This window comes from Salmo trutta, chromosome 3 (assembly GCF_901001165.1).
Source record: "Salmo trutta chromosome 3, fSalTru1.1, whole genome shotgun sequence".
Lineage (NCBI taxonomy): Eukaryota > Metazoa > Chordata > Actinopteri > Salmoniformes > Salmonidae > Salmo > Salmo trutta.
The window spans coordinates 45956544-46198032 of NC_042959.1; the positions used below are offsets into that span (position 1 = coordinate 45956544).

At 42.6% G+C, this 241489-nt stretch overlaps 4 protein-coding genes across 11 annotated transcripts; 2 read left to right on the plus strand and 2 right to left on the minus strand.

The window, feature by feature from the left end:
- Positions 1 to 30928: 30928 nt before the first annotated feature.
- LOC115176143 (galanin receptor type 1-like) lies at positions 30929 to 41040 on the minus strand. The gene is made up of 3 exons (XM_029735977.1): positions 39940 to 41040; positions 39622 to 39687; positions 30929 to 33917 (listed from the first exon to the last, which is right to left on the minus strand). Exons 1-3 carry the CDS (start codon positions 40612 to 40614, stop codon positions 33600 to 33602), a joined length of 1059 nt encoding a protein of 352 aa, XP_029591837.1. The 5' UTR covers positions 40615 to 41040; the 3' UTR covers positions 30929 to 33599.
- A 10773-nt stretch (positions 41041 to 51813) lies between these two features.
- On the plus strand, positions 51814 to 101981 carry LOC115176169 (myelin basic protein). Its single transcript, XM_029736017.1, has 4 exons — positions 51814 to 51991; positions 63068 to 63126; positions 80259 to 80352; positions 101468 to 101981. The coding sequence occupies exons 2-4, from the start codon at positions 63082 to 63084 to the stop codon at positions 101764 to 101766; spliced, it is 438 nt and encodes a 145-aa protein (XP_029591877.1). The 5' UTR covers positions 51814 to 51991; positions 63068 to 63081; the 3' UTR covers positions 101767 to 101981.
- Positions 101677 to 119058, plus strand: LOC115176174 (myelin basic protein). 6 transcript variants are annotated; one of them, XM_029736049.1, is made up of 7 exons: positions 101677 to 101992; positions 112685 to 112780; positions 113104 to 113130; positions 113446 to 113475; positions 114711 to 114794; positions 114998 to 115016; positions 117396 to 119058. In XM_029736049.1, exons 1-6 carry the CDS (start codon positions 101879 to 101881, stop codon positions 114998 to 115000), a joined length of 354 nt encoding a protein of 117 aa, XP_029591909.1. In that variant the 5' UTR covers positions 101677 to 101878; the 3' UTR covers positions 115001 to 115016; positions 117396 to 119058. The 6 variants fall into 6 exon arrangements, with proteins under 6 accessions (XP_029591909.1, XP_029591927.1, XP_029591890.1 ...); XM_029736067.1 differs by having other exon boundaries at positions 114720 to 114794; XM_029736030.1 differs by lacking the exon at positions 114998 to 115016.
- A 514-nt stretch (positions 119059 to 119572) lies between these two features.
- Positions 119573 to 212253, minus strand: LOC115176155 (zinc finger protein 236). 3 transcript variants are annotated; one of them, XM_029735995.1, is made up of 32 exons: positions 212131 to 212253; positions 208424 to 208557; positions 207267 to 207431; positions 206571 to 206749; positions 206202 to 206332; positions 195635 to 195807; positions 191801 to 191923; positions 191179 to 191349; positions 188674 to 188851; positions 186509 to 186781; positions 175265 to 175468; positions 174995 to 175127; positions 170539 to 170799; positions 169970 to 170226; positions 166750 to 166851; positions 163411 to 163550; positions 162341 to 162450; positions 155723 to 155874; positions 153818 to 153994; positions 152070 to 152358; positions 145002 to 145105; positions 143510 to 143911; positions 141124 to 141269; positions 140666 to 140888; positions 136172 to 136375; positions 134588 to 134731; positions 132748 to 132914; positions 132314 to 132442; positions 132000 to 132194; positions 129228 to 129357; positions 127705 to 127878; positions 119573 to 121850 (listed from the first exon to the last, which is right to left on the minus strand). In XM_029735995.1, exons 1-32 carry the CDS (start codon positions 212180 to 212182, stop codon positions 121708 to 121710), a joined length of 5565 nt encoding a protein of 1854 aa, XP_029591855.1. In that variant the 5' UTR covers positions 212183 to 212253; the 3' UTR covers positions 119573 to 121707. The 3 variants fall into 3 exon arrangements, with proteins under 3 accessions (XP_029591855.1, XP_029591847.1, XP_029591865.1); XM_029735987.1 differs by having other exon boundaries at positions 191179 to 191352; XM_029736005.1 differs by lacking the exon at positions 212131 to 212253 and adding an exon at positions 211836 to 211904 and having other exon boundaries at positions 191179 to 191352.
- Between the last annotated feature and the right edge of the window lie 29236 nt (positions 212254 to 241489).

Consider the following 241489-nt stretch of genomic DNA (forward strand, 5'->3'; position numbering starts at 1 on the left):
CAATAGAAACTCTTGTTTGCAACTGTTGGACTAATGATTACACCGTAGATCAGCTAGATGTAGGCAAGAGCAGGCACTGTCACCTTGATTACTCAAAATTATCTCGACCTGTGCACCGACGTTGTAAACTTTCATTCATAAACTAGGTTTTAGCAACCTCCATGATGGGTAGAGGGAAAATTTGAGTATAATGTAGTAGTGTAAACCTATCAATGTTACATTCAGCTGGGTGAATGGAATATGAATGATAGATCAAATCAATATGAATAACAGTCATCCAATATGCTGTAATAGAAATAAGGCCATGTTCATAAAAAATTAAATCATCCTCCCTCATCTTAAAACGTCACCGACCGCCACTGCAGTGTCGTATGTGTGAGTGCGTGGGTCGAGACTAGTGAGTGTGCATAGAGCCAGTGCAAGGGAGTCAGTGCAAAACCATTAACAAAAATAATAAAGGGGGTCAATGTAAATTGTCCAGGTAGCCATTTGATGAACTGTACAGCAGTCTTATGTTTTGGTTGTAGAAGCTGTTCAGGTGTCTTTTGGTCACAGACTTGGCGCTCCAGTACCGCTTGCAGTGCGGTAGCAGAGAGAACAGCCTATGACTTGGGTGGCTGGAGGCTTTGAAAATGTTTAGGGCCTGGTATAGACGTCCTAGATGGCAGGAAGTTTGGCCCTGTTGATGTACTGAGCCGAACACACTACCCTCTGTAGCACCTTGAAGTCAGATGCCGAGCAGTTGCCTTATCAAGCGGTGATGCAGCCAGTCAAAATACTCTCAATGGTGCAGCTGTAAAACTGGGGAGAATTGATTGTGTTGTCATAGAGGATTGATTGGGCTCCTTGCTTGGAGTTGAAACAGTAATGCTGCTTTCATGGAATGGCATGCTTTGAGAACTACCTAAAAGGGCGATTTGCATGTGAAAAATTAATGCCATATGCTGCAGGCCTATTGTTTACGTTTTCGTGGGGGACACTTTGATATCTCGATAATTTGCAGCTGTTTAAGTCTATCAAAAGTGTACACGTTTTAATCCGTTACTCCCCAAACAGATTACATGTAATCCATTTTATTTTTTTACTGTAATCTATTACATCACCAGCAACAATATTGTAATCAAATTACATATACTTTTGAAAAACTAGATGATTACTTCTAGGATTGCTTTTGCAAAACCAGCATTAAAAATAGGTGCAAGTTTAAGTTTGGTCCGCCTGAGCGAGTCTGGCCACAACTTAGAGACTTCTATGACACACCAAATGAGTTTGATGGATCACAGGCAAAGAGGTGGAATAGGCTTTTGTAGGCTACAGTCAAGGCTATGTCTTCCAGTTGTGTTGTGACAAGGTAGTGGTGGTATACAGAAGATAGCCCTATTTGGTAAAAGACCAAGTCCATATCATGGCAAGGACAGCTCAAATAAGCAAAGAGATCATTACTTTAAGACATGAAGGTCAGTCAATCCAGAAAAAGTCAAGAATTCTTAAAGTTTCTTCAAGTGCAGTTGCAAAAACCATCAAGCGCTATGATATTTTCATTTGTTGAACACTTTTTTTGGTTACTACTGTACATGATTCCATATGTGTTATTTTATGCTACAATGTAGAAAATAGTAAAAATAAAGAAAAACCCTTGAATGTGTAGGTGTGTCAACTTTTGACTGGTACTGTATGTGTATTTTAACCCAATAATGGTTGAATTTAAGAAGTTTAAGCTGCTTATCAATTATTGTTTTTGCGACCAGTTGACAGCCAGTGATAAATGTGCTCTTGCAACAGCTGCGTAGAGCCGATCCCAGCTTATGGAGCAAAAGTATGAGGGAGTTCCTCCCTTCTAAACTCCTCTGTGATATTGTGCTCCATACTGTCAAAAACAAGTTTATTTTAAGAAAACCACTAGTGGGGCTTTCATTGCTCAATGCAATTTGTGCTGGTACAAAAAAAAGGCCTGACGGACAAATGCTCAAACTCGCACACTTTGATAGACTTAACCTTTTACTGCATTGGGCTAAATCAGGGTCACGCAGTGTGTTTCTTGGTAGTCATAAACAAATCTACTTTAAAACAAAAGTATACACCTCACACACATGTTTATGGGCTTACAAAAAATAAGAAACCTGTACCATGTCAGATATAGAGTACAAAAGTATTCAATTTTGAGTTTGCATCCCAATATTACACTTTATATACATCACAGAAAACTGATACATAACAATGTTTGACATAGAAACACTGGAATTTTTTACCTCCCCAAAAAATAAATGTTTATCAATTATGAAATTATGGAAAATACTTAGAACATTCCACCAAGGAAGCCCCTAGGTCATTTGACAGCAAGAAAGGGCTATACAGCTGCAAATGATCGAGATATCAAAGTGTCACCCACAAAAAAATAACAGTAGGCATATAGCAAATGCAGCATATGGCATACATTTTCCAAATGCAAATAGCACTTTCTTTACTCGAAGCAATGAGCCCAATCAGTCCTCCATGACACAAAACCATAAACAACAGAGTAGGCTAATAAGTTCTTAGTTTTTGGCTTATGCTCAGGTAAAACAATTTGGTTAATGTACATATTTCCATGTCCTATTCTTGAAGATCAAAGGGGTATTGAATTATTTGGAATGACTGGAATCTGACAGACTTGTGTTTTTAATGTAAAGATATAGCCTAATCGTGTTATTATATATAGTAGAAAGCAATGGGTTAGAGGAAGCCTCTCCACCCACCCCCATCTTGTCATGAATGTGATGGAATTACTGCAGCCTTGTATAGTGCTGTACTGATCGAGACAAACATGCACACACTTTAATTGAGGTTGAGAGCAAGTACACAGCAGTGGAGTCTTTTACTTTCCCTGTGTGTCTGTCTCTGTCTGTGTGTGTGTGTGTGTGTGTGTGTGTGTGTGTGTGTGTGTGTGTGGGGTGGGGTGGGGGGTGTACCTAATACCTTGTCAGGATACCTAATCAGACAGTGGAGAGGAAGGCCTGCTGTGATCTCTATTGACGTGCGCGATTACTTAGATACTGGAGTGAGAAACATTCAAAGTAACCAGAATCAATGTCTGCCTCCAGGAGAGAAATGAATCGCAAAGGCAAGGAGAGAGACAGGAGAGAGACAAATCACAAAAGCATTAGTACGAGTTGAAAGTCCACAGACTGCCTTTTGTATATTCTGCAGCCCCCGGCCCTATTAGGGATGGATCGAAATGTACAAAATGGTTACCTGGAGGAAAGTGGGAGAGGGTCATGCTTTTTACATTTCAAGGAGGGTTTAGTGTTTTTAAATCTAGTTCTGGGGAGGGTCATGTAATTGATGACATTTCTATATTTCTCAGTGTTTTAGAATTAGTTGCTTATTAGGCTATATATCGATGTGTGCCCGATGTCGCCCCTTATCTCTGATTCTCCACTGGGCACGCAATAGCAAGTGGGCCTATAGGCTATTTAGTGTGGACTCAAACAAATGATCCATAGCCTATAGGCTACACGCTATGAAGTGCATGCTCGGAGAAGCACAGAGCAAAGTTGTATTTCTAAGATAGCTGCTGGGGTGGTGTAAATACAACTAGGCTGCAATACACACTGCAATGGATAATCCAACCCTGAGCCCCGGCCTGCTCTGCTCTTGTTGATCAAACACTTTTTTGTGTGCTGCTTACTAATGGTTGGGGTGTGTAGGCCTACGTTGGCAGTTCAGGAGGAGAATCAAATGTTTTTTTATTATGCACGTAGACTAGCCTATAGCCTATGTTCTGTTCAGTCAACTTTGATAGCTTGCTACTACTATAATTCATTTTAATAAAAACGATACGTTTCTTGCAATATGTTTCTTGTATTTATCAGTTATTCGATTAACTTACATTGTGGTGCTGAAACTTGAAGCAGCCACAGCACAATCAATCGGAAATGGACAGCTCATGGTGCTGAAAGTAGGCAAATTCGAAAAGGCATAATTCATTTCAACCATATTGATTTTAAATTCACTTTACTAACAACAAGAGGGCTTTGTGTTGGAGCCTATTTTTTCCTATTTAAGAGGTAGGCTTAACTGTTTGACATACGAAATTAGCCTATAGGCTGCTATATCCATAGATTTGTTGGTCAATTCCTCCACACACTATGCACTCTTTATATAGCCTACCTTTGTGTCATTGAAGCGCTGTTAAGTTAAAACCAAGACTCAAATTGAGGGAGTGTGAAAGGGTATGCCATAGGCCTACCTTTTTATTAAAGAAAATGGCAAAAGGCACAAGCCTACCCCTTATAAGCTTAAGATTTTGAAGAAAATAAAACAGATCCAATTATATTTAAGCAATAAGGCACGAGGGGGTGTGGCATATGGCCGATATACCACGGCTAAGGACTGTATCCACGTTGCGTCGTGTCTAAGAACAGCCCTTAGCCGGGATATATTGGTCACGTGTCACAAACCCCGAGGTGCTAGTTACCAACTTGTTACCAACGTAATTAGAACAGTAAAATGTATTTGTTGGTCATACCCTTGGCATACAGTCTGATATACCACGGCTTTAAACCAGTCAGCATTCAGGGTTCGAACCACAGCGCTTTGGTCCACAATGCTTTATGATAGAAACAAGCTGTAAAATACCCGGGAAAGATGTGACTCATGCATATAGGGATATCATTGTTTAGTCTCTTTGACATTCAGAGGCTGAGCTACAACCTTCTATAGCCGAGGAGACAAAAAGCCTTTCCTTGGGAAGTAATCTAATTCTGTCACTATCAATTGATTAATCTATTCACTTTCTGTTTAAACCCAGACAGCTTTTGGGGAAACACTTGTGACCTTCTCTCGCTAGGTTAAGCCACGGATTTAGAATAGCCTGCAGCTAAAGCTTACATTTTTCTGCGTCAGTAGGCCTACTCTGTCTGAGGTGGAAAGGTAGCCCTAACTTTTGAAAGTATCATGCTCAGATTCCTAATGACGTGTCAGATTTAATTATTTGCAAACAGGGACAGTTTCATAGCAAACGAGACACAGTGATTTGGCATTTGTACACCGTAGGTCTACACGAGATAGTTTTGGTCGGTATACACAACCAGAGGTGTAGAAACCGTTACATAAACCTCGAAGTGCTGAAGAGCCATTACCAAAGCAAGTGTCTCCTTCTCGATAGTCGAGTAGTATTTTTGATATGAGGCCAATTTCTTTTAAAAGTATCCCACAGGGTGCTCAACACTTACCGTCTTTCTGTAGGAGCACAGCACCTGCGCCTCTGGCGCTGACATTGGTGTACAGAGCAAACAGACAATGGGAATCAGGAGCAGCTAGCACAGATGCAGAGAGAAAAAGGGTCTTTGTCTTCTCAAAAGCCTGCTGACAGTCGGGGCTCCAACAGAAAAGGACTTTCGGACTGCATTAGTGAGTTTGGGCACCCAAATATGTTCAATGGAGTTGAGGTCAGAACTCTGTGAAGGTCAGTCAAGTACTATATCTATTGTGTTATAGTCTCCTACATTATTTTAACATTTCTACAAACTTCAAAGTGCTTTCTTTCCAATGGTACCAATTGTATGCATATCCTGGCTTCAGGGCCTGAACAAGAAGCAGTTTACTTTGGGCACGTCAGTCAGGCGGAAATTGAGAAAAAAGGAGCCTAGCCCTAAGAAGTTTTATTTAAAAAAAGAAATCCGTTACACATTTTAAATTTGTATGGCCTTAGTGGAGAAATTGTATGGTGAATGAAGGGCCACAGTTATATGAGTAATATCGCATTTGGTGGTAGACTACATGGCCAAAAGTATGTGGACGAATGCTCGTTGAACATCTCATTCCAAAATCATGGGCATTAATATGGAGTTGGTCCCCCCCTTTGCTGATTTCTGAGGGGACTTGCTTCCATTCAGCCACGAGCATTAGTGAGGTCGGGCACTGATGTTGGGCGATTAGGCCTGGCTCGAAGTCAGTGTTCCGACTCATCCCAAAGGTGTTCGATGAGGTTGAGGTCAGGGATCTGTGCAGGCCAGTCAAGTTCTTCCACACAGATCTCGACAAACCATTTCTGTATGTACCTCACTTTGTGCATGGGAACATTGTCATGCTGAAACAGGAAAGAGCTTTCCCAAAACTTTGCCACAAAGTTGGAAGCACAGAATCGGCTAGAATGTCATTGTATTCTGTAGCATTAAGATTTCCCTTCACTGGAGCTAAGGGGCCTAGAGAAACAGCACGAACCATGAGAAACAGCTCCAGAACATTCTGTGAGTTTGTATGGCCTATCACTTCGTGGCTGAGCTTTTGTTGCTCCTAGACGTTTCCACTCTGATGTCTAGGAAGCAGCTGATTTTGGAACAAAGTGTCAACTGTAGGGACCTTCTCTTCCTTCAGCGGTGCTAAACTCGCTCACATTTGGAGTTTTCAAAGGAGAGGTCAACTCAGGAGGTTTACCAAAATCAGGATCAACCATAAACAGATCAACCATGGTGGGATCGCTGACGTTATTCTCAAAACTAGACTTGCTCCCAGTGACTTTCTTAGACATAGCAAGTGTAATGGAAAACGATGGGAACACTTTAGGGTATTTTTCTGATAACCCATCGGGTTCCTCTACTCTGTGTTCCTTACAAACAACAGGATTTGGCACAACCTTCCCTCTAGCCAAATTGTTTCTCAAAATGAATGAGACCCCCTTCACCGGTAGGCTAGACCTCACTCCAATTACAACGGAACCAGGAATAACATCAGACTCGAGTTCCACATTATACAAAGGATCTTCCATGCAACACATCTACAAGCCTTGTACTAACATACTGTAACAAGTTGCTGTAGTGTCAGACAAAGGCAAAATGAAGTACTGGTCTGCCCCAGTGTCTCGCAGTATCTTCACCGGCTGCTTATTAACAGCATCGCCACTCTGCAGAGAGTCTGAAACAAAGGGTTCATACACATCTGATCCAAAATCTTGTTTAGGAGATACACCAGTCCCAACCAGAGACCTAATGGGCTGGAGTACTCCCACAAGAAGAAACTGCTTTTTCTCTCAAATTGTTCTGTTTCAACTTAGGACACTGAGAGACAATGTGTCCTTTCTCACAACAGTAATGACAGCTGCTGTATATGAAAAAACAGTTTTCTGACGATCTTTATCATTGGGCACTGTAGGAAAAGACTGAAATCTTGCAGTAGGAGGTGATTTCTCTGGATTGCTATTTGTCTAGGGATTACTACTGGGTGCCTTTTTTGTGAAAGTAGTTTTATATGTCAACACAAACTCATCTGCAAGAACTGCAGCTTTCTCGAGTGAGATCCTTGTGCTCATAAATGTACAGTTGAAGTCGGAAGTTTACATACACTTAGGTTGGAGTCATTAAAACTCGTTTTTCAACCACTCCACAAATTTCTTGTCAACAAACTATAGTTTTGGCAAGTCGGTTAAGACATCTACTTTGTGCATGACACAAGTAATTTTTCCAACAATTGTTTAGATTATTTCACTTATAATTCACTGTATCACAATTCCAGTGGATCAGAAGTTTACATACACTAAGTTGACTGTGCCTTTAAACAGCTTGGAAAATTCCAGAAAATGATGTCATGGCTTTAGAAGCTTCTGATAGGCTAATTGACATCATTTGAGTCAATTGGAGGTGTACCTGTGGATGTATTTCAAGGCCTCCCTTCAAACTCAGTGGGAAAATCAAAAGAAATCAAACATCATGGGAAAATCAAAAGAAATCAGCCAAGACCTCAGAAAAACAATTGTAGACCTCCACAAGTCTGGTTCATCCTTGGGAGAAATGTCCAAATGCCTGAAGGTACCATGTTCATCTGTACAAACAATAGTACGCAAGTATAAACACCATGGGACCACACAACTGTCATACCGCTCAGGAAGGAGATGCGTTCTGTCTTCTAGAGATTAACATACTTTGGTGCGAAAAGTGTAAATCAATCCCAGAACAACATCAAAGGACCTTGTGAAGATGCTGGAGGAAGCAGGTACAAAAGTATCTGTATCCACAGTAAAATGAGTCCTAAATCGACATAACCGAAAGGCCGCTCAGCAAGGAAGAAGCCACTGCTCCAAAACCGCCATAAAAAAGGATTTGTGAAAAACTGAGTTTAAATATATTTGGCTAAGTGTATGTAAACTTCCGACTTCAACTGTAGGTAGCAACCCTTTTGTGAAGGCAATTTTTTAACTACTCGAGAAGTATAAGTGTCTTTAAGTCCTCAAGGTCCTTGACCTTTTGAGAACCACACCAACGATCAAAAAGACATGCTTGTTAACTCAACATTACTTTGGGATTCTGTCTTTCGTAATTTATAGAACTGTTGTCTGTATGCCTCTGGAACAAACTCATAAGCTCAAAGGATGGCAGCTTTAACAGTGTCATAATCTGAACTATGGTCAAGAGTTAGTGGCGTACATTTTCTGAGCTTCTCCCACGGGAACACTTTGGATAGGCAGTAACCAAATATCTTGCAGCCATTTTAGGGGTGTGGCAATCCGCGGTCCAAGCTCTTGAGGAACATTACAGTGCCTCACGCAGTGTGGTCATGCATAGTTTTCTCTTCAGACAACGAGCTGGGTGAGTCCGTAGCACAGTTTGTCTCCTCCATGAGAGAGCTAGTGGGACCATGCAGATTCGTACCAATTAAAAACTAATATGTACGTGATCAGTTCATTGAAAAAACATAATGTGCTCCACTGAGGGAGAAATTAATGTTTGAGACCATTGATCTGACACTTGAGAAAGCACTGAATATTGAAAACAAATGAAAGTTGCACTTGCTGACCTACATAAACTACAGAGCACATCTCAGGGGGGCGGGGATTAACACACTGGCTGAGGCGCCAGTGCAAAATGTGCAGGAAACCACTGGGGGGCGACGTTGTTCAAATTGTTGCTCCAATGGGCATGCTACAAGGACATCTACATGTCCAGCAAAGGGGCAACACTGCAAGAACTGCAACAAATACAATTATTTTGCCCGTTGTTTTCGTTCAGCAGCGGCAGGACAGCATCGAGCAAATGCAGGTCGAAGTTCACCAGTCTCCATTAACTCTGCACATGATGACTCCGTTGTGTTCAAGCAATGTGACTGCTACATTGAGGGTGTTATAACCTCACTGGTGATTGACACTGGAGCAAAAGTGACACTTTTGAACAAAGCCACTTATGACTCCTTCTTGTCACATGTGCTACTGCAGAGACCTGCAGTATCCCTCTACAGCTACAACCACACACCGATCTCAATCATTGGGACTGTCTCACTGCCAGTCTGTTACAACAACAAACTGGCCACCCAGTTCTATGTTGCAACAGATGGCTCTAACATCCTGGGACTGGACTTATTTCATGCCCTAGGGTTCAAGCTGTCAGATTCAACTGGTGCACATGTGCAACACTTGCCTACACCAGTGCCTATGGAGTACTCACAACTGTTTGAGGGGATAGGTCACCTCAGAGGTTTCGTCCATTGGCCTACAGTCAACAAAGCGGTCAAGCCAGTAATCCAGCCATTGCAGAGGGTTCCGCTGACCCTTCGGGAGCCCATTGACAAGGGACTTGACAACCTCCTGGAGGATAACATCATCGAGCCCATAGACGCCTCACCATGGGTCTCAAACCTGGTCGTTGAGCCCAAGTAAAATGGCGATCTTTGGATCTGCATGGACCACAGGGCTGTGAACAATGCGATTATTCCTGACAAGTACCCGCTACCAACTGCTGAGGAGCTCACAACCCATTTTTATGGGTCCACAGTATTCAGCAAACTAGACCTGAGGCAGGGATACCTCCACGTTCCCCTGGCACATGAGAGTCGATCTCACTGTGTTCATAACACACAGGGGGTTGTTAGGTTAGATTACTTGTTAGATATTACTGCATGGTCAGAACTAGAAGCACAAGCATTTCGCTACACTTGCATTAACATCTGCTAACCATGTGTATGTGACAAATAAAATTTGATTTAAGCTGTTCTGCCAGCACCATTACGACAGACAATTTCCCCCAGTTTGTCTCAAATGATCGTGCTGCTGCTCCAGTTTCAACTGTTCTGCCTGTGTCTATGGAACCCTGACCTGTTCACTTCACGTGCTACATTGTCCCAAACCTGCTGTTTTCAACTCTCTCTCTACCACACCTGCTGTCTCGAACTCTGAATACTCGGCTATGAAAAGCCAACTGACATTTACTCCTGAGGTGCTGACCTGTTGCACCCTCTACAACCACTGTGATTATTATTATTTGACCCTGCTGGTCATCTATGAATGTTTGAACATCTTGGCAATGTACTGTTATAATCTCCACCAGCACAGCCAGAAGAGGACTGGCCACCCCTGAGAACCTGGTTCCTCTCTAGGTTTCTTCCTAGGTTTCTTCCTAGGTTCCTACCTTTCGAGGGAGTTTTTCTTAGCCACCGTGCTTCCACATCTGCATTCCTTGCTGTTTGGGGTTTCTGTATAGCACTTTGTGACATCGGCTGATGTAAAAAGGGCTTTATAAATACATTTGATTGATTGAACAGGACCCTGAAGGAAGGAATACGGGTCTACTTGGCTGTGGGACAACCTTTTGATGTGGCTCTGTGCCTTACACTACTCCACATCAGGACTACCAAGCACTCCACTGGGGTGTCTCCTGGCTCTCTCATGATTGGCAGGAACTGAAACTCCCTTTGGACTGCCTCTCCCCCAAAAAAAGAAAAAGCCTGCTGCAGCAACGCAAGCCTATGTTGGAGCACCACAGCAACAAATGAAACAACGTTATGATATGTCTCACAGAGTGAAACAACCAAGCCTGAAGGCCCAGGACTAGGTGCGAATCAGGACTGACAACCATCGGAACAAGCTCTCCTCATTTTGGTCCAAGCCCCTGAGAGTGGAACAACAGCTAGGGCCTGCAACATTCCAACTTCAGGATGAATCCCGTTGGCATGCAAATCGCCTCAGAAAGGTCCAACACACCATGGGCAGGAACAAGGTCAAGGGGCTGACACACCTCCACCCCTACACCAGGCTCAGTTCAGGGCCCTGCCACCAGCCACACCTCTGAACACTGGGAGACCCCAACGGGTCATAGCTCCTCCCTCGTGGCTTAAAGACTATGTAAACTAAAGCGGGGAGGTTTGGAGGGGTGGAATGTTGTGTTAAGTAATATGGTGTCGTAGCTCAGTTGAGTATAGAATTCTGTTGCTTTAAGAATGTTTAAGGCACATTGTGTGTTGACGGACGTGTGAGGATTTGATGAGTGAGTTTTGTACGAGTTGTTAACATGTTGATCTGAAGGAAAGACGTTCAGTTTAATTGCACAACAAGCCTCCGTGAATCTGTAACACTCAAGTTCTCTTTCCTTGTGCTCAAGTTCAAATTTCTGCTGTGTCAATCTCTCCTCATGTTCTCTTTCCCTTTCCTTGTGCTTGAGTTCTAATTTCTGTTGCTCCAACTTTGCCTTTAGTTCTAACTCTCACAGTTGCACGTCTACGGGACTCACCCTACTACCCATGGGACCCTTTTCATCAACCTCCCTCTACGGAAGGATTTCCTTCTCCACCAAGGCAGTATAGATCAACTCTTTGACTACAGCTTTGGATCGCCAGCTGCCACCTTGATGTCAATATGCTGTGCAATGACAAGCAGATTCACCTTTGTACATTTATCAAACATCTCCCATGTAGGGTTTACCACAAATGCTTCCAACTCAAAGTCCATGGCTTTAATTTGATAAGCCTGTGTGTTTCGGCAACTTTCAAAATGATTCCACCAATCTTATAACCCCTCAGGTTGGATGTTAGTGACAAACTCTAGTAAAGAACAAGAAGGCCTGTACACTCTTTATGCTCCACCACTTTATTGACTACGTTTCGATCCGAAATGGATCTCCATCAGGTCAAACAAACAGAGTGCTCACTTCCCAAAGTATACATACTTCACCTCACATGACCATAACGCACAAGACGCATGCTGGGTGTGGAAACAATTCAATTCACTTTTGTGCATAATCAATCATAATTAATTACAGAGGGACATATGGTCATAAAGGAGTACATGCTGAGCACATGTTGGCTGCTTTTCCTTCACTCTGCAGTCAAACTCATCCCAAACCATCTCAATTGGGTTGAGTTCGGGTGATTGTGGAAGCCAGGTCATCTGATGCAGCACTCCATCACTCTCCTTCTTGGTCAAATAGCCCTTACACAGCTTGGAGGTGTGTTTTTGGTCATTGTCCTGTTGAAAACAAATGATAGTCCCGCTAAGCGCAAGCCAGATGGGATGGCATATCGCTGCAGAATGCTGTGGCAGCCATCCTTGTTAAGTGTGTCTTGAATTCTAAATACATCACTGACAGGGTCACCAGCAAAGAACCCCCACCCCATCACAGCTCCTCCTCCATGCTTCACGGTGGAAACCACACATGCGGAGATCATCCGTTCACCTACTCTGCGTCTCACAAAGACACAGAGCCAAAAATCGCACATTTTGGACTCGTCAGACCAAAGGACAGATTTCCACCGGTCTAATGTCCATTGCTTGTGTTTCTTGGCCCAAGCAAGTCTCTACTTCTTATTGGTGTCCTTTAGTAATGGTTTATTTGCAGCAGTCTCCTCTGAACAGTTGATATTGATGTGTATGTTACTTGAACTTTGAAGCATTGATTTTGACTGCAATTTCTGAGGCTGGTAACTCTAATGAACTTATCCTCTGCAGCAGAGGTAACTCTGGATCTTCCTTTCCTGTGGCGGTCCTCATGAGAGCCAGATTCATCATAGCACTTGATGGTTTTTGCGACTGCACTTGAAGAAACTTTCAAAGTTCTTGAAACTTTCCAGATTGACTGACCTTCATGTCTTAAAGTAATGATGGACTGTCATTTCTATTTGCTTTTTGGGCTGTTCTTGCCATAATATGGACTTGGTCTTTTACCAAATAGGGCTATCTTCTGTATTGCAACCCTACCTTGTTACAACACAACTGATTGGCTCAAACGCATTACGAAGGAAAGAAATTCCACAAATTAACTTTTAACAAGGCACACCTGTTAATTGAAATACATTCTACCTCATGAAGCTGGTTGAGAGAATGCCAAGAGTGTGCAAAGCTGTCATCAAGGCAAAGGGTGGCTATTTTGAAGAATCTCAAATATAAAATATATTTTGATTTGTTTAACACTTCTTTGGTTACTACATGATTGCATATGTGTTATTTCATAGTTTTGATGTCTTCACTATTATTCTACAATTTAGAACATTTAAAAAATAAAGAAAAACCCTTGAATAAGTAGGTGTGTCCAAACTTTTGACTGGTACTGTATATGTACAAAATAACCAAGTAGGAGACCTGAAAGGCAGGACAAATCAACATGACGTATTCTTGTAAGGAATGGTCTGATATCAAACTCTTGGTTCAAACCTTTAGGAGTCATGATGGACAAACAATAAATCAAATACAATTCCCTCCTCAATAATAGATTATCAGTATCTCCCCCCTCCTAGAATTCTTAACATGTTCGATACAAATGTATGTCAGAGAGCTGTTGTGACGAGTTTCCAAGCTAGCACAAGCAGTGAAATTGACTAGAATGGTGAATTCTGAAATGTTCTGAGACTGAAGCAAAGGTTTACACTGCAAAGGTATCACAGTTGTAATAACTATGCATTAATGTGAATCTACGCTATGTAACTTCCAAGTACTGTAAATACTACCCAAAACAGTGGGACAGTGGGACTTGACTCAACCCTGTCAAGTTCATAATTAACAGAGTATTTCAAGTGAGTAATTAGTTCAAGAATGAGATCTCTTCCATATGTCATGTTATGTTATTTACAGAGTTATATGTGACTCACCACCTGGATTCAGTCTTATGTAGGAAAATGTGTAATGGTGTTTTTTTTACATTGGATAAAAGTACAGATGTTTTAGTATCTAGTGAAGAGCTCTTCTTTGGCTACACACATTCACATCGTTCCCACTTAAACTTTAGTCCCACCCATCTCGGAGTGCACACTTGATGCTCTGACCAATGATTTATTTACCTCTTGATAACATGAAAACAGCCTAACCAGCTCTGCTGGCAACAATTTCATTACGCTTTTTTTGCCGACATTTACTGAACCTGAGCCTGCCTGACGTCCTCTACCTTTGTCCCTACTCTGGATTATCTACCTCTGCCCAACTTGATCTGTCGTTTGCCTGCCCCTGTTGCTGTAATAAACACTGTTATTTCAACACGGTCTGCATTTGCGTCTTACCTGAAACGTGATACTACGAACTGTCCCTGTCTGACCCAACAGACTTGGACCAGATCCGCAACGCCATCTCCTCCCAAAGAGCCCTCATTGGTAAACACAAGGAGTTGCTTCGTGGTCTTTGTTTTATTTTTTATTTTTTTATTTCACATTTATTTAACCAGGTAGGCTAATTGAGAACAAGTTGTCATTTGCAACTGCAACCTGGCCAAGATAAAGCATAGCAATTTGACACATACAACAACACAGAGTTACACATGGAAAAAACAAAACATACAGTCAATAATATAGTAGAACATTTACATTTTCATTTTACATTTTAGTCATTTAGCAGGCGCTCTTATCCAGAGCGACTTACAGTAGTGAATGCATACATTTCATTTCATGCATTTTTTTTAAAAATTATTATTATTATTTATTTTTTCTTCTCGTACTGGCCCCCCGTGGGAATCGAACCCACAACCCTGGCGTTGCAAACACCATGCTCTACCAACTGAGCCACAGGGAACAAAAGAAAACAAAAAGTCTATATACAGTGAGTGCAAATGAGATAAGATAAGGGAGTTAAGGCAATAAATAGGCCATGGTGGCGAAGTAATTACAATTTAGCAATTAAACACTGGAATGGTAGATGTGCAGAAGCAAGATAAATAAATAAATACAGTATGGGAATGAGGTAGGTAGATAGCCCACCTGTAAACAGCCCATCTATGTACAGGTGCAGTGATCTCTGAGCTGCTCTGACAGATGGTGCTTAAAGCTAGTGAGGGAGATATGAGTCTCTAGCTTCAGAGATTTTTGCAGTTCGCTCCAGTCATTGGCAGCAGAGAACTGGAAGGAAAGACGACCAAAGGAGGAATTGGCTTTGGGGGTGACCAGTGAGATATACCTGCTGGAGCGCGTGCTACGAGTGGGTGCTGCTATGGTGACCAGTGAGCTGAGATAAGGCGGGGCTTTACCTAGCAGAGACTTGTAGATAACCTGTAGCCAGTGGGTTTGGCGACGAGTATGAAGCGAGGGCCAACCAACGAGAGCGTACAGGTCGCAGTGGTGGGTAGTGATGCTGGACGGGCGGGCAGGGGCGGGCAGTGGTTGATTGAATAGGATGCATTTAGTTTTACTTGCATTTAAGAGCAGTTGGAGGCCACGGAAGGAGAGTTGTATGGCATTGAAGCTCGTCTGGAGGTTATTTAACAGTGTCCAAAGAGGGGCCAGAAGTACACAGAATGGTGTCGTCTGCGTAGAGGTGGATCAGAGAATCACCAACAGCAAGAGCGACATCATTGATGTAAACAGAGAAGAGAGTCGGCCCAAGAATTGAATCCTGTGGCACCCCCATAGAGACTGCCAGAGGTCCTTACAACAGGCCATCCGATTTGACACACTGAACTCTATCAGAGAAGTAGTTGGTAAACCAGGCGAGGCAATCATTTGAGAAACCAAAGCTGTCGAGTCTGCCAATAAGAATGTGGTGATTGACAGAGTCGAAAGCCTTGGCCAGGTCGATGAATACGGCTGCACAGTACTGTCTCTTATCGATGGCTGTTATGATGACGTTTAGGACCTTGAGCGTGGCTGAGGTGCACCCAGCTCTGAAACCAGATTGCATAGCGGAGAAGGTACGGTGGGATTCGAAATGGTCAGTAATCTGTTTGTTCACTTGGCTTTCGAAGACCTTAGAAAGACAGGGTAGGATAGATATAGGTCTGTAGCAGTTTGGGTCTAGAGTGTCTCCCCCTTTGAAGAGATGGATGACCGTGGCAGCTTTCCAATCTTTGGTGATCTCAGACGATACAAAAGAGAGGTTGAACATGCTTGTAATAGGGGTTGCAACAATTTCGGCAGATCATTTTAGAAAGAGAGGGTCCAGATTGTCTAGCCTGGCTGATTTGTAGGGGTCCAGATTTTGCAGCTCTTTCAGAAAATCAGCTATCTGGATTTGGGTGAAGGAGAAATGGTGGGGGCTTTGGCGGGTTGCTGTGGAGGGTGCCGGGCAGTTGACCGGGGTAGGGTGGCCAGGTGGAAAGCATGGCCAGCCGTAGAGAAATGCTTATTGAAATTCTCAATTATAGTGGATTTATCGGTGGTAACAGTGTTTCCTAGCCTCAGAGCCGTGGGCAGCTGGGAGGTGGTGCTCTTATTCTCCATGGACTTTACAGTGTCCCAAAACTTTTTTTAATTAGTACTACAGGATGCAAATTTCTGTTTGAAAAAGCTAGCCTTAGCTTTCCTAACTGCCTGTGTATATTTGTTCCTAACTTCCCTGAAAAGTTGAATATCACGGGGGCTATTCGATGCTAATGCAGAACGCCACAGGATGTTTTTGTGCTGGTCAAGGGCAGACAGGTCTGGAGTGAACCAAGGACTATATCTATTCCTAGTTCTAAATTTTTTGAATGGGGAATGCTTATTTAAGATGGTGAGGAAGGCACTTTTAAAGAATAGCCAGGCATCATCTACTGGCGGGATGAGGTCAGTGTCATTCCAGGATACCCTGGCCAGGTCGATTAGAAAGGCCTGCTCGCAGAAGTGTTTTAGGGAGCGTTTGACAGTGTTGAGGGGTGGTCGTTTGGTCGCAGACCCATTACGGATGCAGGCAATGAGGCAATGATCGCTGAGATCTTGATTGAAAACAGCAGAGGTGTATTTGGAGGGCGAGTTAGTTATGATGATATCTATGAGGGTGCCCGTGTTTACAGATTTGGGGTTGTACCTGGTAGGTTCATTGATAATTTGTGTGAGATTGAGGGCATCAAGCTTAGATTGTAGGATGGCCGGGGTGTTAAACATGTCCCAGTTTAGGTCACCTAGTAGCACGAGCTCAGAAGATAGATGGGGGGGAAATCAATTCACATATGGTATCGAGGGCACAGCTGGGGGCAGAGGGAGGTCTATAGCAAGTGGCAACAGTGAGAGACTTGTTTCTGGAAAGGTGAAGCTCGAATTGTTTGGGTACAGACTTGGATAATAAGACAGAACTCTGCAGGCTATCTTTGCAGTAGATTGCAACTCCGCCCCCTTTGGCAGTTCTATCTTGGCGGAAAATGTTATAGTTAGCAATGGAGATTTCAGGGTTTTTGGTGGTTTTCCTAAGCCAGGATTCAGACACGGCTAAGACATCCGGGTTGGCAGAGTGTGCTAAAGCAGTGAGTAAAACAAACTTAGGGAGTAGGCTTCTAATGTTAACATGCATGAATCCAAGGCTTTTACGGTTACAGAGGTCAACAAATGAGAGCACCTGGGGAGTGGGAGTGGAGCAAGGCACTGCAGGACCTGGATTAACCTCTACATCACCAGAGGAGAAGTAGGATAAGGGTACGGCTAAAGGCTATACGAACTGGCCGTCTACCATGTTCGGCACAGAGAGTAAAAAGAGCAGGTTTCTGGGCACGATAGTATATATTCAAGGCATAGTGTACAGACAAAGGTAAGGTAGGATGTGAGTACATTGGAGGTAAACCTGGTTGCAGGAGAGTATTTATAAGTTGAGGTTTAGGAAAATATTGTAAAAAGATATGCGAAGAAAAACATGTAAAAAGATATATACAAGGGAAACGACAGGACAAATACGTCTGACTGCTACGCCATCTTGGAAGCTTTAATGATGTCTGATGGAAGGGTTCCAGGACATGGCCGAACGTCACGACCTAGCATTGGACGCTTTGCGGGAGCAATATCGGGAGCAATATAGGCAGCCTACCACGACGGTAACCTCCCAGTCCCTCAGTAACCTGGCTGGTAGCAGGTTACTGAGGTTTCCCGGAGCGCTACGATGGAGATTCCAGAACCTGCCGCACCTTTCTCTCCTAGTGCTCCATCATTTTCAAGCTGCAGCCTTCTTCGTTCCCCTCGCACCGCTCGACTATTACGCTGATATCCGGCAGGGCACTCGCCTGGGCCACGGCGGTGTGGGAGAAACAATCCGCCGTCTGCCTGTCTGGAGGTATTCGTGGCGGAGGTGAGAAAAGTTTGAGGCTCCGGTGTCCGGGAGAGAGGCTGCCCAGAAGTTACTCAAGCTTCGGCAGGACTCTCTCTGTGTGGCAGACTATGCGGTGGATTTCTGCACGCTAGCAGCGGAGGGTACCTGGAACCTGGAAACGCTGTTCGACACTTTCCTGCATGGATTATCGGAGGAAGGATGAGCTTGCAGTCCGGGAACTATCGACAGATCTCAACTCACTCATCTCTTTAACCATCCGGATTGATGGTCGGCTACGGGAACGTAGGAGGGACAAGAGGTCTGATTGCGGTCCCAATCGCTCACTCAAGGATCCCACCTTGCATCTGATGAACTTCGAAAGTCCCCAGCGTCTTCTTCCCTGAGAGGATCAGAGCTTACCTAAGTTCCTCCAAGAGCCTTCGAAGACTGCCAATTTTCCCCTTCCCAAGCCGATGCAAGGCTAGGCTGTCTCCAGCCAAACGCGTACGCAGACTTAACACCCAGAGTTGTCTGTATTGTGGTGCTGCCGGTCATTATGTGTCTACCTGTCCCATCAAGAGACCTAGCTCATTAGTAGGAATGAGTACTCTGGTGGGTCTTAAGGTTAATGTTGCTTCTCCCCCTGCTCATCCCCTTCTCCATGCCACCCTGCTGTGGGGTGACCAGTCCAAGTCTCTCCAGATACTCATCGACTCGGGGGCCGATATGAGTCTTATGGACGTTACCCTGGTGTCTGAGCTGGCAAGCGTCCCACCCCTGGTACACCCTATCAACAACAGGTGAAATATCAAGAGCGCCAAATTTGAAAACAATTAAATGTCATAATTCAAATTTCTCAAACATACAACTATCTTACACCCTTTGAAAGATAAACATCTCCTTAATCTAACCACGTTGTCCGATTTCAAAAAGGCTTTACGGCGAAAGCATAAAGTTAGATTATGTTAGGAGAGTACATTGAAAATAGCTGTGTGTAATGTTTTGTCAATGCAAAGACACGCGTCACCAAAAGCAGAAAACCAGCTAAAATTATGCACTAACCTTTGACAATCTCCATCAGATGACACTCCTAGGACATTATGTTAGACAATACATGCATTTTTAGTTCTATCAAGTTCATATTTATATCCAAAAACAGCGTTTTACTATGGCGTTGATGTTGAGGAAATCTTTTCCCTCCAATACCGCCAGTCAAATCAGCACAACAAATTAAATAATTACTATTCGAAAACATTGGTAAAATATTATATTGTCATTCAAAGAATTATAGATTTACATCTCTTGAACGCAACCGGATTGCCAGATTTATAAATAACCTTACTGGGAAATCACACTTTGCAATAATCTGAGCACTGCGCCCAGAAAAATACGCTTTGCGATACAGACTAACCGCCATGTTGGAGAGATCTAAAATCGAAAATACTATGTAAATAATCCACTACCTTTGATTCTCTTCATCAGATGTCACTTCCAGGAATCCCAGGTCCATAACGAATGTAGTTTTGTTCGAAAAAGCTCATAAATTATGTCCAAAAAGCTCCGTGTTGTTAGCACATGATCTAAGCCCGCCGGACTTCTCTTCATGAAAGAGGGAGAAAAAATATTTACGTTCGTTCAAACATGTCAAACGTTGTATAGCATAAATCATTAGTGCCTTTTTCAACCAGAACATGAATAATATTCAAGGCGGACGATTGCATTCTCTTTTAAAACGTATTGGAACGAGAGTACCCAACATGAACTCGCGCGCCAGAGTCTTGTCGGCCACCACCGTTCCAAGGCTCTTGTTCGTTCAGTTCTCACAGTATAAGACTCAAACAACTTTGTAAAGACTGGTGACATCTAGTGGAAGCCATAGGAAGTGCTCAACGATTAATAAGCCCCTGTGTGTTTCAATGGCATAGGCTTAAAGGTAATTCAACACATCAGGTATCCACTTCCTGTCAGAATTTGTCTCAGGGTTTTGACTGCCATAGGAGTTCTGTTATACTTACAGACACCATTCAAACAGTTTTAGAAAATTCATAGTGTTTTCTATCCAAACCTGAACAATAATATGCATATTCTAGCTTCTGAGTTGGTGTAGGAGGCAGTTAAAAATGGGCACATATTTTTTTCAAAATTCTCAATACTGCCCCTTATCCCCAACAGGTTTTAACCTACGAGTGTCGGAACCACAGCAAGACGATCCAATTCCTGCTAATTGAGTCTCCGCAGGTTCCTGTGGTATTGGGATTCTCTTGGCTCCAGTGACACAATCCCTTGATTGACTGGTCTACTGGTGACATAGTGGGCTGGAGCCCGTTCTGCCACGCCCATTGCCTGAAATCCGCTCTGCCTGCCCTGGGACGTCTTCCTGGGGGCTTGGAAATTGCCCCGCAGAGTACCAGGACCTCCAGGAGGGGATCAGTAAAGCCCAGAGCACTTCGCTTCTGCAGCACTAACCGGTTTCCAAGAAGGTCAAGCCTGAGGCGGTAGCGACTACACCCCTGGAAGCCGAGACCTTTCCCCCCCACTCCAGGATCATTAGCCACTCTGCTGTTCATCCTGTGTTGCCCCGTACCCTCTGTATTTTTCCTAATTTTAACTCTAGACATAGAAAAGTTATGTCTGACTACCGCTTGTCTCCTGTTTCCAGAACCACCCCTCTTCCCCATCTCATCGACGGCCGACCGGCGTACATGGTGAGTCATCTCCTGAAGGTTCGACCTCGGAGCAGGGGATTCCAGTACCTGGTTGACTGGAAGGGTTATGGCCCGGAGGAGAGGTGCTGGGTCTCCGCTAGGGACATCCTGGACCCAGGCCTCATCTCTGAATTCCAATGCCGGCACCCCGCTCAACCAGGTATACGCCCAGATTCTTCCTGTTCTGACCTTTTCTGCCCGCCCAGACCCTGAGCCTGCCAGACGTCCTGTACCGTTGCCCCACTACTTTGGATTGTCAACCCCTGCCTGCCTTGATCTGTCATTTGCCTGCCCCTGTTGCTGTAATAAACAGTGTTACTTCAATACAGTCTGCATTTGGGTCTTACCTGATATGTGATAATAACGTCCGCTAGGGAGCCAGCCAGCTAAAATTAGCTAGCTAGGTAACAGTACACTTTAGCTTAAGACATACAGCTAGCTAGCTAGATAAACAATGAACTTAGCAAGGTAAACAATGTTTAAGATCACACACGTCATGTAGCGTTAGCTAATGAGCCAGCCAGCTAACATTAGCTAGTTAAACAACAATGAACAAAGTGCCAACAATGCCACGGTGCTGGGAGCTAACCAACCAGGTCCAATGTTAGCTAGCTAACATTAGGCTCTAACTAGAAAAGCAAACATCTCTAGGAAAACAAATAATAATGTCAGCTAGGAAACCAGCCAGCTAACGTTAGCTAGCTAGCTAACAGTACACTTGAAATGAAATTATTTTCTGTCAAAATTAGAAACGTGTAATATCTGAAAATGTAGCTAGCTAACGCTACACTGTTACCTGTATACATCATCATGCATGATGGACGTGTTTCCCTGTCAGGAATGCCATACCACGGTTGTACTTGGTTTGAAGATGTAATCCGGAAACAGGTGTTTTCTCTATCTCTTTAGCTATCGTACTCTAATTCCACTGATTTCAAAACTTGATCTTCCAGAAAGTGGAGAGTAACACTTATGCAGCTCCAAAACACGATACATTTTTTAAAAAAAGCCACATTTCGACAGGATTACCAACACAGACTGACGAGCTCAAATAGACGGCAGCCTTCAATAATGGCAGACCAATCCGAACTCCTCTCTCTGCATGTCCAGCCCACTCATTATCTCAGTCAATCATGGCTAGTGGGAAGGTTGCTAACTTTTTCTGTGGAACTTTTTCTGTAGAAAAAGGAGTGGGAGGCCCCGGTGCACAACTGAGCAAGAGTAACAAGTACATTAGAGTGTCTAGTTTGAGAAACAGACGCCTCACAAGTCCTTAACTGGCAGCTTCATTGAATAGTATCCGCAAAACACGTCTCAACGTCAACAGTGAAGAGGCGACTCCAGTATGCTGGCCTTCTAGGCGGAGTTCCTCTGTCCAGTGTCTGTGTTCTTTTGCCCCTCTTAATCTTTTCTTCTTATTGGCCAGTCTGAGATATGGCTTTTTCTTTGCATCTCTGCCTAAAAGGCCAGCATTCCGGAGTCACCTCTTCACTGTTGATGTTGAGACTGGTGTTTTGCAGGTACTATTTAATGAAGCTGCCAGTTGAGGACTTGTGAGGCGTCTGTTTCTCAAACTAGACACTCTAATGTACTTGTCCTCTTGTCCACCGGGGCCTCCCACTCCTCTTTCTATTCTGGTTAGAGCCAGTTTGCTCTGTTCTGTGAAGGGAGAAGTACACAGCGTTGTACGAGATCTTCTGTTTCTTGGCAATTTATTGCATGGAATAGCCTTAATTTCTCAGAACACGAATAGACTGACGAGTTTCAGGAGAAAGTCTTTGTTTCTGGCCATTTGGAGCCTGTAATCAAATCCACAAATGCTGATGCTCCAGATACTCAATTAGTCTAAAGAAGGCCAGTTTTATTGCTTCTTTAATCAGGACAATAGTTTTCAGTTGTGCTAACATAATTGCAAAGGGGTTTTCTAATGAACAATTAGCCTTTTAAAATGATAAACTTGGATTAGCTAACACAACGTGCCATTAGAACAAAGGAGTGATGGTTGCTGATAATGGGCCTCTGTACGCCTATGTAGATATTCCATTAAAAATCAGCCGTTTCCAGCTAGAATAGTCACATACAACATTAACAATGTCTACACTGTATTTCTGATCAATTTGATGTTATTTTAATGGCCAAATTTTTTTGCTTATCTTTCAAAACAAGGACATTTCTAAGTGATCCAAAACTTTTGAACGTTGGTGTATTTTACTCTTACAGAATTTCCACGTGGGCGAGGATATTGGAAATGTAACCAAAGCGTACTGGACTTTTAACTAGGACAGAATAATTTATAACTGACTTTTTCCCACATAACATAGGTACAGCAGATCCCCTTATTGTATAGGACACTTTTAAATGTGCCTGTAGAGGCCATGCAATTCAGTACTCATCTATAAAACAAAAGCAATTTAGGCCAAATGAGTTCATATTAACAAAGGAAATAGAAAGACTAACAGTACAGATAGATAGCAATAAAAACTGTACCACAGAGGCTCAGAATAAGTCAGAGGAAAAACAAAAAGAAATGGAGGAACTTATTCAGGAAAGATCCAGTGTAATATATTATAAAATAAAGCAAACTGGATGGAATATGGGGGAAAATGCACCAAATTATTTTTCAATCTTCAACATAGAAATGCTAACAAACATTGTTTTACTGAAACTTGTTACAAATGATGGAGTCAATCATGATTCACCGAATTATATTTTGAAAGAGGAAATAAAGTACTTTAAGCATATGTTTTTGTTTCCGTCTCCTCCATCTCCACTAACCGAAGCTAATTGTATGGATTGTTTTCCTATTAATAAAGTAAAATTAACATCTTTAAAAAAAGACTCATGTGAAGTCCAAATTACAGAGGAGGAACTTCTTGCAATTAAATTAAAGCCTTTAAGTCTGGGAAAACTCCAGGGCTGGATGGTATACAAGTGGAAGTCTTCCAAACTTTTTTTGATATACTCAGAGGACCATTATTAGCAAGTTTTAACCACTCCTATATAATTGGTAGATTATCGAACACTCAAGGTCTGATTTCATTATTACTGAAACAGGATCCAAGTGGTATGTATAAAAACAATTGGAGGCCTCTTACACTTCAGTGTTGTGATGCAAAAATTATAGCTAAATGCTTAGCGCATAGAATTAAAAAGGTTTTGTCAGATATTATTCATCCTAATTAGACAGGTTTTTTACATGGCGATAAATAATGGTTAAATAAAATAAAAATTGGAGATAATATAAGACAAGTACTGGAAACAATAGAACGCTATGAAATATCAGGGAAACCAGGCCTGGTTTCCATAGCTGACTTTGAAAAGGCGTTTGATAAAGTACAACTGGAGTTTATATATAAATGCCTGGAATACTTCAATTTTGGAGAATCTCTTTATGAAATGGGTTAAAGTTATGTATGGTAACCCTAGGTGTAAAATAGTAAATCATGGCTACATCTCAGGTGTAGGCAGAGCATTTTGCGTTCACAGGCTGTTTGTGAGCGATGAAAGCGCCTTGGGACACAAGTCATTTTTTATATCTCTCTCGTGATTAGAAGGAGAGAGAATCAGAGCAGTAATCCCTGGAAGGAACAAACCCAAAGTACTCAGGATGCACACTATGGTGTTAATTAAAAACCGAATGCATGTAGTTCAATTGAACCACACAATAAGCACAACACATCTTTGCAATGTTAGCAATGTTATGCCTTGATTTAATTTAATTTCTGTTTTAGGTCTCTGATAGGGGAAAAGGAAAGTCTGAAAAAGCAAAATGTTATGAGCAACGGGTAGGTTCGACTGAGTGCACCTTCAGGTTGGGGACACACGTTGTTTCCCAAATGTCTTTCTGGGAAATGTGGCATTGTTGGAGTAATAGTTTTTTTGCCCAGGGGTGTTTTGGCAGAGCAAATATCTTGTACGATCACTGTGACCTCAGACATCAGACGTGAGGCCTGAAACTCTACGGTCTTATCTATTTGAAAGAATATACATTTATCTGTTGTTTCTATATCTGTGCACATACAACTGTGTACATGTTTTTTTCTTCACTGAAGGAGAGGGACAACAATTTTCCTGTGTACTCTGGGCAGCCCAAGGAGCTCAGCATGTGATCTCAAAATCCACCTGCAGAATCCTTCCTGGATCACACATTTCAGATTCTAAGGTTCTGTTCCATGTTTTGCGATAAACAAGTTCCAAAGACATCAAGACAGGTTTCTGTCCACCTGCGGCCAATGAAGTTGTAGAAACATCTCAAGGATGTTCAATGGAAACAGGATTCACCTGAGCTCAATTCCGAGTCTCATACCAATGGGTCTGAATACTTATGTAAGTAAGGTATTTCTGTTTTTTGCCAAAAAAAAATCTTAAAACCTGTTTTCGCTTTGTCATTATGGGGTGTTAGGTGTAGATTGATGAGGAAAAAAATTACTTTAATCAATTTTAGAATAAGACTGTAACGTAACAAAACGTGTAAAAAGTCAAGTCGTCTGAATACTTTCTGAATGCAGTGTGTATATATATTTATGGTGTTATTGTGCCATGTTTTTCGAAAGACATGCAAGACAGGTTTTAGTTCATTTTACTAATTACCGTTGCCCACAACCTGATCTAAACTAAGTTTGTACAAATGTTGCATAATGAATATAATGACTGAAACAAATTATTAAAGTGACTGAAATAAAAATATATATATATTATTACATGGATATCCAAATTCAACTCCATATCACCGAACGTACCACAGTCCTCAACGTCATAGTTACTGGGTTCATTTTTCATCCAATGTAGTTTTAGCTGATGTGCCATCAACCCACTCTCAGTCTCCCTCTATTTTGATGTGATGCAGGCCAATCCAGACTTTCAGAAATGCTTTGAATCCATATATAAATTCCTGTTCCGCTTCGCTGTTATGATCACCAGGTCTAACCCTCTCTTCTGATAGTCCTGTCTTCTCTCTTGCCAGGATTTCTTCTCAGTGGAGAGGTAGAAGATGGATTCTCCAAACGTCCTCTTTCCATTGAGCTCCGTGTCCAGTTTGTTCACCTTTTCCTGTAACTGGTCTCTCTCTTTCGTGAGGGTGTTGAGTCTGGCCTGTTGGTTTTTCCCTGCATAGTAGTACTGACCAAGGAGTCCATTTTAGTGAACAGTCAGTCCTATGATCCCAACCATTAGGAGAACACACAGCAGCCCCAGACACATAGCTGGAGGGCCTCTTCCACCTCTGAAGATGTACAGAGAGTTGAATTCCTCGTTTTCAAATCCATCTTTCTTTGCAACATGGTCCTCTGACATCATTACAAACTTGTATGATGAAATACAGTAACTTGTTCTGTTATCTCAGCTCTAATGTGGGGCTTGTACCTGTGTCTCTGCCCATTATAAAGCTCTGATTTGTGTGTGTGGCTTACTGCGATTCACTGTTTTTTTGTAACAGGAAGCTGACACAAAACAGCCCTGGCCTCGTTTGACTCCAAATACTCTTAATTGGAATGCAATGTCTGATAATACTTCCACCCTACTGCTAATTACGTTTTATACACCAAAAACATACCATTTTACTAATTACTATTGCCCAAAACCGGGTCTAAACTTAGTTTGTACAAAAATACACCCTGCATCTCACCCTTTTTTGCCAGTAATGTAAATATTGACCAAACATATTTCAGACTTTCCAGAGATAATCCTTATTATCCTTAGGAGAAAGCTGTCATCGGAAAGTATATTGCCTGTTCAGAGTATCCCTTAGCTAATATATTTTATTCCACAGGAGACAGATGCATGATTAATAATCTTATTCATATTAATTAGCTTTGGAGGGCAGCTTCTCTAAAATGTTTACAGTCTCATAACATGGTGTGTACAAACACTACCCTACCCGGTGTTTAGTCAAATATGAGTCATAATTGTGCTGGCGAAACAGTGGCAGCAGTCTTTAACCAAACAGTGCCGTGTTCAAATCAAATTGTATTGGTCACATACACATGGTTAGCAGATGTTAATGCGAGGCTAGCGAAATGCTTGTGCTTCTAGCTAAGACAGTTTAGTAATATCTAACAAGTAATCTAAGAAATTCACAAAGACTACCTTATACACAGAAATGTAAAGGGATGAATAAGAATATGTATATATAAATATATGGATGAGCAATGGCCGTGTGGCATAGGCAAGATGCAGTAGATGGTATAGAATACAGTATTTACATATGAGATGAGTAATGTAGGATATGTAGACATTATTAAAGTGGCATTATTTAAAGTGACTAGTGATACCTTTATTAAATACATTTATTACATTTCTTAAAGTGGCCAGAGATTTGAGTCTGTGTAGGCAGCAGCCTCTCTGTTAGAGATGGCTGTTTAACAGTCTGATGGCCTTGAGATATAAGCTGTTTTTCAGTCTCTCGGTCCCAGCTTTGATGCACCTGTACTGACCTCGCCTTCTGGATGATAGAGCGGTGAACAGGCAGTGGCTCGGGTGGTGTAACGGTCGTCGTAGTGAATGGACCAAGGCGCAGCGGGTTGAGTGCTCATCTTAACTTTTATTGTGAACACGACTAATAAACAAAACAATAAACGAACGAACAGTCTTGTATGCTCACACAGCAGTACAAAGAACAACCTCCCACAATTCCCAAAACAAACATCCTCCTAATTATAGGACCTTCAATCAGAGGCAACGATAAACAGCTGCCTCCAATTGAAGGCCCCAATCCCAAATACCTAAACATAAAATTAAACACCCTAGAACAGACATAGAAATATACAAACATAGAACATAGTCCAAAACCCCGGAATACATAAATCAAACACCCCTCTACATACACACACACCCCGAACCATATACACTGCTCAAAAAAATAAAGGGAACACTTAAACAACACAATGTAACTCCAAGTCAATCACACTTCTGTGAAATCAAACTGTCCACTTAGGAAGCAACACTGATTGACAATAAATTTCACATGCTGTTGTGCAAATGGAATAGACAACAGGTGGAAATTATAGGCAATTAGCAAGACACCCCCAATAAAGGAGTGGTTCTGCAGGTGGTGACCACAGACCACTTCTCAGTTCCTATAATTCCTGGCGGATGTTTTGGTCACTATTGAATGCTGGCGGTGCTTTCACTCTAGTGGTAGCATGAGACGGAGTCTACAACCCACACAAGTGGCTCAGGTAGTGCAGCTCATCCAGGATGGCACATCATTGCGAGCTATGGCAAGAAGGTTTGCTGTGTCTGTCAGCGTAGTGTCCAGAGCATGGAGGCGCTACCAGGAGACAGGCCAGTACATCAGGAGACGTGGAGGAGGCCGTAGGAGGGCAACAACCCAGCAGCAGAACCGCTACCTCCGCCTTTGTGCAAGGAGGAGCACTGCCAGAGCCCTGCAAAATGACCTCCAGCAGGCCACAAATGTGCATGTGTCTGCTCAAACGGTCAGAAACAGACTCCATGAGGGTGGTATGCGGGCCCGACGTCCACAGGTGGGGGTTGTGCTTACAGCCCAACACCGTGCAGGACGTTTGGCATTTGCCAGAGAACACCAAGATTGGCAAATTCGCCACTGGCGCCCTGTGCTCTTCACAGATGAAAGCAGGTTCACACTGAGCACATGTGACAGACGTGACAGAGTCTGGAGACGCCGTGGAGAACGTCCTGCTGCCTGTAACATCCTCCAGCATGACCGGTTTGGCGGTGGGTCAGTCATGGTGTGGGGTGGCATTTCTTTGGGGGGCCGCACAGCCCTCCATGTGCTCGCCAGAGGTAGCCTGACTGCCATTAGGTACCGAGATGAGATCCTCAGACCCCTTGTGAGACCATATGCTGGTGCGGTTGGCCCTGGGCTCCTCCTAATGCAAGACAATGCTAGACCTCATGTGGCTGGAGTGTGTCAGCAGTTCCTGCAAGAGGAAGGCATTGATGCTATGGACTGGCCCGCCCGTTCCCCAGACCTGAATCCAATTGAGCACATCTGGGACATCATGTCTCGCTCCATCCACCAACGCCACGTTGCACCACAGACTGTCCAGGAGTTGGCGGATGCTTTAGTCCAGGTCTGGGAGGAGATCCCTCAGGAGACCATCTGCCACCTCATCAGGAGCATGTCCAGGCGTTGTAGGGAGGTCATACAGGCACGTGGAGGCCACACACACTACTGAGCCTCATTTTGACTTGTTTTAAGGACATTACATCAAAGTTGGATCCGCCTGTAGTGTGGTTTTCCACGTTAATTTTGAGTGTGACTCCAAATCCAGACCTCCATGGGTTGATAAATTGGATTTCCATTGATTATTTTTGTGTGATTTTGTTGTCAGCACATTCAACTATGTAAAGAAAAAAGTATTTAATAAGATTATTTCATTCATTCAGATCTAGGATGTGTTATTTTAGTGTTCCCTTTATTTTTTTGAGCATTGTAAAACAAATACGCCCTGCCACGTCCTGACCAAACTATAATAACAAATAACCCCCTTACTGGCCAGGACGTGACAGGTGGTTGTTGTTCTTGATTATCTTTTTGGAATTCCTGTGACATCGGGGGCTGTAGGTGTCCTGGAGGGCAGGTAGTTTGCCCTCCAGGACAGTACAGATGCTGTTTAATCATAAGTAAATAGTCAAAGCTGTGTGGAAACATAAGTGGGTGGGTGAGATAAAAACCCTCACATACAGCTAGCATATGTTACATGCAAGGGAGGGAGCAGATAGATTGTTTAGTCTGCTGTTATCTACCTGCTGAGTCGATAAACTAGAATTCAAAGAGCAGATATCTTATCAACTCACAAAATACCAGCCCATCCACGAAAGCACAAATTGTGCGAAATATACTTTAACTACACATTAATATTTGTACCTCAACGTGGGTAGAGAGAACATGACCTTGTACCAAAAAACATATCCCAAAAGCATACCCAGGATGAAACCAGGTTTAAATAAATATATCTCAGTCCTCCAAAATCAATTGTACAAGATGTGGTTGGAGTGTGTTTGTGCTTTTGAGAAAAAGAGTGACCTTGATACAGTACTGTACGCTAGAACCATGGATATTCTCTGCATGATCAAAGAGTTTTATTTATTGCCTAATAACTTTGGTACAGATGTAGGATCTTAATTTGTTGCTGAGAATTTTCCTGAGCCACAGGAAATGCAGATGAGTTTTGTGATTAGCATAAATTCACTGAGAACCTGCACTAGCACACGGTTATTTTAACAGTATTGCACTTTTCATGTAGCCTAATTTTAGCCGGCTAAAAGCCTAACCACTATTCAAGCAACATTATGGACTAAAAGTTCAAATCCATTTGCTGCAGGATTATGCTGCAACAATACTGGTCAAATTAAGATCCTACATCTGTAGGGGACAGCATTATTTATTATTCTTATTGCTGAGCATGGTGACCCATGCATGATGACCCATGGTGACCCTTAAAAGTAAGAGGTAGTAAAATAGCTAGCCAATAAGATTATGAGTAAGGATAAAGTGTATATTAGGATGGGAGCTAGTGGTGTTTATTGTCCTGAAGGGAGCATGCTACCAACAAAATAATTCACAACAAAAAGTTCACAAGAAAAAATGGTTCTGGAATCAACTTCATCTCCACATTCTTGGAGGGCTATGCTTCCGGGATGAGATCGTTTTCATGTTTAATGTTTTATGTATGTTTTGTGCTCCAAGTGAGTTTACTAAGTACTAGAGATGGTATTTTTCACGCTTTCTGATGTGAGACATTTATTCTTGCAGAACTGGGTGGCACTGGATGATGTGGCTGATGATTGGTTGCGTTCTAGTGCAAAAAGATAAGCACATTCTGTATTCATGCCTTGCAAACCAATCTATTCTGAGCGATGCCAGTGGTCCATTGCCTGGGCTAAACAGTCCAATTCAGCACATTAGCCAAATGCCACATTCAGGAAATTGATTCTTCTCTCATGGGCCAGCTGGTTGTTTCCTATTACCTCAATGGAAATGAAGACTTGATTGAGGGAATAAAAGTGAAATACAGATGGTCAAATCCATCTACCTTCATCACAATACTGTATATTGTATGTTCATAGTAGACAAAAATACAACAAATTAAATCAGTGAGTCTTTTCATGAGGAAACATACTGCTTGTCACAACATGATCAACAGTTTAATGTGATATGAACATGTATAAGCACTGCATTGGCAAATTATAAAAGTGTAGATTTTTTTCAGCATAATATGGCACAAAAAAAAGCATTTTACATTTGCCCAAACATTTTAGAAATTCAAAAACGGATAGATATTTTCCAGAGTGACACGTGTAGAAAGTTTCTTCCATTCCAGAAAGTAAATATTTGATTCACTGTGTTCTTGAGCAGAAACTAATTGTGGGGGATTGAAAGAATCATCAGGACTCTTAATTCATCAAGAGAGTCTTCATTAATATTAAACACACTGATAATGAGTAATGAGGGATTAAAAGGAATAATTTAACATGATTATCACTTGGTAGTCTCTGGGTTGCATTAATCCGTAAATACAGAATTAAATAATTAGTAGTTCCAACGATTCTATGGGCAGCTGAGTTTGAGTGTAATTGTAAATTTGCTGACGCCCTTATGTGGTGGTGAGTGAAAACATGACAAGAGTCACGTTGATTTGCAAGGTGGTTGGTTGGTTGGTTGGTTGTGGGGAATGTAAATTGCAGGATTTGCAATCTGTGAGTAGCAGAAGTTTCCACTCCATGCATGTTCTTGTTTTCTAACCTTACCCTAACCCGAACACTTACCTTAACCACTTGCTACAGTAGCATACCTAAAACTTAACCTTACCCTGCCTACCACTTACCCTAACCACTTAATAGCATGGCTAAACCTAACCCATTCTAGATGTTCATTACTGATATTTGTTTATGCTAGCCACACACCGTACAATGTACACAAAGTGAGTTTCCCATGGCAGTACTCAAATATATACAAATCCGTATGAGATAGTTTTGTCCTGTACCATGGATAGAAATAACCAAAGTGCTGTCTCTTCCATGTTTTTTACTGTATTCATTCTTGTTCTCTATCTACAACCACTGTGATTATTATTATTTGACCCTGCTGGTCATCTATGAATGTTTGAACATCTTGGCCATGTACTGTTATAACCTCCACCTGGCACATTCAGAAGGGGACTGGCCAACCCTCAGAGCCTGGTTCCTCTCTAGGTTTCTTCCTAGGTTCCTGCCTTTCTAGGGAGTAGTTCCTAGCCACCGTGCGTCTACATCTGCATTGCTTGCTGTTTGGGGTTTTAGGCTGGGTTTCTGTATAGTACTTTGTGGCATCGGCTGATGTAAAAAGGGCTTTATAAATAAATGTGATTGATTGATAGAGCAGACAATCCCTGATTGGATTATGTTAGCCAAACAAAATATTTAAAGAGTATTAGCTAGCTTTCAACACATAAAATGAGAAGTGACTTTTTCAAATCTCTCTCACATATACTAAATTATCAAACATGGATGTGGTATTAGCTGTGAAATGGGGCAGGATATACTTTTGTGAGAATAATTATGTTTTTTCTGTTTACTTCTGATTGTAAGTCGTTACCACAGACAAACAAAATCTTGGCAGTCTCTGATCTTTGAAGATTTTTCTTTAGTTTACTCTGTAATGATGAGGGGAAATGGAAGTCAAAGGGTATCGAGATCCCACACAATGCCTTTGAAGCAAGGTTGCTCAGTGATCCAGCACTAAGATAAAACCACATACGGTACCTGTACAAGTTCTAATGTACAAGCCAAAGTCATCACAAAACAATACGCCAGAAAACATGGACTTAAGCTTTCCATATCATACACCAATTCAATAAATAAGATAAAGTAGGCTTATATTGAGTACACATTATAGTATTTTTAAATAGTTTATACAATAGCGTTATTAAAAATCCCAACATGTGTTTTTTTCCATTGCAAACTCTCTATTACAGATGGCAAGACAGGTTTAAGTTATACGGACAACATTTCCCTTGTATACACATTGGCAACTCGCAACAAGAGAATTGGCCATTACATTCAAACAACAAAAAGCTTTCTCTTCAAAAAGATATTAAACTTTAAAGAGAAAATCAGACTGTGTGCATTTTTTATATTCTGGGCAATATCTAATAGAGCAATAGCTAATATTTTTTAACAATTCAAAACTACTCCATAATAGGATACCATGTACAATATACAGCAGTAACCTCAGGCTTTAATGTGTAGAGTGAAGCTATATTATAGACGCTCATTTCAATAGCTACTTAAGACAGCAGAAATACAGCATTAAGAAGGACCAACAATATGCACATGCACAAAATATCTGCACATATAAGAAGGCAAATTACCAAACATTCACAGTTTTGATGTATAATAAGATGGTCAGTGAGATATCAAAGTCCACATTCTTTCCATTCCTGAGAGTCAGACTCAGCAATCTTCCTGTGATAATGACAGAGAGAACGAGAGAGAAAGCAAGATAGAAGAGGAGAGGGAGCAAGAGAGAAAGAGAAAGAAAGAGAGCTGCTCACTACACGTATGATCGTATGTCCAGTATGGCACATCGTCTGGCGTGGCGTTATTCTGATGATGGAACAGCACTGATGTGGAACTATGAAGCTTGAGTCCATATCCAGTTTTCTTCATATTGTCTTCATACAATCTCTGAATCGAAACATGGAATCTCATAGCATTATACGTCTCAGAAGGCCCCTTGAAAACAACCAATCATCATAGCCGTAGTTGAGCTGGCACTCAGTGATCTCCAATCAGACGTTGGTGCAGTTGGTGGAGGGTGGTGTGTTGTCCACCTTGCTGCGGAACTCCTTGAGTTCGTTGAGAGGGGAGTTGGTAATCTGACACCTGAACACCTGCTTGTAGGCCTTTCTGAAGTTCTCCGAGAGGAAGGCATAGATGACAGGGTTGACGGAGGAGTTGCTATAGGCCAGGCAGTGGGCCGCCACCCGGAACAAGAAGGACCACTGGGTCAAGGGGAAGTTGCCGAACTCTACCCAAAGGTGGACCACATGGTGGGGGAGCCATGACAGGCAGAACACCACCACCACTACAAGAACCGTCTGGGCAGTCTAGTGGGGAGAGAGAGGGGAGTGGGGGGGGGCGGGGGCACAGGGTAAGAGGTCTCCAAGTATGAAGGGTGGCATTTGTCCACAACAGTTTTATCGTTCATAAAAATAAAAACAATTCTGAATGCATCTTTTAATGTCAATATATTGTCTATTTGTTATAACGGTGTGCGTCTAATAAGCGTGTGACATGTATAACCATGTCTCTTTATGAGATTATCTTTCAGTAGAATCTGGGATGTTCTCATGTCTTTTTCCAAAACTAGCAGAGTTAAAGGTGGCACCTTTCAGCTGAAATGCCAATTTCATGCTTGCTGGCCTGCTCTGCCTTTCCCCTGCATTCGTGGCTTGCAGATTGATTTACCGTTGTGTTAAATAATTAGCACACAACATGGGAGATATATTAAAGAGCGTGGACATACTAAAAAGGCATTGGGGCTGGGCTGGAGATGTTTACAAATGTGTCTGCTTGCTTTCCGCTGCTTATTTGGGTAAAAGGGAGGCTCGAGTGTCTGCCTGCCACAGCAGTCCCCGAGCCCCACTAACAGGGTAGCCCATGTAGCGTTTACAGGAAACTGGGAAATGATGCTGAGAAAAAAGGAGGGAGGGATGGCAGGGAGAAAGATATATGGTCAAAGACAGGAACAGGAAGGCAGACAAAAAAAACAGACCTGTAGTATAAAAGACAGAACGACAGAGAGATCAGACATACAGACACAGAGGGGTAGATGTAACTAAGTAATGAATTGATGAACTGAGGTTTTCAGTAAGCTTGGTGGTATCATGAAAATGTACATAAGCCCAGCTCAAATGCCTACCATTTAGCACTACAACCAGCCCAAAATCAACATCAACCACATTGTTGCAAAAGGCACAGCCACATAAAAAAATAATCTCCCTTTCACCTGTTCCCAGGTCTCCTTTGAAGACTAGCAGAACTGACTGTACACTGAACTCCCAATCATTCAGAGCTGTCAAATTGGTATGTGTAGTGTTCAATTACTCATTCAACAGTCAAATCCCAAATTTAAAATGGAAATAACCTTGCACTGTTATTCATTTTATCATCATGAGTTAAGTCTAGGTGTTTGAGTCTATGTGGTGTTTCTCTGGAAGACCGAGCACAGCTAATTTGACGGTGACAACTTGTGAATCTGTAAATAGTTCTTGGGCTCATATATGGAAATCTAAATATATAAATCACTCTCTTAAGCTACTGTATATGGTATAGAAGAGGAATCTGAATCTGTATGTATAGTACAGCACACACACATGCCCACACACACACGCCCACACACACACACACAGTCAGGGGCTAAAAATCCCCCAAAAGATAAAATCAATGAAGTGAAACAGTGGAGGTAGAACATTGTGACTTTCCCTCTGCCATCCTCACATTGAAGGGCTTTAGCTCCTCATTTAGAGGTTTTTGGAAGAACCAGTCCAGTATTGGCATCCATAACAATTCCTGTGTGCTGTTTAAATGCCTAAATGAATGAAATAACTGAGAGTAAAACTGTTAAATCTGCTAATTAACTGTGCCTCACACCTCCTACGCAGGGAATTCATTAAATCATAGTGGCATGCCAATCAAAAACAAACCCATTACCTACTCCAGGGAACACCTTTTCTTTTGCAAAAAAGCCTAAAGATGTTTTTTTTTTAAGACTGCAATCGCTAACAACCGTCTGTTGACATTTCATTTCTTTGAGTATGTTTATTATGAAGTGTCAGAAAGTACTGGAATTGATATGACACATCACATTTATAACCAAGTGCATGATACAAAAATCCAGGTTTATCTGGCCTCGTGTCACGAATCCCTTTATAATAATCCAAACACATTGTCAAGATTACTTTTCAGGAGTGGATTGAAAGTACAACATTTACTCAATACGCTTGTCCCAGGGGATTACAGGAGCTTTAGAGATATCCCTATGAGCACAAGATGTTGAAAATACGTATTTTTGTTGTGCTCACTTGGATGCCACACACGACAGTCTATAAACACCCTGTCCTCCTTCTGTGTGTACCTAGGGCTGATAAGTGGAGATGTTTTATAACAGTGGAAGAGAGTAGCATTGTTTTCCCAGCTGCTCCTCCCAGCTGCTCCGTTTCACAGCATTGGAGGAGTTACTGAACTGATGGCTGGAGATTGAGGCCAGCCTCCTCCTACTCCTCACACATGCACACATGCATACATGCATACATACATACACTGAGTGTACAAAACATTATGAACACCTGCTCTTTCCATGACATAGACTGACCAGGTGAATCCAGTTGAAAGCTATGATCCCTTGTTAAATCCACTTCAATCGGTGTCGATGAAGGGGAGGAGACAGGTTGAAGAAGGATGTTTAAGCCTTGAGACAATTGAGACATGGATTGTGTACGTGTGCCATTCAGACCGTGAATAGGCAAGACAAATGATTTAAGTGCCTTTGAACAGGGTATGGTAGTAGGTGCCAGGCGCACCGGTTGGTGTCAAGAACTGCATCGCTGCTGGGTTTTTCACACTCAACCGTTTCCAGTGTGTATCAAGAATGGTCCACCACCCAAAGGACATCCAGCCAACTTGACACAACTGTGGGAAGCATTGGAGTCTACATGGGCCAGCATCCCTGTGGAACGCTTTTGACACCTTGTAGAGTCCATGCCCCAATGAATTGAGGCTGTTCTGAGGGCAAAAGGGGGTGCAACTGTATATTAGGAAGGTGTTCCTAATGTTTTGTACACACAGACACACAAACACACAATTGATTATACCTTTAATTGAACACCTTGTCTCTTGATCTGCCTATGGACACAGCCTCAGTTTACTTTACTCATTTGACACATTAAATTGTATCCACAGTGAAAGCTTTAACTGTAAATAAATTAGGCTGGTTGGGTGAGATGATTGACGACTCAAACATGCGCATCGATTTGAACCAGGCAGCAGTATCTCATCAGCTAGGTTTCCATCCAATTGGAGACATATTTTCATGAGTATATTCTAAAATCTGCATTAAAAACTTGTGGCTGTGCGTGATGACGTAGTGCACATAAAAATCACTTTTGTGGTTAAATTCCCATGTATCAGATAAAAAAAAAGATATAAGTTAAATGGGTTTCCATCACATTTTCAACTCTACTGATGGTTTTGCCACAAAATAAATTGCATTATATAGTGAATGTGCCCCCTCTGGTATTGGCACGTGCAACGTAGCCAACAGCTCGCAGATACAATGCGGGTATAGCCTACATGATGAGATTATTATGGACAAAATAGCGAGATTGTTTTTATTTGTCAAATGGCAGCCAAGCATCGATCATCATGTCACCAGAATAAGACCCTCGATATTTATTGGAAAGGAGCATCAAGTTCATCACCTTTCACTTTCACCAACCTGTGAAGTTCATCATAATTTATTTCATTTGTAACCTAATAAACGGAATTATTTCCTGAGTCGTAGTGGGAGGACCACACAACATGTAACGGAGTCACGCGATTACGTGATATGATGGTTATTATTAAAAGCGTATCTCGCATAATTCATTTTACTCACACAAAAAGATCCCACCTTGTCTAAAGTATTTCGTTTTGTTGACATTTGGAAAGTTTACCGACAAATTAGCTGTTTCCATCAGGCCTGTTGTGTCATTTATCCGACATGTACTTTACTCGCATGAAAAGGTTGGATGGAAACCGGATTATAGTGAAGCTATTCCTATAGACAAATATTGCAGTAATCAGACTTTATACTTATTGAATGACATTGAAACTGTCTAGATGTGAAAAAAATGAGAATACATTTTTGTAAACACTTAGTTCAGACCAACATTAATATTTTATTGTTTAGTTATGTGTAAGCCATATGGACCAGTGTCTGGCCATATTATAACTGCCAACACTAATGATCCAATGTATTAAAAAATCTGAGGACACTACTGAACCGTTTATTTGGAGCATACTGGCTAGAACAAATATAGATCTCTTGAGGCCCATATTTTGGTGTGTGATGCAGTTCTGACAGACGGTCAGCGCCAGGCGAGCAGCAGCAGCGGGTTGGCTTAGACAGGCAAATGGCCATTAAGAAGAGTAATGGCTGAAAGTCCAGTTTGATTGCACTTTCCCACCATGCTGCTTCACTCAAGTGTGGTAATTGACAGGCGCTTCAGGGACATTGTAGATGGAATGTACTGCCAATACCAAGTGCCTTATATTCAACATATAATACTGACTAAGTTTATCAGTTATTTTTCTTCACTAGGCTATTATTTTTGCAATGGGATGTTGGTTCTTCCATGGTATACGTTGCAGCTCTACGCAGGTGCATCATGCACCCCAAAAATCGGAGCTGGCACAAAGTACGTGAGGATGGCTGGGGGTGGTCCGGAGGGGGGCTAGGCCGCTAGTCCAGAAGGTTGGCGATGTTTGCCTTTTTCAAACACCTGAAATAGCTTTATCCTACAATCTAGAGCCATAATCATTCTGATTAATTATATGTCAATAATATGTATATTTGTCTGCATATCTCTTGAGGTGTCTGTGGTTCTTCTTTTAAAGAAACTAAATATGCTTCTCTGCATCTCTGCTAAAAATCTGGGTAAAAGATTGAAAGGAATGTGAGTTTTGTTCAGTACATGTAGTTATTGCTCGCTTTTCTAAAGTCGACCAATCTTGCCAGAAGACATGTCAGCTAAGATAGACAAGATAGCTACTCTAACTTGATTGATAGTATGAAATGGCTTCTTGGTAGCTAGTTATGAGTTTGGGAGATAGGGAACTTATCTGTGCCCGCTAAAGCCAACTTCATAACATTTCTAGGTGGCTAGTGGTATTACAGAGAAACAACAGCCAAAAATATATTATTCATTTATATTTAATTGTTTTAAACAGGACAAATCGGATATTGGGCATGACACCTCTGGCTCTCTGCTTCTATACACAATGTCTCTGAAAATGGCACATTACTAAACATGGGCTTTGTCAAATTACATTGAGATTGTGTAACGACTTGAACCAAATTGATAATCAACATCATGATAAAGATCATCATAAAGTGCATTGAGAAGTAAGAGGGATTGGACATTGCACATTGAACATTGCATGATATGTTTGATATGATTATATCTTTGAAAACATCTTAGCCAAACAGTGTTTTTAGACTCCTAGAGCTCTAGACTTGATGTCTAGAAAAAGTATTAAAGTAAAAAAAAAAAATTTTTAAACCAACAAAACAGGGTCTCCGTCACTTGTTTGCCATGTAGCTGAGTTGTGATGAGGCATAACTCCTCTCAAAATCATAGAATGCTCTTTAAATGCAAGGACTGACAGGCCAAGATGGTTAAACTCCTAGATATAGTTTAAAACATATTTTGAAGCTATACAATGTTTCTTTACATTCTTTGTGTTTGTAAACAAGTAATAAAACCTTCTATTTTGGGGTTATGATAAAAACCATAGTGGGTCATAGTGCTAAGCTCGTGAGACATGTATAAGTTATATTCTTCAAGAATCATTAAGTAAATATTAAGAATTGAAAATACCAATGCACAGCTTCCTAAATCCCAGACTGCAGCTTTAAATCCTACTGCTGCTGGACAACTGTTGTGGGAGGCTGTAATACTCCAACATACTACATTTGTGGGGCTGTCCGCCATACAACTAATGATCACCATCAATAGTCAATATGTAAATGTGATGAATGGTTTTACATACCTTCTTTTTGGACGCCTCTGACTTTTTGGACATGTTTCTGAGTTTTTTGTGCAGGTGATTTAAAACCTGAAAATGCATAAAGAATTGTGTGATGACATACCAAAACGATTCATTAAAGCCTATGCTACAAAAAAATATGTAATAACATTATACTGAAATCATTTATTTTCAAAGGCTATCTAATTTATGTCTTAGTTGTCCCCATTTTAGATTACCCAAACTCAGAAATTGACATATGTAAAGGAATTCATAACTCATTGCGAATACAATTATCTATCAATACAATAATAAATAAATCAGCTCTGATTGCTTGCTTACCTTTGCGTAACAGAACGAAATCAGCAACAGGGGCAGTACATAACCAAAAACAAACGTGCACACAACATAGACTTTCTTTTGGTTTTGATCCGGCCACACTTCCCAGCAATAGGTGTGATTCTCGTCTCTCTGGTATATGTTGTGTATGACCGCGACTGGCGCTGCCATGGCCAAAGAGAGTATCCAAATGACCACCACTCCGATCAAAGCGTGCTTTGACACGCGGATGGAGGACGATTTTCTGGAGTGAACAATGGCAATGTAGCGGTCCACCGACATTGCGGACAAGGTGAAAATACTGACCAGCATGGAAACGGTGAAGAAATAATGAATAAACTTGCAGATGAAGGCACCTAGAACCCATGTCGGCATCATGTAAATAGTTGACTGAAAAGGGATGCAGAAAAGCAGGTAGGACAGGTCGGCGATGCTAAGGTTGAGGATGAATATGTTGGTGGTGCTCCGTGGTTTTCCGGGTTTACTATGGGCCAGCACCGTGATAACCATGGAGTTTCCCAACACTCCAAGTGTAAAGATGAGTCCGAAAACCAAAAGCGTAATGAAGTTGTCCATGCCAATCCCGAACAAAAGTTTCTGATTTTCCTCCTCGACATCCGTTCTGTTGACATACCATGGTGCAAATTCGGTTAGGTTGTCCAAACCTGACGAGTTCATCACTTTTTCTAGTGCTGAACTATTTTGAAATGTAAGTGAATGGGGCACAAATGCCTTCTTATGTCTTCCTGGGTCGTTTGACAGTAGCTGGCAGGCGTTTTTGCCTATTCAGATAATTAAAGCATAATTTGTTTCAAAGTCTCTTGAGTCTCTTGAATGCAGCCATCACACAATATTGTATCTCAATTCGTTGCAATGTTCCTCATTGTTTTTCGATACAATGTAAGTGAAGATACTTTTTATGAGACATTTTGTCAATATGTCTGAAGTTAGCTGCCCAGAGTGTACTGTTCTATATATTCTTGGTGCGTAATGCAGTTGCTGTCTCCACCTGATGCGTCCTCAGTCGCTGGATGGCTTCGCTCAAATCCCTCCTCGCCCTATTTCCCCCTACATATTATAGAAGAGGCTGGGCTGCGCGTCTCACGTCAGCTTTCAGTACTTCCGCCCAAGATGTACTAAAAAGCACTCCAAAATTAAATTTGGCCTGTCCACGTTCTCGTGGCCATAATTATGCACAATGCGATGTATAAGACATCGAATAACATCATTCTCTTGTAGGCTAACATGTGGGGTGATTGCAATTGTTAACAGCAGTCTAATATATACTGAGTGTTCAAAATATTCGGAACACCGTCCTAATATTGAGTTGCACCCCCTTTTGGCCTCAGAACATCCTAAATTTGTCGGGGCATGGACTCTTCAAGGTGTCGAAAGCATTTAACAGGGATGCTGGCCGATGTTGACTCCAAAGATTCCCACAGTTGGCTGCATGTCCCTTGGGTGGTGAACCATACTTGATACACTCTGGAAAATGTTGAGCGTGAAAAACCCAGCAACGTTGCAGTTCTTGACACACTCAAACCGGTGCGCCTGGCACCTACTACTATACCCCGTTCAAAGGCACTTAAATATTTTGTCTTGCCCATTCACCCTCTGAATAGCACACATACACAATCCATGTCTCAATCCATGGTTCAATGCAAATAGTCCCAGTGGCCATTTGATTAATTGTTCAGCATTAAATTGTTCTCTTGGTAATGTTGTGTACACTCAGTGTAGTTGGCATTCAGCATTTCTGTGAAATGGGCTGTTGGCTTATGAAACAAGGTGCTGGATTTGTGCTTAGCCAATGAAGGTTTAGTGGGCCAGGCCTGACAAACATTATCTCATCCCAAAGTATTATTTAAAAAAACGACAAGCATTAGCTCCTCTCCGATAATGGTAAATGGTTGTGCCTGGCTTTTGTTCTGGCAGAAGGCCTAGAGCTTGTATTTAGGGACAGCCTACTTTATGAGATGGAGGCATTTACAGTAAAGGGCACAGAATCCACAATAGCCCATTAGTATATCCCCCAATGTTCTCCCCACTGGATGGCCAAACGTTGGTGCCATTCCACCTCTGCTGAACAACATCAGGACAAAGAAAAGTGTGCTCTCTAGAACAAATCATTGCAGTTATCTCTGATATCCTTCAATTTGCTTCCATTCGCCCATATCATTTACTAATTGATGTTACAGCCCTCTGGTTAATGTAATTTTTCAGTTGGGCACTTCCTTCATTCTCACATATGTGCAGGACTAAACAGCACAGATGAGATTTATGACTGGTGGATCATGCTTAAAACACACACACACACACACACACACACACACACACACGCACGCACACACAAGCAAACAAACACACTATATGTGGGACTTGTCCAGTTCCTTGATAGCATATGGGACTCTATAGTACACTGTGAGTTATGACCTATTGTCCAAGATTGTGGCTGTTAGTTAAGATTAGACAGTGCGACACAAAAACCCTGCTGTAGCCAATTGTTGGGGTGTCATATAGCTCTGGGGTATGATTTACCAGTATTCCTGTAGATATCAAAGAACAACAATAGCCATGCTATAACTGGAATTGAGATGGAACTGACCACCATCTCTTCTCAGGACATCTAGGCATTCTGAAGGTTTCTTTTTCTATACCTACCTGTATGCCTTCCCTGTAGCTCAGTAGCCTTCCCTGTAGCTCAGTTGGTAGAGCATGGTGTTTGCAACGCCAGGGTTGTGGGTTTGATTCCCACGGGGGGCCAGCACAGAAAAAAATGTATGAAATGTATGCATTCACTACTGTAAGTCGCTCTGGATAAGAGCGTCTGCTAAATGACTAAAATGTAAAATGTAAATGTTAATGCTACGGCCCAGCCTAAGCTGGGCGATGAAGTAGAATGGACCCAGAAGTTCAGCGAGCGCTGCCCTAGAAGCTATGGCGACAGAGCCACGATGCAAGGTAGAGTGTATTTCCCTCATTGTCCTGGGTCAGGGTCGAGTGGCTTTTCTCAGTCCGGCTAGCGCCGAGCTATCAGTGCCTACTCAAACACACATTTCCACACAGCACCCATATCATCCCAAATCATGGCAGCTGTGTTTACCCACATCAGCAAAGAGTCGTCAACAACAACGGCAGGAAGATGTAAACCTGCCATTTGAGTCAGAATCACTCCATTGGCTTCAAGACCTTTTGCTTCACAGACAACAAAGGCATTGTCTCTGACATGGTTACACAAATACAGGCACCTAGACCACTTTATTGCTTTGTCTGGTACTTCTGGACAAGGGAGAGAAGATTTCTAAACTATAGCTTATTCTTCATTTAGCTGAATGTCATTGTTTACTGCACTCTTTCATTCAATGAGCACAAGGAAAATGTACTTTAGACAGCCCTAGTATTTTCATAAGAAATTATCAATAACATGCAGGTTTTATTCACAGGGCTTAATGTGATTGTGATTAAAATGGAACGATGTAAACAGATTGACACCAAACGAATGACAGCAATCGTAAAGATTATTTCCCAAGTAAATCTGTTATTTCTAAATGAGAGTAAACAGTAAGGTTTTATATAGTTATTGGATTTTAGATCTGGTTTATGTGTGAGCCTTATGACTCCAGATGATGTTCATGGTTCAGAAAGAGACAGCAACATTGAGACAGGATGATGTACAGCATCAATAACACACGCACCAAAATGCCTATAAACACAATACATTTAAGAATGTTCTTCAATATACTTAAAACAGATTGATGAATACAACAACATCCATTTACAGTATCAACTTCTCGGCATCAACCATTTCAGAATTTTTCGTATTGCCAAACAAATAACTAAGATTATAGGCTGTAGATAAATAAGACTACGTGGTTAGTATGGAATTTTACTTCCACTAGATGGGGATATTCTATATTGAAGAGATAGGGTTGTCTAAAGCAGCTGTGACTGTAATTTATTAGCTGATTAACTGAACTACTTAATTCAACGCTTAATACAGGCCACCTAAATAGGTGTGAAATAAATGATGCGTTTTCATCAAGGCTAGTGCACCAAAATGTCAAATTTGTGCCGTCTGTTTAAGATGTGAGCTTTCTCTGTACTTACAGGAGCAAACATGCAATGAGAATAAAAGCAAACATTTATAATCAAATAAGTACGTGGAATGTATATGCAAATATTTGGTTTGAACAACCTACAGATACTGTTTCCTAGGCTGTGAGCACTAAAAGCTGCATTGTGAACACCCCATGTTGCTGGCAACGCAATACAAATAAGACTGTTTCCTTTGTGATTGGTCCGTCATTTTGTCAGATATCAGAGCTTTGTGTTGTGCCTCTATTTTATGCTATTTCATCCTTGGCTCACCTAGCTACAGATAGAATGCCCATTACAGGCTTTCTGAGCACTAGGTGGAAAACCCCCAGAATGGCCTGTCAATTTTCTTCCGGTGTTGTTGCAGTGGACATTGCCTGAGTGTTCTGAGGGAGACTCATTATCCAGAGCACCTTAAAATCACTGCTTCTGATGTGAAGGTGCCTCAGACTCCAATGATATGGCAATTACCTGCTTGTTGTTGTCCAGGAAAGGAAGCTAGCTGGCTAGCAGCATGCAGGAAACGTTTTGGGTATTATAGGCTACCAGTATACAGTTCTGGTATCAGCACATACTCCTAACATATTCTTAAGTGGCAGACATAGAGGAAACAGAACAGCAGCTCACTTGTAAAGCCCACTTATTGGGGCTTTAGCCATATGCAAATGTGCAATAGTGAGGACAATGTCAATAGCCAACTGAACACATTTCCATCTCAATCAGATTGTAGCATCAATAACAAAATGACAATTAACAAATCAACGTGAAGCCCTAAAATGGAAATTTCACTGTCTTAATGGTGTCAGCCCCCCCCCCCCAAACACACACGCACTCTAGATGATTGCCTGCCAAAGGAGAAGCCAGGCCTTCTTGATAATGATCAGGGTTTTACGAGGACGCCATCTACTGATTTTCAACGTAGAGACCTTTCATGTGGAAAGGGTGGAAAACAACAATAAAACTGAGTAACATGAGATGGAAAATCTCTATTTGCAATCTCTATATTTCCTGCTCCTAGGTTATCTGAATGGAAAACACATCATCTGTGTCCAAAAGTCTCCAATCAGCATAATTGCGTTGGTCATTATTGATGAGAGACAAACACGGATTCCTGTAATAACCATAAAGAGGTTGTTCACCGGGCACCAAACGAAAGAAAACAGACTGACATCGAGAGGGACTACTGTACCTCAACTTGTTCAGTTTGAATCGCTCGCTATTGTTTGTTTTGCAATGGTGTGCACTAATGAATATGACCCAAGATTGTATGGATTGCTGTATGGTCTATTGCAAATTAATCCTACAGTATGTGACATTTCCATACAATAGTTGGTAATTTCTTACATGCAAAATAAAACCAGAGATCTGGACTGAGATCTGGAGCTGGAACTCAGAAAGAATATGAGTTATTGCAACCCATTTCTACCATACCCTGCTTTTTTTTACTTAATATTTACTGTGTAATTTGATTCCATCTGACAATTATAGAGGGTCAGAAAAGCACATACTTTCAAGGAAATTGAAAGTGAATGGCGAAATTGTTTTGTATTTGTCTCTGAACACCTGATCCTGTGGGTCTACTGCGTTATATGCTTTGATGCAGCTCCCAAACAGATAGAACATGTGGCAGAGTGGGAAAAGCAATTTGATCAAATATTTGCATGAGCAATTTCAATTCTGGGATTGATTAGAATTCAAGTATAGTCTTTTGAGAAATTGGAAAAATAAATACTTGTGAATTTTTTTGTATAAGACCTTGATGTGATTTGGTCATTTTACAATAAGGGTGCCTGGGCTGTCATAGGACGACATAACTTACAAATAATAAATGCACAGTGTAATATTCATTTGCGATCTTTCCCCCCAAAATATATATTTTTAAATATAGCAACAATTATTGTTAAAAGTGAAAGTGATATTTTCTAGTTTAGCCCTCCATAGTTCAAGAGCTCTCCAGAGCTGACAATGTTATTGGCCTTACTTTGTGCACCTCATTTTAAACAATGTAGAACATAAAACAGGTGTGTGCACTTATTGCCAACACCTACCTAATATGGCGTGACTTTCTTGCTCTTTTTGTTCGTATGAAGTTGAGCAAGTTTGACCATGGATACTACCAGTGACTGTGTCAAAACAGACAAAAAGGGCATGATTGCTTACCCTGGGATCCAATGATACTGCTTACCCTGGGATCCAATAATACTACTTACCCTGGGATCCAATGATACTGCTTACCCTGGGATCCAATGATACTGCTTACCCTGGGATCAAATGATACTGCTTACCCTAGGATCCAATGATACTGCTTACCCTGGGATCCAATGATACTGTTGTTTTACTAGTGAAACAATGAGCACAGCGTTCAGTCTGGTTTAATAAGGTTGATGTCTGTGCCTGCGCAGAAAATCAATTAGCACAATGAAAATCCACATAAAAATCTGTCATTTTAAACTAGAGATATCTGTTCACACAATACCCTATAACGACGAAGCAAAAACGGGTTTTTAGAAATTTTTGCTAATTTATAAAAAATAATAATAATGAAATATAACATTTACATAAGTATTCAGACCCTTTACTCAGTACTTTGTTGAAGCACCTTTGGCAGTGATTACAGCCTCATTCTTCTTGGGTATGACACTACAAGCTTGGCACACCTGTATTTAGGGAGTTTCTCCCATTCTTTTCTGCAGATCCTCTCAAGCTCTGTCAGGTTGGATGGGGAGTGTTGCTGCACAGCTATTTTCAGGTCTCTCCAGAGATGTTTGATCGGGTTAAAGTCCGGGCTCTGGGTGGGCCACTCAAGGACATTCAGAGACTTGTCCCAAAGCCACTCCTGCATTGTCTTGGCTGTGTGCTTAAGGTTGTTGTCCTGTTGGAAGGTGAACCTTCGCCCCAGTCTGTTCCTGAGCGCTCTGGAGCAGGTTTTCATCAAGGATCTCTCTGTACTTTGCTCCATTCATCTTTGCCTCGATCCTGACTAGTCTCCCAGTCCCTGCCGCTGAAAAACATCCCCACAGCATGATGCTGCCACCCATGCTTCAACGTAGGGATGGTGCCAAGTTTCCTCCAGACGTGACGCTTGGCACTCAGGCCAAAGAGTTCAATCTTGGTTTCATCAGACCAGAGAATCTTGTTTCTCATAGTCTGAGAGTCTTTAGGTCCCTTTTGGCAAACTCCAAGCGGGCTGTCATGTGCCTTTTACTGAGGAGTGGCTTCCGTCTGGCCACTACCATAAAGGCCTGATTGGTGGAGTGCTGCAGAGATGGTTGTCCTTCTGGAATGTTCTCCCATCTCCACAGAGGAACTCTAGAGCTCTGTCAGAGGGACCATTGGGTTCTTGGTCACCTCCCTGACCAAGGTCTCCCCCGATTGCTCAGATTGGCCGGGGGGCAGCTCTAGGAAGAGTCTTGGTGGTTCCAGATTTCTTCCATTTAAGAATGTTGGAGGCCACTGTGTTCTTGGGAACCTTCAATGCTGCAGACATGTTTTGGTACCCTTCCCCAGATCTGTGCCTCGATTCAATTCTGTCTCGGAGCTCTTCGGACAATTCCTTCGGCCTCATGGCTTGGTTTTTGCCCTGACATGCACTGTCAACTGTGGGACCTTATATAGACAGGTGTTTGCCTTTCCAAATCATGCCCAATCAATTGAATTTAACACAGGTGGACTCCAATCAAGTTGTAGAAACATCGCAAGGATAATCAATGGAAACAGGATGCACCTGAGTTAAATTTCGAGTCTCATAGCAATCGGTCTGAATACTTATGTAAATAAGGTATTTCTGTTTTTTATTTGTAATACATATGCAAAAAAAATTGCCTTGTCATTATAGGGTATTGTATGTATATTGCTGAGGATTTTTTTTATATGTAATCAATTTTAGAATAAGGCTGTAACGTAACACAATGTGGAAAAAGTTAAGGGGTCTGAATACTTTCCGAAGGCACTGTATATGTCTGTTGTTTTGCTCTATGACGCCCACAGGCCTCACAAGACTCCTGGTACCAGTCTAAAAAATGAATGGAAGTCTACAGTATGTGGAGACTGTTTAATGCCCAAAATGTGTGGTTAAATACATGTAAAAAAAAAAAAATAAAGAAACGAACAAATGTATCCTGATCTTTCTTATATCTCTCAGATATAGGAGAGACACTTCAGAACAAACTTCCTTTTAATATGTTTTTGGGACTATTGTTTTTTTGTTTACCTTTATTTAACTAGGCAAGTCAGTTAAGAACAAATACTTATTTACAATGACAGCCTACCCCAGCCAAACACTAACAAAGCTGGGCCGGCCAATTGTGCGCCACCCTATGGGACTCCCAACCACGGCCGGTTGTGATACAGCCTGGAATCGAACCAGGGTCTGTAGTGACGCCTCTAGCACTGAGATGCAATGCCTTAGACGGCTGTGCCACTTGGGAGCCACTCGTTGTATGGGCAGTGAGACCAAAAATAATTTTTCATCAAATTGTTTTATATATATTTTTTATACTGCAAGGGGTCATAAAATTCTAAATCCAATAGCTAAATGATCCTTGGTATGACCTTCTTAAAACAATTCCATATAGCTTAGTAGAAACCCCCACCCCACTTTTTAAACGTCATGGAATAAGTTACCGGTAATTTACCAACGTTACCAGAATCTTCAGTAGCTTTGGTATTTAACAGAAAATCTATTACATTTATTGTAACGTTGTTAATTTATACTTGAATAACAAAAAAATATATTCAAATATAGTATTAATTTGTTCTGTGTCCATATTGTCATTTTTTTACATTTTACATTTTAGTCATTTAGCAGACGCTCTTATCCAGAGCGACTTACAGTAGTGAATGCATACATTTCATACAATTATTATTTTTTCTGTGCTGGCCCCCCGTGGGAATCGAACCCACAACCCTGGCGTTGCAAACACCATGCTCTACCAACTGAGCTACAGGGAAGGGAAGGCCCATTGTCCATGGGTTTCTAGTAGATAGGCCATATGGTTAAAGAGAAAACAGCCTAATTAATGAAGAAAGACACATTTTCAATTAACTCTTACAACTCTCTACTGCCACCAGTTTGACGCCAAGACATTGACAACAAATACATGGAAATTGCCTATGTCAACAATATGTAAAAGGACCCATGAGCACCAACATGTGAAGTTCATAGGAGCATGTGAAACTGGGTGTCAAATGAAAGCGAAGAGTCTATATTTTTGAGAAATTAAGTCATATACAGTACCAGTCAAAAGTTTGGACACGCCTACTCATTCAAGGGTTTTTCTTTATTTTACATTGTAGAATAGTAGTAAAGACATCAAAACTATGAAATAACACATATGGAATTGTGTAGTAACCAAACAAAAGTGTAAAGCAAATCAAAATATAATTTATATTTGAGATTCTTCAAAGTAGCCACCCTTTGCCTTGATGACAGTTTTGCACACTCTTGGCATTCTCTCAACCAGCTTCACCTGGAATGCTTTTCCAACAGTCTTGAAGGAGTTCCCACAAATGCTGAGCACTTGTTGGCTGCTTTTCCTTCACTCTGCGGTCCAATTCATCCCAAACCATCTCAATTTGGTTGAGATCGGGTGATTGTGGAGGCCAGGCCATCTGATGCAGTACTCCATCACTCTCCTTCTTAAATAGCCCTTACACAGCCTGGAGGTGTCATTGTCCTGTTGAAAAACAAATGATAGTCCCTCTAAGCGCACACCAGATGGGATGGCGTCTCGCTGCAGAATGCTGTGGTAGCCATGCTGGTTAAGTGTGCCTTAAATTCTAAATAAATCACCAACAGTGTCACCAGCAAAGCACCCCCACGCTTCATGGTGGGAATCACACATGCAAAGATCATCCGTTCATCTACTCTGCGTCTCACAAAGACACGGCGGTTGGAACCCAAAATCTCACATTTGGACTCATCAGACCAAAGGACAGATTCCCACCGGTCTAATGTCCATTGCTCATGTTTCTTGGCCCAAGCAAGTCTCTTCTTCTTATCGGTCCTTTAGTAGTGGTTTATTTGCAGCAATTTGACCATGAAGGCCTAATTCACAGTCTCCTCTGAAAAGTTAATGTTGAGATGTGTCTGTTAGTTGAACTCTGAAGCATTTATTTGGGCTGCAATTTCTGAGGCTGGTAACTCTAAAGAACTTATCCTCTGCAGCACAGGTAACTCCGGGTCTTCCTTTCCTGTGGTGGTTCTCATGAGAGCCAGTTTCATCATAGCGCTTGATGATTTTTGCGACTGCACTTGAAGAAACTTTCAATGTTCTTGACATTTTCCGTATTGACTGACCTTCATGTCTTATTAAAGTAATGATGGACTGTCGTTTCTCTTTACGTATTTGAAGCTATTCTTATCATAATATGGACTTGGTCTTTTTCCAAATAGGGCCATCTTCTGTATACCACCCTTACCTTATCACAACACAACTGATTGGCTCAAACGCAATAAGAAGGAAAAAAGTTCAATTGTGTTGGTTGTCTGTAGCTTATGCCTGCCCATACCATAACCCCACTGCCACCATGGGACAGTCTGTTCACAACGTTGACATCAGCAAACCGCTCGCCCACACAATGTCATACACGTGATCTGTGGTTGTGAGGCAGGATGGACGTACTGCCAAATTCTCTAAAACGACGTTGGAGGTGGCTTATGGCAGAGTAATGTACATCCAATTCTCTGGCAACAGCTCTGGCGGACATTCCTGCACTCAGCATGCCAATTGAATGCCCCCTCAGAACTTGAGACATCTGTGGCATTGTGCTGTGTGATAAAACTGCACATTTTAGAGTGGTCCTTTACTGTCCCCAGCACAAGGTGCACCTGTGTAAGGATCATGCTGTTTAATCAGCTTCTTGATATGCCACACCTGTCAGGTGGATTGTCTTGGCAAAGGAAACATTTTCACTAACATGGATGTAAACAAATGTGTGCACAAAATTTGAGAGAAAAAAGCTTTTAGTGCCTATTGAACATTTCTGGGGTCTTTTATTTCAGCTCATGAAACATGGGAGGAACACTTTACATGTTGCATTCTTATTTTTGTTCAGTGTACATAATATTGTAGCAAACTTTAGGGCAGGGAAGTGAACCTGAGTTGCTATCATTACAGGCAAACACCCTACTCATCCTTCAATATAGTTGTAATGGTTTCTAACAAATTATTACTTGCCTCAGATTGCAGGATTGCTAAACCCCTCCAAACAGGAAGGCGCGGTCCCCTCACACGTAAAGGCCTCACGACCGTCATCTTGCTTCTGACACCAGTGTAGCGAACGGCGGGGCAGGGAAGCGAACACAGGTGGTTGGTGTAAAAGGCAAACAGCCTACACATCGTACCAATAGGATTAATTCACTTGTAGAGAATTGTAACGTGGCTCAAATAGCGTGGATCAGCACAATATTTTAATTCCTGTGCAATTAATACTGTGTAATTAGTGGCCCTAACTGATTTGAATAAGAAACAGAATTCACCATGTCCAATTCCATTTAATTCAAAGCCTGTGTATGAATCTTATCCTATCTGCAGTAATAACATGCTTACCCTTCTAAAGAAATAGAGTACATTGCCGCAGCTTATGTGTTGCCCAATGTACCTTGTCTTACAACAAAATATATTTTCTTCACAAACTCACAAGGGCAGCAACCACTCTGTCACATACTTCGAACGAACGTGTCTCAGATGTTACAATAACGAGTGCGTGCGTGTACGGGCATGCTCGGGTCTTTTGCCCACATTTCTTTGCGTTGTATCAACATTCCGCCCCACCCCGAAGAAACAACCATCACTGTACGTAAAACAGGAAGCAACGAGCCATACATGTTCACGAAGACAGTGAAAACAACGCCAAACCGTGGAAGAAAAAAACGTTCTTGTCCACGAGAAGAGAAACTTCACATCAACATCACAGCCTCTTATTGTGGATGCATTTGATTCAATCTAAACGGAGAAGGGTATGTAAAAGACAGTCGAAAACGAACCGCAAATGATAGTAAATTGTGGTTGTAGCAGCGCCCGTCCATGTGACCGATACCTTGCAATTCTGTTGACAGCTGTTTTGTTGCGCTGCATCAACCGATTTAGTAAACATGTACGTTGTCTTTGGCCTATAAGAGCTTGTTAAGTTTCGACCTGCGTAAGAATGTCGAGGAATGTCGTGTTGTTCACTAATTCAGTTGAATGTTTGACAAAGCGACACATCGTGCCTATTGTCAATACGAATATTTCTATAGCCTCACTTAGGCCTACAGAACAAAATGGGCTAGACTGTCACTCGAATGTCACGTTTTCCTCCAAGCAGTGCTCACACCAACTCTCAGTGAATGTTATGCTAGGACTAGGCACCTTGGCCAGAACTATCACATATCGGAGTGGATGGAGAGAGCAGCCCACTCTGCGGAAAACAATAACATTAAAAACCGAGTTATAAACGGGTCGCTGAGGAAGATGTAAACAATACTAACACTATATAACCAACCTGTAGTCCACAATGAGATGCACTGTCTGGACCTGCTGTTTTATAATCTAAAGCCTATTTTATTCTAGTTGGTGAGAGCTGGCGTTATCTACAGTGTTAATGGATGGACTTTGTTTTCAGAATGCATTTCACACTACAAGACATCCGTTACATAATTAGTGAGCTTGCACACAGAGAGGGAACCAAACAAACATCAAGGCATAGACATACTCCCTTTTACTGATTTGAAATGATTTGTTTACATGGAGGTTAGTCACCTAACCAGGCTAATGTGGATCAGAAGAAAACATTTGACCCCAAAGCCATCCTTTCTTGATGTGCTGCGTTCTATAAATAAAAACACTTGCACACAATTGGGCTCAAACTGGACACAGATGGGCGCACAGTGCACTTTTGGGACTATTTTCAAAATATTTCAAATACTATTTGGTCTAAACTGACAGACTTATGTCATCGACATGTATCCTCTTCTATGTGCTGTTTTCAAAGAAGGCATCTGGTAGTAGCAAATTAACAAAACACAAACCCCCAACTTAATCGAAAAAAAGGAATCTGTAAGATCAATGTATTATGCTCAATGTACATCTCTTGTGGTGGAGAAGTGAGACCATTCTGCTTAAGTGGAACTTTGCACTCTCTGTTGTAGTTTTGAACAGAATCGACAGGAATGTGATAGTTCTAGATTTTCTACTGAATTACAAGGTTATTGGAAGAGATTCCATAATGTATTACAGAGGTTTTAGCTCAGTCAGACACAAATTCTCAGCTGTTTGTTTAACAGTCGCATGTCTTGGTGCTTTAACGTTCCTTAATTTGCCTTTCACAAAGCACTCCTTCTTGCACCTGACACAGTGTGTGAACATGGTTTTGAGTGTGTCTATTGGCAATCAATCAAATGTATTTATAAAGCCCTTATATTGGCTATAACCCTCAGCTTGTGCTGATATAAGTTGGGATGTTTTGTGACTATTCATAGTATTTTGGTCATTGCTGCTGTAGAGACCCAGGGGAATATCTGTGATACACAGGAAACCAGCTCAACAGTAAAGTCTTCTAGTTCTTTCCACAAGCTGTTCCATATTAGACATGCATATATTTGCGTATGAAGTAGCTTACAGATGCAATATAAGACTTGAAATGTGTGTTAATGCATGTGTGTGTATGTTGTCCTGTGTGGGAAAGAACACTGAAGTGTATTTGTGTGTGTGTGTGTTAGAGAGACTCCTGTTTGCATGTCTAATGTGTATGCGTGTACGTGTCTGCATGTGCATGCCTGTGCAAGTAGATCAATCACCAAGGTAACTTCCATCCTCCCACTCTCACCAACTTCCTCCCTTCTGTCTATCTCACTTCCTCTCCTGTCTGCGCCAGTTGGTGTTGCTTTCGGGCAGGTTGAGTCATGTCACCTTGAGCTTCGTCATGTGACGCAAGAGAGTTTTCTAAAGGCGTGGTGCAACCAGACTGCATGGTGCAACCCGACTGTTTGTGCCCACAGAAAGCCACGAGGATGACGGCGTGGTTGTCTGACGTGTTGAGTTCACCCGGCGTGGTAGGCCTGTGCGTAGCGTTGACAACATGCACTAGAAGCGGGGATGGCAGGGATCGTTTTCATTCCACCCATGCCAAGATTAGAATTCACAGCTTTTAGTGGTGAACCCAAGGTAGTTGTGGGTTGTGTAAGCTGTGGCAGACAGTTTCAACATACGCTGCTCTCAGCGAACACAATAGATGCATATCACGGGATTTAGGCATGTCTATAAATAAGAAAATAAACACAAACGTCGACACCGGCTTTTAGGGCTGAGATTTATATTGCTGCACTCTTATTTATTCTGATGAGAAGACTACTGATACACCACTTGATACAATCTCTCTCTTCAAAAGCATCAGGGTGGTTTTTGATCTCCGATTAGTTCTGGAGGATTCTACGGAACATAACCCAAGGATACTGCTAACCCCAAACACATTTCTCTGCTGTGAAGGTCCTCCAGAAATCACATTTTATAGTCTTCAGTGTTTGGTTCTTCTGCCCAGGGTCTGGGAGAGACTGTGTGGCAGTATGAGAGCTAAGTGATGGACATGCTGCTGCCTGGAACTGGAAATATCACAGGTCATATGGAGTATCAAGACAAGATGTTATGGAGCTGAGAACAACTGCCCAAACTTCCTGCTGTAAAAGACACAGCTGACCGCATCAATGATTCAGTGCTGACTGAATGGGCCTAAAGCAAAGCTTGGTTCTGCCACTAATGATGGGCTTGCTGTGTAGAACAAGACAGTGATGTTGCAATGGGGTCTATACTGGCATTTCTGCTAATTTTGGACTGTGGTGTGACCATGGTATTTAAGGTCATCCTTTCTGTGAACTTCTAAAATGACAAAAACGTCTTGAAGCCCAGTGAACAGGGGAGTAGGACAGTGCCTTGCCCACAAATATTACATTCGAACACACACAGGCATTCAAACACTCACAAATCTCTCTTCCCAGAGCTTGAGGGAGCAATGAGTAGAGGGCAAAGGAAGGATGGAGAGATATTTAAACAATAGCCTTTCTTTTCTCAGAGATTGAGATGAGTATACAGTCGTGGCCAAAAGTTTTGAGAATCACACAAATATTAATTTTCACAAAGTCTGCTGCCTCAGTTTGTATGATGGCAAGTTGCATATACTCCAGAATGTTATGAAGAGTGATCAGATGAATTGCAAAGTCCCTCTTTGCCATGCAAATGAAGTGAATCCCCCCAAAAACATTTCCACTGAATTTCAGCTCTGCCACAAAATGACCAGCTGACATCATGTCAGTGATTCTCTCGTTAACACAGGTGTGAGTGTTGATGAGGACAAGGCTGGAGATCACTCTGTCATGCTGATTGAGTTCGAATAACAGACTGGTAGCTTCAAAAGGAGGGTGGTGCTTGGAATCATTGTTCTTCCTCTGTCATCTGTGGTTACCTGCAAGGAAACACATGCCGTCATCATTGTTTTGCACAAAAGGGCTTCACAGGCAAGGATATTGCTGCCAGTAAGATTGCACCTAAATCAACCATTTATCAGATCATCAAGAACTTCAAGGAGAGCGGTTCAATTGTTGTGAAGAAGGCTTCAAGGCGCCCAAGAAAGCCCAGCAAGCGCCAGGACTGTCTCCTAAAGTTGATTCAGCTACGGGATCGGGGCACCACCAGTACAGAGCTTGCTCAGGAATGGCAGCAGGCAGGTGTGAGTGCATCTGCATGCACAGTGAGGCGAAGACTTTTGGAGGATGGCCTGGTGTCGAGAAGGGCAGCAAAGAAGCCACTTCTCTCCAGGAAAAACATCAGGGACAGACTGATATTCTGCAAAAGGTACAGGGATTGAACTGCTGGGATAAAGTCATTTTCTCTGATGAATCCCCTTTCCGATTGTTTGGGGCATCCAGAAAAAAGCTTGTCCGGAGAAGACAAGGTGCCATCCGTCCTGTGTCATGCCAACAGTAAAGCATCCTGACACCATTCATGTGTGGGGTTGCTTCTCAGCCAAGGGAGTGGGCTCATTCACAATTTTGCCTAAGAACACAGCCATGAATAAAGAATGGTACCAACACATCCTCCAAGAGCAACTTCTCCCAACCATCCAGGAACAGTTTGGTGATGAACAATGCTATTTCCAGCATGATGGAGCACCTTGCCATAAGGCAAAAGTGATAACTAAGTGGCTCGGGGAACAAAACATCGATATTTTGGGTCCATGGCCAGCAAACTCCCCAGACCTTAATCCCATTGAGAACTTGTGGTCAATCCTCAAGAGGCGGGTGGACAAACAAAAACCCACAAATTCTGACAAACTCCAAGCATTGATTATGCAAGAATGGGCTGCCATCAGTCAGGATGTGGCCCAGAAGTTAGACAGCATGCCAGAGCGGATTGCAGAGGTCTTGAAAAAGAAGGGTCAGCACTGCAGATATTGACTCTTTGTATCAACTTCATGTAATTGTCAATAAAAGCCTTTTGACACTTATGAAATGGTTGTAATTCTACTTCAGTATTCCATAGTAACATCTGACAAAAATATCTAAAGACACTGAAGCAGAAAACTTTGTGAAAATTCATATTTGTGTCATTCTCAAAACTTTTGGCCACGACTGCAGAGGGAAAAGGAAGAAGTGAAAGAGGAGAACATAAAGAGATAGGGATAGAGAAACATGAGCATCTCTTCCTAGTAAAGTTTTCTTCCATCCAACTCTGTGTCCACGTTCATGTTCACTAGACACTAAATGCAATAAAAATGTACTGAAACAAGGAAGGGATAACATGGACTTGTCCAATAAGAAACATTGTTTTCTGTTGCAAAAGAAATTCCGTTGTGTGCCCTCATGAACACGACCCTGATTGCTGTACACCAGATGCTCTCTCCAAGGACAGATGTTGACCTCTGACCCTGGCTCTAGTGTCACTACCAGGGACTTAGTATCACTGAGTATCTCCAAGTGGGTTACATAAGCCCTTGGGCAACCAAGGGCACCTGGAGAGTTAAATGAAGCACTTGTCCACCATCCACAAGGACGACTGGATATTAGCTCATTTTCCATGGAAGAGCCACACACATACACACCAGCCCCACACGTTCCTGGCACCTATGAATCCATTATCTGATACAATGACAGGAAGTCTGTGTGTGTGAGAGGGAGAGACCGAGATGATGAGGGAGTGTATTGGCCTGCATTCAGCACCATGGAGAGGGCAGTGTTTCTCACCCCTACTAAGGCCACACACAGCTGGGAGATGCTACTGGCATGCTAAACCTTCTGGGAGTTTATCATTGTGGCTAGTTAACACTGATGATATGAGGATTTAGAGGGAGCGAGTCATGGGACCGATATACCCTGATATCTTAGTCCCATGGAAAAACTGCTCAGCAGCACTGTGAATTGTTTGCTTGTCTTTCCCAATCTCCGGAGCTAACTCCAAATAGAGTGTCTCCTTCACTCAGTGTGCTCGCTGACCTTGTGTTTGGTACAGTGGCCAGAATAACGTGCGAAAGAGGAGGATTCCCATGCAGGCTAAACGGAAACTCAAATGTTTAGAACAACGTTTAGGTTTGTTGTTCTCTGAGCCTGTAAAGTGTATGATGATGTGAACAAGAATATGTGTTTGTTCTGTCAAACTTGAGAAGTGTATCGCATTGTGTCTTCGTTTTATTGTGCCTGCTGTTTGCATTACAGGGTAATCCATAGTTCCTTCTGTCAGCAATCATAAATAGCTGTTTATCCCTAAAGGGCAATTTATGTTGCAGGAAAGTAATATCCGTTTCAGTCTCGCAGGTTGGGAAGCAGAAGAAATGAATACTTATTTATCCGTTTCTCACTGTAGAGAAGGAAGATTGCTTTTTCTGTTGATACTTAAAACCATCACTCTCACATGGAGATATGGAGGTATGGCTCATGAATTGAGCTGCGATGCCTTTATCTCCAAGTTGGTACATGTTAAATGATGGGCTCTCCTCTCTTACACCATGGGTGAGCAGTCACTTACATCCTCCCTGGATAGAGCATGAACATTCATTTTAAACAAACTCCCAGTTTCTTATGGGACTAGTATTAAATAAAGAAAACATTAACTACTAGCTATAAAACAAACAACCAGCTGACAGTAGATGGGCAACCAAGTCAGAAGGCAGTATGTTGATATGAGGTATTTTGCAATGAATTAAGCCTCTCAGCCAGACCAAATCAAAATTTTGTTTGATTTTCACAGTATTTGAGTCTCATGGTCCAAGGTAACGGACAGCAGCAGAGCAATCGCACACGCAGAACTTAGTCAGAGGGAATATAGATAATTGCCCATATGCATTGATGGCTCTGAGTGCTGCAGTGCTGTGAGTGTTGGCCTATATGTGAGGAAGGTTGTCCTATAATTAGCATGCCTCCCTGGTGCTGTATCTCCCATACAACCTTCAAATAGAATAGGCAAAGTTCATATCCCCAGAGGGGTATGTGTGTGTGTGAGAGTAAGACCTATATGGTTCTCCCTTATCATTCTCGTCCACTGTGTCTCTCTGTATGTTCTCTTCCCCTGCCTGTAGTCTACCCCCCCAATTGATTTGCAAAGTGTTTGTCATAGAATCTTATAGAGGCCTATGTGCAAAAAGGCAAGGACCGGAGCTTCTTTTTGTTGGATTGGAGGCTGCTGTGTAGAAGTTTAATTACAGCATGGATTTTTCTTTGTGTTCTGCAACGCACATGTTTTGCAAGTCCTCGCAGGCTCCAGCTGTGGTTGCGTAATATTTTTGTGAGGGGGAAATCTCATCTGTATCCTCTCGCCACTCTTTCTCTGGGTGTTATTTTGGTTTCCCAGAATCTTGCGGATAATGCGTTCAGAGTTTCTCACACTCACAACCTTGGGAAGAATGTTAACACGTTGTCAGTGTGCTTACTGGAAAAGTGGTCTTGTTCACAGGCAAAGCCGTGGACACATTTCATCTTTCTAGTCTGGAGAAGGATGGCAAAGCATATTGAAGGGTCGGTGTCTTACTTTGGTTTGCTAGTCTTTTGTCAATTCGTTTTCTGCGTTGCATTTTCATCTAGCCAGGTTGTTTTGTCTTTCTTGGATATAGCTACTGAACTACTTAACCATGCTTACATGTTTGAGCCCTCTCACACCAGAGAGTGTTGCTTTAAGAAAGGATTAGAACTTGTTTCAGGACCTTGCTCCATAAGAGAGCTGAGCTAGCCAAAGCTTAGGCTATATGGCAGTTGTACAAAGTATGTCATTTTCTGTTAGTAACAGTAGATTAATTCCGAATCCAACGTGTATCCCGTTTTGTAGTAAGCCGAGGTCGTGGCTGTGCGTGACTACCGAGGTTCTTAGGAATCAGAAAATACAAAGCTCATGTGTTTGGGAGCCTACTATAAATGAGCCTACTTGCCTACTATTGTGATGATGTATTTTTCACCCTTTTAAAGGGACAGGGGAACCATCACCAGGCTACTCTGATCTGCTAAGACCTCTTTTTGTTTTGAAGGGAAAAGTTGAATTCACAGACAAACTCGCATACACTCCTCTCTTTGCTTTCAGCAGTCTTCCGAAAAGGCCCGTAGCAACAAAGCTGGAGCTTTTGGCTCTGGATCTGAAAGACATATTTAATTTGAATGCCTATCAAGATGCTGCTTTGTAATCTACTGTTTATAATCTTAAGCCATATGCAGTAGTATACTGTATGAGACGTCAAGGGCTACATTTGGCAGCTACAAAAATGCACTAATCTGCTTTATACTGTACATGCTGTAGGTAATACTCACTATATTGCAGAGGTAATCATCCTGAGACTACATGCTGTAGGTAATACTCACTATATTGCAGAGGTAATCATCTTGTAACTTTCTTTCATGATGTCCATGAGAAAAGGTTGTTCCCGCACCTTACTTTAAACTCACATTTACAATCATATCCGCTACACGGTAATCGTAACCGAAAAGTTATTAGATTGTTGCCGCTGCACTATTGTGAATATTAAAGGGGGCAATCTGCAGTTCAAATAATTATAAGGCTTCTCTCCACCACTGTTTTGGGAAAAAAGCTGAGGGATGGTGCTGGAGAAAAGTAACCACTGAAATGCATAGACCGAGCTCTGGATTCAAGGACCAACCATCCATTTAATAAAAAATATTCTTGTTTTGAGGCCATACAGGGTTTGTTTACGTTTACAAACATTGGAGTAAAACAAGCTTATATTTTGCGTTCTGATGGGGTATGACAGTTGAACTAAGCTCATGAGGTATTTTTAAGTTATTTTCTTCAATAATCAATGAGTGTACTATATATATAATTAATTTAAAAGTCCCAAAATGGATGTAGCAATCACAGATTGCCCCTTAGGTAGGCCTATTTCTAGTGCAGATCCATGCATTTATGTAGAGGTAAAATAAAGCCTGTTTCCCCCCCTACTGTGAATGCTAAAGCTCCCTATTACAACATGATATCAGGACCCATTTGAAGCCTTGTGTCAGAAAACATAACCATCTCACCTCTCGTACTGTTTAGGCTACTGTCACACCTACTTGGGGCAGAGTTCAGTCCCAACAAAAGACAATGTAACAAAAAGGCGTCATAGCTGCCAGCACACAGGATCACATCTCGGATTCACTCAATGCCATTAAAAGTAAATGAAGTGTTTCAGCACGCTCATTATTTCATTGTCCAAAAGTATCCTTCAGTTGTTAGGATCAACAGTGCGTAGTGCTGTGCCAACCCCCTTGGGTACAGGCCCTGAGATTTGTGATATATTCAAACGCTATATCAAGCATATTGTGGGCACCACGCTCAGTGCTTTTTTTTAATCATGATCTCACTCTGAGACACTGGAAGTGTATTTTCTGAATTCGAAATGTACGGTAAACAGCGCTCCGCTGCTGCCAGAACAATGAGAAGTTTCATCAGCCGCACAGTCCATGGCTTTGTCTCTATTTCCAGACTGTTCTGCTCAATGTTTCATGTGGTAATATTTGCTTTGTGCATGAGGGAGGATGTGTGCTTTATGATATTGACCTTTTGTTAAGGTAAAGATGAGATTGGGACATTGATGCAGGATTTATTCTTCATTACCTTGTCAATTGGATCGATGTTATTACAGGACACAGCCAATTGATTTAATTCTTCATTATTTTCTGGCCTCTGGACTAAAACCTAATTTTGACAAGATAAAGCGTGCCTATTTCTATAATGAATATGAACTGGGTGGGTTGATGTTATTAAATATAAAAGCACTAAACCTCTCTAAAAGCTTCATTTCTACAAAAGTTTTACTTGAACCCAAAATGGTTCTCAAGTAGATTACTAAGAAAAGCTCATCCATTGTTTAAAAATTGCCTTTTTGCTTTTGTGCAGATTGCCATGCCTAATTTTCGATTTAATTAATGAAGTGAAACTTTGAACAAAGTATTTCTTTTTCAAACAAGTATTGCAGAGTTGGTTACAATTTCATCCCCCAGAAAAGCGAGAACAAATATTACAACAAATGGTTATGGTTGAACTCAAATGTGCTAGTTGACAAAAGACCTGTATTTATGGAAAAGATGTTTGAAAATGCTATTTTGTTTTTAAATTATATTGTAAGTTGGAATGGTTGAGTTATCGGAATTGTATAGGAAGGTCTGCTCAATCCAAGATTACAACCAACTGATTTAAAGCATTACCCCAAAAATTGAGGAGGCAGCGGGAGGAGGTAGGGAACTGGTCTGTCTGCCTAATATAAAGGATCAAAACTGGCGGAGGAACAAAAATAGGATTTTTATTTTATTAATTTTACCTTTTTATTTAACTAGGCAAGTCAGTTAAGAACAAATTCTTATTTTCAATGACGGCCTAGGAACAGTGGGTTAACTGCCTTGTTCAGAGGCTGAACGACAGATTTTTACCTTGTCAGCTCGGGGATTCGATCTAACCACTAGGCTACTAGGCTACCTGCCGCCCCCCTGCCTCCCCACAGGAAAGCATACCAGTTTCATTTGAGGACCAGGATGTTGACAGCTGTGCCATACAGATTGCAAAATAGCTGGGAAGTGATTGTTGATGTACTAATTCCATGGCACAGGGTGTATGAGTGGATATATAAAACAACGCAAGATTCAAGACTTTGTGCCTTTCAGCTAAAATGATTGTACAGAATTATTGCCACCAACAAAATGATGAATATGTGGGGCATACAATCATCACAACTCTGTAGATTTTGTTGTGAGGATACAGAATCAATAGACCATTTGTTCTGGTATTGCCCTCAGGTAGCTTGTTTCTGGTCTCAGGTTCAGGAATGGCTGAAAATGTATAACAATCTAAAATTGACCCTAGAAGTAGCATTGTTTGGACATCTGGAGAGACTTGGTCAGTCAGTTTCTAATATACTAATACTCTTATTAGTGAAAGTATTTATCTTCAAGTCGCAATCTGTGGATTCTATTTGATTAGATGAAAATTGTATGTTAAACATCACAGCATAGTTGAAAGATATATGGCACGTAGAAATACAAAGAGGGTGGCAGCACAGATAGGTGGGATAGCCTGAAGGGAACTGAGGGTTGGGATGTGGAACTGGAGACAAGTGGGAGTGGAGTTGCTGGGCCGGGATAGAATGATGGTCAAAAATAGAAGTCTAAAATAAAGTTTTTGAGTTAAAAAAAAAAAAAGTAATACGTTTTGAATGACACTATGCCTGTTTGCCTGAGGCTGCGCAGGTGCTTGTACATATGCATATACACAAACTTGCATTCAAACGCACACATGTGCACACACATACACACATGTAAATAGTGCCACACATACACTGAAACGTATACAGTTTGCCTTGCTGCTGTTTTTTGTTTTTGCATTGTTATCTGTTTTTGTTTTTCTCTTTTTCCTCTTCATTTTGTTGGCGCGTTGGGGGATGGTGGCATGGGGTGGGGAATGGAGGGAGAGTGATTTATGAAGTAGTGTTTCTCTTTTTTAATGTCAGCTCTGCTGCCACTGAAACCGACAGTCTCAGATTTTAAAGGAGTGTTGTATTTCCAGATGGGTCTGATACCATTCTTCTATTTTCTTCACAGTCTCTGTTGACAACATGGGACAGCATCTAGGAAAACGCGAGCTACAGCCGCAGAGCAAGGTAAGCATCTCAGTTGGAAGTGTATGTATGCATGATTTTGTGCAAGTATACAGGACATTAGTGCTCAGCGATTAACCGAAATGTTGGTTTATTTTCGTTTAAAAAAAACAAGTCAATGACCAACATCAGTTAAATTATTTGAATTACACTTAGTAAAATGTTTTTCTGTGCACTCAACGAGCCATTTGTGCCGTTTCTCTAGAGAGATTACTCTCTGGGACTTGTTGTCCAACTCATCTAAGTTAAGTGAAGTAAGTGGTAATTAACTACAATGACCAGAATACATTACGCCTATAGCTACCTGTTTTCATTGGTTCAAGCCTGCCTGTAGGGCTGGCAGACTGACGCTGAGGGGAAGAGCGATTGAGAGACACAAGAGGGATAGAGAGCAGTTGCTTAGGTATCTCTACCTGACAATCTATCTAATAGAGTGATAGGAGTTATTTAGCAGTCTTAAAATCTACTTTGAAGAAATGCTGAAATAGTGATTTTGTCAGCCTGCTAGCCTGAAGGATGACTCTTTGGGAAACAGAGGTAGATGGCTGGCTGGCTGCTACTGCCTGAGCAGAGATTAGATAATGACTTGAAATAAAATAATAAGTCATCAAATATATATATTTTTTGTACATAACTGTACATAACTGAAATATTTTATTAAAGTAATATGAATGAAGGATGGTTTATTAATAAGTGATGTGCCGATATGGGCAGTCATTGGAGTTGTATTAATGAAATAATATCATACTAAAAACAAATGTGTAATATAAACAACCACAATATTCAATTTAAGTAAAGTCATGTGAATAAATGATGGTTAGAGCCTAATAAGTGATAGTAATGGGCAGTCACTACCATCAATTATATTATTCTGTGTTGTTGCAGCAGTGAACCCACATAATGCATTTGTTAAAAAAATCTAAACCGATATTGAAAATGTCAAAAAGCACTAATCGCTCAGCACTACAGGACATACACAGTATACACTTTTAGTGCACATACAGTTGAAGTCGGAAGTTTACATACACTTAGGTTGGAGTCATTAAAACTCGTTTTTCAACCACTCCACACATTTCTTGTTAACAAACTATAGTTTTTGCAAGTCTGTTAGGATATCTACTTTGTGCATGACACAAGTCATTTTTCCAACAATTGTTTACAGACAGATTGGTTCACTTATAATTAATTCACTGTATCACAATTCCAGTGGGTCAGAAGTTTACATTCACCAAGTTGACTCTGCCTTTAAACAGCTTGGAAAATTCCAGAAAATGATGTCATGGCTTTAGAAGCTTCTGATAGGCTAATTGACATCATTTGAGTCAATTGGAGGTGTACCTGTGGATGTATTTTTCAAGGCCTACCTTCAAACTCAGTGCCTCTTTGCTTGACATCATGGGAAAATCAAAAGAAATCAGCCAAGACCTCCACAAGTCTGGTTCAATCCTTGGGAGCAATTTCCATACGCCTGAAGGTACCACGTCCATCTGTACAAAGAATAGTACGCAAGTATAAACACCATGGGACCACGCAGCCGTCATACCGCTGAGGAAGGAGACCCGTTCTGTCTCCTAGAGATGAACGTACTTTGGTGCGAAAAGTGCAAATCAATCCCAGAACAACAGTAAAGAACTTTGTGAAGATGCTGGAGGAAACGGGTACAAAGTATCTATATCCACAGTAAAACGAGCCCTATATCGACATAACCTGAAAGGCCGCTCAGCAAGGAAGAAGCCACTGCTCTAAAACCGCCATAAAAAAGCCAGACTGGTTTGCAACTGCACATGGGGACAAAGATCGTACTGTTTAGAGAAATGTCCTCTGTTCTGTTGATACAAAAATAGAACTGCTTGGCCATAATGACCATCGTTATGTTTGGAGGAAAAAGGGGGATGCTTGCAAGCCGAAGAACACCATCCCAACCGTGAAGCACGGGGGTGGCAGCATCATGTTATGGGGGTGCTTTGCTGCAGGAGGGACTGGTGCACTTCACAAAATAGATGACGTCATGAGGAGGAAAATTACGTGGATATATTGAAGCAACATCTCAAGACATCAGTCAGGAAGTTAAAGCTTGGTCGCAAATGGGTCTTCCAAATAGACAATGACCCCAAGCATACTTCCAAAGTTGTGGCAAAATGACTTAAGGACAACAAAGTCAAGGTGTTGGAGTGGCCATCACAAAGCCCTGACCTCAATCCCATAGGAAATGTGTGGGCAGAACTGAAAAAGCATGTGTGAGCAAGGAGGCCTACAAACCTGACTCAGTTACACCAGCTCTGTCTGGAGGAATGGGCCAAAATTGACCCAACTTATTGTGGGAAGCTTGTGGAAGGCTACCTGAAACGTTTGACCCAAGTTAAACAATTTAAAGGCAATGCTACCAAATACTAATTGAGTGTATGTAAACCTCTGACCCACTGGGAATGTGATGAAAGAAATACAAGCCAAAATAATTATTTATCTCTACTAATATTCTGACATTTCACATTCTTAAAATAAAGTGGTGATCCTAACTGACCAAAGACAGGGAATTGTTACTAGGATTACATGTCAGGAATTGTGAAAAACTGAGTTTAAATGTATTTGGCTAAGGTGAATGTAAACTTCCGACTTCAACTGTGGTTGTGCATTGTGTGTAAGAAGTTTGATCCTTTTGTTTTTATGGGAATAATACTGACAGTGGTGAAGTTCAATGTGATTGTAGACTGTAGAGCCTCTTATATCATTCACAGCTTAAGCCTTTATCAGGGAAGTGAGGCAAAACTCTGGACCCTGCTGTAGTTTATTCATGCAGTCCTCCGTCAGAACAATGGAGTTATGTCCATAAAGAAGCTCTCAATCAAATCTGAAGCACTCAGAAAAATACAAATGGCTTCAAAAAGAGTCTGGCGGGGTACTTGAATAATATAACCCTCAAATGAATGCCTGACAAAGTGTGCATTCCAAGTGACAACCTTTTCCCTTATATAGTGCACTTTCATTTTTTGGAGCTGAGTGGCGTTTTCCTTTCAGTTATAGCACAAGGAAAGGGGAATGGGGTTGTGGTGACTGTTCTGCTGTAGGGGCCAGCTTGTATACACAGTTGTTAACCACTGAGTAAGGATGTGGTGTTTTGGTAAATAAGCAAGTCATTTAAGGTCATTGTAGCCTTATGTTTTTCCATTTTTTCAATTTTTTTCCGTGTTTTTGGAAGAATGTGAAAGTTAGCTTTTTGTATTTATGATTTTTTTATGTCAGTACTGAAAAAGTCCCCTCTTGAAATGTGTTGACTTAATGTTTAGTCATATAGGTAACTGGCAAAATAAAGGAAACACCAACATAGTGTCTTAATAGGGTTTTGGGCCACCAAGAGCCAGAACAGCTTCAGTGCACCTTTGCATAGATTCTACAAGTGTCTGGAACTCTACTGGAGGGATGCAACCGTTTTGTTGATGGTGGTGGAAACCGCTGTCACAGGCACCACTCCAGAATCTCACGTAAGTGTTCAATTGGGTTGAGATCTGGTGACTGAGACGGCCATGGCATATGGTTAACGTCATTTTTAATTCTCATCAAACCATTCAGTGACCATTCGTGCACTGTGGTAAGGGGCATTGTCATCCTATGGGGGCATAGCCATGGTAGCCAAAATAATGGCCTGCTCAGCATTTTTATTCATGAACCTAAGCATGATGGGATGTTTATTGCTTAAGTAACTCAGGAATCTCACCTGTGTGGAAACACTTGCTTTCAATATACTTTTTATCCCACATTTACTGAAGAGTTTCCATTACTTTAGCAGTTACCTGATGCAATACTGTAGCTATAGACCAGGTGTGTCAAACATACGGCCCGAGCCCATTCAATCTGGCTCACGGTGGTTTGAGTAAATAAATAAACATATTTGTTCTCATAAAAAAAATAGAATATTATCGACATTGAAATAACTCGAAACTGTGTAGAAGTGATAATGGACCTACAATTATAAACTTTTCACCCTGTCAAGCTTGCTAAAAGTAATCAAAACTAAATCTACAGTCAGGGAGCATCAAAAATTCCAAAATTGATGGATAGAGGACAATTCTTTTATAACTTTTGACGGCGAGGAAATATACTAAGTTGTAAGTGCAGACCTCCAGACCTTGGTGAAGTCTGATTGCGGCGCGCAGGGCAAAATGAGCTTGACACCCTTGCTATAGACAGAACAATCTTCTCAATTTTTTTTATCACTCCCTCTCTTTTACCCTACTCCTTCTCTCTCTCCATGCTTCTAGGGAGATTATTTTCTTCATGGGCAGTCCAGTCCTGAGAGAGGTGCTTTTTTTTATATCAGTGGGAGTGTTGCGACTCAGAGCCGCTGAGTCTTCTTATCGACTTGCCAGATCTTAGAGTGGCGGACTGGTGTTGCCAGGCAGTGGTTGATTAGCGAGCATCAGAGTGTGCCTGGGTGGTCAGGACACTGGGATTTCAGTAAGTGATGACAAAGCTCGCCTGCTACTTCTGCAGGTCAGCCCGGAGGCCCAGGGAGAGGAGGAAAGGTTATGTAAGATCAGGTCTCAGGAGCCAGCCTGGTTATATAACTAAGCCGTTTCAGGTTAATGTTGGATGTGATGCACAGTATCTTTGATTCATCATTTTCAGCAGATTCATAGCCCTTTCTTGTTCGGGTCACTGAATCAGAACGAGGCGTTTCAAGTGACACACTGATGACTGTTAGAACACTCCTGGCGATGGACTGATTCCCAACTCGCATTTCATTTTGAAAATTACCCTGTTACACCTCAGAAAGATTACATTTCCTTGCTTGTCATTGCCATGGGTGGGACCCCTATGCAAGCTAAACTGCTCACTCATAAAATAGAACTTATTAAACTGTAATGAGTATAGCTGTGGAGGGCACAGTGTTGTTACTAACTCAAGAGTCATTTGTGTGTTATGTGTTCATCAAAATGGGAAGGACAAAGCAGTATCTGCATGGCACGATGCGTTTATTGACAGATGGTCGTTTAGACATCCCACCAATGAAATTCTCACTCTTGGTAGGCATATATGTTGCCGTGGTGATAGCTGATGCGTTATGTTAGGCCATTCAATGTCAGCGGCTACTTTCATCATCGCACAATACACAGAGACGAAAGAAGCATCAGTGACCCATTTCCTTCTGTAAGGATGAATGGACTATCGGGCAGATTATTATGAATTACATTTGACATTTTAGTCATTTGGCAGATGCTCTCATCCAGAGAGACTTACTGTAGGGAGTGCATACATTTTCGTATTTTTTTCGTACGAATCAGCTTATGGTCAATTTCATACTATCATTAGCTCAGGGCCAACGTTCCACGAGAGCCCATTCAGCAGTCCCACCCAAAGAGCCCAGCTGTCCAATAACGTTGAGCTCATCTCAACCGTCCTACACAGTGAGTGATGTCATGGTTGATATCATGTCTCAAACACTGGTGCTTTTACCCTTTTGGGGAAAGTCTGTCAGTTCCATCATCAGTTAATTTGTTATGTTTGTCTGTTGAACTAGCCTACATGAATGATTAAATTAAAGAGCTTTTAAAAGTCAAAAGTATAATCAGTCAATGGGGGTGTTTGGTAGGGATGGGGGAGATAAATCGATACAGTTGAGTGTCGCAATATAATATCGCAAAAAATAATATAGACTCTGACTCCAACTATGAATTCTCTAGAAGAATGAAGGTTAAATTAAGCTATTGCTAGTTAGCTTTTCCTGCGCAAAAACTCAGGTGTTTCTCCTTCTATAGCTTTTTCTCCATCTTCCTTTTAAAAGGTTAGCCAACATTTTCAGCATTTTTTATAACCATGGCTGAAAAAAATCTCTCGTCCCTCTGCCTCAGACATATAGTGAGCAATATGTTTGAGACATTGAATTGCAATAAAATTGCAGTTTCAAATTGCAATACATGATGGAACTTCCATCAGGAGCTAGCCAGCTAACTAGCTACCAGTCTTTGTTAGCCACGGCTAGCGGTCTTCACCTTTTTCACGGTCATCTGCCAGCCTTAGCTCAAACAACACCTGCCAGTCTGCACAGCGCGATGTCAACCCAGGGCATATCGGACTGCTTCTCTCTACCATATCACCGGATTCCTGCCTGTCTGGATAATTACACCGGATCATCGCAGCTAGCTAGCTGTAAACAAATGGCTACTGTTAGCTAACACCTCTGTCCCGAAGCAAGCACCAGCTAGCCTTGAGCTAGCCCCGAGCTAGGCCCATATACCAGCTAATTCTAAGGCTACAATACCTCCTTTGCCAATTGGATTGGACCCTTTATTGTCGACACGGAGCCCCGCCGATCCATCACGACTGGACTGCCGACATGATCGCCCGATGTGGTCTCAACAGGCTATTCTGTTACGATGTCGCCGAAGAACCATCTACTAGTCCTGGGCCTGCTAGCTTTTCTGAACGCTGTGTCCCCTGCTCGCCTAGCGTAGTAGTGACTACCGAACGGCACCCTGACTCACCTATTGCTGCTCTTTTGACCCTATGATCACTCGGCTACATAGCTGCCCCCTGGACTGTTTCAATAACACGGTACCTCATTTTGTTTACCTGTCGGCCCCAGCCTCGAACTCAGGTCCTGTATGTACCGAACTGTCCCACTCTGCCCTTTCATCGCTATTTACCCGTTGTCTTAGCTCTCCTGATCAACACCTGTGATTGCTTTATGCCTCTCACTAATGTCAATATGCCTTGTCTATTGCTGCCGTGGCTAGTTATTTTTTTATTTCACTGTAGAGCCCTCAGTCCTGCTCAAAATGCCTTTAACTCTTTTGTCCCACCCCACACACATGCGGAGACCTCAACTGGCTTAACTGGTGCCTCCAGAGACGAAACCTCTCTCGTCACTCAACGCCTAGGTTTACCTCCACTGTATTCACATCCTACCATACCCTTGTCTGTACATTATGCCTTGAATCTATTCTACCACGCCCAGAAATCTACTCCTTTTATACTCTGTCCTCAACGCACTAGAAGACCAGTTCTTATAGCCTTTAGCCGTACCCTTATCCTACTCCTCCTCTGTTCCTCTGGTGAAGTAGAGGTTAACCCAGGCCCTGTAGCCCGCAGATCCAGTCCAATTCCCCAGGCGCAATCATTTGTTGACTTCTGTAACCGTAAAAGCCTTGGTTTCATGCATGTTAACATCAGAAGCCTCCTCCCTAAGTTTACTTTATTCACTGCTTTAGCACACTCCGCGAACCCTGATGTCTTAGCCGTGTCTGAATCCTGGCTTAGGAAGACTACCAAAAATTATAAAATTTCCATCCCCAACTACAACATTTTCCTCCAAGATAGAACTGCCAAAGGGGGTGGAGTGCTTTCCTCACCATCTTAAATAAGCATGCCCCCTTCAAAAAATATAGAACTAACAACAGATATAGCCCTTAGTTCACTCCAGACTTGACTGCCCTTGACCAGCACAAAAACATCCTGTGGCGTACTGCATTAGCACCGAATAGCTCCCGCGCTATTCAACTTTTCAGGGAAGTTAGGAACGAATATACACAGGCAGTGAGGAAAACAAAGGCTAACTTTTTCAAACATAAATTTGCGTCCTGTAGCACAACCTCCAAAATGTTTTGGGACACTGTAAAGTCCATGGAGAATAAGAGCGCCTCCTCCCAGCTGCTCACTGCACTGAGGCTAGGAAACACTGTCACCACCGATAAATCTACGATAATCAAAATTTCAATAAGCATTTTTCTACGACTGGCCATGCTTTCCACCTGGCTACCCCAACCCCGGTCAACAACTCTGCACCCCCCACAACAACTTGCCCAAGCCTCTCATATTTCTCCTTCACCCAAATCCAGACAGCTGATGTTCTGAAAGAGCTGCAAAATCTGGACCCCTACAAATCAGCTGGGCTAGACAATCTGGACCCTCTCTTTCTAAAATGATCCGCCGCAATTGTTGCAACCCCTATTACTAGCCTGTTCAACCTCTTTCGTATCATCTGAGATCCCTAAAGATTGGAAAGCTGCCGCGGTCATTCCCCCCTTCAAAGGGGGAGACACTAGACCCAAACTGTTACAGACCTATATCTATCCCACCCTGCCTTTTCTAATTTCTTTGAAAGCCAAGTGAACGAACAGATCACTGACCATTTTGGATCACACCGTACTTTCTCCGCTATGCAATCTGGTTTCCGAGCTGGTCATGGGTGCACCTCAGCCACGCTCAAGGTCCTAAACGAAATCATAACCGCCATCGATAAAAGACAATACTATGCAGCCGTCTTCATCGACCTGGCCAAGGCTTTTGACTCTGTCAATCACTGCATTCTTATCGGCAGACTCAACAGCCTTGGTTTCTCAAAATAGCCTTGAGCACTCTACGCAGCGAATTGGATGTAGTCTATCACAGTGCCATCCGTTTTGTCATCAAAGCCCCATATACTTCCCACCACTGCAACCTGTATGCTCTCATTGGCCGGCCCTCGCTTCATATTCATCGCCAAACCCACTGCCTCCAGGTCATCTATAAGTCTTTGCTTGGTAAAGCTCCGCCTTATCTCAACTCACTGGTCACCATAGCAGTACCCACCCGTAGCACGCTCTCCAGCAGGTATATTTCACTGGTCATCCCCAAAGCCAACTCCTACTTTGGCCGCCTTTCCTTCCAGTTCTCTGATGCCAATGACAGGAACGAATTGCAAAAATCACTGAAGCTGGAGTCATATATCTCCCTCACTAACTTTAAGCATCAGCTGTCAGAGCAGCTTACCGATCTTTGCTTCTGTACACAGCCCATCTGTAAATAGCCCACCCAACTACCTCATCCCCATATTGTTCTTTTTTGTTCCTTTGCACCCCAGTATCTCTACTTGCACATTCATCTTCTGCACATCTATCACTCCAGTGTTTAATTGCTAAATCGTAATTATTTTGCCACTATGGCCTATTTATTGCCTTACCTCCCTAATCTTACTACATTTGCACACACTGTATATAGACTTTTCTATTGTGTTATTGACTGTATGTTTGTTTATCCCATGTGTAACTCTGTGTTGTTTTTGTCGCACTGCTTTGCTTTATCTTGGCCAGGTCGCAGTTGTAACTGAGAACTTGTTCTCAACTGGCCTACCTGCTTAAGTAAACGTGAAATAACATTTTAAAAAACATATAGAATTGTGATACATATAGAATGGCAATACATACTGTATCATATCGACACCTAAGTAACGTGATAATGTCGTGTTGTGAGGTCCTGGCAATTCCCAGCCCTAGTGTTTGGGTGGTCGTTCTGATGCTGGTTAGCCCTCTGTGGTTTGTCCTGTCCACTCAGTAGAATAAACCGGATTAAGCCAAAGCCTTAGAGAGCCTTTGTGCTCGCTGACGGATGACATTTGTTTGACGTAGCCATTTTGACTTCTAACCGTTTGCTGTATAACACACCTAATCAAAATGGGACAGTGTCAAACACTTTTGCTCTCAAAGACACTGGACATTTATATCGGTGTTGATGACTACTGGGGATGAAGTCATTCATCTTAGCCTATAGGCCGGCGTGTTGTTTTATAAACATGAAGATAAAACCTTTGGCTGTGAGGTTGCTTGACTCATAGAAAGAGAATAGTAATTATTCTATTTCTATGGTTTGATGTCTGTAAGGCCTTGGGTGGCGTTGTACTGTAGGTAGTGAATACAACGCGAATGATAAAAACAACGTTCTCATCTTTGTTTGATTCATTTGAGTTTCATATTTATATCTCAAGAATTGTCAATATGACCTATGGTTAAAAGCCTAACTTAAAGGCCTACATTTTATAGTTTTGAGGTCCATGCTCAAACAAAATATTTTGTCTTTTTATAGATGGTAGACCTATACATGAAACAGTTTTCTGAGGAGGTTTAATCTGCTGTTATTCCATTTGCTCTATACATACGGTCAGAGATCATGGGGGATAGCACAAGGACGCCGTCATTGGCGCCAAAAAATAAAAAACGGATCTAACAAAGTGGATATTTGTCAAATCCGTAGTTATTTTTGTGTCCTAACAGGCCCACAATGTGGTTACTAAAATCTGATTTACATATACTGTATATTTGGTTGTTTTCAATGCATAATATTTAGAAGTTGTCCTTTTCAGGTTTCATTTATTTATTTTTGCTAATGGTTAGCTCCCACTTGGTTAAGGTGGTAGCTAGCCAAATAGAAATCGGTGGTGGAAGTTGTAGTAATTTTTTACTGTAATGCCGTTAATTGGTGATTATGAAATTAACATATATTGAGGTTGACATCCAAACAAGCCTCATACTTAGATTTGTACCCCAACATAGTGTTGAATTCACATAAATAAATGTAGGCTAATTTAGATGGCCTGCACTGAGAGAGATTCTGGATCTATCCCCGATGGGGGATGTGTGCATGGTGTTTCCATGGTTTTAGTTGAACACTTACCTGTGTTTTGCATATACAGTTGTTGCCTTAATGCTGTGTGGTCCACCGATAAGGACAAGTAGAGGCTTATTTAACAATAACACACCACTGTTTTCAGTCAGGTTGGGTCTGAGAGCTGCTACTTTACTGAAGAAAAAAAAAATAGCAGAATGCGATGCCGCCGCAATTGAACAGAACAAAGATGATTAAGAGGTGAGTTGTTTTCTCTGTGTCTCGCTCTCTGAATCCCGAAATTGCACCCCACCTATTGCTCCTGTCTGTTGCGGCGTGGGTGGGGAGGAAAGAGGGGGTTTTAAATGGCAAGTAAAGTACTTTAACGACATCAGGTAATTAACCTCCGCCTTGCCGAAGTCAATTTGTCACAGGTTTTCAAATTACAGCAGAGAAAATAGGCGCGCCATTAAAGTTCAGCTGCGGCTGCAATCAACTTTTCCCCACTCTTCTCCTCCTCCATCGCATAATGGTATTAGAAAAGACAGAGGGAGAAAAAAAAGAGAGAAAAAGGGAAGACAGCCCTTTTGAACGGTGTCAGAAGCACAGAATAACTAAGCCTTAATGTTCCTGGCATGGGCTTACCTAGACAACAGGACAGTGACAGGGAAACCCGGGCTGGGCCTGCCTGTCCTGGCCACCTGTCCCGGGGTTGATGATGTATGGGGCTCTGTCAGAATCAGCCGGCCTGCTGGGGTACCAGAAAAAAACAGGAGAGCCCAGCCCAGGCAGGCTCACAGTGGTAAGACAGGCAACCAAATACAGGTTTCAATTGGTTCTCCTTTCTGCAAGGCACACTCTGAGAGAGCTGACACCAGAGTGGGGAGGAGGAAAGTGGATAAAGAGTTAGCAACTGCTAGATAAGGCGTCAAATCAAAAACTGATGTCATTTTTTTTAAATATGTATTTGTGTCGCTGCCTTTGTTTTACCTTAGGTCAGTATGTGCTTAGAGACAATATCCAGGTTGGCGTCCAACCTTTTTATGCTCGTAAAGTACGTTGGATAATAAAAACATGTCATGACAGGCCTAATGGAAACAGCAAATTTGTCGAAAAAAACGAAATATGCTAGACAAGGTGGGATCTTTTTATGTCTAAAATGTATTGTGAAATGGAGGTAGAAATGCTTTTATGTGCAAATATTTCTATAATAGCCATCATATTGAAGTAAACTTGGAGTCACTCGATGACATGTTGTGTGGTCCTCCCATTACTAAAGCATGCAGATTATTAGGCTACAGATTAAATAAATTATGTTGAACTTCACCGGGTGGTGAAAGTGAAAGGTGATGACCTTGATGCTCCTTTCCAATAAATGTAGAGGGTCTTATTCTGGTAACATGATGATCGATGATTGGTTGCCATTTGACAAATTAAACTAATCTTGCTATTTTGTCCATGATAATCTCATGTAGGCTATGCCCGCAAGTCGGCTATGTATCTGCAAGCTGTTGGCTAAGGCGCTCGTGCCAGTACCAGAGGGGAAACATTCGCTATATAACACATTGTTAGTGACAAAACCATCAGTAGAGTTGAAAAATGCGATGGAAACCCATTTAACTTGTATTTTTATTCAGTACATGGGAATTTAACCGCAAAAGTTATTTTTATGTTGACTATGTCATCACGCACAGACTTTTTATCCACAACAAGTTAATTTGATGGAAACGCATCTCTGGTGGGAAAATGTGCGTATTTTATTTATGCAGATTTTTGAATATTCACATGATAATCTCTCGCCAATTGGATGGAAACCTAGTTAAAAATGAATGGCACAATAGAATTATCGTCTTTTTAATTACATTTTCAGTGGAGTGGATGGACGAAACACAAAAAGTATACAATATAAACAATACATTTAGAGTATTACACGTATCAAATGATTTAGTAGTATGCATTTAGTATTATGCATGCTCATTTGACGGCTGTCTTTCTCTTTGGCAGTGTCGTCTTCACATTAATCAGAGCGTCGACTTGGTGTTTTGTCAACACAGCATTGTGACAGTGCTGAGTGGAAGCGAGAGGACCACAATGTTTCGAGAAGTCAGTGGAGGTCACATATGTTGAAGCCAATGCTTCCCACAGTTGTGTCCAAATTGGCTGGATATCCTTTGGGTGGTGACACACTCAAACTGGTGCGCCTGGCACCTACTACCATACCCTGTTCAAAGGCACTTAAATATAAAGAGATCAAAACTTTCACCTGGATTCACCTGGTCAGTCTATGTCATGGAAAGATTAGGTGTTCCTAATGTTTTGTATGTTGAGTTGTAATATTTTTCACCAGGTGATCCAACTAGTGGAGGGCGTGGTAGGAAATAAAAGAAAGGGGATCAAAAATGATGCAAGTACTGCTATTTGATAGGCTAATCTGCCTGCTTGTATCATAGCTGATATATCCCTCCCCCCACACAACATTGATTCCAAGCCAACCATTATGGTGCTGGCTATAAGACCTTATGCATACACTGAGACACACGTACATCGGGGATAGGACTATTTATCTATCCTCACAAAGCCGATTTGGGAAACGTGGTTGTGTCTGAGGAAAATGTAATGCATTATCAGGCCTGTGGTAGAATCCAATCTCCTGTCTGATAAGCCTGCATTGTGAACTGTTGTGAAGACCCTTATCCATGTCCAACTTCCAGAGCTGTTGATCATGTTCTGCCATTTTGAAAGCCACTTTTATTGGCTTTTTCTCAGTTTCAAGAGTCATGTTGTATTGAGTAAATGCATTGTGGATTAAGAGGAGAGGCAGCATGTAAATCCAGTCTCCAGTGGAGGGAGCCTGAGGCCCAGTTAGTGATCCAGAAGTTAGGCTATTGTCCACGCATTCCCACCCTGAGAGGAGTTTCTTTTTGCGTTGTACTGTAACTTACACACACTCATGTTCCTGCCTGACTGGAATTGTGTTCAGTAGCTGATATGGGTTGAAATACTATTTGAAAGCTTTCAAATACTTTGAGTGTTTGCTTTAGTCTGCCTGGGAGTGCCGAATGGGCGAGGTTTGCAGTTTTGGGATTTTTTTTATTGGTTCATTAAGCCAGGTTAGCGCAATCGAGCACAGATAAAGTATCTGAAATGATTTCAAAAAGTATTGAACCCAGGTTTGTTCAGTATCTTTCCCTAAAGCTAAGGGGGTCGTAAATAGCTCCTTCTCATTTGTTCCAAACCTGTTTGTTCATGCATGGGTAGCAGCAGAAGCGCTACCCTTCCTGTACTTGCTCTCCCCCATGTTACGCAATCATTCCCCATAGTAACATTCATGTTCACTGCTCTCCGAAACAAGGAAGTAAAACTCCCCACAACATTCCTTTAAGGTAAAGAGAGTATCTCCGGATATTACTGTTAGAACGCAAATACATTCCACATTTTGGAGACCTACTTAGGGACAAATACAGCAGATCTATTTATTTCGTATTTAACTTTTTTTATTTTTTACAGAGAAGAACAGATTCTTATTTGCAACGACGACCTGTCGAACACAGCAGACAAGCACAGCAGAAAGACTTTGACTAGGTAATATTCAAGAGACTAAGGGTGCCTTGGAGTTGTACAGATGAGTATTGTTTGATGCTGATACTTGTTTTCACCATTAATGTCACAGCACCACTGACATTTATTCTATTACATTTTGTGCATGAATATACTTTTGACCACTAATTTTGTTTTGCTCATAATTAAAGTGGGATACATGCTGTTAAATTACCAGCTCTTTGACAATTTTAATATTACAATTAATAATTATACAATTCGCTGAGGGCTATCATTTTCACTTATCTCAAGTAATTGCATTTTGGTACTCTGATAAAACATCCTTACAGTTTAAGTTCAATGTGATCCTTCTTTGTCTATTTCCTGACACTGATTTTTATATCTGTGGCCAGCAATATTGCTTTACTTTCTGTTTGAAATATATTCCTCAGGAAGCGGATTAGAAGTTGTACGATCCCTCAGTAAGACTACATCCTTTTCGTCGAGGCCAGGCTTTTTGTTTGGTAATGATGAGCTATAGGCTATAAGTATCCCTTGGGAATAGAGTATTGTCAAATTCCTAGGTGGCCACATTATTTGCCATGGCATGGGTGCTTAAGACCTTTGGCTAATTACCCTATACCCTATAGTTTGCTTGCGGGTGGTTTGAAATAAGTCTATTTTTCAAGTTAGAGGCTTTGAGGAGCCTGAGGCGGGGGACTTGTGAGCAATCATACTTCATGTGAGTAGGTCTGTGCGATATTGTGAACATTTGCAGTGTGAGCACATCCTGCTGTTTGAGAAGAAATCTGTGGGATGGAGTCTCCAAGTCCCCATTCACCATTCCTCTCGGGGATGAACACAAACGCTTAAGGGCACAGCTATCAGAGAGGAAACAGATAAGACCGTGACCTTTGACTCTCTCTAAGAAATTCCTCCAAGTCATGAGAGGTTCCAATCACTACACTCCAAATCCCCCCCAGACTATAAGAGCTTAGAAAGCTTTCGGAAACTACAAATGGAAAAAAGGAGAACCAGCTCATCTTTTATATACATCCATTCGAAAGCCCATCCAATTGATATCAGATAAAGACATTTTCAAAAGGTAGCATTTCAAGAAGTATCAGACTGATAGGCCTAACCTTGGAGAAATAGATTGGCATGCTTTATATGAAGAACCTCTTTGAATATAGAGAACAGACAGATTCCGGTTGAGATTGCATTCTCTCCCAGTCTACCTGTTTCTGCAGCAAGAGTAGGTATTATGCTGCTTGATTTAGCATTAACCTCCGCCTCGGCCCTCCTCAAAAAGGTGCATTTTATTCCCCTGTCATTGTGGTGCGAGTGGCTGGTCTTATCTCGTGCTGTGTAGCAGAGGCAGCGAAGCCCCAGGGGCCCGTACTGCTGTGCTGCTACCCTCCGTCAGTCCTCTGCCCCTGGGATGCTCTTCTCAACAAGATGGAAATATTATCCCTCTATTATGATAAGCAGGTGCAAAGTCACATCGTCAGCTTCTACCTGCGGATGGTGACAAGAAGGCAAGGCCGCCGCTCATGTGGCTGCATAGCCCACTTTGTAGAAATAGCCAAGTTTTCAAAGTCCTCCACGGTTTGTGATAAAAAGCAGTCTGAGAAGCGAGGAGGGGTGTTATCTTTTTGGAAGGAGATGGGGAAATGTGACTGGAAAGGGGATTTCAAAATGTTTCAAATGGTGAGTAATGGGAAATTAATACAGTATATTGTAAAGTTAATGTACCACCAGTGCTCAGATAATGGTACATTTTAATAGGATTTTATTGAACCGGTTTACGTAAGACGCTATTGACTTCAAGGTATACTTAAAAAGAACACAATTTCAGTCCAGCTGAGTCACCATAATATCCTGAACACACCATGAGCTTGTTTCCAGGAAACAGCTTCTTCAGAGGGCCAATTTTCTATATTTCTAATGTATATTTTTTGTTGACGTGTGTGCGCATGTGTGTTTGCACGTGCGTTTTTGTGTTTGTGTGCGCATTTACACTGAGTGTACAAAACATTAAGGACACCTGCTCTTTCCATGACGTAGACTTACCAGGTGAATCCAGGTGAAAGCTATTTATGTTCCCTTATTGATGCCTCTTGATAAATCCACTTCAATCAGTGTAGATGAAAGGCAGGTCTCAGGTTAAATAAGGATTTTTAAGCTTTGAGACAATTGAGACATTGATTGTGTATGTGTGCCATTCAGAGGGTTAATGGGCATGGCACAATATTTAAGTGCCTTTGAACGGGGTATAATAGTAGGTGCCAGCACACCGGTTTGAGTGTGTGTCAAGAACTGCAATGCTGCTGGCTTTTTCACACTCAACAGCTTCCCTTGTGTATCAAGAGTGGTTCACCACCCGAAGGACATCCAGCCAACTTGGCACAACTGTGGGAAGCATTGGTGTCAACATCCAGCATCCCTGTGGAGTGCTTTCAACACCTTGTAGAGTCCATTCCCCAACGAATTGAGGCTGTTCTGAGGGCAGAAGTGGGGGGTGCAACTCAATATTAGGAAGGTGTCCTTTTAATGTTTTGTTCACTACCGTTCAAAAGTTTGGGGTCACTTAGAAAGGTCCTTGTTTTTGAAAGAAAAGCACAATTTTTTTTGTCCATTTAAAATAACATCAAATTGATCAGAAATACAGTGTAGACATTGTAAATGACTATTGTAGCTGGAAACGGCAGATTTTTTTTTTAATGGAATATCTACAGGTGTACAGAGGCCCATTATCAGCAACCATCACTTCAAATGGCACGTTGTGTTAGCTAATCTAACTTTATCATTTAACAGGCTAAACATCAGTCTATTCTTGTTCTGAGAAATGAAGGCTATTCCATGTGAGAAATTGCCAAGAAACGGAATATCTTGTACAACGCTGTGTACTACTCCCTTCAAAGAACAGCACAACTGGCTCTAACCAGAATAGAAAGAGTGGGAGGCCCCGGTGCACAACTGAACAGTAGTGTATGTGAGGGCGTGTGGGTGTGTAAGTGTCTAGAGGAGAGGGGGGTTAATGCATTTAGCAATGTTTTTATGCTAATATGTACGTCCCCAAAATACTGCAAATGTGCCTGACTTTTGTGTGCTGCGATAATTCAGGTAAAGCTCTAAACAAATATCAGATTCGGCTCCATGTGGCTGATAATGAAAAGCCTCTGTTCTGTTGCCATGGTATCTCAGCTCACCTCTTTCTGTTTTGTGCTCTCTCTCTTTTAAAGCCTTCGTCAGCAGAACCAGAAGCAGAACAGACCATAGAACCAGCCCCCATTGGTGAGACCATGGCAGAACCCGAATCACAAGACGAGGTCTTTGGTAAGGAATTTCTTTTTATTTGTCGTTTTTTTGTAATTTTTGGTAAAGAACATAAGCAGACAAAGCAAATTCAGCCCTAATACATACAGTTACAAAAGATGGAAGGGTTGTCGTGATTAAAGAATATTTTTTTTCCTATGCTACAATGCTGTTGCTTCATAATGATTAAAGGTTGTTGTAAAAGGTGTTCCCTAAATTCCTTATTTGAAAGCCCCTCACCCGAAAGCTGTCTTAAACATTGCTTCAAGTGGAATAAAATAGGCGACAGTACTCATTTTGGGTGCCGGTACTCAAGGGTGCCAATATTTTGCATGGTACTAAAGTAGAACATTTGAGTTGCTGGTACTCTATACCAGTCAGCAACGTCCCACTTCAAGCAGTTCTCTTAAATGATTTAGACAGCGTGAACCTTTTCAGCAGCAGGGGAAAAAAACAGTGCTTCTTAACACACATGCAGACCATCTCTCAATGCAGGGTATCTTTCAGTTAAGGGGCCAGGTGATGACAAGGTATCCGTGGCCCAGGGATTCATTGCTAATGGTGATGGGTGTGACCCAACCTGGGAATGGAAAGAGTGATACATCACCTGTTCCCTCCCTCCGCACGCTGTCAACCTGTAAAATGAGGTTGTTTTTCATCTACCTCTACTCCTCTAGGCTACTTGGACTGTCTGATCTAATATTAAATTGAGAGCTTTGCACATTTTGTATTCATTGTGGATGCATCCCAGGATATGACTAGACAAATAAGAAATGTAGAAATACAAGAAACGTATAAAAAGATGATTGTGCCCTAAACGTAGTACTCCAATCTAACAGGTGAGGGCAGAATCCATTGTGTTATAGCAGATCCACAGAAAGCTGAAAGAGTCCTAGCTGGTTGACTACACTGATTTCTCTACAGTGGTGGAGATGGCTACCAGTAAGGAGGCAAATGGTGCACTTTAGAAATGCTGATGTGAGTTAGTTTCATTTTTTACATGCAGTTGAGGTTTCCCATGAAGTGTTCTAAATCAAATTATTTGGACATACAGTACCAGTCAAACGTTTGGACACACCTACTTATTCAAGGGTTTTTCTTTATTTTTACTATTTTCTACATTGTATAATAATAGTGAAGACATCAAAACTATGAAATAACACATGGAATCATGTAGAACTTTTTTTTTTTTTTTTAACAAATCAAAATATATTTTAGATTTTAGGTTCTTCAAAGTAGCCACCCTTTTCCTCTGACAGCTTTACACACTCTTGGTATTCTCTCAACCAGCTTCACCTGGAATGCTTTTCCAACAGTCTTGAAGGAGTTCCCATATATGCTGAGCACTTGTTGGCTGTTTTTCCTTCGCTCTGCGGTCCAACTCATCTCAAACCATCTCAATTTGGATGAGGTCGGGTGATTGTGGAGGCCAGGTCATCTGATGCAGCACTCCATCACTCTCCTTCTTGGTCAAATAGCCCTTACACAACCTGGAGGTGTGTTGGGTCTTTGTCCTGTTGAAAAACAAATGATAGTACCACAATGCGCAAACAGGATGGGATGGCGTATCGCTGCAGAATAATGTGGTAGCCATGCTGGTTAAGTGTGCCTTGAATTCTAAATAAATCACTGACAGTGTTACCAGCAAAGCACCATCACACCACCTCCTCCATGCTTCACAGTGGGAACCACACATACGGAGATTATCCGTTCACCTACTCTGCGTCTCACAAAGACACGGCGGTTGGAACCAAAACTCTCATATTTGTACTCATCAGACCAAAGGACAGATTTCCACCTGTCTAATGTCCATTGTTCATGTTTCTTGGTCCAAGCAAGTATCTTCTTCTTATTGGTGTCCTTTTAGTAGTGGTTTCTTTGCAGCAATTTGACCATGAAGGCCTGATTCACGCAGTCTCCTCTGAACAGTTGATGCTGAGATGTGTCTGTTACTTGAACTTATTTTTATTTGGGCTGCAGTTTCTGAGGCTGGTAACTGTAATGAACTTATCCTTATTTGGGCTCCCGAGTGGCACAGTGGTCTAAGGCACTGCATCTCAGTGCTAGACGCATCACTACAGACACCCTGGTTCGATTCAAGCTGTGTCACAACCGGCCGTGATTGGGAGTACCATAGGGCGGTACACAATTGACCCAGCGTCGTCCGGGTTTGGCCGGTGTAGGGCGTCATTGTAAATAAGAATTTGTTCTTAACTGACTTGCCTAGTTAAATAAAGGTTACATCTTTATTATCCTCTGCAGGAGAGGTAACTCTGGGCCTTTCTTACCTGTAGCGGTCCACATGCGTGCCAGTTTCATCATAGCGCTTGATTGTTTTTGCGACTGCACTTGAAGAAACTTTCAAAGTTCTTGACATTTTCCTGATTGACTGACTTTCATGTCTTAAAGTAATGATGGACTGTTGTTTCTCTTTGCTTATTTGAAGCTGTTCTTGCCATAATATGGACTTGGTCTTTTACCAAATAGGGCTATCTTCTGTATACCACCCTACCTTGTCACAACACAACTGATTGGCTCAAACGCATTAAGAAGGAAAGAAATTCCACAAATTAACTTTTAACAAGGCACACCTGTTAATTGAAATGCATTCCAGGTGACTACCTCATGAAGGTGGTTGAGAGAATGCCAACAGTGTGCAAAGCTGTCATCAAGGCAAAGGGTACTATTTTGAACAATCTCAAATATAAAATGTATTTTCATTTGTTAACACTTTTTTGGTTACTACATGATTCCATATGTGTTAATTCATAGTTTTGACATCTTCACTATTATTCTACAATGTAGAATATAGTAGAAATAAAGAAAAACCCTGGAATGAGTAGGTGTGTCAACTTTTGACTGGTACTGTACATCTGTCTGTAATTACGTTTTTATTCAATGAGAAGAAACAAGACGTCTCGTTACTACTTGTTATTAACAATGGTGCTTTGCATACTTGAATTGAATTGTTTTGTATATGTAATTAGATCCCATGTGTAATGGATGAAACCTACACTACATGGCCAAAACAATATGTTTGAGAACCCCCTTCTGTATCCCTCGTACAATGGCTGCGCCGTACGATCAAAGCAGAAATGCCAATTTAAGGTAGCCTCGACGTATTTGAGCATATGTTTAACCAGACACATTCATATAGAATATCAACATCTAATTGATCGTCTCACCAATCCTAAATCAAAAGCCTCAGTCACAGCACACCAGAGACTCTGTGAATTGAACAGCAAACGGTCATCCTCTCCCCTTTTCACCTTTTATCAGTTCTGATTAAAAGAGCTGAGGTCTGGCTGTTGCACCCGGAGCGTTGGAGTAATGTTCTTTGTGTTCCTGCACATGAGCACAACCCTGGAACACAGTATCGACTGGGAGCCGAACAACAAACAAGCAACTCATTGCCGACCCCTGTGGCGCACCACTGCCTCTGATCACTATACACATGGAGGCACATGGAGACACAAAGACAACACTAATTAATGGGGAGCGGTGTGAGGGAGGCAGGGAGGGGGCGGAGAAGGCCGCTGCCTGTTATTCTGTAATGGTAATGATGACCCTGGTGCTTATCTTGTGGCACAGAGCAAAGGAAGGTCTTAGGACTTTCGTCACGTCTGCAGTGAGAGGGGGAAGGGAAGATAAGGATGGGAGGGAGGGAGGGAGGGAAGACGGAGGGGGAAGTGAGAGGAAAGGTAGAGAACACTGAAAGAGAACCAGGTAAGAGAGAGCTGTATGTTAGAGAGGGAAGGGAGATGGGGCAGGGAGACCGAGAGAGGGAAGGGAGAGAGAGGGGCCAGGAATGAGGGAAGGGAAGGAAGAGCAAGAAAGCGGGGAGATGGAGGGAGGAGAGAAACAGAGAGCGAGAGAGGGAAGGGGGATGGGGGAAGGTAGAGAGTGCCCCCAAGTAGCAGACAAGAGATGAAAGCTCACTGTGCCTTGGTTACCATGAGCACCAGATCAATAGAAAAGCCATTTTCTCTGCATCTCTCACAGCCTGTTTGCACGATGGCGTGATCTGGCCGGGGTGTGTGTGGAGGAGAGGTAATGGACAGAGGGAGGGATTCAGGGTTGGGGAACAAGGTTAACTACAGGTTAAGAAGCATGTAACTGGGATTATCTAGTGTGTGTGTGTGTGTGTGTGTGTGTGTCTGTGTGCTTGCGCGTTCTTGCTTATATGTGTACATTTGTGCGTGTGCATGCGGGTGAGTCTGTCTGTATGCATGTACCTGACAGTGAGATGTTCTGTTATGGGCAGGTATTTTTTCATCCTCAATAATGCACCTTGTTATCAGCAGTGGATGTTACAGTGCAGAGAATTTAGATTGATCCATAACTAGATATCCTCCTGCAGCCAATTCATGTCCCATGAGATCAACACTTGCCATTGATCAATGCTGAGTAGGCCTAGGCCCTCCAATTGAAAATCAGTTGTTTCAAACCCCCACCTAAAGGAAACCCTGTTTTAACATGGCGAGATCAGATATAATATCACCTGATCCTAGAATAACATACAGACAACCTATACACAACTTGTCATTTATTAAACATAAATGTTTGTCGGTGTACCTTGCTGATTCTGAGAGAGAGGGAAAACATATTTTGGAAGGCACAAAATGCTCACCAGTGACGTTCAGCAAGGTACGCCAGTGACAAATTATGATTTTATGAAGGTGGTGCAGAAGGGATTAGGTGGGGATGATACCCTTTTGTTTATACTGTACAAAGTTGAAAATGGGGAAACTCTTCCTTTTAATTGGAACGTTAGCCTGGCTCAGGTTCTGCTATAAAGTGTTAAGGGATTTGAGAGAGTTCCGATGCAGGTGAATGTCGTTGATCTCATGAAGAAAAGAGACACTTACCTGGCACATCGAATACAATTATTATTCCTGCAGCCCTTTATCAGAATTTTATAGGGATGTACTTCAAAGCTGTTCTTATACAACCCACCTGGCTGCAACCTATATAGAGAAAATCACTGGATTGGCTTTTTGATTCATTAAGATGAGAAAAACCGGCCAAAGGACAGAGGAAGAGCTTTTGAGGCTTGATCTTTTTTGTTGTTGCATTGACAGCTCTCTTTGAGATTTTATGTCAATGAGATACATGATTATTACTATTGTTGTTTATTATTATTTTTAGAAGTGTGGGCTTTCTTAGGGCATAATGCAACAGGTATGTAACATTCAGGTTTGGTGTATGCTGATCTGGAGTCAGTCTGAAGTCCAGGCTCTTTTTTTATTGTGTGCTATTTTATCAGGCGTTGTTAGTATTAACCATTCTTAACAGGCTGTTAGCACTCTGTTATTTTGTAAAATACCTCTTTCTAGAACTCATCAACTTCGAGAGAGGAAAGAACATTCATTATTGCTCTCAACTTCCTGTGAAGTAAGCACGCTGACCGAAACCATTTGACGGCTTGGTACAGACAGTAAAAAATATGGAATTTCCCACCAAATTGCCACGGTTAAAGTGGTTTATGAGAGCCAGCTTAGTGGTCTGTTCTGTTTGAGTTGTCATCAGCGAACCGCTCTGATCGCTGAGGCCTCTCAAGCGTTAAGGTCTCCAACGTATCCATGCTGCACTTTCTGTTAACAGACTTTGCACTCGTTTTCCAGTCCTGAGCAAACACACCCGGTCAGCATTGTCTGCTGTTAAAAGGTCATTATGCCTCCATTACCTAGGTCTACTACTAGGCCTACACTCAGACTGCACCTTGGTATGTCTGTGTCCGCCCTGACTCCAGATCCTCCTGACCTGTCTGGGTTACCTTAGCTGACCCTCTCCCCTGCCTTTCAGTCTGTCACCCCCCCCCCCCACACTCTCCTCGTCCACTCTCCTCAGAATAGAATTAAACAAACAGCAACTGGGAGATTCTAATCTGGATGTCTCGTGGTGCTGTCACTGTGGTTCTCTTTCACTGAGGACAGGGTGGTCTAGGCTCTCTGAGCACATCCCATTGCAGGTAAATGTTTTCTCATGCTGGAGAAGGTTTCAGACCATGTGGGTGTATTTTTCTATCAACTTGAACTTGCTCTTTAGGCTCAAGGAAAGTGTGGCCAAAGTTTGTGGGACCGACATTATGAAACCAAAACTGTGTTCTCAAGTAGTCAGCCTTGAAAGTCAAAATAGCTAAAATGACTCTATTCAGATATTCAATTTTAATTCAATAGCAACTGGAATGAATTGCTGAAGTTCTTGGATATAAAAGATTATACAGAGAAAATACAAATCCAATGGAAAAAAAGAGCGGAATAGACATTGGTTTTATACCTTTTTTATGAATGACCAATCCTGTTCAAGATCTCCACCCTCTTGCCTCTTCCAAGAAAATGTAATGATTTCACCATAAGTCAATTATTACTTATTTCATGTTCGCGTCTCGGTTCTGATTGCATTTGGGACGTGGCCCGTCCTCTGCCTTTCTAATGGGCGTGCTGCTGCCTGGCCTATGCTGCAGCAGACTGCATTAGTCTGTCCCAGGACTGATTGTGTTAGAACTCTATGCTCTTCTGTTCCGGCTGAAGGAGAAAAGGATATGATTGGGTGCTGCTGTTTTTCAACCTGGCTCCCTTCCCTTCATCCGTCGTTCGCTCGTTTGTCTGTTCGTTACTAACTCCATTGAAAAGCTCCAAGGGTCAGGATGTAAAATGAAAAGTGAATCACAACATGCCGGGGAATTCGATTTTCTTCTGGGCCTGTTAAAAGTTGTCTTGTCTCAGACAAGACTGCGAGGAATGTGTATTTTATTAGTTTATTGTTTGCTGCTTGCACTTTAACAACAGACTGAGGGAGAATACCTCAGTTTTGTCTCTCTCGCTCTCTCCTTTTCTCTCCCGTCCTCTGTTCCTCTCTCTTTTTATATCGACAGGTAACTGACAACATTTTATGGAAACACGAGTGAATGAGGGATACAAAGTACAGTATATTGAAAGCAGGTGCTTCCACGCAGGTGTGGTTCCTGAGTGAATTAATCAATTAACATCCATCATGCTTAGGGTCAATAATAGAAATGCTTGGCAGGCCATTATTTTGACTACCATGGCTATGCCCCCATAGGATACCAATGCCCCTATCCACAGGGCATGAGTGGTGGTCACTGAATGGTTTGATGAGCATGAAAACCAATAAGCCATATGCCATGGCCGTCTCAGTCACCAGATCTCAACCCAAATGAACACTTATGGGAGATTCTGGAGCGGCGCCCGAGACGACGTTTCCATCAACAAAACCCCAAATTATGGAATTTCTCATGGATGAATGGTGTCGAATCCCTACAATAGAGTTCCAGACACTGCAAGGTGCATTCATCCACCCCATCCTCTCCATCCTCTCCCCTGTAACTATTCTCCACGTCTTTGCTGTAAATGAGAATGTGTTCTCCGTCATTTTACCCTAAAATAAGGGTAAAATAAAACACTTTTTTTTTTAAACTATTGTGTATCATGGTGACCCAACACCCTATTAAGGAACTTTGTTGGTGTTTCCTTTATTTTGATTGGTGTTTCCTTTATTTATTTGACATGTATCTATCTATCTATATACAGTACCAGTCAAAGGTTTGGACACAACTACTCATTTCAAGGGTTTTTATTTATTTTCTACATTGTAGAGTAATAGTAAAGACAAACTATGAAATAACACATATGGAATCATGTACAGTGAGGGGAAAAAGTATTTGATCCCCTGCTGATTTTGTACGTTTGCCCACTGACAAAGAAATGATCAGTCTATAATTTTAATGGTAGGTTTATTTGAACAGTGAGAGACAGAAATAACATCCAGAAAAACGCATGTCAAAAATGTTATAAATTGATTTGCATTTTAATGAGGGAAATAAGTATTTGACCCCCCCCTGACATCCTTGGAGAGCTCTTTGGTCTTGGACATGGTGGAGAGTTTGGAATCTGATTGATTGATTGCTTCTGTGGACAGGTGTCTTTTTTACAGGTAACGAGCTGAGATTAGGAGCACACTCTTAAAGGGAGTGCTCCTAATCTCAGTTTTTTACCTGTATAAAAGACACCTGTCCACAGAAGCAATCAATCAGATTCCAAACTCTCCACCATGTCCAAGACCAAAGAGCTCTCCAAGGATGTCAGGGACAAGATTGTAGACCTACACAAGGCTGGAATGGGCTACAAGACCTTCGCCAAGCAGCTTGGTGAGAAAGTAACAACAGTTGGTGCGATTATTCGCAAATGGAAGAAACACAAAAGAACTGTCAATCTCCCTCGGCCTGGAGCTCCATGCAAGATCTCACCTCGTGGAGTTGCAATGATCATGAGAACGGTGAGGAATCAGCCCAGAACTACACGGGAGGATCTTGTCAATGATCTCAAGGCAGCTGGGACCATAGTCACCAAGAAAACAATTGGTAACACACTACGCCGTGAAGGACTGAAATCCTGCAGCACCCGCAAGGTCCCTCTGCTCAAGAAAGCACATATACATGCCCGTCTGAAGTTTGCCAATGAACATCTGAATGATTCAGAGGACAACTGGGTGAAAGTGTTGTGGTCAGGTGAGACACAAATGGAGCTCTTTGGCATCAACTCAACTCGCCGTGTTTGGAGGAGGAGGAATGCTGCCTATGACCCCAAGAACACCATCCCCACCGTCAAACATGGAGGTGGAAACATTATGCTTTGGGGGGTGTTTTTCTGCTAAGGGGACAGGACAACTTCACCGCATCAAAGGGACGATGGACGGGGCCATATATCGTCAAATCTTGGGTGAGAACCTCCTTCCCTCAGCCAGGGCATTGAAAATGGGTCGTGGATGGGTATTCCAGCATGACAATGACCCAAAACACACGGCCACGGCAACAAAGGAGTGGCTCAAGAAGAAGTACATTAAGGTCCTGGAGTGGCCTAGCCAGTCTCCAGACCTTAATCCCATAGAACATCTGTGGAGGGAGCTGAAGGTTCAAGTTGCCAAACGTCAGCCTCGAAATCTTAATGACTTAGAGAAGATCTGCAAAGAGGAGTGGGACAAAATCCCTCCTGAGATGTGTGCAAACCTGGTGGCCAACTACAAGAAACGTCTGACCTCTGTGATTGCCAACAAGGGTTTTGCCACCAAGTAGTCATGTTTTGCAGAGGGGTCAAATATTTATTTCCCTCATTAAAATGCAAATCATTTTATAACATTTTTGTAATGTGTTTTTTGTTGTTATTCTGTCTCTCACTGTTCAAATAAACCTACAATTAAAATTATAGACTGATAATTTCTTTGTCAGTGGGCAAACGTACAAAATCAGCAGGGGATCAAATACTTTTTTCCCCTCACTGTAGTAACCAAAAAGGTGTTAAACAAATCAAAATATATTTTAGATTCTGCATAATAGCCACCCTTTGCCTTGATGACAGCTTTTGCACACTCTTGGCATTCTCTCAACCAGCTTGACCTGGAATACTTTTCCAACAGTCTTGAAGTAGTTCCCACATATGCTGGGCACCTGTTGGCTGCTTTTCCTTCACTCTGCAGTCCAACTCATCCTAAACCATCTCAATTGGGTTGAGGTCGGGTGATTGTGGAGGCCAGGTCATTTGATGCAGCACTCCATCACTCTCCTTCTAGGTCAAATAGCTCTTACACAGCCTGGAGGTGTGTTGGGTCTTTGTCCTGTTGAAAAACAAATGATAGTCCCACTAAGTGCAAACCAGATGGGATTGTGTATCGCTGCAGAATGCTGTGGTAGCCATGCTGGTTAAGTGTGCTTTGAATTCTAAATAAATCACTGACAGTGTCACCAGCAAAGCACCATCACACCTCCTCCTCCATGCTTCACGGTGGGAACCACACATGCGGAGATCATCCTTTCACCCTCTGTGCATCTCACAAAGACAAGGCAGGTTGGATCCAAAAATCTCATATTTGGACAGATTTCCACCGTCTCATGTCCATTGTTTGTGTTTCTTGGCCCAAGCAAGTCTCTTCTTCTTATTAGTGTCCTTTCGAAGTGGTTTCTTTGCAGCAATTTGACCATGAAGGCCTGATTCACGTAGTCTCCTCTGAACAGTTGGTGTTGAGATGTGTCTGTTACTTGAACTCTGATTCATTTATTTGGGCTGGTAACTCTAATGAAGTTATCCTCTGCAGTAACGGTAACTCTGGGTCTTCCTTTCCTTTCCTTTCCTGGGTCTTTTACCAAATAGGGATATCGTCTGTATACCACCCTACCTTGTCACAACACAACTGATTGGCTCAAACGCATTAAGAAGGAAAGAAATTCAAACTTTTTTAACAAGGCACACCTCTTAATTGAAATGCATTCCAGGCGACTATCTCATGAAGCTTGTTGAGAGAATGCCAAAAGTGTGCAAAACTGTCATCAAGGCAAAGAGTGCTACTTTGAAGAATCTGAAATATAAAATATATTTGGATTTGTTTAACACTGTTTTGGTTACTACATGATTCCATATGGGTTATTTCATAGTTTTGATGTCTTCACTATTATTCTGCAATGTAGAAAATAGTAAAAGTAAAGAAAAATCCTTGAATGAGTAGGTGTGTCCAAACTTTTGATTAGTACTGTATATAAGACTCGCCCTCCATCCCTATTCCTCCCCTTTTTATTTAATTTCTCTCGCTTTTCTGCCCTTCCTCCCTCCCCCTCTCGGGAGTGACAGAGTATCAGTACTTATAGGATTGTGTTACCAGAGTTGCTGGTAGATGCATACATTATTATCATTATTACAATAGTACATCCATGGCATATTTATTTTCATTTACTCAGCTGTGGCGGAAATTAGATATGGCGTATGGTGTGTAGATCTACACCATTACATGGCTATTGTGGGGGTTGTTGAAGCTTGCGAGGTCTTTTGGACTTAAACCTGAGGACACTGCAGGGCTGGGTCAGTGTGCTGTGTATGTAATCTCGTGCGCCTGCTACATCAGCATGCGTTTTCAATGAGAGTTAAATCCATCATTTCCCATTTGACTGCTAAAGGATTCTCAACCCTTATCTGAAACAAGACTAGAAAAGAAGTGTGATTTCTGAAAGCATTTTCACCTCCAGTCCAGAAGTGTTCACCTGAAAAAATTAACACTTTAAAACAATTAAGTACCTTACTTTGATTTTGTTTTCAATTAACATGGTCAAAAAGAAACAAAAATAGCTTCTTAGCAAAATGCAATTTCTGGGAGTGGTCTGAGTGAGAGGCCGTATTGGAGGAGCCTAATGGGAGGGATATGTGACCTGAAAACGAACTATTATTAGCAGAGAGGTTTGAAACTCTCTTTGTTATTGGTCTATTAACTTATACCGCCTGGCGATATCGCCAGGCAGGCCAATACTCCACCCATGCCAAACAAGCTGAGATTTCAGGGGTTCTTTTGAAACAGCTCTTACACTGAAAATGCATTATCGTCATGTTCACAATTTCACAGTATTGTTCCAACCTCATAGTGTGGAAATGTAAACACAGGACAATTACATTTTTGACTGCACTGGGCCTTAGTGCTGAGCTGTTCGGTTTCTGTTCGATTATAAAAAATAATCATGGATTTCTGTTTCGATTATGTGGTTTGAATGCTGTAACAACACAGAATAAAACAATGAATACATGATAGTAGTGACGGCCCATTACTGCTTATCACTTATTAACCATCATTTATTCACTTTACTTTAATCAAATATTTCAGTTGTGTATATTACTTTGATTTTATTTGATGACTTTATTGTTTAATTCCAAGTCATCTCATCTCTATAGAGCTGCTGTCTTAGAAAATCACTATTTTTGTAGCTCTTCAAAGTAGATAAGGCATACATTTGAATACCATCTATCAATCACTTAGACCATGTACTTTCAGGTAGAGATACATCACGACGCATCAGCTACTCTATATCCCCTCGTGATTACGCATTCTTTTCGCCTCTTCCGTAGCAGGTGTAAAAGAAACACAGACCGGACAGGTGGATGTGCAATGGATTCGAGTCATTGTAGTTATTTACCAAGTTTAGTGCATAAAACAATGTTGAATATTGGCCTGTTGGAAACTACAACTCCCTACTACATCGCACAGTTCAGGCTGGATCTGATTTATCTCTAGAGAATGTGCACAATGAGCTTACAGAAAAAAAACTAAATGAAATGGAGTTCAAATAATTGAACCGATGTAGGTCAATTAGTTAAAACATTTTTTTTTTAAACATTCCGGTAAATCGCTCAGCTCTACTGGGCCTTTCATCAGGCTGTCTGTTTTCTAAGTTAAGTTATTTCGTTCCACCTTCAAATGTGTTGGACATAACATTTTGGCTCCTTGACATCCATTGTGTTTCACCTCAAAAAACTGTAGATAAAAGAAATAATAACTGTAATGACATTTTATTTTCAGTTCCAACCACAAGGGAAAGGTCCGTTAATAATCTGTTAACAGGTTTCAATTTATTTTGTGATATTATTATTTTGAAATGGAAGAACTGTTGAATTGGATATAAAACCATTAAATGATAAGGATTCCTTTGGCTGTGTGCTCAATATTGTCTTTGTTGTACTTACCGAATATATTTTCTTTGTTAGTCCAATGTCTATTCAGTAGGAATAATTTATACTTCATGCCTGGCCTTTATTGGGAACAAATAAAAATATGTAATCCATCTTTGTACAGCTATATGGTAGATTAGGCTAGCTATAGCTATCTCAAATTATTTTTTTTTCATCAGTAGAAGTAGATCATCCATTTACTGTACGTGTGTGTCTGTCTGTGCATGTGTATTGTCTCCCTATTTGCATTTAGCTACAGTCTTTCGCTGTGCCTTATGTCAGGCCGTATATAAAAGAGGCTGATGGCTCAGGCATTTGTCTCGGTGGCTGGGGCTACCACTAGCTGGTACAGTGGGCACTAGACCCTGGCACTGCCACAGCAGAGCTCCTCGCCACTCAAAAGCGTTGATTGTTGAGAGCCACCATTCATCACTGGGCCAGTGTTCTCTGCTTTGACACCATTGTTCAGATTCTCTCACTGTCTCTGTCTTTATCTGTCTTTTCTCTTTTTTTCTCTCACTCTCTCTCTCATTCTCACTCCCTCTCTCATTCTCACTCCCTCTCTCATTCTCACTCCCTCTCTCTGTGTGCGTGTGAGAAAAGCTGAAGCGAATGTGAGAAGTGGTTCGACAGTGAACTTGCTAACCCCTATAGTTGGTGCACTACTTTTGGCCAGAGTTTCCTATCAGGCAATAGAGTACCATTATGGACGCATACTAAGTAAATATCCATCTGACCAACCGTGTGCTTCACTGGAGGGACTGGTCAATAGGCGCTGTATAGGACCTGGGTCCACATAATGCTTCTACCTAGCGAGAGAGTGGCCGATAGAGAAATGTACACTACACATGAGAAGGGTCAGCAATGTCTCGTGGAGTCATTCTTTCTGTAATGGGACTACATGCATTGGGTGGGAGTTTGTGTGTGTGCATTGCATGTGTGTGAGTTAGTGGGTCCAGAGTCCCAGGGTCCACGTCATCTTGCCTTGACCATCTGGCTGGACAATCAGGGAGTGTGTGAATAGCTGGTGATGGATGGACGATGGCTATTGTAGAGGAAGGAACGGACATCTGTCACCCATCATTCTGGGAAAGCATTTGGACCTATCCCAAAGTTGATTCAAATGATTGACATACAAATAGAACTGTAAATGCCTCCCCAAAAAATGTACAGTTTTCTGATGCTTCTTCCGAGCGAGTCACAAATAGCTTTTTACGATTTTGCTTTTTGAACCTTCCCTGAACCTGTGTGATAGGAAAGTGTCTTCTGGAAATTGAGTGAGCAGTGTTTTGCTGTCCTGTCGATACCAGTGCTGATGGTAGATATAGATGTGTCTAGATGGTCTGTTTTTATGGTGTTTTTTTTCTGACTCTCCTCTTGACACAAGCACTCAGGATGATGAGTTAATTATGCCAGTGGTCAGATAGCGTATTGAACAACGTAACAAAGCTTTGCTAAATCAGGCAAGGCGTTGTAGCAAACAAGTCTTTGGTTGTCTAGGCAACGCCCCCCCCCCCTCCTCCCTGCAACAGCAGCACACATAGAAATAGAATGAATAGGATGGACTTGGCACCTCTTACCCTAGCAATTTGACTAGTAAACTCATGGGTACATTTGTAATGGGTACCTGGTATGGTGATGCAACAATTTCCATGGTAATGTAGAATATGAATTCAAATTATGTTAACTGGTGTGGCTCATACAATGGAATGTATCTTTTTTGTAATGTTGAGTTAAAAAAAAGACTCCAAGTCTTATCAAGCCATATTTGATATATGGACAAACAGCTTAACCAATTTGTTTTGCACCATTTGTGAATTACCATTGACAAGTTGCAATATGACATATCCCCAAGGTATGTTTGAGCAAAACACTCACTTGGTAACACCCCTATCTGTAAAACCTGTAAGCGAAATCAATTACAGGAATCAAATTAACCCCCTAGAGTCGATTGACACACCGGTGCATCAATCTAAGTTACAGTACATTTAAAAAAAAATAACATCAAAATCTTACTCTTTGGTAGTGTCGGAACACAAACTAACGAGACCCCACTGTGGAAAGGAGAGATTCTAACGAACACGATGGTGTTCTCCGTTTTGCTGTAGTACCCCCACAATTGTCGCGGGATGCATCTGAAGGTAACCGGTACAGATTTCTTTTAAAACGAATGGAAGTATATTTCTTCTCATATATTTATATATATACACACACGGCAGATTTTTATGGAATATCTACATAGGCGTACAGAAGCCCATTATCAGCAACCATCACTCCTGTGTTCCAGTTGAACGTTGTGTTAGCTAATCCAAGTTGATCATTTCAAAAGGCTAATTGATCATTAGAAAGCCCTTTTGCAATTATGTTAGCACAACTGAAAACTGTTGTCCTGATTTTAAAGAAGAAATAAAACTGGCCTTCTTTAGACTAGATGTGTATCTGGAGCATCAGCATTTGTGGGTTTGATTACAGGATCAAAATGGCCAGAAACAAAGACCTTTCTTCTGAAACTCGTCAGTCTATTCTTGTTCTGAGAAATTAAGGCTATTCCATGCGAGAAATTGCCAAGAAACTGAAGATCTCATACAACGCTGTGTACTACTCCCTTCACAGAACAGCGCACACTGGCTCTAACCACAATAGAAAGAGGAGTGGGAGGTCCCGGTGTACAACTGAGCAAGAGGACAAGTACATTAGTGTCTAGTTTGAGAAACAGACGCCTCTCAAGCCCTCAACTGGCAGTTTCATTAAATAGCAAAACACCAGTCTCAACGTCAACAGTGAAGAGGCGACTCTATCAATTATAGCTTCTTTTTTTTATAAAATAAAAAATATATACCTAAAAGAGGTCCTAAAATTGAAAAATGTAATTTGACCATCTTAAAACAATTCCATATGTCAGCTTAGCACCCCCTCCTCCCCCAACGTCTTAGACTTTAAAGAATTAAACATGACGTAAAGAGGAAATGTCATTAAACAAGAAGAAATGAAGTAATTAGACGAATGCCCACAGTGCATGTTCATCTAAAGCAGAATAATGGTGCGTTGTGCTCAGGGCGTAAACAAAAGCCATTGTCACCGACTGGATTTACTCCTTTTCTGTCTAAATGTGCCAGTGATCCAGGACAGTGGTGGTGGGAGAGGAAACTAACTAGTGTATTCTCTGGGCATACTGTAAATGTAGGCTGCGTTAGCTCACGTTCACACAGCTCACGGCTGTCCTGTTGAGATGGCAAGGCAATTGCCCTTTCCCATTAAAGTCCCTGTACGCACGCCCGCATGCATGCACACAGACACACACACACACACACACTGTGGATTGATCAATAGCAACCTGTTGATGCCGTATCTGCCTGTTCTGTGCTGTTGTTACCTAACACCTTTTACCTGAGAGAGGAGAGATCATGGGCTAGAAACCCCATGAGAGCGAGAGAAATAGAGAGAGTAAAATACTGAAGGAAAGGGAGTCTGAGAGAGAGAGAATGCTCTGAGTGAGATGTTCTTGGCCAGTAAACAGATTAGTGTGAAAAGCGTTGGGCGGTGTTGACGGAACAGAGTTGCGGTTCCATCATCGCTGGCAGTGGTGCCAGCCTCACTGGGTCTAGATCAGATTACGATGTAAACCTCAACACTGATGCTAAGTAAGAACAGGAAGTGTAACCCAGCAAATTGGATGTGGTTTTGCATGAGTGCATGCTGAAATAGTAAAGATTGGCACTGACACATTTTTATAAATTTTTGTCCTGGGTAAAAGTTGATATCACATACACGCTTAGGAAAAAAAGAGTTCCAGAAGGGTTCTTTCATTGTCCCCATAGGAGAACCCTTTTTGGTTCCAAGTATAACCCTTTTTGGTTCCAGGTAGAACCCTCTGTGGAAAAGGTTCTACATGGAACCCAAAAGGGTTGTACCTCGAACCAAAAAGGGTTCTTCAAAGGGTTCCTTTAAGAGTGTACGCAGGTTTGGTTGAACTGTTATTGACGTACACATGATTCCCCATTTGGATTGAGCAGTTGCAAGAAGTGAAGGTCACAGAGGTCATGCAAGGGGCTTGGGGTTTCAAGGACAGAGGCGAAAAATAAGGGGTTTAGCTGTAGCGTCTCTATCTGCCGCTGAAAAATCTCCGGAGGACGGCCTGACCATGAATGCCAGATGAGTCTGAAGACAGAGGGTCATTCTACCCGGGGCCTGTGGGTGAAGGTCCGTGAGCCATGGTGAATGCTCTGGCAGAGTGGGCGGTGGCAGTTTTTTACTCCTGGGTGGGAGGTCTGGTCAAGGGCCACATAACTGCGCTGCTTCTTAGAGGAATACTTCCCGTGCCTGGGTCCCACCACTGTATGTGGATCCTAGCTGGCTCCTTGTTGTTGTTCCAGACGCTGGTCCACCAGAAGGCCAAACGTCCTCTGCTCTACAGGGGCCTTGAGGAGAGCGATTGAGAAGGGGAGAGAGCCAAGGCCCACTCGCTGCATTCCTCCTCTCCTCGTCTTGTCTGTTTGTCAAGAGTTTGTCACTGTGGGTTGTCACTTCTCCTTCTTCTCCTCTCACTCGGCACTACAGAGCTTCTTTTTATGGAACGGTCATAGCTTGGTAAATAAACATATTTAAAGTACATTCTTAGAAAAAAGGGTTCCAAAAGGGTTCAGCGGCCGTCCCCAAAGGAGAACCCTTTTTAGTTCCAGGTAGAACCCTCTGTGGAAAGGGTTCTACATGGAACCAAATGGGATTCTTTAAGGCTTCTCCTACTTTAAAGGGTTCCTCCTATGGAGACAGCCAAATAACCCTTTTTGGCACCTTTTTTTCTAAGAGCGGAGATCATTAACGGGCCTGATTGAAGTGGCCCGTCTCCCCAGCGAATATGTACTGTATCATGATGAGTGGCTGTGTGCTTTTCATCCATTCACCAAGGCCTATCATCTCTCTCCAGCCAGGCCCTGTGCCTGCCTCAGCCTACTCTGTGACGGACACGTTGCCGTGAGAGCCTCATTAAATGTTCTCATCGTAAAAGCACATGAATAATATGAAATTGATTGAGAGGGACCAAGAGATCAAGAAAAGTGAGCGCAGTGTGCTACATTGCAAACCCTGAGCAGCTCTGTAGAGACCCTTCTATCTTCTACCCCCTCCTCAGTGTTATGCATCAGCCCGCAAATTCATTTCCCAGAATGTTGTTGACAAGCACCAGTGTTTTATCATCCCCGCTATCTCTGCTACTGCATCTTTGTTTGGGGAGAGGGGTAAGCATGGTTTTGTTAATGCAATGAAGGAGCACACTGGGGATAAATCACCTCTTTCTCACTCTCTTTTGATCCCTGTATCTCACTTATCATCTCTTTTATTCAAAGACGGCGCAAATGTTTATTTTTATGGTTTTGCTTTGGACCTGCTTCTGCCTGATTTTCGACATTCCAGTACCACTTCATTAGCGCTTAAAATATACAGTATATTATGTATAAAGTGGGGCCGACGTTTCTGACACAACTCAGTGTCTCACAGCAATATAGGGAGCGTTAATGAAATGCAATCGTCCACAATTTTTAAAGGCGTCGTCGCCGTGCTCCACCCTCTGAGCATATGACTAACAGCATTTCCTAATAGAAAATGGAGTTATATTAAGCTCTGTTATCTGTGGAGGGAACAGTGCTCTTAACTTATTTGGCAGGGAGAGTGTGTGAGGGAGACTATTTAATCAGCATTCAGCCCTGTTGATTGAATGACTGATGTGTTTAAAGTGGAGACGGTGGCCAGGTGCAGACGTATTCTGAGTGTATCTGCAAGTAGTGGCCGAGCCTAATGGAGACACAGTCCTGTTCAGGTCTCGGTCACAGTATTGCTGTCAGGGAACCAAAGACAAAGCATTAAAGGGGTATTCCACTTCAAAATCAAAGTCAGTCAGATGTTTTTAGACCTTTTTTTTTTAAAGCAGTCTGTCAAGATGACTATCTTTATAAACTTTATTCATAACTATATTATTTTCTAACAATGCACACGTGGAATAGATGGGCAATGCAAAACTATACACTTGTACATTTGTTGGTGTTTAATTTTCAGAGGTGTTTCAAAGTCAAAACACTGGGTTATGCACACACAGATAGGTACACAGTTCCTTTCTCAGTCACAGAGAGAGGGAGAAGGAAAAGTGGTTAGACAGATTATTCTGTGTTTTTGTGTTTGCCAAGCATACAAGATGCAAAGTGACTTGTCATCATACTGTAAGTGCAGTGGAAAGTGCTTATCAGAACAGTGCTAGGGGTTTTGTTTAGCTGAGGTAGTGGGTTTGATGGCAGTTGATGATGGAGGTGGTGGTGTGAGATGACTCTGTAATATAACAGGGCCACTGCCGGGAGGAGATAAGTCTGAACAGTTTGCTCATATTGTGGAGCTGCTGGAGCACCGGAGCACAGGCACTGCTTTCATCATTTTATAACATCAAATCACTGTGTCTTTGTAGCACTGTCACAGCAGCACACACCTCAATCACATCTACTGGGAAAATATCTCTCTCCCTCATCCTCTCTCTCATTCCATCTCTCCCTCCTTTTCATACTATATCAATGTATCCCTCTCCCTCTTTTTTTCTCCATTGTCTCTGTCTCTCTCTCTCTCTCTTTCTCCTGACCTTTCTTTTCCCTTTCCTGCACTTCTAGTCTCTCATATTTCATGTTGTGAGGTGTAGGGTCACAATTACAGTTGCCTTTCACCAAGGTGACAAGGGATGTTTGGTTCTGTGATTTGTTCACTGGGGAAGTATCAAGGTCTTAGTGACTCCTAGAGAAATAAGAAAATATGTGCTGGTGGTGTCCTGGTTCCCCAATGGGCTTTGAGCTTTGGTTGAGACCAGCCATCCTTTCACAATCATATATCTAAGAGCAATTTGTTTTAATAAGTAAATAGCTTCCGCTACAGTAAACCAGTTCAAGTGCCTGTGATTTGTCGTTGTAGCTGACTCGAGCAGTATGGCTCTACCTCCATGTACATCATTCACACAACTGTAACAGTCTTGGCTTATGTGCTTTAATTGTACTCGGATCCATGACCGCCCTTTGGAAGATAGCTGATCAGTAATGTAATACGTCTCTTTGATCATAGAATCGGAACATTTGTCAGTAGATCCAGATCTTTGGTTCTCCAAAGTTTTTGTTTTTTTTAATTCAAAATGCAGTGATATTCTTCCATCTGAACGCCTTGTTGATCCATTTGGAGTTACTGGGGCGGCAGGTAGCCTAGCAGTTAGAGCGTTGGGTCAGTAACCGAAAGGTTGCTGGATCGAATCCCCGAGCCGACAAGGTAAAAATCTGTCGTTCTGCCCCTGAACAAGGCAGTTAACCCACTATTCCCCGGTAGGCCGTCATTGTAAATAAGAATTTGTTCTTAGCTGACTTGCCTATTTAAAGGTTAAATGTATAAATACTGTTGAGGTCTTTCTCGAACCCAATGATGTGCTCAAATCGGCTCAAACCAACGCCTGCCTTGCAGTTGCTCAGGCATCAGATAAGTGTCACTGTGAATCGGGTTGAAAATCCATACTTATAGGAGTTATTTTAGTGACACTGGCCTCCTTGTCCCACATAAATAACTATGCGGCTCTGACAATAGACCACTGTTGAGGAAATATTAGCATGCAGATTCCACTGTTGTTTTTTCTACACCATTTCGTCCAGTATAGTGTTTGCATTGTTCTTCAGGGAGCGCTGCACTCCATGCCCTGTTCTCCGGGAGCTATCTAGCATGGTGGCTTCTGTCAGAGGGGATAAGTTACAGTTAATGCCGTAGATCTCAGCATCACACTAATGGCCATAATGTCCATTTGCACATGTGGAAAAACAAATGGAGAAAGTTGTGAATTAGCGTGTCAGCATTGGACATTCAATGACAAATGACTGACCTAGGGATATGAGTACCACCCTTAATCCCACTGCTGGCCTGAAGCTAAGCAGGGTTGTTCCTGGTTGGTCTATGAATGGGAGACCAAATGCTGCTGGAAGTGGTGTTGGAGGGCCAGTATCTGGTCTAAAAAAATATATTTCCCATTGCACCAGGGCAGTGATTGGGGACGTTGCCCTGTGTAGGGGGCTGTCTTTCGGGTTGGATGTTAACCCCGGTGTCCTGACTAAATTCCCAATCTGGCCCTCATACCATCATGGCCACCTAATCATCACAAGCCTCCAGTTGGCTCATTCATCCCCCTTCCTCTCCCCTGTAACTATTCCCCAGGTCATTGCTGTAAATGAGAATGTGTTCTCAGTCAACGTACCTGGTAAAATGATTCATGTACTACTATTTGGGCTTGTGGTGGGGGTAAAGGGAAGGATATGTGTGTGCTATGTTACTTTTATACAGTATTATAACTGTAAGGAACTTTTTGGCATGGACTGAGGAGGAGACATTGTGAAACTATTTTGATAGTTGGTAATGACCCTTGCTAACCATGTATGGTGTTCCCAGTTGCAATAATCTCCTAGCTATTTATTTGATCTGTGTTCTAGATCTATTACAGGGCATGTCACTCAGGATCCCTTCTCTGTTGAGTTTCTCTGGCAGAAAGGGCAGGGTCTTGTCAAAGGGACTCATTGTGCAGGGCTCTTGTGCGCCATGCAGGCCCATGGTCCAATAGATAACCCTTGTTTGTTTCTGCGCAGGCCTGGATGAGGCAGATGTGAACCCGAACAATGGCTGCCCCTCTGAGAAGGCGGCGGCGGTGACTGACTCCACGGGCACTGAGGGGCCCAGCAGGTCCTGGAACGAGGCCAGCACAGCTGATGCTGACGACAGCGCTGTGCCACGCCCCCACCTGGTCCGCCTCTTCTCCCGAGATGCCCCGGGTCGCGAGGACAACACCTTCAAAGACCGCCCTTCTGAATCAGATGAGCTACAGACCATCCAAGAGCACAGCGGAGCGGGATCAGAGTGTGGTTCAGAGGATCAGGATCTAGACTAAGTTTGTTTCTTTGCTCTCCTTTCTCTCTCTTAATACCCCCTTCGCTCTTACCTGAGAGACAGAACCCCACTTACAGAGATACTAGCTGCACTACCCAACCCAAACCACTGACATGGCAACTGCAAGCTCCTCTGGACTGTCTAGCCTGGGAAGGAAAAAGAAGGCCCCTGGCCTTATGGATCAAATTGGGAACTTCTTTGGAGGGGACAAGAAAAGGAAGAGCAAGGTGAGGAAAGGAGAGAGTTTGATTTTTTTTGAAAGATACACCTCTAATGTACCATGGTTAATTTTTGTGTTCAGCCTTAAGTTGAGGGACTGATGTCTAATTTGTGGTTTTGGCAGATTGTGAGCTGGAAGAATTTGTCACAAGTTTTTCTTTCAATTTGCTTCGATTTTATGTCTTTAAAAAAAAAAAATTTATGTGATCTACCAAAGTTTAAGACATTCACCTGAAATGTGCTTATTTGCAAATTAATGGCATTGAAAACTACATTTAGAAACTGGATAACTGATTTTGGTCTGGTTTGAGATTGGTGTAGCGCAAAGAGGCTTTGACTAAGTCTTTCGAATAATTGTTTTGTAATTGTTATTTTAGCGTGGTACTATCATTAAAATGTTACATTTTATTTCAGTTGGAGCTTCAAAGCATCTGCGGTACTTATATGGTCATAGTTGTGGTATAGTACAAGTGAATGATTGAATTGTTACCATTTAAATGTGTGTTTGCTTTCATTCCAAATATACTGTATGCTTAACTCATAAATATATCTAAAACTGGAGCCATTTTAAAGTTGTGTATCAGGTATTTTTAAAAGAGAATAATGATTCTGGCGATTTCATGGGGAAATTGGAATAAATGTCAGCACCCTTACTTAGATGTATTTTGGGAGAGACTGTTAGGATTGTTAGGCTACAAATTTTCCTGATTTATGAGTCTTTAGTTGTTAGCCATTTTAACTGTGGATAGTCCATGGTGGAGAACTATAACCTAAATGCCTTGCATGGACCTCCATCGAGTGCAGAGTGTCTTTGACTAGGATTCTCTCACTCCTTCTTTACAAAGACAACTCTAGACCATAATATTGTACATAATCCAACATAAATAATATAATATACCATAGAATAGGAAAACAAACATTTATCTACGCTAATCCTTATCTTATATGGGTTTGTGTAGAATTCAAGATGCTGCGTTGTGTAGTTGGAGAGCAGGTTCAGATAATATATGTAATTTAGCAGACGCTTTCATCCAAAGCGATTTACTGTCATGCGTGCATACATTTTTAAGTATGGGTGGTCCCGGGAATTGAACCCACTATCCTGGCGTAGCATGCCACCACCTGGACCCAGATGTGTGTGGATAACTGTTGCGGTACAGTGAGAATAGTTGAGCCCACATTGCCATTGTTTGTCTCGCCCTCTCTCTCTCTGTCTCTCTGTGATGTGCTAATGCTTAGTCCCAAAGCCTCTCCTTGAGCTGGTGACAAGGGATGTACTGTAGATATAAATTGATATAACAACCCAGTGTAGTGCACATTTCAGTCAGCTTGGCACTGTTTGTGGATCAGTTGTCAACTTTGGAAGCAGAGGAAAGTCTAACACAAAACGTACTGTATATTTCAACAGTTATGTGTTGAAGTAGGTACAGTGTATTGAAGAGAGAGTTCAAGTCCAACGCTGTTATGTTTTCCAGCTCTGTTTCAGTCCACTCTGGGGATTTGGAGTTAGTTCCTCATTGGTTCAGAGAGGAGAATGGTAGTTTCAGATGATGATCCAATAGGTTGCAGAATGTGGTCTGAACAGTCTCAACAATATACATTCTCCCAAGCCTTATAACAACTTCAGAAAGGACAGAAATCTTATGACTTTTGCATATAATTAAATCCCAACTCAAAGTAATTTTAGTAGTAATTTTTTTTGTTCAGTTTCAGAGTGATTTGGTTGTGTGCATTGTAGATCAGATTCTTTCACATTTTAAATGACATTGAAATGTACTGCTGAAACATATCTGCCACTAGTGAAAATGTCAGTGTTTTTGCCTGTCAAAATTGAATGAACAAAATTATTGTAAAAAGAGGCAGTATTAGCTTTTTTTTTTTATCTATTCGATCGATTTCTTTGAATGTCATTGTCACCTCTCTGCTCTTTCAGGAAATCGTTTTCTACATCAGAGCAGTTATTTTATGATTAAAAGAAACATGAAAAATATTTTTTACCAAGGGGTTGCCTTCAGATTTGTGATAAGTGTTTTGTATTTCAAATATATGATACCTAACTCTCTGTTGCCTCGAGCATAATAGTTTTTTTCTGCACTGATCAAAGTTTGAAAAAGGATAAAACAGGTTAAACATTATTATTTATTCTTAAAGGTCCAATGTAGCTGTTTTTTAAAAATCTAATATCAAATCATTTCTGGGTAACAATCAAGTACCTTTACTGTGATTTGTTTTCATTTAAAATGGTAAAAAGAAACAAAAAATGCTTCTTAGCGAAGAGTAATTTCTCAAGCAAGAATTTAGCTAGGACTGTGTGGGAGTGGTTTGAGTGGGGAGAAAACTAGCTGTTATTGGCAGAGAGGTTTGGAACTCTCTTTCTTATTGGTCTATTAACTAATTGACCGTCTGGTAATCCCACCAAAACAGGCTTAAATTTCAGGCTGTCTTTTCAAACAGCTTTTAAACTAAAAGGGAATTGTCATAATTTTCACCATTTCACAGTATTATTCCAAACCTATAGTGTGGAAATTAGGAACACATCCTTTGGGGGGTGGACTGTTCTCGATACACACAGGAAGCTGTTGAGTGTGAAAACCCCAGAAGCGTTGCAGTTCCTGACATACTCAAACCGGTGCGCCTGGCACCTTCTACCATATCCCGTTCAAATGCACTTCAATTTGTCTTGTCCATTCCCCCTCTGAATGGCACACATTCTACAATCCACTTCTCAATAGTCTCAAGGCTTTAAAGTCCTTCTTTAACCTGTCACCTCCCCTTCATCTGCAGTGATTTTGAAGTGGATTTAACTAGTGACATAAATAAGGGGTCATAGCTTTCAGCTGGATTCACCTGGTCAATGTATGTCATGGAAAGAGCAGGTGTTCGTAATGTTTTGTACACTCAGTGTACATAAAACACAGGGACATCACATTTTTGACTGCACTGGGAATTACGTTTTATAAAAATAGTTTATAACAAAACATAAAATAGTTATGACGTTTTCAATGCATATTTTCCATAGAAAATCAGCATTTGTGGCCATGTCCATTAGTGTTGAAAGAATGCCATGTAGAGCACTGTATCAAATGTTGTCGCTGTGTACTCTTGAGCATGTTTGAGTCATACCTTTATAGTTGCTTTCAACTGGTAGGGGAACCTCGTATTCATTATCTCCAGCACCAAACCAGTGTCTGCATATGTAAAAACAGTGTGTTTCTATGATCTGTGGTTAAAAAATAAAACGATAGGTCCTAAAAATATACAATGCTTCTCATGGTCACAGGGTAGGATAAAACATTTAAAAACTGTGATTATCGAAACCTGCAACAAGTTTCTATGTCCCCATGTCACTGCGAATCTCATGCTGTTTGAAAATCACTGTTTTTAAAATGTCATTGGGTAGAACTTATTGACTTTATATTTGTTCCTAAACAACGTTGAAATGAGCTGTTTTCACATGTGTAGACACTGGTAGTGTGCTGGAGATAATGAAAATGAAGTTGAAAAGTGGTAGAATTGCCCTTTAACCTTTTACTGCGGTGGCTAAATCAGGGTCACAGTGTTTCTTGGTAGTCTTAACCAAATCTTCTTTGAAACAAAAGTATACACCTGGTTATGGTCTTTAAAAAAAAAAGACATCTGTACCACGTCAGATATAGAGTTGAAATGTATTACATAAACATTTGAGTTTACGTCCCAATATTAAATTGTATATACATCACAGAAGACTCCATAACAAAACCATTTGACATAGAAACACCAGATTTGCCGCGTAATTGTATTTATTATTAATTCTGAAATTCTGAAAATATGAATAACATTCCACCCATAATGCCACTACTGTAGGTCATTTGACTGCAGGAAAGGGCTACTGTTATTGACAGATATGAACATTCACTATTGAGCCATTGATCCTTTTACAAACTGGAATTTGCGCTTTCTGTTGTACGTTCTTGTCTTGGTTTCACCTGTATTTTCTTTGTCTTTTCATTAGTTGATTTTGGTTTGAAACTAGTTCATGGGAATCTGCATGGTGATGTCATATTTATATATATATATATATATTTTTTAAGATATCACCAAAAAATGAAGACAACTGGTTTAACCTCAGGAACTGAAGCCAATTTGATACATGTCAAAGCTAATTGATAATCCATATTATTCAAAAAGGGGAAGACCTTATTAGACTAAATTGATGGATAAATGAGTCTCTATGTGCAGTCACCATGGAACTGAACCCCATGACAGGAAAATAAGCACATTTAAATATGGGGTCTATTGGGTAACTTTGTCAGAACTAGGACCCGATAGCCTGAAGAATGTTAGAGTACAACAACCGTTTATGATTCAGAATAAGTTTTGCACTCGTCCTTGGCCTGAGTACCAGTCTGTTTGTGCCATCATGCCAAACATGTCAAAAAATGTTTGCATGGCAAGGAGTGGCATGATAACAGAAGCAGACTCATACCCGGGCTAACTAAAACCCAGTGTCTTGGCTAAAAGCTTCTAAGAGCTGATCTCCTCTCGCCAGATAGATGGAGCACCTCTCAGGTTCACTGGTGTCTTTTTCTGAGACCTGGTTCAAATACTATTTAAAATAATTTCAAATACTTCAGCTGCGCTTGATTGTGCTTGCCAGGTGCAATGGAACCAATAGAATAGTCGCCAACATGCAAAACCTGGCCATCTGGAACTCTAGGCAGACTAAAGCAAATGTTACAAGTATTTGAAAGAGTTCAAATAGTATTTGAACCCAGGTTTTCCTTTACCCTGTCAGGAACTGTGTGTGTGTGGGAGTCTGTTTGAACCCAGGGTGGATCCATGGATCCTATTCGCTGATCCCTTTTGTAATGCTTGCGATGCTTGTATTTCCTGTGAATTGTAATGACCAACATCTGTTCCTAACCTGATCCTGTTCTGAGCTTTTGGATAAATGGCATGATTAAACGCTCTTAAACACCCACCCTGAGCAGCATTTTTTTGGGCTTTTGTATTGTTGTTTTTATTATGTAATGTGACTTTTAATAACCCTCCTCTGGTGCAACAGGTGCAGTCACGCCACAGAATGTTTGGAACGACAACACAACTGGACACGATCACACTGATTTGAGCGTAGTGGTTATTGCTGATTTTCACATTGTATTATCTCAATCAGTGACGTTGGCTGACAGTTCCGTTTCGATCCAGTCTAGTTTGAGGAGAAACCTCTCATGCTGGGCTGAGGTGGTCTATGCTAGGAATAGCCAATGGAGAATCTGGCCCAGTTGAAGAGGGAATGGAATGGACATCATCAAACTATTCCCAATTGATTTGTCCTTTCACTTATTGAGTGGATAAGACTACACTCTGCAGTAATGGCATACTTGTCTAGATGAGGCTGGGAGAAGTGTTGTCTAGACTTAATGGAAATATGAGGCTTACTCTTAGCTCAGCTTTTATTAAGTAGCTTGAGGCCATGTAAAATGATTGTTGTCATGCCAAACAGTCTGGCCTCACCTCAATCTCCATATCTGATCATTCTGTCATTGATGGGCACAGTGAGAAGTTAATCATGTTTGGCATGACAATGACCGTATGATTTGGCAAGACGGCATTAACAAATCTGGGACCAGGTTCATTTGCTGAATTTTTCTTTTGGAAATTCATCTTTAGTACTGTCTGCCTTATCACTTTTATTCAACTGAAAATTATATTTCAGTCACATTTTGTATTTGATGCTTTTGTCAATAATTGAAAGTATTTTTTGAATTGATCTTTAATTGAACATCTTGGAAAGTTTTTATTGAGATCCGGTAAATCAGGATAAAACAACAGTGTTTATTTCTTGTTTTCATTTTGTATTCAGGTTAGCAAAGGGGCAAATGACAGCTATTTTCAAAAATCAACCCGAATACAAAATCAAAACAAGAAAGTCTGTCTCACTTTGTCCATCTCACTTTTTGGAGACCTCCAGTTAAGTATTTTCATTCATAACTGAATATGAATAAGTGGACTGGAATTGCCAATGAGATGCTACTTGTCATTGAATTCATTAGATGTGCCTCATGGTCAAAAATGAAAGAGTCAAGGAGTCAATCCTACCTTGTTCTGAAATTTTTTTATGTGCACATTTTACAAAATGTAAGACATTAATAGCGATAGCCAGAGTCAAGTTAGTGCAGTCTCATTTGCATTTCTTCTAAAGTGTTCGTACTTGAGTGAAACAAGGACAAGAAAAATAACCTTAACTTCCTCTGAGCACTACATTTATTTGACATTGACGTCAGACAGTGGTATAGTTGCCGTTTTTATTTATTCAGAGTTGATGAGAACTGAGGAGTGTAGAGCATAGCTGCTATTAACTTACATTCACCTGGCACTGTAAGACAAGCACTGTCCAATGTCAAGAGCTAGGTCTTACTAGACGTCCGGTCCAGTACCCTGGTTTTGGATGGTAAAGAACCAGTTCAACTATGGTTTAGTAGATTGTAGTCCACAACCTTGTCTTATTGTTGTCAGTGTTATGGAATGACCTAGAGCTCCACTGCTTTCTAATATGACACTTTGTCGTAAACTGTCAACCCCCCTGAGGTAGTCGTCCAATTCCTGCTAGCTTCTCCTAAATAGTTGGAGAAGTTGCAGCACAGAGTCAACTGAAGAGGTCATCTGGCAGTGGAAGTACTTCAAAAAAAAGTCTGTCCTCCTGAGAATACCAACTGTTGAACGTGGATTTCACTCCAAAGAAGGAGTCTGTCAGTGGCTGGTGGATCTGCACCCGGTGAGTCTTATTAATCAATCGCCGAGTTGTCTGTTGTGACACTGACGGACATTGACCTTTGTGATCAATCAAAACCCAAGTCAAATGTAAAGCTGTGATGGATTGAGAAGGAGCATGCACTGTATATTGGTCGTCTCTCCTTCCAGTTCTCTGCTGCCAATGACTGGAACGAACTACAAAAATCTCTGAAACTGGAAACACATCTCCCTCACTAGCTTTAAGCACCAGCTGTCAGAGCAGCTCACAGATCACTGCACCTGTACATAGCCCATCTATAATTTAGCCCAAACTACTACCTCTTCCCCTACTGTATTTATTTATTTTATTTATTTTGCTCCTTTGCACCATATTATTTATATTTTAACTTTGAACTTTCTTCAAACTACAAATCTACCATTCCAATGTTTTTCTTGCTATACTTTATTTACTTTGCCACCATGGCATTTTTGGCCTTTACCTCCCTTATCTCACATCATTTGCTCACATTGTATATAGTCTTATTTTTTTCTACTGCATCATTGATTGTATGTTGTTTTACTCCATGTGTAACTCTGTGTTGTTGTATGTTGTCGAACTGCTTTGCTTTATCTTGGCCAGGTCGCAATTGTAAATGAGAACTTGTTCTCAACTTGCCTACCTGGTTAAATAAAGGTGAAATAAAAAAAAATATGAATCATTGTAACTTATGGTGCATGGATGTTTCACCTATTGTGGGTAAGATCTATTCATTTGACAGTGGGCGATTTGTGTGTCCACAATAAGCTCGCACACTATCTCAATAGGATAGGATGTAGTAATCACTATGTGGCCCTCATATCCTCCCGCTCCTTCATAAATAATACATTATTTCAATTAATTTATTCCAGAATAAATTATTGACCGTGGTCCATTTAAAGGAGTCAGCTTCTGTCCAGGTTTGACCTCCTGCTCCTCTGAGGAGAGAGGTTTAACAGTAATTAAATCCTCAGGGAGGAGGTGTCCTATGAGTCCTGAATACTCTTTCTACCTGGGTTTTAGGTGACCTTGTTCTTCACTGCAGGAAACTTTTGGTTACACTTTTATTTGACACGTCACTATGACATTAACATGAAGGTGTAATCTGGTGTCAAATCTGTTCATGACTGCAGTTATAACGTGTGACTGTTGTCATGGTAGAGGTAACGTTTTGCATTATGACTGTACTGGCCTAACACCCCTGGATAACAGCCTCTGTGTCAGAGGTGAAACGAAGTATCAAATGAAGTGTTACCAAACTTTCTCTACGCCGGCTGGGCTGCCACTCTAGCAGCTAGCTGAATTATGAAAGGATGCACGGACGTCCACTGTGATGTAAATCCAATCGTGTATGTTGAGGATGAAACGAGCTTTGTAGCTTTAGGAAAGTTGGATGACAGTGTGGCGCATTTCTATTGTTTTTCTTTTCCGCTGTGGAACGAGCACAGCTACTTTGTGAAATCTGAATTGTGGGTAAATAACAATGCGCTTCCGTGCCAGGAACACACACTTATCTCTCATACTCTTCAAACATCAACCAGAGAGAGGAGAACATTCCCTCCATCCCTTCCTCCCTCCCTACACAATAATTCCCTGCTCTGCTCTATCCTGAAAGGACCCTCCTTGCGTCAGAATGCCGTTGTCCTTTGAACACTCCTCTTGTGTTGGAAAACGAAAACCGTTACTGACAACATCCAATGCAAGATGGTTCGGTAAAGGACATGTGAAGTTCATAACTGAATATTGTGATCCTTCTTTACAAATAAATCAAACTGATTCTAAATTCAGAATTTAATCTTTCAATGTCTCTCTCACTCTAACTTCTCTCCTTCCACTTTCTGACTCAACTTTCTCTTCCTAACTCTCTCTCGGTCTGCTCAATCTCTGGAACTGTATTTAATGGGAACATAAGTGGAACTTCTGATGTCAATGTTAAAAATAAATCATTCCTAATCAACTGCGGACAGGATTCTGCAATGGCAATCAGTAACGAACCCCTAGGAGCTGCATCCCAAATGACACCCTATTCCCTATATAGTACACTACTTTTGATGGGCCTAGGTCAAAGGTAGTGCACTATATAGAGAATAGGGTGCCATTTGGGACGCAACCCCAGTTGTCTCCATCTTGGTGACAGAGCTGCTGGAACACATAAAGAATAACCGTTGAGTCATCCAGTCGCAGCTGTGTGGCAGATCAGTTCTTCACAACAACTACAAGTGGTGAGATGAATTCACCTGTACCGGCTCCACCACAAACCCAATGAGCATTTGTTTGGTTCGAAATAACTTATTTTCCACGTCTTTTCAACATCTTTTTCTCACGGAGAACAAACTGACCGACCTACAACCATGCTACCTGGCTATTCTACTGAGCACCTTCTGTATTCATAAATGTGTTGGATATTATCATCCACTTCCAATAGTTTGAGATTTTAAATTCCCTCTGGTCCTACGGGTTAGATACCTATTTATTGGAGAGGATAATGCTCCTAAGAACAAACACATTTTCTATGTTAATGTGTTTCTTGCCTGAGGTCATTGTCTGCTTGTGTCTGCTTCCATCCATCCAACTATCCATCCATATATGGGCAGAAAAGACACTGAATGAAATGCAATTGGAAGCACTAATGAGTGTATTATATTGTGAACGATGTACAGGGGTGAAAGTTTGCCCTCTCATTTTGGTAAAGTTCTTTCATAGGGATAATCGCAGTGATTCAGTGAGAGCCTCAGCTTCTCCAGTCTCTTCGCTCACTGACTTGAATGGGGGCATAAAGGTCCCCTCGCTCTCACTCCACAAAATACCACAGAGAGAGAGGCACTCAGGATGAAATGGGTTTCGCTATATCAAAGGATGTTACTCACAAACATACCCCTAAATAGCCGACTGGGAATAATCAGGGTTATTATTGAGAAAATTACAATGAATCATTGCAGATTCACACCATTTTAATTAAGGTCCCAGTTGTGTGTGTCGGGAAGGGACATGTTAGAGCCTATTGTGAGAGAGAGGGGGGTGCTATTTATTGAAGTTCAGGAGAATGAGACATAGAGCTAATTTTGCATTCATCCCTATCCAATCCTCTAAAGGTTTATTTGTCTGAAGTAGTTAATTGTATTGATCTCTACTTAACTTCCCCTTCAACAGCATTTAGTGTCGATATTTATCACACTTTGCAAAGATCCAAAACATTTCTTACTGACTTTATTCATTTATTTACAATTCCTTCATCCAGTTAGTTTTTAATCACTTGTTTTCAGTTTGAATGAGTTTTGGATGGGCGTTATCTGTGTACGCCTACGTGAGTCTGCTGTGAATGACTCGGAGAGCTTATCTCAGGTCCTCTGTGATGTAAGAGCTCCCCAGGTAGTCCATCCAGCTCAAGAAGAAGCTGTTCTACAGCCCCAGAAAATGTGCTCCAGCATCCCTGGTGTTTGGCAATATGCCACCAGCTGTTTCCAATGCTAACACCTTTCAGGAGCTGGAGAGTGGAGCCAGAGTAGAGCCTGGTCTGGTTCAGGGAGCACACTTTCTTGTTAGGTTGTGTTGGGCTATATGTATTCCCGCTGTGCCTTTTATAATGTTCTTCCATCCCTCCCTCCTTTCCTTCTTCCATCCCTCCCTCCTTTCCTTCTTCCATCCCTCCCTCCTTTCCTTCTTCCATCCCTCCCTCCTTTCCTTCTTCCATCCCTCCCTCCTTTCCTTCTTCCATCCCTCCCTCCCTTCCTTCTTCCATCTCTCCCTCCCTTCCTTCTTCCATCCCTCCCTCCCTTCCTTCTTCCATCCCTCCCTCCTTTCCTTCTTCCATCCCTCCCTCCTTTCCTTCTTCCATCCCTCCCTCCTTTCCTTCTTCCATCCCTCCCTCCCTTCCTTCTTCCATCTCTCCCTCCCTTCCTTCTTCCATCCCTCCCTCCCTTCCTTCTTCCATCCCTCCCTCCCTCCCTTCCAGGGTTCCTTCCGTGGCTTGTCCTCCTCTCCTGCCAGACCTGCCAAGGCAGCCCCTAAGGGAGGGGAGAACGCTGTTGTACGCCTCTTCAGAACGATCGTGAGTCACCCCATTTGCATAGTTTGCCTACTACTGTTGACGTTTGACTTGTTGATATGAGGGCGGCAGGTAGTCTACCCGTTTAGAGCAGGTAGCCTAGTGGTTAAGAGCAGGTAGCCTAGTGGTATAAATAACTTTAGGCCAGTAAATGAAAGGTCACTGGTTCGAATCCCTGACCCAACTAGGTGAAATATCTGTTGATGTGCCCTTGAGCAAGGAACTTAACCCTCATTGATCCTGTAAATCGCTCTTGATAAGAGTGTCTGCTAAATGACTCAAATGTAATTGTATTTCTAAAGGTCTGTGTCACTCTCTCCCCTCAGGTGTCCCCTGCCCCTCCTAAGTCTAGGGTGAGCCCCATTTACCTTACTCTTTGTCAATATTGTCCAATTGAGGAGTTGAAGGTTGTTTTAGTCTTTGGATATGATTGTGTATTTGGCTTTGTTAACATATGATGTCACTGAATGTCGTGTACTGTATGTCACTGAATCTGTGCTCTCTCTGATGACGCGAGCGTCTGCCTTACTCTGCTATGCTCGACCCTGGATGTGGACCCATCTCTTCCTGCTGCACTGCCTTTGCTCTGAGTAAGACCTGAGTGTTTAACTTTCCTCCCCTCACCCCTGTCTGTTCCCTGTCTCTGTCTCTTACATGTCCTTGTCCAGTGGACGGCAATGACTGCGAAACTAGGCCTGGTACGTGGTTAAACGCTACAGCTAAAGAAAACTAAGAGAAAAATCCCAGGCCGTTCCTTAAACAGTATATTCTGTAGCCATTTTAAGGCTTGAGAGCTTGTTCTAATCCAAGCGTACATGCATAACGCCCCCATCAGTTTCTCTTTTATTAAATCATGTTTTGAGTAGTTTTGTTTGGCAAGCTCTCCGCCTCCGGCTCAATTGAATATCCAGTTCTTTATTTGCTGAAGTCGTTTTTCCTTTTCGGTATGATAACCAGCAACTTAATCCTGCTTTTTCTTATTTGCCGTGCTGAATTTGAAGTCTTGCCCTCTTCTCTTGGCCCGTGTGTGTGTGTGCGCACATGCGTTTGTGTCTTTGTGTGTGTCTCTGTGTGTGTATGTGTCAGTGGTGGCTGCTGAGGGGAGGACGGCTAATAGTAATGCCTGGAATGGATTCAATGGAATTGTATCAACTGCATGGAAACCACGTTTGATACCATTCCAGCTATTATTATGAGCCGGCCTCCCCTCAGCAGCCTCCACTGGTGTGTGTGTGTGTGCGCGTGTGTGTTGTGGATGTTATGAGCCACACATAACAGCTAACACTGTGTGGGGGTAAAATAACAGCGTGATAAGGGATGAGACCTTTAAAGCTCTTCTCTGAGGTAAGGGATCTTTAAATAACACTTTGAAGTGTTCCTCCCCACCTTTAATTCATCCTCATGCATGTTTTTTGTGAACAGTTCTCAGTCTAATCCCCCTTTTGAGAGTCAGAGCAGCCACAGCTCAGCTGTTACTGAGATTGAATTTGATTTAGAAAGTGAAAGACTTCCACTTTGACTCAGATTGATTTGCTCCACTGCTTCAATGCCACCACAAAGGAGCCCCTTTTTGATCGAGGCTGGTTCAATACTGCATGTAAAATTTCACTCTGTGATGAGAGTCACTGACTCAATAGCCATCTCTTCTATAACCTCGTCATCTGCAGGCTTTCAACTGAGCTCGGGGACGAGGCTATCGCTTCTGTTGTTTTCATGCAACATGATATTATCAGAAAATCTTGTTTTGTACTAAACGACCATGCAGTACCCACGTAAGATATGTACATATGATGTCGCTTTTTAGCCATTAGTAAATCATTTAGATGAACAAAACCATAGATGAGCTGGCAAAAGCACACACTGATTGGGCCACCATGCTAAGTGACAACAACAATGTCTCCTAGTGTCTTACCTCACCCCTGCTCTCTTCCAGGGGTCTCAGAAGTCAACAGGATCCGCTAAGGCGAAGAAGGCCGGTGCAGGAGACAGCGGAACCCTGTCTAAGATCTTCAAAATGGTAAACGAAAACGAAACCCATTTTTAAGTGACAAAAACGCTCTAATCTGCCTTTTGACATTAACATAAAAAGGGAATATCTCATTATATAATCCCCTTTGTATGTTATTGAAACTAATTCCAGAATGTGCACTTGATTAAACAGATGGGATCTCTCTCTCTTTTATTCCTCCCTTCTGTCTCTCTCTTCTTCTTTCACCCCAGTGATGATACCCAGCACTCAGTGAGTAACGGATGAGTCATGAGCGGCGATATATATTTACTCTTACTTACTATGAATTTATTCAACGTTGATAGGCTAAGGTGACACCTTCCATTGCCTATCATACCACCAGCAGAATAACTGCACCTTGAGACAGCCTCTAGACAGTGATAATTACAGTGTCTGGCTGATGCTACAGGCTTCATGCATTAAAGAGTGCAGTTCGATGTCAAAGGTAGTGCTATTTTTTGGCTTGATACCGACATGTAGCGCCTAACATAATTGGCTGCTTACTCGCAGACAGTGACCTTGCACCTGTGGGCCTACACCCGGCTGTGAAATGAATGGATTAGAAGAAAGCTTTCGGGATAGTAGTCCTGCTTACTCTTAATGGCTATTCTAGGAGCTGTGCTAACTGCAATGGGATACGCTTAGCAATTACAATTGTGGCATGTGGTAGCTTTGCTCACTTTGCCGATGGCTTACGCGACTGCAAACACACCATAAGGTAAGCCAAGCTGTTATGGAAGCAGTGCCGCTCATTCTTTCTACAACTAGGCCATTGCACGTTTCATTACATTGACCATCTGGTTCATGCACGTGTGTACCAAGTACACTGTATACGATACTGGGATGTATTACTACACAGACTTATACATGAGTTTTTTCTCCAACACAGTAGGCCACACACAAAGGCAAGGCAGACACACTTACATGCACTTGAGTGAACATTTCCGGACTTTTCGAGGAGCAGCATAGTACCCCGGTGTGTTCATCTCAAACAGATGACTGAGGTGTTTGAACAGAGAGTATACCCTCCGTATGAGATTTTAGATATTTTTTGCTACAATCAGCAGCATCCACTATTGACAGACTCTCCCTGTTTATTCCAGGCCACGTTTCTCCCTCTGCTTCCGCTGTAACGCGACAGGCTCTGAACTGGAGCACATACATAAGCAGTGCATTCACTTACTGTAATCAGCTGTCAGCAACAGCCGACACGCTCCCTAACAGTAGAGAGGGAACATGTCCATTGTTGAGCAATGGCACACTGCCTGTCTCTCTCCTCTCTCTATCTCAGTCTCTGCCTGTCTTTATCTCTTTTTGTCCACCTTCTGTCTCTACTGTGTCTCTCTCTAACTCTGTCTTTTGGTCTCTGCCTCTCTTTCTCTCCGCCTCCGCCCCTGTCTGTCTCTCCTTCTCTTACGCTCTCCGCTTATCTTTCTCTCCGCTCACTGTCAATAAACTCAAGTTCTCCTCTGAGTGTTGATTCGGAGAGCTCCTGCATTCTGAGAGGCTGTTGTTTGTCTCTCCTTGCGTTATTCATGGCATGGTGAATGCTAATCTCTAGGACATGCTCTGGAGGTCTCTGGCAGTTTTAATTATCCAGTCTGGCCCAAGCTTCAGATGATACAGTTATTTTAATTAGGCAGAATAGGCACAGGGAGCTTCTGTTCCCATAGGTACAGTCAGCGCACTCACAGTGGGTGTGTTGATTAGCAAGGCAACCAAGCACAGTCATCTTCAACATACCCTACAGTAGGCCTACTTTTACAAATGTTTAGAGTAGCTGTATATATTCACATGGTGTCTTTGCTAGCTGGACTATGTGGCATTACGATAACTAAAAGATGACGAAGATGATCAAAATCTACAAATGTGTGGGTAAATAGTACACCAATCTTCTCTTCTTCGTTTCCCCACAATCTCTCTGCCTAAAGCCACCATCTCTAGCGCTTCTGATTCCGCTATCTTGAATCATTATCTGGGGACGGACTTTTATTTAAAATGTTTTCTTTTCATTTGTTTGGTGTTTTCCATTCTCCAGTTCTGTTACTGCATTCTAATTAGTCTGTTTCGAACCGATAATGATTTTAAGCTCAAATTGCTGTAAGAATGGCTCAGAGCTTGGCCCGTTTCTCCCATCTCCTTTTGTTTTAGGAGATTTAAAGGCTTTGTACGTTATGGATTATATTCATTCCAATAGTTCTCCGTAAAGAATTGTCTCATTTGTATAATCTTTGTTCCGTTCCAATCCTTCCCTCTTTCTCCTACTTTTATATCCCCACGAGAAAATGCACAATCTATTCTTAGGGAATGAGCTTGGTACAACACGTCATTGATCAGTTTTGGGAACAACATGCACATTTGAACTGGGAGATGTTTCTTTTTAGGGCATAGCCGAGAATTCACAAAATAAACAATTCTGATAATACCTAGAACTCACCCACTTATTCTAACAAAACAATAGTACACAATGCTCAAGGCCACATAGACTGTACGACAATATACAGCTGGACATTTGTGTCCTAATCAGCAGGTCCCTTCAGTGAGCATCGTTAGCGAATGACAAAAGCAGTCCATTTCCTGATTTATGTTTCGTCTCTCACTCTCTTGCAGGGCGCAAGCCGGACTGGGTCTCTACCCAAAAAATGAAGTCCCCTTTCAAGAGCACAAAGGCAGATGTCAAGAAAAGGGACGCAAGTGGGGGGAAAACAAAGAACAGATCTTTGTCGACTCACACACCTCTCCCTGCTTTTCTAACACTTTCATTTTATAACTCAAATGCCTCCCTCACCCGCACCCGGCTGGTAGATATAGTGACACAATCTGTGCCCCCCGCCCCGCCCCTTGCTCCTCCCCCCGCCCCTTGCTCCTCCCTCCCGCCTCTCCTGTGCAACCATCTTGGATGTGAACTGTTGCCGAAGTCATCCGGACCCCCTCTTACAGCCTAAAGGACCCCTGTCATAGCTTTACAGTACCTGTGTCTTCATTTCTATTTCTCTGTCTGTCTGTATAGAGTCGTTTAACAAGGTTGGCTAACTGGACCAGACCTGGCTGAAGTAGCTTAGGTCCAATTGACCTGGCCCTGACCGCTTGTGGTTGTGAAAGTGTGACCAGGTCTGGTTCTGGTTCAGAAACGAGTGATTATCTGTCTTGTCATGCTTGTCTTTGTCATTTCCCCCCCAAACCCCCTCCCATTTCCGTACATCCTGACATGAATTCATAGCTAAGCATTGTCTTACTAAGCTTGCATGGGTTGTTGTGATGGCCAGTTGGTCATGTGTTTGTATGTCTACCCTCCTGTATCATCAGTGTAAGTGTCCTGTCTTAAGTGTTGCTGTCTTTCCATGTTTTTCCATTAGGGTCTATGGCTGGCTGTGATCTTTGGTGGCAAAATGACATCGAGCTACTGAAAGCTGTTAACCTACTAAAATTCTGTCTGTAGTATCCACTGAATTGTAGAAGTCAATGGATGATATCATTTCTAATGTTGTTTTCATTTGATTTCCAGTACATGTAGATTGTTTAAGACACTAATGGGTATGGTATTGGGAGTTTCCCCATCCAGATCTAACTGAGATGCGTCTGAAGTGCACTGTTTTGACCATTGAAAAGCAGACACTGACTGCTCTGAAACCAAGCTCACGCTGGACCTGCTATAAGCATGGCACTTCCAACGGGAGGACAGATTCAGACCCTTCCCCCATTAGTGTAGTCTTCTCTGTCTTAAGTATCTCTTGCTTTATATATATATATATCTATCGAAGCACTGCACAAAATATGAATACAAAACAGCTAGCTAAGCAATGCCATTTCTGACTGCCAAAAACAATGTGCTGTGTTTACTCTGTGTGGATATTAAAAGACCAACACTGTCATAAAGGTGCTCGTTATTTAACTGTGTAAAAGCATAAACGTTATTTTTTTTAAAAAGATGAAGATGGATAGAGGACGCGGAGTTTGTCGACCAAGGCACGAGCGACGACTTGCATAAACTGCTTATTTACTGCCACTGTACTGTCCAATACCCCCAAACCGAAGTGTCTTTCCTCCATTCGTTTAAAAACCAACGTGTGTAATCTGTAGCATACTCTGCCTGCCCCTGTCTCCACTCCCCCCATGTCTTAATGTGTGTGCGCGCGTTTTTGTATGGGTCCTGTGAATGAATGTAAATGAAACTCTTGAGACCCTCATTGTTGTATCTGTAATAAAAAGATGTACGACCAGCCACTTAATAACTAGAAAAAAGAAATGAAGGAATTAAAAATCATAAAACCGTTATGGGTCTCTGGTTGTGTTGTTTGATAGAAGTTTAAAAGTAGTGTACACACATGCAGTAACTTGCAAATGTAGGGTACAAGAAGTGATGAAACATTCAACACTATACCGGTATCCATCTTTGTTTAGGTCAGGTCATTGTGCCGTTTGAAGCAGACTCATGACAGAGCTGCATCTCACTCCTGGTTCCAAGAGTAATTGTGTTTGCTCAATAATTGCATAATCAAGGAAAGGAACTTAATAATGCCTCAACATGGCGGAAGCGACATTTGAATTAATGAAAGTTGTCGTTTTTTTCCATATGCTGTGAAAGTTTAACTCGGACTAATGAAAGAGAGGGACAATAATGGGTTTTGACTATGTGACAATGGATTTTTCATTTGCTAAACACCTGCCTTTTCTAGATACGAGGTTTTGACGCAGAGACATACTGAGATCTTCACGTATTACAGAAAATCAAACAGATGAAATGCAATCAACTTCACACAATTAATTTCTAAAACAATTGGCACACATTAAATCTGTAAAAAATGACTGGTTTTATTAATTAAATACTTTTCAACATTACAAAATACATTCCTGCCCCAAAAAAACAAAAACGCTTAAAGTCTGTAAACTGGTTCAGCAATTGACAAAAAAATGAATTCTTGTTCACAACCAATTTGATAAGGAATCCAAAAATATATGCAATCTTTCATACACTATTTACATTGCAAAATAAAATATCAGATTACAAAATGGCTGTGCATAAGCTTACAACTAAATTACAATTTCATGCAACACATTGTGAATGTGGAGAGTCAACCCCAGAAGCCCTCTTACAGCAGCCAATAACAGTGGTATCACAGGTCATCATCATTGTCAAAAGTACAGGCATAACATTTAAGAAGAGAGGGGATCAAATCCACACCAAACCTAGGTTTAAATACTATTCAAAATCATTATGCTTGATCGAGCTTGCCTGGCACAATGAAACCTATAGAGTGGTCATTTGCAAGATTGCATTCTGCAAACCCACCCACCTGGCACTCTGGGCAGACTAAAGCGAATGATTCCAAAGAGTAGCGTATTTGAACCCAGGTCTGATCCATATGACCCTTAGCACTTTATAGTCTCACCATTCAAGGCTACCTTCAACTTTATGGCAAATTTTTATATATTTTTTTTACAACAAATTCATCAAAAACAAAACCTTTAGCTTGCCTTTTAGAAAAGGGTATAGCATAAATATGCAAAAAGAAATGTATTTTTCTGGTAAACTGCACTCCAATGTGTGTGTCTGTTAAAGCACAGCTCAATTGTCAAACAGTTAATAGTGGGCCTGTTTGCAGTTTGTGGAGCAGCCCCAGGAGCACGGGAGAGATGGAGTTCCCCGTCTAGAAACAACCCCTACACCCAGCCCGTTATACGCTAGTGTAGATCTGAAATGATTGGATAGGAATAAGCAATAAGGCTAACGTTTCATCCAGCCTTTCAGCGGGCAAGGTGGAGTTCTCACACTATTGCTTATACCTAGTCCAGTCCGAAATAGGTAATATGAAGCCGTTTGTGACTGACTACTGCGGACGTAAAAAAAGGAGTTTAAAAAATACATTATATTGATTGACTTACGGACTGCGGATCTACAGGGGTGCCTAGGGAGGGTAGGATCTAGGATGCTGTTTGTGGATGGGGCTTGTGAGTGGTTATACTACTCTACAGGGAGACATGAACCAGTACCGCAGGACTGACAGTGCAGCCATGCAGATCTATAGTGTTTGCTCCTCTTATTGGGAAACAAAGTAAACAACAGTCTAGGAACAAACCGCCGGTAGCCTACCTCAGCTTGCTACAGCTCCGACCGGTGAATTGCACTGGGAGGTCAGCGGCTGATTACCAAACGTCTTATTGACTAAAACGTCTCATAAGGGACTCGTACTAATGAGAATCAGAGCGCAGGCTGATTCAGCAATTTAGTTAAATGGAAGGACCAGTTCTCTGCCTTTAAAGGGACAATCTGCAGTTCAAACAACAACAAAAGCGGGCACCCCGCCACTGATTTGGTAAATAGCTGAGGGATGGGGCTGGAAAACTGTAACCACTCTCAAATTCATGAGACAGAGCTATGGATGCCAGGACTGAACAACCATGGTATCAAAAGGATCGTTTTAACCATGTTGAGACTATAAAATGTTTGATTACAATTGCTTATTTATGTTTTTTTTTACCAAAAAAGAGGAACAAGCTGAACTAAGCTCATGAGGAATTTTTAAGTTATAGTCTTCAATAATCAATGGGTGTATATCATGAATTTAAAAGTTCAAAAATGGATGTAGCAATCACAGATTGCCACTTTACTGCATATCTGAGGACAAGAGAAACAGGCAGAAATAGCTGCTGCTAAGACCCAATGTGTGTAGGTACAGCCGCACACGCTTTCTGTTTCCAGTATTTGATTGGCAACATTAACGTGGGTAAGCTTTAGAAAAAGTGCAGAACTGTCCAACTCAATTAAAAAGCTTTTGGCGTGGGGGGGGTTGATCTGAGTGCTATGTTTTTCCACACCTACTTAGTGGTAAAATCAGTGCTTTGTATCATCAGTGCGCAAACTCCTAGTAAAGAGTCTATGCTGGGATGAACCGGGATGGTCAATTCAAGTCTGAGTTGGGATCTAAGGGAAGACGTTGGGAATGCCACAGTGCCAGTCTCCAGAAGACTCCTGGACAACCTCTTCCATGTCATTCAGCTCGGGAGGGACATCCACCTCCGTCTCTGTCCCCTGCTCCAAAGTCACCTCCTGGGTCCGATCGGGACCTGTGTCCAAGAGAAAGACGGCGAGACAGACAGAGAGACACAGAAAGAGAGAAGGAGAGAGAGTAAGAAAGAGAAGAGAATGAAAGAGAGAGAGAGAGGACAGAGTGAGAGGGACATAGTTACTCATGAACGTTACTGTTAGACTGGAGAGAGTGTGTCAAGGGAACTCTTTAGGTTTAGAGTTTAAACTCTTTAGAGTTTAAGAATGAAAAAATACAGTACAACACGCAATACATTCATCACCTGTGAAGTAAGTTAGAGGAAGGGGTGAGTGACAGGTGAAAGTTAACCAGAGCTCTTTTCTCAATTGTCAAAAAAAAAAAATCCTCTCCTTCGATGCATTGATCTGGAAGAATTGACAAGGTGATGATGAGTCAGCCTGAGGAGGATGAGTTGCCTTCAGCCATATTGTTTTTCCCCAATCAGTGCAGATGAAGAGGTGGTGAGGACAGACGTTTTAAGCAGTCGAGACAGAGCCTTTGTGTCTGGGATCCATCAATAGACATGAGAGTTAGCCTCGAGTCAGTTCAGCAGAGGACACTTCCTTTGTACTAACCGTCAAATGTTTAAATGGAGGTATACAGAACCAAACAGGCACGAACGGGAGAGTGCGTCACCGCAAGGGTCCATAATTAAGCCCATTCTATCTATTGAATGAACTCACTTCATTTTACTGTCTCTCTCTCTCAGACACTCTCAATAAAAGAGCTATTGTGAATCATCCAAACATGTCTGCAGGTGAATGTTTGTTAGAAATCGCCTTGGATTTTCTTTTCTGCAAACCTTCCCCTCGCACTCACCCCCCACACACACAAACAGTGCCTGGATACAGCCCTTAGCTGTGGTATATTGGCCATATACCACAAACCCCCAAGGTGCCTTATTGCTATTATACACCGGTAACCAACTTAATTAGAGCAGTAAAAATACATGTTTTGTCATACCCATGGTACACGGGCTGGTATACCAAGGCTGTCAGCCAATTAGCATTCAGGGCTCGAACCACCCAGTTTATAATGAGGATTAATTAATTAGAATGTCAAATGAAATGCATAATAATCCATTGAAAAAAAGCCCTATTCACATATTTACTATGGAATTAGAAGTGCTTTAAATCACAAAGTTAGTGACAGGGTTGCATATTCCAGACAGTCCTAACACCAACAACCAACACAATAATCCATTGAAAATGCCAAATTCTTTTCAAACGTTTGCCACCGTAATATGCGTTTTGTCACAAAAAGTTAGTGACAAGAACTGCATATTCCAGACAGTCCTAAAACCAACATCCCCTTGGTTTGTGTGTGGTCTCCCCGTTTCAAAGTCAACTAATAGAGCACTGACTTACAGCTCCAGTCAATCAGCTCGGTGGCTGTTGGAATATTTAGGCCTGAAGCTTCCGTATCCATCTTAGAATGAGAACGAAAAGGACAGGTTCTGTCATCACAAGTCTGGCTGCCTTTGTAACAGTATAGCTTCCGTCCCTCTCCTCGCCCCAACCTGGGCTTGAACCAGGGACCCTCTGCACACATCAACAACAAGGGAACAACTACTTCAGGTCTCAGAGCGAGTGACGTCACCTGATTGAAACGCTATTAGCGCGCACCACCGCTAACTAACTAGCCATTTCGCATCGGTTACACCTTCTCTGTCAAAAAGGCCTGCCAGGCAAGGAAATGCAGCAGAATTGAGAGATGGAGTATCAGCCTGAGTAGTGTGCTTTATCCCTATGCGCCCTGGTCAAAAGTAGTCCATAAATCAAATCACATTTTATTGGTCACATACACATATTTAGCAGATTACGGATGTTGCGAAATGCTTGTGTTCCTAGCTCCATCAGTGGAGTAGTATCTAACAATTCACAACAATACACAAACCTAAAAGTAAAAGAATGGAATTAAGAAATATATAAATATTCGGACGAGCAATGTCGGAGTGGCATTGACTAAAATACAATTGAATAGAATACAGTATATACAGTGCCCTCCTCTAATATTGGCACCCTCTTGAATATGAGCAAAACAGGCTGTGAAAAACTGTGTTTATCCTCTTGTTCTTCCATTCAAAATATTCACAAAAATCTAACCTTTAATTAAAGTAAAATTGAAAGAATAAAATAATTATTATCATAAAAGAAATCGTTTTCTCAAATATATGTGTGCCACAATTATTGGCACCCCTTCAGCCAATACTTAGAGCAACCTCCCTTTGCCAAGATAACAGCTCTGAGTCTTCTCCTGTAATGCGTAATGAGGTTGGAGAACACATGGCAAGGGATCTGAGACCATTCCTCCATACAGAATCTCTCAGAATCCATCAGATTCCGAGGTCCACGCTTGTGGACTCTCCTCTTCAACTCATCCCACCGATTTTCTATGGGGTATAGGTCAGGGGACTGGCCATGGCAAAACCTTGATTCTGTGGTCAGTGAACCATTTGTGTGTTGATTTTGAGGTGTGCTTTGGATCATTGTCCTGCTAGAAGATCCAACCACGGCTCAGTTTAAGCTTCCTAGCAGAGGCAGTCAGGTTTTGATTTATATCTGCTGGTACTTGATGGAGTCCATGATACAATGTATCCTAACAAGTCCAGGGCCTTTGGAAGCAAAACAGCCCCACAACATCAAAGATCCACCACCATACTTCACAGTGGGGATGAGGTACTTTTCTGCATGGATATCTTTCTGTCTACGCCAAACCCACCTCTGGTGTTTGTTTCCAAAAAGCACTATTTTGGTCTCATCTGACCATAGAACCCGGTCCCATTGAAAGTTCCAGTAACGTTTGGTATACTGTAGGCGCTTGAGATTGTTGTTTGATGACAGCAAAGGCTTTTTTATGGCAACCCTCTCAAACAACTTGTGGTTATGTAGGTGGCGTCTGATCGTAGTTTGAGACTTTCTGACCCCAAGACCCAACTAACGTCTGCCATTCTCCAGCCGTGATCCTTGGAGATTTTTTGGCCACTCGAACCATCCTCCTCACTGTGTGTGGGGTCAATATAGACACACGTCCTTTTCCAGGCCGATTGTTAACATCTGCAGTTGTTTTAAACTTCTTAATTATTGCCCTGATAGTGGAAATGGGCATTTTCAACTGTTGAGCTATGTTCTTATAGCCATTTCCTGATTTGTGCAGCTCAACAACCTTTTGTCGCACATCATTACTGTATTCTCGGGTCTTTCCCATAGTGATTGATAACTATGGGAACTTGGCCTGTGTGTCACATCGTATTTATACCCCAGTGAAACAGGAAGTCATGGCTTACCACTTAAGTGTTCCTAATCACTCAGGCGAACTTAAAAACATTAAAAAAATGAAAGGGAATAAACTTCAGTTAGATTTTACTCATAAGAATTTCTAGGCGTGCCAATAATTGTGGCACACATGTTGTTTCGTTGAAAAATATTTTTGTCTTTTATTTCACATTTATTTTAAAAAAATTAAAAGGTTAAATTTTTGTGAATATTTTGAATAAAAGACCAAGAGTATAACCCGCAAAGAATACATTTTTCACAGCCTGTTTTGCTCATATTTACAAAGGGTGCCAATATTAGTGGAGGGCACTGTACTGTATGAGATGAGTAAAACAGTATGTGAACATTATTAAAGTGACTAGTGTTCCATTATTAAAGTGGCCATCAATTCCATGTCTATGTATATAGGGCAGCAGCCTCTAAGGTGCAGGGTTGAGTAACCGGGTGGTAGCAGGCTAGTGATGGCTATTTAACTGTCTGATGACCTTGAGAAAGAAGCTGTTTTTCCAGTCTCTCGGTCCCAGCTTTGATGCACCTGTACGGATGATAGTGGGGTGAACAGGCCGGTGATTGTCAAGCAAATAACTGTCGGTCTCACGGTAATTGACCGTTAATTAACATCTCTTGGCTTCTACACATAGCCAACAAGCCATTTTAAAAAGTCTAATAAATCCATGTAATATAGCCTACACCTTGCCAATAAATCCATTTTTAATTTTAGACAGGTCTAAAGAAGCATGATATGTAGTCTATTTCTGGAGAAAATAATAGCATACTCTGAGTTGTCCTTATGTGGCTATGCCAAATGGCTGTGGGCTACAATAGTTCATTTAGCTTAGAATTCCGTGGCTTTATTTTATAGCATGAAGAATACAATTGAACAAAGCTGAATAAAATATACAGTACCAGTCAAGAGTTTGGACACACCTACTCATTCAAGAGTTTTTCTTTATTTTTACTATTTTCTACATTGAGAATAATAGTGAAGACGTCAAAACTATGAAATAACACATTTTTACTACAGGTGTTGCTCCTGTAGTAACCAAAAAAGTGTTAAACAAATCAAAATATATTTTATATTTTTTGATTCTTCAAAGTAGCCACCCTTTGCCTTGATGACAGCTTTGCACACTCTTGGCATTCTCTCAACCAGCTTCACCTGGAATGCATTTCCAACAGTCTTGAAGGAGTTCCCACATATATCGAGCACTTGTTGGCTGCTTTGCCTCCACTCTGCGGTCCAACTCATCCCAAACCATCTCAATTGGGTTGATGTCGGGTGATTGTGGAGGCCAGGTCATCTGACGTTGTGTTGGGTCATTGTCCTGCTTGAAAAACAAATGATAGTCCCACTAAGCGCAAACCAGATGGGATGGCGTATCGCTGCAGAATGCTGTGGTATCCACGCTGGTTAAGTGTGCCTTGAATTCTAAATAAATCAGGGTCACTAGCAAAGCACCCCCACACCATCACACTTCCTCCTCCATGCTTCACGGTGGGAACCACACATGCGGAGATCATCTGTTCACCTCTACTCTGCGTCTCACAAAAATCGCAAATTTGGAATCCACCGGTCTAATGTCCATTGCTCGTGTTTCTTGGCTTCAAAAGGTTCTACAGCTGCACCATCGAGAGCATCCTGACCGGTTGCATCACCGCCTGGTATGGCAACTGCTCGGCATCCGACCGTAAGGCGTTACAGAGGATAGTGTGTATGGCCCAGTACATCACTGGGGCCAAGCTTCCTGCCATCCAGGACCTATAAACTAGGTGGTGTCAGAGGAAGGCTCCTGTCACCCAAGTCATAGACTGTTCTTTCTGCTATTGCTCGGCAAGCGGAACCAGAGCTCCAAGTCTAGGTCCAAAAGGCTCCTTAACAGCTTCTACCCCGAATCCATAAGACTGCTGAAAAATGTATCAAATGTCCACCCGGACTATTTACATTGACACCCCACCAGCCTTTGTTTTTACACTGCTGCTACTCACTGTTTATTATCTATGCATAGTCACTTTACCCCTACCTACATGTACAAATTACCTCGACTAACCTGTAGCCCCGCATATTGACTCGGTACCGGTACCCGCTGCATATAGCCTCGTTATTGTTATTTTATTATGATATTTTTTATTTTTTTAATTATTTTATTTTATTTAGTGAATATTTTCTTAACTCTATTTCTTGAACTGTATTGTTGGTTAAGTGCTTGTAAGTAAGAATTTCACCATAAGGTCTACACCTGTTTTATTCAGCGGATGTGACCAATACAATTTGATTTGATCCTTGCTTCAGGTTCTGATCTACAGGCAGTTAGATTTGGGCATGTCATTTTAGGCGGAAATTGAGATGAAGGGTCCTATCCAGAAGAGGGTAATAGTCACCGTGGGAACAACATCCCCTTATACACTTTCTGATGAACTCAGTCACCGTGTCCGTGTATACGTCAACATTATTCTCAGAAGCTACCCAGAACATATCTCAGTCCGCAAGAATTTAGAGAAATAGGTGCCAATTTGGGCTGCGCTCCCCATCAATAATGGACTAGCCTCCTCAGAGAGAGAGCAGAAGTACTGTGCGTTTTTTGAGTGTCTGTGACTCACCATAGCCGTGCGACCTCTTCATGTGCAGCTTCATGTTGCTCTTCTGTGTGAAGCTGACGCTGCAGATTTCACACTTGTAGGGCTTCTCCCCTGTGTGTTTGACCGTGTGTACCTGTAGGGCACTCTTTTGGTTGAAGGCCTTGTCACACTGGGAACACTTAAAGGGACGCTCACCTGCACAAACACAGATAGACACCTTCTCAAGACTTTAAATGAGTACAGAAGGTTACTTGCTTGCAAATGGCGGTGCAATTCGCCGGATAAATACAAAACACACATTCTAATTCAATCTTGTGTGCGGTGAAGGCAATAAAAAGTTGTCTCACACGAAGATAAGTTTGAAATACGGAACAGAAGTACTTCGAAAAAGTGAATGCGCTTACAGTAATTGATGAGTTGCAGTATATTGCGGCAAGCATTAGCAATTTACATCCAATTTAATAACATTTTTATAAATTAAAGGCCTTGTCAGCTTACATTATCTGCTGAAAGATGTGAACCGCTGGCAAAGTGTAAATCAGATTTACCAATATAACTTGTAGCCTACTGTGCCAATCAGAATAATAGTGTTGCCAGGAGATGCCTCCCATTTAAAAAGGATATGGCCTTTAGAATAATCGTGGAACATAATGACCTGCCATAATTGGTACCATTACAGTGAAAATACACTGACTTATTTGACTGAAATTAAGGAGACCTGTTATGTCTGCAACTAAGTCCATGGCCATTATTTAAGTACCTCTGCCTCAATCTAAACCATGAAAAACTGCACTGTGAGAAAACAGCCACACAATTTGTTGAAGACGATGGAGAGTAAAACCAATTTCCAGTACGAAGAGGCCCCCCGTTAGCTTAAAGATGGGCTAAAAACAACGGTTGTGATTGTGATGCTTTTCTCTTGCTGATGTAACACTAGCAAGCTAGGCTGTCATTACATGTCGTGTGTACAAGCTCCCTTACAGTCTCTCCTGCTGGGGACGATAAGTGGTAAGACGGGACCCCCCCCCACACACACCGGTTCAGCTGCCCCAGTGGGCCCTTCAACACACACCATTACAGTAATCTCACCCTGGCCTGCCACTGACACAGCCATTGAGTGGGTGGCCATAAGAGTAGGCAGTAAGTACCAACGAGTCAAAACGTTCAAGTCGCACTTCACCTTAATACTTACCTCTACAGAACAAAAGGCCACAATTCAAAAGAAGCAAAGGCGCATCCCACTTCGTCGTGTCGGGTTGTGTTAAATTCACATTAGGAGAGAACATGATTGATGTGCTCTGAAGAAGTGAATTTGGTCATTTTGCCATTGAGGCATATACATTAAATCATTTTCCTAAGGTCTTTGAAGTGTCCCAAATGCCTGATGGAAGGTCATTCTAGTCGAGGACTCGGATGGCAACTTCATTCATATGCTACATTTTCACTTTCGCTCCTTCGAGGCTGGGCTGTACAATAGTTCTAAATGGAATACTAGTCAGAGATTTATTCGAGTGAGCGTTGTGTGCGGGCGCGTGCGGGATTACCTGTGTGTGTGCGGTTGTGTCTCTCTAGTTGGCTGGGCTTGGCGAAGGCTTTATCACAGGAGGAGCATTTGAAGAACTTGGGCCTTTGGGAGCCTAGTGAGGGTCCTCGCTGGTGGACACGCTCGTGCTCCTGTAGGAGAAAGAGGTCAGAGGTCCCGGGGACAGAAAATGTGAAACAGAGCAAATATGTTACCAAAAAAAAAATCAACAATTTGCACGAGAACTGGCCGGACAATTGCGCCAGCGTACACTTAAAACCATCGGAAACCCTAAAGTGTAATGACGAACCATCCCGCCAAAAATAAAGAAATCTAATGATGAACCATCCAGAAACCCCAAAGTCTACTGACAAACCATCAAGAAACTCCAATGTCAAATGACGAAGTATCAAGAAACTCCGAAGTCGAATGAAAAAGACTGAAGAAAACCCCGGTCTAGTCATGAACAAAGAAACAAGGCCGGTCTCGTCATAGGATAGTGTGATGAATGAAAAGGATAGCATAGTAGCCCCGATAAGTTTTTTCTTGATCTTAAAAGCTATCAGCAACTGAACGTTTCTAAAATAACTTTCTCTGCATGTCCCCAGAGTCATAGGAAAGTCTGAGCAAGCAAACCAACTACACAGACAAACGAGTGTGAGGGTGTGTGTTCGTGTGCGCGTGTAAACATGTGCCCAAACATTTGGTCTGGCGGGCCAAATGTTGTCCAGGGTGAAGTTTGGCCTGCGGGCCTCACTTTGAGCAGCCCTGGTATTGACCTTTAAATAAAAGCTACTCAACTCCTTAACATTATTGCTAAAAGTACTGGTATCTCCTACTTAACTATTGCTGAAAGTACTGGTCTCTCCCACTTAACTATTGCTGAAAGTACTGGTCTCTCCCACTTAACTATTGCTGAAAGTACTGGTCTCTCCCACTTAACTATTGCTGAAAGTACTGGTCTCTCCCACTTAACTATTGCTGAAAGTACTGGTCTCTCCCACTTAACTATTGCTGAAAGTACTGGTCTCTCCCACTTAACTATTGCTGAAAGTACTGGTCTCTCCCACTTAACTATTGCTGAAAGTACTGGTCTCTCCCACTTAACTATTGCTGAAAGTACTGGTATCTCCCACTTAACTATTGCTGAAAGTACTGGTCTCTCCCACTTAACTATTGCTGAAAGTACTGGTCTCTCCCACTTAACTATTGCTGAAAGTACTGGTATCTCCCACTTAACTATTGCTGAAAGTACTGGTATCTCCCACTTAACTATTGCTGAAAGTACTGGTATCTCCCACTTAACTATTGCTGAAAGTGTTGCCATTTGTCTCTCTCCATCGCTAAATTACATCATGAACCCAGCAACAGTTTGTAAAGTGGAGAAATAAAACAAAACATGAATTAATCATTCTCTAATCTCGGACACCCAGAACTAAAATCTGTTGCGTAATTGCATCAAATGCTTAAAAAGCTTAATGTACTAACAAAGCATCCACCCCTCTAAACGGAAACTCAAGCCAGTTTCAGGGAAGTGTATGGGCCAAATGTCCCCTCTGGGGCTACATGGGGCTGCTGATTAGCACGGAACAGGCTTTGATACGGTTCTAGCCGTGCTCCACCGACCCAAAGGAGCATTGAATTCCGTAAATGAGATGAGGAAAGCTTTTGGGAGCAGGATGAGCAAGAAATAAGGGGGGCGTCACTGAGCCAGAGAAGATATAGAAGTATCTTAACACACACGAACGCTCTCTGAATGACGCACAATCAAACACACATCTAATATGCTCTCTCTCTTGTTCATACACACGGACACAGACACACCATCAGGGGATAACACGTGTCATATCAGGTAAAGACGGACACACACGCACAGCCCACACACACGCACAGCCCACACACACGCACAGCCCACACACACGCACAGCCCACACACACGCACAGCCCACACACACGCACAGCCCACACACAGGCCACAAACACACACAGCCCACACACACACATACACAGCCCACACACACACAGCCAAAGATAGAGGAGGACGTTGAGGAGTTGCAGAACAGCATGGCTCTCAGGCTGGATGAGAGCAGCCTGTAGGGGGCTGACCTCTGCATATTGACCCACAAATTAGGTCAAGCTCCTGCCTCTCCTCAATGCTTCCCACTGTTTACATGCTGGAGTGGAGCTATTAAATGGAGAGCCTCTCTGCAGCCTTATCCTCATGAGTAGATTACGACAGCATTGTCAGAGGAGAAAAAGTGTGCACTCAGCTGTGCACTCACTTTTACCTCTCGCTCCTTCCGGGGCTTTATTACCCTGTCAGGAGGCAGAAGGCGTTTGGGACACAGAGGGAAGAGTGACAGTTGGTGTATCGTTTTTACGAGACCCCGTCAGAAACTGAAGCAGCAGAAGAAAAGGTTTCAGTCATTGTGCTCAGGTCCTCTAAGGCGATTATGTTTAAACTCCCATGAATGCTGAGAAACCCTCAGCCGTTTGACTCCTGTAACCCACTCCTAACCCCGTCCCACCGCCCAGAACACACTCAAGAGTACTCAGAGCTGGCCCCACAGGAAACGATTATCCAGAGTTTAACACTGCTCTGAGGGCAAAACAGGGCAACTACTATCAGGGAATGGAAGGAATACATACAACATAAATGTGCTGTAGTGTGTGTGTGTGTCTGCCCAGGCCTACGGTGCTTTTTTTTGCCACACACTCCGCAAACTTGACAGTGTTCCATGCTATAGTCCAGTCTCCAGTGTGTGTTGGTGACTGTGTGTCTGTCCGTGCTTACCTTTAAGTGAGTAGCTCTTTTGAAGGCCTTGCCACACACTCTGCAGACATGGCACCGGTCCTTGCCGTGGGCCTGCCTGCAGTGACGCCGCAGCGTGTTGGCACTCTGACACACCTGATTGCAGTAGAAACACTGGTTCTGCTTCTGGTTCTCTCTCTGGTCCTCCTTCCCCACCGCCTGGCCCTCCTCTGACAGCTGGTTTCAACACAACACACACATTATCCTACCCACCACCCGGTACTTCTTAGACATCGGTTAACAACACAACACACGTACAGGTACACGCGCACACACACGCACAGTGACTGACTGACCCTGTATACATTGTCAGGTTGTCCCTCAGCGGCCTGGGGGTGATGACTGATCAGTATGACCTGCTGGGTGGAGCCGACCTGTTGTCCTGAGAGATCCTGGTCACTGAGCACAGTTTGGTACTGCTGACTCTATGGAGAGAAGATACTCACTGTTACTGTGTGTGCGTGCGTGCGTGCGTGCGTAACACGTTTTACTATACTTCTGAGTACCAGAAGTCCTCGCAAGAATAGTAAACCAACCAAAATTCAGAGAAATGGTCCTCACTTGTAAAAAGTATATTTTAGACTTATGTTTAGATTTAGGGTTAGAGTTAAGGTTAGTGTTTAGGGAAAATGTGATTTTGAATGGGAATCAATTGTTTTTCAGAGTGGTTACCTGTGTATGTGTGCGAATGTGTATGTGCATGATTGTGTGTGTGTTTCAGAGTGGTTACCTGTGCGTTGAAGTTGAGCGTGAATTGAGGTTGAGCGTCCAGCATACCCTGTGTGTCTGCCAGTGTGAGAGTGACGGTGCCGTCGCTGGCCATGCTCGATGATGACATCACTAGGCTCTGGGAACCAGCCGTCTGCGATAGGGAGGTGCTAGGCGGCAGGCTGGTGACTGACAGGAGAGACAGGAAGTAGGTGAGAATTTAACTTGACAGAAATACTTGCGAGATTTTAAAAAGCCATTTTTGTGCCATGACATTGAAAATGAATTGGCAATGCATTTTCAAATGGGTAGAATGATGCACTGTGGCATGTGATAATCGCAAGGAGAGCAAGCCAGCGGAAATTGACTGGGAGTGGATTGGGCAGATGCCTGAAAACGCCACATGAACAGCAAATACGTGAAGGGAAAAAAAGCACATTTTATGAGAAGTCATCAGATAATTTACTTGTTCTCTGCGGCATCATTTAAAATTGTGATGTGACAGTGTCAAGGGAAATTAGGCCTAGCAGCTTTCCCACACTCACAACTACAAGGAATCTTGGCAACTATGTTCCACAGCGTAAAAAATGTGAAAGGCCAAGAACCTCTTAGGCCTAAACCTCAACTAAATCTTGTAATGAATGATGTGGAAATTGAGCAAGTTGAGGTGACTAAACTGCTTGGAGTAACTCTGGATTGTAAAACAGTCGTGGTCAAAACATGTTGATACAACAGTAGCTAAGATGGGGGGAAGTCTGTCCATAATCTTAACAACACTATCAACAAGGCAGGTCCTACAGGCCCTGGTTTTGTCGCACCTGGACTACTGTTCAGTCGTGTGGTCAAGTGCCACAAAGAGGGACGTTGGAAAATTACAATTGGCTCAGAACAGGGCAGCACGGCTGGCCCTTAAATGTACACAGAGAGCTAACAATGATATGCCTTTCAATCTCTCATGGCTCAAAGTGGAGGAGAGATTGACTTCATCACTACTTATTTCTGTAAGAAATGTTGACATGCTGATTGCACCGAGGTGTCTGTTTAAACTACTGGCACACAGCTAGGACACCCATGCATACCCCACAAGACATGCCACCGGAGGTCTCTTCACAATCCTCAGGTCTAGAACAGACTATGGGAGGCGCACAGTGCTACATAGAGCCATGGTTACATGGAACTCTATTCCACATCAGGTAACTGACGCAAGCAGTAGAATCAGATTTTTTTTAAACAGATAAAAATACACCTTATGGAACAGCGGGGACTGTGAAGAGATACAAACACACGGGAACAGACACGCATACGCACACACGTATATTGTTGTACGGTGGGATTATACGTTTTGATCTGTAGATATGTAGTGGTGTAATGTTATATGATGTACTGTTCCATCTTTTGTTTTATGCGTGACGTAAGTGCCTTAATGTGTTTGGACCCCCAGGAAGAATAGCTGCTGCCTTGGCATACAAATACACAATTCCACCCAAGCAAAGCTTTACTATCGTCTCATCCTTTCATAATATCCTCTCGATTAGATGACTCACCGTTGTTAAATAACAACACATATGTAAAATGACCAAACTCCTCTCAACGCCTATTCATTGTTTGTCACAGAATGTTGTCCGCTTGAGTTGAGAGGAGAGCGATGTCGACGGCTCAGAGAAGTTGACGAAACTCCACAAGTGATGAGCGTTGAGAGGTACTGCAATCAGCGTGTTAATTGACCCATCTCTCCCGCTGAACGAATCACTCAACACACTTTCCGTCACAGGCCCTTCGCTGTGCGCGCCCGGCGGGCTGCACAACGGGCGAGTAGATGCAAACATACACACACAGCAGTCAGTGCTGCTGCCAATCCTTACCAGTCATGCCCGCGTTGCTCTGAGGTAGAAGGTGGTCATTGCCAATGGTGAGGGTGGCACCTGTGGTTTGGTGGGATCCCAGCCTGATCCCGCCAATCATCTCTCCGCCACCATGGGTGCTGTGCTGCTGGAGGAGGTCTTGACCTTCAGGAAGAGAGAAAATACATTTGATCTCCAGCCCACAGTGACGTGACTAAATTATCTTCCCCGCCCCTTTTTGCTCTTTCTATGTCTGCAGTCTTCATCGCTCCGTTTTGGGTTTTGTTTACATTCATGCAAAGTTTGGTAACAGAATGACGGCACAAGAAGCACAAACCAGCATTCTGTTATCAAACTTTGCATCTGCACTGTTCGTCAAGAAAATGTGTTTTTGTACATTTTTCTGTGGAAATTGTTAAAAGTAGCACTTATGCATAGAGTTTGTATGTTTAACTTTGAAATCATTGGTTTTTGTTTGGCATAAAACCTTTTTTTTTAGACTCAGCATCACTCGGCTACCGTGAAATTGCCCCTCTGTGATGAAGCACTTTAAATGACATTTTACGACTTAAATTTAATTCCCGGGCAGAGTGGAGGGGAACTGATTCTGAGCTGGATATAGGTATCCCGGATTAAGTTTTGGGTATTGTAGGATGTTTGAGTGTGTATGCATCAGAGTGAATCAAACTTGTGCCTGTGAGTGTGTGTGTGACTGTGTGTGTGTCCAGTATGTCAATTGACACACAAACACCTAACTTACATTTTTGTGGAATGTGAGTGCCACAATGACATATTTAGGAGAATAGGAGAGGAGAATTCTATTCATACATTTTGTGTATATCACGACTAAGTATCCTTGAAGCGCTGTTGGCGCATCTGTACAGTATACCAATTATAGTCTCATGAAAAGATGTGTTACTGACCTTTTTAATCCGTACAATCACTTTGTGAACTTGGTTTGTTGAATTAAGGTGAAGAGAAAAATAGATGATTGTGCTCCTGTGAGCCAGCTTGTTTAGCTGTCACGTGTGTGTGTGTGGGCATGAGCGAGTGAGTGCCTATGGTGAGTGTCTGCTTGTGAGCATGTTTGTCTGTAGCTGCGTGTGTGTGTGTGTTTTCCCAAAGTGTGCACTGTGTACGATATGTAACTTTTTGGGCAACCCGACCAAATTCACATAAAAATGTGTTATAGATATGTCATTCTCATTGAAACCAAGCCTAAGAAGCGGTAGATCTGTTCTATGTGCGCCTCTTCTATGGTTCCCTTTCTTAAGTTTCGTTTTTGAGTCTTTTACTTTCGGTTTTGCACACTAGCTTCAAACAGCTGAAAATAAAAAAATGTGGTTATGGAAAATATATTTCTCAGCGGTTTAGATACAATGATTTGCAGCACTATACTTGCTTGTTTTGTCGCATAAACTGACATTAAGTTAACCAGGAAATGTCAGAGCAATTACTGCCTAGTGCATCTTTAAAAGCATATTGGATCGGTGCAAGCATTAGCTGGAGAGTTTCCTTCTTTGTTAAATCCATGATGGGGAGCGTGCAAGTGTACACTTTGGGAGAAGTATGGAGAATAGGGACAGATCATTTGTGTGTGTCTACCTGATATGGTGAGTGTGATCTCCTGGGGGTGGTTGCCTGCAGCAGTGTTGCCCCCAGCAGCAGCGTTGGCCTGGGCCTGGGCATGAGCTAGAGCCTGGGTGAGGCTGGAGTTGTTGATGGTCAGGGTGATCTCCTGAGCACCATGAGCCCCACTGGACACCAGGCCTGGAGCACTCATCACATGGCTCAGGTCCTGATGAGAACCTAAAGGGGGAAGGAGAGAAAACAGGGAGATACAGAAGCCATCATTAACTAATTGACTCTTCACTTCTATCATTCCTCTCTTTTTTCCCCTCCTATCCTCTCCCCTTTTCATCCCTCCTCTCCTTATCCCTCTTTTACTCCCTCCATCTATTCTCTCCTCTCCCCCCGTCCCTCCCTCCTCCCATGGCTTAGGCTGACACCCTATGCCGTCAAAGTAGGTCCAGCTGGTGTGAAAGCATGGCTGTGGAACAAACTCATTGTGACAGTTTCCTCAAGGTGGGGCCACACATCACATACCACTCATATCAACAACAGAAAGCTGTGGAGCCCAAAGGAGAGGAGAGGATATGAGTAGAAGAGACACCGTCAGCTGCATACATTAGTTAAGAAACACTTTAGTGAAACATCTATCCATTTTGAGTTTGGCTGCAAGGAAGCAAAAAGGATTCGGTGTCTCCGAGGAAAATCCAGAATTTCATGAATAATTCTGAGTAATAATGACCACGTTTACATGCACACCAATATCCTGTTATTATACTCAATACTCAAGTATTCTGTTTTTGAGTTGATGCATATAAATATCATATCCCGTTTACAATAACCCGAAAAAGCTAACATCCCGGTTATGAGAAACCCGGAAAAAGATGCCTGGGATATGCAGATCGAAGACGGGATACTGTGGCATGTAAAAATCTTATCCCGTTTAAATGTTCTTTTTGCGGTCTGCACAGGCTGAGTTCTGCTTTTCATGGCTGTTGTGTGATGTTTTCATTTGATTGTCAAACAAATCACTTCAAAAAGTAGGCTCCCTGTGCAGTTCCATCCACCATAATATATACTGCTCAAAAAAATAAAGGGAACACTAAAATAACACATCCTAGATCTGAATGAATGAAATAATCTTATTAAATACTTTTTTCTTTAAATAGTTGAATATGCTGACAAAAAAATCACAAAAATAAATCAATGGAAATCCAATTTATCAACCCATGGAGGTCTGGATTTGGAGTCACACTCAAAATTAAAGTGGAAAACCACACTACAGGCTGATCCAACTTTGATGTAATGTCCTTAAAACAAGTCAAAATGAGGCTCAGTAGTGTGTGTGGCCTCCACGTGCCTGTATGACCTCCCTACAACGCCTGGGCATGCTCCTGATGAGGTGGCGGATGGTCTCCTAAGGGATCTCCTCCCAGACCTGGACTAAAGCATCCGCCAACTCCTGGACTGTCTGTGGTGCAACGTGGCGTTGGTGGATGGAGCGAGACATGATGTCCCAGATGTGCTCAATTGGATTCAGGTCTGGGGAACGGGCGGGCCAGTCCATTGCATCAATGCCTTCCTCTTGCAGGAACTGCTGACAAACTCCAGCCACATGAGGTCTAGCATTGTCTTGCATTAGGAGGAACCCAGGGCCAACCGCACCAGCATATGGTCTCACAAGGGGTCTGAGGATCTCATCTCGGTACCTAATGGCAGTCAGGCTACCTCTGGCGAGCACATGGAGGGCTGTGTGGCCCCCCAAAGAAATGCCACCCCACACCATGACTGACCCACCGCCAAACCGGTCATGCTGGCGGATGTTGCAGGCAGCAGAACGTTCTCCACGGCGTCTCCAGACTCTGTCACGTCTGTCACATGTGCTCAGTGTGAACCTGCTTTCATCTGTGAAGAGCACAGGGCGCCAGTGGCGAATTTGCCAATCTTGGTGTTCTCTGGCAAATGCCAAACGTCCTGCACGGTGTTGGGCTGTAAGCACAACCCCCACCTGTGGACGTCGGGCCCTCATACCACCCTCATGGAGTCTGTTTCTGACCGTTTGAGCAGACACATGCACATTTGTGGCCTGCTAGAGGTCATTTTGCAGGGCTCTGGCAGTGCTCCTCCTGCTCCTCCTTGCACAAAGGCGGAGGTAGCGGTCCTGCTGCTGGGTTGTTGCCCTCCTACGGCCTCCTCCACGTCTCCTGATGTACTGGCCTGTCTCCTGGTAGCGCCTCCATGCTCTGGACACTACGCTGACAGACACAGAAAACCTTCTTGCCACAGCTCGCATTGATGTGCCATCCTGGATGAGCTGCACTACCTGAGCCACTTGTGTGGGTTGTAGACTCCGTCTCATGCTACCACTAGAGTGAAAGCACCGCCAGCATTCAAAGGTGACCAAAACATCAGCCAGGAAGCATAGGAACTGAGAAGTGGTCTGTGGTCACCACCTGCAGAACCACTCCTTTATTGGGGGTGTCTTGCTAATTGCCTACAATTTCCACCTGTTGTCTATTCCATTTGCACAACAGCATGTGACATTTATTGTCAATCAGTGTTGCTTCCTAAGTGGACAGTTTGATTTCACAGAAGTGTGATTGACTTGGAGTTACATTGTGTTGTTTAAGTGTTCCCTTTATTTTTTTGAGCAGTGTATATATATATATATATATATATTTATTTTTTATTCTGCTTATAATTTCCGACATTTGGTAGGCCATATTATAATTTCCGACATTTGGTAAGCCATATTATAATTCCCGACATTTGGTAAGCCATATTATAATTCCCGATATTTGGTAGACCATATTATAATTCCCGACATTTGGTAGTCCATATTATAATTCCCGACATTTGGTAGGCCATATTATAATTCCCGACATTTGGTAAGCCATATTATAATTCCCGACATTTGGTAAGCCATATTATAATTCCCGATATTTGGTAGACCATATTATAATTCCCGACATTTGGTAGTCCATATTATAATTCCCGACATTTGGTAGGCCATATTATAATTCCCGACATTTGGTAAGCCATATTATAATTCCCGATATTTGGTAAGCCATATTATAATTCCCGACATTTGGTAGGCCATATTATAATTCCCGACATTTGGTAAGCCATATTATAATTCCCGATATTTGGTAAGCCATATTATAATTCCCGACATTTGGTAGTCCATTTGTCAACTAAAGTTTGATACATGCAGCTTCTCTTCTGTCATAACTTGGTGCCCCAGAAGACGAAATAAAGTAGTTCTCACCAGAATAATGTCTTACATCGATAGAATGAATACAGTAGTAATCTAGTAAACACCTGTAAAGTTGTCGGTTTCGTTTAGGGACCGGGCAGAAAGTGCAATAACTCCAAAACAGTCCTGTGCAAAATGTCCAAATGTTATCAGTTTGACCGGTTTTAAGGAAATTAAAAGCTGAGAAAATTACGAAACACATTTATGAAAAGACTTCTGTTTGTCCTGCTTGCATAACAGTATCAGTATAACACATTACACACGCAGTCACATTTTCTCAAGAGATGCTGAAAGAAAGAATTCAAATTTCTCCACTCCTGTTCGAGACAAAATGTACATTTGTTGTATAATTTCACTGCCAGAAATGCAACATTCTGCAGCATTTAAAATTATATTACCCTACATGTGAAAGGTTAGAAGCCAAAGTCAGTGTCAATGTTTCAGTTACTATTTGACTTAACCCATATGACCTTAAAATGAGGAACATTCTGTTTATTCATGGTTACAGGGATAAGACCTTAAGCGGGATATGAACTACTATCTGGAATACTGTGCGCATGTAAACGTGGTCAATGTTAGTATAGGAATGCATATGAGAGGTATGGGGGAGAAGATGGGAGTACCATGCACCTGTGTTGTCACAGAAAATGTATGCATCCGCTGAAGGAACAGGTAAATTGAGGAGGGAAAAAATGTGTAAATCGAAAAGGCACCACAGTTGTTGCTTTGTACAGAAAATGCTCCATCTTGAAAAACGTGAATGCTGACATGCACAATGCTTTGGGATTGTAATGGACTAATAAACATAACCAACTGACATTTACTCTTGAGGTGCTGACTTGTTGCACCCTCGACAACCGCTGTGATTATTATTATTTGACCCTGCTGGTCATCTATGAACATTTGAACATCTTGGCCATGTTCTGTTATAATCTCCACCTGGCACAGCCAGAAGAGGACTGGCCACACCTCATAGCCTGGTTCCTCTCTAGGTTTCTTCCTAGGTTTTGGCCTTTCTAGGGAGTTTTTCCTAGCCCCCGTGCTTCTACACCTGCATTGCTTGCTGTTTGGGGTTTTAGGCTGGGTTTTTCTGTATAGCACTTTGAGATATCAGCTGATGTAAGAAGGGCTATATAAATACATTTGATTTGAATTTGATTTGATAACACAAGTGAACTTTCCGAGGGAACTACCCCTTCAATTCTCCTGAGTGATCATGTTAGTATAGGAACAGAAATACGAAATTCTGGGGTGAAGACGGGACCACCATGCACCTGTGATGTCGTGCTCGCCAAGGCTGCCCATGGTGATGTGGCCGGGGCCGATAGCGGGGGGCTGCAGGGCCAGGCTGGTGAGCGGGTGCAGGACCACATTGGAGCCGGACGCCGAGGGGTCTCCCGTGGCCATGAGGTGGGCACCAGGGTGGCTGGTCAGGCCTCCATCTCCTGTCAGGGCGTGGGAGAGGAGACCTCCCTGCTGGAGGATGGCTGGGTCAATCTGGAGGGGATGGGAGAATACCAATGAGTCAACACAAGAGAGGGGTGGGGGTATATAGAGAGAGAGAGAGAGACGAAGAGAGAGATGAAAAGAGAGCGAGAGGGGAGCAGAGGAGTTAGGACAGATGATGAAAAAGAGGGAACAAAGGGAGAAGGAGAGGTGGAGCAAAGGAGAGAGGAAAGAGAGAGGGTGAGAAGCAGGTGACACTGGCAGTGACACACACACCCCTCATTACCTGCAGTGTGATGTTGTTGATGTTGCTGGAGTCGATGCCAGAGATCTGGACGTTGGGACACACTAGGTTGGCAGAGGTAAGCTGAAGGTGGATGCCCTCCAGAGTAGCCAGACCCTCCGACAGAGACACTGTCAGGTCACCACCCGCTACAATACAATAACAAAACCACACCATTAGATCAGAAGACCTTTATTGCCCCAAGCTTGGATAATTCGATTTGCATTTTAAGTTTCACAACATCAGTAAGGCACAAAATGTCATCAAGTTTATACACAACACATCAACGGGCTGTTATAAAAAGCAGACTCCCATTCTGTGATATTTATAGACATTTCCTATCATTTAAATGAATGACAAACACCCATCTATTCTGGAAGAATGGCACTTAGAAATGCATGATGAGCCCAATTCAACTGTCTAGACTCTAAACCCACCATAAACCAAAATATAAGGTGTGGGACTTTGAGAAATAACTTCAATTATGTAATTTAATGCAGATTCACGTAATAAAAAACGAATGGTAATAATTCCGATTTTTCTGTGTTTGCTCAATGTGCCTTCTGTCTGCTCGAACAGATAAGAGTGGCGGCTCAAAGCAACTTATCATCCAATGGGGCATCTTCGAACTACATGCGGAGAGAGAGAGAGAGAGAGGCTGCCAGTAGCACCCCGAGTTGTGTGCCAGCAATGAGCACGGTGTGTGGAAGCCATTTCTAAGTCATTTCAAATCCCTACTAGATTCTCGAACAGCGCTGTGAGGGGAATTCATTTCATGGCTGCTTTTTTGGATGGCTTCCCCCTCGCCGCCAGTTTGAACAAACGACAGATTAGAGGTGAAGTGAGCCAGAGTTCAGTCAAAACATTTCAACTCTTAAGTGTTGATGCTTTTCAGACTCCACAACTGTTGTTTCAGACTCCTTATTCCGTCCTAGTCTGTAGAGCTAACTAACATATACGTCATACTGTAGCTGAAGCCTAGAATGTCTTAATAAATTGGACTGAACAAATATTTATTTTCCATGAGATGGAAACTTGTCTTTGACATGAGGCTCACACGAGGAAAACTACAGGAAAAGTGCTTTTCAATATTTGCAGAACATTGGTCTTGCTTTTGAACCAGGCGTGAAAGACGTTGCCTGGCTACCCAGACTCCTTGCTCCAGCCAAATACTACACCACGCCAATGGACGTTAGTTTCTTCTCCACAATGAGTCTGGATCGGAGTGCCTCCTCGACCCCTCACCGAATTCAAACACATTCGGGGCCGTCTTATTGGTCCAGAAACCAATGGGTTGGGCCAGAGCCAGAACACAAGTTGGTAAAGCGTCAAGTTTGGAAAATTGTCATTGGCGTTGATACTCTGATTGGTTAAAGATGATCCAATCGCTGATGACTTTGTTTTGTACAACACCCCTTATTCCACTGCTCTGTCTTTGCCATCATTGAAATTGTTTGTGGTGGTCTCAGACTAAAGTATGTAGTGAACGACAGAGCAGTGGAATAATTTAGTGAGAGTCATCAGGCTATGAAAGACAAGCATGTCCTCCTAAAGTATGAATACTTTTGCCATTTTACTGGACTAAACTATTTGACCTCACTCTCAATTCACTGAAATCCCCGAATATGACAACAGTGACAATTCTGCCTGGAAATGAGACAGAGCAGGCAAAAAACAGTTGAAATGACACTGTTGCAACCAGAAACTGGTTGAAATTACGACAGTATGACGTCATTTCCATGTAATGTCCCACAACGTCCAGCTCTATTTTCTCGCAATATCCAGCTCTCATCCTCCCTCTCCCAGTGTATCTGTGCATCTACAGCCAAACACACCTAGTGCAGAATAGGCAGGTTGTGGTGTGCAGTGATGAAGCACCCCTTAGCACTAAGCATGCATGGCCTCAGGCCTAGTGATATGACACTAGCCCAGTAGCTGTAAACACCAGTCATCAGCTCTTCCTGGCTGGCTACTGAGAACAGACTGTACTTGGACTCAGGTTTCAAACCTCTCCTCTCAGTCTCAAACTATGGTTTGAATGTAGACTAGGCTAGGGCTGACTGTTCAGGTGAAATATGGTTGCTGTGCTGAGCAGCACTTGGGTGCATGCTTCATGTTAATAGTGGAAGTGGTGAGCTAGGCTTGCATAGGGTAATAAGTATTGGCAATAAGAATGAAATAATGATGTGTTTGTGGCAGTGAACGGTTGCGCGAATGTGTGTGTGTCCCAGGGTTGGGGTGAATTCCACCTAAACTCAAGTCAGGAATTGAATTGGATTTATACATTTTATGGAGAGGAACTCATGTGCAATTCAATATATTAATTGAATTGGAATTGACCCCCAACCCTGATGTGAGTGAGTGAAGGAGTGACTGAGCGGGCCCTTACCGGACATGGAGGTAGGCAGGATAGCCTGGCCCACCAGACCTTGCTGCAGCAGGTTCTGGTCAAACTGGCCTGCGAGGACCTGGTTGGCTGGGAGGTAAATGTTATGGTCTGTGGTAGTAGCCTGGAGCAGGCCCACAGGGTGCAGGGTCTCTGGGTCAGCCGGGTGCTGCTGCTGGTTCTGGTTACTTCTGGATGATGCCGCTCGCTTGGCCTTCCGACCCTCTGAGCTGGGCCGGTAGTGACACTGGATGTGGGTCTTGCGGTGGCCTGAGGTGCGGAAGCGGAGCTCGCAGAAGGGGCATTTGAAGGGCTTGGAGCCCGTGTGGAGACGCATGTGGACTTTCAGACTCCCTTTGGTGGAAAAGGATGTGTTGCACATGTGACAGTTGAACAGCTTCTGACCTGCAGGGAGAGAACAGAATGATAGCATTGTTAACGGTAGGTTTCTTCTTGTTTTCCCCTATAGTATGTAGCCCTAACAGGGCTTTACTGTGTACCACTGATTCTCATTATTTGACATAGTGGTAGGTTTGGCAATAATGTGGCTGAGGTCTGGGATCGAGTGAGGGCCGCCAGGGGTTTGTTTGGAGTGGGTGTTGGGTGTTAGGTCCAAAATGTGTATTGTGACTCTAGATTGATGTGAACCAATAAACTTTTGCCAATGATGTCCTGAAACAGAGAGTTTGAATGTCATTGTTCCATTGACGAACGTTTCGCACCTCCGTTCTGACTGGCTGACAGACGCCTTTTCCTCGATTTCTCCCCGAGAGTACCAATAAAACGAGTCACTTTTCTAATTACTGCAGTTCCAAAAGTTAATTCAGACGTCCCTACAGAGAATACTAATCCACAGCTCTTCAACAATAACTTGGATTATTAGACCTACTTAACTAATGCCTGGGCCTTCTCATTAATCATGGAGAGTGAGTGTGTCTGCTCCAGGGTCAGAGTGTCAAACCACAGTAATTACCGAAAGAGAACAAGGTGTGAAGAGATATCTCCTAATATCCCTTGAATAACAAAACTTTTCTGCTGCCATCTTGCGCCGGCGATCAAACCTACAACTCCGTCCCATAAATCACCGGGCACAATTACTCCCCCCGGCGCCGTTAGACGATAAGACATGCAAATGAGGCCGATTTAAATTTTGTTTATAATAAATTAGGACTACGTATCCAAGAATGTATAAACTGTTGTTTTTGAGTACGGACCCGCTTTCACTGCATTTACTGATTGATTTACATAATGTAACTCTTAAATCATGGATCAAAGTACACTACACCCACAGAGTTAGACCATATTGAGAACATATTGCAGCTAATGTAGTAACAACCCTAACATCACTTAAACTAATTAACAGGGACAGATCAGCCTGCGCTACTCCCACGGTGGCATTTGAACTAACGTTCCCCTCCTACTGTGTTTCCTCTGATCCCTCCCACTCCCTCTGATCAGATGGAGTGGAAGTACACGCTGTGCACTACACGCTGACCTGTGTGGGTCTTTACGTGGCAGTCCAGGGTGGACTTCACGGTGAAGTTCTTCCCACACTCGTCACACTTGTAAGGACGCTCTCCTGTGTGGATCCGGATATGTCTAGAGAGAGCGAGGGAGAGAAAGAGCGAGCGAGCAAGTTACTCATGAACATTCCTGTTAGAATGGAGAGCGTGTCAAGGGAACGCTTTAGGTTAAGTTTCAGAGTCTAAGAATTAATTAAAAGAAGTTAAATTAAAAGAAGATTAATTAAAAGAAGATTAATTAAAAAAAGAAGGTTCACATTCTTTTAATTAAAAAATACAGTACAACACACAATGCATTTCTCACCTGTGGCCATTCTGTTTTCCTACTTTAATTTGGCATGCTTTGTGCTTACCAAGACTCCCAGGAAATTAAATAACACCTGGATGTCTTCTCTCCTGAATTTGAATCTGCAAGTTTCAGGCACAAGGTCACTGACTCAGCAAAATGGTTAAGTTTACTCCCTCTCATAACCTGAGCAGGGATAGGTTTATTTTTATATGATGACATTTTTTTGCTGACAAAGCAGAACGTTTTCTATGAGAATGGGTAGCTTGTCAGGGTAACTTGTCTTTGTCAAAAACACGTCAGCTTTCTTGTTTTGATAAAAGAGCACCTTGAAATGAAGTGAATACATCTTTGTTGCAGCCATCCCCCTGGGGTGTTGCTGTCATTTCTCCTTGTTTTCGGTAGGCTTAGTGACTCGATAACTATATTAGGCTACTTTTGAAGGGCTTCCTAAATTAAAAGCTAAGCCTATCCCATAAATACTTCAATATGGCCTTGAGTTATGGCTGGTCGGGGGGGAGGGGTGCTGATTGATGAAGCCATAATGATCATTACTTAAGATCTGACAAGCTCATTACTTAATATCTTAATACCCCAATATAATATTCCTCGCCATTAATTGCAACCAAACTTTTATGGTCCAATAAAACCTTTCCTCTTGGTAGCAGAACATTTTATGCTCGGATTGCAATGAATGATGGACCAAAATTTCACTTACTAAAAGTTACTGCCCGAAAACACTGCACTAAAGAAATTAGCAGTTGATATGGCACCTCTGTCCATTTCATAGCAGTATTTTTTCTTCTTCTTTCAAGATGACTCCATAAAACGCTGGGACAATTCCAGCTGTCAAACTAGATCCTACCTCTCCTCACACAGCTCCGCTCATGTTAAGCGGAGGCCTCATTCCTTAAAAGGGGCAATCTGCGATTGCTATGCTCATGATATATACCCATTGATTTTTGAAGAACATCACATGCTTCATGAGCTTAGTTCAACTGTCGTACCCCATCAGAAAGCAAAATCTAACATTGTTTACAAACATTGGAGTAAAACAATGTAGTTGTAAAAAAAAAAAACTGTATAGCCTCAAAACATGATTTAAAATATACATTTGCAATATAAATGGTCAGTCCTTGCATCCAAACATCTTTCTTTGAATTTGAGAGTGGTTCCATTTCTCCAGCCCCATCACTCAGCCGTCTTACCCAAACAGCGATGGGGGACCGCTGTGTTATTGTTTGAACTGCAGATTGACGCTTTAAGAAACATTTCGCCTGTCACGCACTGTTCACACACCGGTGCAACACTAGTGCCAAACAAGAGGGAAATGAAGAGGGAAACAACTCATTTCTCCAGCGCCTGACGATGACAATCGTTCACAGGGGAGATAAAAAAATACAAAAATTGGCTGTTTAACAGCTTGTTTGGCGGTGATCTCACGAATGAACTCCCCAGTAAACACGTGTGTGTGTATTGGCAGGTGATAAGCACCCCAATAACACGAACCCTGTCAGCCAGCCTGTGAGTGCTGTGGGCTGTGTTAATAACTTCATATAGGGTCTATTGTGGAGCCCCTCTCAGAGCAGAGGTCTGCAGTGGAAACTGTTGTAGTGACTGGGAGGAGGGCTCTTCTTCTGGGAAAGAGGTTGGGTCAGGGCTGCAGTTTGGAGCCTGTTCAGGGTCCTGTAATTGGGCTCTTTGTAGTGGAGGGCTCTTCTGGGATATAGGATGGGCGTGGGTGGGTGGGAAAAAATGAGCTGGGCATTGCTCTTTGAGAGGTCCAGGAGGAGAGGGCGGCTGGAACGTCAAGGTAACTCTTCAACCGCTGGGAAAGACAATCATGACAGAATAATGAGAAGGAGAGAGTGAGAGAGAGAGGTGGAGATGGACGTAGCGGTGGACGCACGGGCTGGACTGCACCTGAACATGACTACAGAGAGGAGCCCCTCCCAAAGAGCTCAGAGAGGTGGGGGAAACTTCAACCCCAAGAGCAAGATATTCAGAGACACAGAGAGAGTCTGAGTCGCTCAGAGTCAGAGCATGAGGGGGAATAGGACCAGGGCCTAAACGAACACTATTTTGTTTATTTCAGCAGCCACGTTGTCGGGTAGTCAGGGCTCCACAGTGCAAGCATTTCACTCACATTCGCCAATAAAAAAAAAAGAGTTAGAAGTCAAGTATGATCAGATTTATAGCAAAATAAACGCTGCAGTAGCTGTTTTCAAAGTGTTTCTGTCATTTTGTTTCATAGCTGGTAGATAATCACACAAAGAACTACAAATCCTATAATGTCCTACCTCGCGCAACACTGCCCGTCTGGGGAGCTGTGTACACTGGGATTGAAGTGCTGTAGACTCATTTTTAGAAGTGCTGTGCACAAGCATACAAGTTGGTCTAATTTACATGAAAGTCTACTAAAGTAAGGCTTGTTTCTTGGCTATTTACATTATTTTGTTCACACACTAGGTTGTTTTTCAATGCTAGAGTTCGCTTCAACTGCTAGCGAAGACACATTTAAAAAATAAATGAATAAAAATATTTCACCAGGTAAGCTAGTTGAGAACAAGTTCTCATTTACAACTGCCACCTGGCCAAGATAAAGCAAAGCAGTGCGACACAAACAACAACACAGAGTTACACATGGAATAAACAATCGTACAGTCAATAACACAATAGAAAAAAAGAAAGTCTATATTGAGTGTGTGCAAATGGCATCAGGTGATAAGGCAATAAATAGCAAAGTAATTACAATTTAGCAAATTAACACTGGAGTGATAGATGAGCAGATGATGTGCAAGTAGAAATACTGGTGTGCAAAAGAGCAGAAAAGTAAATAAAAACAATATGGGGATGAGGTAGGTAGATTGGGTGGGCTATTTACAGATAGCTGATGTTTAAAGTTAGTGAGGGAAGTATAAGTCTCCAGCTTCAGCGATTTTTGCAATTCGTTCCAGTCATTGGCAGCAGAGAACAGGAAGAAAAGGCGGCCAAAGGAGGTGTTGGCTTTGGGGATGACCAGTGAGATACACCTGCTGGAGCGCGTGCTACGGGTGGGTGTTGTTATCTTGACCAGTGAGCTGAGATAAGGCGGAGCTGTACCTAGCATAGACTTATAGATGACCTGGAGCCAGTAGGTCTGGCGACGAATATGTAGCAAGGGCCAGCCGACTAGAGCATACAGGTCGCAGTGGTGGGTGGTATAAGGGGCTTTGGTGACAAAACGGATGGCACTGTGATAGACTGCATCCAATTTCCTGAGTAGAGTGATGGAGGCTATTTTGTAAATGACATCGCCGAAGTCGAGGATAGTCAGTTTTACGAGGGTATGTTTAGCGGGCATGAGTGAAGGAGGCTTTGTTGCGAAATAGGAAGCCTATTCTAGATTTCATTTTGGATTGGAGATGTTTAATGAGTCTGAAAGGAGAGTTTACAGTCTAGCCAGACACCTAGGTATTTGTAGTTGTCCACATATTCTAAGTCAGAACCGTCCAGAGCAGTGATGCTAGTCGGGCGGGCGGGTGCAGGCAGTGAACGGTTGAAAAGCATGCATTTGGTTTTCCTAGCATTTAAGAGCAGTTGGAAGCCACGGAAGGAGTGTTGTATGGCATTGAAGCTCGTTTGGAGGTTAGTTAACACAGTGTCCAAAGAAGGGCCAGATGTATACAGAATGGTGTCATCTGCGTAGAGGTTGATCAGGGAATCACCCGCAGCCAGAGTGACATCGTTGATGTATACAGAGAAAAGAGTCAGCCCGTGAATTGAACCCTGTGGTACCCCCATAGAGACTGCTGGAGGTCCGGACAACAGACCCTCCGATTTGACACACTGAACTCTGTCTGAGAAATAGTTGGTGAACCAGGTGAGGCAGTCATTTGACAAACCAAGGCTGTTGAGTCTGCCGATAATAATATGGTGATTGACAGAGTCGAAAGCCTTGGCCAGGTCGATGAAGATGGCTGCACAGTACTGTCTTTTATCGATGGCGGTTATGATATCGTTTAGTACCTTGAGCGTGGCTGAGGTGCACCCATGACCAGCTCGAAAACCAGATTGCACAGCGGAGAAGGTACGGTGGGATTCGAAATGGTCAGTGATCTGTTTATTAACATGGCTTTCGAAGACTTTAGAAAGTCAGGGCAGGATGGATATAGGTCTATAACAGTTTGGGTCTAGAGTGTCACCCCCTTTGAAGAGGGGGATGACCGCGGCAGATTTCCAATCTTTAGGGATCTCGGACGATACAAAAGAGGTTGAACAGACTGGTAATTGGGGTTGCAACAACGGCGGCGGATAATTTTAGAAAGAGAGGGTCCAGATTGTCGAGCCCAGCTGATTTGTACGGGTCCAGGTTTTGAAGCTCTTTCAGAACGTCTGCTATCTGGATTTGGGTGAAGGAGAAGCTGGGGAAGCTTGGGCAAGTAGCTGCGGGGGGTGCGGAGCTGTTGGCCGGGGTTGGGGTAGCCAGGAGGAAAGCATGGCCAGCCGTAGAGAAATGCTTATTGAAATTCTCGATTATCGTGGATTTACCGTGGTGACCGTGTTACCTAGCCTCAGTGCAGTGGGCAGCTGAGAGGAGGTACTATTATTCTCCATGGACTCTACAGTGTCCCAAAACTTTTCAGAGTTAGCTACAGGATGCAAATTTCTGTTTGAAAAAGCTAGCCTTTGCTTTCCTGACTGACTGCGTGTATTGGTTCCTGGCTTCCCTGAAAAGTTGCCCATCGCGGGGACTATTCGATGCTAGTGCAGTATGCCACAGGATGTTTTTGTGCTGGTCGAGTCAGGTCTGGAGTGAACCAAGGGCTATATCTGTTCTTATTTTTATTTCACCTTTATTTAACCAGGTAGGCAAGTTGAGAACAAGTTCTCATTTACAATTGCGACCTGGCCAAGATAAAGCAAAGCAGTTCGACACATACAACAACACAGAGTTACACATGGAGTAAAACAAACATACAATCAATAATACAGTAGAAAAATAAGTCTATATACAATGTGAGCAAATGAGGTGAGGTAAAGGCAAAAAAGGCCATGGTGGCAAATTAAATACAACATAGCAAGGTAAACACTGGAATGGTAGATTTGTAGTGGAAGAAAGTGCAAAGTAGAAATAGAAATAATGGGGTGCAAAGGAGCAAAATAAATAAATACAGTAGGGGAAGAGGTAGTTGTTTGGGCTAAATTATAGATGGGCTATGTACAGGTGCAGCTGCTCTGACAGCTGGTGCTTAAAACTAGTGATGGAGATAAGTGTTTCCAGTTTCAGAGATTTTTGTAGTTCGTTCCAGTCATTGGCAGCAAAGAACTGGAAGGAGAGACAGCCAAAGGAGGAATTGGCTTTGGGGGTGACCAGAGAGATATACCTGCTGGAGCGCGTGCTACAGGTAGGTGCTGCTATGGTGACCAGTGAGCTGAAATAAGGGGGGACTTTACCTAGCAGGGTCTTGTAAATGACCTGGAGCCAGTGGGTTTGGCGACGAGTATGAAGCGAGGGCCAGCCAACGAGAGTGTACAGGTCGCAGTGGTGGGTAGTATATGGGGCTTTGGTGACAAAACGGATGGCACTGTGATAGACTGCATCCAGTTTATTGAGTAGGGTATTGGAGGCTATTTTGTAAATGACATCGCCGAAGTCGAGGATCGGTAGGATGGTCAGTTTTAGTTCTACATTTTTTGAAAGAGGCATGCTTATTTAAGATGGTGAGGAAATTACTTTTAAAGAATGACACGACTGCCCTGGTTGCCATGGTAACCCCCTCCCTTAAATGAAAAATCCACCCAAAACCACTAATTCCTATAATTTACAGTGTTAAATAACAATATTATGTGAGAACAATATTTTTGTGAACAAATGTTTTATTTTATCGTTATAATAAGGTTGGTACCAACATATGAAAATTGATGTGGAAACATGGAAATCTGTTCACCATGTGAAGTAGCTAATTAGCTGTAAAATTGCCTAAACAAACTGCACTATCAATTTAGAAGTCTACAATCTCACCATGTTCAACCTGCAGTCTGACATTAACAACAGCACCATACAATGCATCCTGGACTGAAGAGGCAGACAAACAGGAGAAATGTGCTAGACCCGCTCTTAAATTACACATTTCTCCAGGTAGGAATTTTGCAAAAATATGATCAATGGCTCATTCGAAGACAACCCTCTCGGCCAGTATTTAAAATCTGACATGTATGACAGACGTTTTTGTGATCTAAAAGTCAAATTCCTATTAACTTCCAGTGTAGTGAGATGCTTCATACCAGACAAATTTCTGCCTGCTTGAACAGCGATAGCTCAGACACATGTAAACATGAAATGACCCAGGGAATCGATAGAACATCGCTCAAAATGGGTGAATCTTTCCTTTAAAGGGGCAGCTGAATTTTTTTGTCTCATCTGTGATATTTTTGATTAAAAGACTAAGGTCACAAAAAATGAAATAGCATTGGGCAATATACCACATCACTTCTTACTAGTAATACATTTCTTATTTTAGAAGCATGCTCCTCAGTTTTTGGGGGAAGGTTTTTGTGTAGTTATGGAGAAAAAACATTTTGGCTAGTTAAAATGAGTGGCTGGTCAATTTTTAAATCTACCTGCCACAGAATGGCTGGCGGAACAAAACCTTAGTTTCAGGCCCTGAATAGGACAGAGAAAGAGAGACAGAAAGTAGATGAAGAGAGAGCGAGAAAGAGCATATAAGAGTGTACAGGACAGAGGGAGACAGTTCTCCGACACTCAGCTCACCTGACGAGGTCGCTGGGCTTCTTGAAGCTCTTGGGGCAGAAGTTACAGCAGTTGGCGAACTTGGGCTCCGTCTCCAGCTCCACCGCCTTGTCCTTGATCTCGCTGATGCGGTCGCGCTCCGCCGCCGACTGGGCCAGCACCTTCTCTGACACTGACGCCTCGTCACCAGGGTCATTCTTGGCCAGCTCCTCCGCCTGCTCCTCCGTGAAGGTTATGATGTTGGCCCGGTTCCTTTTCATCACGGTCTGCTCGCCCTCCTCTTCCTCCTCGCCGTCCTCATCCTCCAGCCCTGCGATGGGAGAGACACATAGGAGGAAAGGATTCACATGCTTCTTAAGTGTCACTCAACATCACGCCCACAACATCACGCCCACAACTCGAACTCAGACCTGGGTCCATTTCAGATGCATTTCAAATAATTGCTGCTTGTCAATGTAAGCTTGTCAGGCAGAATAGAATCAAATAGAATATTACTAAAAGTGCACACTCTATATGGAAGCAGACCAGCTAAAATCAAGTATTTCAAATATTTGGAAACCGTATGTGACCCAGGTCTGCTTTAACTTTTATGTAATCATGGCTGATTGCCTTTTTCCAGGGGTGTCAAACTCATTTTTCCCAGGAGGCCAAATTCTTTCTTTGCAGAGGTCTGGAGGTCCAAAATGAAAATGGTGTATATTGCCTTGGTGTCAAAATCCACAAAAAACTTCACGAAAGCTGAATCTCATTTTATCCTCACTTTTCTGCCTGATGGTGAAGCATGATTCATCACTTCAGAGAACACATTTCCACTGCTCCAATGGCAGTGAGCTTTACACCACTCCAGCCTACGCTTGGCATTGTGCATGGTGATCTTAGGCTTGTGCGCGGCTGCTCGGCCATGGAAACCCATTTCATGAAGCACCCGACAAACAGTTATTGTCATGATGTTGCTTTCAGAGGCCATTTGGAACTCGGTAGTGAGTGTTGCAACCGAGGACAGACTATTTTTACGCGCTACGCGCTTCAGCGGTCCCGTTCTGTGAGCAGATGTGGCCTAACACTTCACGGCTGAGCCGTTGTTGCTCCTAGACCTTTCCACTTCACAATAACAGCCCTTCCAGTTCACCGGGGCAGCTATAGCAGGGCAGAAATTTTACAAACTGACTTGTTGGAAAGGTGGCATCCTATGACAGTGCCACGTTGAAAGTCACTGAACTCTTCAGTAAGGCCACTCTAATGATAATGTTTGTCTATGGAGATTGCATGACTTTGTGCTCAATTTTATACACCTGTCAACAACGGGTGTGGCTGAAATAGCCAAATCCAATCATTTGAAGGGGTGTTCACATACTTTGGTATATACTACATCTCTGTACTTATATAATTAAATGGAACACTGACCGATATGGCTGCCATTATCAGCAAAATCTAGAGCTAAAACAGATCTATGACACTAGCCACTAAATAAAAAAATGTATCGGTCACATACACATATTTAGCAGATGTTATTGTGGGTGTAGCGAAATGCTTGTCTAGTGTATATCTTTATGGCTATGTCCCAAATTCCTCTCCTTCCTCCCTAAGTGTGCACTTGTTCACTTCCCTTCACTGATTTGGAAGGACATGACTAGTATAAGAAATATCATAGAAACTCCTACTAGCCCATACCTCCATCAATCCAATGCTTTTAGATTTGTGGGAAGTAGTGAACGAATGCATACTTTAGGAGAAAGGAGATATTATTCGGACGCAGCCTATGTCTGTACCTCTGTCCACTTCGGCGTGGTCCTTCTTCAAGTGCTTCCTATACAGCACGTTGTTGCGGAAGCTGTCCTCACACATGTGACACTTGTAGGGCTTCAGGTGGACGACCATGTGGCGGTTCAGACTGCCGTTGGTGGTGAAGGAAGTGTCACACATGTTACACTTATAGGCCTTCACTCCTAGGAGCGGGAGCAAAGGAGATGGAAATATAAATAACCATATGTTTCATCAGTGTGTTGACCAATAAGGTTTGGGTTTCCCCAGAGGTGGAAAAAGTACCCAATTGTCATACTTGAGTAAAAGTGAAGATACCTTCATAGTAAAATACTACTTGAGTAAAAATCTAAAAGTATTTGGTTTTAAATATACTTAAGTATCAAAAGTCAATGTAATTGCAAAAGATATACTTAAGTATCAAAAGTATTCCTTATATTAAGCAAACAAACGGCACGATTTCTTGTTTTTTCATTTATTTAAGGATAGCCAGGGGCTAATTTTACAAATAAAGCATGTGTGTTTAGTGAGTCTGCCAGATTAGAGGCAGTAGGGATACCAGGGATGTTCTCTTGACAAGTAAGTGAATTGGACCATTTCCCTGTATTGCTAAGCATTCAAAATGTAACGAGTACTTTTGGGTGTCAGGGAAAATGTATGGAGTAAAAGGTACATTATTTTCTTTAGGAATGTATTGGAGTAAAAGTAAAAGATTTTAACAGTCACCCGAGTGGCGCAGCGGTCTAAGACACTGCATCGCCGTGCTAGAGGCGTCACTACAGACCCAGGTTCTATCTCGGGCTGTATCACAATCAGCTGTGATCGGGAGTCCAATAGGGCAGCGCACAATTGGCCCAGCGCTGTCCGGGTTAGGGGAGGGTTTGGCCGGGGGGGCTTTATTTGGCTCATTGCGCTTTAGTGATTCCTTGTGGCGGGCCTGGCACCTGCAGGCTGACCTCGGTCGTCAGTTGAACGTTGTTTCCTCCGACACATTGGTGCGGCTGGATTCCGGGTTAAGCGATTAAGCGATTCCGGGTGTTAAGAAGCGCAGTTTGGCGGGTCATGTTTCGGAGGACGCATGACTCGACCTTTGCATCCCGAGCCCATTGGGGAGTTGCAGCGATGAGAAAGATCAAAATTGTGGAAAAAAGTACAGATTCCCCCCCAAAAAACTACTTAAGTAGAACAGTTGAAGTCGAATGTTTACATACACTTAGGTTGGAGTCATTAAAACTCGTTTTTCAAACACTCCACAAATTTCTTGTTAACAAACTATAGTTTTGGCAAGTCGGTTAGGACATCTACTTTGTGCATGACACAAGTCATTTTTCCAACAATTGCATACAGATAGATTATTTCACTTATAATTCCCTGTATCACAATTCCAGTGGGTCAGAAGTTTACACTAAGTTGACTGTGCCTTTAAACAGCTTGGAAAATTCCAGAAAATGATGTCATGGATTCTGAAGCTTCTGATAGGCTAATTGACATCATGTGAGTCAATTGGAGGTGAACCTGTGGATATATTTCAAGGCCTACCTTCAAACTCAGTGCCTCTTTGCTTGACATCATGGGAAAACTAAAGAAATCAGCAAAGACCTCAGCATAGGTTGGTAAAAGTATGTGAATCCCTAGGCTAATGACTTCTCCAAAAGTTTATTGGAGTCAGGAGTCACCTAACCTGGAGTACAATCAATGAGATGAGATTGGAGATTTTGGTTAGTGCTGCCCTGCCCTATAAAAAAACTTGCGTTATTAGTTTAAGCAGACTGTGCTTGTCTATTGTTGTGACTTAGATGAAGATCAGATCAAATTTTATGACCAATCTATGCAGAAGTCCAGGTAATTCCAAAGGGTTAACATACTTTTTCTTGCCACTGTATGCAGGCAGTGCTGAGGTACACTGTTCTTACCTGTGTGTGTGTTGAGGTGGGACTTGAGGACCCCTGCTGAGACGAAGCATCGGCCACAAATGTTGCAGCAGTAGGGTTTCTCTCCAGTGTGGGAGCGTACGTGTTGCTTCAGATGGCTGGACTTCTTAAAAGGTTTATTACACATGGTGCACCTGGGGGGAATCAAACACACAGGTCGTGTTCATTAGGAATAAAACTGAAGAAAAAAAACAGACTAAAACAGCGAGGGATTAACTGACCACCAAAAGGAAACACTTATTTGGTCTGTTGCAAAACCCTTTCCATTGCGTGTCCTAATGAACACGACCATTATATAGAGACTGTCTGTTTTTGTCAATGAGATGTGTATCAATAAAGCTCCTATAAAGTCACAAATCATCAGTTAACAATACTGACAACAGGAATAATTTCAAAATTCCACCACCAATTCACAAAGCAAGTTGGGGTTTGTGAAAGTACATCAGACTTTTTGCGAAGAGTGGAATAATTGAAAACCAAACCTTTCTTTGGAAAGATCACTAACTCAGCCCTATGGCATCTGTTTGTGCTTTCTGTTTGGAAGGTGTGAGTTGTGGCTTGAAGCTTTAAAAATTGCAGCGTACTGCGGCGCAGCATGCATGGTGCAGCAAAATTCTATGGCACGTTATTTAAGTGTGAACCACTGGTACCACTGATTCTAGTTAGCGCTCGTTTGACTACCAGAGAGCATCTTTGAGAAGCATTTGATAGCCTTCAATAGTGGCTGTACTAGAGAATGCAGGCACGCGGGAGACCGGGGTTCAATTCCCCGATGGGGAGGAAGGAGTAGGCTGTCCTTGTAAATAAGAATTTGTTTATAACTGATTCCATGTGTGTTATTTCATAGTTGTTTCATAAATGTCTTCACTGTTATTCTACAACGTAGAAAATAGTCAAAATAAAGAAAAACCATGGAATGAGAAGGTGTGTCTAAACTTTTGACTGGTACTTGCTTATTTAATTTGATTAATATTATGTTGTTTCTATTCCAAGAAAAACGAAAAACCCTCTGGGTTTCCGTTAGAATGGAACGGAAAATATCACGATGTACAACGTGACTGTCGGGAGTACATTACTGGGCTATTTAGCTAAAGAATCCCCGTGTCGTGCGGGCACGCGGGAGACCGGTGTTCAATTCCCTGACGAGGAGGAAGGAGTAGGCTGTCCTTGTAAATAAGAATTTGTTCTTAACTGACTTGCCTAGTTAAATAAAGGTTACACTAAGAGCATAACATTTCTTCACCCTAATTTTCGAATTCTAGTCTAACCAATACCCAAAGAGATTCAGTGAAAATAAAAATCTCCTTGATTTATCAAGACCAGTCCCCGTCTCAGAGCAGCGCGAAACGGTGCGAAAATAGTTGTAGGCTATTGCTTCTAAATTAATAATAATAATCCAATTGTTTAAAAAAAATAACATTTTGGAGATGATTTTGTTTTCAAATAACGTAAAATGAGCGAGAAAAAGGCCAATCTTGAACATGGGGTGAGACATTGTTACTAATTGTAAATAAAGCCAGTTTATTATTTATTTCTGTTTTTAGAGGGAGAGAAACCAAAAACCCACAATCAACTCACGGGTCTCCCAGTAGAGGGCGGCACGGTTATTGAACCAGCATCTGTAGCAACACAGCTAATAATCCTGTCTTATACAGCGCCTGAGTGGCGCAACGGTCTAACATGACCGGTCGGGAGTGGCCTACAGTACTACAGTAAGAGCAAAATAATCCTAACAAAATAAAATAAAAACCTTAGCGTAACAACAGTTTTAGTAATACTGAAGTCGTCCACAATTATCAGTTTCCATTTAGGTTTATGTTGCCCATTCCTTGTCAGTTAGAGACACAGTAGGACTCAAAAGCATAATCAGTGCTCTAACTCCCCCCTTGCGCTGGTCTGGAGCAATGAAGTGGTGACGCAGGGTACTGTACTAAACCACAAATTACCTCTAAATCCCGCAGCATAAATCACAAAACGTTTAGTGGAGCAACCACTGTCTGCACAGCCTTTAGAATGAGACGGAGAGAGATAATCTCCCCATATATATGAGGTGTATGTGTGTACTTATCTAAACAGAATGTGGATTCTAATTTTGATACATATACAGGACTCCATACAGAGCATTACACCCAAACTGAAGTCACACTATACCACACACTATACTCTTTTCTCACTGTTAAAACCTTGGTCTTGATTACATCTGTGTCGTATGTGAAGGAGAAAGTTCAGTAGTTTACAATCTCAAATACACATTCCCCTTATCTATCTACGTCCTCCTTTCTCTTGTTTTGTCTATACCGCTAGTCGTTTCATCCTCGACATGCATTAATAATGCATTGTGCGCTGACGTGGTAGGGATTTTGTAAGTCTTATTTTTGCATCCGTTCTGAGTGCCATGGTGAACAACTGAGGGAAAACTGAATAAAAGCATGACGCATTACTCAGTCCCCTTCCCGTCCCACTCTCTGTTTCCACAACGCAACAACATCAGTGGCTAGTGTCCTCCGCTACATCTGACACACAAGCTGCCACCGTCACCTCGCCAGACATCTGACGCACAAGTCAGTCACAAAACAAAAAGCAACACAAGCTGCCACCGTCACCTCGCCAGACATCTGACGCACAAGTCAGTCACAAAACAAAAAGCAACACAAGCTGCCACCGTCACCTCGCCAGACATCTGACGCACAAGTCAGTCACAAAACAAAAAGCTTGGAGCAACACAAGCTGCCACAGTCACCTTCACAGATAGGAAGCTAGCAGAGTTAACTCATTGTCTGATTCCCAAATGGCAACATATGGGCCATTGTCAAAAGTAGTGCACTAGATAGGGGATAGGGTGCCATTTGGGACAGTTATTTAGTTGAGCAAATTCTAAATAAACATTATGTCATATACACACAAGATGGCACTGGAGAACAAGGCTGACGTTTGACACATTCCTAACCAAATTGTGTTTTTTTGTTAGTTTCTTTGCGTTGTTTGTAACTTATTTTGTACATAATGTTGCTGCTACTGTCTCTTATGACCAAAAATAACTTCTGGACATCAGAACTGCGATTACTCACCACGGACTGGCAGAATCCTTTTTTTATTTTTACGAGTCCGACGAGCCCAATGTGAACGACATACCACCTTCCCCCGGAACAGGCCCAGACCCTTGTCATTTGCGTGAAGAGAATGCAGAGGAAAAAGGGTCCAGAGGACGGCCTGCCTTCTGAGAATTCGTAGGCAATCGAATAAAACCCCACTTCCTTCCATTCTGCTAGCAAACGTGCAATCTTTGGAAAATAAAATGACCTACGCGGAAGACTAAACTACCAACGGGACATTCAAAACTGTAATATCTTATGATTCAAGAAGTCGTGGCTGAATGACGACATTATCAACATAGAGCTCGCTGGTTATCCGCTGTATCGTCAGTACAGAACAGAGGTGTCTGGTAAGAAAAGGGGCGGCGGACTATGTATTTTTGTAAACAACAGCTGGTGCACGATATCTAAGGAAGTCTTGAGCTATTGCTCGCCTGAAGTAGAGTACCTCATGATAAGCTGTAGACCACACTATTTACCTAGAGAGTTTTCATCTGTATTTTTCGTAGCTGTCTACATACCACCACAGACCGATGTTGGCACTAAGACCGCACTGAATGAGCTGAAAGCAAACATAAGCAAACAAGAGCAAACAAGCTCACCCAGAGACGGCGCTCCGAGTAGCCGGGGACTTCAATGCAGGGAAACTTAAATCTATCTTGCCAAATTTCTATCAGCATGTTAAATGTGCAACCAGAGGGAAAAAAACTCTGGATCACCTTTAACCACACAGAGACGCATACAAAGCCCTACCTCGCCCTCCATTTGGCAAATCTGACCATAATTCTATCCTCCTGATTCCTGCTTACAAGCAAAAATGAAAGCAGAAAGCACCAGTGACTCGATCAATAAAAAAAGTTGTCGGATGAAGCAGATGCTAAGCTACAGGACTGTTTTGCTAGCACAGACTGGAATATGTTCCGGGATTCCACCGATGGCATTGAGGAGTACACTACACCAGTTATTGGCTTCATCAATAAGTGCACCGTTGACGTCATCCCCACATTGACCGTACGTACATACCCCAACCAGAAGCCATGGATTACAGGCAACATCTGCACTGAGCTAAATGCTAGAGCTGCTGCTTTCAAGGAGCGGGACTCTAACCGGAAGCATATAAGAAATCCCGCTATGCCCTCCGACGAACCATCAAACAGGCAGAGTCAATACAGGACTAAGATCGAATCGTACCACGCCGGCTCTGACGCTCGTCGCATGTGGCAGGGCTTGCAAACAATTACAGACTACAAATGGAAGCACAGCCGAGAGCTGCCCAGTGACACGAGCCTACCAGACGAGCTAAACTACGTCTATGCTCGTGTCGAGGCAAATAATACTAAAAACATGCATGAGAGCACCAGCTGTTCCGGAAGACTGTGATCATGCTCTCCGCAGCCGATGTGAGTAAGACCTTTAAACAGGTCAACATTCACAAGGCCACAGGGCCAGACGGATTACCAGGACGTGTACTGCGAGCTTGCGCTGACCAACTGGCAAGTGTCTTCACTGACACTTTAAACCTCTCCCTGTCCGAGTCTGTAATACCAACATGTTTTAAGCAGACCACCATAGTCCCTGTGCCCAAGAACACTAAGGTAACCTGCCTAAATGACTACCACCCTGTAGCCTTCACGTCTGTAGCCATGAAGTGCTTTGAAAGGCTGGTCATGGCTCACATCAACACCATTATCGCAGAAACCCTAGACCCACTCCAATTTGCATACCGCCCTAACAGATCCACAGATGATGCAATCTCTATTGCACTCCACACTGCCCTTTCCCACCTGGACAAAAGGAACAACTATGTGAGAATGCAGTTCATTGACTACAGCTCAGCGTTCAACACCATAGTGCCTTCAAAGCTCATTAATAAGCTAAGGACCCTGGGACTAAACACCTTCTTCTGCAACTGGATCCTGGACTTTGTGACGGGCCACCCCCAGGTGGTAAGGGTAGGTAACAACACATCCGCCACGCTGATCCTCAACACAGGGCCCCCTCAGGGGTGCGTGCTCAGTCCCCTCCTGTACTCCCTGTTCACTCATGACTGCACGGCCAGGTACGACTCCAACACTAGCCGTTTGCCGATGTTTGCCGATGACACAGTAGTAGGCCTGATCACCGACAACGTCGAGACAGCCTATATGGAAGAGGTCAGAGACCTGGCCGTGTGGTGCCAGGAGAACAATCTCTCTCTCAACGTGATCAAGACAAAGGAGATGATTGTGGACTACAGGAAAAAGAGGACCAAGCAAGCCCCCATTCTCATCAACGAGGCTGCAGTGGAGCAGGTTGAGAGCTTCAAGTTCCTTGGTGTCCACATCACCAACAAACTAACATGGTCCAAGCACACCAAGACAGTTGTGAAGAGGGCACGACAAAGCCTATTCCCCCTCAGGAATGGGTCCTCAGATCCTCAAAAGGTTCTACAGCAGCACCATCGAGAGCATCCTGACTGGTTGCATCACTGCCTGCTATGGCAACTGCTCTTCCTCCGACCGCAAGGCACTACAGAGGGTAGTGCGTAAGGCCCAGTACATCACTGGGGCCAAGCTTCCTGCCATCCAGGACCTCTATACCTGGCGGTGTCAGAGGAAGGCCCAAAAATTGTCAAAGACTCCAGCCACACTAGTCAAGCGGTACCGGAGCGCCAAGTCTATGTCCATGAGGCTTCTAAACAGCTTCTACCCACAAGCCATTCGACTCTTGAACATCTAATCAATTGGCTACCCAGACTATTTGCATTTGCCCCCCCCCCTCTTTTACACCACTGCTACTCTCTGTTGTTATCATCTATGCATAGTCACTTTAATAACTCTACCTACATGTATATATTACCTCAACTAACCGGTGCCCCCTCACATTGACTCTGTACCGGTATCCTCCTGTATATAGTCTCACTATTGTTTTTACTGCTGCTCTTTAATTAATAGTTACTTTTATTTCTTATTTTATTTCTTTAACTGCATTGTTGGTTAGGGCCTGTAAAGTAAGCATTTCACTCTAAGGTCTACACCTGTTGTTTTCAGCGCATGTGACTAATAACATTTGATTTGACATGTCTCGCAATCAAAATGGTCACTTTATCAGGGGTCAATAACAGCAACGGAGGAGCGATTCTGATAGTGTTAACTTAATTTTGCATTCCTCTGTGTCGACTGCTAATGCTGTTACAGCCCTAGAGCACAACTTTTGATAAAGGTGCATAACAGTGTTATCTGCTGACGAGCCGGGAACAATGACAGAAAGTAAATGCATCCATTACTTGCCGTAAATTATAGGCTCGCTGTCACTTACAGACATTTACATTTTAGTCATTTAGCAGAGGCTCTTATCCAAAACGACTTACAGCAGTGAGTGCATACATTTTTCAAACTTTTTCTTTTTGTACTGGTCCCCGGGGGGAATCAAACCCACAACCATTGCGAGCGCCATGCACTACCAACTGAGCCACACAGACACACACACACCGCAGACACACACATTGGACAAACACACACACACACACCTGTAAGCCCTCTTGCTGTTGTCCTCGCTGTCATCTGGGTCCTGGTAGTCTTGCGTCTGGTCAGACAGCTGGAGGTCTCCTTGGCTAGCCTCCTGGAGCAGGCCACTTGTCTAAACAGAAATATATGCAACCATTAATTAACTACATTGTGATTAAATCACTGAATACAAAATAACTACTTGACAATATGCTATACAGTCTATTTGAACTGACTACTTCAGGCTACATTTAATTTTGTCGTTTTTGGCTTGATAGAACACCCGCTAAATTAGGGTGGCAAACAGGTTCTAAGACGGCTTCTACCCCCAAGCGATATGACTGCTAATAGCCAGAATGCTAAATAGTTCATTAATGTTACCCAAACTATCTGCACTGACTTTATCTTGCACTGACCCTACGCACACTCACTAGACTTTATATACACACACATCACACACTACACTGTCCCTCCCCCACACATCCCTCACTCAAACACTACATACGCACACACGTAACAGACTTTTAGACACACAATTTTCTGCTGCTACTCTGTTCTTTATTTTACACTTATTATTATCAATCTGGATGCATAGTCACTTTACCCTGCCTTCATGTACATATCTACCTCAAGTACCTCGTACCTCTGCACATTGATCTGTTACTGCTACTCCCTGTATATAGCTCCACATTGATCTGGTACTGGTACTCCCTGTATATAGCTCCACATTGATCTGGTACTTGTACTTCCTGTATAGAGCTCCATTCTTGTGTATTTTATTTATTTTGTGTTAGTTCATATTTTATTTATTATTATAATTTTAAAAAACTCTGCATCGTTGGGAAAAGTTTGTAAGCAAGCATTCCACTGTAAAGTCTACACCAGTTGTATTCGACAGGCGATTAATAAAATTTGATTCGAAATTTCCCAAAGTCCCTGGGTTTTTCAGAAATCCCTATGGGAGGGTTTACTGAGAACTTGGGGAAATTTTGCAACCCTACTCTACATAGAGCCAATGCCACGCTATGATGGTGAGATGGAATCCCCCTGTGGAAGGTGTGGAGGTAGAGGCTGACGGTGCTGGATTCACCACCTCTTGGCTGGGCACATGGAGCAGGTTCTGGGGATGGTAGCTGGAGGACAGGGCCTGAGACTCCAGCGTGCTGGAGTCCTGTAGCTGCTGCACCGTGGAGAACTGGGCCTGGGGATAGCCCTCTGCGGTGATGGTAAAACCTGCAGGAGGACACAAAGGGGTACAGTCAGCACTACAGCATACAATGGGTTAACCCTGTATGAGAACTTAAGGAACCCTAGCAACTCTAAAGGAGGATGTACAGTGCATTCGGAAAGTATTCAGACTACTCCTCTGAATTTTTCCACATTTTGCTACGCCTTATTCCAATGTATTAACTTTTTTAATTTAATTTACTTAATTTAAAAAATTCTCAATCTACACATAATACTCCCACAATGACAAAGCAAAATCGTTTTTTTTTTTTTACATTTTTGCTAATTTACATAAGCATTCAGACCCTTTGCTATGAGACTCAAAATTGAGCACGTCCTGTTTCCATTGATCATCCTTGAGATGTTTCTACAACTTGATTGGAGTCCACCTGTGGTAAATTCAATTGATTGGACCTGTCTATATAAAAGGTCCCACAGTTGACAGTGCATGTCTGAGCAAAAACCAAGTCATGAGGTCGAAGGAATTGTCCGTAGAGCTCAGAGACATACATTTTTCGAGACACAGATCTGAGGAAGGGTACCAAAAAAATTCTGCAGCATTGAAAGTCCCCAAGAACACAGTGTCCTCCATCATTCTTAAATGGAAGAAGTTTAGAACCACCAAGACTCTTCTTTTGGGGACCTAGTGGCGCAGCGGTCTAAGACACTGCATCGCAGTGCTAGAGGCATCACTACAGACCCGGGTTCGATCCAGGGCTGTATCATAACTGGCCATGATCAGGAGTCCCAAAAGGCGGCACACAATTGGCCCAGCGTTGTCCAGGTTAGGGGAGGGTTTGGCCGGGGTAGGCCGTCATTGTAAATAAGAATTTGTTCTTAACTGACTTGCGCAGTTAAATAAAGATGAAATAAAAAATACAATAAAATTAGAGCTGGCCGCCCGGCCAAACTGAGCAATCGGAGGAGGAAGGGGAAAGGGGAAAACCTAGTCAGTTGTACAACTGAATGCCTTCAACTGAAATGTGTCTTCTGCATTTAACCCAACTCCTCTGAATCGACGAGGTGTGGGAGGCTGCCTTGTTTCACATCCACGTCTTCGTCGCCCGGGGAACAGAAGGGCCTTGGTCAGGGAGGTGGCCAAGAACCCGATGGTCAATCTGACAAAGCTCCAGAGTTCCTCTGTGGAAATGGGAAAAACTTCGAGAAGGACAATCATCTTTGCAGCTTTATGGTAGATTGGCCAAACTGAAGCCACTCCTCAGTAAAAGTTACATGACAGCCTGCTTGGAGTTTGCCAAAAGGCACCTAAAGGACTCTCAGACCATGAGAAACAAGATTCTCTGGTCTGATGAAACCATGATTGAATTACTTGCCTGAATGCCAAGCATCACGTCTGGAAGAAACCTGGCACCATCCCTACATTGAAGCATGGTGGTGGCAGCATCAGGATCGAGGGAAAAATGAACGGAGCAAAATACAGAGAGATCCTTGATAGAAACATGCTCCAGAGCACTCAGGACCTCAGACTGGGATGAAGGTTCACCTTCCAACAGGACAATGACCCTAAGCACACAGCAAACAATGCAGGAGTGGCTTCGGGACAAGTCTCTGAATGTCGTTGAGTGGCCCAGCCAGAGCCCAGACTTGAACCCGATCGAACATCTCTGGAAAGACCTGAAAATAGCTGTGCAGGGACGCTCCACATCCAACCTGACAGAGCTTGAGAGGATCTGCAGAGAATAATGGGAAGGGTCTGAATATTATGTAAATGTGATATCAGTTTTTATTGTTAATACATTTGCAAAAATTTCTAAAAACCTGTTTTTGCTTTGTCATTACGGGGTATGTGTGTAGATTGAGGGAAAAAAACTATTTAATCAATTTTAGAATAAGGCGTAACAAAATGTGGAAAAGGTCAAGGGGTCTGAACACTTTCCAAATGCACTGTATACACATGTGGAGGCTTGAAATCGAAGGACGGGCTCACTGTCATGGCTGTAAGGGAATGAATGTGTTTGATACCATTCCATTCATTTTAATTCCAGGAATCTGTCCTCTGATTTTTCCCCCCAACAAGCCTCCACTGGTACACACTTTGCACCTTAGAATAGATGAATTGATTACACAGATAGAAGTGGATTTGAAAAGCCTATTATGGATAAACCTCACATTCAGCACCACAGCACAAAATGAGTTAACCCTGTATACCTGTATATTTGGCTAGAGGCTAGAGCCTTTGCCAAATTAGAAGAGTCGGAGGAGGATATTAATTAATTACTGCAAACATGACTAAAAGTGTGATTGGAAAAGTTAAACCAAAGCTAATTAAGGATTGCTACGGCTCACCCTCCTAAAACGCGCCATTAACAGACTGATGCTTCCAGAGCCCACGCCGCCAGTCTGCGTGCGTGCGCATGCGTGTGTGTGTGTGTGTGTGGGGGGACAAAGACTGTGCAGGAAACTTTCTGTGCCTACGCCACCAGTCGGATTGTCTTAGGGTGTAAATTAGGGGACTCTCTGAACCACACAGTCATTCATTAAAGCTCCACTCACTGATATTAATGAATGGCCACGATTCATTAAATACTGGCAGACGGCAGAGAGAAGTTCTAGGAATTTTCAAATAACTCCTTACTTTCCTTCTTGAAAAGAACATGAGAGGAGAGGAAATGTATAGAAGTCCATCTCGTGGAGTGCCACGCTAATGAGAAACACAGACACGCATACAGACACAGACATCAATATCCGCCCTGCTGTTGGTCTATGGTTTATTTATGACATCAAACTTTCTACTTTAGCAAAACTGTACAGAGTACAGGAGGCCTAGGATGAGGCGGGAAACCTGTCGAAAGACAAAGTGTTTTACTGATTAATGCACCTCTGTAGTAGAGCATACTGCTGTGGGCGATAGAGGCTGGATGCAATCATCACGGAGACAAAAGGTTAAGCTACCCATTGTGAAAATTAAATATCTGATGTGCCAAGCAGATGCTTTCTGACAGTCCTCGCTGTAAATGGGCTCTTCTCAGCCAGAGGTCAGAGACAACCATGGCGTTATCCATTACACTGGATTCAGAGTCGCGGGCTGCCAACGTGTGTGTGTGTATGTGTGTGTGTGTGTGTGTGTGTGTCAGTGCATAATTTACCCCAGGTTAACTCACAGACATTGTTAAATGTTCTGAGAGAAAGGTTCGTGTGCCACCACCATGCAGGGGGTGTTTTTGTGTGTGCGTGCATTAGTTACCTTGAGTAAGTGCTTGCTGGTCAAAGCCAGGCTGTGGGAGGGTCTGCGTCTCAAACTGGCTAATATTCTGAGGCAGAGCATGCTGGGTAGTCACAAAGGTGTCTGGAGTCCGAGGGGGAGAGATAAGAGGACAGAGGAACAAAGCAGGTTAGTCTGGCTAAACTGTATAAATTAAGGCCAAAGGTCCAATGTAGCCGTTTTTATCTCAATATCAGACAATTACTGGGATTTTTGTCCAATTAAAATGGTCAAAAAGAAACAAAACCAAAAATACTGTAGCTTCTTTGCAAAGAAAAATGTCTCAAGCAAGAAAAAAATTAAATACATTTTTTGTTAGGACTTGTATGGGAATGATTTGAGTGGGGAGGGGAAAACAAACAAATGTGCAGTTATAGGCAGAGAGGTTTGGAACTCTTTCTTATTGGTCTATTAACTAATTTACTGAATGGTGATGTCATGATGGACGATGATGGTATTTTCAAACAGTACTTACACTAAAAGAGCATTATCTTCACTTTCACATCTTCACACTATTATTCCAACCTCAGAGTGGAAATATACACTACTGTTCAAAAGTTTGGGGTCACCGACATTTCCTTGTTTTTGAAAGAACAGCACATTTTTGGTCTATTAAAATAACATCAAATTGATCCGGAATACAGTATAGACACTGTTAATGTCGTAAAAATTTTTTTTATAATAATAATATAATAATAATAAATATATATATATAAAAAACTTTTATTTAACTAGGCAAGTCAGTTAAAAACAAATACTTATTTTCAATGACGGCATAGTGGACTAACTGCCTTGTTCAGGGGCAGAAAAACAGATTTTTACCTTGTCAGCTCTGGGATTTAATCTTGCAACCTTTCGGTTACTAGTCCAATGCTGTAACCACTAGGCTACCTGCCGCCCCAATGACTATTGTAGCTGGAAACGGCAGATTTTTTACTGAATATCTACATATCAGCAACCATCACTCCTGTGTTCCAATGGCATGTTGTGTTAGCTAATCCAAGTTTATTATTTTAAAAGGCTAATTGACCATTAGAAAACCATTTTGAAATTATGTTAGCACAGCTGAAAACTGGCAGCTTCATTAAATAGTACCAGCAGAATACCAGTCTCAACGTCAACAGTGAAGAGGCGACTCCGGGATGCTGGCCTTCTAGGCAGAGTTGCAAAGAAAATGCCATCTCTCAGACTAGGCAATAAAAAGAAAAGATTAAGATGGGCAAAATAACACAGACACTGGACAGAGGAACTCTGCCTAGAAGGCCAGCATCCCGGAGTCGCCTCTTCACTGTTGACGTTGAGACTGGTGTTCTGTGGGTACTATTTAATGAAGCTGCCAGTTGAGGACTTGCGAGGTGTCTGTTTCTCAAACTAGACACTAATGTACTTGTCCTCTTGCTCATGTGTGCTCCGGGGCCTCCCATTCCTCTTTCTATTCTGGTTAGAGCCAGTTTGCGCTGCTCTGTGAAGGGAGTAGTACACAGCGTTGCACGAGATCTTCAGTTTCTTGGCAATTTCTCGCATGGAATAGCCTTCATTTCTCAGAACAAGAATAGACTGACGAGTTTCAGAAGAAAGTTCTTTGTTTCTGGCCATTTTGAGCCTGTAATTGAACCCACAAATGCTGATGCTCCAGATACTCAACTAGTCTAAAGAAGGCCAGGTTTATTGCTTCTTTAATCAGGACAACAGTTTTCAGCTGTGCCAACATAACTGCAAAAAGGTTTTCTAATGATCAATTAGCCTTTTAAAATGATCAACTTGGATTAGCTAACACAACATGCCATTGGAACACAGGAGTGATGGTTGCTGATAATGGGCCCCTGTACACCTATGTAGACATTGCATTTTTTTTTAAACTGTCATTTCCAGCTACAATAGTCATTTACAACATGTCTACACTGTATTTCTGATCAATTTTATGTTATTTTAAATGGACAAAAAAAATGTGCTTTTCTTTCAAAAGCAAGGACATTTCTAAGTGACCCCAAACTTTTGAACGGTAGTGTATATATATTTATTCACTCCACAGGCATCAGTGAATCAAATCAAGAGGTTATCTGTTCTCTCTGTGAATGGGTCGGGGGTTACCTCATGCATTTAAGCCTTTTTTTAAACTGTTAAAGGACATTCCGAAGGCTGAGAGGACAAATACTAATCTAAATCACATACAATCGTAAAGCTAGGGTAAGTTTATTTTTTATTTTTCCCTCTTTCAGTTCACTTTTCTTTTACTCACCGTAAACTCTTGAGGTTGAAAGGTGAGTGTAGCAATTTTAATGAGGTTTGAAGCTTGACCTCTGGCCCGGTTTCATTTGTTGTGCTATGCTCTTCTCTCTTTGTTCTGAGGTTAAATATAGTATATGTTGGAACTGTTTTAAAAATTAAAGCTACAAGGTCAAGGAGGTGGTTACGTCAGTCACACACCATGAATCCTAATGAAATGTATCCAAAAACCCATTGAAATAACAATTCCAAGAAAGCCATCAATAAGAAAATAGGTTTTTGAAGATCCAGAATTGGGATGGAAATAGCGTTTGAGTAATGGACAGATAAAAAGTCTTGAAAGAGTGAAATAAATGGACACACTATTTGGAGTGGAGGAAAGAATAGAGATGGAGGAGTTATACAGACGGACGAGACACCCAGATTTTTGCCCTTTGCTATCTTAAAGGAGTGCCATTTAGAAAGATTTGATATTCAAAATATTAATAAGATTCCATATTCAACAGTTCCTTGCTTTATTTGCTAACGCAGTTGTAGCCAACCATTGTCCCTGAAAATGAAACACCTTGCCACGTAGACTGGCCAAATGAAAAATACAATCTAAGATCAAGAGAGATGGGTGGAGAGCAAGACTGTATCTCCGTAGAAATGTCTGTTGATGTTGGGAAGGGTTCAGACACCTAAGGGTGGATCACTTTGTTCACATCATCCTTTGTACATCCAACATAGAACTACGTGGATCCCCCATTGAAAGTTAGAGGGCTGTGGCAGCAGGCCTATAACGTTATGGCATGATTGGCATCAACATTAAAAGACTATGTTTGAGATCAACTACAAAGTATATTGCCATCAGACTGCACAGAATCACTGATCCTCAAATCCCCATGCGTCCCTAATAACAACGTACTACGTGTTCAAGACCAGTGAGTCTGTGCCTTGTCCAAACTGATGCTCTCTAACACGCTGGCACTCTTACCCTCTTCCTGGCCCAGGGGCTGGTCACTTAGCTGGGTCTCCAGCGACACCTGTTGGCCGCCGTCCACCACCTGCGCCTGGCCCAGTCCCAGCATGCCCTGCTGCTCTGAGCCCACCGTGGGAGGAGCCTCCTGCTGTAGGGTGCCATCCTCCAGCTCCACCTGCAGGTTGTGGGTCACGGTGGTGCCATCCATGGGGTCGTCCAGCGTCGAGGGCTCTGGGTTCAGCTGTTGGTGGAGCTGCTGGGCCAACTCATACCTGAGAGGGGGAATGGGGAGGTGGATTCAGGTTGTTTACTACTTTGATCTACAAAACAAACAGAAATCAGCCATTTTTTATGGAAAGATTTGACATCTAGAGACTTAGAGTTGAAAGTTTAAATTTCACACAAATGTCAGCAACATGACAATAACCAAATTGGGAGAGCGACACTCTCGCTAGCCACTTAGCTAGCCAGTATTCCTGATGACACGACCTGAATTAGGGCCTGTAGTTTTTAGCTTTTTCCACCTGGTCAGATCACATGACCTGAAACAACTCTGTGCCTGACAACACATGCGCATTACTAACCTGTGGGTCTTCATGTGCTTCCTGCAGTTGGGTGAGGACTTGAAGGTCTTCTGACAATAAGGGCACATGTAGGGCCGCATGTCACTGTGGGTGGTCATATGGCGGCGCAGGCTGCCGCTGGTGGTGAAGGTGGTGTCACAAATCAGGCACTTGTAGGCCTTGAGGCCCGAGTGGGTCCGGATGTGGGCCTTCAGCACCCCCGAGGAGGCAAAGCCCTTACTGCACTGGACACACTTGTACGGCCTCTCTCCCGTGTGAGACCTGATGGAAGATGACCTAACAATGTTAATATCATGAGACCTTAAGAAAAGTATTCAGACCCCTTGACTTTTCCACATTTTATTACGTTACAGCCTTATTCTAAAACGGATTTAAAAAAAATACATATATATATGCTCAATCTACACACATTACCCCATAATGACAAAGCGAAAACAGGTTGCAGATATTTTTGCAAAGTTATTAAAAATAAAAAATAAAAAAACCTTATTTACACAAGTACTCAGACCCTTTGTTATGTGACTTGAAATTGAGCTCAGGTGCATCCTGTTTCCATTGATCATCCTTGAGAAGTTTCTACAACTTTATTGGAGATCACCTGCAGTAAATTAAATTGATTGGACATGATTTGGAAAGGCACACACCTGTCTATATAAGGTCCCACAGTTGGCAGTGCATGTCAGAGCAAATACCAAGCCATGAGGTTGAAGGAATTGTCAGTAGAGCTCCGAGACAGGATTGCGTCGAGACAGATCTGGGGAAGGATACCAAAACATTTCTGCAGCATTGAAGGTCCCCAAGAACACAGTGGCCTCCATCATTCTTAAATGGAAGAAGTTTGGAACCACCAAGATCTTCCTAGAGCTGGCCGCCCGGCCAAAATGAGGACCTTGGTCAGCGAGGTGACCAAGAACTTGATGGTCACTCTGACAGACCTCCAGAGTTCCTCTGTGGAGACGGGAGAACATTCCAGGACAACCATCTCTGCAGCACTCCACCAATCAGGCTTTATGGTAGAGTGGCCAAACGGAAGCCACTCCTCAGTAAAAGGCACATGACAGCCCACTTGGAGTTTGCCAAAAGGCACCTAAAGGACTCTGACCACGAGAAACAAGATTCTCTGGTCTGATGAAAGCAAGATTGTAGTCTTTGTCTGGAGGAAACCTGGCACCATCCCTACAGTAAAGCATGGTGGCGGCAGCATTATGCTGTGGGGATGTTTTTCAACGGCAGGGACTGGGAGACTAGTCAGGATCGAGGGAAAGATGAACACAGCAAAAGTACAGAGAGATCCTTGGCGAAAAACTGCTCCAGAGTGTTCAGGACCTCAGACTAGAGCATAGGTTCGCCTTCCAACAGGCACACAGCCAAGACAATGCAGGAGTGGCTTCGGGACAAGTCTCTGAATGTACTTGAGTTGCCCAGCCAGAGCCCGGGCTTAAACCCAATCTAACATCTCTGGAGACACCTGAAAATAGCTGTGCAGCGACGCTCTCCATCCAACCTGACAGAGCTTGCACTGTACCAACACAAGAACAGAAAGGCCAGCACACTGAATATGCTCCCAATTACCACCTTTACTGACAACGTTTCAATCCACAAGGATCTTCCTCAGGTCATGTCACAAACACTTTGCATATCAACCCTGAGTGTAGTAGAATGTTATGAATGTAATGTAATGACAGGTGATGTTATGACTGGCTGTGTTATGGTCTGAGTCAATTGGCTCAAATTATGAAGATTAAATAGTTCTATAAATGTCAAGGGTCTCTAATTTGCAAATCCTAAAAAAAACAGTAAGCATTATACGTTGTGCATGGTGTATGCAGTAAATTCCCTCTGACTGAGGAACACGTTTATTAGTATAATGTGACAGAGTTTTGACTTGGGCTCTGTCATAGTGTGAGGTAAACAGACACTAGTGTATACAGAAGAACATCAATCTCAGATATGCTGAGTGGAGCAGCGAAGGCAACGTTGTTATTAAGGTTAACTTTTGTTTCCTCGTTTATCGAGACTGTGACCTTTTTTAAAAATAGGCTGTTACTATTCTTTTCCTCACAGTAGTAAAATGAAGAAATATTTCAGCAGAAGGGGAAGATTCGATGTGTCAGCCCAAAGGGCAAAAAGACATCTTGAAAGAATCAATGAATATCGCTCGGGAAATTACTCCTTGGAGCCCTAAACTTCAATCTCCCATTTTTCTCATCCTAAGAAAAAAGGCAGAAACTGAATACAATACTCATTTTAGAGGGATTTTTTCATGCGGTAAATGGCAGGGTGACATTTTCCAGATACATTTGCTAGTTAATGGACCTATAATGACTTAGGCTACTGAAAACAAAAATAAGACCTATCCACCACTGTGACATTACACGTTATTCCTGACAACAACCTGGAGATTAAACCAGACAAAAATAAAATGGCCCAGCACACATTTTAGTCATTTAGCAGAAGCTCTTATCCAGAGTGACTTACAGGAGCAATTACTGTTATGGTTACTGGCTCTTATCCATTTTCTCTCCCACTCTCTGTACCTAAATCCCCTCAGATCTCTTCCTTCTGTTAGTTTTTTCCTCTCTACCTGGCCTGTCTTATCATAAACCAGGCCCGCAGGGCATACACAGCACAGACGTTAGCCAGAACTGGGCTCAAATAGTATTTGTTTTCTATACTTGAAATGTGCATGTGCAGTTGCAAACCACAGTCTGGCTTTTTTAATGCCGATTTTGGAGCAGTGGCTTCTTCCTTGCTGAGCGGCCTTTCAGGTTATGTCGAGATAGGACTCGTTTTACTGTGGATATAGATACTTTTGTACCTGTTTCCTACAGCATCTTCACAAGGTCCTTTGCTGTTCTTCTGGGATTGATTTGCACTTTTCACACCAAAGTATGTTCATCTCTAGGAGACAGAACACGTCTCCTTCCTGAGCGGTATGACGGCTACGTGGTCCCATGGTGTTTATACTTGCGTACCATTGTTTGTACAGATGAACGTGGTACCTTCAGGCATTTGAAAATTGCTCCCAAGGATGAACCAGACTTGTGGAGGTCTTGGCTGATTTCTTTTGATTTTCCCATGATGTCAAGCAAAGAGGCACTGAGTTTGAAGGTAGGCCTTGAAATACATCCACAGGTACACCTCCAATTGACTCAAATGATGTCAATTAGCCTATCAGAAGCTTCTAAAGCCATGACATCAGTTTCTGAAATTTTCCAAGCTGTTTAAAGGCACAGTCAACTTAGTGTATGTAAACTTCTGACCCACTGGAATTGTGATACAGTGAATTATAAGTGAAATAATCTGTCTGTAAACAATTGTTGGAAAAATGACTTGTGTCATGCAAAGTAGATGTCCTAACTGACTTGCCAAAACTATAGTTTGTTAACAAGAAATTTGTGGAGTGGTTGAAAAACGAGAGTTTTAACGACTCCAACCTAAGTGTATGTAAACATTCGACTTCAACTGTATATCTAGTTTACTTTAGCTGTGCTTGATCGAGTTTGCCTGGCACTCTAGGCAGGCTCAATAAAACCCTCAAAGTATTTGAAAGAAAGCAAATACTACTTGAACCCAGCCGTCTGCCAGTGGCTCAAACCCTCTACCATGTGCTGAGCCTTCCTCCCCCTGCCTCCTTGTCCATCCGCATGCTCTGCTCAGCCCAGCTCATCCCTCTAGCATCAAATGAGGAGCTAATGCCACTAAGCCACAGGGGTGGACTCTAACGCCACTGATAACAGCAGCTCAGCAGCTCTCTGACATGCTATAGCAGGCTTATCCCACTTTTCTTTTTACATTTCCATTTTATTTAACTAGGCAAGTCAGTTAAGAACAAATTCTTAGTTACAATGACGGCCTAGGAACAGTGCCTTGTTCAGGGGCAGAAATACCGATTTTTACCATGTCAGCTCGGGGATTCTATCTAGCAACCTTTCGGTTACTGGCCCAACGCTTTAACCACTAGGCTCCCTGCCGCCCCAATGACAAAGTACAAGAGGATCTAAAATGAGGCTAAATATACAACTTCCGCTCACAACTATATATCGATGCACTCAATCAGAAATACATTCACTGTCAGCTGCTTCAGAGAGGATGATATTTCGAAAGGAATACATGGGAATACAAACTGTGTGTGTGGGCTTGTATTACTATCCTTGTGTGTACCGGAGATCCACAAAAGTCCCCACTAGGATAGTAAAACAAGGACAATTCTCCCTCGTGGGGACATTTCCGTCGAAGACAAAGGCTATTTTAGGCTTAGGGGTTAGATTTAGGGTTATGGTTAGACCAGGATTTTCAATGGAAATCAATTTTAGGCCCCCACAAGGACAGTAAAACATATGCTGTGTGCATCAAATCTCATTTTATTGGTCACATGCACTTACTTAGCAGATGTTATTGCAAGTGTAGCGAAATGCTTGTGTGTGTGTGTGACACGTGTAGAGGATAGCTGTACCTAACGTGCTGCTTGAGGTGGCTGGATTTCTTATAGGCCTTGTTACAGCAGGGACACTTGTATGGCCGATCATTGTCCACCATCTCCAGGTACGTCTGAAAGGCCAGGCGAGGGTTCTGGGACTGGATGAGACCTGGGGAGGAGGGGACAATATGAACAAAGTGTGTGTGTGTGTGTGTGTGTGTGTGTGTGTGTGTGTGTGTGTGTGTGTGTGTGTGTGTGTGTGTGTGTGTGTGCTTGTGAGGGAGCGAGTGAGCATGCATGCGTTACCGAGGTCCGTGATAAGTATGGGCTCTTGCAGGGGGATATCAGGCAGAGGTATGTTGCTCTTGGACACCTTGGTTTTATGGGCTTTGCGTGGGAACTTGTGCTTCTTCTGCTGCAGGCTCTTGAAGTGGGAGGCAATGTGTGTTTTTCTGTGGCCCGATGTACGGAAGATCTTGTCACAGTGAGGGCACGGGAACGGACGCACACCTGACAACAAGAACATAAACCTCAAATAGCATGTAGAATTAAATTCAGACAATAACGAGAACTGCATCAGTTTTGAAATGGAAATGTATTCATGTCAGTTAAATCAAGAGACAAGCTAGAGAAAATACAAACTTATAAACAGTGTTGTATTGAGTAGGCCGAAATCGATTTAACGTATCAATGTCTCCTGAGAGATTAGATAAAATCAAAAGAAACCTGTGGAACGCCAACCCCTAAAGTTGTCAGAATGCTTCAGTTCGGCTAGCCGAACCAAACTAGCGTGCTCGCATTCTCCCTTAAAAGACCTTCTTTTGAAAAAAAAAATATGAAACAATAGTACTGTTTGTCCATTTTGAGACGCCATAGCTAGTATATGATTCCTCAAAATGGTCAGCATTAATCTAATATGACTCAAGAAATCGGTCATCCATTTTTATGTTTTTGCCGAAGAGATCTTAGTGGCGCAATTTACATCAAACTAAGATGTTTGGTGCAGTATTTTCCAATAATGTTATTTTGCATGAAAACAAGTCGCCTCTCTTTGAATGACAAACACTTTATTGAATAATCCCTACTGTTGACCAATCACAGATGAAGGGGCGTAGAGTCGGCTTGACTCCAACTGCCAAAACTAACAAAATGTCGTCATAATATATGCACAAACTCGGAAACATGCGGACGCCTTAACAGACTAAACCACAGTAACCTAAATGTTGCATTGTTGTTGTTTTTTCTTAAATTAATATCCTTTTTTAAATCATGCATTACGTAATTCAGAATCTAATCATATGACATGTGATTAAATGAAATAAACTTGAATTTGAACTAAATCACAAACACCCATAACAGCTCAGCTACACATGAAAACAAGTGTGTTTTCATGATCCGTTCCGTATAGACCTGGTCGGATCCAGACACGGTCTGATCCGAGTGATGGAAGCAGCAGAAAAGTCATTTTTAAGCTACTTGATTAACCGGAGCTGATAAAGCGCAAGAGAGGTGCAGCTCTAGCAGGTGGGGAAGGGCCATACTGTGAGTGAGTGAGTGAGTGACACGGGGAGCAGGGAGGGAGAGACAAGAGACAGCAACCAACCAACAAGCCGACTCGCACTATAGTAGACTAATAGCTGCCATAGCTAGGTTATTTATCATCAAATATGATTACGTAGTACCTGTCTTGACGTTAGCTAGTGTTAGCAATTTATGTTATTCTTTAATAACACAGACCCCAAAGCAAATCAGGGGGAGGAAAATAGGTTTATTCGAAGAGGACAAATCATACTGGGAGGTAGATGGTCATTCTCCCCTGTCCTCAGTGATGCTCTCTCCAGTGGTTCACTCCCCAGAAAAAGGGACAGCATGTAGTTTTATAACCCAGCCCTAGCCTGTGGTTGACCAACTAGAATTCCTTGTAATAAAACTAACCGATGGCCAAATAACAAGTATCATATTTCAGAAGACATATTCCTCCCATGTCTAGAGTTCCAAATAACAACAACTACATGAGGAATATTAAGCAGCACCCTACCGGTTGGCTCTTGGTCGTTGTAGCCTATCCTTCTCCTTTAACTTTGAATTCCGTCATTTTCATTCCATCTTCCTTTGATTAGATATCGCCTAACCTTTGCCACTCACGGAGGTTCTATGACTGTAGCCTATTGCGCCTTTAATGACTTATGATTACCTACAACAACAAGCTACACGCGCCACAATCCTCTCTCGTGAAAAGCAAGAGCAGCAGCATAAATTATACAATGTCTCTCTCGACTGCAGCAGTTGCTTTCGGATCGGTACGGGCCCTTTCGGACACGTCATTTAAAAAAAACACATACCCGAGACTTGTGACAATCATATCAGATCCGACCCAGACCCGTTTCATTATTTAGAATTCTGGATCCAGACCCGCTCTGGTCCCGGATCGGGTGTCGGGTATTTGGGTACAGGTGGATCTGTGAAGATCTCTACTTTGCATCAATCAACTCTAACACCAACAGACGGATACGCGGCTACGTTAAGGGCAACATTCTAAAAGACGAAGCAATACCAGTAATCAAATCTTCATGCAAATGAGAGATGAGGCCATGGGTTTAGAGGCATCTGCATTAATTGTGTGTGTGTGTGTGCGTTAATTAAATAATTATGGAAGGCCAAGCGTTACATTGCACCACATAATTCACCCAGACATTTTAATCTTGGCTGTGACACGAAATCCCAACTACTGCAATCAGTGAAAGGGGACCACGAACGTCGCCTCTGTAAACAACCGCGTATCAAAAGCTTTACATCACACTATCTTTTCACCGGCAACACTAGGCTAATTAATGCTAATCATAGCTTTGGTGCACCACTGTGCATTCAATCTAAAACAGGGGTTTTCAACTGCTATTCGAAAAGGTCTGGTCTTCCTAGGTGGCAAAGGTCTGGATGGATATTTATCAGCGTAGTAATAAACCCCCACCTCGCAACCCATACGACCCGAAACTGTTCAAACTGTTCACACACCGTGTTTGCATAGAGAAAATATTACCATTTTAAATCTTATTTGCTGCAATTTTACACCTTTTGCAATGGGGCGGTGAGAAAATGTTTTAAAGCTAATGTTTTAAAGCTAATTTAAAAGTAATTCTACACCTTTTGCCATGTCTTGTGTGTTCATAGGACTGACTCAACAAAATCAAAATATAAAAATTGGGCCCACCAGGGGAGCGAGGCCTCTAGGAACGTAATCTGGCCATGATAACTACAGGATTTTGATAACTGGTTAGCCTAACTGACCTATCTAGCTAGCTAACATGGGCTAGTAGTTGATCAACTGGATATTTCTGACAGGTTATACAGCGCTTTCACTGTATTCCCTTGACTTATTCCACACTTTGTTGTGTTACAGGCTGAATTCAAAATTGATTAAATATATTATTTTCTTCCCCTCGCCCATCTACACACAATATCCCATCATTTTTGCACATTTATTAAAAATGAAATACAAAAATATCTCATTTACATAAGTATTCACACACCTGAGTCAATACACGTTAGAGTCACCTTAGGCAGCGTTTACAGCTATGAGTCTTTCTGGGTGAGTCTCTAAGTTTTGCACACCTGAATTGTACAATATTTGCATTCTATTTGTATTCTTTTAAAATTCTTCAAGCGCTGTCAAGTTGGTTGTTGATCAATGCTAGACATTTTCAAATCTTGCCATAGATTTTCAAGCCCATTTAAGTCAAAACTGTAACTAGGCCACTCAGGAACATTCAATGTCGTCTTGGTAAGCAACTCCAGTGTATATTTGTTATTGTGTTTTAGGTGACAGTTGGAAAGCTGACTAAACCAGGTTGTCCTCGAGGAAATTTTGCCTGTGCTTAGATCTATTCCGTTTCTTTTTATCCTAAAAAACAAACTCCCTAGTCCTTGCCGATGACAAGCATACCCATAACATGATGCAGCCACCACCATGCTTGAAAATATGAAGAGTGGTGCTAAGTAATGTGTTGTGTTGGATTTGCCCAAACATAACGCTTTGTATTCAGGACATAAAGTACATTTCTTTGCCACATTTCTTGCAGTTTTACTTTAGTGCCTTATACAGGATTTGTGTATTCTGTACAGGCTTCCTTCTTTTCACTCTGTAATTAAGGTTAGTATTGTGGAGTAACTACATTGTTGATCCATCCTCAGTTTTCTCCTATCACAGCCATTAAACTCTAACTGTTTTAGTCAACTATTGGCCTTATGGTGAAAACCCTGAGCAGTTTCCTTCCTCTCCTGCATCTGAGTTAGGAAGGATCCTGGATGACTGTGTGATAACACTCTCGATAGCCGATGTGAGCAAGACCTTTAAACAGGTCAACATTCACAAAGCCACGGGGCCAGACGGATTACAAGGACGTGTTCACAAAACATGCGCGGACCAACTGGCAAGTGTCTTGATTGACATTTTCATCCTCTCCAATACCGACTCTGTAAAACCTACATGTTTCAAGCAGACCACCATAGTCCCTGTGCCCAAAGAAGCAAAGGTAAATGATTACCACCCCGTAGCACTCACGTCGGTAGCCATGAAATGCTTTGAAAGGCTGGTCATGGCTCACATCAACAGCATTATCACGGACACCCTAGACCCACGCCAATTCCCATTACGCCCCAACAGATGTCGCAATCTCAATCACACTCCACACGGCCCTTTCCCACCTGGATAAAAGGAACACCTATGTGAAAATACTGTTCATTGACTACAGCTCAGAGTTCAACACCATATTGCCCACGAAGCTCATCACTAAGCTAAGGACCCTGGGACTAAACACCTCCCTCTGCAACTGGATCCTGGACTTCCTGACGGGCCACCCCCAGGTGGTAAGGGTAGGCAACAACACGTCTGCCACGCTAATCCCCAAAACTGGGGCCTCTCAGGGGTATGTACTCAGTCCCCTCCTGTACTCCCTGTTCACCCACGACTGCGTGGCCAAACACGACTCCAACACCATCATCACTGACAACGAGAGGAGGTCAGAGAACGGGCAGTGTGGTGCCAGGACAACAACCTCTCCCTCAGCAAGACAAAGTAGCTGATTGTGAACTACAGGCTGGCCGAACAGGCCCACATTAAAATCGACGGGGCTGTAGTAAAGTGGGTCGAGAGTTTCAAGTCCCTTGGTGTCCACATCACCAACAACCTATCATGATGGTCCAAACACACCAAGACAGTCGTGAAGATGGCACGACAAAACCTATTCCCCCTTAGGAGGGAAAAGATTTGGCATGGGTCCCCAGATCCTCAAAAAGTTCTACAGCTGCACCATTGAGAGCATCCAGACAAGTTGCATCACCGCCTGGTATGGCAACTGCTCGGCATCTGACCGTAAGGAGCTACAGAGGGTAGTGCGTACGGCCCAGTACATCACTGTGGCCAAGCTTCTTGCCATCCAGGACCTACATGCAGTTGAAGTCGGAAGTTTACATACACTTAGGTTGGAGTCATTAAAACTCGTATTTCAACCACTCCACAAATTTCTTGTTTACAAACTATCGTTTTGGCAAGTCAGTTAGGACATCTACTTTGTGCATGACAAGTCATTTTTCCAACAATTGTTTACAGACAGATTATATCACTTATAATTCGCTGTATCACAATTCAAGTGGGTCAGAAGTTCACATACACTAAGTTGACTGTGCCTTTAACCTGTTGGGGATAGGGGGCAGTATTTGCACGGAATATGCATATAATTATTAGCTTTGGATAGAAAACACCCTAAAGTTTCTAAAACTGTTTGAATGCTGTCTGTGAGTATAACAGAACTCATATGGCAGGCAAAAACCTGAGAAGATTCCAAACAGGAAGTACCCTCTCTGACCATTCCTTGGGCTTCTTGCCTCTGTTTATTGAACATTTAGGATCTTTGCTGTAACGTGACACTTGCTACGGCTCCCATAGGCTCTCAGAACCCGGGAAAAAGCTGAATGATGTAATTCCAGCCCCAGGCTGAAACACATTAGCGCTTTTGGCAAGTGCTCTATCAGAGGGCCATCAGACTGAGGCTCGTGCATGAGGGGATCCCATGCTTTTACTTTCGCTCTCTTTGTAATAAAAAACGATTTCCCGGTCGGAATATTATCGTTTTTTTTACGAGAAAAATGGCATAAAAATGTATTTTAAACAGCGGTTGACATGCTTCGAAGTACGGTAATGGAATATTTAGAATTTTTTTGTCTTTAAAATGGTGTAAAATAGTCATATGTTTGAGAAATTGAAGTAATAGCATAAGGTATTTGAATAACGCGCCACGGGATTCAAATGGCAAGCGTCCCACCTAGCCCAGAGAGGTTAAACAGCTTGGAAAATTCCAGAAACTGATGTCATGGCTTTAGAAGCTTCTGATAGGCTAATTGACATCATTTGAGTCAATTGGAGGTGTACCTGTGGATGTATTTCAAGGCTTACTTTCAAACTCAGTGTCTCTTTGCTTGACATCATGGGAAAATCAAAAGAAATCAGCAAAGACCTCAGAAAAAAAATGGTAGACCTCCACAAGTCTGGTTCATCCTTGGGAGCAATTTCCAAATGCCTGAAGGTACCATGTTCATCTGTACAAACAATAGTACGCAAGTATAAACACCATGGGACCACGAAGCCGTCATACCGCTCAGGAAGGAGACACGTTCTGTCTCCTAGAGATGAACGTACTTTGGTGTGAAAAGTGCAAATCAATCCCAGAACAACAGCAAAGGACCTTGTGAAGATGCTGGAGGAAACAGGTACAAAAGTATCTATATCCACAGTAAAACGAGTCCTATATTGACATAATCTGAAAGGCCGCTCAGCAAGGCCGCTCAGCATCATGTTGTGGGGGTGCTTTGCTGCAGGAGGGACTAGTGCACTTCACAAAATAGATGGCATCATGACGGAGGGAAAATAATGTGGATATATTGAAGCAACATCTCAAGACATCAGTCAGGAAGTTAAAGCTTGGTCGCAAATGGGTCTTCCAAATGGACAATGACCCCAAGCATACTTCCAAAGGTGTGGCAAAATGGCTTAACGACAACAATGTCAAGGTATTGGAGTGGCCATCACAAAGCCCTGACCTCAATCCCATAGAATATTTGTGGGCACTACTGAAAAAGCGTGTCGAGCAAGGAGGCCTACAAAACCTAACTCAGTTACACCAGCTCTGTCAGTAAGGAATGGGCCAAAATTCACCCAACTTATTGTGGGAAGCTTGTGGAAGGCTACCCGAAACGTTTAACCCAAGTTAAACAATTTAAAGGCAATGCTACCAAATACTAATTGAGTATGTACACTTCTGACCCACTGGGAATGTGATGAAAGAAATAAAAGCTGAAATAAATAATTCTCTCTACTATTATTCTGACATTTCACATTCTTAAAATAAAGTGGTGATCCTAACTGACCAAAGACAGGGAATTTTTACTAGGATTAAATGTCAGGAATTGTGAAAAACGGAGTTTAAATGTATTTGGCTAAGGTGTATGTAAACTTCCGACTTCACCTGTAATAGGCGGTGTCAGCGGAAAGCCCATAAAATTGTCAGAGACGCCAGTCACCCAAGTCATAGACCATTTTCTCTGATGCCCCATGGCAAGCGGTACCAGAGCGTCAAGTCTAGGACCAAAAGGCTCCTTAAAAGCTTCTAACCCCAAGCCTTAAGAGTGCTGATCAATTAATCAAATGGCCACCAGACTATTTACATTGACACCCCCCCTTCGCCTCCATTTGTTTTGTACACTGCTGCTACTCGCTGTTTATTATCTATGCATAGTCACTTCACCCCTACATGTACAAATTACCTAAACTAACCTGTACCCCCGCACACTGACACGGTACCGGTACCCCCTGTATATAGCCTCGTTATTGTTATGTTATTCTCTTACTTTTTATTATTTTTTACTTTCGTTTATTTGGTAAATATTTTCTTAACTCTTCTTGAACTGCACTGTTGATTAAGGGCTTGTAAGTAATCATTTCACGGTAAGGTCTATACTTGTTGTATTCAGTGCATATGACAAATAAAGTTTGATTTGATCCCTTTATCTTTGTAGTGACTGGGTGTATTGACACACCATCCAACATGTAATTAATAACTTCAACATGCTCAAAGGGTTATATAATAATCAAATGTTTTTTTTCGACCAATACGTGCCCTTCTTTGCAAGGCATTGAAAAACTTCCCTGGTCTTTGTGGCTGAATCTGTTTTTGATATTCACTGCTCAACTAAGAGTAGGGCTGTTGCGGTGACCGTATTATCTCCACACCGGTGGTCACGAGTCATGAAGGCAGTCAAATCCCACATAACCATTTAGTCACGGTAATTAGGCTTCTGCAAACTCTGATGCTGCTGATGGTCATTAGCAGCCTGCCAAACTTGATAACTGCCTGGTACTCAGCACTCTATTGTCCCTCTAATCACTCTGACATCAATGCAAATGTAATCGAAAATCTAATCAAAGACTTCATGAGTGCCCACGAGCTCATGTTGCGCAACAGTTCTGTAGGCTATGCAATTGATTGAGAAAACAGAGTGATGGCCTATACTAAAAGAGGAGGATCCCATCAGCTTTCTATAGGCTAGGCCTACTATATTTATTTCTCATCTTTCCTAATATTAAGCAAATATTAAGCACATTGCTTATCTTTACAACAGTCCTACCTGGCTGGCATGAAAATTAACCACAAGAAAATCATCCTCCATTCGTTATTTAAGTGTAGAGATATTTTTTTCAAATTTCCAACACATATTATTTAGTATATGTAAATACAAGATTAAATCAAGAATAGTCTGATGGGTGCCAATATTAGCATATCACATGTGAATTATATATTATCACTTGTGAATGATGCCCTTTTTTTTTACTACTTTTCTAATCAAAATTCCCTTTTTTTTTTACTACTTTTCTAATCAAAATCGCACACCTCATGTAGCCCAGCCCATAGGCCTATATGTTTTGATAAGGTTTGTATCACAACTAAAGTGGCCAAATAACTTCTTAAAATGAAGCACATTAATCCGCTTCCCAAGGGGTGTAGAACCTTACATAAGCAGCGTGAGTTTCAACTTTGGGGAAGATCATTTTCACCATAAAAAATGTCACCTTTATAATAAAAGCATTAAATGCATAATTGCATTTGCGGTCACTTTTGATAATGGTGTTGTCCCCACTAATAGAAGATTTGCGCATATAGCCTACAACTGTGTGCGTATTGCTGCGCTTATAATGTGAAGAAATAGCCAAATAGTTTATCAAAATATTAAGCTAAACGTTCTGATCTGTTGCGTCAGCCTCATTGAGTAAAACTGTTTTTTTATGCTAGTGGTTGTATTAATTTGGGATCTATTGTGTCCCATAACTGTCCCAGACTATGTATAGAATATTTACTTCTCACACAGAATAGGTCAACTTGCCTTATAGGGGATAGTAGATTGACATAGGCTAGTGCTTTTGCTGTTCGTTAGGTCTACTCATCTTGTTGACAGACGAAAAGTACAGTACCAGTCAAAAGTTGACACACCTACTCATTCCAGGGTTTTTCTTAATTTTTTACCATTTTCTACATTGTAGAAACTATGAAATAACACATATGGAATCATGTAGTAACTAAAAAAGGTTTTTGCACATTCTTGGCATTCTCTCAACCAGCTTCATGCATTGTAAAAATTTATTTGTGGAATTTCTTTCCTTCTTAATGTGTTTGATCAGTTGTGTTGTGACAAGGTAGGGGTGGTATACAGAATATAGCCCTATTTGATGAAAGACCAAGTCCATATTATGGCAAGAACAACTCAAATAAGCAAAGAGAAACGACAGTCCATCATTCCTTTAAGTAATGAAGGTCAGTCAATCCGGAAAATTAAAGAACTTTGAACATTTCTTCAAGTGAAGACGCAAAAACCATCAAGCGCTATGATGAAACTGGCTATCATGAGGACCGCCACAGGAAAGAAAGACCCAGAGTTACCTCTGCTGCAGAGGATAAGTTCTTTAGAGTTACCAACCTCAGAAATTGCAGCCCTAATAAATGCTTTACAGAGTTCAAGTAACAGACACATCTCAACATCAACTGTTCAGAGGAGACCGCGTGAATCAGCCCTTCATGGTCGAATTGGTGCAAAGAAACCACTATTAAAGGACACCAATAGGAGGAAGAGACTTGCTTGGGCCAAGAAACACAATCAATGGACATTAGACCAGTGGAAATATGTCCTTACATATATGTCTTACAAATATGTCTTACGAGTACAAATTAGATTTTTGGTTCCAACCTCCCGTGTCGTTGTGAGACGCAGAGTAGGTGAACAGATGATCTCCGCATGTGTGGTTCCCACCGTGTAGCATGGAGGTGGTGGTGTGGGGGTGCTTTGCTGGTGACAATGTTGGTGATTTATTTAAAAATCACGGCACACTTTTAACCAGCATGGCTACCACAGCATTCTGCAGCGATACGCCATCCCATCTGGTTTGCGCTTAGTGGGACTATCATTTTGTTTTTCAACAGGACAATGACCCAACACATCTCCAGGCTGTGTAAGGGCTATTTGACCAAGAAGGAGAGTGATGGAGTGCTGCATCAGATGACTTGGCCTCCACAATCCCCCGACATCAATCTAATTGAGATGGTTTGGGAGAAGTTGGACCGCAGAGTGAAGGAAAAGCTGCCAACAAGTGCTCAGCATATGTGGGAACTCCTTCAAGAATGTTGGAAAAGCATTCTAGGCGAAGCTGGTTGAGAGAATGCCAAACGTGTGCAAAGCTGTCATCAAGGCAAAGTGTGGCTACTTTGAAGAAGCTAAAATCTATTTGGATTTGTTTAACACTTTTTTGGTTACTACATGATTCCATGTGTTATTTCATAGTTTTGATGTCTTCACTATTATTATACAATGTTGAAAATAGTAAAAACTAAAGAAAAACCTTTGAATGTGTCCAAACTTTTGACTGGTACTGTAAATGTGGACAGTTCTTCCAATATCTCCAATATGCACCTCGGAATTGGATAAGGACGTTCGCAGTTGCGTCCCCGATGTGTCGGTCTTCACTTGTAGCCTGTGAGAAAGACCCGATCACGTGATGGAGAGCCGTGTGAGTGAGAGGTGATTCGGAGCAGGCAACACTCAGGGAGAAGGGCCGCAAAAGGCATCGATTATTTTAGGGTGAATTATGGCCACACAAAGACATTAACAAGTGCTTCTCAAATTTTGAATGAGAGACTGATGTAGTGTGTACGGCCTGCGCAAAAAAACAAAGCTACTTTTTTCAAATCATCATTAGAGTCGCATCATGCAGCCTTACAATGTATTAAACATCAACACATATAGCCCAACGTTTGTAGAACAACTAAAGTAAAAAAATAAAATCGATAACTTAATCAAGTTAAATCGTCAAAACCAGATTATGACACCAACGTTAATCATAATAAATCTTGATGACCATTATGGAGTGATATAGGTGCCAACCAGAACTAAATGTGTATCTATGAATACAATCAAAGTATCACTCCATAATAACAACGCCATAATATCAGTCACCTGTATGTAGGCGCATGTGGACCTTCCTGCTGCCCGACGTGGAGAAGCACTTCATGCAGCACTGGCACTCGAAGGCCTTGATGCCTGTGTGCGTCTTCATGTGGGCAGTAAGGGTGCTCTTGACGGCAAAGGCGCGAAAGCACTGCTTGCACTTGAAGGGCTTCTCGTGTGTGTGGATACGGATGTGGCGCACCAGGTCGCTGGGCTTCTTGAACTCCTTGTTGCAGTAAGGGCAGCTGTGCCACCGCACGCCGTTCTCCTCCCTGATGGAGCCTAGGGGAAGGGGGGACAGAAAGAGGTGACATGGGTTGTGTTCTATTAGGCACCAAATGGAAGAAAACAGACTGAAACAGGGAGAGACTGCCTGGACCTGTCCAATAAACATTCATTTTCGTGTTACGTTTAAAAACGTTTTGTTGTAGGGTGCCCTAATGGATACGACACTGGTCCCACATGAGATGAGCAGGCACAGAGCTGAGACCAAATACACTTAAATTCCTTAAATTCAGGGAATCAATTGAAACTCCCGATATATAGTGCATTTGGAAAGTATTCAGACCCCTTGACTTTTTCCACATTTTGTTATGTTACAACCTTATTCAACAATGATTTAAATTATTGGTACCCCATAATGACAAAGCAAATGTTTCCAAATGTATAATTTAAAAAAAACTGAAATATCACATTTACTTAAGTATTTAGACCCTTTACTCCATTCTTTGTTGAAGCACATTTGGCAGCAATTACAGCCTTAAGTCTTCTTGGGTATGACACTACAAGCTTGGCACACCTGTGTTTTGGGGAGGTTCTCCCAATCTTCTCTGCAGATCGTCTCAAGCTCGGTCAGGTTGGATGGGGAGCGTCGTTGCACAGCTATTTTCAGGTGTCTCCAGAGATGTTCAATCGGGTTCAAGTCCGGCTGGGCCACTCTAGGTATATTCAGAGACTTGTCCTAAAGCCACTCGTGCGTTGTCTTGGCTGTGTGCTCAGGGTCGTTGTCCTGTTTGAAGGTGAACCTTCACCCCAGTCTGAGGTCCTGAGTGCTATGGAGCAGGTTTTCATCAAGGATCTCTCTGTACTTTGCTCCGTTCATCTTTCCCTCGATCCTGACTAGATCCTTTCATCTTTCCCTCGATCCCGCAGGGATGGTTTCAGGTTTCCTTCAGACGTGACGTTTGGTATTCAGGCCAAGTAGTTCAATCATGGTTTCATCAGACCAGAGAATCTTGTTTGTCATGGTCAGAGTCGTTTAGGTGCATTTTGGCAAACTAAATGGGCTGTCATTTGCCTTTTAATGAGGAATGGCTTCCGTCTGGCCACTCCACCACTAAGGTCTGATTGGTAGAGTGCTGCAGAGATGGTTGTCCTTCTGGAAGGTTATCCCATCTCCACAGAGGAACTCTGTCAGAGTGACCATCAAGTTCTTGGACACCTCCCTGACCAAGGCCCTTCTCCCCCGATTTCTCAGTCTGGCCAGACTGCCAGCTTTAGGAAGAGTGTTGGTGGTTCTAAACTTTTTCCATTTAAGAATGGAGGCCACTGTGTTCTTGGGGACCTTCAATGCTGTAGACATTTTTTGGTAGACCTTCCCCAGATCTGTGCCGCGACACAATCCTGTCTTTATGGACAATTCCTTCAGCCTCATGGCTTGGTTTTTGCTCTGACATGCACTGTCAACTGTGGGACCTTATATAGGCAGGTGTGTGCCTTTCGAAATCATTTCCAATCAATTTAATTTACCACAGGTGGACTCCAATCAAGTTGTAGAAACATCTCAAGGATGACCAACGGAAACAGGATGCACCTGAGCTCAATTTCGAGTCTACTAGCAAAGGGTCTGAATACATGTAAATAAGGTATCTGTTTTTTATTTTAATACATTTGCAAAGACTTTTAAAAACCTTTTTTTGCTTTGTCATTATGGGGTATTGTGTGTAGATTGATAAGGAAAAACATTTATTTAACCCATTTTAGAATAAGGCTGTAACTTCACAAAATGTGGAAAAGGGGAAGGGGTCTGAATACTTTCCGAATGCACTGTATGCAATATATCTGTTTATTGTCAAGGGACATTTAACGAGCAAGTAATTTGATGGAGTTGAAATGGAACTGAGAGACGGTGACATACACAAGCACACATGGACATTATTTGGGGTATGCCCTACCTGGCATCTGTACCGGTTTTCTGAAGATACTTCTCTTGTCCTTCTTGGTGGTTTTGTCCTGGCCTGGTAACTTCTTACTGTCAGGTAGAACCCCCTCGGAGGCATGGCTCGGAGTCTGTCTGCCCACTCCGTTGGTCTGGGACTGAACCACGCTCAACCCACTGTTCTCCAGGGCTTGCTGTGTGGGTTCAGAGGTGACAGGGTTTAACAAAAACTGTGACTAATACTATGTACGAGTACATTTTTCCATCCATAGTATTGGGCAATACTGTGCTGTATGCCGAGCTAGGCTACACGACACCAGGGATTAACATCGGTAACCGGGATCCCGGGTCTGTCCTGGGCCCACTCTTCACATTTCCCCAAAAAAGGGAAATTACAACACTTTCCCCCAATGTCGCACTAATGCAATTCCACGACATACACAACATGCGCAGCAGCAGATTGGCAAAAAATAGAATAGCACATTATCCAAACAGGTTGTCGCATAGAAGCCTTTAGCCTAGCGTATTTACTTCACACAAAGTCGTCATAAATTCAAAGCACACGCATAATTGACACTGCCAGACTGCACACGAGACCCGAATGGAGGTCTCATCAGAAGCATAACTGAAAATTCGATCCCGGTCCGGCCCAAACCTGGTGAGCTGAAGCCCAAGCCTGGTCCGACATTTAAATGAGCCAGAAACCGATTCCCATTCAAAACCAAGTTTAAAACCAAGATATGCCAGGGTTCTCACAAAATTAGATTGTCACTGTGCCACTATTTAAAGATTTCACAGCAAGTGAAACTGACGTTTAGTAATGACACAGTAACTTTGATTGCCAATGACATTGTTGTGAATTGCAAAATCATGTTCCTCAATTAATTCAGCGCATTTCAGCAGTAGGCTATCTCGACACACAGCACACACAGACTGAACCCCGAGCGGGCTTTAGCGTTGTCGAATAATACCAACGTTGTAATTGCAGTCAAACAAAAGTCAATTGAGCAAAATTGCAATAACTTTCTAGATAACCTCCTACGAATGACAGAATATCTCCCATTTGGCTAAATCTAGTTGATGATTATACAGATCGCAGATCAGCTCATGAATAACGGGGAGATGAAGAGAGGAAATTGTTTAAATATCAAGGTATCTTATATTTTTTATCTATGTTTAAAAGTGAAATATCCATAACTGCTCCCACCGTTTGTTGGTCACACATTCTCTAGCGAAGCTCTCACATGGGCAGCAATATGAGACAGCGCAGAGAAGTGGGTGAAATGTTATAGCGGTATTTTGACATCCATTGGCGAGATCTGCTTTGATAATCCAACACCTGGATTACATAATGAAGTTCGGATTTTTCATACGAGACAGGAGTCAGGATTTTGGGTTTCAATGGAATTGGGACGATAGGAAAATAGCCTAGGCTCTATATAAAGGCTACTATGTAAGACAATAGATAACTAACACACTTGATTTAGGCTACATTATTTCATGCTAAATGTTTCTGATCAGTGAACGAATAAATGAGCTACCACTTCCACTTGTCCAGCCAGAGATCAATTAACCAAATATACAGACAGACAAAATCACATTGATTGATTATGAGACAAGTCCCAGGCTTTTGGACGGGAGTAAGACAGGCTACTACGCAAGTGAAGAGCAAAATCCACTTGTATAATATGCTAGCAAAATGTTCTGATCAGCTAATATAATGAGCAAACCAGTATAAAGATGATCATTAGCACTCACCTCAATTTAACTAACATTTCCCCAGCTTAATTGTTACCAAATATCCAAACGGAGATTCAGTGAGAAAAAATAAAATCCCCCACGCTTGTCTCAAAGCAGTGCGATGGTTTGTCCCAATCAAAACAGTGCTGAAATGATCACCTAGGTGACCACACACACACACACACACAACTATTGCTTTAAATGAGTATAACGGTTGGATATAACTTTGGGAGTTTCAGTCCAAGCAAGAACTTGATACATGCCTTCAATTGCATTAACCTACTTTATTCTAATATTTTCATCATTCAGTTGATCATAACTAAGGTGAGTTTTCCTCTCTGCGCTTTTTCTAGGCCCAATGGCTGTTTCCCAGTCTCCTCACTCCGCTGCCGTCCACTTCTGCCAAGTTGTTCTCAACACCAGTTTATATCAATATAGCCTACTGTTTTCTAGAAATCGGTACCAGAAGTCCTCACAAGAATAGTAGACTAAAATTAGTAGACTAAAATTCAGAGAAATTCTAACATTTTGCCAGTCCTCACTTGTAAAAAGGCTATTTTAGGCTTAGGGGTTAAGTTTAAGGTTACAATTAGGGTTAAGGTTAGGGTAAGGGTAAGGTTTAGGGAAAATAGGACTTTGAATTAGACCCCCAAAAGTCCTCTCAAGTATAGTAAGACAGCTGTGTATGTACATGTATGCGTGAGTGAGTGTGTTTGTGTGTCTGTGCGTGTACGCTTCTGCACATGTGTATCTACGTGTATTCCTGTGTTATGGTTCCCACCTGTAGGATGTCCTGGTTGAGGGCCGTCTCCATGGTGATGGTCTGTTCTTGGGGCTGTGACTGGGTCCCCTCCCCTGTCACCTGCTCTGACAGCTCTAGGAGCTGCTGGATCACGTCAGTCACCACCTCGCTGCCCTCTGACCCCGCCACGCCCTGACCCGACTCCTCCACCTCCTACGGGACAGCGAGGGAAAGGTGTGAAGGTGGAGAGAATGAGAGGAGAAAAGGGAATACTGAGAATGGCAGAGGTGAGCTGATCTGAGCATCTTGTTTCGTTTTTTTGCAGTGCATCATAGATGAGCAATTTTTTTTTATGGAAGCCAAGATCACCTAATTAATAGTGTACCTGAACACCTGATTTTCAAGGTTCCATTTACTTACAAAAACACAACGACATATTATGAAAATGAGAGGCTTTTTATATTGAGACCCACTCTGAAATAATTACATAAAAATCTGCATGTAGTGGTAGAGCTACAGGGAGATTCCAGAGTGGGTATGTGTGTCTGATCACTCAACATCAAGCTAGCTGCAGCGCGAGGCAACAAACTGAATGCAGAGGTCAGAAACCGAATCAGGAGAAATGTCTAGAAGTTCACATCATCTGCATGCACTCACTCACCTGTGTGTTGGCCGATTCCTCTATGAGCAAGATGTGCATCTTGCTGATGTGGGCGTTGAGACTGCCCAGCTTTTTGAACACACAGCTACAGTCCATGCACGGGAACAGTGGTACTCCCGTAAGCTGAAGAGACACATATACAGGAAACAAAGTCAGTACACATACAACTGTGATTATCAATTAATATTAATGTGCTGTTAAAGGCCTAAATGCTTTCATTGGATATGATGCCGTTCGGAATTAACTGAACGCTACATTCTTAGTAAATGTTTATATTAAAAATCAATTATTTTACATTAGGTAAAAACAATACAAAACTACCTAATACCATGTCATTATAATTTAATACCAACTAAAATATACAGTACACAGTGTACAAAACATTAGGAACACCTCCCACTTTTGCCCTCAGAACAGCCACAATTCATTGGGGCATGGACTCTACAAGGTGTCGAAAGCATTTCACAGGGATGCTGGCTTATGTTGAATCCAATGCTTCCCACAGTTGTGTCAAGTTGCCTGTATTTCCTTTGGGTGGGTTCTTGATACACACAGGAAACTGTGAAAATAGCTGCAACTGCAACGCTGCTGGGTTTGACACTCAAACCAGTGCGCCTGGCACCTATTACCATAACCCATTCAAAAGGCACTGAAGTCTTTTTTTATTTAACCTTTATTTAACTAGGCAAGTCAGTTAAGAACAAATTCTTATTTACAATGACGGCCTAGGAACAACTGCCTTGTTCAGGGGCAGAACGATAGATTTTTACCTTGTCAGCTCTGGGATTCGATATAGCAACCTTTAGGTTACTGGCCCAACGCTCTAACCACTAGGCTACCTGCCGCCCATTTTGTCCTGCCCATTCACCCTCTGAATGGCACACATACACAATCAATTGTCACAAGACTTAAAAATCCATCTTTAACCCATCTCCTCCCCTTCAGCTACAATGATTGAAGTGGATTTAACAAGTGACAATAAGGGATCATAGCTTTCACCTGGATTCACCTGGTCAGTCCATGCCATGGAAAGAGCAGGTGTTCCTAATGTTTTGTACAATCAGTGTATACATTATACATATTTTATCTTCAGCCAAGACAGATATTACAAATATCCATCTTCTGATTATTTTAAAAGGGCAATCTAATATAAGGCAGCGATTAGGATAGAGAACAATTTCATGCAAAAACTTTGGGGTAATCTAAAAACAGTCCCACTTCCCTGTCCATATTATGAAATGTATTCCCACTCACATTTGACTTTAATATATTCATAAAATCCGTTCATAAAGCCGAGGTCCTGACTGCCAGAGTATGCTGAGGGACACTCGTGAGAATCACATGCATTATTCAAAAACGTTGAACAGCTGCGGTTTGGGGCTTCGGGGGAGATTCAAATCAACTCACTGCGTCATTGCCAGTTAGCACTGACGGAACACAAAAAAACGCTCCGGGCGCTCTTTAGAATCTCTTCCCCATTTGTTAAACAAAATAATAATAATTTGACGGGCTCCGTAAAAAATGTTTGGTTGATAAAATGATCACATGTATTTGTTGTGAGGGGTGGGGAAAATTGAAAGGCTAGCTGATTGAGTTGGCCACTAAATAAAAAGGACAAACCTCACATTTGCATGTCCTCATTTGCACAGATGTAAGTAATGGTGACTAGCGGACACAATGAAAGTAGCAATCAGGTCCAGAAGAGCGGACAGCCAGCCACTCAACACTTCTGCCTATAAACACCAACTCCTCGACTGCAATCATCACACAGAATTACCCAGAGACTGCTTTTCATTTAGGCTCATTATTTTCCCATGGAACGTCAAATATGTGAAAATATCACAGATGTGTGCAACGTTGCTACATCAGAAATAGAAGCTTCTGTTTCATAATAATGTTCTATATTATTTCTGTATATCTACCTGACAAGGGGGGGGGGGGGGGGGGGTCAAAGGTCTGAAGACACAAGACCCACCCCATATCAAATCCATTTCTTACCAATGATCATGTACGATTTTGTCTGTAATCAGAATGCATGCAGAGGCTTTTTTAAATGAACAAGCTCTGTTGCAGACAGTGTAATAGAATGGAAGCCTTCTTTTCTGAGTGGTAAAGTCAGTCCAGAGAGCCTTAGACTCTACCCTAAATGGCATATACAGTGGGGTCCGAAATTATGGACACCCTTGATAAAGATCAGTGGTGGAAAAAGTACCCAATTACCATACTTGAGTAAAAGATAACTTAATAGAAAATGACTCAAGTAAAAGTCACTCAGTAAAATACCAATTGAGTAAAAGTCTAAAAAGTATTTGGTTTAAAAATGTACTTTAAGTATCAAAAGTAAGTGTAATCGCTAAAATATACATCACCAGTCAAAAGTTAGGACACACCTACTCATTCCAGGGTTTTTCTTTATTTTTACTATTTTCTACATTGTAGAATAATAGTGAAAACATCAAAACTACGAAATAACACATATGGAATCATGTAGTAACCAAAGAAAAGTGTCAAACAAATCAAAATATATTTTAGATTCTTCAAAGAAACCACCCTTTGCCTTTACAGCTTTGCACACTCTTGGCATTCTCTCAACCACCTTCATGAGGTAGTCACCTGGAATGCATTTAAATGAACAGGTGTGCCTTGTTAAAAGTTAATTTGCGGAATGTCTTTCCTTCTTAATGTGTTTGAGCCAATCAGTTGTGTTGTGACAAGGTAAGGGTGGTATACAGAAGAAAGCCCTATTTGGAAAAAGACCAAGTCCATATTATGGCAAGAACAGCTCAAATAAGCAAAGAGAAACAAGTGTCCATCATTCCTTTAAGACATGAAGGTCAGTCAATCCGGAAAATTTGAACGTTTCTTAAAGTGAAGTCGCAAAAACCATCAAGTGCTATAATGAAACTGGCTCTGTTGAGGACCGCCACAGGAAAGGAAGACCCAGAGTTACCTCTGCTGCAGAGGACAAGTTCACTAGAGTTACCAGCCTCAGATTGCAGCCCAAATAAATGCTTCACATTGTTACTTGAACTGACACATCTCAACATCAACTGTTCAGAGGAGACTGCGTGAATCAGGCTTTCATGGTCAAATTGCTACAAAGAAACCACTACTAAAGGACACCAATTAGTAGAGACTTGCTTGGGCCAAGAAACACGAGCAATGGACATTAAAATCTGTGGAAATCTATCCTTTGGTCTGATGAGTCCAAATTTGTGAGTTTTGGTGTCTTTGTGAGACGCAGAGTAGGTGAACTGATTATTATTTAGAATTCAAGGCACATTTAACCAGCATGGCTACCACAGCATTCTTCAGCGATACACCATCCCATCTGGTTTGCGCTTAGTGGGACTATCCTTTGTTTTTCAACAGGACTTTGGTCAAAAACACACCAAGGCTGTGTAAGGGCTATTTGACCAATGAGAGTGATGGAGTGCCGCATCAGATGACATGGCCTCCACAATCACCCCACCTCAACCCAATTGAGATGGATTGGGATGAGTTGGACCACAGAGTGAAGGAAAAGCAGCCAACAAGTGCTCAGCATTTGTGGGAACTGTTGGAAAAACATTCCTCATGAAGCTGGTTGAGAGAATGCCAAGAGTGGGAAACGGGTGGCTATTTTGAAGAATCTGAAATATAAAATGTACTTGGATTTATTTAACACTTTTTTGGTTACTACACGATTCCATATGAGTTATTTCATAGTTTTGATGTCTTCACTATTATTGGTGAAAGTTATTTGTCGATAACAATAAGAATTCCATCCAGCCTACTGACTAAAGACAAAGGCAACAGAGATGTGCCAGGTGATGTAGTTAGTTGGTTGTTTACCTCAGAATGCACTCTCTGGACGTGCGAGTGCAGGTTGCCCTTCTGCGAGAAGGAAGCGGGGCAAAAGATGCAGAGGTGGGGCTTCTCTCCCGTGTGCCTCACCATATGGGTCTGCAGCACCACTTTCTGGTTGAAAGCCTTGCTACAGTGGCTGCACTTGTACGGCCGCTCGCCTGGGTGGGAGAGGAGAGAGGATAAGTGGGAGAGAGAACACAACTCAATACACCTGGGTGGTATAGATCAGTGGTTCCCAAATTGTAGGTCGGCAGGTGGGGGGGGCCTGAATTTTTAAGGAACTCAGTCAGGCTTTCAACTTACTCTTGAAAGTTGTAATTGTAGAAGAAGAAAAAGTGCAATTTCGAAATTGGGTATTGCATCATCAGTTTTCCTGTTGTCATGTCAGTTATTGCATACCTCAGAGAGCTATTTATAACTTGTAAGAAATTTCAAGATCAACTAGCCCATGTCAGCTAATGTGTTTTTGCCCATAGATTTTGTTGTAATGTTTGAGTCACTCAAATAACACATGAATACACATTAGACATTGCAAATTGTATAGAATTGCAAGAAAATTAGCTTTAAAACTGAAAAATGTTCTCTGCACCCCATGACAAAATGTGAGAGGGAGAGAGAGAGGAAGGCAGCGAAAGAACTCGAAAGGGATAATCAATGAGGGGCTGTGCGTTATTGCATTATTTTGCAGAGAATGCATAGGGCCCTGAGGTGATTATCTATTTTATACCATGGCTATAATTTAACATATTTGCCAGTAGAGATATGACAACATCCACTGAAGTAGCTAGCAAGTTTACTATTATATTTTCAATTGAACTTTTGCTTTCAAAAGCAGCTAAAAAAATGTAAGAATGAATTTCATTGCCATTGAATTATACCGTGCAATTATACTGTGCATTATAGGGAAATGCACACTCTAGAATGCCATTCAAGCCAATCAGAAACAAGTATTCAACAATCCCATGGTATAAAACTCAATATAAACTCGGTGGTTTGAGCCCTGAATTCTGATAGACCGTATACCACAGGTATGGCAAAACATTTAGTTTTACTACTCTAATTACATTAGTAACCAGTTCAGTTTATAATAGCAACAAGGCTCCTTTTGGGGGGGGGGGGGGGGGGGGGGGGGGTGTGATATATGGCCAATATACCACGGCTAAGGGCTGCACTCCACATTGCGTCGTGCATAAGAACAGCCCTTAACCGTGGCCATATACCACACCTCCTCTGACCTTATTGCTTAAGTATACCTCGTTGGTATGGAGAGAAAGAGAGGGAGATAATGGTAAAGAGATAACACACACTGCTCAATACACCTGAGGGGATAGAGATACACCTGGCGGGTACAAAGGGAAAAGAGAGAGGACGGGCACAACCGGTAAATAGACCCTTTCCCAGCACACAACACATTTTACTGGTTGAAGTTGAAGTGTTAATATAATGCAGTTGATTTGCGAGGACACAAACATTATATTAAGCAGGAAATTCATAAGAGCCTTAAATATCCAATTATAATCCAAAAGTACTGTGAAATGCACTCATAAGCAACATGTAAATAGAGGGTTTTATTTGCTGGCATTCTATTAGAACTCCCCCTTATTCTGCCACCAACTTGCACACATCGCCCTCGTGTGGCAATGTTTGCAAACACAGAAAGGGGTCTATATCCCGCAGGAAAACCACTGCTTACATTTACATTTTAGTCCCGAGATGAGGAGCATGATTATTTAAGATACTGTTTGAAGAGGTAGAGTTTCAGATGTTTTCGGAAGATGGGCAGATGCTGTCCTGGCTTCAGGTGGGAAGCTGGTTCCACCATTGGGGTGCCAGGACAGAGAAGACCTTGGACTGGGCTGTGTGGGAGCTGCCCTCCCATTGGGGTGGGAGGGCCAAGAGACCTAAGGTGGCAGAACAGAGTGCTCGGGTTGGAGTGTAGGGCTTGAGCATAGCCTGAAGGTAGGGAGGGGCAGTTCCTCTTGTTGTTCCGTAGGTAAGCACCATGGTCTTGGAGTGGATGCGAGCTTCGACTGGAAGCCAGTGGAGTGTGTGGAGGAACGGGGTGACATGAGAGCACTAGGGAAGGTTAAAAACCAGGCGGACTGTAGCATTCTGGATATGTTGCAGGGATTTGATGGCACAAGCGGAGGCCAGCCAACAGCGAGTTGAAGTAGACCAGACGGGAGAGGACAGTGGTTGGATTAGGACCTGCGCCGCTTCCTATGTAAAGAGCAGCTCCATCTTGTCTAAGTTGAGCTTGAGGTGGTGGGCCGACATCCAAGTTGAGATATCTGCCAGGCACGCAGAGATGTCGTCACCTGGGTGTCAGAAATGGTGAAGGAAAAAAGTAGTTGAGTGTCATTCGCATAGCAATAATAGGAGAGACCATGTGAGGATATGATGGAGCCGAGTGATTTGGTATATAGAGAGAAGAGGGCCTAGAACTGAGCCCTGGGAGACACCAGTGAGTATGTGGTGCAGCCACAGATCCTCTCCACGTCACCTGGTAATAGCGGCCTACCAGGTAGGATGCAATCCAAGAGTGTGCAGAGCATGAGACGCCCAGCCCTGAGAGGGTGGAGAGGAGGATCTGATGGTTCACTGTGTCAAAGTCAGGAGATTGTTCTTAACCTCCTAGACCTGAGGAGAGAGAGTCAGCTTTGGCAGTGCGGAGAGCCTCCGTGACACTGAGAAGAGCAGTCTTGTTTGAGTAACCTGTCTTGAAGCCTGACTGCTCAGGGAGATCTGAGTTTAGCTAAGCTGAGAAGCCCACAGGGACTAACCTGCCTTGCTTTAGACAATGAGGATGTAGAATCAGAGCAGAGGTGGATACTTAGCTGAGGATACCGGCTTTAGTTTCAGATAGCTGACTAGAGCCTGCAGGCTGAGCTTGAAGCCCCATAGCTCCACTTCAGCACATCCCCTTAATGTGCTGTTTGAGATTCAAAGCACAGGCCAACCATCTCCAGCACAGCATTAGTCATCCATCTAGCCCACAAATTAACATTAAGATGAGGTGGCATGGAGGGGCTCAGTGAGGAAGGATAGCTGAAGATCTGAATGAACTCAGAGGAGTCTGGGCTGGGAGTCTGCACTTAATGTGCACTTATCTCAGGTGATATGTCCGAAAGGAAAGCAGTAGGTGTATTGGCGAAGAATGGCAACTTCTGAAAATGTTAAGATTATTTCAAATCAAATTTTATTGGTCACATACACATGGTTAGCAGATATTAATGAGAGTGTAGCGAAATGCTTGTGCTTCTATTTCCGACAGTGCAGTAATATCTAACAAGTAATCTAACAATTCCCCAACAACTACCTAATACACACAAATCTAAAAGGGAGGAATAAGGATATGTACACTACCGTTCAAAAGTTTGAGGTCACTTAGAAATGTTCTTGTGTGGGTGGACCATTCAGTTTGTCTGTGATGTGTACGCCGAGAAACTTAAAACTTTCCACCTTCTCCATTACTGTCCCGTCGATGTGGATAGGGGATTGCTCCCTCTGCTGTTTCCTGAAGTCCACGATCATCTCCTTTGTTTTGTTGACGTTGAGTGAGAGGTTGTTTTGCTGACACCACACTCCAAGTGCCCTCACCTCTTCCCTGTAGGCAGTCTCGTCATTGTTGGTAATCAAGCCCACTACTGTTGTGTCGTCTGCAAACTTGATGATTGAGTTGGAAGAGTGCATGGCCACGCAGTCATGGGTGAACAGGGAGTACAGAAGGGGGCTGAGCACGCACCCTTGTGGGGGCCCAGTGTTGAGGATCAGCGAAGCAGAGATGTTTCCTACCTTCACCACCTGGGGGCGGCCCGTCAGAAAGTCCAGGACCCAATTGCACAGGGTGGGGTTGAGACCCAGGGCCTCCAGCTTAATGATGAGCTTGGAGGTACTATTGTGTTGAATGCTGAGCTGTAGTCAATAAAACAGCATTCTTACATAGGTATTCCTCTCGTCCAGATGGGATAGGGCAGTGTGCAGTGTGATGGCGATTGCATCGTCTGTGGACCTGTTGGGGCGGTATGCAAACTGAAGTGGGTCTAGGGTGGCAGGTAAGGTGGAGGTGATATGATCCTTGACAGGTCTCTCAAAGGACTTCAGGATGACAGAAGTGAGTGCTACGGGGTGGTAGTCATTTAGTTCAGTTACCTTCTTGGGTACACGAACAATGGTGGCCATCTTGAAGCATGTGGGGACAGCAGACTGGGATAGGGAGCGATTGAATATGTCCGTAAACACACCAGCCAGCTGGTCTGCAGCCTTGTGAGGGTTAACATGTTTAAATGTCTTACTCACAACGGCCACGGAGACGGAGATCCCACAGTCCTTGGTAGCGGGCCGCGACAGTGGCGCTGTATTATCCTCAAAGTGGGCAAAGATGGTGTTTGTGTGTCTGGAAGCGAGACGTCGGTGTCCGTAACGTGGCTGGTTTTCTTATTGTAGACCGTGATTTCCTGTAGACCCTGCCACATACGTCTCGTGTCTGAGCCGTTGAATTGCGACTCCACTTTGTCCCTATACCAACATTTCGCTTGTTTGATTGCCTTGCTGAGGGGATAACTACACTGTTTATATATTTCTGCCATATTCCCAGTCCTCTTTCCATGGTTAAAATGCGGTGGTTCGCGCTTTCAGTTTTGCGCGAATAGCGCCATCCATCCACGGTTTCTGGTTAGGGTAGGTTTTAATAGTCACAGTGGGTACAACATCTCCAATGCACTTACTTATAAATACACTCACAGAGTCAGCATATAGATCAATGTTATTCTCAGAGGCTGACCGGAACATTTCCCAGTCCCGTGATCAAAACAATCTTGAAGTGTGGATTCCGATTGGTCAGACCAGCGTTGAATGGTTCTAGTCACGGGTACATCCTGCTTGAGTTTTTGCCTATAAGACGGTAGGAGCAAGATGGAGTTTTGGTTGGATTTGCCGAAGGGAGGGCCTTGTATGCATCACGGAAGTTAGAGTAGCAGTGATCAAGTGTATTGCCCGTGCGAGTGCTGCAATCAATATGCTGATAGAATTTAGGTAGCCTTGTTCTCAAATTTGTTTTGTTAAAATCCCCTGCTACAATAAATGCAGCGTCAGGATATATGGTTTCCAGTATACATCGACTCCAGTGAAGTTCCTTGAGGGCCGTCGTGGTGTCTGCTTGAGGGGGTATATACACAGCTGTGACGATAACTGACGAGAATTCTCCTGGGAGATAATATGGCCTGCATTTTATTGTACGGAATTCTAGGTTGGGTGAGCAGAAGAACTTGAGTTCCTGTATACTGTTATGATTACACTACGAGTCGTTAATCATGAAGCATACACCCCCGCCCTTCTTTCCAGAAAGGTGTTTATCTCTGTCAGCCCAACGCAGCCCAGCCCGACGCACAAAGAAGCCCTGTGGCTGATCCGACTCCGACAACGTATCCCGAGAGAGCCATGTTTCCATGAAACAGAGAATGTTACAATCTCTGATGTCTCTCTGGAAGGCAACCCTTGCTCTAATTTCGTCTGCCTTGTTGTCCAGAGACTGGACATTGGCGAGTAGTATGCTCGGAAGCGGTGGGCGGTGTGCACGCCTACTGAGCCTGACCAGGAGGCCACTCCCTCTGCCTCTACTGCGGCGACGCTGTTTTGGGTCGGCTTCTGGGATTAGATCCACGGTCCTGGGTGGTGGTCCGAACAAAGGATCCGCTTTAGAAAAGTCTTATTCCTGGTTGTAATGTTGGTAAGTTGACGTTGCTCTTATATTCAATAGTTCTTCCCGGCTGTATGAAATAACACTTAAGATTGTTATCCCAGACAATGTAAGAAATAATACATTAAAAAAACTAAATACCGAATAGTTTCCTAAGGACTCGAAGCGACCATCTCTGTCGGCGCCATCTTAGCTTTGGGTTTAAACAGGGTCACTCTCCACACCACTGGCAAGCTACACTACTGTACATATACAAAAGTATGTGGACACCCCTTCAAATTAGTGGATTTGCTATTTCAGCTACACCCGTTGATGACAGGTGTATAAAATTGAGCACACAGCCATGATATCTCCAAAGACAAACATTGGTATCAGCATGGCCTTACTGAAGAGCTCAGTGAGGATGGATGCCACCTTTCCAACAAGTCAGTTCTTCAATTTTTTACCCTGCTAGAGCTGCCCCGGTCAACTATACGTGCTGTTATTGTGAAGTGGAAACGTCTAAAATCATCTGTCCTCGGTTGCAAAACTCACTACCGAGTTCCAAACGGCCTCTGGAAGCAATGTCAGCACAAGAACTGTTCGTCGAGAGCTTCATGAAATGGGTTTCCATGGCCGAGCAGCCGCACACAAGCCTGATTTCACCATGCGCAATGCCATGCATCGACTGGAGTGGTGTAAAACTTGCCGCCATTGGACTCTGGAGCAGTGGAAACGCGTTCTCTGGAGTGATGAATTATGCTTCACCATCTGGCAATCCAACAGACAAATCTGTGTTTGGCGGATGCCAGAAGAACGCTACCTGCCCCAATGCATAGTGCCAACTGTAAAGTCTGGTGGAGGAGGAATAATGGTCTGGGGCTATTTTTCATGGTTCAGGCTAGGCCCATTAGTTCCAGTGAACGGAAATCTCAACGCCACAGCATACAATGATAGTCTAGATGATTCTGTACTTCCAACTTTGTGGCAACAGTTTGGGGAAGGCCCTTTTGATGTTTCAGCATGACAATGCCCCCGTGCATGTAGCGTATGACTATTATATTTTAGTGGATGTTTCAGGGGAATTTTTTTTAAGGACATATGTCATATCTCTTTCAACACATTTTACAAGTGGAAAATGTAGAAACATGTATGAGACAACTGTATGGCCCTGTTATATTTCTCAGGGCAAATGTGGCCTTTGCCTCCTGTGTATTAACCAGGTAGGCCAGTTGAGAACAAGTTCTCATTTACAACTGCGACCTGGCTAAGATAAAGCAAAGCAGTGCGACAAAAACAACAACACAGAGTTACACATGGGATAAACAAACGTACAGTCAATAACACAATTGAAAAATATGTATACAGTGAGTGCAAATGAAGTAAGGAGGTAAGGCAATAAATAGGCTAATAGTGGCGAAGTAATTACAATTTAGGAATTAACACTGGAGTGATAAATGTGCAGATGAGGATGTGCAAGTAGAAATACTGGTGTGCAAAAGAGCAGAAAAACAAATATGGGGTTGAGGTAGGTAGTTGGTTGAATGGGCTATTTACAGATGGGCTGTGTACAGATGCAGCGATCGGTAAGCTGCTCTGACAGCCGATGCTTGAAGTTAGTGAGGGAGATAAGTCTCCAACTTCAGTGATTTTTGCAATTCGTTCCAGTCATTGGCAGCAGAGAACTGGAAGGAAAGGTGACCAAAGAAGGTGTTGGCTTTGGGGATGACCAGTGAAATATACCTTCTGGAGCGCATGCTACAGGTGGGTGTTGCTATGGTGACCGGTGAGCTGAGATAAGGCCGGAGCTTTACCAAGCAAAGACTTATAGATGACCTGGAGCCAGTGGGTTTGGTGACGAATATGTAGCGAGGACCAGCCAACGAGAGCATACAGGTCGCAGTGGTGGGTAGTATATGGGGCTTTGGTGACAAAACGGATGGCACTGTGATAGACTGCATCCAATTTGCTGAGTTTTGTGTTGGAGGCTATTTTCTAAATGACATTGCTGAAGTCAAGGATCAGTAGGAAAGTCAGTTTTACGAGGGTGTGGTTGGCAGCAGGAGCGAAGGAGGCTTTATTGCAAAACAGGAAGCCGATTCTAGATTTAATTTTGGATTGGAAATGCTTAATATGAGTCTGGAAGGAGAGTTTACAGTCTAGCCAGACACCTACGTATTTATAGTTGTCCACATATTCTAAGTCAGAACTGTCCAGAGTAGTGATGCTAGTACGGCGGGCGGGTGTGGGCAGCGATCGGTTGATGAGCATGCTTTTTGTTTTACTAGCATTTAAGAGCATTTGGAGGCCACGGAAGGAGTGTTGTATGGCATTGAAGCTCGTTTGGAGGTTTGTTAACACAGTGTCCAAAGAAGGGCCAGATGTATACAGAATGGTGTCGTCTGCGTAGAGGTGGATCAAAGAATCACCCGCAGCAAGAGCGACATCATTGATACATACAGAGAAAATAGTCGGCCCGAGAATTGAACCCTGTGGCACCCCCATAGAGACTGCTAGAGGTCCGGACAACAGGCCCTCCGATTTGACACATTGAACTCTGAGAAGTAGTTAATGAACCAGGCGAGGCAGTCATTAGAGAAACCAAGGTTGTTGAGTCTGCCGATAAGAATACAGTGATTGACAGAGTCGAAAGCCTTGGCCAGGTCGATGAAGACGGCTGCACAGTACTGTCTTTTATCAATGGCAGTTATGATATCGTTTAGGACCTCGAGCGTGGCTGAGGTGCACCAGTGACAAGCTCGGAAACAGGATTGCATAGCGGTGAAGGTACGGTGGGATTCGAAATGGTCGGTGATCTGTTTGTTCACTTGGCTTTCGAAGACTAGAAAGGCAGGGCAGGATGGAAATAGGTCTATAACAGTTTGGGTCTATTTTTAAAAGTAGTAGCTTGAACTGTTTGGGCATAGGCCTGGATAGTAGGACAGAAATCTGCAGGCTCTCTCTACAGTAGATTGCAACTCCGCCCCTTTTATCAGTTCTATCTTGACGGAAAATGTTGTAATTGGGGATAGAACATTTCTGAATTTTTGGTGGCCTTCCTAAGCCAGGATTCAGACACGGCTAGGACATCAGGGTTGGCGGAGTGTGCAAAAGCAGTAAATAAAGCAAACTTAGGGAGGAGGCTTCTGATGTTAACATGCATGAACCCAAGGCTTTTACGGTTAAAGAAGTCAACAAATGAGAGTGCCTGGGGACACACAGGGCCTGGATTCACCTCTACATCACCAGAGGAACAGAGGAGGAGAGTAGGCTGAGGGTACGGCTAAAGGCTATAAGTACTGGTCGTCTAGAGCTTTGGGAACAGAGAATAAAAGGAACAGATTTCTGGGGGTGGTAGGATAGATTCAGGGCATCATGTACAGACAAGGGTATGGTGGGGTGCGAGTACAGTGGAGGTAAACCTAGACATTGGGTGCAGTCTCCGCATGTGTGGGGGTTGGGACAACGGAGATATCTGAGGCATGTTGAGAGGGACTAGGGGCTCCGCAGTAAAATAAAACAATGAGAGCTACCCTAAACAACAGTATACAAGGCATATTGACATTAGAGAGAGGCATAAAGCAATCACAGGTGTTGATTGGGAGAGCTAAGACAACAACAGAGGGTAAGACAACAATGGGTAAACAACAACAACGGGTAAATGGCTATGAATGGGCAGAGAGGGTCAGTTAGCTACAGACAGAGCATGAGTTCGAGGCTGGGGCCGACAGATAAACAAAACAAAGTACTGTGTTAATGAACAGTCCAGCAGGCATCAGCAGTGTAGCCGAGTGATCATAGGGTCCAATGAGCAGCAATATATGAAACAGGGAGCGGTTTAGTAGTCGTTACTACGCTAGGTGAGCGTAGAAAAGCTAGCGGCCTGGGCTAGCAGATGGGTCTTCAACGACATCCACGACGCAGAGGTCGGTTGAGAGCACATCGGCCGAATTACGTCAGCAGACAAGCAAACCAGTTGTGATGGCTCGGTGGGGCCCCGTGTCGACAAAGGGTCCAGGCCGAATGGCAAGAGAGGTTCTGTAGTTGGTGTACTTCGTTTTCTAGCCAAGACATGGGCCTAGCACGAGGCTCGCTCGAGGCTAACTGGTGCTTGCTTCTGGACAAGGGCAATAGCCAAAATAGCCACTCGGTATCAGCTAGTTAGCTGCGATGATCCGGTGTAATGGTCCAGAGCTTGCGACAGGAATCCGGTGATGTAGTGGAAAAAAATCAGTCCCATATGCTCAGGGCTGATATCGCGCTGTGCAGACTGGCAGGTATTATCCAGGCTATCCGGGCTAAAGCGGCTGGTGTCTGAGCTAAAGGTAAATACCGTTAGCAGTGGCTAACAATGACTAAATAGCTAGTAGCTAATTAGCTGGCTAGCTTCTATAAGGTATAAAAAAAATAGCAGATCCGTACCACATTGGGTGAGGCGGGTTGCAGGAAGGTATATTTAATCAGAAAATTGAAAAAAAGAGATTGAAATATATTGAAATGTATACAAAAAAAATGGGGGAAAAAAAACTGAATATTTACACGGGACAAAAACAAACACGTCTTACTGCTACGCTATCTTGGATATCTTGATGAGAGGCAAGGATCATTCCCAATCATGGTAGAGACCCCTGGTGTCCAACAGTGATACACCACACTGACTGAGGCCATTATTATATTTCATGCTCTCCATTTAATTCCCTTTCAAAATCAACAACTCCAAATCAAAATCTTGTATGAATAAGAACAAGCCTCGGTCGTGTTCATTAGGCATGAAACGGAAGTAAACGAACTGAAACAGGGAGGGACTCATTTTCAGTTGCAAAATGTTTTTTGATGCGTGCCATAATGAACATGACCCAGCTGTCTTTTGCTTACCTGTGTGTATTCGTGTGTGTCGAACAAGCTGGCTGGGCTTTTTAAACGTCTTGCCACAGTGCTGACAGCTGTTGGTGAATCCACTCCGATCGATATTCTTCTTGTAGTTTCTGGAATTCGAACTGAGTGGCCTAACGGAAAAAACAAATGTAGAGAAACAGAAATCAACCCAATATGGAAACAGTCTTTGGTCAGGTTGTTCTTTTGAAACACAATTCAACTGCTGGTCCTCCAAATGAAAAATAGGAAACAGAAAGACAGGGAGATAAGAGCACTCAATACACGTAGTAATGTGTTGCTAAACAAGCACTTTGGACAAAAGTATCAATCAACCCGAGACCCTCTGCTACTGTCCCCTCGCTCTCTAACCTCATCTTGACGTGGGTCTTGATGTGCTCCTTGAGCTGGCCCGCCATCTTGAACTCCTTGCTGCAGGTCTTGCAGGTGTACACCTTGGCCCCAGACAGCTCTTTGCGATGCTCCTCCAGATGCAGCATGAGCTGACTGTGGAGAATGAACTCGTCGCCACACTCTGTACAGATCAGATTCTAGAGGAGAGAGGGAAAGAACACAGGGGGGGAAAGAAATGAGAAGATGAGGTCACAGACGAGAGGAGGATGGAGAAGGACCACAATTTAGAAGACACGCATGAGTCGATCATATAAGCGTCTTTGCGGTTTAGAAAGCTGTCACCTATATAAATGATATAAAAAATATAAAAAAGGTGCTATGGTGTGTGGTCATCCACACCTCCTCCCAAAATGGCTGCTGTGCCATTTCTTCCACTTGCATTACTTGACATAGATCCAGAAAAACTAGATTATCATTATTATTATGATAACTAGATTATCATTATTATTATGAGAACGGCTGTGACCTGATGTCAAAAAGTCCACAGATGTTTATTGATTAATTGAATTAATAAGATAATTAAAAGTAGTAGGCTAATCCACCAGCTACGAATTACATTTTTAGCTGCGATAAACCATATTTCCCAGCAGATTCAAGACAATCACATTTTTTAATATGTTTGAATGGGTTTAATCATATCAATGATTGGCAGACCTCCTCCTTCTCATGCAGCATGATATGGGACTTGAGACTGGCCACGCGGGAGAACTTCTTGTGGCACACCGGGCAGGTGGGGTTCGAGGTGGCGTGTGTGGACTTGTGGAGCATGAGGTTGAACTCCACGTTAAACGTCTGAGCACACTGGTCGCACCGGTGAAGCTGGAAGGGAGCAAGAGAGAAAAGACAGTTCATGACTGAGTAAGTGAGCGAGTGTACGCAAGTGAGTGACTGTGTGGGCTGCAGGTAGCCTAGTGGTTAAGAGTGTTGGGCCATTAATCACCAAGCAGACTGGGTGAAAAATCTGCCGACGTGCCCTTGCAAGGTTAACCCTTATTGATCCTGTAAGTCAATCTGGATAGAACCGTCTGCTAAATGACTTAAAAGTTACAAAATTGTGACTGAGTAACTGAGTCCTACAATAACAGTCCAGCCAGTACATTTTCTCTCCTGTTATAATTTTCAGTCAAATGCCAGTTGGTCTGTTTGGGTGAAGGTCTTATTTCCTGGGTATATTTGTAATATATTTATTTATTCAATAATTCATTTGCATTTGCTCTCTAGTGCCACTACATTTCCCTCATACACTGGGCTATTTGTCTGAAGAGGATGTTCCGTCCGTCCGTCCGCCCGCCCGCCTGCCTGCCTGCTCGCTCACTGGCCTGCAAAGAGGCTCTCCCACTCTGACAGCTGAATAATGAATAGTATACACAAACTTAAATCCACTCATACTGCATCTCTGTGGACAACCTACAACTGTCATCTGAGGACAACTCATCCGTGTGTCAGGTAGAAACATCAGTAAAAGAACTAGGCCTATATGCTGGTACTTTTTGGGGTTCTTCACCTTAATCAACAATGGATGTAACGTATATCTAATGTTTTCACATCCGGTACACCATTCATACATATACAAAATCAATCATGTGAATGAAGGACTTTTCTATCCATATCAAATGAGATCATTAAGGTAGGTCTGTACTAGCCCGGTCTCAGATGGGTTTATGCTTTTGCTTACTCCATTGTCATTGTCAAGCTAAACATTGGCATGACAATTCCATAAGGAGTTGGCGAAAGAGAATGGCACCCAGGCTAGGTCTGTCCAGCCTATGTTGTGTCAAACAGCCTGGTCTGGCCCTTTGCACTGTGCTTGCCTTGTCGTTGGCCTCATGGTCGCGCTGGTGCCTCTGTAGCTGGCTCTCAGTGGTGAAGCTCTGGGAGCAGACAGTGCACTTGTTTTCCTTGGAATCACCATGGCTGTTGTCCTGCTTGGCTCCAGATATACCCTCTGTTGACAAAAAGAGAGAGGGAGACAAAGACACTCATATTACCATGGTGTTCATAATTAGGTTACTTAAACGGTACCTGCAATTTCCCTAATGCTTTGGTCCACCAGCCTATTTCCCAGCAGATTCCAGACAGTAAAATATTAGGTTTAGGATTTGCAGGGTTCTCCCCAGGATTTCTTTAACAGGGTGGTGCTGCTAAGTCTGGTAACGGGAGACCCGGAGGGGGGCAGCTTTTGAACACCTGCAACTGCCATTTCATGTAATCTAGAGAAAATAATGGCCTTATATGATAACACAGTTTAAATATATATATTTGCATAGTGGTGCAGCCAGTCCACAAGGTGGCACAGCGCCTCTTACATTCTTTGGGGAAGACCCTGGGTTTGTATGCATTTTTCAGTCTGATTGATGTGTGGAAAGGAGATATTTCGAACTAAACTAATCCAAATAACAAACAGCCAAGCAAAGTAATAGCCTAATAATCACATTTATTGTCATTTTTATACCTAAACTAAAAAGAAGGTTAAGACAAGACGGTAGGGGCGGCAGGTAGCCTAGTGGTTAGAGCGTTGGACTAGTAAACGAAAGGTTGCAAGATCGAATCTCTGAGCCGACAAGGTAAAAATCTGTCATTCTGCCCCTGAACAAGGCAGTTAACCCACTGTTCCTAGGCCGTCATTGAAAATAAGAATTTGTTCTTAACTGACTTGCCTAGTTAAATAAAGGTAAAATAAACAGAGCATCCACCAATATGTTTTGGTCTTTATCTGGTAGGTAATGGGCAGGCCTACCTAGGGTAACAGATATGAGCCTGTCCCAAATCACTACCAACCCCTTCCCCTTGGTACTAGCCTAATCTTTCAACGTTTGCAAATCTGAAAGGTCTGGATAGGTAGCCTACGCAGTGCAGTGGTGATGCTACCACCATATTGATACACCTGACCAGGTCAGGCTGACCTTACAAATCTGCAAACATTGAAGGATTAGGGCCTGGGGCACAGGCTAGGGAGCAAATATGGAGTTCAGTTTCAACAGTATGCACAACACTCAGAATGATTTATTTAAGTCTATGAAATTAGTGAACACCAGGGGCCACATGAATATCAGGGGGACTAGGAGTTCTTTCTTGATTGGGCCTACTTTTTATGACAACTGTTGCACTCTCACAATTGCACTCAATTTGGTCATTTTGTATATGTATAGGCCTGTATATTTTCTGGAACTACTACATGTGCCCAGCTCATTGATATAAAATTAGAGGTACACAAGTTGTTTTTGAAATAGGTCACTGTAATTATATCTACAGCCATTGTGCATGTTGCATGTAATGATCATATGGGCAGGTCATATGTCGTGGTGGTAGTAGGCTACAATATCACGTGACATGATGGTTTTTCTATCAATATTTGCACATAAAAGGGTTTCCACCGCAATTGACCCAAAAATATCCCACCTTGTCTAGCGTATTTTGTTTTGTCAACATTGATTTTGTAACATTTCATGTGTCTGAAGATATGAACTCTGCCTTCCTGGCGTGCCCGGAGAGCAAATCAAGTGCACTACAGGCCTAACACTGACCAATCGGATGGCTAAAATTAGTGTCTGCAGTAACATAGCAGGCGTAAAAGCTACAGAAAAGTCGATACTGTGAGATTTCAAAACTTTTAAAGCCATTACTAGAGTGTCAACAAATACATCAAAGAGCTGATGTTTTTATGAGTCCTTGTTTTTACACACTATCAACACCTTTTATTCAACACTTTTAAAAGCCATAAAATGTGGGTTCTTCCTACTTTCCGCTACAACCAGCACTAAGTTGTAATGAATGAGTAGGAAAGTGTATCGATAGGCTTACATTACTATTAGCAGCTTAGGTCTTTATTTTTTATATCAAGGAATATTTCACTCTGTTCATAGGACTAACATGAATTTGTGCATGAAGCAGACAATGCGGTGTGACTCGAGTTTCAGCATCAACTGGAAGACTCACTTTTTGGTCAGTGTCATAGGAGGAAAGGGAGAGTGTAGGGAGGTTGAGAGGCAGACCCTAAGTCTTCTGCCCTCTCTCCCCACTGAGACTGACCAGATGCAGGCACCATCAGCCCAGTAAAATAAAATGCAAATTATTGAAATGTATGCTCACTCAGCTGTACCTCACAAGTAATACAACAACTGACTATTACCGGTGTGATCCTTTAACTTCTCAAATTTTGAAATAAATATATATGTTTTTTTAAATGGTCCAAACAACCATGCATTGGCAGGGCAATTCAAGCAATGCAGTGATAATGTATTGGACCTATAGGCTAGTGCACAAACCTCATGGCTACAGTACTGTTTCTAAAACGTTAACGTTGCATAGGCTTCCTTTTTTTTTTAAGTCATGTTCAAAACAATTCTGAGTGATAGATCTCACCTTGCATTCTGACACAGAAAAGGTTGGTGACCACTGCCTACACCAAACAAACCCACAGAATATTTCTGGGGTGTAATCATCAAACTGTTGAACGAAAACTAGCGTTTCTATTGGACCGGTCAGCAAATAGGGCTGGACCTACCTGAATATGACCAATAAACGCTAGTTTTCTAGGAGTAATGATTACACACCTGATGGCCTAGCTGGTTGAACATACTGTGACGACCCTGGGTTTATAATATAATACTTTACGCTAGCTAGTTACCTTGGACGAGTTAGTAGGCTGTCAAAAAACTAAACATGACAAAATAATCTGTACTATAGCTAGCTTTTGTCTAATTAACGTTGCTACTCTTACGATACTAGCTAGCTGACTACCAATTGACTTAATTCTGGCATGGGGATATTCTTCGTTTTTTTTATTACACCTAGCCAAAACAATTTGCAGCTGGAGTGCATTGTTTCTCTGTGCTGTTAGCTTGCTAGCTCAGGTGTATCTAGTTAGCAACGCGTTAGTTAGCTATAGGATAGCAACAAACTAACTTAGCCACATGCAGAAACCCCATTATCGTCTGATCACTCGACTTGGATGCTAACTAGCTAAACGAATGTTAGATAACTTGAGTTAGCTAGTTAACGGTTGTAGTTATAACTCGCAAATGTGGCTATCGTATCGAACTGCGGCGAACCGAGAGAGACTGGATGGTGAAACACTACTTTCCTGATGGTTTGGCTAGCAGAGTGACATCTAGCTAGCGGTCTTCTCGCACACACAAATTAAAAGCAAAGGCTAGCCTGTTAGCCAACTGCGAAGCATCAACATGCTAACACATGAGTCAGAAAAACACTAACTGACGTTACCTAGCCAAATGCCCTATTTTTGACAGGACTCTACAGGAGCTGTTGCCTCACTGAAGTGTAAATTAGACTGAATCTGGATAAGTAGAGCCACCGAAATGTTATTAATATCATTCCGCCTCAATCACTACTTTACAGCACAAAGCAATGGACTCCGGCGAAACTATATCCGGGGACTATATACACTATATTCAAGTGAGTTTATCTCAGCTACGCAACAGCTTGTTAATTCATTATGAACTTGTGTAAACAGCATGGTCGCTGCCTTTTTTATTCGTGACATTTTGGAACTGATTACCTGTTCCGTCGTTGGTTTTATCCCTCAGTTTGCGAGGCCGGCCCCGCGGCATAGTTCCAGGTTTCAGGGCGGGTGTACTGTGAACGATTTGGGTTTCAAAATGGCGACTGCCTCACGACGAACACCTCGCGGACACAGTAATCAGCGAACACATGAACTCTTCAGTGCGGTAGTAGTGCACGTCTAGCTAGGCTAGTTGCTGTGAGGCTCCGATGCATGGAGGAGGGAGACATCTAGCGTATATGTATGTGCGTTGCCTCAAGGAGGAGCAGGAGTGTCATCAAATTCTTATTAATAAGAATAGGAAATAAAGTCTATTTGATTTTTTTTTCATGTCCAATGGCAGCATACAATTAGGACTTTTATAAAGTAGGCACAATTCCTTTTCAAAATCATGCAAGAAAAAGCAAGAATGGGCTACTATAGGATGGGGGTAAAGCAACATTGATGCATTAATACATGTATTAAGATGTCAACTCAGCAAAAAAAGAAATGTCCTCACTGTCAACTGCGTTTATTTTCAGCAAACTTAACATGTGTAAATATTTGTATGACCATAAGATTCAACAACTGAGACATAAACTGAACAAGTCCCACAGACATGTGACTAACAGAAATGGAATAATGGGGGGGGGCAAAATCAAAAGAAACTGTCAGTATCTGGTGTGGCCACCAGCTGCATTAGGTACTGCAGTGCATCTCCTCCTCGTGGACTGCACCAGAGTTGCCAGTTCTTGCTATGAGATGTTACCCCACTCTTCCACCAAGGCACCTGCAAGTTCCCGGACATTTCTGGGGGGAATGGCCCTAGCGCTCACCCTCCGATCCAGCAGGTCACAGACGTGCTCAATGGGATTGAGATGCAGGCTATTCGTTGGCCATGGCAAATCACGCACAGAACAAGCAGTATGGCTGGTGGCATTGTCATGCTGGAGGGTCATGTCAGGATGAGCCTGCAGGAAGGGTACCACATGAGGGAGGAGGATGTCTTCCCTGTAATGCACAGCGTTGAGATTGCCTGCAATGACAACAAGCTCAGTCCAATGATGCTGTGACACACCGCCCAAGATCATGACGGACCCTCCACCTCCAAATCGATCCCACTCCAGAGTACAGGCCTTGGTGTAACGCTCATTCCTTCGACGATAAACGCAAATCCGTCCATCACCTCTGGTGAGACAAAACCGTGACTCGTCAGAGAAGAGCACTTTTTGCCAGTCCTGTCTGGTCCAGTGACGGTGGGTTTGTGCTCATAGGCGACGTTGTTGCCGATGATGTCTGGTGAGGACCTGCCTTACAATAGGCCTACAAGCCCTTAGTCCAGCCTCTCTCAGCCTATTGCGGACAGCCTGAGCACTCATGGAGGGATTGTGCGTTCCTGGTGTAACTCGGGCAGTTGTTGTTGCCATCCTGTACCTGTCCCGCAGGTGTGATGTTCAGATGTACCGACACGTGGTCTGCCACTGTGAGGACGATCAGCTGTCCGTCCTGTCTCCCTTAGGCGTCTCACAGTACGGACATTGCAATTTATTGCCCTGGCCATATCTGCAGTCCTCATGCCTCCTTGCAGCATGCCTAAGGCACGTTCACGCAGATGAGCAGGGACCCTGGGCATCTTTCTTTTGGTGTTTTTCAGAGTCAGTTGGAAGGCCTCTGTAGTGTCCTAAGTTGTCATAACTGTGACCTTAATTGCCTACCGTCTGTAAGCTGTTAGTGTCTTACATGTTCATTAATTGTTTATCGTTCATTGAACAAGCATCGGAAACAGTGTTTAAACCCTTTACAATGAAGATCTGTGAAGTTATTTGGATTTTTACGAATTACCTTTGAAAGACAGGTTCCTGAAAAAGGGACATTTCTTTTTTTGCTGAGTTTATATAGGGATTGATTGTTTATATATATATAAATATATATTAGGGATTTATTGTTCATATATTAAGGGTATGTGTGACAAGGAATATGTACCTGTTCATAGTTGTTTATTAGGAACAGAAACGATATTAATTATGGATGCTGTGAAACAAATAAAAATGGTGTCTGTCATTGTCTGTTGTCATTACGATCGCTGCCTAACCTTGTTGTATTCCCCCTTCCCCTCTTCAAAAGGACCACAATGGAAATAAGCTGTTAAACTTTATTGTGTTATCCTTGGTGATTTTCTTAAATTGTATGTGGAGGTGGCACCAGCTGGAGCGCCCTTATGTATGGATTTTACAAATTGTCAAATAAATTCAGTCAATCAATCAACGGTCTCTATGTGACCTGGCACAGTAAAATAGGTTTCAAAAGTTACTGGTTAGAGAGGTATACTACGAAAGAAGCTAGATTTCCTCAGGGGTTTATAAAGCTAGCCAGCTTCATGTAGCTTCACATTCCCGCTCAGGCTTCATCTGTTCTACGACGGTGAATATTGCTCGTCAGCCTGCCGCTTGTAACTGGGCGCTCATGTCGCACGTGGTTTGTCGAACGCCAAACTCTGCCCTACACAATATTGTGATGCATAATTGCCATGGTTTACTATTGTGATGCGTAGTTGCCATGGCAATTTTCAATATCCAGTCAATGAGTATTATGGACAATGTACTAATACTTCAGATTCAAAATTGGCCAACAAATGCTTATAGCGTTCTCATTATGACAGCATGATCTCCCAAAGCAACTATGGCATTCCAAACACAAAAAAAACTGGAAATATTTGTTTTTATTATTTAACCTTCATTTTATCAGGGAGTCATACTGAGATCAAGGTCTCTTTTACAGATGAGCCCTGAATTAAATACATTACAGAAAATACACGCATCAAAATATTAATGCAAAATGCAAGCAGAAAGAAAATCATGGTCATGGGGGAAAAAAACACATTAATCAGTAACAAGGTCCTCAAATTTAAAAACACTTTGAAGATTGTTCCATAGATAAGGTGCAAGAAAACTAAAAGCTGATTTTCCTAACTCAGTAGGGACCAAAGGAATTTCCAGAATTAGCCATCCCTGAGGCCTTGTGTGGTAACTCCTACTGTATGTTCAAAGTTTAGTAATGATGTTAGGTACAGTGGGATTTTGTAAAATGGCTTTCTAAATTAAAACACAGCAACGTATCAACCTAAGTGACATCAACGAGGGCCAACCAACTTTTTGTTAGAGAATGCAGTGATGAGTACTACAAATTGTTGCCCGTAATAAAGTGCAGTGCGCTATGATTAACTGCATCGAACAACTTTAATGAAGTGGTAGCTGCGTTCATATAGATGATGTCACCATAGTCTAGGACTGAATAATCTCCTTTCTACTATTTAGCGAGAGGCAGGACCTATTTCTATAGAAGAAGCCCATTTTTATTCTCAGCTTCTTAACTAACTTATCAATATGCTTTTTAAAAGACAGCATTTCATCCATCCAGATGCCCAGATATTTGTAATCACGGACACAATCAATATGGACACCATCCAAAGTACTTATGCTTAAATCATCAGACTTATTTTTTGGTGCTCTAGAGAACAACATATACTTAGTTTTACCTGTACTCAGATTTCAATTTTTACAGACAAGTCAATATTGTTAATGTGAACAGTAAAAAATACTGGACTGAGAATCAACCCCTGAGGGACACCTTTCATAATATCCTGGAAAGCTGATTTAATACCATCAGTAGCAATACATTGCGTTCTGTCTGTCAAAAACCTCTGAATTAGCAATGAATGATCAACAGTATCAAAAGCCTTTGACAGGTCAATGAAGAGGGCAGCACAATGTTGCCTTTTATCCATAAAGTTAACCACATCATGTACAACCAGGAATGCAGCAGAGGTAGTGCTATGACCTGGTCAAAAACCAGACTGATGTACATTTAGAATACATTTCAAAGATAAGAAAGATCTTAGCTGAGAAGTAATCAGGGATTCTAATATTTTAGCTAGGCAAGAAAGTTTAGAAATAGACCGATAATTATTTAGGTCACAAGGGTCACCACCTTTGTGAAGAGGGAGAACATGGGCCACCTTCCAAACCTTGAGGATAGTACCAGATATAATCCCCAAATTACAAATATGGGTTAATGATTCAGCAATCAAAAGGCAAGCATCACTTATCCCATTCTTCTCAGTTATGATGTCAGAGTCAGTCAGGACTTGCTTAGGCAGAGAAAAAGAGGAATCTACACTTCAGTACATTTACTGTTATTCAAAATTTAGAAGGATCACCAGCAGAGTGAGAAATAGAGATTCAAAAGTAGCTTAATTTAGCTTTCTTAATCAAGATAGTACAGTTGAAGTCGGAAGTTTACATACACTTAGGTTGGAATCATTAAAACTAGTTTTTCAACCACCCAACAAATTTCTTGTTAACAAACTATAGTTTTGGCAAGTCGGTTAGGACATCTACTTTGTGCAAGAAACAAGTAATTTTTCCAACAATTGTTTACAGACAGATAATTTCACTTATGATTCACTGTATCACAAGTCCAGTGGATCAGAAGTTTACATACACTAAGTTGATTGTACCTTTAAACAGCTTGGAAAATTCCAGAAAATGATGTCATGGCTTTAGAAGCTTCTGATAGGCTAATTTACATAATTTGAGTCAATTGGAGTTGTACCTGTGGATGTATTTCAAGGCCTACCTTCAAACCCAGTGCCTCTTTGCTTGACATCAATTGAAAATCAAAAGAAAACAGCCAAGACCTCAGAAAACAAATTGTAGACCTCCACAAGTCTGGTTCATCCTTGGGAGCAATTTCCAAACACCTGAAGGTACCACGTTTATCTGTATAAACAATAGTACGCAAGTATAAACACCATAGGACCACGCAGCCGTCATATTGCTCAGGAAGGAGACACGTTCTGTCTCCTAGAGATGAACATACTTTGGTGTGAAAAGTGCAAATCAATCCCAGAACAAAGGACCTTGTGAAGATGCTGGAGGAAACAGGTACAGGTACAGGTACATGTATCTATATCCACAGTAAAACGAGTCCTATATCGACATAACCTGAAAGGCCACTCAGCAAGGAAGAAGCCACTGCTCCAAAACAGCCATAAAAAAGCCAGACTACGGTTTGCAACTGCACATGGGGACAAAGATCATACTTTTTTGAGAAATGTCCTCTGGTCTGTTGAAACAAAAAAAATAACTGTTTGGCCATAATGACTATCGCTATGTTTGGAGGAAAAAGGGGGAAGCTTGCAAGCCGAAGGACACCATCCCAACCGTGAAGCACGGGGGTGGCAGCATCATGTTGTGGGGGTGCTTTGCTGCAGGAGGGACTGGTGCACTTCACAAAATAGATGGCATCATGAGGAGGAAAATTACTTGGATATATTGAAGCAACATCTCAAGACATCAGTCAAGAAGTTAAAGCTTGGTCTCAAATGTCTCTTCCAAATGGACAATGACCCCACGCATACTTCCAAAGTTGTGGCAAAATGGCTTAAGGACAACAAAGTCAAGGTATTGGAGTGGCCATCACAAAGCCCTGACCTCAATCCTATAGACAATTTGTGGGCAGAACTGAAAAAGCGTGTGCGAGCAAGGAGGCCTACAAAACCTGACTCAGTTACACCAGCTATGTCAGGAGTAATGGGCCAAAATTACCCAACTTATTGTGGGAAGCTTGTGGAAGGCTACCTGAAACATTTGACCCAAGTGAAACAATTAAAAGGCAATGCTACCAAATACTAATTGAGTCTATGTAAACTTCTGAGCCACTGCGAATGTGACGAATGAAATAAAAGCTGAAATACATCATTCTCTCTACTATTATTCTGACATTTCACGTTCTTAAAATAAAGTGGTGATCCTAACTGACCTAAGACAGGGAATTTTACTAGGATTAAATGTCAGGAATTGTGAAAAACTGAGTTTAAATGTAATTGGCTAAGGTGTATGTAAACTTCCGACTTCAACTGTACATCTGTTTTTCAATTGTCTGAAAGATTGCCAGTCCACTAAAGAGTCAGTTGTCTTTGCTTTGGCCCAGGCCTGATTTCTCCTCTGAATGAGCTCAGATATCTTTGACACTGATTTGTTTAAATGGGGCGTGTTTATCTGCCAGAGAAATAAATATGGAGGATACATTTTCTAGAGCCAACTCAGGGTCAGGAATACAGGAGACAGTGGCTAAATCAGAGCAGAACATGTCATGTAAAAATGTCTCATCTTAATTAAACAAAGATGAGTATTTTGCTGTTTCCTATCTCTAATACATAGTATATGACAATGATCACTGAGATCATATGCAAATACTCCACTAGACAAATATTTATGGGGGTTTTAGTAATAATTAAATCAATCAATGAAGAGTTAACAAGGTTTTTCACATTTAGTCGTGTAGGTTTTGATATTGAGTGAGATAGCGTCAGCCATGGTAGTAGGGGGCGGTAAAGCCCAGCAACAAATAAATGTGTATGCTGGTTTATGGACACATCTACAACCAGGGGCTCAAAGTTCTTGGGAACAGAAATATTTAAAATTGGGATGCCACAAAATTTGATTTGACATTTATTTTCTCGTTTTTTGGGGTTTAACCTTTATTTAACTAGGCAAGTCAGTTAAGAAGAACTTCTTATTTACAATGACTACCTTCCAGAAGGCAAAAGACCTGCGGCTGAGATTCAAAATATATATTTTTAAAGAAATATAGGACAAAACACACATCACGACAAGAGAGACACCACAACACTACATAAATAGAGACCTAAAGACAATAACATAGCAAGGCAGCAACACATGAAAACACAGCAAGGTAGCAACACATTATGGCAGCAGCACAACATGGTAGCTGCACAAAACATAGTACAAACATTATTGGGCACAGACAACAGCACAAAAGGCAAGAAGGTAGAGACAACAATACATCACACAAAGCAGCCACAAATGTCAGTAAGAGTGTCCATGATTGAGTCTTTGAATGAAGAGATTGAGATAAAACTGACCAGTTTGTGTGTTTTGTTGCAGCTCGTTCCAGTCGCTAGCTGCAGCGAACTGAAAAGAGGAGCGACCCAGGGATGTGTGTGCTTTAGGGACCTTTAACAGAATGTGACTGGCAGAACGAGTGTTGTATGTGGGGGATGAGGGCTGCAGTACATCTCAAATAGGGGGGAGTGAGGCCTAAGAGGGTTTTATAAATAAGCATCAACCAGTGGGTCTTGCGACGGGTATACAGAGATGACCAGTTTACAGAGGAGTATAGAGTGCAGTGATGTGTCCTATAGGGAGCATTGGTGCAAATCTGATGGCCGAATGGTAAAGAACATCTAGCCGCTCGAGAGCACCCTTACCTGCCGATCTATGAATTATGTCTCCGTAATCTAGCATGGGTAGGATCGTCATCTGAATCAGGGTTAGTTTGGCAGCTGTGGTGAAAGAGGAGCGATCACAATAGAGGAAAACAAGTCTAGATTTAACCTTAGCATGCAGCTTTGATATGTGCTGAGAGAAGGACAGTGCACCGTCTAGCCATACTCCCAAGTACTTCAGAGGTAGTAATCACACCGGTGGGGAGAGGGGCATTCTTCTTACCAAACCACATGACCTTTGTTTTGGAGGTGTTCAGAACAAGGTTAAGGGCAGAGAAAGCTTGTTGGACACTAAGAAAGATTTGTTGTAGAGCATTTAACACAAAATCCAGGGAGAGGCCAGTTGAGTATAAGACTGTATCATCTGCATATAAATGGATGAGAAAGCTTCCTACTGCTTGAGCTATGTTGTTGATGTAAATTGAGATGAGAGTGGGGCCTAGGATCGAGCCTTGGGGTACTCACTCGGTGACAGGCAGTGGCTGAGACAGCAGATGTTCTAACTTTATACACTGCACTCATTGAGAGAGGAATTAGCAAACCAGGCCAAAGACCCCTCAGAGACACCAATACTCCTTAGCCGGCCCACAAGAATGGAATTGTCTACTGTATCAAAAGCTTTGGCCAAGTCAATAAAAAAAGCAGCACAACATTGCTTAGAATAAATACAGCACCAGTCAAAGGTTTGGACACACTCATTCAAGGGTTTTTCTTTATTTTTACTATTTTCTACATTGTATAATAATAGTGAAGACATCAAATCTATGAAATAACACATATGGAATCATGTAGTAACCAAAAAAGTGTTAAACATATCAAAATACATTTTATATTTGAGATTCTTCAAAGTAGCCACCCTTTGCCTTGATGACAGCTATGCACACACTTGGCATTCTCTCAACCAGCTTCTTGAGGTAGTCACCTGGAATGCATTTCAATTAACAGGTGTGCTTTGTTAAAAGTTAATTTGTGGAATTGATTTCCTTCTTAATGCGTTTGAGCCAATCAGTTGTGTTGTGACAACGTGGGGGTGGTATACAGAAGATAGCCCTATTTGGTAAAATATCAAGTCCATTTTATGGCAAGAACAACTCCAATAAGAGAAACGACAGTCCATCATTTACTTTAAGATATGAAGGTCAGTCAATCTGTAAAGACATTTTTTACGTTTCTTCAGATGCAGTTGCAAAAACCATCAAGTGCTATGATGAAACTGGCTCTCATGAGGACCGCCACAGGAAAGGAAGACCCAGAGTTACCTTCTGCTGTAGAAGATAAGTTCATTAGAGTTACCATGCTCAGAAGTTGCAGCTCAAATAAATGCTTCACAGAGTTCAAGTAACAGACACATCTCAACATCAATTGTTCAGAAGAGACTGTGAATCAGGCCTTCATGGTCAATTTTGCTGCAAATAAACCACTACTAAAGGACACCAATAAGAAGAAGAGACTTGCTTGGGCCAAGAAACACAAGCAATGGACATTAGACCGGTGGAAATCCCGCCTTTGGTGTCCAAATCTGAGATTTTTGATTCCAACCGCAGTGTCTTTGTGAGATGCAAAGTAGGTGAACGGATAATTTTTTTGCATTTGTGTGGTTCCCACCGTGAAGCATAGAGGAGGAGGTGTGGAGGTGCTTTGCTTTGGACACACTGTCTGTGATGTATTTAGAATTCAAGTCACACTTAACCAACATGGCTACCGCAGCATTCTGCAGCAATACGCCGTCCCATCTGGTTTGCACTTAATGGAACTATCATTTGTTTTTCAACAGGACAATGACCCAAAACACACCTCCAGGCTGTGTAAGGGCTATTTGACCAATAAAAGTGATGGAGTGCTGCATCAGATGACCTGGCCTCCACAATCACCCAACCTCAACCCAATTGAGAGGGTTTGGGATGAGTTGGACCGCAGAGAGAAGGAAAAGCAGCCAACAAGTGCTTAGCATATGTGGGAACTCCTTCAAGACTGTTGGAAAAGCATTCCTAATGAAGCTGGTTGAGATAGTGCCAAGAATGTGCAAAGCTGTCATCAAGGCAAAGGGTGGCTACTTTGAAGAATCTCAAATATAACATATATTTTTAGTTCTTTAACACTTTTTTGGTTACTACATGATTCCATGTGTTATTTAATAGTTTTGATGTCTTCACTGTTATTCTACAATGTAGAAAATAGTAAATAAATAAATAAATAAAACTGGAATGAGTTGGTGTGTCCAAACTTTTGACTGCTACTGTATATACAGTATTTCATGAACATATTGCAAATACATTTAAATGTATTTTGAATTTACCACCCTACATTTCAAAATATAATGTAACTTATTATTTAATTAAACTTTCAGTAGGGGTACAATTCCCTTGGAGTCATGAGTCTCTATGTTTCGTGCTGTGCTTGTACTGGAGCACTAAAATACCCTTTATTTGATGTGACCCTTTCCCTTTCCCTCACACTGAGGTCACACAGCACCTCTATATCCATCACTGGGCAAAAACGAAGCACTTCTGGTGGACACTAGCATGTATGCTCTCCAGATTGCATAAACCTACACACACACACACACACACACACACACACACACACACACACACCCTCAACACACACACACACACACACACACACACACACACACACACACACACACACACACACACACACACACACACACACACACACACACACACACACACACACACAGTATCTTGGATTGGTTTTGGTGTGTGAAAAAGGTAAATATATCTACCAGTAGAGGACAGCAGTGAGTTGTGAATTTTTGCCATAGTTGCTACAGAAGCGATAATCTGGAAATTGTCAACAGGCTGCCATTGCTGGTAAAATAAAATACGGTCCATTGAGATCAGTTGTTCTGCCTAGAGAGGTAATCTCAACTTCCTGTATCTTGCAAAAATGATTAGTTGTCGGTCCTCACCTCCTCGATAGCCTCCTTTTGGCGAGAAAGGACAAGTATATCCTACCTGAGTCCTTCACAGAAGACTTTTGAAATTTGCCAGAGCCCTTTACAATCAGCTATTGTTTTCTGGAAAGAGTAAAACATGCAAACATTTAAAAACGATATGTTACTTATCCTTTTATCTAAACTTGCACAAGTAGCTACATTTGTTTTGATCACTTTATATATTTACATTGGGATTCCTGTACACTTCATTTGCCTGATAACACGCAATTGGATGAGAGTATCATTTCATACAAGTGCATGTTCGTCCACTTCTTGCTGCCTCTCCCCGATTACCTTTGACCTTTTAAGGAGGCCAGAGAGGAAGGAGGAGAGATGACAAAGGAGGTGAGCAAATCTAATTGAGAAACGGGCAATTACAATCCTCTGCTTAGTCACTCCTGCTCAAAGGGAGAATCACCTGAATGTTAAATGTTTGTCCTTGGCAGTGAATGACCCGTGACGAGTATTAATAACAACGCTTTCATACACTGACAATGACAGGAAGTTGGGAGAACTGATGTTTCTGATTCAGTGTGACAAACACAGTGGCTCTGTGGAATCAAGCCCATTATAACAGAGCTGGCAGAGAGGGAGCGAGAGGAGCCTCACAGCCATATGAACACAAAGGAGAGGGGGAAGCATGGGGAGAGAGTGAAAAGAAAACTCAAAAACTTGTATTCCATAGCCTTTGAGTGCTTGTTGATAATATGATGTTGTGGGTTTGCATGGCAATTCTCTTACATTATAAATGTAACTGCATTTATAAATGTGGACATGAAAGTAACTCCCTACATAACTTGGTTTTATGTGTTTACATGTACTTTACATCTCTGTTATGTATAGTTATTGGAATGCAGTGTGGCTCCCAGTTGATGCCACACTCTCGACTCCGACTGAAGAAGAGATCCATGTTCATTGTGTTAGAACATCTGTTCCTGCCACCTTAGGTACACTCTTAGAAAAAAGGTTTCCAAAAGGGTTCTTTGACTGTCCCCATAGAACCCTTTTTGGTTCCAGGTAAAATCATTTTTGTTTCCTGGTAGAACCCTTTTGGGTTCCATGTAGAACCCTCTATGAAAAGGGTTCTTCATGGAACCCAAAAGGGTTCTACCTGGAACCAGAAAGGGTTCTTCCTATGCGGACAGCCGGAGAACTCTTTTAGGTTCTAGATAGCACCTTTGTTTCTAAGAGTTTATTCTGCCTGTCTTGGCATCCATGAGTACACACCACCGAGCCTAAATATAGACAATCCAAACTCCAATACATCACACACCTCAAGCACATGTCCAGTACAGACAGGACAATGAAGAGTGTTAGCTCTCTATTTTCAAGTCTGACTCAATGTCTGCATTGCCAGACACTCTGTATCATTGATGTCAGTGTAAGCGGAGAAACTTGTTAGTGGGAAGGCTTTGGACTGGGGCAGGGATGAGGTTATCACAATGTTCTCATCACTATTTCTTAGCATTTTTGCAGTGTCCCTCAGTGTGTCCCTCTCTAACAGAGAGGTGGGCTTTACGATCACCCTGCCATTGGCAATGACAATCTTCATGATTGATCACTCTCCTCTTCACCGTGGAGAGAGAGAAACAGACAGCTGGATAAGAAAAGAGAGAAAAACAGGGGCGTTGAGGATCCCTCAAGGTCAGTGTGATGTCCAGGCTTTTGTTTTCATCATTTAGATCAGTGGTCCTGGCGAACCACGAGGGAGGGAAGCCAGGCTTCCCCCCAAAATTGACCGATTAATACAAAATAAAAAACATATAAAATAACGTATCTTTTGTCTCTTTGTGTTTCATAATTTTCCTTCAATTCGCAAGAGGTTGAATGAATCCCACCGGAGAAAGCATACGAGCGAGCAAAACAGGAAGCCAGTTTGAATATGGCTTCACACCAATCACATCACATCAAAAGCAGAACGTAATGTACAGAAAAACTCTTACAGAAAAAACTGTTGCATCTCGTTGAGTTGTTGTCCTCCAGTGGCTAGCTAGCTAACTAAAATTGTCCCTTTCCTAAATTAGCCATGGATGGAGATAGTGATTTGGACTTGTGGTTTTACTTAATTCTCTGTACTGGCCAATGATTATAACCACGATTCTGATCCAACCATAAATTAAAAACGTTGTGCCCCTGGCCTGAAAGGATGGAAGTTCAATATGTAGCTAGATGTAGTAGGCTAATGTTAACTAGCTGGCCTGGCTCATCGTTACCCATGAAAGGATGTTAGACTAGTGAGCAAGCATTTTTGCCAGGTAGTGTAGGACAACAAAAACTAACAGCGTGCACTGTACAACAGAGTCATAGACCGTTTCGGCAACATGGAAGAGAGGAGGATGTCATTTCTACAAGTAGGGTGAGTCAACATGTTTTTTTTTCTACTTGCAAGCACACGCAAGCACACACGTTACGTTATGGTAGTCCATCGTATCCGATGATGACTTCCACATCTGAGGTAACGGTCGATTCTTTGGTGACTGTAGAGTCCAATATGCAGTCTGTGTTGGCGTGGTCAGGCATGGTTGCATGTCTCCTGAGCTGTTTTTGCTCTTTCTTTCTGCTCCTCTCCTCCCACCTCTATACACTTCTCTGGCAGAGTTGCCGCCAGGTGGAAAGGTTGGCAGCAGCAACCTCCATGTCTATGGGTTTGATGTTGCACTTATTCAGTGACGTTTTCATCTGCCCCCCTGCAGACCGCCGACCAAGGTGTAGCTGGCCATATAGGATCTTCCGTGTCAAGCGCTCCTGAGACATTCTAATGACATTGTTACGCCGAATGGAATAGGGGAACCCAAGAGCAGACTCAGACGAGGAGACTGGGATCACGTAACCAAGGTATTTATTGAAACACAGGGGGAAGATGGAGTGCAGATCAGGGGAAGCTCAGGCGGGTTGCAGGAAACCAGGTGCTGAGGCTGGAGCAAGAGGGGTTGGGACAGGGTAAGCAGGTCCGGAGGGGAATCCAAAGGAGTAGTAGAGTGGGGAATCCAGGACAGAGTAGCAGGATGACAAGACATGAGACTGGAGACAGGGACAAGAGACAGAACGGGCACAATTGAAGCGGAGAGGAAAACAGCATCAGGCAAGGAAAACAGGCACAGCAGGATAACGGGATCTGAATAGTAACAAACGGCTAGAAACGTAGACTGACTGAGCAGAGATTACGATCTGGCAGCGTGAAAGTGGCAGGGCTGAGTATTAGTAGAGGTCTTGTTTATGGAACAGGTTGCAGCTGGTGGGGATCTGCTCTGACTCCAGCACACCTGTCTCTGCCCACACAATCACACAATCACACAGAGAGAGAGAGAGAGAGAGAGAGAGAGAGAGAGAGAGAGAGAGAGAGAGAGAGAGAGAGAGAGAGAGAGAGAGAGAGAGAGAGAGAGAGAGAGAGAGAGAGAGAGAGGAAAAGAGCACTGGGGTAGGCGGCAGGTCAAGGAGGCACAGGATGAGCAGTAGAGGGCGTTGCAGGAGCAGATGTGACAGACATGCCCAAGCCAGCACAGTTGGTGTTGGGTGACCATGGCCTTCATACTCTTGCAGTTGGTCTTAGCTAGTATTTCTGTACGGGGCACACGGTCACACCAGGTGATTCTCAGGATGCGCTGCAGGCATCTTATGTGGAATTGCTCGAGCTGCTTGTTGTGGCGACTGTAAGTGACCACAGCTGCAAAGAAGTGTGGTGATGCAGACGGCTTGACAGACAGCGACTTTGATGTGGAGTTGGAGATCCCTGTTTAGAAGACCCTGCGTCTGAGCTTCCTGAAGCCAGATGATGCTTGCTTGATCCTGTTTTGAATTTTGAGGTCAATGCTGCAGTCCTCCGAGAGGATGCTGCCCAGGTATTTGAAGGATGCGACTATTGCCAGTGATTTGTGTTCAATGGTGAAGACAGGCATTGTGGGTGGAGGGCTGGATCTTCATTGGCAGACCACCTCTGTCTTGGTGGTGTTGATAGACAGTCCCATCCTGCTGTAGACCCTCACAGCCACTTCAAGGACGGACCGAAGGTCTTCTGGAGTGTGGGCCACAAGAGCACATCATTAGCATACTGCAGCTCAAGAACCTGCTCTGTCAAAACCTTGGTGGTTGTTTGGAGCCTCCTGATGTTCAATAGGTTTCCATCCAGCCTGAAGTCCACCGCAACCCCGCTGCTGTCCTCAAGCTCCTTACGGAGAAGCTGGGTGACACATAGGATGAAGATTTTAAATGGTACAGGCGCCAGCACACACCCCTGTCTCCGATGCTTACTTAAAAGGGCATTGACTCCTGCCCTCCTATGGCCACCGAGCCATTATCCCTTTATGGAACTGGCAAAGAATGTTGACAAATTTGTCTGGACAGCCAAATTTGAGTAGACACACACACACACGCACACAGCCAGATCATATTTATCTTACGTTGATTGGACGAAATAGTTTTTGGTATCTTTTAGTTTTGTCACTGTATTAGACGAAGCGTAGATGATTTGATGATGTTGAAGTTGAAATGGTGCTGGAATGGTGGAGGCATCTCCTGTTTTCTTTGTGACTTGTAGCAACTCTCTGTTGTTCTAAATCAATAGTTGTTAAGTAGTCTGAAAATGTTGGAAACATTAACTTGCTTGACCATGCTGTAGGTCATGTAACTGTTTGTTACATGTAAAATGCTTTGTGGTTGCTCTCCGGTTTTGTGATGAACCAAAGGTGTGGTTGAATTTATTCTGCCATTGTGTCTTCTTATTGTCTTGACATTTAAGTCTATATATCACGGTCGCAAGGCATACGAATTAACAAGCTATTGAGCAAACAACGTAATATGGCTTTTTTCCCCCTGGCTTGGCTTCCCCGGTGGTTGGCTTCCCCGGTGATTTTACCCACACACCGCTACTGTTTAGGCTAACACCAGAAAGATCAGTAATGGTTAGGCCTACATAATGTTGTGATGTCACCTGAATATCCATGAGTTAAATAAATAATAAGAAAACAAAATGAATCTTGTTTGCTGAGAGGGTATTATTCATCTTCGTATTCATTTAAACAAAACGTAATCTCCAGAGATGGAGAATAACATATTTCCTTTACTAACAAACATGTCATTATCACATCAGCCATTTCCCACACACATAAATACATCTGCCAGCAAATAAAACATTTTAATAAATAAGATGTTTACAAAAAAATCTAGTCATTTGAATTGATCATCTAATTATTATCAAACCTACTCTGTGTTTTGTCCATTAGTAAGACTTGGCATAATTATATGGGTTATACGTGATGTGTGACAGGTGTAGAGACGAGCCGACGACCTCTGGTATGACCTTGTACTGACTACGTTTCCCATCCTGCCCATACGTCATCTCCCAGGTGTGGTAACCACGGTGATGTGTCCCCTCTGCTGTCAGAGAGGGGCAACTGGATCTATGAACCCAATCATTCTTAGGCATCATGGAAATAACATCTGACAGGGTGGCTCAGTGCTCGCTATGGGCATTCCTCCCCTGTGGCCCCTCGACAGGGGACAGAGGAAGCACAGCCATGCGCTCTCAGCGTCTCTATCTATCTCCCCTGTAAAATAGTACAACTGAAATTCATTATGGAAAAATAAAGTAATTAAATCAAACTCGGGGATTCTTGAGTGCATTACTGTGAGCTGAAAATTCAAAATACGCATTCCAATTTCTCACAGGGCATGTATGATTACCAATATTATTGTAATCAATACATAGTTATTTAATTAGAATTTAAATTTAATTGATATATGTAGGCTGATAAATGTGGGTATTAGGTAAAATATTAGATAATAGGTCAAATAAACAAAAGGAATCAATGTGTTCGCTGTTAGAATCAATGTTGCTTGTTTTATTTGTATTTTCTATTTCCCCTGCCTTGATTTGTATTGTATCTTCATATTTCTACATTGTCTTGTATTTTTGAATTTATATTAGGTTAGGTTATTTCACTTAATATGGAGCAACTCTGTACTTTTGAGTCAATGCAAGAAATATCTATTCTACATGACACTTGGAAGCCCTTTCCTGTATCTGACCACAGTCATCTCTCTTTCTCTCTATCTCTTTCTTTCTTTCTCTCTAGCTCTCTCTCTCACACACACACACACGTCTTGTTTTTCTAATTTCTCATCTCTTATTTGGCTGATATCAAATAGTGTCTGCCAGCTTGCATAGCAGGGTGTACAGAGTCCATTTATCTGTGCTGTTAAAGGTCTGCTCTACCTTGCCTTGAAGAAATGACACATCTATCAATAGGTAAATAGGTTTCATACTACATGAAAAGGCCATTGCGTTTCTCTCTCTTGTAGAAAGATGTGGATTTATTTGACAAATAGTCTGGTATTACAAACTATTTTGGTCTGATGGGGCTCTATCAACATACTTTCAAATGCTTGCAATGAGCTTCAGACTATGACTGCATGTTGAACACAAGCTAGCAGAAAGGAAATGGCCTTTTTTTCAATGTAGATGAGGGGGAGTTGTTATGGAAGGGACCGTCGCCTTGTGAACAACAGAACAGAGAGGAGAGGTAAGGGAGTTGTCACTCCAGCTCTACCATCCAGCCTCCCTGTGGGTTTTCAAACAAGAAGGGGTCGGGAGAGAGACCGTGGGGAAGAGAGATAACAACGAACAAACAAACAAACCGACGCAATCGATTAACACCATTTCATCACACGCTTTATAGCAGAAAAACCTGAATTGCTATAATGTGTTCTCTCAAAAGTACTTCCATAGGCGACACAGTACATAGCACTGTTGAAGCGTTTTGTGATCAATAATGCACGGCTGTCCATCTTGGGAGATGAGACACACCAGAAACACACCGGAGGCATCATCCTTCGTTTTCATATCATCCTGAAGGTCACTGAAGCGATGTGCGTGTCTGCAGTACAGCTGCACCAGAGACAGGAAGTAAATAAAAGAGATGCTGGATTCACTCCTCTCTTTTTCTAGAGCACTTGGATAATAGATTTTAACGGTCCTCTTTCAGATAATGTGTTGTTAAGCCCATGTATGCATTTGAGTAGGCAAAGAATGTGATTGCCCTCTTCTATTTGTCCACCTATGTTGTACAAATTACAATGCTGGAAATCTAGAAGCCGGATCACTGGGTTAGCTTTAGGTTGAAGGCTACTATCTTAATTCATTAATGTTTTCCTGATTCACTCACATCTCATCTGGAAGGCAATTATAGCAACCCCATGCAGCCACCCCTCACCCACAACCGTACACACACACACACACACACACACACACACACTACTAATGCTAATCCTTTCAGGATGACACATATAGATAATCGCCCCCCGACCGTATGAAGCCATGGCCACATGACAGACCAGGTCAATTAGACACCATTAAGGGCTGGTCCCAGAACAGCGGTAAGGACTTCCTGATGTCTTGTTTTTCTCTGCATGGTGCTGCAAACCAAATCCATCTTCTCCCTCACCCAAACCTAATTACAGGTATAGATAGTCTGGGCGAGATGAAAAGCTGGAAGATGCTTTGATGGATGGTAAGGCCTCTGCAAAAAGAACAAACAGGGCATTAACATGACAATAGGGATGATGCAATGGCCTCATACAAAAGGCACAGGAGAGTAGAGGTGGGGGAGAGAAGAAAGAGAGCGAAAAAGCAAAATAGCAGGAGCCGTGAGAGACCAGTAGTGAATAAACTTTGAAGCCCGTGGGGAAACAGAAATCTATAATTTCAATAGAACGGTAGTGGAGTGGTGGTAGTGTGGAGAGAGAACACCTCCACTCCCTCCTCACATAGTTTCTCCCAGCCCTGTTTTCTATAAGGGATTTGAGCGTGAGCGCTGGGTTAATGGGGATGTTGGAAGCAGGCAGTAGGGAGTGAATAAATGATTTATCCTTCAACAAAGTACACCTCATTAATATTGCATGAGAACGTATTTTAAGGTAAATCATGAAAGCATGGGCCTGTTGCATGATAGTTGTATCAGTTTTAAAGGTCACATCTGTAGCAGCAGCAGCAGTAGCGCTCTTCCTATTCAGAAGATTCAGTTCAGTTTGTGCCTTGGAGTGTGAACAGTGTCAATATGCAGTGTGGGTATGGAGTAAATACATATGGGGTCTTTCTGCCCCTCTTCCTCTTCTTCTCCCTCTCTCTCAATTTCTTTCCCTCTCTCTCTCTCTCTCTCTCTCTCTCTCTCTCTCTCTCTCTCTCTCTCTCTCTCTCTCTCTCCTTTCATAAACTAAGTGCTAAACAGCTTCCTGTATGCAATGGAAAGGTACAATTCTGACTGATTTCTGACTGTTGTTTTTGTTTGTGTTGATGGAAGATTAAATAAACGTATCCAAAGACATTTCATTAACTAAAATAAGGAGTCATACAATACAAACTCTCAATTCTTACAATTCAAACACAAAATTGTAAAACATGTTGAATATTGAGGAATATTATCATTATGATGATAACACAACATATTGCAAATTTCTATTCTCCACTTGGCAATCGCCTTGGTTGTATTCAGAGCCCAAATATGTCATGGTTCAACACACTAAGTGAAAACATGCCATAAACCCAGTTTGATAACACATCACATGATTGAAAGCCTCCAGTAATTCCCATTTTACAACAGAAATATTCCTGTGTGATTTATTCTGTTGACAAGACGCCTTTGTTTTGGATTTTAATCCACTAAACTCTCTGGTCTCAAGTTATTTCACAGCTTTGGTATCCATAGTAATGAACGTGTAACCCCTAAAAGACACAATTACTTTTATATCTGATCTCAATTTCCCCTTCGATGCATTTTCACAGAAGTAACGTTTTTATTATTTGGTTAAAATAAAAATATGGTGAGGAAACCACATTGATTGGTGTTTAGCTGAGATCCAAATGAGTTTGGTTATCATTGACAACGTTATCATTGACAATGTTTAGTCGACACACAAACATGTTATCTACTAAGCTCTCACTGAATTAGGCTAGATCAAGTGCCATCAATATTTAATATGACTCCAATTAAGAATGAAATTTGCTAAAAGTTTTGGGAAAACTACTGCCTCCAATGTCATAAATCTAAATGGGATTTACAGATGACAGGCAGTTCTTGGAAGACAGGAGGTTTGAGACAGCGCAGACAAGACCCAAAGCAAGGCTACTGTTGTGTGTCCCCAGCCCAGAGAGAAGGAGGATGGAGCACCCTGCTGTGACCAATCCCTCCTCATTAGATAAGGACTGATCATTCCTTTGATTATTTATTTAACTAGGCAAGACAGTTAAGAACAAATTCTTATTTTCAATGACAGCCTAGGAACAGTTGTTTAACTGCCTTGTTCAGGGGCAGAACAACAGATTTTTACCTTGTCAGCTCGGGGATTTGATCTTGCAACCTTTTGGTTGCTAGTCCAACGCTCTAACCGCTAGGCTACCTGCCGCCCCAAAGGACTGTCTCAAAGCATATCATAGGACTGACCACGGGTGATTGGAGGTGGTGATGATGATGATGATGATGATCGATGTGCACATTGAGTGAGTGAACTGTAAAGGCGAAAAGTGGTTTTGTAATTTCCAATATCCATAGTGTGTCAACTGTGTCGCATCCTATTAATATACATTTCCTTTCATAAAAACGAGTATAAAACTATTCCACTGTCCCATGCTTAGAAATGTCCTCTAAATGTAACCAAAGGTGCATATTGACTCCGTGACATATCATATAACTACACGCCGACACAAATACTTTGACAGAGTATGTTTACTTTGCTTCTCTAATTTTGAAGTTTGAGACGTGTTGTTCTTCACTTGTTTGCTGTATTTCAGGGTGTAGAGAGTGTTTTTCATCAAGCACTCGGACAAAGATGAGAGGAGAAAACAGAGGAAGAGGGAGGAGGGAGAATCTAAAACCACCCATCCCCCCCTCACAAAAAAAGCAGTAGCTCCATGATTTCCTCCTTTACCTTCTGATGTTGGCGCTGTTCTTTTCCCTTCTTTCTCCCCCTCTTTCTTTTCCTGAAATACTTCCATCTGAGCTTCTCGCCCTTCGTGCTACTGCTGCTTCAACCACAACAAACTGAGTTGCCCTAATGTGAAATAGACTCAATCCTATCAAGAACGCAACAGGTTTCCCCAAAAAATAGGTGAGAAAAGGTCCTTCGGTTATTAATACAGATAACATAACATTGTAGATGTAGTCGCTAAATCCTGAAATGTACTCACATCTCACTCCTAAAGCCAGAAACGTTTTCTCATTCACCTGTCGGATGATACCATCTATCTCAAAGTCAGCTGGGCTTCTGTTGGCTTCAGCTATTCTTGTCTGGAGTGTGTGTGAGTGAGTTTTTGTGTGTGTGTGCATGTGTCAGTTTGGGGGAGGGGTAGTGTGTCGAGGGGGGAGGAATTGGAGATTGGGGATTCTAGTTCCTCTATTTTTTTGGCAAACTCACTAAACTGAAGCGTTTGTCTTAATTACAAGACGGGTTGAGCACTCAGCCCTACACAAACAACAGCTGTCTCTGACACACACACACACACACACACACACACACACACACACACACACACACACACACACACACACACACACACACACACACACACACACACACACACACACACACACGTACGAACACAAACACGTGCACACACGCAAGCACGCACACAAGCACACACACACACACACACACAGTACTTACTTAGATGTAATTAGTGTGATCAAGATGAGTGAAGAGATAAGCAATAGATCTACATTGAGCCTGTGAATTTCCTAGTATGTGTTATACTGGTCTTGCAATATAATTGTACTTAGACATTTAAATTCTATAGTCACCTACAAGCAAGGCATTGGATTTGCATTATTTTGTGACATATTTATTTTAAAGAATGAGTCTTTAGGTTGCATTATGTGTCTACTGAGGATATCTCAGCAGCAATGTGCTGGCTGGAGAGCCCAGTCAATTGGGCTAATAGAATCCTAATGTCAGACAATGATGTGCATCAAAACCTTTATGGCAAGGAGCTGCCGAGATGGTCAAATAAAAGATGATCAAATCAAGTAAAAAATTGAATCAAATGTTATTTGTCACGTGCTTCTTAAACAACAGGTGTAGAATAACAGTGAAATACTTACTTCCTGATGGACCGCTCCCAGGTGGTAAGGGTAGGTAACAACACATCCGCCACACTGATCCTCAACACAGGGGCCCCTCAGGGGTGCGTGTTCAACCCCCTCCTGTACTCCCTGTTCACTCATGACTGCACGGCCAGGCACGACTCTAACACCACAGTTAAATTTGCCGATGACACAATAGTGGTAGGCCTGATCACCGACAACAATGAGACAGCATATAGGGAGGAGGTCAAAAACCTGGCCGTGTGGTGCCAGGAAAACAACCTCTCCCTCAACGTGGTCAAGACAAAGGAGATGATTGTGGACTACAGGAAAAAGAAGGCCCAAATTCTCATCGACAGGGCTGCAGTGGAGCAGGTTGAGAGGTTTTCCACATCACCAACAAACTAACATGGTCCAAGCACACCAAGACAGTCGTGAAGAGGGTACGACAAAACCTATTCCCCCTCAGGAGACTGAAAAGATTTGGCATGGATCCCCAGATCCTCAAAAGGTTCTACAGCTGCAACATCGAGAGAATCCTGACTGGTTGCATCACTGCCTGGTATGGCAACTGCTCGGCCTCCGACTGCAAGGCACTACAGATGGTAGTGCGACCTGCCATCCAGGACCTCTTTACCAGGCGGTGTCAGAGGAAGGCCCTAAAAATTGTCTAAGACTCCAGCCACCCTAGTCATAGACTGTTCTCTCTGCTACCACACGGCAAGCGGTATCGGAGCGCTAAATCTAGATCCAAGAGGCTTCTAAACAGCTTCTACCCCCAAGCCATAAGACTCCTGATCTAGTGAAATGGCTACCCAGAATTTTTCCATTGCCCTCCCCTCTCCACACCACTGCCACTCTCTGTTATCATCTATGCATAGTCACTTTAATTAACTCTACCTACATGTACATATTACCTCAACTAACCGGTGCCCCCACACATTGACTCTGTACCGGCACACCCCTGTATATATTGTTATTTTTTACTGCTGCTTTTTAGTTACTTGTTACTTTTATCTCTTCTTCTTATCCATATTTTTATAAACTGCACTGTTGGTTAGGGGCTCGTAAGTAAGCATTTCCCTGTAAGGTTGTTGTATTCGGCGCATGTGACTAATAACATTTGATTTGATTAATTACGGGCCTTCCCAACAATGCAGAGAGAAAGAAAATAGAGAAATAATAGAAAAGTATAATATAATAATAAATAAACATTTAACAATAAATACACAATGGGTAATGATAACATGGCTATATATACGGGGTACCAGTACCGAGTCGATGTGCAGAGGTATGAGGTAATTGAGGTTGATATGTGCAAAACATATAACTAGGAATAGAGTGACTAGGCAACAGGATGGACAATAAACAGTATCAGCAGAGTATGTGAAAAGTAAAAAAAGTATGCAGATAGTTAAATAGTTAACCAAATAGTTACGGGGACTAACTATTTAGCAGTCTGTTCAGGGTCCTGTTGGTTCCAGGCTTGGTGCATAGGTACCGCTTGCCGTGCGGTAACAGAGAGAACAGTTTATGACTTGGGTGGCTGGAGTCTTTGACAATTTTTAGGGCATTCCTCTGACAGCGCCTGGTATAGAGGTCCTGGATGGCAGGGAGCTTGGCCCCAGTGATGTACTGTTCCGTACACACTACCCTTTGTAGCACCTTGCGGTCGGATGCCAAGCAGTGATGCAGCCAGTCAAGATGCTCTCAATGGAGCATCTGTATAACTTTTTCTACAATTGCATGCCAAATATTTTCAGCATCCTGAGGGCCGAAGAGGCATTGTTCTGTCTTTACTTCACGACTGTGTTGGTGTGTGTGGACCATGTTAGGTCCTTAGTGATGTGGACACAGAGGAACTTGAAGCTCTCGAACCGCTCCACTACAGCCCTGTCGATGTGAATGGGGGTGTACTCGGCCCTCCGTTTCCTGTAGTCCACGATCAGCTCCTTTGTCTTGCTGACGTTGAGGGAGAGGTTGTTGTCCTGGCACCACACTGCCAGGTCTCTGACCTCAATATACTGTAGGCTGATCAGCTCTAAATCAGGTCTACCACCGTAGTGTTGTCAGCAAACTTAATGAATGTTGTTGGAGTCTTGTGTGGCCATGCAGTCGTGGGTGAACAAGAAGTACAGGAGGGGACTAAGCACGCACCCCTGAGGGGACACCATGTTGAGGGTCAGCATGGCGCAGCGGTCTAAGGTACTGCATCTCAGTGCTAGAAGGTCAGTACAGACACCTTGGTTCGAATCCAGGCTGTATCACAACTGGCCATGATTGGGAGTCCCATAGGATGGCACACAGTTGGCCCAGTGTCGTCCGGGTTTGGCCGGTGTGGGGCGTCATTGTAAATTAGAATTTGTTCTTAACTGACTTGCCTAGTCAGGAAGTCCAGGATCAAGTTGCAGAGTGAGATGTTCAGTCCCAGTGTCCTTAGCTTAGTGATGAGTTTGGAGGGCACTATGGTGTTCAATGCTGAGCTGTAGTCAATGAACAGCATTCTCACATGGCTGTTCCTCTTGTCCAGGTGGGAGTGGGCAGTGCGGAGTGCAATAGAGATTTCGTCACCTGTGGATCTGTTCGGTGGAGTGCGAATTGGAGTTGGTCTGGGATGATGGTGTTGGTGTGAGCCATGACCAGCCTTTCAAAGAATTTCATGGCTAGAGATGTGAGTGCTACAGGTCGATAGTCATTTAGACAGATTACCTTGGCATTCTTGGGCACAGGGACTATGGTGGGCTGCTTGAAACATGTAGGTATTAACAAAATGCCATGTTTTGAATGAAATGACTGGTGGCTCTCTACCTGATGAACTGTTACATGAAGTGCTACAATGACAAATAAATAAGGGGCTTATGTACGGGTGCCATTTCAGAACAATGTCATTGGACACCCTAAGCAGCAGAAAGTGCAACCAGCTAGCTTCAGTGACATTATAGTACGAGAGTAAACGTCTTGTATTGGAGTGTGCCAACGTAAAATGAGCTTGATAATCAGAACATTTCACGAGCTGAGCTGTCACTCACACGAGCACACAGACACAACCATACACACAGTGTTGGTAGAAATGTCTGTTCGACATGATTCAAGGGATAGTTCACCCAATCTATAAGATATTGGCTTCCTTACCCTGCAAGAGGTCTATGGACAAGGTAAGACATTAATCCATGCTTTGGTTTTGTTTACCTGGCCACTATCCTCAAATGCTAACTTTTTAGCATTACAAAACCAATACAAGTCAATATCCCCCATGTTAGCATTCTTTGCGCTTCATATCCAAATCATCTTAAAGTTACTATACCCCTAAAGCCATAGGTGCATATTATGCATTATTTAGTCACTATGAATAGCATCAAATACACTATATATACAAAAGTATGTGGACACCCTTTCAAATTAGTGGATTCGGCTATTTCAGGCACACCTGTTGCTGGGGAAGGCCCTTTCCTGTTTCAGCATAACAATCTCCCCGTGCACAAAGCAAGGTACATACAGAAATGGTTTGAAAGAACTTGACTGGCCTGCACAGAGCCCTGACCTCAACCCCAAGAACGATGAATTAGAACGCCGACTGCGAGCCAGGCCTAATCGCCCAACATCAGTGCCCGACCTCACTAATGCTCTTGTGGCTGAATGGAAGCAAGTCCCCACAGCAATATTCCAACATCAAGTGGAAAGCCTTCCCAGATGAGTGGAGTCTGATGTAGCAGAAAAGGGAAATTAATTCCCATGATTTTGAAATGATATGTCCGCCGAGCAGGTGTCCACATACTTTTGGTCATGTTGTGTACTTCCTTCAAGGGCAATGGTGTATTCAACTACTTGTCAACAAGTAAAAGCCGTCTTAGTGCATTCAAACAGCTAAAAATGACCCTGCTAGAGGCAAGCCAAGCCCTGTATTTAAAAGACACTGATGAGAAGGGAGAGTTTTTCCTTCCTTTCTCCCCCATATAATGTGTCCTCAGCTACATACGATGAGGCCATCAACGAAAGAGAAACCATGCATGGCAAGGAATGAGAAAGTACTTCCTGCCTCTGTGCTCCAAAACAGGATATGTATGCAATGTATTCAATAAGCTGTAAAGGTAGGGTACGATGACAATGTGCAGTTCACCTCCTCAGCTCAGGAATCATATTATCCTCTTAGTTGTATTTTTGTCCATGCCATTCTGGCAGCTCACTGTATAAAACACATACATTCACGTCATAGACTCCTGTTTTGTTTTTGTTGTTTGTTCTCGCGGCACCTTGTCTGTGTGCATGCTTCTCTTGCTTTGAATGATCTCGTTCCTATACATGTGGCAGCCGGTACTGTATGTGTGAATGAGGTAGGGGGGATACACAGTGTGTGTGCATGTGTGTTTGTGCCTGCGTACGTGCATGTGTGCCTGTATGCGTGCATGTGTGCATATCTGCATGGGTGAGTGTGTGCCTGCACGCAAGTTGGTGTGCATGTGTATGTCGAGGAGAGTGGGTTTTAGACAGTGATAATTCTGGTGAAGAGAGGCAGAGGAGGGGTGGGTGGAGAAAGGAGAGCTGAAGAAGACAATGTCAGCGCTGCAGCGGCATCACTGTGTGCCGTATCCATCAGGCTCCCTCCTCCTCCTCCTCCTCCTCCTGCAGTCACTGCTGTTAAAATGCACTGCCAGAGAGACACACACACACACACAGCCCCCACAGGAAATGGGTTCACTTCCTGGGTTGGCTGCTGGCTGCGCAGGAGTCCACTTTCTCATCCAAGATGAACATGATATTACATGATTACACCACATTATTATATTAGCGGAGGAGGATGCAACCTGGGACTTCCCAATCAATTGCCTTATTCCCTATCTGAGGCAATACTTGTCAACACAATCACACACCCAATAAACAATGGCAGGCATCTACTCCTATTACACAATAATATGGACCTGCATCAATATCCACTTCAATAGTAAAATGCAGATGAGACCAATGTGTAATGCCTAGAGGTCAAGTATAGTCACCTTTTATTAACGGTGCACAACACGTTTTACAAAAGAACAGCATTTTAATGTTTGTGTGACGCCGTGTGGTGTTCACCACCAATCCCGGGTGGTTGCCTGTTCTGTTGGCATTGATAACAGGGGTTGTTGTGACGTAATGCTTTGTGTTGCATGTCAAGGCCAGTGGTCGGATGTATTCCCCGGGTCCCGAACGACGTGGCTAAAATAGCATGATCAATGGAGGGGGCGGATGCCCTCTCTAAGGCCATAGTGGAACTTGAAATCAAACAGTGCTTTAAAAAGACTGTGAGGTGGAGGAGAGAGACAGAGAGAGAGACAGAGAGAGGGGGGGTGGAGAGAGAGAGGGGGGGACAGAGAGAGAGAGAGAGACAGAGAGAGGGGGGGTGGAGAGAGAGAGGGGGGGACAGAGAGAGAGAGAGAGACAGAGAGAGGGGGGGGTGGAGAGAGAGAGGGGGGGACAGAGAGAGAGAGAGAGACAGAGAGAGGGGGGGGTGGAGAGAGAGAGGGGGGACAGAGAGAGAGAGAGAGACAGAGAGAGGGGGGGTGGAGAGAGAGAGGGGGGGACAGAGAGAGAGAGAGAGACAGAGAGAGGAGGGGTGGAGAGAGAGGGGGGGGGGACAGAGAGAGAGAGAGAGACAGAGAGAGGGGGGGTGGAGAGAGAGGGGGGACAGAGAGAGAGAGAGAGAGAGAGAGGGGGGGGGGCGTTAAGGAAACTGATTTTTTTTAAACGACGAAGGATAAGGGATGGAAAACAGAGGGTAAATAGAGTGTTAGTTATTTGGCTCTCATTCAAAACAAGTAATCTGATATATCACATGAATATTTGATATTGTATAGCCTTATGGTGGGGATTGCGTGTGCTCATGATGTGGTCATTGGCCGTGAGGGAACAAAGCCCTCCCCTTCAATCCCTGTGGTAAGGCAGTAAGGTTGTCAGTGCACACCAAACAGCTGACAATTAGCAAGGTGTCAATATTGCACTGGGAGCAAATTGAGCACAAGGGGCTGTGGTGTCAGTCAGTTGTGTAACACACCTTCACTGTTACTACAAGCTAGCTCAACTAAAGGGCTTTTATAAATATAGTCTCTGTCGCGTTCCTGTATGAGTGGAATATTACATAGTGTATGGCATTGTGGGGAATACAAGTAGAAGCTATTAAAAGCCTGTCCTGAGGTTAGGACCAGCATGTGTTTGTGTGTGTGTGTTGTTGTGTGTGTGTGTGTGTGTGTTTCTGTGTTTTTGTGTGTATGTGTGTGTGAGTGCGTGTGCACTACACTAGTTACTTGTGTGTGAGTATGAATGAAGCCTAGAAGGCTAGGGTGACATTGCTTCAAATGACTCATTGAAGTTTTGTTACAACCCTGAAAGCAGCGTTATTGCAGTGTGAATAAAGAACCTGCAACAGGACATTTGACAAATGACAGGGAAGCCTCTTGAATGAGTGGCTTACAGAGGACACCTTGTCTATTGACCCTCCCTGCCTCTCAGATGGTAGAGATAGAGGGAACTTGGAGTACGACCCCTCTATTGTGACAAGATGCATCTCAGAGCACTAGTCTAAGTCACTGCAGAAAAACTTAAAGAGGAAGGGAGCTCTATAGCCATGGTGTTATTATATCGCATTGTGTGTACTGTACACATGTTCAGTGCATATACCTTTTTTAAAGGGTAACTACCTCTCCCAAAATAATGATTTATTCGCTTGTCTTTGTGTATGTGTGTGTGTGTGCGCGTGCGCATGTGTGTGTGTGTGTGTGAATATACAGTGCCTTCGGAAATTATTCAGACCCCTTGACTTTTTTCACATTTTGTTACGTTACATCTTATTCTAAAATGTATTAAATCGTTTTTTCCCCTCATCAATCTACACACAATAACCCATAATGACGAAGCAAAAACAGGTTTTTAGAATTTTTGCAAATGTATAATAAAAAATTAAAAAATTACATGTACATAAGTATTCAGACCCTTTACTCAGTACTTTGTTGAAGTACCTTTGGCAGCAATTACAGCATTTTGGGTATTTTTGGGTATGATGCTACAAGCTTGGCACACCTGTATTTGGACAGTTTCTTCCATTCTTCTCTGCAGATCCTCTCAAGCTCTGTCAGGTTGGATGGGGAGCATTGCTGCACAACTATTTTCAGGTCTCTCCAGAGATGTTCGATCGGGTTCAAGTCCGGGCTCTGGCTGGGCTACTCGAGGACATTCAGAAACTTGTCCCGAAGCCACTTCTGCATTGTCTTGGTTGTGTGCTTAGGGTCATTGTCCTGTTTGAATGTGAACCTTCACCCCAGTCTGAGGTTCTGAGCGCTCTGGAGCAGGGTTTTTTCAAGGTTTGTATGATCTCTCTGTACATTGCTCCATTCATCTTTGCCTCGATCCTGACTAGTCTCCCAGTCCCAAATGCTGAAAAACATCCCCACAGCATGATGCTACTACCACCATGCTTCATCGTAGGGATGGTGCCAGGTTTCCTCCAGACGTGACGCTTGGCATTCAGGCCAAAGGCTTCAATCTTGTTTTCATCAGTCCAGAGATTCTTGTTTCTCATGGTCTGAGAGTCTTTAGGTGCCTTTTGGCAAACTCCAAGAGAGCTGCCTTTTACTGAGGAGTGGCTTCTGTCTGGCCACTCTACCATAAAGGCCTGATTGGTTTAGTGCTGCAGAGAATGTTGTCCTTCTGGAAGGTTCCCCCATCTCCACAGAGGAACTCTTTAGCTCTGTCAGAGTGACCATAGAGTTCTTGGTCACCTCACTGACCAAGGCCCGATTGCTCAGTTTGGCCAGGTGGCCAGGTCTAGGAAAAGTCTTGGTGGTTTCAAACTTCTTCTATTTAAGAATGATGTTTTGGTACTGTTCCCCAGATCTGTACCTCGACACAATCCTGTCTCGGTGCTCTGAGGACAATTCCTTTGACCACATGGCTTGGTCTTTGCTCTGACATGCACTGTCAACTGTGGGACCTTACAGATAGGTGTGTGCCTTTCCAAATCATGTCCAATCAATTTAATTTACCACAGGTGGACTCCAATCAAGTTCTGGACAC

Coding starts and splice junctions, on each gene's coding strand:
- LOC115176143 (XM_029735977.1), bottom strand. CDS start 40,614: ATGAACTCGTCAGGTTTGGACAACCTAACCGAATTTGCACCATGGTAT. Junction 39,688..39,939: donor TTTCGTTCTGTTACGCAAAG/GTAAGCAAGCAA, acceptor ATGCATTTTCAG/GTTTTAAATCACCTGCACAA. Junction 33,918..39,621: donor CAGAGGCGTCCAAAAAGAAG/GTATGTAAAACC, acceptor TCTCCCCACTAG/ACTGCCCAGACGGTTCTTGT.
- LOC115176169 (XM_029736017.1), top strand. CDS start 63,082: ATGGGACAGCATCTAGGAAAACGCGAGCTACAGCCGCAGAGCAAG. Junction 63,127..80,258: donor AGCTACAGCCGCAGAGCAAG/GTAAGCATCTCA, acceptor TCTCTTTTAAAG/CCTTCGTCAGCAGAACCAGA. Junction 80,353..101,467: donor ATCACAAGACGAGGTCTTTG/GTAAGGAATTTC, acceptor GTTTCTGCGCAG/GCCTGGATGAGGCAGATGTG.
- LOC115176174 (XM_029736030.1), top strand. CDS start 101,879: ATGGCAACTGCAAGCTCCTCTGGACTGTCTAGCCTGGGAAGGAAAAAG. Junction 112,781..113,103: donor TACGCCTCTTCAGAACGATC/GTGAGTCACCCC, acceptor CTCTCCCCTCAG/GTGTCCCCTGCCCCTCCTAA. Junction 113,131..113,445: donor CTGCCCCTCCTAAGTCTAGG/GTGAGCCCCATT, acceptor GTCCTTGTCCAG/TGGACGGCAATGACTGCGAA.
- LOC115176155 (XM_029735987.1), bottom strand. CDS start 212,182: ATGCCGCGGGGCCGGCCTCGCAAACTGAGGGATAAAACCAACGACGGA. Junction 170,227..170,538: donor AAGCACATGAAGACCCACAG/GTTAGTAATGCG, acceptor TCCCCCTCTCAG/GTATGAGTTGGCCCAGCAGC. Junction 127,879..129,227: donor ACACAACCGCACACACACAG/GTAATCCCGCAC, acceptor GTGTTTGTGCAG/GTGAGCGTCCCTTTAAGTGT.